The 282,914-nt window shown below is 36.4% G+C and overlaps 35 protein-coding genes, 2 long non-coding RNA genes and 1 pseudogene across 43 annotated transcripts; 18 read left to right on the forward strand and 20 right to left on the reverse strand.

Moving 5' to 3' along the window:
- Positions 1-734: 734 nt before the first annotated feature.
- LOC130715788 (transcription factor MYB36) lies at positions 735-2,484 on the reverse strand. Its single transcript, XM_057565912.1, has 3 exons — positions 2,201-2,484; positions 1,920-2,049; positions 735-1,757 (listed from the first exon to the last, which is right to left on the reverse strand). Exons 1-3 carry the CDS (start codon positions 2,334-2,336, stop codon positions 893-895), a joined length of 1,131 nt encoding a protein of 376 aa, XP_057421895.1. The 5' UTR covers positions 2,337-2,484; the 3' UTR covers positions 735-892.
- An 8,741-nt stretch (positions 2,485-11,225) lies between these two features.
- Positions 11,226-19,450, reverse strand: LOC130710067 (uncharacterized). The gene is made up of 9 exons (XM_057559222.1): positions 16,462-19,450; positions 16,238-16,342; positions 15,964-16,116; positions 13,097-13,260; positions 12,804-12,951; positions 12,568-12,690; positions 12,390-12,477; positions 11,746-12,265; positions 11,226-11,549 (listed from the first exon to the last, which is right to left on the reverse strand). The coding sequence occupies exons 1-8, from the start codon at positions 18,829-18,831 to the stop codon at positions 12,099-12,101; spliced, it is 3,318 nt and encodes a 1,105-aa protein (XP_057415205.1). The 5' UTR covers positions 18,832-19,450; the 3' UTR covers positions 11,226-11,549; positions 11,746-12,098.
- Positions 19,451-20,736: 1,286 nt separating this feature from the next.
- Positions 20,737-28,124, reverse strand: LOC130710296 (uncharacterized). Its single transcript, XM_057559509.1, has 15 exons — positions 27,876-28,124; positions 27,143-27,222; positions 26,697-26,814; positions 26,406-26,584; positions 25,709-25,791; positions 25,436-25,620; positions 24,735-24,796; positions 24,420-24,522; positions 24,212-24,331; positions 23,478-23,597; positions 23,248-23,368; positions 23,008-23,164; positions 22,226-22,298; positions 21,488-21,615; positions 20,737-21,315 (listed from the first exon to the last, which is right to left on the reverse strand). Exons 1-15 carry the CDS (start codon positions 28,114-28,116, stop codon positions 21,193-21,195), a joined length of 1,893 nt encoding a protein of 630 aa, XP_057415492.1. The 5' UTR covers positions 28,117-28,124; the 3' UTR covers positions 20,737-21,192.
- A 3,331-nt stretch (positions 28,125-31,455) lies between these two features.
- Positions 31,456-40,228, forward strand: LOC130710295 (bifunctional dethiobiotin synthetase/7,8-diamino-pelargonic acid aminotransferase, mitochondrial). The gene is made up of 14 exons (XM_057559508.1): positions 31,456-32,194; positions 32,519-32,689; positions 33,706-33,967; positions 34,178-34,258; positions 34,755-34,875; positions 35,212-35,360; positions 36,084-36,178; positions 36,744-36,859; positions 36,942-37,079; positions 37,502-37,635; positions 37,733-37,864; positions 38,316-38,450; positions 39,168-39,280; positions 39,851-40,228. The coding sequence occupies exons 1-14, from the start codon at positions 31,548-31,550 to the stop codon at positions 40,020-40,022; spliced, it is 2,466 nt and encodes an 821-aa protein (XP_057415491.1). The 5' UTR covers positions 31,456-31,547; the 3' UTR covers positions 40,023-40,228.
- Positions 40,229-41,683: 1,455 nt separating this feature from the next.
- LOC130713577 (calmodulin-binding protein 60 B) lies at positions 41,684-48,288 on the forward strand. The gene is made up of 9 exons (XM_057563350.1): positions 41,684-41,981; positions 42,170-42,305; positions 43,690-43,765; positions 44,268-44,326; positions 45,473-45,969; positions 46,071-46,231; positions 46,306-46,509; positions 46,824-47,055; positions 47,424-48,288. Exons 2-9 carry the CDS (start codon positions 42,208-42,210, stop codon positions 47,999-48,001), a joined length of 1,905 nt encoding a protein of 634 aa, XP_057419333.1. The 5' UTR covers positions 41,684-41,981; positions 42,170-42,207; the 3' UTR covers positions 48,002-48,288.
- A 528-nt stretch (positions 48,289-48,816) lies between these two features.
- Positions 48,817-50,070, reverse strand: LOC130713578 (probable xyloglucan endotransglucosylase/hydrolase protein 23). Its single transcript, XM_057563351.1, has 2 exons — positions 49,736-50,070; positions 48,817-49,572 (listed from the first exon to the last, which is right to left on the reverse strand). The coding sequence occupies exons 1-2, from the start codon at positions 50,015-50,017 to the stop codon at positions 48,973-48,975; spliced, it is 882 nt and encodes a 293-aa protein (XP_057419334.1). The 5' UTR covers positions 50,018-50,070; the 3' UTR covers positions 48,817-48,972.
- Positions 50,071-59,956: 9,886 nt separating this feature from the next.
- LOC130715568 (probable xyloglucan endotransglucosylase/hydrolase protein 23) lies at positions 59,957-61,214 on the reverse strand. The gene is made up of 2 exons (XM_057565684.1): positions 60,865-61,214; positions 59,957-60,726 (listed from the first exon to the last, which is right to left on the reverse strand). Exons 1-2 carry the CDS (start codon positions 61,138-61,140, stop codon positions 60,127-60,129), a joined length of 876 nt encoding a protein of 291 aa, XP_057421667.1. The 5' UTR covers positions 61,141-61,214; the 3' UTR covers positions 59,957-60,126.
- Positions 61,215-65,177: 3,963 nt separating this feature from the next.
- On the forward strand, positions 65,178-68,656 carry LOC130715570 (uncharacterized). Of its 5 annotated transcripts, XR_009011695.1 has the most exons (5): positions 65,178-65,464; positions 65,656-65,711; positions 66,758-66,938; positions 67,069-67,812; positions 68,168-68,656. It is a non-coding gene; the product is annotated as an uncharacterized LOC130715570 (long non-coding RNA). The 5 variants fall into 5 exon arrangements; XR_009011694.1 differs by lacking the exons at positions 65,178-65,464; positions 65,656-65,711 and adding an exon at positions 65,718-66,650; XR_009011697.1 differs by lacking the exons at positions 65,178-65,464; positions 65,656-65,711 and adding an exon at positions 65,718-66,510.
- A 4,281-nt stretch (positions 68,657-72,937) lies between these two features.
- On the forward strand, positions 72,938-74,190 carry LOC130715569 (probable xyloglucan endotransglucosylase/hydrolase protein 23). The gene is made up of 2 exons (XM_057565685.1): positions 72,938-73,277; positions 73,439-74,190. Exons 1-2 carry the CDS (start codon positions 73,002-73,004, stop codon positions 74,036-74,038), a joined length of 876 nt encoding a protein of 291 aa, XP_057421668.1. The 5' UTR covers positions 72,938-73,001; the 3' UTR covers positions 74,039-74,190.
- A 2,990-nt stretch (positions 74,191-77,180) lies between these two features.
- On the reverse strand, positions 77,181-80,344 carry LOC130713204 (glucan endo-1,3-beta-D-glucosidase ARB_01444-like; annotated as a pseudogene).
- Positions 80,345-81,185: 841 nt separating this feature from the next.
- On the reverse strand, positions 81,186-82,649 carry LOC130710466 (probable xyloglucan endotransglucosylase/hydrolase protein 23). Its single transcript, XM_057559748.1, has 3 exons — positions 82,278-82,649; positions 81,962-82,155; positions 81,186-81,691 (listed from the first exon to the last, which is right to left on the reverse strand). Exons 1-3 carry the CDS (start codon positions 82,542-82,544, stop codon positions 81,295-81,297), a joined length of 858 nt encoding a protein of 285 aa, XP_057415731.1. The 5' UTR covers positions 82,545-82,649; the 3' UTR covers positions 81,186-81,294.
- A 2,456-nt stretch (positions 82,650-85,105) lies between these two features.
- LOC130710465 (probable xyloglucan endotransglucosylase/hydrolase protein 23) lies at positions 85,106-86,442 on the reverse strand. The gene is made up of 3 exons (XM_057559747.1): positions 86,069-86,442; positions 85,757-85,950; positions 85,106-85,638 (listed from the first exon to the last, which is right to left on the reverse strand). The coding sequence occupies exons 1-3, from the start codon at positions 86,333-86,335 to the stop codon at positions 85,239-85,241; spliced, it is 861 nt and encodes a 286-aa protein (XP_057415730.1). The 5' UTR covers positions 86,336-86,442; the 3' UTR covers positions 85,106-85,238.
- Positions 86,443-91,579: 5,137 nt separating this feature from the next.
- LOC130714986 (probable xyloglucan endotransglucosylase/hydrolase protein 23) lies at positions 91,580-92,818 on the reverse strand. Its single transcript, XM_057564973.1, has 3 exons — positions 92,496-92,818; positions 92,186-92,379; positions 91,580-92,088 (listed from the first exon to the last, which is right to left on the reverse strand). The coding sequence occupies exons 1-3, from the start codon at positions 92,760-92,762 to the stop codon at positions 91,692-91,694; spliced, it is 858 nt and encodes a 285-aa protein (XP_057420956.1). The 5' UTR covers positions 92,763-92,818; the 3' UTR covers positions 91,580-91,691.
- A 283-nt stretch (positions 92,819-93,101) lies between these two features.
- On the forward strand, positions 93,102-96,053 carry LOC130713205 (protein FAR-RED IMPAIRED RESPONSE 1-like). Its single transcript, XM_057562993.1, has 5 exons — positions 93,102-93,451; positions 93,725-95,163; positions 95,250-95,557; positions 95,630-95,956; positions 96,049-96,053. Exons 2-5 carry the CDS (start codon positions 94,100-94,102, stop codon positions 96,051-96,053), a joined length of 1,704 nt encoding a protein of 567 aa, XP_057418976.1. The 5' UTR covers positions 93,102-93,451; positions 93,725-94,099.
- An 18-nt stretch (positions 96,054-96,071) lies between these two features.
- Positions 96,072-97,418, reverse strand: LOC130713206 (uncharacterized). Its single transcript, XM_057562994.1, has 3 exons — positions 96,575-97,418; positions 96,331-96,486; positions 96,072-96,083 (listed from the first exon to the last, which is right to left on the reverse strand). Exons 1-3 carry the CDS (start codon positions 97,001-97,003, stop codon positions 96,072-96,074), a joined length of 597 nt encoding a protein of 198 aa, XP_057418977.1. The 5' UTR covers positions 97,004-97,418.
- LOC130713207 (uncharacterized) lies at positions 97,409-99,246 on the reverse strand. Its single transcript, XM_057562995.1, has 2 exons — positions 98,933-99,246; positions 97,409-98,400 (listed from the first exon to the last, which is right to left on the reverse strand). Exon 2 carries the CDS (start codon positions 98,393-98,395, stop codon positions 97,409-97,411), a length of 987 nt encoding a protein of 328 aa, XP_057418978.1. The 5' UTR covers positions 98,396-98,400; positions 98,933-99,246.
- Positions 99,247-103,127: 3,881 nt separating this feature from the next.
- LOC130710940 (xyloglucan endotransglucosylase protein 7-like) lies at positions 103,128-104,552 on the reverse strand. The gene is made up of 3 exons (XM_057560339.1): positions 104,147-104,552; positions 103,842-104,035; positions 103,128-103,679 (listed from the first exon to the last, which is right to left on the reverse strand). Exons 1-3 carry the CDS (start codon positions 104,417-104,419, stop codon positions 103,280-103,282), a joined length of 867 nt encoding a protein of 288 aa, XP_057416322.1. The 5' UTR covers positions 104,420-104,552; the 3' UTR covers positions 103,128-103,279.
- A 1,462-nt stretch (positions 104,553-106,014) lies between these two features.
- Positions 106,015-107,424, reverse strand: LOC130710939 (xyloglucan endotransglucosylase protein 7-like). Its single transcript, XM_057560338.1, has 3 exons — positions 107,088-107,424; positions 106,644-106,840; positions 106,015-106,535 (listed from the first exon to the last, which is right to left on the reverse strand). The coding sequence occupies exons 1-3, from the start codon at positions 107,364-107,366 to the stop codon at positions 106,136-106,138; spliced, it is 876 nt and encodes a 291-aa protein (XP_057416321.1). The 5' UTR covers positions 107,367-107,424; the 3' UTR covers positions 106,015-106,135.
- Positions 107,425-110,505: 3,081 nt separating this feature from the next.
- LOC130710938 (xyloglucan endotransglucosylase/hydrolase protein 22-like) lies at positions 110,506-112,274 on the forward strand. The gene is made up of 3 exons (XM_057560337.1): positions 110,506-110,927; positions 111,099-111,292; positions 111,386-112,274. The coding sequence occupies exons 1-3, from the start codon at positions 110,628-110,630 to the stop codon at positions 111,783-111,785; spliced, it is 894 nt and encodes a 297-aa protein (XP_057416320.1). The 5' UTR covers positions 110,506-110,627; the 3' UTR covers positions 111,786-112,274.
- Positions 112,275-121,129: 8,855 nt separating this feature from the next.
- LOC130713208 (uncharacterized) lies at positions 121,130-121,604 on the forward strand. The gene is made up of 2 exons (XM_057562996.1): positions 121,130-121,297; positions 121,392-121,604. Exons 1-2 carry the CDS (start codon positions 121,130-121,132, stop codon positions 121,602-121,604), a joined length of 381 nt encoding a protein of 126 aa, XP_057418979.1.
- A 5,252-nt stretch (positions 121,605-126,856) lies between these two features.
- On the forward strand, positions 126,857-129,443 carry LOC130715215 (CASP-like protein 2C1). 2 transcript variants are annotated; one of them, XR_009011595.1, is made up of 4 exons: positions 126,857-127,132; positions 127,220-127,361; positions 128,094-128,429; positions 129,204-129,443. XR_009011595.1 is itself a non-coding variant. In XM_057565291.1 (3 exons), the coding sequence occupies exons 1-3, from the start codon at positions 126,969-126,971 to the stop codon at positions 128,343-128,345; spliced, it is 558 nt and encodes a 185-aa protein (XP_057421274.1). In that variant the 5' UTR covers positions 126,858-126,968; the 3' UTR covers positions 128,346-128,530. The 2 variants fall into 2 exon arrangements, 1 of the variants encoding a protein (XP_057421274.1); XM_057565291.1 differs by lacking the exon at positions 129,204-129,443 and having other exon boundaries at positions 126,858-127,132; positions 128,094-128,530.
- Positions 129,444-136,892: 7,449 nt separating this feature from the next.
- Positions 136,893-138,178, reverse strand: LOC130714340 (zinc finger protein 2). The gene has a single exon (XM_057564236.1). The coding sequence runs from the start codon at positions 137,878-137,880 to the stop codon at positions 137,362-137,364; it is 519 nt and encodes a 172-aa protein (XP_057420219.1). The 5' UTR covers positions 137,881-138,178; the 3' UTR covers positions 136,893-137,361.
- Positions 138,179-142,745: 4,567 nt separating this feature from the next.
- On the reverse strand, positions 142,746-148,876 carry LOC130710387 (4-coumarate--CoA ligase 1-like). The gene is made up of 5 exons (XM_057559629.1): positions 147,721-148,876; positions 146,220-146,415; positions 144,258-144,471; positions 144,004-144,106; positions 142,746-143,100 (listed from the first exon to the last, which is right to left on the reverse strand). The coding sequence occupies exons 1-5, from the start codon at positions 148,726-148,728 to the stop codon at positions 142,978-142,980; spliced, it is 1,644 nt and encodes a 547-aa protein (XP_057415612.1). The 5' UTR covers positions 148,729-148,876; the 3' UTR covers positions 142,746-142,977.
- Positions 148,877-166,501: 17,625 nt separating this feature from the next.
- Positions 166,502-166,882, forward strand: LOC130713209 (uncharacterized). The gene has a single exon (XM_057562998.1). It carries the CDS (start codon positions 166,502-166,504, stop codon positions 166,880-166,882), a length of 381 nt encoding a protein of 126 aa, XP_057418981.1.
- A 1,103-nt stretch (positions 166,883-167,985) lies between these two features.
- On the reverse strand, positions 167,986-169,330 carry LOC130714207 (uncharacterized). The gene is made up of 2 exons (XR_009011194.1): positions 168,994-169,330; positions 167,986-168,415 (listed from the first exon to the last, which is right to left on the reverse strand). It is a non-coding gene; the product is annotated as an uncharacterized LOC130714207 (long non-coding RNA).
- An 876-nt stretch (positions 169,331-170,206) lies between these two features.
- Positions 170,207-171,448, forward strand: LOC130714206 (uncharacterized). Its single transcript, XM_057564096.1, has one exon. It carries the CDS (start codon positions 170,312-170,314, stop codon positions 171,242-171,244), a length of 933 nt encoding a protein of 310 aa, XP_057420079.1. The 5' UTR covers positions 170,207-170,311; the 3' UTR covers positions 171,245-171,448.
- Positions 171,449-173,295: 1,847 nt separating this feature from the next.
- On the forward strand, positions 173,296-179,921 carry LOC130714345 (mitochondrial outer membrane protein porin 6). Of its 2 annotated transcripts, none has more exons than XM_057564240.1 (7): positions 173,296-173,483; positions 175,226-175,301; positions 175,665-175,732; positions 176,885-176,995; positions 177,231-177,317; positions 177,893-178,101; positions 179,287-179,921. In XM_057564240.1, exons 2-7 carry the CDS (start codon positions 175,253-175,255, stop codon positions 179,594-179,596), a joined length of 834 nt encoding a protein of 277 aa, XP_057420223.1. In that variant the 5' UTR covers positions 173,296-173,483; positions 175,226-175,252; the 3' UTR covers positions 179,597-179,921. The 2 variants fall into 2 exon arrangements, with proteins under 2 accessions (XP_057420223.1, XP_057420224.1); XM_057564241.1 differs by having other exon boundaries at positions 173,296-173,479.
- A 1,058-nt stretch (positions 179,922-180,979) lies between these two features.
- LOC130713836 (protein YIP4b-like) lies at positions 180,980-184,483 on the forward strand. Its single transcript, XM_057563651.1, has 3 exons — positions 180,980-181,575; positions 183,766-183,840; positions 184,001-184,483. Exons 1-3 carry the CDS (start codon positions 181,081-181,083, stop codon positions 184,259-184,261), a joined length of 831 nt encoding a protein of 276 aa, XP_057419634.1. The 5' UTR covers positions 180,980-181,080; the 3' UTR covers positions 184,262-184,483.
- Positions 184,484-233,440: 48,957 nt separating this feature from the next.
- LOC130713594 (AAA-ATPase At5g57480) lies at positions 233,441-235,622 on the forward strand. Its single transcript, XM_057563366.1, has one exon. The coding sequence runs from the start codon at positions 233,726-233,728 to the stop codon at positions 235,283-235,285; it is 1,560 nt and encodes a 519-aa protein (XP_057419349.1). The 5' UTR covers positions 233,441-233,725; the 3' UTR covers positions 235,286-235,622.
- A 6,127-nt stretch (positions 235,623-241,749) lies between these two features.
- Positions 241,750-247,615, forward strand: LOC130715911 (uncharacterized). The gene is made up of 12 exons (XM_057566067.1): positions 241,750-242,009; positions 242,579-242,658; positions 242,941-243,066; positions 243,151-243,451; positions 243,579-243,697; positions 244,154-244,286; positions 245,116-245,192; positions 245,516-245,713; positions 246,248-246,437; positions 246,586-246,764; positions 247,060-247,160; positions 247,240-247,615. The coding sequence occupies exons 2-12, from the start codon at positions 242,587-242,589 to the stop codon at positions 247,388-247,390; spliced, it is 1,647 nt and encodes a 548-aa protein (XP_057422050.1). The 5' UTR covers positions 241,750-242,009; positions 242,579-242,586; the 3' UTR covers positions 247,391-247,615.
- Positions 247,616-249,370: 1,755 nt separating this feature from the next.
- LOC130711309 (uncharacterized) lies at positions 249,371-253,728 on the forward strand. Its single transcript, XM_057560868.1, has 6 exons — positions 249,371-249,835; positions 250,586-250,700; positions 250,915-251,592; positions 251,751-251,862; positions 252,747-252,806; positions 253,396-253,728. The coding sequence occupies exons 1-5, from the start codon at positions 249,753-249,755 to the stop codon at positions 252,770-252,772; spliced, it is 1,014 nt and encodes a 337-aa protein (XP_057416851.1). The 5' UTR covers positions 249,371-249,752; the 3' UTR covers positions 252,773-252,806; positions 253,396-253,728.
- A 1,328-nt stretch (positions 253,729-255,056) lies between these two features.
- LOC130710950 (uncharacterized) lies at positions 255,057-257,385 on the forward strand. Its single transcript, XM_057560346.1, has one exon. The coding sequence runs from the start codon at positions 255,310-255,312 to the stop codon at positions 257,197-257,199; it is 1,890 nt and encodes a 629-aa protein (XP_057416329.1). The 5' UTR covers positions 255,057-255,309; the 3' UTR covers positions 257,200-257,385.
- A 6,756-nt stretch (positions 257,386-264,141) lies between these two features.
- Positions 264,142-265,597, reverse strand: LOC130712134 (uncharacterized). Its single transcript, XM_057561973.1, has one exon. It carries the CDS (start codon positions 265,367-265,369, stop codon positions 264,572-264,574), a length of 798 nt encoding a protein of 265 aa, XP_057417956.1. The 5' UTR covers positions 265,370-265,597; the 3' UTR covers positions 264,142-264,571.
- A 3,660-nt stretch (positions 265,598-269,257) lies between these two features.
- Positions 269,258-269,763, reverse strand: LOC130712135 (histone H4). Its single transcript, XM_057561974.1, has one exon. The coding sequence runs from the start codon at positions 269,678-269,680 to the stop codon at positions 269,369-269,371; it is 312 nt and encodes a 103-aa protein (XP_057417957.1). The 5' UTR covers positions 269,681-269,763; the 3' UTR covers positions 269,258-269,368.
- Positions 269,764-272,426: 2,663 nt separating this feature from the next.
- On the reverse strand, positions 272,427-273,029 carry LOC130712136 (histone H4). The gene has a single exon (XM_057561975.1). It carries the CDS (start codon positions 272,944-272,946, stop codon positions 272,635-272,637), a length of 312 nt encoding a protein of 103 aa, XP_057417958.1. The 5' UTR covers positions 272,947-273,029; the 3' UTR covers positions 272,427-272,634.
- Positions 273,030-276,170: 3,141 nt separating this feature from the next.
- Positions 276,171-277,227, reverse strand: LOC130713210 (dirigent protein 25-like). The gene has a single exon (XM_057562999.1). The coding sequence runs from the start codon at positions 277,225-277,227 to the stop codon at positions 276,328-276,330; it is 900 nt and encodes a 299-aa protein (XP_057418982.1). The 3' UTR covers positions 276,171-276,327.
- Positions 277,228-278,162: 935 nt separating this feature from the next.
- On the forward strand, positions 278,163-280,014 carry LOC130712132 (pentatricopeptide repeat-containing protein At1g07740, mitochondrial-like). The gene has a single exon (XM_057561971.1). It carries the CDS (start codon positions 278,292-278,294, stop codon positions 279,627-279,629), a length of 1,338 nt encoding a protein of 445 aa, XP_057417954.1. The 5' UTR covers positions 278,163-278,291; the 3' UTR covers positions 279,630-280,014.
- A 358-nt stretch (positions 280,015-280,372) lies between these two features.
- LOC130712133 (dirigent protein 10-like) lies at positions 280,373-281,491 on the forward strand. The gene has a single exon (XM_057561972.1). It carries the CDS (start codon positions 280,441-280,443, stop codon positions 281,353-281,355), a length of 915 nt encoding a protein of 304 aa, XP_057417955.1. The 5' UTR covers positions 280,373-280,440; the 3' UTR covers positions 281,356-281,491.
- The last annotated feature ends 1,423 nt before the right edge of the window (positions 281,492-282,914 follow it).

Genomic DNA, 282,914 nt, shown 5'->3' on the forward strand with positions numbered 1-282,914 from the left:
CTTTTAAAACCGTTTACTGTTGTTGTAGATTGAGAGGATTCACTAGTTCATATTTTTAAAGAAGATATATCACACCTTTCAGGAAAAACAATTTTAATTTAACTTGATAAAGAAATTTCTGTATGAAGGTGTGATGAGCTGGAGTAGGAATCCTTACTTAACGCATTAGCTTGACATATATATTGTGAAATAGCTAATGAAGTCGATGAAAGTCCTATTCTATACACATATCATGAATTTTCTGTGAGAATTCACAAATAATCTTTTCATTGTGCAAGACAAGCAGAAGATGATCGCCATTAGGTCTAAAAAAAATATATCATGAAGCTTAATCATACATCTTTCTACTTTTTATTATTACCCATACAGCTGATCAGAAAAGGCCAGCTACATTCTTCCTATACCAACCCAACACCTTGATATTTATATTAAATTATTTACCAATATAACACATCAAGAAGTCATCTGAAATTCTTGTTATGATCCAGATAATTTTTGTAGTAAAACTGCGGGATCATCAGAAAAAATATGGGAACTTGATGGTTTTTTTTGGCATGTCGTGGATTATTGAGGCTTTTAGCATGTTATAGATCTACTTATTTTTCTGCAACTTTGGCACTTGATCAGAAAGTACTTGCAGAAACTTCTTTCCAGAAATAATTTTCTTTAGAATAACTTGCTTCAAATTAATGGTTTTTGGTTATTGTTTAGAAGAAACAAGTAGTTTCTACATATAACTCAAACAAATTAAAGATATACATTATTATCATATTCACCATATTGTTTACAAGACATGTTACTCATCACTCTTATCTTTCCTCATCTTAGGACCAAGGCAATACAAATTATCTAGGATAGCCAGAAAGTTAATTAAATTCATGAGACTAGTTAATCAAAGACTGTAACCAAGTTCATAATCTTGGAACATCCCTTCTGGCAGAAGAACTTGATTAGTTGAAGAGTCCCAAGAGTTTGAGGATCCTGATTTGGTGTCAGAATCATTGGACCACCAAATCAAACTGTCCTTTGATCCACCATTCATCTCTCTGAAACAATCAAATTGATCAGCCACCACATGATGATCTTCCTCCTGCTGTGGCATGTAACTACCCACTGTTCTGTTGTTGAGAATGTCATCGAGTTCAGTTTGCAGTGCACCAACTTGCTGAAACTGAAACTGAAACCCCATATTATAATTCTTCTCAGAACCTTCTCCTCTTGGTGCAACACTCCCAGAAGCAGAGAAGGGAACAGAACTGTTACTCAAAGGACTCTCCAAAACACCACCAACCTGTGGTGTGGTGTTAATATTGATCTTAGCACCATCTTGTTGAAGCACAACACCATCACCAAAAGAAGGCTTGTAGAACTCATCTTTTTGTTGCATGATCACAGGGTTGCTGTTAGAGCCATCATGATTATTCAAGGGCTGCTGTTGCTGCAGGCTCTGGTGGATCATTTTTTCTTGAAAAGGATGCAACTTGTTGGGCCAGAGTGTAGGGTTATTGGTGTTGTTGTAGAAAGAGAAAGGGTTCTGAAAACTCTGAAGTTGCATATGAAGTTGGAGTCTTTCAAGTGCAGAACTGCTCAGTGCATTGTTTGAATAAGAATTCTCCTCTATTGATCCATTTGTGTCTTTTGTGCTGTGGTTAGATTGTTTTCTCCTCCCAAGCAATTTCTTCTTCAATCTGGTGTTCCAGTAGTTCTTGATGTCATTGTCAGTCCTTCCAGGTAGCTGAGCAGCAATAATGGACCACCTAAACAAACATAGAGATATGAAGTTAATTACAAGGATTCTCAAGTTTCTAGGAATAGCTAAAGGAAAAATTAACATGGGGAGATTCTAGTGACAAAGCAAAAGGACAAATAAACTGTGTTGAAGCACATGGAGATTGGGGTTAATTTCAAGAGAAAAAGACCTGCTGCCAATGCTAATGTACAGGCTGCAAATGATGTTGTCTTCTTCTTCAGTAAATCCACCATGTTTGATGTTTGGCCTCAAGTAATTTAACCACCTAAGCCTGCAACTCTTTCCACATCTCTTGAGCCCTGGGAATCATTTGTCCATTAATCAATGATTATTATAATCAAATTAAGTTTATCTTTCCAAAGCCAAACTAAGTACTATAAGATTAATTACTCTCTCTATATATATACTACAAGAAGATGTAAATTAAAGAAGAAAAAAAATGTAACATACCTATTTTCTGAGGAAGAGCAATCCAATTGTTTCCAGTTCCATTCTTTTCTATGTAGGATTTGAGTGCAGCATCTTCTTCAGGAGACCAAGGTCCTTTCTTCACGTTGGCCTTGTCACAGCATGGAGCTCTACCCATGGTTTTGTTGTTGTGAATTGTGATTATCTCTCTCTTTCTAATCAGGTTTAATTTCTTCTCTCCTTAATTTCTTTGTGTTGGAGGAAATATGAAGGAAGAGAGAATTGGGAAAACTCGAGGAAGGAAGAGAATGATTTATAGGGCGGAAGAGTGGCTGATGTGATGGTTAAAAGGACAAAAAGTCTTACACCTCTTCCACTCCCTCAGCAGATATGGAATAATGTTATGTTGACACTCGAAACACACTTACAGTCTCTTACCGTCGGTCTGATAAGGAAAAGAAAACAGAAAAATTAAAAACATGATAGGCGATGTAATCATCAGAACAGTAGAGAAATATGAAGAAAATATGATGGAAATGTGACGTAAAAAAAAATGAAGTGTGAATGAATTGATGATACCACTAAATGTGTATATACTATATTCAAGTTCTAGGGTTTATATCAACTATCTCTTTCTCTTTCTCTGTCCTCCTTTTTGGATTAGTTTGCTCATTCCCGTTTAATTATCCATGCAACTGGACAAACGTAACGCAAATTTCTTCTTCTTTTCCCATAAAATATTACACGGCTTTTCACAGGTCCATTAGTTTAATAGTACTTGATCAAAGAAGTCTCCATCCTCTTATTTTGTCTTCATTTTCCTTCAAAATGTTCCATTGTCAAGCCATCTCAACTTTACTAAATATCACACAAATTGCAGCAGCCTATACGGGTAATTACTTGATGGTTGTGTAAGGTTGGTTTTGTTAATTACTAGTAACTTATAAAATTTAGTCATAATTTCTGTTACACATAATTATAAACTGAACTCAATAAATTACAAACATAACAGCACACCATGGTACTGTATGATAGAATTTCTTAATTTATATGAATATTGAAAAGAAAAAAAAATTGATAAGCAAAACTCATTTAAGGAAGTACTAGGGGTACCTCAACCCAAAATGAGTACAAATAGGAAACCAAACAAACAGAAAACAAAAGCAGAAAAAACATGGGATAATCGAACAACTCAAAGCCCGAGTTATATATATATATATATATCTTTCATAAGAAAATCTCTTTAGCACTCATCTAAAAGTTGGAAGAGTTTCATACTCTTTAAAAATTTAGGTTTAATTTGTCATATTTTTTTATAATTTACAACCGAATCATTTATACTCTAAATAATGAACTGAAGGATTCTAAACTCCTCTCATTTTGAAAGGGTACTGAGCAACACCCCATTACCGAATTTAAGAATTTTCGTTGATAATATAGCAACAGTGGAATTGGGGGAGTCAAGAATTGTAGCAATGATTCATTCACATCTCATTATTTATTCACTTCCACACAATTTTATGTCTATCTGTCTTATCCTTTTCTATCATATCATCTATCACATTTTATATTTTTTTTCTCTCTTTTCTTCCTTTCACTCATATCCCTCCACTTCTTTCCACCTCCTAAGAGGTGTGAACAAAAAAAGTTTCAAGAGTTTCTTTGATTCAGCCAAAAACATGATCATATAAAAAGCAAATGCACTTACACATAAAAGATGAGGTTATATAATTTGTTGTTATTTTAGTAGCATTATATTGTGCTAAGAATTATGAAAATGTTGCCATTAATGAAAGAGCAATCCTGTGACGATGGACCATTTTAAAAACTAATTCAATTATGAATCATATTTTTATATCTAATATTTAGTTCATATTATTTATAATATGTTAAAATTAATTTGTAAAGAAATTTTTTTAATTTGTGAACCAAAATTTTCTTTATTTTTAAAACATGGTAGACAAAGTCTTGAGGCAAATGCAACATGCATTATTTTTGGGGGGTGGGGTTGAATAATGACGCACTTGGATAGCTGCATTTAGTCAAAGCAAATGTTCGTAGAAGGATATGTGTGTTCCGTACTTTTTCCTTTCTTATCATCAAAATTGGAAATCATGCTTTGAATTTCAGATATTCCATATGACGCTTGTCTTTGAAATTGAGATTGAGATATTATTATTGCGACAAAACATGGTCCTGAACAGACTTCATAGTTCCCTTAAAATGGAAAACATTACACTGTAAGGAAAGGTTCTCTGAATATTTAATCTCCACATAACTAGCAAGCGATATATGTTTCTTTTTTTACACGTTATAAAATGTTTACAGTACTATTTAGATATGTATGTTTGACCATTTGAGCATGAAGCTGGGAAACTATAGTCAATGCCTTGAAAAATGTATCCATCCTTGTTTGCTTTCACCACAAAATCATAACCAACTGATTCTTATTTGAAATTAACCACACCAATGAAAACTGGCATTTTTAATCTTTTTTACGAAAGTTTAACATTGTTCTTTGACTCTCAAGTGTATCACCCCTTCTATCTCTACCTGCCTATGGACTTAGAACAAATTATTGACATGACATATGAATTAGAGACGCATAATTATTATTTAACATATAGTAATTGTCAACTTAGAGTTTTATACTGGGTCTAAGTAAGTGGTTAGGAGAGATCCGTACCACTCTTTACCGGATAGGGCTCTAGGGAGACAAATTAACATGAGGTTCAACTATATAGATGTATTGAGAAATTTTCTTGGTCTTTTGATAGAAAAATTACACTCTATGAAAGGACTACATATATGGATTGAAAAAGTTGGGTATGAATATGTCAAAACTCTTAAAGAATTTGCTTAGATTGATGGGACATACACTATAAAAAAGAGCATATTACTAACGACTGAATGATAAATTACTGATGATAAACGGAGGGCTAAAAAGTCGTCGGTATTGGACTCACCGGTTATTTATACTAATGATTTCAAAAGTCATCGGTAATTTACCAACGCTTTAAGAAAGCCATGAGTAATTTCATCAATATATTCCTACATGTATGCCTTATTACTACCCAACCTTTTCAATTAATAAAAATTAAATGATCATGCATCATCATCATAATTATGTCCATAAATTTTATAGGGATCCAAATCAACATCTAGCACATGAAGAAGACCGAACAACAATAAGCGGAGTAGACCAGAGCGAAAAAGCAGCTAGAGTATGATGCATATAATAAAAACATAAAAACATGAATTTTATAGAACTGTTTTTAACATGATTCACCATATAATTGTCGTGAAAATAGGTCATAATCCTTAGTTGTCCAAAGTTATAGTAGATGAATGCAAATTCTGCTTGGACTCTGGATTGATTGTGCAATAATGTAGAGCAATGAGATTAATTATAAAACTAGAAAAAGAAAAAAGTCAAACTTCTATAAAATTTATCAATATTTTTCTTTTTAGTTAAGATGAATGATTTGGTTATTATCAACAAACGATGCCCCATTTCATTTATTTATTTGTTCCTGTTTGACAAGTTGGGTAGGACATATTAAAGACAATATGAAACTATCAAAACTAGCAAAAGTAGTAAAAACCAAACAGAAAGACATTTGGCTTGCAATATTTTGAGAAGATGCACCACTCATTGACCTTGGTTTCCCAATTTAATATTCCAACTAGTGTTTTTTTAATCAAGAAGCAGGAAAATAAAGGTCTGGAACCACGCCCACATGAAAATATAACAAGAGGATACCATCAAATTCAAAAAGCATTTAGCTCCCTAATTAATAAACATTAATATCTTTATCACATCAAATAGTCGATGAAGAAAACAACATGCTTCTGCTTGTCTTTCTATAACTAAGAATCTTTGCATTGACGCTGTATTTCATTTTTTCTTCAAGGTGAAGAGAAATAGGGAAAACAAACAGTACATTTCATCATCATGAAGACCGAATTAAACTGGTGAAACAGCTGATAAACACAGTTTTGATGAGAGGATAAACATGAAATGAATACAGTAAACCCAAATAACGTATTATGTACATTAATGATTAATATGTGTATAACTCATAAGTATCCCCCACGGACTTCAAGCGGGTATTGCTATATTGTTGTAGTTTTAATTATTTTTTGAAATAGCTGTATTTTTATTTCAATATCATGGAAAAATCTATCTATATATATATATATGTAAAGCACACTTGTGTTTTTTGCATGCAATAAATGCATTAAATCATAAAAGCTCACATACTTTTATATTAAATACATTAAAAAATAAATAATTTAATAAATTAAAAACTGAAAAAAAATTGTATTATAAAAAACTATTCAACTACTTATATTAAATTACAACATTCATAGACTTAAAATTGACTTGAGCTTTACATTTAAAAAATTTAAAAAATCAAAATTAAAAACAAAATAATATTTATTAATAATTAATTTAGATAAAATAATTTTAAAATAAAAAAATTTCTATATATATATATATACATATGTAAAGCAGACTTGAAAAAATAACATTAAACACATAAAAAATAGTAAATTTATTTTGAATTAAAAACATTAAATAAAAAAATTGAAAACTAAAATAAAAACTACATGAACTTTATAATTCATTATATTAATTATTAATTGTTAAACTTTTAAATTTCTCATATTTAAAAGTAAATATTAAAATTTAAAACTTTTCAATTTCTCTTATTTAAAATGAAATATTTAAATTATTTAAATTTTTATTATTCATTACAACTTAAGGTGAATTTAAAAAAAAAAATTAATTGAAATTGACTACCTTACATTAATGACAATAATAGATTGTTAATAATAATTTGTTTATATTCTTTACATTATTGTTTATAATAATTATAAATCTTATTAGTTATTAATCATAAGTTGAGAAATTTTAAAAAAATAAAAAATAAAACTTATTACTATTTATTACTTATAAAAAATATTTATTAATAATTAATATCGAAAAATAGTTGAAAATTAAAAAAATGTCTCTATAAGATATTAATATTACTATATCGAATGTGTATATTATTTGAAAAAAAAAATTAATATGATTTTTGATCTATAATATAGAAGTAAAAATAATTTGAGGAAGCATAACAGAGAAAAATAATTATAACAAAAGTTGAATAAATTTAAATTTACTAAATAATATTTTACGATACTAAAATAATAACTTATTATAATTTTTAAGTTAAAATTATTTCAAGTTCAAAAAAAGTTAAAATTATTTTATTGTTGATAAAAAAGTATAAAAAAAATATGTTATTATAACTTATATTAAAACCTTATTACTTGATTTAAAATATTTTAAATTCACTTAAGGATTTTTCAAATTATTAAATTGGTTTTTAAAGATTAGTTATGATTGAAAAATAGAATAACATATGGGGACAATAATTGAGTATCAATGTTTACAACCGGATATATGATAAATCAGCACCTCTGCAATTGAAACCACAATAATAAACCTAAAAACAGAGAACCCAAATCAATAAAATATATTACAACCAAAGTTTTCAAAATTAATTTAATACTAATACAAAAGAAATTTAATTACACTGTAATAATTTTTATACTATATTAAAAAAATAGTGTAAATAAACTCGTGCAACGCACGGGTATTATTTCTAGTAGTAAGTATTTCAAAAGTTTATAACATCCCACATTGAATATTTAGGAAGCCTTCTAAATGTTTATATAGTACACTTCACATTAATTGTAGTTGTAGCTTGAGAGTCTAAAAAGGGAGTTGACCTCGTGTACATGAGATTGTTATTATTGATTTTTTCTAAATTTACATTTTTCACATGTGCACCGCCTTCGCACAGAGATACAACACAATAACATTTCTACAGTTGAATTAATCTCACTAGCTCTAATCTCCCAGTTTATATCGGAAGGGACTCATTAAATCAGAGGGAGTGTTTAAGATAATATCCAAATAAAACTCTTGAGGATGGTGAATCTCTTTGCCTATAAATGTTATGCCGAATTCGCACAGCAAACACAATAACATTTCTTCTTTCTAGATCTCCTTTTTGTTCCTGGACATACTGTTGAATTAATCTCACTAGTTAGTCCTAATGACCTGGTCTATATTGGAAGGAACACGTTAAATCAGGAGAGTGTTTGAGATAAAATTCAAATAAAACTTTCAAGGACGGTGAATCTAATTCACGTCTTAGTCCATTGGTTTTTGCTACTCTTATTCGTGTTGCTAATGCATTATGTATTTTGCTTATGTTTGCAATCTTTATATAACATAATATAAAAACATACGACATCTATTCCTTATTAATTGTTCACTTGGAGAAAAAAATTGCTTTAATTGTCCAACGTGAAATTCAAAGGGATCATTAATTTTACATTAATGAATTATTTGTTATAAACATATTATTAAAAATATATTTAATTATTACTTGTTCAATTACAATTTAACCTCGTTAAATCATTGAACTGTGAACTTGTATCTTCACCGTTTCTGTGCCCGGTCTAGTTTTAAAAACATTGACACTGCAGCCATATTTTTAGTGATTAGAAGAAATACCAGCTGCGTTATATTCCTCAACAACAACAAAAAATTGTATTCCAAATATCTCGATCGGGTTTTGTGTTTGGTATACAACTATACATGGTTAGCTTTTCTCTGATCCAAGGAAAAATAACTTTGCTATCCTGACACCTGTGATTCACTTTGTTTTGTTTACTACTTTAATTCAAAGAATTAAGATAAGCATGGATCAAATAAAGTCGCTTGAATTAAAAACTAGGCAGGGATTTCGCAGAAGATCACACTCTTGTATATGTCGTCACTGCGGTTGACAAAGATGCTGTTATACTAGACCTGGACACCGATTTGTTTATACTAACAGAGTACAATTTTAATCCTTCTTTTATCATGGTGCCAATAACTAATTGCAGGAGTCCAGCGAATACGTATCAGTCCTATAAATATAACTAATTTAATCAAAATCAAACGATTATTAATTGTTTATGCTTCATGCACTTTTTGTATAAATTAACATATAACTCACAACTGTCTACTCTAACTCGAACAAAATTGCATCAATTGAAAATACTATAGCGGGTTGAAACCAAAAATATGAAGAATATTTTCACATGAAAGTTTTAAATTTAACAGTAACGATTTGGGTACATATATGCAGGGTCGACCACCAATTGAGTCCTCAATTTAATATGTTCTTTGGGCTCAGTCGGCAGTAGTCGTGGTAATTATGTCCCAAACCAACTACCAACTTGAGGTGTTGATCAGAGAAGCACCACCCTATCAAGGCGGAAGTCACGGGGTTGAGCCTCGTCTGTCTCGATAGATATAAATCAATTAAAAAAACACATTAATTCATTTTGAGTAGTGAATTGTGACGGTCACCGAAAAATATAAAAAAAATATATTTTGTGGCACTTGGAACATCTCCATAACCCAGTACAAAGTTATGCATTTATTTTATGGGGATTTTAAAATCACCGTTAAACAAGTATATCGCTGATATGACATGAAGTGCTAGAGTTTGTATATTATTACTGTAAATTTAAATCTATTTATATATTTACTGCCTACGTACGGGTTAATCTCACAATCTCAATTTACTATGACAAGAATGTGATACAAAAAGTTTGTGGTTAATTGGTTATATATGATGTCTTCTTATCCAATTTCATATTGAAAGAAGGGTTTTAACTAACTAGGATATGATAGTCATTTAAGTTAAGTTAATTTTCTTTTAGTAATGGTGTCGTGAATGCTATTGTTGGTGATTCATCTAATAGAATATGGACACGTGTGCAGAGTCAGCCGACTTTGACTTTGTAAAAAAGTCTACCCGTGTGTTAGGTATGAAGAAGTAGTACTAACAGAGGGCCAGGGGAGTAGATGATGATTGTGTCACAGAAATTGACCTTGTGGATTTTCTTCCAATTCACAGAGTTGTTGATGCTCCAGAATCTTACTTCATTATATAATCATTGGAAAACCATTATAATTCTGCAATTGAATCCAATGATATATTGATATATGTGTATTTTGGATTGGTGGAGGATAGGCATACAAAATTTAATGAAGTCAACGAGCTGTTATATAAGTTTGTGGTCTGTCATTCATGAAGTTTGAACAGTGCTAAGTAATACCACATTATTCGTCTGAATGAATCACAAAATTCATAATAATTGAACTAATCACGTTGCACATGAAAAACACATAGTAAAATCTACAATCATACATCATGGGTTAGTTTTTAAGATGAATAGTCAATTATTATTTTATTGACAAGACTTCTATTTGTTAAGGTGAGTTAAATAGTACTGTGTTTAAAGTCTAAACCCTATTAAAAAAAGAAGGATCGGATCTAGCCACTCTTTTATTAAATGAAGTGGAATTCTTTAATTACAATCAAACTTTACCTTTATACTAGTAGGTAAAGGTAAATCATAAACCTAATTCTTATCTCGACTTTAGCCTTATACAAACATCGCTCAAATATCCACATACGCTAAACAATGATGCATTGCTTACCCTATAAGATTGAGTCATACGCCCAAAAGAACTTGCCCAAAGGTCGAGCCACACGCCCAAAAGAAAGGCTCCTAAGCTTCTTGGAATGACAACTTGTCACATGACTCGACGTCTCGCCTCTTAGAAGGATAGCTCACCGTTTAGGAAATCTCTGGACAAGCCTTGAACAAATATCATCAACCTCTTTGTCTTGACCAGTCAAGGGGGCGCTCGCACAAAAACCACCCACTTCAAACACCAACCGGCGGGCATTCGGTAAGGTAGCCTCAGGCCAGTCTAGGAACCATGTTCCAGTGGCCTCACATGCACGCCTAACAGATGCAACATATTGGTTCGTTGGCTGAAACGTGCCTCAGAGCGTGTGTGGAACTCAATAACAAACATGCACTTACTTTAATCCATTTCTTCAAGTTATACAATCACATAAAACCATGTAAAAATCATTTATTGTTAAAAAAGACTTCTATTGAGTTACTTTGGTCCATTTCATCAAGTCATCCAATCAAGTTGTTATATAAAAAAATAACTATATTTATTCAGCTTCAAGAGCCCAAAAACATCTTTAAGCATAATGCATATTCGTGTCATTTGAGAACATATCATACTCGTGTAAATATTATTAATAAAGCAATTCAGACAAAATGTTAATGACAAATTGAATTTGTTCCATCTGCAAATAGGAAGCATAATCGTCATTATCCTCTCCAAAAGAAGCACGGGAGCTAGGCTTGTCATGGTTAATTTATGTACACTCTCTCCAGAAGGCATGGTTCCTGAGTTGATGGTAAAACAACCACTATTGCTACCATCACCCTGATCACGTACAAAAAACTGCAAAAACCATGCCAAAGATGATCAAAATCACAATCGTAATCATTACCAAAAGAAAACTTTTTTCTAGCCACAGTAATACCAAGTTCGAGCTCCGGGGAAGTCGTATATTACGAGAGACTGTCACAGTTCTCCAAACGAGTTTACACCCGTCAAAGACTAAAAAGAAGAAAACATAACTAATGAAATCACTTACATTGTGACATACTGTTAATTCACAGGTATCATTCTTCAGACCACCATGCTGCTTCCGGGAGAAAATTCATGCTACAGTGCAATTAACTGCACTAAGGAAAATACCGAAGGCAATAGTTCAAAAATAATTTTAAGTCTAAACCAAAGGCTGCATGATATTATAATACAAGCTTGGATAAGCTTGGATAAGCTTGGATAAGCTTGAATACTCCTTTATATCTTTTTTCCCCTTTCTAAGCTTGGTGGTGCCTTCAACTGGAAGAACCATGCTTCACCTTATTTCCCTTCTTTTACCAATTCTAGGCTACATCATACAACATAAGAAGGGTAATTGATTACTTCAAGATTAATTGACTATTTCACATTCATAGCAGCAGCCATGCTCCTCAGCTTCTTAGAAATTTCTGAAAATGATGGCCTCTCTGCAGGATCAGAAGCCCAGCAACTTTCCATTAGAGACTTCCACTCAGGATCACACCATGTTGGGATTTGAGGACGTAAAGTGCTGTTTACAATTCCTCCTGCAAAATAAAGTAACACAATAGTGAATATAAACAGAAAGAAACTTCGCAACCTAAAATAGAAGAGCATATTATGTAGCAAAACAAATTTCTCTACGCATTTTGTTTGCTACTTGGTTCTCACCTATTATTGAAGCACAATGCATATCAGCATAAGGTTCATCCCCGGTGAGTAATTCCCACATGACTATACCGAATGAGTAAACATCAATCTACATCCAAGTATAGATGCAAATAAATATATCATTAGAAATTAGATGAAAGGAATGAACTCAATGTGCAGTAGACATGCCAAGGAGTACCTTCTCTGACACCATATGGCTTTTCCCGCTAAGGAGTTCAGGCGCCATCCATGGCAAAGTTCCCCGTACCCCTCCAGACACTAGAGTGTGCTGTTTAACCTTGGATAAACCCAAATCACCAATCTGAAAATTTTACAGACATTGCTTCAATCTCTGCTAGAAGGTATTTGTGTTTGTATGTGAAACTTCCTAAAATTTGCATCGTGAATTATGTTATCCTAATCCTTATGGGTTACCTTGCAGACAGGCCGTTGTGGATCTCTCATATTGACCAATAGATTCTCACATTTCAAATCAAAATGGACAACATTCTTTCCGTGCAAATACTCCATTCCAAATGCAGCATCCATTGCTATAATGAGCCTCTTACGACGATCTATTGTTCTGTTAAATTACCTCACAATAAACAGCAAAAGTAATAAATCTCCAGGCCACAAGAATTTCAGATGGAAGGGGCACACACATTCAAGTACTTGAAAAATGTTTTAAAACATTGATGAAATATAAACTCATGCATTCATCAAATTACCTATCTTTCTTATGCAAGAACTGTTTCAAAGATCCATTAACCATGAATTCTGTCACCGTTGCTAAAGAACCATCGGGACCATCACGAACAATACCGTAGAAGGAGACAACATTTGGATGATGCAATGAACTCAGCATTAGTGCCTCCTTCCAGAAATCTGCGATCTGGGATAAAAACCAAAGGAAATCACCATAGAGTTGGGGCTGTAAAATATACATGGCTATATACTGTTGAAATGATAGGGTTTTAGATAAGAAAAGATGGAAGGGAAAAAATGAAGACTTTGAATTGTAATTATGTTTTCATTGATGACATGACACAGAAGACAAAACACTGACCTAAATTTAAGCTAATACTAGACTCCTAATCCTAATCAAATAAGGAAATAAAACCATGAAATATAAAAATATTAAGACTAAGGTTGTGCCATTTTCTTAGACACAATGGAGGGGTAAGAATGACTCTTTGGGACAGCCAATGGGACAGGATAATTCTTGGAGACTGTAGTGGGGCCAGACTGCTTTCGCAGTGTCAGTTTGGAACTACCAGGTAAGGCCAGGTTGCATTCTTCAAGAGCCATGCTTATTTCTCCAGGATTTCCAGAGGGCCAAGCTGATTCCTATGGGATGGTCGAGGGGCTAGGCTGCATGTGGAATAGCCATGTGGCCAAGCTGCATTCTCTAGGATAGCTGTGGGATAAGGTTGCATATGGCAAAGCAATGATACAAGGTTGCATATGGGATAGCCATGGGATAGGTCGCAGAAGATTTAAAAAACCATCAGTCAGGTAAGAAGAGAGAGATAAACAATATTTATTTAAACCGGGTTGTCTGAGCAAGATGTCGTAGCACATGGTCCAAAAACTGCCAAATAAGTATATATAAGAAAGAGCAAGCTGGAGTAGAAGCTGAGCACAAAGAACCAGCTGAAATAAGGATGTGAAGAGCGTGTTTGCAAAAAGACATGCGCAAGCTGAGGTTAAAGAGAAGGAACAAGGGCAGAATCAGATAGAAGACAACTGGACGACTAAGTCCTGCCGGTGAATTGTTGGACTATAATAATGCGTGTTGATAAGAACCTTGGGAGAACCACACCACAAAAGCTAGCTGTTGTAGTTGGAGAGCCCAAGGCCTTATAAACCCCACATTAGAATCCCATACTTCCAATGTGGGACTCAAGTCCCATACCTTGCAATGGGGTCCTAACATCCCACCACGCTCCGCAGCCCCGGCGCCCACGCGGGCTGGCTGTGCACTGGCCCCTTGACTAGTCCCGGGCGAACACTGCTATGCCGGCGTCACCACCCGCGCCGCTCGTTTGCAGCTCAGAGACATGGTGGAAGGCTCTGATACCATTGATAAGAGCCTTGGGAGAACCACACCACAAAAGCTAGTTGTTGTAGTTGGAGAGCCCAAGGCCTTATAAACCCCACATTAGAATCCCATACTTCCAATGTGGGACTCAAATCCCATACCTTGCAATGGGGTCCTAACACGTGTAGGTATGGTGTCAAAGCTGCAGAGATTCTGATGGTAGTGGTTTCACTGGAAAATGTTTCCAGTGGTAATGGGCAGAGAAAGACATATTTGGTTGAAAAGATAACATTGCTGAGACATTTGACAATCAGAGATCAAACAAACAAGTTTGAGAGCAAAAGGTGGCCAAATTTGTGCACAACCGGGGGGAGGGGGGGATGGTGATGGGATAAGTCACAGACTCAGAGAATAGTACCCCACTTCTGTACCATGTTGTAGTGTTCTGGACAAAAAAGGAGGGAAGAGAAAGAACAAAACCTTTAAATTGTGATTTTGGTTTTCCTTAGATATGATAGAAAGGACAAAGCACTAACCCTTACTTATACTTCCCAATCATAATAAAATATGAAAGTTAATCATGATAATTACTAGACTCCTAATCCTTAAATAAGGAAGCAAATCATGAAATATAGTTGTCAGAAACATAATATAAAATCATTCATGTGCCTTTACTTAACAACTTCGGCTTTTGGGATGGTTGGTTTGGACATGATATCATAGCCTCTATGACCGAGTGTTTGGAGTTAGATCCTAGTTGCCCCTATTATTCTAATAAAAAGTTGAATTTCAACACAAGATATGTGGGTTTGGCTTTGTCCACGCAAAAGCCAATTGCGCATCAGGTGACAAAGCTTGCACCATGGTTGCCTGACAGATTAAGACCAAGTGGCTCCTATGTAAGAGACCGTGGTAGAAATATAATATAAAATCATTCATGTGTCTTTACCCAACATTTTTAGCCTTTAGGATCGTTAGTTCATGACAAATTGACAATAAAGGAATATTAAAACAAATTCTAAGAAATAATCTAAGATACGATCAAGATATTATAGGATATTTTTTATATAATCTATCATATAGAGAACTGCTTGAAAGCATTGTTATTTGCTTTATCATTTCTTTTGTTCTAAATATCCTCATAGAAATTCATGTGTGACTTTCATCCTAAACAAAATGAATGAATTCCTATGTAGGACGCCAAAGTGAAACTAACACTACATTTCTACTAGGCTATCCAATGAATCACCACCTAAATCTGATCTCTCACTTCAATCCCAAACCCAAAGGGAATTCTAAATGACACATATGCAGGCGCACGAATGCGAAGCCACACACACACGTGAATATTACATTCAAATATTTATTGGAGGCAAATATTTCAGCCTCTTGATGAGCTCATAAAAATTACCACAACTATTTTTAAGTCAGTGAAGTCTACGTGCATTAGATAGAACAACCGTGAGATAATGAGAAGAGTAAAAAAAATTATCCAACAAGTTTAAATCAATAATCACTTAAATGAAAGGACAAACCATGAAATACAAATATTACCAATCTTGCTCTTTCAGATGGCCTTCCAGCAAAACAACTGGCTTTTATTCTCTTAATGGCAACATCAGAACCTTTCCACTTCCCATGATAAACAGCCCCATAAGTTCCAGAACCTAGCTCACGGATCTCTTCCAAATCATCATTTTTAATAGCCTGAAAAATGACCAGCAGCCTACCATCAAACTCAAGGCACGTAGAAAAAGGAAAGCCATGAAAGACCTCAAAACAAAAAATGACAATAAACTTAAGGATTTGAGTAAGATGGGATGGAAACCTGCAATCCCCTTGCAACCGCTTCTGCTTCAGCCTCTGTAGGCTCAATTTTAGAGGTAACAATATGGTTATTTTCAGAGTCCAAATCTAAATCAGCATGAGCATCCTACATGACAAATCAATACATATCGTAAGGAAATGTAACGCAACACACCTCTCTCTAAAATAATAACAAAAATCACTTTTTCCTTTTGAAATATGAAAACAAAAGAAATTCATCCTCACCACTGGTTCTACTTCATTTGCTGTTTCTTCCTTGGGATTTGAATTATGCATTTGAGAATTGGCATGCTGATGATCATTAGCTGCAATTTTCACCTCATCACCTTCTAATGCAGCCTTTTGTACAGAAGCAATCAAATCAGGCAAGAAGTTCAACTGATCATCTAAATGCTTACAATTTTCTGGATCAGAATGGTCTTTATCAGCCAGTTTCTCAACATGTCCACACTCTGCTGCATGTTTTGAACTTGGATTATTGGACTCAACAGAAGCACCAACTTCATTTGCATTCTCAGCAACTTTTTGCTCTGAAAAAGATATACTCTGCACATTAGAGTTTTCAACTGTTCCCTCCCTTATTGCCTCTTTTCCGTCTCCAAGCAAGCTCATTGCTTCATTTCTTAAAAGCTCGTTATTCTGAACCACATTGACAGATAATTGTGGCAGCTGCACAGGTTCCAACAAGATTCCAGTATTTATGTCCTGTGGGGGGTGAATGGCATCTAAAGTAATTGGGTGTTGATTTTCCTGACCAAGGGCTTTCGGACTCAACCTCAGAGCATTTGCATAAGGATATTCCAGGATGGCTGACCCATCATGTCTTGATAGTTTTTGTGATGAATCAACCCAAGGACTTTGATTATCTGCTCCAATGAAAAATCCTGGACTTCCCTCTCCCCTTATTAATCCAGCATTTATCATACCGTCCACCGGCTGCGGTGGAGTAGTTGCCTCATAAGATGGTCCAATATGAGCTGGAGACGGAGCATTTCTCCAAAAAGCATAACCAGGAGCATTTCCACGCGGCATTGGGTAATTACCATCTACTCCATAGGGGGGAGTTGTATTTCCATACCGCACACTGCATTCTTCCACAGGAGGAATTTTTAGATGCGGAATAGCTGCCATGGTTTGATCCGGGATCAGTTCAGGCCCCAATTCATGTCCAGCCCTTTGTTGAACATAATTGGAAGGCAAAGTATGTCCATCAGTCATACTACCATGCCCGACAGATAAATTTATAACAGGAACATCACTAACATAATGATCACCCACTCTCCCAGTTCCAGATACATGTCCTCTTGATTCGTCAACCTGAGGATGCTGTAAACCCCATCCTCTCTCATGATTCTGTGCATCAATATTAACAGACCTGAGATCATTATTAGGCTCATTGGGATAGATCACAGGATGTAACTTCGTATCAGCATTCACCGCCAAAGCATCCCTATTTGAGGGGCATTCTACACATGGATTAGCTACTGGTGGAAGTCCATTACTAATAGTAGGATGCTCAAGATGCGGTTGACCTCTCTGAAAACCCATACGACAATGCTCACATACACTGTTCCCATCAAGAACATGCGGACCATGAGGAATGTTGCCAGGAAAACCAGATTTCTCACCATGTCCTGCACCAGCTGGCACCCACACAACGTTGTCAGAATACTGCTGTTGATTGTCATACACAGGATGGTGATTTACATAATGTCTAGAATAATCTTCAGGCACTCTATCAATGTACTTTTCCTGTAATTCAGGAAACGGCATGCGGTATCTTGCACCAGAAGGAGAAGATGGAAATTCATGGTGACCATGATGTCTAGGAGAGTAATATGCAGGATTCCACGAACCATCAATATCATTAAACCTCTGTCCAATAGGTTGCGGGTGCTGGACCGCGAGGTGATGCAAATTGTACTGTGACATTGATAGGTCACCACTTCTCTGGCTATGAAGCCCATTCTCCACACTTATGGGATTAAAAAACTGCTCAGCAACATGGATATCCTCAACAGTACCAATCACAGGAAACTCAGCTTGTTGCATCCTCCTAAAGTCAGAGGCCTCATTCAAACTATTCAATGCATCAACATACCTCCTCTCAGTATCATCCCCATCAATAAAGTGCGACGAAACATCCTGCTCCGATTGCGAAAACAAGAAAATCCTAAGCCTAGTGAACCCATCCCCTGAACCCAACTTATCATACTCCTCCATCATATTAACCACATCATCATCATTAACAACAGAAACAAGTGCATCAAGATCCTCATCAGGCTGCTGATACTTCAACACAGCAACCCCATCATAAAGCTCTCTCATCTTCCCCATCAACTCCTCATAGCTAATCTCCCTCGGAACACTCACAATTCGCGTCTCGCCGCCAACATACCGCAGCTTCCCATCTTGTGGGCGGGGCATTATACTCCCCAGGAAGCTACACAAGAACTTAACACGCCGGCCATCATCACTCGAACCGGTGGCCGGTGATCGAACCGCCGTGGGACTATCCATCAAAAAGTGCTGCTGTCGTCGATGATCAATCACAGTCTCAGACTCGCTCAAGCATTGAAACCCTTTATTACACATGAGCACAAACTCACTCACATCATACAACTCTGAAGTGAGTTTTGCGATTTCGAATTCACGATAAAAGGTGATAAAATTTCCGAAAATAAATAACGACAAGCGAATTAAATTAAATTAAATTAAATTATATACATGGAAAGAACGAAATTGAAGCACGAAGCGCAGATCCAAAATTAGTGGAACGATGTCAGGGAGCCATTAGGGGTAGGTACCTGACATGGTGAATAGAGAGATACCCAGATAGCAAAAAAGGAAATTTGAGAGTGAAATGATGACCCAATTGAAAAATATTAATGGGTTTGATTCGAGCGACGTTATTGGATTGGATTGGATTTTTGACACTTGTGGAAGTGGGGTTCTGAGCTGAAGGGTGGAAATTGGAAAACGATGATTATGATGATGATGATGATGATGATGATGATGAAGGTTGAGTTTGTTTAACTATGGTGATAATGGAATGGAAAGATGAAGAAGAAGAAGAAGATGGTGATGGAAAATCGCCATGGACATAGGCAAAGGAGGAAGAGAAGAGAGAAGAGAGTGGTTGATGGATGAATGAATGGATGGTTCCAAGATGCGATGCCTGGTTGCCATGTAGAGTCCCACGTGGCAGTCTGTGGTAACGTTGTTTCCTTGGCATATTATTTATCTCCCTCGTATATGCTATTTTGTCTCACGCGCTTCTATTACGCCACGCGCGACCGCCTTCATTTCTTGATCATGAAGGACCCTTCTTCCCTACTAGCCTCAAATATTCATTCTGTTTGTTTTGGCTGTATTTTGATTTTGATGTGTTGTTTTGGACGACATTCAATGCTTTCAGAGGTTGTACAAGTTGTTAGTGTCCTGTATCTAGTCTATTTTGTCTTTTAATCATTTAATGTTGCATGTTAACATGTTGTATTATCAATACATTAAATATTCTATCATAGTTCTGGGATCCTTATGTGACAATTCAATGGAAATTTTGTTTTTACAGATTGAGAGTGATGAAACTCTGGTGTTTTTCTTTCATATCAAAATATTGGATCCTTACGTGTATGCATTAAATATGTATAGATGAGAGATATAAATACAAAATTTTAATATTAAAAAAATATAAAATTTTCACATTTGTCTGATCCTCATGTCAGTCATGTGGTCCTGTGAAATAATTAACTCCATCTCTAACAAGGTGATCAATCCCAAGTCCCAACCCAAAGATAAAAATAGCATATAAAATCATAGGCATACCAATTCAATAGAAAAATACCAAATTTATTAAAACTTCAAAAACATTAATATTAAAAAATCCACTATAGTTTTTTTTTTATACATCGGAAAGTTAAACGACAAAAAGAAAGACTACAAAGCTAGCAGATCCCTAGCTAAGATGGGATCAAGCTGAGGAGGGGGGTCCTCTAATCAAAGAAAGTCACACTACTGAGACAGGCCTAAACCGACTAAGCAATCCGCCACTTCATTAGCACTACGGGAAACATGCTGGAGCTGAACACTCCACTGACGCTGAAGGAGCCGATTAATCTCCAGAAAATCTGATGCTAAGGCATGGAATGGATTTACTTACTCATATCCAACGAAAAATACATTTCGAAAATCAAAAGACAATAAACAAATATAGGTGTGGCTGGAAGGGGAAGGACTCCAGCCTTAACAACTCCAAAGTTATGCTACAAAATCGCTGTGGCTGCAAGAGAGGAAAAGGCATAGAGAGGTGTAGGAAAGTAGTAACCAATACTAATAAGCGATAAAATAGCACTCTCTTTTCAGATAAGGCTTTTTCTTATAAATATTCAATAAATAGCATGGATGCAAATGGCATGAACGTGACAAGTAATGAGCACTGACATGTTGGAGGAAGACATTCTCAGGATGATCAACGCAATAAAAAAATGGACTGTAGAATTTTTAAAGCATTTCAAAACCCTCCAATGATCCTTGCAATAGTAAAATCACCCAACGCGACATATTAATGTCCCATTGGATTTGACTACATCCTTTTGTTCGTCTATTGACTATTATTTAAATGCTACCTAAGTCATACGGAATTGGGTAAAAATGTTATAAAACAGGCTAAATTTCTACATTTCGATACCAGCTGCCTATTTGCTTTGGACAAGTGTGCGTTCAGCATTCATTTGAGGAAAAAAAATGATGCTAGATAGCCTGTACATAACACTTCTATTAGAATTTCCATCACCATGTTGATGATTTATTTTTCCCCGCATCTTTTAAAGTCTTAATGTCTAACTACTGGGGGAGGGGGGAACATAACCCTGAGGAATGAATGTCTATAGAGGCTCCGCAATGAGCATCTAATTTTAATTGACAGTGACAGTTGAGTCCAAGCATTTTGCAAAACTATGCCAAAGCTTGGGCCATCGTAGATCGATGGGAGAGTTGCTGTTCATAAAGGCCCCGGAAGATCTTGTATTTGGCATCATGGTACTTTTTGACCTTTGGATCGTTAGACGGATGAATGACCTGCCGAAATCCATGAAATTCATTAGCCTTCAGGGAAAACTAGGAGTAGCAGAGTTTTAATTTATTAACTGAAAAACTTGGCTTGTGAGAGAGGCAGTAGAGTGGAAAATCTGGTGATGTACCACATGCAATTATCTTTACTATATCAAGAGAGAAAGAAAGGTGGCCGCACCTGACCAGGTGCATTCAGGGCTTTCATGGCCTCCCTAAGGCTATGATATTTCCTTGTAGCAACAGCACCCAGAATAGCAGCACCCAAGAGCACAGATTCACTTTCCCTTGGAAGAATTATAGGGCAACCTGAGAAAATTGTAAAAGCAATTCATTATTTAAATAAAAAGAAAATAAAGTCTCCATGATCATCAGTGTCATTCCTTATCATTCCAATGCGCAGCCAGTCATTTTCATTGATGAATTAAAGCAAATTAAAGTAAGACAGAATCCAGATCATGGAACAATTTCCACCTATACTTCAAAGCGGTCCATAAACTTGCAAATTCCTGTGCTAATGGCAGAGATACTAGCAGGGGTATTTAAAATCTGAACAAAATTGGGCAAGATAAGAATTTTAAACTGACTTATATGCTAGTGCTATTGCAATTCTGGCATTTTAGCTTTTTGTTTCTGTTGACTTGACATGGTTTGGAAACAAACCAAACCTTGAACTGTGGAATGATTTGTAAAACACACAAAGAATCAAGTATGATTTATTTTTCTAGGTTGACCATCAGGCATCAACCCAAACTGGACTGGACTGTGACTGTGAGATACTAGCATAATTTTGTTAGTGTGTTAGAACTGGAGCATACTCCATACCATTCTTTATTCTGAAAAAGGTTCACAAAGAATATGTAACACATGAATATCAGTGTGCATGCATACATGGTCCCAGACCCTCTTCAACACATACCAATAATATCAGCATGTTCCTGCATGAAGATAGGGTTCTTTGATAGGCCACCACATGCAAGTAGTGTGTTGATCTGCAGGCAAAGGAAGAACAATCATGATAAATTGATAATAAAGCCAGCAACTCCATCAACAGCCAAGAGTAATGAATTCAGTATTCACAAACAGGACCATACAACAAATATACAGAAAAAATTTACCTACAAGTAGTAAGTATCCTAACATGATGTTAGTAACCAGAATATGAGAGATGATCCTAGACGAGAACAGTACAATAATCCTCTCATGGACTAAAAGCTTGCAAGGTAAACAAAAAGGCCCCAAAAGTGGTCGAGGTGGTAGTGTAGGGCCTAGTTGAAGACTTGAAGTTAGTTACTAAGTGGACATTCAGCTGGCATAATGGAATGAGAATAACTATTTAGGGGAGGTGAAGTAGAGGAGAGTGTGTGTGAATGCGTATTCACTAGTTCAGAAGAAAGCTGAGGACATATTTAAGTGTTAGCAGCAGCTATATTCTACCTTTCTGTTGTGTTTTTCTTGTTTTTCCCCTTATTGCTTTGAGAAGTATCCAAAAATCCGGGAATTGTACCTTCCTGGGGAGGGGTTTCTAATAAGCGTGTCTTGACCTTAAAGGGTGAGTGATGCTGGGAAAACAATTTTATACCAAGGTGATTGTCAGACTGTCAGGGGGTCCGGGTGAAAACGTGAGATGGACGTTTAAAAAGCCAAATTAAAGAACTGGTAATAATCTCAGATATGTGTTATAGTATTGTGCATCCTTACTTTGTGACCATGTGCGTTGCAATGCTCTACAATGTGACGTGTGCCATATGCAATGCCCTGCAAAGTCGCCAGATATAGAAGAGCCAACTGTTCATCACTTGCATCAAGTGTCAAACCATACATAACTCCCTTCGATTTTGGGTCTGCAATGGGAGACCTGGGCCATCATATATAACAGCCCATTATTCGGACACTGTCATTGCATATAACAGAGGAAAGATGATGTTGGTCCCCAAATACCTGTTCCCATGGAAGTCAGGAAGAACATGTAAATCTTCAGTCAAGGCGGCTACAAAGGATCGGTTCTGCTCAATCATCATTGTTTCCAAGAGCTTGTTCAGTAGTTCAAACACTGAAATCTCTGATATAATGAACTATAGAAAATTAGCCTCGTTAAAACATTCATAAAAAACAGACTTGTATAAATGATAATTTTTTTGTATATTCCAGAAGAAGAGGAAAAACCTTACTTTGGGAGGCAGCTCGATTTGCAACCCGTGGAGAAGCAGCATGGTTTTCAATTATATGATCCAATAATGCACCAGTAGCACTCTGTCCACCTTCAGTTAGCCAATATTCTGGTACCATTGCTGAAAGTCCAGATAAAGAAGAAACGCATCACAACATAGCGGATGCAAGAGAAGCAATGATGAAAACAACATCATTTCACCTTATATAAAGTAGAAGATAGAGAAAATTACACAGGTTATCCTTCAGGTGGACCTGTCAAACGTAAACTCTGATTTAAGTTACCTTCTACTTTATGCCAATATTAATATTCCAGAAACTGGAACTAATCATAAGTAGTCACGCAAATATTTTTACAAAGACACATGAGTGAATGATATTAATGAGAATACAGTCACAAAACCATAAAATATTAACATCAAAATGCGACAAATATTCAATCCCAAATTAACACCTTTTCAGATCCAAGTTCCAACCAAAGAAAAATTTATTCATGAATTTTCAACCACAACTAAGCAACTTGGAATTATTATCGAAAAGGGTAGTTCCACTTCTCACTTGAGACTACAGTTTTGAATTATGATGGTATTAACAGCATTTAAACTGCGTGAATGGTCATGGTAGCCACCCCAATACATAATCCACGGACCACAGCTATTTCAAATGTCTTCCAAGAGAAAGGTACGATGTCATCTAGAGTTGAGATTTAGTTCATAAAATGGAAAAAGTACAGTACCTGACCAAAATGGCCCCCAAACCCCAGGAATGAACAATTTGCTCCGGGATACAGCCATATGGCATGTAGAAGTTCCACAAACTAACACCATACGGTTGCAAATTGCTTCCTCGTCATGCTCTGAGGATCCATAAGTTTTTCAAGTTAAGAAACGCTACTGCTTCATTTGAATGACTTACAATCACAAGTATAAGGAAATTATGACAACCTTCAGCTTCTGATGATGGCACACTTTCAATTACCCCCACACCACCAGCATGTGCATCAATTAGTGATGTCCCTACAGGAATTCCTGGCACAAGACCCAGTTCCTGAAAATTTCAATCTGTTAAGAGTTTAGAAATATTGAAACCAGGCACTTCATAGGAGTTTGTCACTTGAAAGTGAACCAATCAGCATAGAAGGAGAAAGGTTGTGCTTAGTCTTCCAACTAAGCAATACAAGTTTGTTTTGTCAATAAACCTCAAGCCAGTAACAGTTGAAACTTCAAAATAATGTATAATTTTAGTACTAAACATCTTGCCTTTGCTGCAGTAGGAGTAAGGCCAGAACCCAGAGGATGGCCAGGGAAAGCGACACTTCGTCCTGTTAGTATGATTCACTATCAAGTTAAGCAGTGGGAAGACAAATAGCAGTGAATGGGACAAACAGCAGACAATTAATCATAAGCTTACACAGATCAACTGATAAAGCCTAAACTCTTCAAGAAATAAGCAATTATCAACATTCATACATCATGACTAATTATCTTGCTCCAGAACATTGTTTCTTTATATTAAACTTCCAAAGGGAGAAAAAAATTGAGTTCAATATTATAGCAAAGGTGGACTACTGACTATCACAGTATGCAGTCACACCAAATTATTCCATTAGATTACTTCCTAAATTATAAAAATGGACAAGTGACACTGACACAAATTTGTTATAATCATGGTCAACGAGTTTTCTAGTTGGAGACACTTCCTATCCCTTATTTAAAATTGCAAACCAAGAATATTCAGTTGCAGATTGGGGGATACAAAAGCATATAGCATTTACACATTTGATAATTTGGTCCAAGAACAAGTCTACTAAAACAGAAATTTTGTATTTTATTATCTACATTTCAATCCAAAAAGCACTTGCAGAGATTTAATATAAGACCATCCATGTTCTGTTACCCAATAACTTAAGACTTTTGATATAGTTGATTATTGACAAGATTGATGTTAATGAGATGAATACCTATCTTTGCATGATGACCTTCAACAAGATCACCCAAACCAATTTCTTCCCAAAAGTCATCATCCCACCCGCAAGCTTCCATATCTCGGGAATTTTTATCGTCAATATGTTGCATGTGTGCATGTCCAAGATATGTCCATTTACAAACTGTGGTGCAAAGACTGCGAGTATCATCTCCAGTTGCCCTAAAAGATTGCCAAGAATTAATCCAAGTGAAGTGCCACAAGACTTGAACATCAAACTGATGTTGGACATAAAGAAGACATAAGCAACCTGTATGACAACCAGTCACTCAAGTCCATCCACCTCAAAACCATTGACCAAGATTCTTGCAAATTTTCTTTAACCCATAGAAGCTGGAAAGATAAATGCATCATTAAAATTTGATAAAGCCATAATTTAATCAATAGGTATCAAACTCCGAAATATAAATAAAACAAAAATACATCATATGAACCAACTGTAATGTGCAGAACATAGCTAGTTTAGTAGTTTCAACTTTCAAAGGGTAACTTTTAGATAATATTTTCTGATTGTTAAGTTTTTTTAACCACTATACTCCAAAAGTTCAAATAAAAATAAAATGGAACAAGAAACAAGAGACACAAGAAACAAGAAGTTTAAAGAGCAAAAACTTTTTTGTGATATAATAATCAGTTAATAGATAATCCCACAAATCCCATCAATTGTGCCTAACTGATCAACTGCTTAGGATGTTCAAAATTTATCCAATACAGACGATAAGTCCCTATCCCAGTTGCAGATGTTGAAATTAACACTTTCAGTGATCATTGCCATCAACAGTTATAGATCCATTGCCATAAAAAGTTGATAATTACTCAGAATTTAATTTTCTTATAGAAGAGTACCATATAAGAGGATGATGCTTACAATAAATTTACTACACACTAGGACAGTATACTATGTACGGTGACCAGTGATGAAATGATGTGACTAGTTCAGATGGTACCTTTGGTGGCTCCATTTCAGGTGAAACGGCCCCACCACAGTATTGCAAAACAGGTGAGTTACGTGAATTTATCCTTTCGGCTTGTTCTACAGCTCTATGATCCATCCATACAATCACATTTCTTCTTGAATCACCACTCCGAGAAACCGAAACAGGTGAGCCATCAGAATCCACCGCAACTAATTCATAAACAATCAGTTACAGGCTTACAGTCATTGCACATAAAATTAAATCTTCCATTTTCTTAAAGAAAAAAAAAACAAAAAAATCAATTTTAAAATTGTATCATACCAAGAGAACAAGTAGCCGCAAATCCCAGACCCTTTACGTCGGTAGGTGCAACTTTTGCTTGAGAGCAAGCTGCTTTTACAGCTACACAAACTGCAAGCCATATATCTGTAGAGGATTGCTGTTTAGAACAAAAAGATGAATCCACATCATAAAAACGCAGAAGATCAACACTATAGACAAGAAGCTGGTCCAATAAAAAAATGAAGCAGAAACATGATTCAGATTTATTTGCAGTGGGAGGTACTAGGTTCTGACATGAAACTCTAGCTATCTCAGAAACTACGGTGTATATAAAAGCTGACAGGGCACCAGTCCCACTGATTTGGGACTATTTACAACTCCCCCCACAATCCACAAGGTGAACACAATGTTCTGCAGTGATCACCAGTTTGAGGCAGTCATTAAGATTTACTGACAGTCCATGAACTCAAGAGAAAAAGAATTACCTCAACATGGGCACCGTCTTTCCATATTTGTATTGCGCTGCTAGACGAACCAAGAAGCTTTCCTTTCTCATCAAACAGGCCTGTATTAGTATTCAAGTAAGAGGTCCAGATTGTCACATCTAACAATGATTAAAAGTTAATTGGCATATCTAGCTGATACTACATAAACAATGACAATTTAATAAAAGCTATCACGTGAACATCCATTCAAATTAAGGATGGTTTGTGCAAAAAAAAACTAGCTATTTGTGGTAAAGGAGAGAGATTTTTGTTTAAAAAATATGAAGGTTCTTAAATGAGAATTAGAGTATTTTCATCAAAAAAAAAATTGATAAGGAGTAAAGAACTAGAGTCTAGAGTATCTCTTAAGTGAAAACCTCCCATATGAAGGGTCTGCTGTCAAACAACTAATTATCCCAAAAGCTTAAGCTATTGGGTAAGGGCCACATAAATGGTTTTATATTATATTCTAACACCTACAAGGCTGCAACTACAATGCAAAAGAGAAAACCATGAGCTACCATATTAACTAGGATAAAATTCCAGACACACTAACACAAGCAGATTAGAAAAAAGGACAACAGGACCAGCACTGTTTCTTACTGCTAATGGTAATTTTCACTAGCATAAATTGCAAACGGCATGCAAAAAATGCAAGCTTATATATATGATCAATTTCGGCAGAAAAAATCATCAAAACGGAGGGAAAAGGAAGTGAATGGTAGAATTGGACCTGCACGAGCGCTGCCGGTGCCAACGTCGACACCGAGGAAGACGGAAAGAGGAGTAGAAGGCTCAGCGGAGGAGGTAGAAGAGGCCATCGCGAGCGGAACAGTGGTGCGATGGATTGACTGGCCGTGTATCGTAGCCCTTTCTCTGCCGGATAATATCAATCTCTTGTTTTGTATATCTGTTCCTACATTTATCTTTCTGCTTACGCTATCATATTTTCGAGTTTGATTGTCATCGTTCATCACACGCTTAAGACACGATTTGTTAATATATTGTATAGTGTGATAGTATAAGCAAGATAAAACAATTAATATTTTCCCGCTTTTGATCTTACACGATATAATTTATCGTATCTTTTTAATTAATCCTGATTGAGGAAAACCGATTAAGACTACCCGGGATGGGGTTGGGAGAGAGGGGAGCGACGGAACTCCGGTGAGGGGGGTGGCGAGATGACGGTCTTGACGGTGCTCTTTTGTTCGTTGTGCCTAGGAGGGGTCAATGCGGTGACTCTTCGACGCTCAAGTTAGAACGTGAGCTAAGGGACTGAGAAATGAGTTAGATTAATGTGTACCTTAAGCTCTTCATGCCTTGACTTTTATAGAGTTTGGAATTGAGCGGTTCGAGGCGGTCATGAGTGCATAGTACACCCTCGAGCTTCATGTCTTTGTCTCGGTTGTTGGTCTATAATTACTTAGTTGGTCGGTCGGGTTGATCGTCCCTAGTCTTGGTCAAGTGATGAGACAACATGATCGACCCGGGGGTGATCGGCTGGAGCGTCTCCCATAACAGTAGTCTCCTAGCTTTGGTCCACAAGAGTTGTGGAACTTGAGCTAATAGAGTTGGAGTTCTCAGTTGGAAGTAATTACTTGGTTGGTCGGTCGGGGTTTATCGATCCCATAATTGGTCGGGTGAGGAGACAGTGTGATCGACCCAAGGGGTGATCGAATAGAGCGTCTCCCATAACAAATACAATCATACGCTTGATGAAAATGACAGTGGTGGTGATGCTGATGTTGGTCATGGTATATGGTGGTGGTAGCAGTATAGGCGGTGGAGGACGATAGTGGTGGTGGTAGCAACGACTATGATGTAGTGGTGATAGTGATGGCAGAGGCGATTGTGATGGGTGGTGGAGTTTGTTGCAGTGGTAGTAGTGGTGGTAGTGACAATGTTGTAGGACGATCGTGACAACAATGGCAGTAGCGAATGGTGGTGGTTGGTGGCGGTAGTGTGGTGATGATGTTAGTGGCGATGATAATTGTGAGGGTGGTGAGTCAGTGGTGAGGGCGGTGGTGGTGGAGTTGGTTGTGGTGGTCACAACAATGATAGTGGTGGTGGGGGCAGTTGTAGTGGTAGTGACAACAATGATTGAAGGGTGATCATGGCAGTTGAGTTGGCAATGGTTATGGCAGCAACGACTGCGGCAGTAGTGATGGCAATGGCGACAACGGTGTTGGTGACAGAGGTGGGCGGTGGTGATGATTGTGTCAATGGATTAAATAATTTCAAGTAGGTTACGAATTACGATCTTATTAGACTTCATCAACCATTGATATAGTGAATTAAATAATATAATTAATTGTTTTAATGTATATGAGTGGATTTATAGATAAGTTTAAACAATATAATGTAAGCACTAAACGGTAAGTAGACTCATAATGTATTGTATCTTATACTATCATGCATGATGCGATGCACCAAATATTAATTAATTTAGATCTAGGACTATCGTACTAATCAAATGATAAGCAATGATAAAATGATTCCCTAAACAAACCTTTACCCAAAAAAGTGAGTTTGTTCTTCAATACAAATTTTTAAGATATTCTGAAGAAAAAAAACTCTTAATTATTGCTACTAAAATTGGGTAGACGATATAGTTGAATGCTAACTAAAATAATGGAGAAAAACACAGTAAATAATGGCTAAAAAATAAGCATAAAATTGAAAGCAAAGGCTGAAATAAATAAACAAATAAATTTATGAAATTAGTAAAGAATGGAAAAATAAACACACAACAAGTATTAAAAGTGTAAAAATGTTTCTCTATTTTGGATTTTCTCTTAGAGATTATAATATAAATGTAAGCTCAATTACCTTTGTGCTTTTGCTAAGTGTTTAAGCTTGAGATGCACACATAAAGCGTTATAAATGGAACAATAAAAGTCTTTTTTTTAAATGAGCAATAAAAGACTTAAACAAATGAACAACTCAATTGAAATATACGCAATTAGAACTCAATAACCAGTCTTGAAACTTTCTTCACGTGCCCTTAATACAGCTCCCTTGAAAATATGGTTGTTGAAAAATTAGCACTAAAGAGGCGCGAGACAACTCTCTCTAAGGAACTCGGCAAATAGCCCCGTAACTTTCTGTTTGAGGCTTTCTACTTTTGTACAAAGTCTATGATTTACCCTAATGAGTAGCATCCTCATCCGATATAAAGTTGGATAGCACAAAACCCATTTTCCATATCTTATGACTGAGCATCTTCATCTGATATAAAGTTGGATAGCACAAATGCCACTTTTCATATCTTATGATTGAGGTCACCATCAGTCTCAGACTTATACTTGGTCCAAGTAGACACTAGACGAAGTAGACGTTAGACGAAGTAGACACTAGACGGAGTAGACGTTAGACGAAGTGAAACCCGATATAACTAAGTTTGGTATTGGTGAAACCTGCACCCGAACCCGAACAATATATAATATTACATAACTACTCTTATATATTTATATCACGTTAACAACTTGATTTGTTAACAATTTTGTTATATTAGAACAACAAGATACTATATTTTCTTGCAAAAAGATATACAACGGGTTTTTCACAACAAAATAATATAAGTTACGTTTTTGTTTTGCAGAAAAGTCTATGCATCAAGTTGGGTTAGGACTTAGGTTTGAGGCTACAACGGGTTTGAGTAAATCCGAAACCCGACAACTTTAGGTTGGGTATGAGAGTTCGGGTTGGATTTGAGAAAGACAAAACCCGACTTGACCCGACCCGTTGCGATCCCTGTCTACATGTTCTTCACTCATACTTTTTTAATTATAAGTTCCAAATGATAGAAAGTGAAATCTTCCCCTCAACTTCACTCATTTTATATATTTCTTTATAAAACCTATTCAAATGAATTAAGAGCCACTTAAGGTCATCAACATCCTTTTCTTGCCACAAGTGTTGCTGATAAAGAACAAGTTTTAAGCAGTATTAAACTATGAGATTAATTTCTATGCACCGACGGTGTAAAAAGCTTTACACCATCATTCAATCACAACCTTCCATTTTGTGCATAAAAGCTTTACACCATCATTCAATCACAACCTTCCATTTCCTATTTTTAGATATTCTTAAATTCAAAATTAATTGTAAGCTAACAAAATGGAGGGATGTGATTGAATGACGGTGTAATACACCGTCGGTGCATAGAAATTAATCTCATTAAACTATATACTTTTGAATTTACTGATACATCTAATTAAAAGAAAAAAATTAAAAGAAAAAAATATACTCTTTGAATTTTTTGGCACATCGAATTAAATATCATAAGATACATCTAATTGTTTGTTAGCTTGAGTTGAATTGTAGAGTGACGTTTCATTTCTGATTTCCCTCCTTAAACTTCGTCCTCTACACCAAACTCTAATACAACCACTCTTCCGCCATGTTCCGCTTCCCCTCCGTCCTTCTCTCCCGCCGTCACTGCCGCCGAAAACTATCCACCACCACCACCTCGCAACCACTCGAGCTCCCTCTATCCCACCCTATCTACCTCATTTGGGGCTCCAACACCGGCGTCGGCAAAACCCTAGTCTCCGCCGGCATCGCCGCCTCCTCCCTCCTCTCTTCCCCCTCCCCCGTCAAATTCCACTACCTCAAGCCCCTCCAAACCGGCTTCCCTTCCGACTCCGACTCCCGCTTCGTCTTCAACAAGCTCTTCCACCTCCGCAACCGCACCACCCCCCGCATTGCTCTCTCCGCCTCTCTCCGCGTCCTCAATGCCTCCCGCGCCGCTGCGACGGAGAATGACCAGACTTCTTTTTCAGCTGACGGAGAACGTTCCGCCTCCTCGGAGCTGGTTTGCAAGACGCTGTACGCGTGGGAGGAGGCCGTGTCGCCGCATTTGGCCGCCGAGAGGGAAGGTTTCGTCGTCAAGGACTCGGTGGTGCTGGAAACGTTGCGGAGGTGCTTTCGAGACGTGGTAGAAAGTGGCGTAGGGAAGGAGAGGTCGGAAGTTATGTGTATTGTGGAGACCGCTGGTGGAGTTGCTAGCCCAGGTCCTTCTGGGTCACTTCAATGTGACTTGTATAGGTGTGAATTTCAACCTTTCTTGTCATTTTGTTCAAACACTTGCAGATTCAGCTTTGATGAAACGATTTTTAGGTCTATGTATTTAGTTAGGTGCCTCAAATTTTGTTGAGATGCTTGCCCCTTTGTTTAAATTTGATTATCTTTTGCTAACAATTCATGGACTGTTTGATATTTGCTACCCTTTGTCAGAGTGTAGCCATGAGAACTCATAGACATGTAGGCTAAGGAAGCAAACATATAATATGTGGTAGAATAGTGGTCTATATGGCATAGTTCAAATCTTATTCTTTTGTTGAATCTGTTTCTTCTGCCATTTTTGGTCAGGCCGTTTCGTATTCCTGCAATTCTTGTTGGAGATGGGCGGCTGGGAGGAATTTCGGGAACAATATCAGCGTACGAGACCTTGACGCTTCGGGGTTATGATGTTGCTGCTGTTATTTTTGAAGATCACGGCCTTCTCAATGAGGGTCCCCTATTGTCTTATATGCGAAACAAGTAGGCTTGATTACACCAGTTATTTTGTTCTCTTTCTGCTTGTGACATGAAAGAATTTTTGTAGTAAAGAAAAGTTAAGTTTAAGTGACAAGCTTTAAAATTAATGTTCGAAATTGTTTTTATTTTAAGCACTGGATGTTTTAATTTCAGGCATGGTGAATGGTTTCAGCAATATTTTTATTTTTTTTCTAAAGTTTTTATTTAAATTCATTTATTTTATAGGTAACAAACGAGCAACACTAAAATCTTGTTGGACAGTCTGCATAACTTCATTTTGAGCTAAATGTATGATAGAAGAATTAATTTTGTCTGTTTTGCTTCTGGAAGACTGAGTTTTCTGTTTGGGAAGATTTATCCTATTTGGCTTATAAAAAAACTTGTAAAAATGAATTTTGCTTGAATAATGTTATACAATTACTTGTGCTAAATCACCAAGAAAAAATATTTTTTGTGTTCAAAATTGCATTTGTAAAGTGTGACTAAACGTCATGCATGTCAATGTGGGTTTGAGGTTTCAACTCATAAGAATTCTTGCTAATGGGTTGCCAAGTGTTGGTTTGAAAATTTTAGGGTCGGTTTAATTTCCATTTGTATTTCCTTCCTTTAGTTTTATTCGCAACAATGTCCCATTGTTTTAATTGTTTCCTGTTTTCAAAGTCTTGTATAGGAAACAACAAGAACTGCATTTTATTTTTCTCACTGTTTCCTAGCCAAAACTATGAAAATAAAAAATGAAGTGAAAACAAGGGGGCATTGTTGCAATTAAAACTAAAAACTGGAAATAGAAAGTAAACAGGCGCTTCATTTTCAGCACTGAATTGAGTTTTACAAACACACCAGTGTCTCTCTCTCTTTCTCTCGCTTTCTGACACTTACATATTCATATATACATCTAGAGGTCTTTTTATCTGCATTTACATTTCAGCTAATCAACTATCTTTATGGTTTTGACTTTTCTTCTGTTTTGCGGTATGATTACTATGTGATTATATACTATTGTTGCCATCTTAATGCAGGGTTCCTGTTCTAGTGCTACCACCTGTTCCAAAAGATCCATCAAATGACTTAATGGAATGGTTTGATGGTTCCCATGGTGTATTTAATAATTTAAAGGAAATAATGCTATCTGCTTATTTTGAGAGAATTAAAAAATTGCATGACATGCCAAGAAAAGCAAGGGATATCATCTGGTGGCCTTTCACACAACACAAACTTGTACCTGATGGAGGGGTCACAGTAATTGATTCACGCTGTGGTGAGAACTTTGCAGTCTTCAAGGTTTGTTTCAAGAAAAATCCTTATTTGTTCTTTTTTTTTTGATTTTTTTAGGTGTTGCAATACAAATCTTAGTGAACTGCCCTATGTGTACAATGTTGAGCTTACTACATTAGTGTTTACGTTGGAATTAGATTCAGGAGTTCTATAGAATCTTCATTCATGCTTTTTCATGTGCGGACACTTAGATGACACATCACCATTTTTTTATAGGCTCAGAAGACAGAAGTCATAGCACCATTATTTGATGCATGTGCAAGTTGGTGGACTCAAGGACCTGATGCTATTTTGCAGGTCATCCTCATTTTTTGAAGCTTTTAATTTTGTTATTCAAACTTTTAATATTCATATTGGCTATTTGATTACCAACAAGGTGTTGGTCTAGTGGTTGGCAAGCTAGATCCCCGGGAAAGTCATTTGTTGGGAGGGACTACCACCGTTTCCCGAACAGGTTAACATCTGCAAAAACAAAAAATATTGGTTATTTGATTGAGGGACATGTTCTGAAATATGACATTCTTCCTTTCTTAAACTGTTGGATATGCTTGTAAAAATATTCTGTCTATGTTTTTAATTTATAATGCTTAACCATATCATTTAACTCATCAAATGTCCTGCTTTAATTAGGCAGTCAAATATCCAATGTAACATTTAGTGAATCTTTATACTTGGATCGATGATAACATATAAGTCGAACATGTTTGCCTGCTTATATAGACCTGGATGCCCCTTTATGATAGCATCTCTGAAGTTTTCCTTTAATGCTATCATTCGATTTAGGTAATTTCAGGCTGAGCTTGCTAGGGAGATGGGATATACTGCTGCACGATTTGGGCATGTAATGTTCCCAGAGAATGTTCATGAACCAGCCTTAAATTGTGCTGAGCTTTTGCTTCAAGGCGTGGGGAAAGGTTAGTGTGCTGTTTGAATATTCTTCCATATTCAAATCAATTTTGTTTTTGTTTTATCTAATAGGATTTTACCAAGGTGTTCCTAAAAGTTTGTATCTAATGTATGATCTGCGTTCTGGTCTTAGGGCTATTTGATCCATGAATACAATTACGTTGGTTAAACACGTGCTTTTCAGTTTATTCCTAGTTTCCTACTGCTACTTAGGGATGTTTGCCACTGGCCAGTGTTATCCCCTGAATGATAAAATATGTTATATTGTGAACAATTTGCAGTTTTTGTTAGTTATTCATGTTAATTTCCATTTCAGCTGGGTGACCGAACTAGGGTTTATGCAGGTTGGGCTTCTCGTGCATATTTTTCAGACAATGGATCTACAGCAATTGAAATTGCTCTCAAGATGGCATTTCGTAAATTTTCTGTTGATCATGGACTCATTCAGGATTCTGATGAGGATACCATAACTGAAAGATCTCCTGAGCTAATGGTTGGTTCCTTCAGTCCATTTGTCTTTTCAGTTTGCAGTTATTTATTTTGATTAGTTTTTGAGCAATGCATGGGAGTGAAGGCTTTGGCGCTGTGCTGTTTTGTGGTGAATTTGGCTTGAGGAAAATTTCTGTGTTTTCAATAAGTCTTATCTCATTCCCTAATTTGTTATTGGGTGGGAATGTTTTCATGGCGCACCCCCTTCTTTAATTTGTTATTTGCTTTTCTTTATTTTAGGAGGATTTTTTTTTGGTCAAGGAGGAAGGTTTTTTCACAAGAATTTTTCTAGTTTCGACACTAATTTTCACTCAAGTGGTTGGTCTTTTCATCAAGTGGTTACTTATTAGCCTGTCTTCGAACTTTGTGAACTGGTTGACAGTTGAGTGGTTAGTTATTCCTAAACTAGAATAATTTTACAAGGAATTCTTTTTTCCCTTTAAAATGAAGCCTCTGGTTTTATGCTGGCTGATAATGATCTGGAAGTATCTTTCAAATATTGTTGTGATTTGAATGGCCTCCCATGTCTTTTTACTTTAAGTGAATAATGTTGTGTATCTTTCTCAGTTGAATTCATTGATTCATGCTGTTCAAATGACAGCAACATAGACTTCACATATTCCTCCTTGCATATACTCTATATAGCAGTATAACCTTGTCTTTTAAAAAAGTAGTTTCATTCAATGAAGTACACCTCTCTTAATGCTTGTGGATTTAATTATTTCAGGTCCTCGCTCTTCAGAGATCTTATCATGGTGACACATTAGGTGCTATGGAAGCACAGGCACCATCATCTTATACAGGCTTCCTGCAGCAACCATGGTATACATGTTTCCTTCTACTGCATACTTGAGAAATATGAAATTGGGTCTTCTGAAAACATGAGAGGATTACTATTCTCATTTTTCACTGTCTTGCTAACAAAGTTACATTTGATAGATATTGACGGAAAATGCCCATGGTCAATTGGTGGTTTTGGAATTTGGTATCCAGTTAGCATGGGCATTTATAATTCTTCATGTAAAACATTATAAAAGGTGTTGCTGGATATGCCAAAAATAGACATAAGCAGTTTTGGTTTGTTACTTCTGTTTAGCATAAGTCAGCTTGTCTATTTTATTTTAAAATCTATTGTTCATGCTTAGTATAATTTTGTCTAAAAACCTTGTGCGAAGTTATGTTGTTATATTTTGTTTGTGAATTCTGATATTGAAAGTTGAAACTAGAGATCATCATTATTTTGGAGCATGTTTTCCTTATATTTTCTGGACATCTGTTTGTAAATGGATACTCGTGTGAAAACCTTCTGTCCGGGAATGGATTCTATTTTTCTACACCTAACTAATTCTCATGAAACCCTTCTAAGTTTCAATTCTCAATTTCATAGGTACACTGGAAGAGGTCTTTTTCTGGACCCTCCTTCTGTCTCTATGCAGAACAATGCATGGAATATTTCCTTACCTAAAGGATTTCAATTGGAGAATCTGAAACTTGAAAATCTCAGTAAGTTCAAATTTCCAACTTTATTTCGTTTCTTGGTTACTGTTTGGAATATCATCATTTTGATTTGCTGACACTCTCACAGCTTTTGCTTCTCGTGATGAAATATTTTGCAAGGGCAGGGACAAGTCTGAGCTTGCTACAGTTTATTCATCTTACATATCTAAAGTGTTATCTGGATTTAGTGGGTCGAATACTATTGGAGCATTGATTATGGAGCCAGGCAAGATATTTTATGCTGCCTTTATTTTGCATATTTTTAAGTGTCATTTTAGTTTCACTATCTCCTCTCTAATGCTGTTGATTTTATATTTTTCCAATGCATGCATGAAGCTGAATAAGAAAAAAATAAAAGAAAGAAAGAATCATTTGCTTACTTAACACTCTTCGACATGACAATGCATTAGATTCCTCTATGTCAGCAGTAACACAATTACCTGTGTGAAATGTGATTAAAATACTGCATTTGGGCCGTTCTAGGTCTTCCACATAGCAAAACTGTCGTGTTTGTTTTTCTTGGTTCCTGTAAGATTACTTGTTTCTGAAGTTGGTTCAGTGGCCTTCTAGATATTCTAATTTATTTTGATTTGATTGCACCTTTTCCTGAGACTGATGATCCCATCTGATTCCTGAACTGTTCTGTAGTTATACAAGGTTCTGGTGGAATGCATATGGTTGATCCACTTTTTCAGCGTGTACTTGTTAATGAGTGTCGGAGTAGGAAAGTTCCAGTTATCTTTGATGAGGTTTTTACTGGTTTTTGGCGTTTGGGAGTAGAGGTGAATCCCTTAATAACTATTCTATTTTCTCATTTTCGATAAAATGTATTTTATATTCTTCAATTATTTGATTTTTTTTGTTTATGTTTCTTCTCAGACTGCAGTGGAGCTAATCCATTGTGTACCAGATATAGCCTGCTTTGGGAAACTAATGACTGGTGGGATTATACCACTGGCAGCCACCTTGGCAACAAATGATGTTTTTGATTCATTTATTGGAGACTCGAAGGTACAACTTTTTCTTGAAAGACTCTGGAGTTGGACACGGAAACTGTTGTATTTTAGATTTTGATGCTTTGATGGAATGGGTTGCTTATTATGCTGACATTATAGTTGTGTATTTTTGTTTCTTTCATCAACCTATTAGACTGTTGAACAACTTCAAATAGTTGTTTATTCTTCGTCGTTGATTTTCTGATTGCTCTCATATAAGTATAACAGATATAAACTAATCATGCTTGAAAATATACTGCAATATTACTTGTGACAAATAGTGTGATTTTATTTTACCTCCGTGCAATGCACATGGGTCTTTATTTTTATTTATATTTATATTTTGATTTGCTGGCCTCTACTTTTTACCTTTTGGTGTTACTTGTATTTTGTGCCTATGCAAAGCAAAGTTCCTAGACAGTGTTTTGATTGCATTCTAAAGTGATGTATACTTTTGTTCTGGTTAGCTCAAAGCCCTTTTACATGGCCATTCTTACTCTGCACATGCTATGGGCTGCATGGCTGCTGTTAAATCAATCCAATGGTTTAAGGACCCTTGTTCCAACACTAACATCACTTCTGAAGGAAGATTACTTCGGGAGGTATGCTTACCGCAATCTTTTGTTTTCTCTGAACTTATTAGCTTCTTACTTCATCATATGTAAAATTCCATAAGAGAATAAATTTATCTATATTTTGCTATAATATATTTAAAGGGAATGTCATTCTATGCTATATAAATTATGGGTGACTACTGACTACACCGGCCATTTTTGTCAGTGTAATTCTTGTCATGCAATGAAGTATTTGTTGTTCACCTGTTCTTGCCATATATCTTGCATTTCTGGATGCATGTTTTTGCTTATATAGATTGCACCAATGTTTCATGCATTCCTTCTAAACACTTCACCTTACTTTTGTTTGGCCTTATAAGGTGAACATAGATGTTTTGTATACAGTATAAAATAAAGTTCTAGGAATTAATAAAAGTAAATGTCTTAGGAATTAGATGATGAATGTCTTTTGTGCAAATTATTGATTATGAATAAACTTTCATTGTGATACTAAAGAAAAGAAACAACACATTTTCTGCTGTTAACGATGAAAAATATCTTCTTATCTTCCAGGAACAAATGATGCTTAATTAACGTGTTCTTGTTTTGATAAGCATTTGATATACAATGATGAGATCTGACAAAATTATCCTGGGGAGCTTTTCATGTTAAACTCTACATGGCTGCTGGCCTGCTGCAATATAGTTTACTATTGTTCACTTTACCGTAACGTTCCTTTATTTAATTTTCATTATGCATTTGCAGTTATGGGATGATAAAATGGTTCATCAGATTTCGTCACACCCTGTAGTTCAAAGAGTAGTTACATTAGGGACTCTTTTTGCCTTGGAATTAAAAGCAGAAGGCGATAATGCTGGGTATATCGTTCTCTCTTTCCCCTACTTTTCAATAATCTTCTGCACCTCATTCTAGAATTCCTGTTAGATTGCATAATTTGAGGAATGTTAGTAACATACTATTTTTAACACATTTTGTGATATGTTTTTATTGTTGATTCATTATCTAAGAAAAAAATTGATCACTTTGTGATGTTGAATCCCAAAAGAAAATAGCCATAAGAGGTAAAAGGAAGCTCTTGATTACAAGATGATTCTCTGGATTTTAGTTACTTGTAGATTGACCGTATCTCTTGGATACTAATATGCAGACATGCCAGAATATTCATAACGAGGGCTATGAACTAAAATAATAGTGTTTTTTTGGATAATTTGTCATGCATGCTTATTTATCTTTAGTTTTTTATTTTCAAACCCTGAACTTTATGTTTTCATTTGTAAAATGTGTAAATAAACCTTTAATTTCGATCATTTTGTTGATGTACCTCTTTGGTACGTGGGGGGAAACCCTGTGGGTAAGGGGTATTAAAGTTGAATAAGTTGTGCATTTTACCCTTTACAAGGTTTTCTTCTAACTTAAGTTTTGCTCAGGTATGGATCATTGTTTGCAAGACCAATTCTTCAGAAACTTCGGGAAGATGGTGTATACATGAGGCCTCTTGGTAACGTTATTTATCTCTTGAGTGGACCCTGTACATCTCCAGAAACTTGCAATGAACTACTCGTTAAACTCTATTACAGGCTTAAAGAGTTTAGTGGATGAGGAGTGTAATCTTTTATTAATTGAGAATCCTGTAGATTACCAAGTGGGACTAGTGTAATCTTTCAGCTACTGATTGAAGCTTAGTTTTTATTTTCTAGGGTTGAGGAGAGTGAAAATCTAAGCTCGAGTTTAGTTTAATCATTGTTTTAATTTTCAGTTGATATTTTTCTGTAGATCATCATAAATGTGCTGTTTTATTTTTATAATGCTTATTGCCTTCAAGATGTGATAACGAAAAAAAATGAATTTTAATGTTTTCTCTCATTTTCTGGAGAAAGAATCTTGTTCCTTGGTTGCTGCTAAGTGCTAAAGCTTAAAGGGATATGAATATTATTGGAGGTAATACTAGGAAGTTATTATTATGAGAAAATCCATATATAACTATTATCTAATATTATAAAACTTGGTTTGACTTACTTAGTTAGGACTTAGGAGTATAACCTGATTTAACAATCAACAAAAAAAACATGGCGACTTCGCTATATTAAATCAGTAAATTCTGTTGGATAGAAATTAGAAAAGGTTATACATCAAATTTCAAACCCAAAAAATCAAATTCAAAACGTGGTAAGAGCTTGAGACAAACCAAGTGGTAAGAGCTTGAGACATAAGGGTTGAGTATGATGAAGGATGAAGGGTCCGAGATTCAAACCCTGAGGATGGACTAATTTACTAGTTCTTCTGTTCAAAAACTATTGTAGTTTAAGGTTATGCACAAAGTTTAAGAGTTCATAAATTGATGTTAAAATTGATTGAAACACCCTTATGTAATATGAATTATATGAAAGAGAGAAAATGAAAATGATTGGTCAACTAATTGGTGAGAATTGTGATTGGTGGAAATAAGAAGTGGTATTTGGGAGATACAATATTAAATAAGGACATGAATACAACAATGATTTTGAAATAAAACAAAAAAACTAAAACTACAATAGTTTTGAAACAGAGAGAGTAACAACTAACATTTACCTCTAACAAAAACCAACTACACTAATTAAGCGAAATTTTTACTCCACCAAATATATTTACTTTTTTCACACACGAACATGGTCCGGGCCAGTAGCCACCAGCCCACCAAGCTATTTTTTTTGTTAAAAAAGAGTTGCAGCAAAATATCCTGTTGAATGTTGATGCACCTAATCGATCCTAATGGGTGACAGCGAGAACATGCTGTTGGGTTGGTTTCTGTCTCTATAATTACTATGTAATTAATACACCAATACTTAACTGATGGAGTATATATTTAACAATAATAGTATAAAGTAGTAAATGGTTATATTATTCTTTTTGTGTCTTGACGACAAATAGAAAGAGATGATGTCAGCTATTGAAGATCAAGTGACGTGATCGGAGAGTGCCAGGTAGCTGTAGTGACGTGGCAAGTATCCACCACCATTGGTTTTTCAATTAAATCTCATCCGAGAAACCAAACAAAACATACGGCCACGATTTCCCCTTCGTGTCTCTCCCTTTAAAACAACATAAACAAAGGTACATTATCCGTTTTAACGTCTAATCAGTAATCACACACTTAAAAGGACAAAGATTAGATCAACGTTTGAGATAATGTAGGATTAGTGTACGACAACGTAGGTGATCATTACTCCATTAAGGTGAAACCAAGTCGCCAGAGTAGACCACAAATACTGATGGACTTGTTTTCAATTCAGACAAATCCATTACATGTAATCGTGTTTCTCGCTCCTCTCTCTCTCTCTCTCTCTCTCTCTCTCTCTCTCTCTCACACACAGACACACACCAAACACACTCCATGGTTTGATTCTCAGGTGGTGGTAGCACCGTAGCATCATCCCCTTCACTTCGCCGTTTTCTGTTTCCCCCTTCTCTTTCTCTTCTTCAATTTTCAACTCCACAAAAAATTTCTGGTTTTCTCAGTGTGTAACAGTTCGTTTCTGACCGTTTTTTGGAGTTTGCTGTTCGAGTTTGCTTAGTTTGGGGGTAAGGTGGCCAGTTTAATTGTTTTCGTGAAATTCGAGTTCAATTTGTATGTTCACACAGTCTAGATCTGTTTTGTGTGTTTTTTTGTGTCGGGTGCTGTAGCTTCTAGGGTTTGTTTGTTTGTTTGTTTGTTAATTGTTTTTTTCTTCTTTTGTGTTGGTGATAATGGTGACTTTTTGTGGTTGCAGATTTGGTAATCTAGGGTGTGTATTGGAAGAGAGTTGAAATGCAGAGACCAACGACCGATAAAATTGGTATGGGGAAAAGGACCCTGGAGAGTGGAGAAGATGAACAGCCTGAACGAAAGAGGCCTGCTCTTGCCAGGTAATTCTTGCTCTTTCTTCAGTTGTGTGCTTCTGTGAATTTGCTATGTTTAATCCACTATTTTGGCTCAGTTATTATCATTTTTTTATAGTTATTTTATCACTATTCGTGCTAGCAAGTAATTTGTGTTTAATTGGGGTATATGTGGGCGGGTGCTAATTTAAAGTTAACCAGTAAATTGCTGTTGGAAGGAATGTCACTTTGACTGAATAATCTGCTTACATCTGAAGATATTTTTTCTGACTGGTTATATCACTATTCCTAATCTTTGAAGAAGTATTGTTAGACAGCCAGCCCATGGGGGTGTAACACCTCAGTTGAGATGATAAAGATAGGAATAGAAGAGAGGGGAGTGAACTATGTGATAGGTGGTATAGTGAAGCTGGAGGTGCTGTTGGGATGTCTGAAAATTGGAATTGCTAGTTTTTAAGCCTAACTTGTTGTGCTAGTAGAGTTAGACTACCGTGGTCACACATTTTGTTGTCAGTAGACATTGTTGGAATTGATAATTACTTGTTACCAGGTTTGAGAAACCCCATTTCAACTTCACCAGTTCACTGTAGTGGCTCATGTGAAATTTTTCTTCTTCATAGTTGTGATTCCTTTGAGAGTACCATTATATCATGCAATACAAAGATTCTTTCTGATATTTCGGAATCAACCTAAAAGTCAAATAGTGAATTTTCTTACAAGCTAGCTTTTATTGATTTCTTTTTCTTGTTTACTCTTTCTTTTGCTTTTTCTGCTCTTTCTTAAAAGGAGGAAATCTTAATATTTGATTGTGTAGCTCGTTGTTTTTCTTCACTAGTATTATTCCTTCTTTAATCAAAATTCTCTTGCAAAAAGCTGTATCTCAGAATATGATAATATGTTTATGACTTGAGATGAGAGATCGCATCTCTTTGCTTATGATATAAAAAAAATGTAGAATTTGGCTCCTTGAGATTCAGTTGAAACTTTACTTCCTTGGTTTGAGAGTATGAACTTTGGGCATTGGAGGGAGCATCTCCCAGTGCATTACCTGCAGTCTTCCTCTATTCTTCGAAATCCCTTCATCTTTTTTTTCTTTCTTTCTTAAGAACGTGTTTTCTATTGTTTGCCAATGAACATTATGATTTGTTCAAATGCATGTAAAAAAATTCTAAGGAGTTAGGATGAAATAATCAAATCAGTATTCAGTAACTTGAAAACAAATTCAGTGGCATGTTTCAAGTAAATCAATGTATATGCTTATAAACTAAAATAATTATGTGTTTATTCAGAAAATTATATGTCGAACTTATAATGAAAGATTTCATTTTTTATTAGTGTTAGTCCATATGCCTAGTTTCTTATGTATTTATTTCTATTAGTTTCTTAGAACTGATACACGTGTATTTTACAGTGTAATTGTGGAAGCTCTCAAGGTGGACAGTTTGCAGAAGCTTTGCTCATCTTTAGAACCTATTCTTCGGAGAGTTGTAAGACAGTTGGCTTCACACTACTCTCCGCTGTTTATTTTTCTTTCTGTCATGCGTAGTTTTGGGTGGAGGCCCAGGGGCATTGCGTATTTCATCAATTTTTAAAAGTTATGTCATCTTTTATGCAATTTGATTGTGCTGGAGTATGTTTTGAGTGTGTATGTTCTTCTGCCTTTTTGTAAAAATTTCACTCTTTAATGATAGAAGTAAAATCACATGCTAATTTCTCTTGCTGAAGGAGATTATAGTTCACTGCCTGACAACAGTACATTGCTTGTGCATTTTGCTTTAATGTTCCTTTTAACTCCATCTTTTACCTTCTTTTATGGTATGCCATCATTAGCTAGACAATTTGTGTCAGGACATGTGTTTGCCTTGTGATCAAGAAAAATGAATGATTTGTATTCTTAGAAGAACTTATTTCGTAACATGGCTTGTTTTGTTGTACCTGAAAGTTCCTGTATTTGGTTCTTAATTGTTTTATGATATTAATGTGAAACAGGTGAGTGAAGAAGTGGAGCGTGCTTTGGCAAAGTTAGGTCCTCCAAGACTCAGTGGAAGGTCTAAGAAATTCTTTTCCACGTTAATTTCAAAATATTTTAGTTTTCATAATTTCTTTTGACTATATTTTCTCTATGCTTTTTTTCATGTAATTGTCTGCAGACCAAGCAATGATACAATTGGATTAATTAATGTGCATTTAGTGGCCATAATTTTTACGTTTACTTTTGAGTTTTGAGGCCTTTTCTCTATTGTCGATTTTGGTTCCATGGTGTAAATTAGGTGTTCTTTAAGTGTTTAATTTCTTGGTTCTAGAGTGGAAAATATATCTTCTTTCCCTCCCTCTCTCTTTCAATTATCTTGTGATGGTTGACTCCAAACTGCAGTATCTATAAATAAGATAATACTCAAATGTACCACATAGATGGTTGTGTATGATTAAACTCATCCAAATTATATTTTTGCTACTGGCTGGTATTTTGAAGGATAACCAAGAATGCTTTATTTTTTACTCGGGTAGGATTACAATTGACTGGGAAGTTATAATGAGAAGATAGAGGACTAGGGATCATCTTAAAAGAGGCCAACCAACAGTTAAACTAAGAAAATAATCCTGTCTCAAAAGATGATATGGCGGGGAAAATCTATGGCTAAAACTTCTAGCATTCAGATCTAATGAAATGCAGCATGCTCTTGCTATCTAAGTGCACTTCCACAAGACCTTACTATTTTTTCTGTAAATCGAAATCCATGAAACTGAACAAGAGAATTGTAATTTTAACAGAAATAATTTTGTGGTTCCACTGGCTATTTAGACACTGTTCAATCAACTGCTCTGCCAGGAATTAGCTTTCATGATTTCCTGTGTCTTATTTAATCCATTTGTATATATATGTTCAATGGCCTTGGTTTTGGAAGATTCATTGGGGCAATGGTATAGTATGGTGGTAATTATTGAATGTGATACCCTTCAATTTATTTATTTTTTATCGGTGACCACATATACATAACAAAAATAAGCTTTGGGTTCTGGTAAGCATTTCTAGATATCAAGGTATTTTATGTGATCCATCTCCATCTGAAACATGGAGATGTAGTGCATTGATTTTTCTTTTACTGTTGCCCTTATTTTCGGTCTGAGACATCAGATAGAAACATTGTACCTCAGTACGTCTGGTATTTTCTTCTAACAGTTCAAAATTCCAGGTCTTCTCCTCCTAAAATGATTGAAGCTCCTAATGGTAGAAACTTGCGGCTGCAATTTAGGTCCCGGCTGTCTCTTCCCCTATTCACGGGAGGAAAAGTGGAAGGCGAGCAGGGGGCTCCAATTCATGTTGTCCTGAGTGATGCCACTAGTGGAAATGTTGTAACATCTGGACCTGAAGCCTCTATGAAACTTGATGTTGTTGTCCTTGAAGGTGATTTTAATAACGAAGATGATGAAGATTGGAATCAAGAAGAATTTGAAAGCCATGTGGTGAAAGAACGAGAAGGAAAGAGACCTTTGTTAACTGGGGACCTGCAAGTGACGCTCAAGGAAGGAGTTGGAACATTGGGGGAACTGACATTTACTGATAATTCAAGCTGGATAAGGAGCCGTAAATTCAGGCTTGGCCTGAAGGTGGCATCAGGTTTTTGCGAGTCTATACGGATTCGTGAGGCTAAGACAGTGGCTTTCACAGTTAAAGATCATAGAGGAGAATGTAGGGTTATGCTTTTGCATCTTCTAGTTTTGCTCTAGCATTAGTGCTCTACCTGCTCCTATTCCTTAACACTGTCATTCTAATTTCATATTTTGTCACAGTATATAAAAAACATTATCCTCCTGCATTGAATGATGATGTGTGGAGATTGGAGAAGATAGGCAAGGATGGGTCATTTCACAAGAAGCTGAATAATGCAGGAATATTCACAGTTGAAGATTTTCTTCGGCTTGCAGTTAAAGATCAACAAAAACTGCGGAATGTAAGTTTAGGTTTTTTTGTCTTCATCTTAAAGTTGGGTCTTTCCAGCCAATTCCTTATATTATTCAACTGTAGATCCTTGGGAGTGGAATGTCAAACAAGATGTGGGAGGCTCTCTTAGACCATGCAAAGACTTGTGTTCTAAGTGGGAAGCTCTATGTTTATTATCCAGAAGATACAAGAAATGTTGGTGTTATTTTTAACAATGTCTATGAGCTGCGTGGCCTTATAACAGGAGAACAATTCTTTTCTGCTGATTCTCTCACTGATAGCCAGAAGGTTAGTCAGCATCATGCATTTCTTCCACTGTTCTCTGTAGACAATTCAATTACTTTAAGGGTTTGATGACTTGAGTATGATAGTTTTAATTGATCGGAAATGATATCTGTATTTTCTCTTACACTTGCAAATATTCCAATATTGAAACCAATAAACAAGTGTGTGTTATGTTACTGACTTACAAAAGGCTAAATAATGATCTGGACTGTAACATTAAGAATTATCAAGGCTGAAAGTTTGCAATTTCTTTTTAAAGCTTTCTGTTAGGAATAGGGTAAGTTGATGATACCTTCAAAATGCTCTTGCAAATCCAGGTTTATGTAGATTCGTTGGTAAAGAAGGCCTATGACAATTGGGATCAGGTAGTAGAGTATGATGGCAAATCACTTGTGAATGCTGAGCAGAATAATAGTTCTGTTGAATCTGAAAATGAACTTCATCTAGAGTCAATTGATTATGGTAGTGGTTTGGGTCATCAACTGCAACTTCCCCTCCCAATGCCTGTTCCTTCTGAACAGCAAATGAATTCAGGGATGGCGGTTGGAGGTAAGCATTCTTTTTTCCACGAACTCCAATTCGATGGATCCTCTCTTTTTGTTCTTCCTCCCTCCTTTTCTTTTGGAACAGGGGTGTCAGATTTTCAGTTACGTATCTCAAATATAATTTCACATTACAGCTTTCTGATGATAATGAAATAGATGAAATGTTTTTTTGTAATATTGTTGATTAACAAATATCAAGATTAAAAAAATAGTTATAAAATGAATCTTCTACCCCTGAAAACAAAAAATAAAAATAAAATATGGCATATGCATGAATTAATTTCTTTACTTGCAAAGTTCCATACAACGTTGCTGATTGTGCATGTCTGATGATCTTAAGATCTAAATGTGTGCTATACATTCTCTTTTCAGGTTATGAAAATAGTTTGGTAACAAGATATCCAACCCACTCATTAATTGCAAACTCCAACTCCCGGAGTCAGTTTGACAGCTCATTATATCTCTCTAGTGACCAATTAATAAGCAATGCTCATCAAACCCAAAGCACTAGGAATGATCATGGTACAGTAGGGTTAGCTCTTGGCCCTCCTCAATCATCAACATCAGGGTTCCATGCTGGTAGCTCCTCGGTTCAGTCGTCTACCCTAAATCCTTTTGATGATTGGTCGCAGAACAGGGACAAAGGGGTTGATGATTTCTTTTCAGAAGAAGAAATCCGCATTAGAAGTAATGAGATGCTAGAGAATGAAGATATGCAGCACTTGCTTCGCCTCTTCAGCATGGGAGGTCATTCCTCCATGAATGCTGAGGATGTCTATTCATACCCTTCATTCATGCCATCTCCGATGCCTAACATAGACGAGGATCGCTCTCGTCCAGGCAGAGCTGTTGTGGGATGGCTGAAGATCAAGGCAGCAATGAGGTGGGGCTTCTTTATCAGGAAGAGAGCGGCTGAGAGGCGGGCACAGATAGAGGAGATAGATGATTAGGTTGTTTAGACAATGATTGCAGGCTTAACAGATAGCCTAAAGATCTTACTAATATTCTGCAAATTTAATTGTCTGTGTTAGTGCCAATCAAATTGTGCAGTACATGGTGTTGACACTCTAGATTTATGCTTTACCTTTGTCCACTATCCTGTACAGTTAGGAAAAACCGCGATTGCTATTTGTTTTTCCATTTCATGTTCATGTCACTCCCTATCTGTCATCTTTCAATTGGTTTTGGGTTTAGTGGTGAGGTTTTTATAAAACACCTGATTTAAGATGATTGCTCAGATTTGTCGTCTCTGTTGATTAATGTATATTAGGAGCTACTTAATCCTCTAAGTTGTGTTATTATTGTCATTATCTCATCATCATCTGTGAGTGTGAACTACTCGATACTATCATGTCTTTCAGTGTCAGGTTATTGAAATGTTGGGTGCTGATTTGTGCTTAGCTGTCTCAGAGAATGAAATATTCTTACAGTATATTGTATGAGCATGAATCCATTTAGCTATACAAGGGATATGCATATGTATACATCTAAAGAATGACTGTATGTGTTGCTATAGTGATGTCAAAGATGGAACCGAAGGAAAGAATTAAACTACGAAAACACGAGCGGGTTGCTTTGTTTTGTTCTCAAGAAATGTTACCCTGTGGAAATGGCTTCTATATACCTTGCATTTCTCTCTTTTCCTCCGAAACTCTCTTAATGTAAGTGTGTATAGTGTGAACATGAATGAACATATTGTAAATTCTGGAATTGGGGTAAAATTTTAACAAGCAAATAACAGAAAAAACTGGAAGTCATAACAGAATAATTTTAACATCAATTTATTATTTCAAATCTGATTTACACGTGATATTTGATATTGTATAGCACACAAAGCCAAAGAATATAGACATCAAAGAATGATACTACAAAGGTAATAGACATTGTAACTATTTAAGGACGCAGGATGTTCAAACAAATCCTATGAATGGGTGCATTCGGTTGGGAGGCCTTGTGGAAATCTCTTCTTGTCAGCGCAGTAATTGTAGACCATGTAGTTCTTCTGCACCCACCGCAACCTCTGGTAACCAGTGGAATCAAGCTCTTGCTTGAGCCATGATGCAGAGCCAGAAGCAGAGGAAGGTGAGTTTGATTTGCATGATGATTTCCCACCGCTCCAAACACAGGCATTATTGGCATTGAAATTCCTATATGATGCTGTAAAAGGAGCCTTAGACCAATCTGTCTTGACTAGTCCACCCCTTGTTGCCCAATTATCAGCATTCCACAGGCTTGAAGTTAACCTCATTGGTTGATTCTTTGGAAAGGGAACTCCAGCTGATTCCAAATTCTTGAACTCCCTAATTGGTGTCCCATCCACAGAAAAGACAATGCGTTGGGGATTCCAGAGGATTGAGTATGTGTGGAAATCTGCAGTTGGGTCAAACCAGAGATGAAATTGCTGCTCTCTGTTTCCTTTTCCTTGGCTGAACACATTGGTGTGAAGAGTATAAGGGTCACCACTCAAATTCCCCAAGAATTCAAAGTCAATCTCATCCCATGTTGATCCCTTTGATGAAAGCTGAAAAAGAGGGAAAAATTATCAGTTAGCTAAATGATTCAACATTCATGCATTCAAGGAGTTAAATATAATCATATAATCACTAGATGAGTAGAGAACAGAACAGAACAGAACAAAACAAATGAGATGGTAAAGAAATGTGTGTGTAACTGTGTATGCTTACATAATATGCGGTGACAGTGCCAGCTGAGTTTCCTGGAACGAGCTTAATCTGCATGTCAATCTTGCCAAACAAGTATTCATTCTTGGACTCAAATCCTGAGCCAGAGGCTTTGTCAAGGGAGAGGGTGAGGAGATTGGCGTTGTTGAGAATTTTGGCACGTCCATCTCCCCATGTAATCTGAAAGTCTTTGTTGAAGTTACCAGCAGAACAAAGGACAATGTAAGAAGAGCTCACAAGCAGTGGAATAAGAAGCATCAACAGTGATAGGCTTGAAGAGGCCATGTTGTGTATCTGTGAATGAACTATGAAATATGAAAGAAGTGTTGATGTGAAAGTTGGAGAGTTTGCATGAGTTTATATAGTGTGGAATGAGCGTGTTAATTATTTGCAACTTGGAGAAGAAAGGGAAAAGAAGGTTCATTTTGTGCTAAGCTGGAGATAGTTGTATTGTACTATTGAATATATGGTAAGAAGAAAGCTGTCAAATTAAAGATCAACCAACCATTGTCGTGTGTAATTAATATGAAAAGGTAAATACTGGTGGAGGGTGTGAAGCACGCGGTTTTAGGGACTTGACATGGTTGCTATCTCAGGTAAAGTGGTAAGTATGATCTTCAAGATGATACCACCGCCTCCACTAGCCGCCACCCTTGGACCCCTATTACCCCAAGCGTGTGATGTGGGGTACCAATCATAATTTCTTTTTTTACTTATCCACCATATACTCCAAAAGTCCAAAAACTTCACAAAGTATATCTGGCAGCTGCAAAGTTCAGTGGCTCATGGATTAGATAGAATCTCTTTCAAAGCCGAGATGGAGACATGTAACCAAAAACTTTGTACTATTGCTGTTTATGGATTTAAGGAGCAAAGCTGAAGCCGGTGGATTATGACAATTTAGAAGTTTTTTAATAAAATTAGAAAACTATGTGCAATAAATGTTTAGCCAACTAATGTTGTAGTATGGTTCTGGTTTTAATTACTATATTTTTAGTTGGTTTAGCAAATACCCATCATCGACATATAAACGTGCGGGTGCTTAAACTAAATGGTACACGGATACAGTTGACCATAAAATATGTTTCATTCTCATGGATGATGAATTAACTATCAACTACATCTTTAAAGGACGGAGTTAGCGATCACCAGTCCACTACATCTTATTGTTAGTTATTTTTTAAGTTTAAAAATATATTGGCTTAAATATGTTTTTGGACCTACAAATTAAGGATATTTTGATATTAGTCCCTAAATTTCAAAACTTGGCAAATTGATCCCACCTTTCTAGATTAGAGTTACTCAAGTCCCTGTTGCCATTCTTTGATACAAGAAAAAGGGTGATGGGGCATACAAAGCTCCACATTAAAAGGGAAAATGAGGGTTTTGGAGCAGAAAAAAAGGAAAAATGTATACTCTTTCTCTTTTCCCACTATGTATATATTTAGTCATGTATAAGTGTTAGAATTGAGAAAGCATGGAGTACAGAGAAGCTAATTAATAATTTAATCTAATTAGAATTACAGAAATCATAGTTTGATTTCTTATAAATAATAATCGATCATCCATCAAATTGGTTAATTAACACGCAATGACCATGTAATGATAATCAACTAATGCAATACCACGAATGAATGACCTGTTAAAAATATTGCTTAAAATAGGAAAGAGATAATGACGGACCCAATCTTAAACAAATCTACGACTAACATTATAAATTAGAGGGAAAAGATAAACCAAACAAAGCAGTGATCTCCTCCAGAGTAGTTTCTTCTAGCTCACCAAGCTCCACAACATCTTCGTAATGCAAACTTAAGCTAAGACGAAATTGAATGACCTAATGGCTTCCCTCTGCTTATGACATAAGCGAGCAACGCCACTCACCACGACTATGCATACCTCTAGCATAATCAAGCTCTTTGACCTTTTTTTTCTTCTTCAAGTTTTCCTTCTCCTTTTTCACTTATTCGAGTGTTACTTTGTATTTTGCAACTTTCAAGATAAAAAAACATGAGCTTTATTAGACAATGCGAAAATGATACACACTTTACAATCATAAAACATAAAAACATTACTACGAAATATGAGTTAATTAATGAATAAACAATGTATAATATATATATATAATATATATATATATATATATATATATATATATATATATATATATATGTGAATCACAAGAGATATATCAAAGTTGAATAGTTACACCTAATTCCAACAAAATAAGTTTAGATATACATTTCCATTTCCATGTATGCTTACAAACTTAGAGATGAAAACTACGAACAACCAGATAATCTTGTGACTCTTGGAGGATGTCATCTCTACTGAGGGTGGAAGATCAAAAAGCTTCTCTTTTGTTTTCTCCGTTATGGAATTTGTATTCACCGACATTATCCAAGCTTCTATGTATTTCTAGCTTTTAAACATGCCAGGTAAAGTCTGCACTTGCTTAGCGATGGAAATTTCGCTTAGCAAGTGCACTTACCTTCAAGGGAAACAAACTCATGCTCGCTTAGTGGGCATATACTTGCGCTTAGAGAGGGCTTGTTTTCTAATGCTATTGCATACCGCCTCAGACTTGCCCAACTATAAAATCCTACATGAGCAAATTTCTTCCGGCGTTCATTCCTCCCATAACTCAAAATCTCCACAGTCTCTAACATTTTATAAGAATTTGGAATTAAACTCATAATCTTCGATATTTACACAATCTTTGCCAAATAATAATAATTTACTAAATAAATACATTGAGGGATAAAATGATTTACAACACAAGCATTTAAGTTGAAGATCGCAAGGTATAAGAGAAATAAGAAATAGTCATTTGAAGGACTATCTTTTTTAGGTGCTCAAACTTTTAACCTGAAGTTGCAGATGTTTTTGATCCCTAATAGCTTCTTATCTATCTTCTGGACATGTTATAAGTCACTGTCTGAAACTATTTTTGCCCAAACTGGTGATAGATGAGAGGATGAAAAACTGACGAAAGGGCCTATCGTTATCAAAATGAGCTGTCATTCCTAGCAAATAACAACTTTTCGAGGTGATGCCATGAAGGTCACCAACTTTATGTATGCATTATACCAAAACCTTTCCTAAATAAATAGATAGGTTACTTGTTCCCAACCCATGCTTATGAGGACCACAAAATCTGGAAATAGTACCCTTCATGTTGAATCCTTCACTCCAATTGTGTTTAGATTTTTTTTTTTCATTTATTGAGTTATAAGTGGATAAAGTTCCTTATTTATTTTGACATTGTAAAAATGCTAATGCATTGGTTAGATGACGGATACGCATCATTCATAGAGATAATGTTGGCATGAGCTGTCAATTAGGATTATAGATTGGTAGAATCAATTTGTATTCCCTGGTTTAAGGGTATAGCAATATTAGCATTAGATTATTTACTTCCTAAAATAGAGACCGTGATTGTCTCTTGTATTGATATATATGTCTATAGCTGCTACAGCAAAAGTATAATGAAAATATACAGAAATTCTCCATGTTGCTCTCTGTGTTAACATGGTATCAGAGCAGAAGCAACGATCCTAATCTCTGATATCGATTTCTGACCACCAGAAGTAATCACTAGCTATGGAAGAAGAAATTAATTTGGGGGAACCTGCTGATGGAAAGCAAGACAAAGGAAACCCCATGAACAAGATCTTCGAGGATTTTACATCAAGAATAGCACAAATTCTAACTCAGAATCAGACCCAGATCCACCCACCCATGGTTGATGCTCCTGCTGCACAGATTGGCATCAAACTGGATGGCACGAACTTCCCCCTATGGTCCCAAGTTGTCGAGATGTACATCTCAGGCAAAGACAAACTTGGGTACATCAATGGAGATACTCCGGAGCCTCCAGCCACAGATCCGACATACCGAAAATGGAGAACATAAAATGCAATTGTGAAGGGTTGGCTGATCAACTCCTTGGATCCATCCCTGATAGGGAATTTCATCCGCTTTCCCACTGCAAAAATGGTATGGGATTATATTTCTACAACCTTTTTTGATGGAACTGATACGTCCAAAGTATATGACTTAAAAAGACAGGTGACTCGAATGAGACAGGCCGGAGGGTCCATTGAAAAATATTACAATGACCTTCAACGCTTGTGGCGAGAAATTGACTTTCGACGACCTAACCCAATGGTGTGCGCTGCTGATATATCAAAGCACAATGCAATTACCCAAGAAGACAGAGTCTATATCTTCCTCGATGGATTGGATGATCGACTTGATAAAATTCGGAGTGATGTACTGCAGCTACAACCGTTTCCCACAGTAGAGCAAGCCTATGTCCATGTTCGAAGGGAAGATATCAGACAAGCTGTGATGATAACAGGAACTGAAGATACAACTGGTGCAGTTATGGCTTCCAAGGGAATCAAGATGGGCAAACAACCACCCTCCCTCATTCAAATGTCTCATGCTGCAGGTAGTGGGGAAATGAACAAAACCGGCAAAGCTAAGGCACCATTGGAAGGGGGAGGATGTACTCATTGTGGAAATATGAAACACACCCGTGAAACTTGCTTTCAGATTCATGGGTTCCCAGAATGGTGGCATGAACTCAAGACCCGGAAAACACAAGAAAAAGCTGTCAATAGGAGCTCTGGACAAGTTTCCCTAATGAACGCAGAGCCACAATTATCCTTCTCCTCACAAGTAGAATCTTCAAATGGGGTGAATGCACCAAATCAAGAAGGTAAGTGTGCTCAAGCTTTCCATACTTCTAACCAGAAAAGTAACACGGACTGGATAATTGCCTTAGGAGCAACTGATCACTTGACATTTGATTCTAGTGAATTTATCAAGTTCACTCCACCAAGAAGAACAAGTATTGCAAATGCTAATGGGGTCACATATCCAGTTACAGGGGCTGGAACTGTTGTTCTTTCCCATTCTCTATCATTATCTAACACTTTATTAGTTCCATCACTCTCAAATAAATTAATCTCAGTAGGTCAAGCTACTGAAATTGTGTTGCTCTACTTTATCCTAATTTTTGCCTTCTTCAGGATATTCTCACCCAGGAGATCATTGGGCGTGGTACTAAGAGAGAGGGGTTATATTACATGGATGATTTCAGTCCGGGCAAGGCTTATCATATGCAATAGGAAACGAATGCAAAAGAGAAAGAGATCTGGCTATGGCATCATCGTTTGGGACATCCATCATTTAGTTACATGAGACATCTATTTCCAGTTTTGTTTTCCAAGATAGATATTTCAGATTTTAAATGTCAAACTTGCATGTTAGCCAAAAGCCATCGTGCTTCTTATCCAATAAGCTTGAATAAAAGTGAAATTCCTTTCGCATTGATTCATTCTGATGTGTGGGGACCCTCTCCTGTTACAAATTCTTCTGGCATTCGTTGGTTTGTCACTTTTGTGGATGATTGTACTCGAATGACTTGGTTGTACTTGCTGAAACATAAAAATGATGTGTTTGGTGTGTTTCGGTCTTTCCATGCAATGATTCAGACACAATTCTCAGCAAAAATCCAGATCCTTCGTTCTGATAATGGTGGAGAATATATTAATAAGGAGTTTCAAGAGTACTTCAAGAGAAATGGCTTAATCCATGAAACCTCTTGTGCTCAAACACCCCAACAAAATGGAATTGCAGAACGGAAGAATAGACACATCTTAGAAATGGCCCGTGCTTTATTAATTGGAGCACATGTGCCTTGCAGATACTGGGAAGATGTTGTTGTCACATATGTACATCTATTGAACCGTATGCCTTCAAAGGTACTGAGTTTTAAAACCCCATTGGAAGTTCTTTCTACATATGTTCCCCTACCTACTATTCTAGTGATCCCCCCTAGAGTTTTTGAGTGTGTTGCATTTGTTCATCTTCATAAAAATCAACGCACAAAACTTGATCCATGTGCAGTTCGGTGTATCTTTTTAGGTTATGGGACACACAAAAGGGATATCGTTGTTATGATCCTACCCACAAACGCACCTATGTCACTATGGATGTTACTTTCTTGGAGTCTGAAACTTTTTTTCCCTCCAGTGGGCTCAAATTCTTCTTTTCAGGGGGAGATGCAAGATGAAAAGAATATTTGGCAGAATTGGCCAGGACTTGAGGTCAACCCAATTTATGTTAGTAATGATAATGCATAGATGATTTGTGAGAATATTGGAACCGATGATGAGCAAGGAAATGAATTGAACTCTGAACTGGAAGAAAGACATGATACTAGTGAAGCTAATATTGAACATGAAGAGGGACAATGTGCTGGCATTATTCAAGAGGCTGAATCTTCCGAATTTGAAATTGACCCCCCTTACTCTTCAGTACAAGAACTCCCAACTCCTGAGAATATCACTGAGGTAAGTTGTCATACCACTCCTACAATATCTTCTCCCATTAATAACTTGGACATTTCCGCTGGTTATAATTTACCTTTCAGACATAATCGTGGCAAGCCACCAAATCGGTATTCACCAGATTTTGAAGAAAGGAGGTCAAAATACCCAATCTCCAATTATGTGTCTACTAGGAGATTATTACAGCCCCTCAAAGCATTTGTGAACAACTTATCTTCATGTTACATCCCCAACAGAATAGAAGAAGCTCTAACTGATCCAAATTGGGTTCAAGCCATCGAAGTAGAAATGGAAACCTTGCAAAAGAATAGAACTTGGACCCTCATTTCATTGCCAAAAGGAAAGAAGACAATGGGATGTAAGTGGGTTTTTTCCATTAAACACAAAGCAGATGGATCTATTGAAAGATACAAGGAGAGACTTGTGGCAAAGGGATATACACAAACATATGGAATTGATTATCAAGAAACTTTCTCACCGGTGGCAAAATTGAGCACGGTCAGAGTTTTACTGTCTCTTGCTGTAAATTTAGAATGGCCACTACACTAGTTTGATGTGAAAAATGCTTTTCTCCATGGTGATCTTGAGGAGGAGGTTTACATGGATATTCCTCCAGGCTACACACCATCTTCTAAGGTTGAAGTTGTGTGCAAGTTGCAAAGAGCATTGTACGGGGTGAAACAATCGCCACGAGCATGGTTTGGCAGGTTTAGCTTGGCCATGAGAAAATATGGCTTCCAACAGAGCAATTCAGATCATACTCTTTTCTTGAAACACCGATTGGGGAAAGTAACAGCCTTGATAATTTATGTTGATGACATGATAACTACAGGGGATGATGTGGAAGAGATTTCTAGAGTCCAAGATCAGTTGGCCACAGAGTTTGAGATGAAGAACCTTGGAGGACTCAAATATTTCCTAGGAATTGAGGTGGCTAGATCAAAGAAAGGTATATTCCTTTCTCAGAGAAAATATGTGTTGGACTTACTTTCAGAAGCGGGTTTATTGGACTGCAAGCCAGCGGATACGCCAATGGTCCAAAATCACAAGCTTGGAGAGTATGCAGATCAGGTGCCAACTAATAAAGAAAGATATCAGAAACTGGTTGGTAAGCTGATTTATTTATCCCACACCAGACCTGATATCTCCTATGCCGTTAGCATTGTAAGTCAATTTATGCATTGTCTTAGTGAGGATCATATGGAAGCTGTAATTCAGATTCTTCGTTATTTAAAATCCTCTCCGGGAAAAGGACTATTGTTCTCCAAGAATAATCATTTAAATATTGATGGCTATATGGACGCTGATTGGGCTGGGAATATCACGGACAGAAAATCCACATCAGGCTATCTTACTTTTGTAGGAGGGAATTTGGTTACATGGAGAAGTAAGAAACAAAAAGTTGTGGCGTTATCTAGTGCTGAAGCTGAATTCAGAGGAATGAGAAAAGGACTTTGTGAACTTCTTTGGCTTAAAAGGCTGCTTACTGAGATGAGTTTTCCACCTAGCACAGAGATGAAATTATTCTGTGATAATAAGGCAGCTATCGACATTTCTCATAATCCTGTCCAACATGATCGAACCAAACATGTTGAGGTGGATCGACACTTCATCAAACAAAACCTTGAAAGCAAGATAGTTCGCTTTTCGTTCGTTAAATCTGAAGACCAACTTGCTGATATGCTTACAAAGGCAATTTCAAGCAAGGTCTTTCACAACTCACTTGACAAGATGGGTCTCATAGATATCTTCACACCATCTTGAGGGGGAGTGTTGGCATGAGCTGTCAATTAGGCATAATTATAGATTGGTAGAATCAATTTGTATTCCCTGGTTTAAGGGTATAGCAATATTAGCATTAGATTATTTATTTCCTAAAATAGAGACCGTGATTGTCTCTTGTATTGATATATATATGTCTATAGCTGCTACAGCAAAAGTATAATGAAAATATACAGAAATTCTCCATGTTGCTCTCTGTATTAACAGATAACACATTATTATTAACACTTATTATTAATTCGTTACACTAGTAGTGTTTGTTACATTGTTATTAATAAGTTTCGTTTCTGAGATTAGTTGTATATAAGCTTTGTTCCCATCATTTTCTTCCTCTCTATTCTTGCTGATTTTTGCAATAAGTCTCGAAGATTTTAACTCAAAGTAACATGTATACACTTATTCTTATTGGTTAATTTGTTTACACTTTATGGCAATTCACAATAATCATGCAGGAAAGAATATAGATACATTAATGATTAGACAAAAATATTAAATAAGGAAATACAAAAATATTTCAAAAAATAAAGAACAATCTTTTTTGAAAGCAAGAAAAATTTAATCTAAATAAGATAGATGGAAGAACTTTTAGCAGATTTTATTCATTTTTTTTATAAGCCAAGCGATTGTATTCAAATAAAGCATAAGGGTAGCAGATTTTATTCATACTAGATGTTATTCATGCATTTGCCAAACGTATATTAATAAAATAATTTAGTAAAATAATATTCACTTTAAAAAACGATATGCAAACTTTGTTACAACAAATCATGATAGTGGAGAAGTATTTGTGAATAAATTTTTCCTACCAGTCTGTTGAAAATATTTTTGACCATCCAATACATATTTTATACCTATATATAGAAGTTTTCATCATATTTTATGTACTCATGATTTATTGATTGTTGAAAAAAAATGCAATTTTTATTTCTACCATAATAATAGCATGTTTGTGAAATTATTCATAACAAAAAAAATATTTTAGTGTCAAAAATTCAAATGTTAAACATGAATTAAAATGAAAAATGAGCGAGAAAACAATAATTGGACTCTAGTTGTTTAGTTTTAAAAGTGGAGGGACCAAAATCTCATCTTTATTAGGACCACAAATGTAGCTAAGCCTAAATTCTAATAGGAAAATGGCTGAGAGGCAGAGAAGTGAAAGAAAAAACGGGTAGCCATAAAAGAATAATGAACCGCCATGAGGTTTGGGTCGGAGTTTCAAGGAGTTGGGCTTGTTAACTAGCAGGTCAGGGACTCACAATCACAAGTACATAAATCCCATCTTGCAAGGGAACCCACTAGGTCAGCAGGATATTCCGCAGTTATACACCCGCTGCAGAAGACTGTGTGACCCCCGCCCGACTACACCCAATCTCATAGATTAGTCAACCAACAGGATACAATGTACCCATTAGGGGTGTTTGTGGGACAGGTTGGGACGAGTTCCACTTTACTTTTACCCGACCCTAAATATTGATTGGGTCAGTTTTTAAACATGAACCGTCCCTAGATCCAATAGGTGCTAGTTCACCATAGATCAGGTCACAAAAAGATGCATCCTGGTTGGTCCGAAGGACAAATTGAAAGTAAATTTCGAATTTCAATAAGGAATTATAAATACTTATCATTATGTAAAAAAATAATTTCTTATCCTATTAATGAATTATGAAAGAAACTACATAAAAGTGAAGGTTTTCATAACAAAATACTAAACTAGAGCAAAGAATATAAATTTAGTTCACTTGAAACTTAACAATTAATGAAAATATACAAAACCATATTTTCAGGTTAGTGGATAAGTAGAGTTGTGGGACGAGTTTGACTTGACTTCTACCCGACGCTAAATATTGATATGATCCAGTTTTTAAATTCGAATCCGTCCTAGACCCAAAGAAACCCGACGAGATGCGGGTCTAAAGGACATGGGCTAGGACGAGTCAATGGACAGGACCGAATCCTGTACACCCCTAGTGCTCATATCTTGGATTAGGGGGCTAACCTATTATATAAAAGGGTCTTCGCTAACCATTGTATGTTCATTCTTTTAGTAAAACATTTACTATTGTTTTACTCAGCCGACTTTAGCAACAAAAAAAAATTAACAATTTATTGTTTCAAAGTTGATCTACACGTGAAATTTTACATTGTATAGAACACAGAACCAAAGAGTATTTGTAAAAAAACAAACCCAAAGAATATAAGACATAAAAGAATGATACTACGATATTGAAACACTATTTGAAGATTCCTCTATGAATGGGTGCATTCGGTTGGAAGGCCTTGTGGAAATCTCTTCTTGTCAGCGCAGTAATTGTAGACCATGTAGTTCTTCTGCACCCACCGCAACCTCTGGTAACCAGTGGAATCAAGCTCTTGCTTGAGCCATGATGCAGAGCCAGAAGCAGAGGAAGGTGAGTTTGATTTGCATGATGATTTCCCACCGCTCCAAACACAAGCATTATTGGCATTGAAATTTCTATATGATGCGGTGAATGGAGCCTTAGACCAATCTGTCTTGACTAGTCCACCCCTTGTGGCCCAATCATCAGCATTCCACAGGCTTGAGGTTAACCTCATTGGTTGATTCTTTGGAAATGGAACTCCAGCTGATTCCAAATTCTTGAACTCCCTAATTGGTGTCCCATCCACTGAAAAGACAATGCGTTGGGGATTCCAGAGGATTGAGTATGTGTGGAAATCTGCAGTTGGGTCAAACCAGAGATGAAATTGCTGCTCTCTGTTTCCTTTTCCTTGGCTGAACACATTGGTGTGAAGAGTATAAGGGTCACCACTCAAATTCCCCAAGAATTCAAAGTCAATCTCATCCCATGTTGATCCCTTAGAGGAAAGCTGAAAAAGAGGAAAAAAATTATCAGTTAGCCATATGATTCAATGTTCATTCATGCAAGGTATTTGATGATATAATTACAGGTGAGTAGAGAGAACATAACAAAATGAAATGATAAGGAAATGTGTATGGATGCTTACATAATATGCAGTGACAGTGCCAGCAGAGTTTCCTGGAACCAGCTTAATCTGCATGTCAATCTTGCCAAACAAGTATTCATTCTTGGACTCGAATCCTGAACCAGAGGCTTTGTCAAGGGAGAGGGTGAGGAGATTGTCGTTGTTGAGAATTTTGGCACGTCCATCTCCCCATGTAATCTGAAAGTCTTTGTTGAAGTTACCAGCAGAAGAAAGGACAATGTAAGAGCTCACAAGCAGAGGAATAAGAAGCATCAGTGATGTGCTTGAAAAGGCCATGTTGTGTAAAGAAGCTAAGTTTTTTGTGTGAATAAAGCTATGAAGTAAGTGTTAATGAGTTTGATGTGAAGGTTGGAGAGCTTGGATGAGTTTATATAGTGGGGGAATGAGCGTATTAATTATTTGCAACTTGAAGAAGAAAGGGAAAGGAAGGTCCATTTTGTGCTAAGCTGGAGATAGTTGGATTGTACTATTAAGAAGAAAGCTGTCATATTAAAGATCAACCAAACTTTGTCGTATTTATATTAATATGAGAAGGTAAATACTGGTGGAGAATGTGAACCACGCGGATTTGGTATTGGTTTCTGGAACTTGACACGGTCACAACCTTAGGTATGTGGTATAAGTATGATCTTCAAGATGGTACCGGTCACAGTCACCGCCTCCACTAGCCGCCACCCTTGAACTGTTGATGAAGCTCTATTGCTATTACCCCAAGCGTGTGATGTGGGGCACCAATTATAATTCTTCCAATTTTTACTCATCCACCATCCACCACATATATCCAAAAGCTAGGTTGTTTATGTGGCAGCTGCAAAGTTCAGTGGCTCATGGATTAGATAGAATCTCTTTCAAAGCCGAGATGGAGACATGTAACCAAGAACTTAATTTGAACTTTTGCTGTTCATGGATTTAAGGAGCTAAGCTGAAGCCGGTGTGGACTATGACAATTTGGAAGTCTTTTAATAGAATTATAAACCTATGTGCAATAAATGTTTAACAAACTAATCTTTTACTATGGTCTTTGATTTAATTATATTTTTAGTTTTTTTTTTACCAGGTATCCACAATCAGATCACCAACACTAACAGTGATTACTCCTCTTATCGTGAGTGCTTGAACTAAACGGTAAATAATTAACCACAAAATGTGTTTTATTAGGTGATGAACAGACTTCCGACTTCATAATTAAAGGACCGTCATAGTAAGCAATCACCACGCAACAGTGATTAGTTATATTTTTAGTTTATTTATATATATTGGCCTAAATATGTTTTTGTTCCTTCAAAATATGGATACTTAGTTCTTAGTTCTTATTTTTTAGTTAAGAATAAGAACTAAGAACTGAGTTTTTAATCATTAGAGGTGCTGACATAGAGTTCTTAATTCTTAAAAATAAGAACTCAGTTCTTATATAAGGAGTTTTACTTTTTGAGTTTTTAGCATAAAGAATTATTATTTTTCTCTCATCCAAATTACTTTATGAGTTTTGTTTTATTACTTTATGAAAATAAAAAGTATAAATAATGTGGTTGGTGAGACCTAATGAATAGTGGTAAGAACTAGGAATTAAGAACTCATAGTTGAAGCAAAATTGCATGAGAATTACTTAAGCACATGTAGCAATACGGGCCCACATAAATAATGTTAAAAAACTAATAATTAAGAACTAGCATCTTATCATTAGTCCTACATTTCAAAACTTGGCAAATCGACTCACTTTCGTCATGCTCTGTTACAAAATAACAAGGTGATGTGGATGATGAAACTCCATATCAAATTGGCCACGCTACCAACTAGGGATTAAAACCAAAAGGTCTCTATAATGTAGTTATGTAGGGACTAAAAATATATCTAAGTAAAAAATTTAATTTATACTTATTTATAATTTTTTTTTCATCATATTTCTGCACTCATAATATATTAGTTGTTGAAAAAATGTAATTAATTTTTTTTTTTTGCATTGGAAGATTAACAAAGCATTAACAAGCAACTAGACCGCGAGAGAGTCTTTCAACATCAAAACCTCAAGGTATGGGGAATGCACCAGTGGCGGATCCAGGACCCGGGGTCAGGGGGTTCAAATTTTTCAAATGAGCACATTGATGATGAGCTTGATCCACATTGCTCATGACCTTGCTCTCTTTACTAAAAATTTGTCCATGACCTTCCTAAAATTAAAAACATACCAATACCATAATCATAATTCTTAATATGTCTTATGAATTAGGAAAATCAATTTAGGGAAATCAAGCTTTACACAACAACAAGAATTAGGGACATTGCACAAAAACACTAACCAAAAAATCACTTGAAAAATCACTTTCACGTTTTTTTTTATAAGCCATGAATTATATATTGAAACGAAGTACAATGGGTACTTCAACCCAATAAAAAAAAAGGAAAAAACATCTAAAAACATCTAAGAACAAGATTAACTATAAACTGCCACAAAGTCTGATTAGCAAAGCCTATTGCCATGTCTACTAGCCCATTACTCCTTCCAATACCAGATAAGACCCAATTGCTAAAGCTGTAGCAGCCCTTGAAGTCCATCACAACCGAATCCCATCAGCATCTTGCCAAGAATGAATTAGAAATGATACAACATCAGTGAACCAGGGGAAACCAATACTAGAAACTGTCCTCACATGAGTCAAGAATCCCCATCACAGCACTAGCATTATATATAAACCAACCTGCCCCATATTAAACCATTATCTACATACACCCAGCACCGCCATCCATAGTGTCCTCAAACCATTATTCTGCTTCTGATTTAACATTAATAGTTCATGTTGCAGTAGATGAAATTTTCGATCCTTTGGTAAAACAATAGACAATCCTAACCAATTATGACAGCAATTCCATACCTCAACCACCCCCTGACAAGAGAAAAACAAGTGACCAGTAGTCTCTTCCTCCACATTGCACAACACGCACTTAGCCTCATCCTCACTGAATAATATTTCTTCTCCTCATATTGGCTCTTGATTGAATCCTGTCAATTACAACCTTCCAAACAAAACCAGTAGCATTAGATGGCGCAATACCATACCATATTTTCTTAAATAGCACAGAGTCCTCCCCTTCAATTGGGCCCAACAGCGCTTCGTATGCGGACCGGACAGTAAACTTCCCCTCAGTTTCAGGTGACCATCTCCAAGCATCCTTCCTATTTTGGTTTAATTGTGCCGACAGTATCAATCACTCTCACGTTTAATTTTAAAAAGAAAAATACAGTGCTCACTGTGTGTAAAGGGAAAAGCCCTCCCCCTCTCTGGAACCCTTCCCCCTCTAACACACCATCATCATCTTATTCCTTTCTCCAATCTCTCTGGAACCCCTCCTCCTCCCTCACTTTCTTACCCAAAACTGCCAAAAGTTGCTCGCCACAAAAACACATCTGTAATTTCTAAACACTATCATTCTATTTCTATCAATCTAATTTCTAAACCATTCAAACTAACATTGCACAAAAACACATCTGTGACTGTAAACCCATTTCTCTACAAAACATCAAAATTCAAAACCAACTCAATTAAACTCCACATCCACCATCTGACCATCACATATTCACATCCATACCAAAATAAATAAGAAAGAAAGAAACCTTGACTCCTTGAGTGCAGCTGTGCAGATTCCCAACGCTGGCAACGCAGAGCACTTCTCGTGACATACAGAGATTGAGAGGCGCGCGGCGGTGGTGGCGTGGTGGTGGGCTGGTGGCCGGTGGTGGGCTGCGTGTGTGCTTCAATGCTTGTTGACGGCCAGACCTAATGAGACTGAGAGTGCGAGAAAGACTGGGTGATCTGTGAGTGTGTGAGAGAGAGAGGTGCAAGTGGGGTCATGGGTGCAAATTAAAAATCTCAGGGGGTTCAAAAAAATTTAATACAGGGGGGTAAGTAGAATTTTTTTTCTTTTCAGGGGGTTCAGTTGAACCCCCTCAGTGCTACGTGGGTCCGCCCCTGGAATGCACCATCATGTTTGTTAAATTATTCATAATAAAAGAAATATTTTAAGGATGAAATTCAATTGCTAATATAAAAAAAATGAAAATGAGCAAGAAAACAATATTTGGACTAAAATTATTTACTTTAATTTTAACATACTTAATTCAAGTAATCTATAAACTCTATAAAGTGAGAGTTTGTGCAGCATTGGGGGCAAACCAGTCATTCAACACCTTAATGCACAACAATATAATTTTTAGCATGGACATTTTAGTAAAAGTACACATTATTTCCTAAAGATTCGATCCTAGCCGTTTATTCCTCAATCACAATTTCCCTTTTCTTACGTTTCTTTTGCTCTTTTCTGTTCCCTCAGCCTTCCGTTTTGTTTTCCATTCGCTTCCGTTTTGTTTCTCAGCTGTCCGTCTTTTCCATTCACTTGGAAGTTGGAATGTCTCCACTCTCCATCTTCACTCTCTTCCTCTTCTGTTTCTTTGTTTGCGATGTTGAGGCCAGAGATTCCTCTCCCCATTACATCGCAAGGCCCTCTCTTTAAGTGGTTGGGACAGAAGATCTAGAGGACACAACCTGTGCCATCGTCGATGGCGAACTGAGGAAATTGTTTCGTCCATTTGGAACTTCAGTTTTCGGTGAGTTTTTTAAAAATATCCCATTGTTTTGTATTGCTTTGGCCTTTTCTCCATTGTTTCCTTCCGTGCAACTCATTCGTGCAAACCTTTGTTCATGTGGTTATGGATATGGATTTGACATGTTCTTCATCCCAAACTCATTTCATTTTATTTATTCTACTTTTTTTGGGCAAATTAAACCAATTCCGCAGGGTACCATTCTGTCTTCCTATGAAGCTCACCGATCACATTCTCTTCTGTTCCCAAGGTAAGAACTTTCACCATTTTTCTGTTTGCTTTCCCATAAAAAGGAGTGTTTTTTCCATCATTTTGTAGATTATGAGTCTTTCATTTGGTTACACACATGTTGGACTCCCTTAGCTAAATAATCCCTAATTTCTTACTCATCCCCCTCTGCTGCTTCATCTTTTTATAAATTTAATTATGGTTTAACATCTATCTTTCCCCTCTTATTCCTCATTATTCAATCTATTCATCATAACTTCTTTTTAAAGGATCTAAACCAGCAAAAGAAAGATCAGGAGGAGGTTCTTTTGTGCAGTTTCTTCTATCTCTGCTGCTCACATACCACTATTGATTTTTTACCAACAATTTCACTCCTTCCAATATCTGTGATATTCTAGAAAGTTTTTAACTTTCAGGTACTTTTTGTTGCACTATGAGCTGGATTTGAGCCTTTGCAATCCAAGTTTTGGGTTCAAAGAAGAGTATGTTTTATTTTCCCATTGTTCAGATGGGTGTGGGGCTCTCTGGCACCTCTAATAAGACAAGTGAAACTGCCCAAATACATCAAATTGCTTGGACCTTCATTCCTTAACTATCCAAAACTGTTCCCAGTTTCCACTCTTCATTCTAATCCATGTGTTAGTTTTAAAATTGATGTTTAATATCCAATTTTGTATTCTCATGCACTATCCATTAGTGTAAGTCTATATATCTGTATTACCAAAATGCTTCTCAATCATGCATGACCAAAAGAATCTAAAACCTGATGTAACAGAAAGTTTGGCACTATTGTCCTATATATTCAATTCTTTATGATAAGAGTAAATCTCCAACTAATCTTGGGTTAACTGCAACCTAATTGTTTTTCCCTTTGAGATCACTCAATTGTTCTTATTATGGGTTCAATTGATAATCACATAAGAGACTCTTTAATTTGTATAAGAAAAGCTTCCGCATCAGTGTATGCGTACTCAGTTTTTTTGAGCTGCTACTAATTCTCTTCAACTCAATATCTTTGCTTGCGTAGTTTTTATTTAATTTGACATTTCTTGAACTTCTTTTTATCAGCTACTTCAAGCAGCCTCCATATCCGGATGAAAACATAGAAAAGAGTGCAGGCTATGAGCTGGGTTAGAAGATGGTGCAGTTCTTAATTGGCTCATCATATTACCCTGTTGCATGTTGTTTCTTTGAAGACTTCTGTTAATTGTAGACCGGTGTTCTACATAGAGTTTATGATGTGGTTAATGTAAGTATCAATTTTTTCCATTGGATTATTTAATCCAAATGTTTTAGAAAATATGGCAGAGAGAATTTTCTATATTGCAAAGGTGTGAAGTTCTCAATATCTTTATTATTATATTCCCTTCTTATTCCAGTTGAAAAGGTGAGTTTGAACCGACGGTGGCTACTGTCATGAAAGTAAAGCAAATGAATGCTTCTAAGGTAAACATTAACTTGCCACTGCTTTTAATCATTTTCTCTACTGATTGTTCCACATTTCATGGCAAGGGTAAGAAAACAAATGTTTTACAGAAAGATTGGGGAAGGAGGGAACAGCAGTGGATCGGAGGTGCATCGAGGTGTTGCTAACTTGAGGCAACACGCTACTCATCTATACTATGGAAGCGGCTAGATGAGGGCATAGATTCTGTTGATGAATGGCTAATGAACTGGAAAGTTTTTTTTTTTCGTTTGGTTGAATTAAGCAGCAAAATGTTGATGTGGCTGCTGAAAAACTCAGTGCTCAGGATAAAGGAATTCAAGTGTTGGTAGATGTTTGCCATATTTTTATTGCTCAACAAAGGAAGAGTTTGATTAAAAAAGTTGTTTTTGTGAAAGTTTGTTGGTAGATCAACTATGAAATTTGTATAAGAACATGATTTGTTATTAGTTCTTCAGATAAACTAGGCTGAAAAATGTGATATATGTCTGCTTCTTTTATTCAATCTTTTGATACAAGGTTTCTTTTATTTAACTTAACTTCTTATTATGGATTCCACTTCTATTTTAATGTGCATTTATCTTTTGATTTTGGACTAGAGGTGGAAGATTGAAAGAGAAGGAAAGGGAATAGAGTGTTTGTTGAGAGGCGTCCATCACAGTCAGCGTCTTCAACAGCGGTATAAACTCTTCTTTTATTTTGCTTTATTTATGACTTTTCCTGATCCTTTTCTATTTGTGTGCAAACTTCAAAGTTCAAACTCTACACTTTCCTTGAAGAATTATTTCATTAGTTACTCCTGGCAAACTTGAAACTCTACACATTCTGCTATAAGTCTCTATGCCAAAATTGACGACTAATCAAAATTGTACGTACATTATAAAGCATGGCCATAAGTTCTGAAGATTGTATACCACTCAAATTTCTCTTCTCTATGTCCAAACTTGCAAAAATCTTTCCTAAAACTTAGCATCATTTGATAATTTTACTGAATATGAAAAAATCTATTTTACTGTTGTAAATTGGTGTCTCAGGGAACATCCATTATGCAGGAACCAGATGACTTCATTAGTAATATGTTCTAATTAAATTGGGAACAACACCAGTGCATCCCTTTGAGGCTCTGAGAATATCCAAGCCTCTCAATTAAGAGACAAAGTGGAGTTTCAAAATGGGTAGATCTTGGATGCTATAAACCATAGGGATTTTAATTTGACAGGACTGAGGTCAGCCACAAAAAAATTCAGAGCTTGGTACAAGGATAGAGCAGCATCATCGTGGGATATGGATTTGACTATTACCATCAAGAAAGGATTGAAATATTGTTGTGTAGTATCATTGTGATTACCTGTTGTGTGACCTCCCTATCCTCCCCCTGAAAAAAAAAAAGAGAATTTGTTGAGCTTTTTATGTTTTGTATTGCTATTGATTGAAACTTAACCAGTGTTGTATAATAGAAAAATGTAATGATCCTTAATAAAGACTTTTGCGTTGTATAATGGATGGTACCAGGTTAATTGAAAGAGTGCATTGATCCTTATTGGTGAAATTCAAATATTGTTTTGCACTATATGAATATACAAAATTGATAATTATTTGCAAATGAAAAGAAACTTTTTATGGGGTGCTGGCTTTTAGAATTTTTTTTATTTTGGTGCATTGGAATAATAAATTATACCATCCAGAAATTGATCTCTAGATTTTTCCTTTCCATACCCATCTTACCACTTGAGTCATCCTTCGGGACAAACTTATTAGAATTTGAATAAGAAATAATATATATATTCACTTTAAAAAAAGTATATTTTGAAATAATTAATATGTAATTTATCATATTACTAATTTATAAATTACTATATGTTGTAATATATCACACAGATACATTCATTCTCATATACATTTATTTTTTAAAGTATCCTCATATACGTTAGTGTTTAGTTAATATTAGTTACATTCTCATATACGTTTATTTTTTAAAGTACCCTCATATACGTTAGTGTTTAGTTAATATTAGTTACAGATTAAATAAAAAAGTTAACACCAGTTTCATAATTCCATAGGATTTTTTTTTTTACATCGGAAAGATAAATAAAGATAAATTTCACATTCCAGGAATTGATCACTGGATCTCCCTCACCCAACCCACATGTACCATAACTCTTACTACTTGAGATATATTCGGGCATATTATAATTTTTTATACATACTATATTATTAAATTTATTAATAATATTTAACCATCGAAGGTTAAGGATTTAATTAACATTAAATTTAAGTTGACATGATTAATCATTTAATATTTATTCAATATATTAGTTAAAATTAATATTAAAATTAGAAACTAAAGGGTTTTAACATTAGATGTCATATCAATGCTAACAAAAAAATTCACTAAACCTTCCCCTTACAACTATTAGTCTTTCATTTTCGAAATATCAGTTATGAAATTCCATAAGACATGATCAATTAGTTTATATTTCTATAATATATTGATTAGTATATTATTAAAGAATGTAAAAATTAATCGCCAAAATAAAAGGTTAATGTCAGTTATGGTATTCCAAAAGGTATTGTAATCTTTTACAGTTATATTAATTAATAATCTTAAAAAGTGAATTTCCAAGAAATAAATTCATTGAACGTGATAAAATAATTTCTATTTATATAATATATTAATTAATATTTATATTGATATTAATCGTCATCAATTCACAACCCTTTCACTTGCAATTTTTTATTTATTGTTTAGTTAATATTAATTACGCACTAAATAAAAAAAGTTAATATTACTGATATAACTCCATAGAACATGGTTCAACTACTTGGGAGGTTTGTTCCCAACGCATTTTCTATATTTATAATATTTCTCTTGATTTTTCAAAAAAAAAAAGAACTCCATAGAACATGCTAAATTATTTTTTATTTATATAATATTTTAATTAATATTAATAATAATAGTTAAAAATTAAAGGTAGATGTTTAACGTTAATTTGATATGAATGCCAAAATAAATATTTGACTAACCCTTTCACATTCACCAAATTTTGTTAGTGAGGACTAACCCTTACACCTTCACCAAATAATGAGGTTAATATCAGTTAGTGAATTACATTGGATATAATGCAAAAATAAACTTTCTGCTAATCCTTTGACCTACAACTAAATTTATTATGATTTTTTATTTAATATTAGTAAGAAACCAAATAAAAAAATTATTTAAGGAATTCCATAGGACATGACAATTTATTTTTGATTTATATAGTGTAGTAATTAATATGAATCTTAAAAAACTTGGTATCAGTTATGGAATTCTATAGGACATGCCAAATTATTTTGGATTAACAAAATATGTAAATTAATATTAATATTAATCTTAAGCAATTAAAGTTTAGGATTCTTACATTGATATATTTGAAAGATTACATTAAATTTGATATGAATGTAACAATAAACTTTCTACTAACCTTTTCACCTATTTATTTATTTTTGGACAAAACCTATTTATTTCAAAAAAACATTTTCACCTACGCTTAGTTTTTTTAACTGTTTAGTAATAAAAATATCAATTAAGGGATAAAATTAATAGAAATTGGTCATTTTAATTGTATTCGAATTAATATATTTCATATTGCTTTCTATTATATAATCCCAATTAAATTTGAGGAAAAACGTTCGAAAACATTTTAATGAAACCATGGTTTGTGAAAACATTTTCAGATTTCATTTTCAAAATTTAGCAAACATGTATTTTTGACTTTTTGTTTTCATTTTCACTGTCGTCGTGTTCGTCGTTGCCACAATCACTACTAACACTCAAGCCTCACTGCTGCCACCACAAGTGCCACAATCACTGGCGCGTCCTTCACTGATGGCGACGAAAAATTAAAGGCAATTGTGTTCGTGATGGCAGCGAGACATGATAAATTAATCCCAAAATAAAACTTCTAAATTTATATTTTGTTATATCTAAAATTAATTTCTTTCATTAAATTTATAAAATTTTATTTTTGGTGTATTAAATTGCGCTCGCAATTTCAACTTGGATGTGGTGAAAGTTAAAGGCCTCTCCATGAGTGCGGCTCCTAAGGATCGAGCACTCGACTCGGGTTTGGTTCAAAAACTTTCTTTTACTAAACGTAAAAAAAACATTGACTTTGAAAAATTTAACGCTTAAAAGAAAAAAGAATGTTCTCGAGGGTTAGGTCAAGTAACGAGTTAGAAGACATAAGAGTTGTGGAGAATAAAGGGTGAGGGATCAAATTCAAACCCTGGTGAAATAACTAATTACTTACATTACTAACAGTAAAAATTTTCCAATAAAAACAAATACCCAGTGCAACGCACGGGTCACAAGACGAGGATAAATAAGATAAAAGAATAGTAACTCAAAAAACCAAAACAAACATTCAATAAAAAAACTTCTTTCCGATGTACAAAATAAAAAAAAAAACTTACAAATTTTGGTTCGTTATATCTAAAAAAAAATTGTTCTAATAATCCGTAAAATATCTTTAAAAAAAGTCATAAAGATACAAAAGTGGGTATCCCCCGTGCATCGCACGGGTAAAAAATACTAGTTAAAACTATAGGGACATAAATCTCTCATTTGCAAAACACTATATGGAGTATGGACACAAAATGTATTTAAGCCTTAATTCTACTTCATTTTAAAAAAAAAACCTACTTTCTTTGTTTCTATCTGTTATTTTAAGATTTGACACACGTATTAAAAATTTTACTAATATTTTTTTTTTGTTAAAATTACTTCCATCTTCCTAATATACAATTTATCATCTTTTCGATGTACCAAAAAATATATACCATTTATCTGTCCTATTTATTTTGATCGACTCTTTCTATTTTTCTTTCAACGTTATGAATCATGAATCATATTAAGCTAAAGGTATAGTTGGTAAAGTTTAATTAATAATGTTTAGTTTCAAAAAGAAAAATAATACTCTTTGAAAAGTGTTTGTCTAAATGACTCATGCAAAAATTTGAGTTAAATAACTCATGGTCCTAAGTTGACTAATCACATTTAACATAAGTAGAATATATTTTTCATATAAAATTTATTAATTTATTAATTATTTATAAGTAATTATATCTGTTATTTTGGGCAGGGTTAAATATCCTCATAGGTCATTAAGCCAATTTTTTTTAATTGTATTATAAAAGACTTGAGCTAGATTATCACAATCCACCGGCTTTAACTTTTCTCCTTGAGTTAAAAAAAAAACTTTTCTCCTTAAATCCATGATTTTGAACCGCTGTAAAACTCAAATTAAGTTCTTGGTCACATGTATCTCTGCTTTGAAAGTGATTCTATCTAATCCATGAGCTGCTGAACTTAGCAGCCAGCTGCACTTATTCAAATAAATAACCCACCTTTTTTATATGGTGGATTTAGCCCAAGATAAAAAAACTATAATTGGTGCCCCACATCACACGCTTGGTGACCGTGACCCTATCCACTAAGATATCACCTTGATCACTTTACCTGAGATAGTGACCTTGTCAAGTCCTAAAGACCAATACAAAAACCGCGTGGTTCACGTTCACACCCTCCACCAGCATTTACCTTCTCATATTAATTAAATACGACAAGGTTTGGTTGGGTTGGGTTCGATTGAAGGGCGTTACCTCTTTAGCTTTAATTTGACAGCTTTTTCTTACTGTATGTAGTACAATACAACTATCTCCAGCTGAGCACACAATGGACCTTCCTTTCCCTTTCCTCTTCTCTACTAGTCAAAATCACACGCTCATTCCCCCACTATATAATAAACTCATGCAAACTCTTCAACCTTCACATCAAACTCATTACCATTTCTTTCATATTTCATAGTTCATTGATTTGTACACAACATGGCCTCTTCAAACCTATCACTGATGCTTCTTATTTCTCTGTTTGTGAGCTCTTACATTGTCCTTTGTGCTGCTGGTAACTTCAACAAAGACTTTCAGATTACATGGGGAGATGGTCGAGCCAAAATTCTCAACAATGGAAATCTCCTCACCCTGTCCCTTGACAAAGCCTCTGGCTCAGGATTTGAGTCCAAGAATGAATACTTGTTTGGCAAGATTGACATGCAGATTAAGCTCGTTCCAGGAAATTCTGCTGGCACTGTCACTGCATATTATGTAAGCATACACAGTTACACCCACATTTCTTTACCATCTCATTTGTTTTGTTTTGTTCTCTTCTGTTCTCTACTCATCTAGTAATTATATGATTATATCAAACACCTTACATGAATGAACGTTGAATCATATGGCACTGATAATTTTTTCCTCTTTTTCAGCTTTCATCAAAGGGATCAACATGGGATGAGATTGACTTTGAATTCTTGGGGAATTTGAGTGGTGACCCTTATACTCTTCACACCAATGTGTTCAGCCAAGGAAAAGGAAACAGAGAGCAGCAATTTCATCTCTGGTTTGACCCAACTGCAGATTTCCACACATACTCAATCCTCTGGAATCCCCAACGCATTGTCTTTTCAGTGGATGGGACACCAATTAGGGAGTTCAAGAATTTGGAATCAGCTGGAGTTCCATTTCCAAAGAATCAACCAATGAGGTTAACATCAAGCCTGTGGAATGCTGATGATTGGGCAACAAGGGGTGGACTAGTCAAGACAGATTGGTCTAAGGCTCCTTTTACAGCATCATATAGGAATTTCAATGCCAATAATGCCTGTGTCTGGAGCGGTGGGAAATCATCATGCAAATCAAACTCACCTTCCACTGCTTCTGGCTCTGCATCATGGCTCAAGCAAGAGCTTGATTCCACTGGTTACCAGAGGTTGCGGTGGGTGCAGAAGAACTACATGGTCTACAATTACTGCGCTGACAAGAAGAGATTTCCACAAGGCCTTCCAACCGAATGCACCCATTCATAGAGGAATCCTCAAATAGTGTTTCAATATTTGTGACCTTTGTAGTATCATTCTTTTATGTCTTTATTCTTTGGGTTTGTGTGATATACAATGTAAAATATCACGTGTGTAGATCAACTTTGAAATAATAAATTGTTAAAATTATTCTTTGATGACTCTCGGTTCCTTGTCATCACTTTTCCTTTTGGTCTCTCTTCCTTTACCCCATTTTAATTATCTAAATGGTTTCTGAAAAACTTTGTTTTAAATCACCTTAGTTCTAAATGAACCAATTACACTTAGAGCCCATTTGGTGGTCAGGACAGGGTATAATAGGACAGGATAGTAATCATATCTTGTTGTTATCTGTTGTTTCACTTGTTTGTTACACCAGCAGAATAGGATAACGATATCCAGTCTCCTATCATATCATGTCCATCATGTGTAAAAGTTATCCTGAGGGGGAAACTAGGAGAGAACAAGATAGGATACCAGTTATATATTTTCTTTCACTATCCAGACTCCAAATTAATTTATTTTAATATTATATAATTTATAATAATATTCATTAATAAATATAAAAATATTATTTAACTAAAATAAAAAATAAATGTAATAATTATTCATAAATAGTAAAATAGACTACAAATATTGATTTATTAATAGTAGTAGACTAATTTAATATTTTCATCTCCTATTATTTAAAAATTAATAATAATTTAAATATAAAGTAATTTTGAAATAATAATATTTTTAATTTAGTTAATTTGTATTATTTATCACGTGTCACAACTAAGTGAAAACCAATTGATTACAAATATTATTTTTTAATAGTTATAGACTAATTTTCTCTTTTCATCTCCTATTATTTAAAACTATTTATCTACTTATATAATAATTTATAATTTAAATATAAAGTACTTTTGAAATAATAATATTCTTAATCTAGTTAACTTTTATTGTTAATTATCACATGTCACAACTAAATGAAAACCAATTGGTTAATAGCATAATTTTATTTAAAATATAGGCTATCTTCAAAGCAATAAAATAGGCTAATTAATAAAATTTAAATTAATTTTAGTTATTTTAAAATATAGACTCATTCATGAAAATGTAAAAAAAATAAATTTAATAGAATGATCAATTTTTAAATGTATTTTTTATTCAAATATAACATTTTTCCTTATCATATCATGTCCTTATCATGTGCACCTCAAACACAGAATATGATAAGAGTCTATCCTGCTCTTATCCTATCCTGCTCACATATCATATCCTATCATATCTTATCCTGACCACCAAACGAGCCCTTAAGGTATGGGGGTTAAAAATTTCACTTATCTTAAATATCATTAGTCCATATGGGACTAAGGTGATTTAATCTAAATTTTTCCATGAAATCATTTAGACAACCTCATTAAAAATTTGTGCAATATAACCGACTAATGTTTTTAGGATGGTCCTTCTTCCCTTATTGAAGTTTATTTTGATCTTGTTTTCTTTAGTTTTCTTTAGTTTATTTTGAGTTTGTTCATAAATTTAATGAACAAAATGGGATTCTTTATTTTGCATAAACCTAATATTTCGAATGATGACTTTTGAGTGGAAGAAAATATAGAATGATTTAATCAAAAATCAATGGGAAGATTTACATGATTATATCAATTATAGTTTGGCGTGATCGATTTTTAAATGGCATCATTGATAGTAGACGGTGCCTGTCTTGGTAGACGATATCCTTGTTTTTTTTTTGGTACATCGAAAAAATACGATGTCCTTATTTGTTCAAGCGTTAAGTCATAGATAGTTACTGAAATTTAAAATATAAACTTTTAGTACATATTCATTCACATATTATATGCTATCATCAAAACAAACAAATGTTTTAAGGTACTTGTCGTTGACACTTAACAAATTCACTTTTGATTGGGAAGATGAAAGGATCATGAGGAAAAATATATCAAATTCACGGAGAAGGAGAAGACAACAGGAAAACGATTCATTTGCTTAACAACAAGAGAAAAAGCCCATCTTAGGTAAACCTGAACAAATTCCTACTTCACATGTGGAAGTAGTCATAATTGTCAAAATATGTTTACATTTTAATCATAACTGTTCAAGTTTTAAAATTTGAAGACTGATCAAGCATATATGAGCATGACATCTTAGTTATCATAAAAAAAAGGGTTGAACATTTCATCTTGGCCTTAAAAATGGATTAGGACATCGATCTATAAATAATAATTTCAAAATACATTCATTTGGTGTATTCTATTGCTCAATTTAACAAAAAGATAAGATTCATCTTGACATTGTATGTCAACTCGAGGCTTCTGTTTTGATAAGCCTAAACGACCACTTTGTCCACCACCATCCTGGATGCGTGAATAACTATAGAACCAATGACCCAAGAGCAGTTTTAAGGCCCGGTCAGCCCGAGCACTTGCCCAGGCTCCGTGGCAAAAAAAAAATTTGACTGGGCTACTGGGCTCTCAAGTTAGTTAGTGTGAACAACCAAAGCACAAGACTTCCATTCATTTGACCATTGTGCATTTAACCTAACACCATATTGCTCATTCATAGGATTGACTTGCTCATGTTCTAGAACTAGGTAGTTACCCGTGCGATGCACGGATACTATTTTATACGGAATGAAAAAAAATATTATGGATAATTTACAACCCAATCTAAATTAATTCACATATTTTCATCGTACCAAAATGTTTTAAAATCGAAACATACCTCTTCATTTATTAAAATTTAAATATTTTTAGTTTCTAAATTACTTATTATGTAATATAAAAAATGAATAAAATAAATACACGTGACAAATTTTTTATTTTATCATATAAAAAATGCAATTAATAAATAATAAATTTGTTTAAAACTTTATGTTTATTTTATTGTAATTATAAATGCTATGCAAGGTAATTATGATATACGAACTGGTTTTTTTAATTTTAATACTGTTCTTCATCTTATATCTCTAAATACAAAATTAGATTATTCTGTTTCATTTCCATTTTAAATTTTATTAAATTATTTTTTTAAACTCTACTTTAATTTTATCATATCATCGAGTTAATAAATATAAAAAGTCTTCTGAAGCAGCAAAATCTAAATATAAGAAAAACTTTATTTAAATTTATTAAAACATCTCAATTCAATCTCTTCTATGATATCATCAATAATATACAACAAATTTAAGATAAGTAACAAACAATGCCAAATGGGAGCATTATCAGCGGCAAGGGAAGTAGAAGCAGCTAATTTCGGGGAATGATTCTGAGAAATTGTTTGTTCTGGGACAGCATGATTTGGTTGTATACATTGGTGTTGTCTTTGTGGGGAGCTGCAAAAAATGGTTTTGGTTTAATATTATGCTCCAACGCCATGAGTAAACATGGAATGTTCTTTTCTTCCGGTAAAATTTGATCAGCAGTCAAATATATAATACTGGTTTTTCTTTTTTTGCTAAATTTTATTTTGAAAGACCAAGGCCAAACTATCCACCACAGAATGGTCCTCATATGAACAAAAACTACAAGTAGAAAAGATTGTAGGATTAGTATCAGTTTCAAAGAAAGGGCACAAGGAGACCAACAAATGTCATATGCATAGGACCAAAACGGGCTTTGCATTCTATGACACACTCGGAGGTGTAAGCTTTATTTGGTCAGCATCATCCTTAACAGTATGCATGAACAAGAAGTGACAAAGAGGCTATATGGAAAGCTTGCAGGACATCATAAAAGAATTCATATAGAAAAGAATGGTGATAATAGTGCAACTAAGTACAATTTGATTCAATTGAAATGAACTTTTGATCCCATCTGCTGCTCTAGAAAACAACAGGGGTCTTCCACACATTATATTTAGTTTATGGTTGTTCTAAGTAGATATCCCTCTCACAGTCTCACATGTCATTTTTATTTGAATGGAGTGGAAACAGTACAGTGTGGTTATGTGATAACAGAACAAAACACATGCATGGAACAAATGTTTCCCATAATAGATAAAAATATTTGAACCATAAAGGCAGCACTAAAGATATAATTCATCAAAATTAAGACATAGATAAAAAATAAAACACTTAAACACAATAGGTTATCTTGCTTCATGCTTGTCATGAGTATGCAATATAAAAACAAGCCTTGGCTTGGTCACAATAAGGGAAATATATTCCCAGTTACATGCTTATAAAACTAATAAGTGCTGGGATAGATCTGAGGGACTTTAGAGTTAAGTTGCATGCTCAATAGTGCGCCTAGCAAGAGAGAAATTTGGAAAATGAAGGAGTCATTTTCATTCCGGTGTTCTAATGGCACCATAATGTATTGCCTCATCACGAAATCAACCAACTAACTCTCAGTTTTAACATTTAAAGTGCACACTTCAATTGCCAAGAGTCCTAAATCCACAAATTTTTGTTGCTTTCAAATGCATTGACATTTCAATAAAATCTGGCATTACTTACCAAGATTAGACAAATTGGATTTTCATTACTCATATATTGCTTCCTTAATGCTAGTTAAGGTCTCCAGATTTCGGAGGGCATCCATCAGCTAACAGCTATTTTTTTAAAATTTTAAAGCTGTAAATGCCTAAAATGTACAAAACAAAAATAAAGGAAAGCTGCTAGACGATGCAACCACAAGATTCATCATGACACAGTAAAGATAGACAATGAATTCAAAATTCCACACAAACATACTTTATTTACAAACAAATTGTAAGAGACATAAATAAGCTGAATATAGAAATAGGTACAATGCAAGAACTACTAATATCTTCTTTACTTTTTAAGTATTTGAAATCATTAACAATACCTAGTGGCAGTAATGACCAAACCAGCAGTGTTTCCCATGTCCAAATTCCTCTTCTTCATCACCTCTGCTGTGAACCCACCATAATAGATTAGTCAATGTGTTTCCATCATCAAAACCATTTAAGCTTCTTATCTTCTGCAACGCACCTTCATTCTCATACACTCCTCGCAGTGCATACACAAACCCCTTCCATCCTTCTCCAACACCTTCCCTATTCAAAGCACGTAAAGTCCACTCCACAAGCTCCTTCACAAAATCAACATTTGAGAACAGAACTTCAGAAATAGGCAGCAAAGGCAAGAGCTGAATCCTTAGCCATACACTCTCTCCACTCAGGATGAGCAAACCATAGTCCACTGTCTCTCTTGTTAGCCCATAACACACCAACTACCTTGTTCTCTTTGGTAATATCTTCCTCATAAAGCTTATCTCCTTCTCTTACATGCCACCACATTTGAGCTACATGGATTTCGAACGCTGTAAGTGTCGATCCAGTAGCAACAAGATGGGTGTCTCCATATGCCCAAACCCATCAATGCTGCAGAGTAATATGCATTCACAACTTCACTGGTGCTCTCCTGATTTCTTCCATCAGCAAACTCGGTTAACCCTCCAGCCCAGGAGTGCAGTTTATAAAGGTCGAAACACCTTAGACGCGCGTAATTAGAGTTTGATCTTCTGCTCAAGGTCATGAAATCTGCCATGAGTGAATACGCCTGAGGCTTATCCTTCCTTCCCCAAACTGGGTCAATCTTTGCAAGCACTGCAATTCCATAAACAAAGTACCCCAAATGATAATGATGACCATTGTAAACTCCAAACCCGAAATCAGCCCCAGTATCAGTAGAACCTTGCTTAGTAATAACCCTTCCCCACTTCCTATCATAGAGAAATTCATTCTCATTAAAAGTTCCATCCAACAAGGGCTCAATGGTTTCCTTCAAATACTTCCTAATCTTTGGAATCACATCAAGGAAGCACACCTCTTCAGCTATCAAAGTCAACCTTGCTGCCCTTGCAATCAATTCCCCATAAAAGTATGAAGAATTTGTTGTGATTGCAGATGAATTCAGACCCTCAACATCTTTCAACGGTGCCCCTCGTGAGAGCAAGCATTGCAGCGAGAAAAAGAAAATAGAGAGAACAAAAAGATAAAAATGTTTCCTTGATGAACCAAATGCTTTGGTGGTTGAAGTGATTATAAAAACTCCAAAAGCTACTTAAATAAGGGATGGTGGCACTTTGAAAACACCAAACGGAAACAAAAAGCAAATGCAACATGCTATAAAGTGACCTATAAAGACTTCTAAAGCTATAAAGTCTTTTTAAAGAGTTAGTTTAAAAAAAGTAGATTATAGAGTTAGTTTCATGAAAAGTAGGTTAAAAAGTTAGAACAAAATTAAAGTAGATAAAAAGTTATTTTCAAACAAAGTAGATTAAAAAGTTAGAACAACAATTAAAGTAGATTTTAAATTTTGTTCTAACTTTTTAATCCCATATTATAAAATAAATTTAAATTGTCAAATTTTCCATGAACACCTACAAAATATAAAAAATAAGGAACTTGATCAATGATTTTCCCTTTTTTTTTTTGGAACATAATCATTTTCTCTAGCTAAAAAATATGTATCCTAGATCAAATGATTATTAATCTCAATACTTAATTTCATAATTTTTTATTTCTTTTATTTAGACACACAATTATTAATTTCGTATCATATATCAAATTAATAATAATCTCAATACTTAATTTCATAATTTTTTATTTCTATTATTTAGGCCTACAATTATCTATACTATCAATATTTTTTTTTAATACTCTATACTATCAATATTAATATCCGCATAATAAATATTAACAAATATCATCTATTAAAAGAATTATTACATAGAGCTAAAAATAAACAATATGAAATTATTTCCATCAAACTCAACCAAAGTAAATACAAACAAAAAATAACTTTTGAAACATAACCTAATAATTTTAAAACTTCAATTTAAACCAAATAAAAACCAAAAAGTACCAAAAAAGGTTCCTTATGGTGCACCTTAGCAACATTTATGAAAAACCCTAATGTGAATAGTGGCAAAAATGTTATCCCTTTGTAGTAGTTATAGATAGTGGAAAGTCAATAAAAATTAAGCAAATAGTTTCTTTTTTGTGTTGAGTGTTATTTTAGTTGAGATTTCTTAGAACTCTCAAATTTGGTTGAGTATCTTACAATTCTTTTTTTTTTGTTACCTCTCAATTGAGTTCACTTTCTTTATAAAAATTATGCTTTTATCAAATATTATAAATTAATCCGTGCAATAACACACGATTCCAAAGAGCACTGCCATGAACAATGAAAAATTAATATATTTCAAAGAATGAAAGAATCAACATGAAAAACATTACAAACCAAACAAATTGAAACGGCCTAAAAAGAATTTAATCTAAGCAAGAATTCAAGATGTTTTGCACTCGGTGGGAAGGCCCTGAGGAAACCTCTTGGTATCACTGCAATAATTGTATATCATGTAATTCTTCTGCACCCAAAGCAACCTGTCTTGACTTGTTGAATCCAACTCTTGAGACAACCACGCATTGGATGAGGCAGAGTTGGAAGTGCAAGATGATGTTCCTGACCCAGTTGAACGAACACAAGCATTGGCATTGAAATTTCTATATGATGCAGTGAAAGGAGCTTGGCTCCAATCTGTCTTCACAACACCACCTCTTGTTGCCCAGTCATCAGCATTCCACAAGCTTGAGTATATCCTCATCGGTTGATCTTTTGGAAATGGAACTCCCTTTGATTCCATGTTCTTAAATTCTCTGATTGGGGTTCCATCTACTGAAAATCTGAAACAGAGGAAAAACAAGGGATTGATTAGTTTATGCTGTTAATAAGAACATACAAAAAAGAAAACATGTTGAAGGAAATCATTGATCATAGATAGGTGCTAGGTGCTTACATGTTAGAAATCCTTAGTTAGAACCACACAACACCACAAAACCTTAGGCTTAAGGCCATGAGTGTGTGTGTTCTTTATTATATATGCACTTGTGCACTTGCTAATCTTGGCAATGTGGGACTTCTTTGAGTTACCACTTCATTATCTCTATTATTACACAATGCGCTGAGGATTCCAAAGAATGAAGTATGTGTGGAAATCTGCGGTTGGGTCGAACCAGAGATAGAACTGTTGCTCTCTGTTGCCTTTGCCTTGGCTGAACACATTGGTGTGAAGAATGTAAGGGTCTCCACTCAGATTCCCCAAGAATTCAAAGTCAATCTCATCCCAATTTGACCCTTTTGATGACAACTGTATCATGTAAATCAAAACCAAATTAGGAACTTGAAAGTTTAATAGCATTGACACATTGAAATTGACTACTTATGAGACATGCATTAACATAACATATGAAATGAAGTTAGAATACTTACATAGTAGGCAGTGACAGTGCCTGCAGAGTTTCCAGGAACAAGCTTGAGCTGCATGTCAATCTGGCCAAAGAGATACTCATTTCTAGACTGGAAGCCGGAGCCAGAGGCTTTGTCAAGATTGAGAGTGAGAAGGTCGCCATTGTTGGCAATCTTGGCACGACCATCTCCCCAAGTAATGTCAAAATCCTGGTAGAAGTTGCCAGCAGATGCCACCATGAAAGAGGACAATACCAATAGAGAAAGCACTGAAATATGAGGAAATGCCATGGTTGATTTGTAGCAGACAATATATGAAGTGTGGAAGTTGTAACTTTCTAGTGCTGTATGAAATATGAAAGTGAATGGAGCTTGAAAGGATGATTGTGGCAGAGAAGTACAGAGGATTGGTATTTATAGTGCTGCTGCTCAGTGCTGATGCTTGTGTTTGTGAAAACGAGTGAAAGGAAGGAGCAGAGGAAAGTGCCTTGCGGTGGACAACTGTAGTTTTCAAAAGATATGAAACAAAAAATAAAATATTGAACAATAAGCTGTCATGTATGTATTCACGTTCATTTCTTGAAACCAATCCAAAATCTTTTTATTTATGTACTGAATCAATAAAGGATTGATTGCAATATCTTAGGACGCGCAATTGGGTCGGTTCCAAAGTGGGGTCTCAAAGTTTTTGTTGGAGATAGCCTGTGTTGGGTAGGTACACCACACCGATTAATTGGTCTGTCAGAACTTAACAGTTGCTTTTGGTGAATTTGCTGCTTCTTTCCTTTGAAGTAAAAGTGTGAATGAAATAGTTTTATATAGAATAGATAATGGTGGGTTTAGAATTGAACAATTTATAAGTGAGAGGACTCACTTATCTATTGCTTTAGTGTTTTGAGGTGAATATGTATGGTTGTTCCGATGGAATAACAATTTTTTCACATATTAATTTCACGTCCACTTTATCAAGGTATGAAGAAAAGAGAGGTAAATGAGTAATATGATAGGTGTTGAGACTTGAAATGCATAAAGGGAAAAGAAAGAAAAAAGAATGAAAATGATATGTAAAAGAAAGAGAGGTGTGAGTATAACAATTTCTTCACATATTAATTTCACCTTAACCTCACAAAGTTATGAAGAAAAAAGAGGTAAATGAATGATATGATAGGTGATGTAACATACTAACAAAAAATGCAAAATAAAAAAGAAAGAAAAAAGAATAAAAATTATAAGTAAGAGAAAGAAATGTGTGGGTATATCATAATTCAGTAATTCAGTGAGAGTATGAATGAATAATAGCTCTTTGATTATATGGTATTTTTACTTTTTTAGTATAGTTCAGTCAATAAATTAGGGTTTTTAACACTTTTATGCACTTTCTTTTGGTCATCATGTTCACTAGCTTATCAGGGTTTCTGTTTGTAATTTCTACTTGATACTACCTTTGACGTTGAGTAATTACTGAGAACGATTACATCTTGATCGGCATAAAAAAAGTCAAAAATTTCAACTTGACCTTTTAAATGAATTTGAATATTAACTTTTAAATTATCGTCTTGGAATTCATTGAACTGGCACATTCTATTACTTAATTTAACTTCATTTCTCATCTTGATATATAATGCATTTGCATTGCATTTCAAACTAGGTCTGAAGGGATCTAATCTTAGTCTGTCCAAATAATCACTTGGATCACCACCATCCTGGTCGACCCAAATGACTAAAAAATCGGTGACAGTAAAGTTGGCTGATCAGAATGAGCAAAGCATAAGACTTCTATTTGTGTAACTAACTAAGCTCAATATAAATTAGACTTATGTTCAATCCAACGTAAGCAAGGCTGAACCATTGATACCACCCATATGACATGCTAGTAAACGGCAAATACCTACACAATTAATCAGGCAACCATTACGTATAAGTTTGATAGGATTGTAAGGCAAAGACACAATTTGCTCTCTATGTGCTATTTTAGACTGAGATTTTCTCTATAATTTTGAGTTAACTTTAGCGTAAGAGTCACTTTTGCAATTACATCCCCTATCATGGATATTTACTGCATTGTCATCCGTCATGATCACTGTCAAGTTGACCACCGTGCATTTAGCTTAACAGCACCACACTCATTCACAGGATTTACATGCTGAAATTTCTAGAAGATCATATGGGAATATCAATAAAAATTACACAAATAAATTTAGTGTTTTTGGTTGAGTGTTATTTTAGTTGAGTGCTTAGGATTCTCAATTTTGGTCGAGTGGCTTTCAAATAAGTTTTTTTAATTAACTTTAAATATAATTCACTTCATAAACGAAAAAATGTGCTTTTATCAATTAACATATTGAATTAATAGGTGCAACATGTTTCAAGTTATTTGATTAAGGGTTAAATAAAGTTTTGCTTCATCTATAACACACTAAGTTTGAAAATGTCTCTCTTCAGAGCAAAGTTTAAACTCAGACCCCACTATTTGAGAAACTACATGATTTTGATCCCTATTGGAGGTTGTTGTTCGGTGACCTGTGTCACTAACTCACTAATTAACATAACCCGACGATATTAGTGAAGCCATGAGACGATTACACGTACGATCAGTGCAGCCATGTGGCAAAGAACATTGGACCACCACCTCTGGCGACTGGCATGGACTAAAATTAGATAGTTTCTCAAATAGTAGGGATTGATTTCAAACTTTACTTCCGAGGGGACCATATTCAAACTTATCTTATTAATAATGATCAACATCTTATTTAAGCCTTTAATTAATTTTCACCTAATATTATACCACCATGTATCCGCCTTGACTTTAGTCTTTTTATCCGTGGGAGATGTCATGTGTCAACAAAAAGCACTGCCATGAAAAATGATTCCGGATGTTTATTTCTTGTAAGTTGTAATACAAATAACAAAGAATAAAAGAATCAACATAAAGAACCTTACAAGCCAAATTCAAATGGCCTAAAAAGAAGTTAATCTTGCAAGAACTTAAGATGTTATGCACTCTGTGGGAAGTCCCTGAGGAAACCTCTTGGTGTCACTGCAATAATTGTAAATCATGTAATTCTTCTGCACCCAACTCAATCTGTCATGACTTGTTGAATCCAACTCTTGTGACAGCCACGCATTGGATGAGGCAGAGTTCGAATTGCAAGATGATGTTCCTGACCCAGTTGAACGAACACAAGCATTATTGGCATTGAAATTTCTATATGATGCAGTGAAAGGAGCTTGGCTCCAATCTGTCTTCACAACACCACCTCTTGTTGCCCAGTCATCAGCATTCCAGAGACTCGAGTATATCCTCATTGGCTGATCTTTTGGAAATGGAACTCCCTTTGATTCCATGTTCTTAAATTCTCTGATTGGGGTTCCATCTACTGAAAATCTGAAACAGAGGAAAAACAGGGGATTGATCAGTTAAATGGAACTTTCAAAAAGAAAACATGTGCTAAGTGGGGAAGTGTAGCGAATCATTGATTCATATATAGAATTAGTGTGCTTACACAATGCGTTGAGGATTCCAGAGAATGGAATAAGTGTGGAAATCTGCAGTTGGGTCGAACCAGAGATAGAATTGTTGCTCCCTGTTGCCTTTGCCCTGGCTGAACACATTGGTGTGAAGAATGTAAGGGTCTCCACTCAGATTCCCCAAGAATTCAAAGTCAATTTCATCCCAATTTGAACCTTTTGAAGACAACTGTATTATGTAAAAACCAAATTAGAAACTTGAAAGTTTAATAGCAGTGACAATTTGGCATTGAGTACTGATGATACATGCATAAACAGAACATATGAAATTAACTTGGAGTACTTACATAGTAGGCAGTGACAGTGCCTGCAGAGTTTCCAGGTACAAGCTTGAGCTGCATGTCAATCTTGCCAAACAGATATTCATTTCTGGACTGGAAGCCAGACCCAGAGGCTTTGTCAAAATTGAGAGTGAGAAGGTCACCATTGTTGAGTATCTTGGCACGACCATCTCCCCAAGTAATGTCGAAATCCTGGTAGAAGTTGCCAGCAGATGCCACCATGAAAGAGGACAATACCAATAGAGAAAGCACTGAAACATGAGGAAATGCCATGGTTGATTTGAATTAGTATATAGACAATTAATATATGAAGTGTGGAAGTTGTAGCGTTCTAGTAGTAATGAAATATGAAAGTGAAGGGGGCTTGAAAGGATGATTGTGGCAGAGAGGTACAGAGGATTGGTATTTATAGTGCTGCTGCTGGTGCATGTTTTTGTGAAAACGAGTGAAAGGAAGGAGCAAAGGAAGGTGCAGCAAGCTTTGCACTGCGTGTGGACAACTGTAGTTTTCATAGAGTTGAAACAAGCATTATAATATTTAGCAATTGGCTGTCATGTGATGTGTGTTACTCATGCTCATCATTCAATCCAACATCTTTATTATTTGAGAACTATAAGGGTAACACAAGTGGCGAATAATGTATATTTTCTTAAGGGATTTCATCTATGCTTTTATTCCGGGTTCGATTCCCTATAAGGTAAAAAGTAATATCTTTATGACTAGAGATATCACTACCGTATTCTGAGTCAGATTAGTCACGTAAAACTCCTTTCTCCGTAGATACCGCTGGCTGGCTGAAAGATAAAAAAATCTTTATTATATGAGGAATGGTTTGGTTTCATCTTGTTTTATTTATGATAATTGAAATTGCAGAGGTGGTTCCAAAGTGGGTCTGATAACATATGCTGGAGACATGCACTACAACCTATCCAAGCCGAATAATAATTATGCAAACACGGCCATCAAGCCATTGGCGGTGAGAACCCAGAACTAAGATCTAAATAGGCGTTCTTAATTCATTTGCACTTTGTCTCTCAATGATGATTCAAGTGGTAAAAACTGGTAGATATATTTGCCCTTCCAATATGAAAAAGAAATTCATTTACACTTTCTTTTTCCTTTCACCTCATTACTTGCATTAATACTAGAAGTAACATATATTTATTTATCGATACACGAAACAATTTTAGAAACATAATTTTATTTATTGACAGTTTTAAACCGCCACAAATTACATATGTCAATTAAATATCTACATCTCGATCAACCCACAATAGGTATCTACATTGTTTGAGTTATTGACATTTAGACCTATATGACCAAGGTGATAAGTATGAAATTTGGGTTTAAGTACTTGGGCCACACATAGAATAATTAGTTTTACTCCTCTAATTGTATGATAGACGGTTACTGGATTGGAAACCCAAGTCCGACATTCTTGTCGCTAAGAGGCACTTACTTAATTAAAAAAATATTTGCATTGGTGATAATTTAAGAAAAAATGTAATTTTTATGAGTTTGAATTAGTCAAATGTAATATTCATAGAATCATGTGTGATAGTCTTTAGTTTGTTGGTGATTTTCACTAGTTTTTAAGTATAGTTCAATCAATAACTTAGGGTTTTTAATACTTTTATGTATTGCCTTTTGATTATCATGTTCTCTAGCTTGTTGGGGGATTCTGAATGTAATTTCTACTTGATATGGCAACATATATTATAATTATTGTAATGAGTAAGAGCACATCTTCCCTATTACTACTCTAGTTACCTAGGCAGAGGCAATGTTGCTGCGTTTGAGCTCAAGGAAAAATGGAGCATTATGCAACTGATAGGTTCACTTAGTTAAGGAATTAGTTTGCGATTTACAAATAATTAGGCTGGACACCTAAAACACATAGAGCTCGTTTGGTACACCGTATTAGCTTATACAATACATTATGGGTTTATCCATTATTTGGTACTCACATTGTATTGTATAAGCTTATACATCAATCTCCTCTTATACATCAAAATCATTGATTATTTAATTCACCCTATAGCTAATGGATAAGGCATGATAAGAGAGCAAGGTATAAACTACTTCAATATATTTAATCAACTGCCACCACAATCACCCTCCACCACCGCCGCCGCCTCCACCACCACCACCACCGTCGCTGGCACCACCACCACCACTGTCGCTGCTACCACAACCACCCTCCACCACCACCGCCTCCACCACTATCGTCGCCACAGCACCACCACCACGCTCTAGTCATCGTTATCGCCACTACAATCACTCTCTACCACCACCCTCCACCATCACCGCTGCCACTACTGCCACCACTACCACCACCGTTGCCGTCACCACCACTGTCATCGTCGCCGCCACCATGCTCCACCATTGTCCCCATCGTTGATACCTTCATACCACCACTGCAACCGCCCCCACCCTCCACCACCACCGCCACCAACACCACCATCCACCAACACTATCACTGCCACTACCGCCGCCGCCACCACCATCCACTACCACTGCCACCATCATCACCTTCCAATACCACCACTACCACACCACTAGTGTTGTCACCAAATTATATAGTATATGACCAAACGCTGTATAGTATTAAATTTTTATCAGGCCTTATCCTATCTGGCCTAATACAATTAGGTTTTATACTATCAGGCCTTATACTATACAGCGTACCAAACAGCCCCACAGGGTTCGCTTAGTACGCCGTATTAGGCATGATAGTATAAGCTTATACAATAAATTATGAGTTTATCCATTGTTTGGTGCTCACATTGTATTGTATAGACTTATACATCAAAATGATGGATTTTTTAATCTACCCTATAGATGTTCGATAAGACATGATAAGAGTGTGATTTATAAACTACTTGAATATATTTAATCAACCGCCACAACCACCACCACCCTCCACCACCACCGTTGCAACCACCACCGCGCTCCACCGCTGCCACCATCGTTGATATCAACATTGTTATACCACTACTACCACCACCACCGCACCACAATTGTCACTACCTCTGCCGCCACCACCACACTCCGCCACTGCCACCATCGTTGATATTGTCATCGTTATCGCCGCCACTACCATCGCTGTCATCGCTGCCTCCACCACTAGTGTCACCACCACCCACCACCACCACAATCGCCGCTACCGCAACTACTACCGTCACCAACCTTCACCACCATTGCCACCAATCCACTACCAACACCCTCCACTACCACTGTCGCCACCACCTTCCACCACCATCGCCACCACCCACCACCACAACCATAATCGCCGCCACCACTGCTACTATCATCACCACCACCACTACTGCCACCCATCACCACTGCCGCTACCGCCACTACTACCACCGCCGCTGCCACCATCCACCACCACCGCCACTACTACCAATGCCGGTGCCACCATCCACCACCACGTACCGCCACCATCATCACCTTCCAATACCACCACTACCACATCACCACTGTCGCCACCAAATTATGCGGTGCATGACCAAACACTGTATAATATTAAAATTTTTATCAGGCCTTATCCTATCAGGCTTAATACAATCAGACCTTATACTATACATCATACCAAACGAGTCCTTAGAATTGACTCACATAATTAAATTGGATAGGAGTTGGTTAATAAAATTGAAATTCTGGTTCGTGCACAGGACAGATGTCGAACGCGATGTTGGGACAATCGGTTCGACAATTGCACAACAGTACAAAAATTAAGCCACAACGTTTAATACAGTAGAAACAGCACAGTAGCAACAATAAATCACCAAAAAACACATAGAATTGTTAACCCAGTTCAGTGTCAAAACACATACGTCTGGAGGATATCAATCCAGGAGTCAATTCACTATCTTAGTAATAGCTCTCAGGTCATACACGAAAGTCCCTCCTATACCTAAGTTACTCCCCCTTAGTATAGAGCCTCTTCAATGTTTACCACTATTACAAGTAGTGAATCTAGCTTAGCCCTTCCCTCTAAGCTACGAGGAAACTTCCCCTAACTCTTAATGATCACTGCCACAGTGACCGATCCCTTACAACTCACAACAAGAGCAAAGATGATCTCAAGATCAAACACATATTTGAAGAGATTACAACTCAACTAAACAAACCAACTCTAAGCCATATGATTATCAATGGAGGCAGTAGAGAGGTGTACAAAATAACAGAACAAGGACTCACAAAACAAAACCCTAAAAGCACAATCCTTGGGTGCCCAACGCACACTTTGCAACTAGGGTTAAGCCTCCTTAAATAGACATTCACTTGAGGCTTGGATCTTCAATGGGCCGAACGTCATAGAGTCCACAACAACACTTATGGAAAGAATCTTCAAGGAATCAAATCTAACCAGAATAAAGAAACAGAACCAAGCAAAACGGAATTCAAACTTTGAGATAGACTTGGTTCACACGTTATCAATCTTGTTACTTCAGCCAAGATTAAAAACAAACAATCCTTCAGAAGATAATAAAAGTATAAAACGCACAGCATAGGATAAGTCTTCTGAAACCCCCTACAGTCAGCAGCCCAATAAACAACTTGATTTCAGAGATTGAACCACCAACATACGTAAACACACCATGTTGCTCCAGATGTTGGAGCATATGGTTGCACATCATGTTTTGAGCAAAATGCAGCCAAACAAAAGAACTACAAAAATCATTCTTATAATGCCGGTTTTCTCTTATTAGTCACGTTGTATAATCTTTTCTTCATTTAAATTCAGATATTACAAAATACTAAAATATATAATCAGTTCTACTTTTGAATTTGTTCATTCAATAAAGTTGGTATCAAACCCTTGTGGAAGCAATCATTTATGAAGGTAAATTCTCCTAGGAAGTTTTGTTACAATTGCCCATTTATAGCCAGCTAAGTATTGCTTTGAACATTAATATTGTTCATATGGTATATGGTAGCGTTAGATTTTTTAGTTTTAATTTTTTTTTATAGACAAATATTAGTTGTTAGTAATGTTAGTAAATTAGTCTCTCTTCAGAGTTCGAACCCTAAGCTGTTCACCCTTCAAAGTAATTTCTTTTGTTGTTCTCCGTTCTTTTACTTTGTATCCTAGCTATGTTTGCAAGTGATTTATGCAAGGCATCGTCGACCCAAATTCATTTCTCTTTGATTGGGATATTGAAATGACGCGAGGAGAAACCAATCGAATTTAATGAGAAGGGAACAACATCTGCTTTTCTTACTCAACCACAAGAGCATGAGCCCATTTTTGAAGAATTTAAAAAGAATCATTCTTTGTGACATCCGAGACTCACGAGAGTGAGAAGTAATCGCTGGAGCAATGAAAAGACACATATAAAGAGTGACTCCTCGCAAGATTTCTAGGTGAAGGATGCGACCCATGGCTGAATCTATCCCAATAACAGTAGAGACTAAAATAAAACTCTAAAGTTATGGGGGCACAAAATGAAGAATTTTCTTTAGAGGGACCAAATTAAAATATGAGCTATTTTACAGACACCAAAAACATACTGGTGTTGACAAATTTATTATATATTTCAAAGAATGAAAGAATCAACATAAAGAACCTTGCAAACCAAAAAAACCAAATGGCCTAAAAAGAAATTAATCTAGCAATAATTTAAGATGTTTTGCACTCTGTGGGAAGCCCTTGAGGAAACCTCTTGGCGTCACTGCAATAATTGTATATCATGTAGTTCTTCTGCACCCAGAGCAACCTATCTTGACTAGTAGAATCCAACTCTTGTGACAACCACCCATTGGATGAGGCAGAGTTTGAACTGCAAGAAGATGTTCCTGACCCAGTTGAACGAACACAGGCATTGGCATTGAAATTTCTGTATGATGCGGTGAAAGGAGCTTGGCTCCAATCTGTCTTCACAACACCACCTCTTGTTGCCCAGTCATCAGCGTTCCACAAGCTTGAGTATATCCTCATTGGTTGATCTTTTGGAAATGGAACTCCCTTTGATTCCATGTTCTTAAATTCTCTGATTGGGGTTCCATCCACTGAGAATCTGAGACAGAGGAACAACAGGGGATTGATCAGTTAAATGAAAATGTGTAAGAGGGGGAGTGCATTGAATCATTGATTCATAGAATTTGTGTGCTTACACAATGCGTTGAGGATTCCAAAGAATGGAGTATGTGTGGAAATCTGCAGTTGGGTCAAACCAGAGATAGAACTGTTGCTCTCTGTTGCCTTTGCCTTGGCTGAACACATTGGTGTGAAGAATGTAAGGGTCTCCACTCAAATTCCCCAAGAATTCGAAGTCAATTTCATCCCAATTTGATCCTTTTGATGACAACTGTATTATGTAAACCATATTAGAAACTTGAAAGTTTAATAGCATTGACAATTTTGCATTGAGTACTGATGAGACATGCATTAACATAACATATGAAATTAAGTTAGAATACTTACATAGTAGGCAGTGACAGTGCCTGCAGAGTTTCCAGGAACAAGCTTGAGCTGCATGTCAATCTGGCCAAAGAGATACTCATTTCTAGACTGGAAGCCGGAGCCAGAGGCTTTGTCAAGATTGAGAGTGAGAAGGTCGCCATTGTTGGCAATCTTGGCACGACCATCTCCCCAAGTAATGTCAAAATCCTGGTAGAAGTTACCAGCAGATGCTACCATGAAAGAGGACAATAGCAATAGAGAAAGCACAGTAACATGAGGAAATGCCATGGTTGATTTGAAGCAACAGACAATTTATGATGTAATGAAATATGAGAGTAAGTAAATCTTGAAGGGATGAATATGGCAGAGAAGTAGAGAGGATTGGTATTTATAGTGGTGAACGTGTGTGTATGTGAAAACTTAAAACGAGTGAAAAGAAGGTGCAAAGGAAGGTCAAGAATTGAAACAAACATTAAAATATTTGGCAATTGGCTGTCATGTTTTTTTTTTGATAAGCGCAATTGGCTGTCATGTGATGTGTGTTACTACTTATGATGCTCATGAGTCGATCCAACATCTTTATTATGTAATGAATTGTTTGGGGAGTTGGGTTTGGGGCCTCCCCTATGGGGCTGCGCGCCCCACCTTTTTTTTTAAACCCAAAAGTGCCCTACGGAAAGGTATTTTTCGTATTCAATTTAACTGAATACGGAAAGGTACTTTCCGTATTATATTTTGATGAATACGGAAAGGTATTTTCCGTATTTAACTCTGACAGGATTCCCCCTTTTTCCACCATTACTCCTCCCTCACCAACTTTCACCAACCCCTCACCAGCCCCCCTGAACCTCCTCAATGCCTCCAGACCACCCTCTCTCTCACCCTCTCCTACCTCACTTTCATTCCCAAGCTCTCCACCACCATCCACTCCTTCATTTCCCAAGCTCTCCACCACTACAACAAGTGTTGTAGTAGAGGTAAGTCTATGTGTTTATTTGTTGTTATTTTGTAGGATTAAGTAGTGGAAGTAGTTAGATTAAGTAGTTTAAGTAGTTAGATTAAGTAGTTTAAGTAGTTAGAAGGATGGGTTTTTGAATTCTGAGTCGTGATATAATACGGATTGTTATCTTCCGTATTGAATATGGAAAGGTACTTTCCGTATTCAGTATGGAAAGTAACAATCCGTATTCGGTATGGAAAGTATATTTCCGTATTGAGTATGGAATGTAACTTTCCGTATTCTCTTCCAGGGATGACAGATTCATTTTTCTTTGGTGAGTCACAATTGATTGAAGCTGGATTTCACAATGGTCAACCTGAAGAGGCCACTACAGAGGTGTCACCACCAGCATTTGTGCCCCCGTGTATAAGTATAGATGTCTCGCATTTATTTGCAACTGATCAGGTATTCTTTGAACATATTTTTGCATTGTTTTGAGAGTGTAATATATCAATTCTTATTATGTCTTGATCACCCTTGTAATCAATTCTTATTATTATAACAGATTTTCCCTACCCGTGATGATCTTATCAATTGGGTTCATGGAATTGCGATTGAAAATGGATATGTTACGTTGATCACAAAGTCAGATTATGGTGGGAATGGAAGCAGAAAAGCTTATGTCATGTTGGGGTGCGAGAAGCATGGTAAATATGTTCCTTATAGAGACCCTGACCTTGTTGAAGGGACGAGATCACAAAAGACAGGTTGTCCTTTTAGACTAAAAGGACGACCTAGGAAAAATGGCATAGATAGAGATTGGCGGCTAAAGGTGATGGAAGGTATACACAACCATGAACCAGCTAGGTCACTACTTGGGCACAATTTTGTTGGTCGTCTAAAACCCGGAGAGAAGGAGCAAGTGGGAAAAATGACAAGGAGTTGGGTTCCACCGAGAAAGATGTTGTTGACTTTGAAGGAAAACAATCCTTCAAACTTGACTACCATATCTCAGATTTATGGTGTTTGCAAGAGGTTAAGAAAATCCCTCCGCGGGGGATTGACAGAAATGCAACACTTGTTGAAGAAGTTGGACGGTGACAAGTATGTCCACTTTGAAAGACATGAGCCTGGATCGGAAGTCATTAGGGATGTATTTTGGGCTCATCCAAATGCTATCAAACTGTTCAACACATTTCCATATGTAGTGATTATGGATTGCACATACAAGACAAACAAATATGCAATTCCCTTGCTTGAGATTGTTGGACTGACTTCCACAGATAAGATATACTCCATAGCCTTTTGCTACATTGTTAATGAGGGCACAGATGACTACGTTTGGGCACTGGAGTGTATGAAGTCTCTATTAGCTGATCAAGCCATGTTGCCTAAGGTGATTGTTACTGACAGGGATCTTGCCTTATTGAGTGCTGCTAAGCAAAGCCTTCCTAACACTACACATTTATTATGCTTGTGGCACATCAACAAGTGTGTTTTGGCAAAGTGCAAACTCTATGTTGGCACATATGATTTTGCTGAGTTGGTTATGATGAAGTGGGCAGAGGTGGTGGATGCTGCAACAGTTGAAGAATTTGAAGTGAAATGGATGCAATTGTTTAATATGTGCAAGGCAAAATACAGCAACTTTACCTCCTATTGTTCTACTACATGGTTGGTTCACAAGGAGAAATTCGCCAAGGCATGGACAAATCATGTGATGCACTTTGGAACAACAACAAGTAACAGGTAAAAAAATTGCATGAGCTTAATTTATGCGTTGTTTGTTCATTTGATAGATTGTTGTTAATAAGATATCTATTTGTTGTTTGCAGGGCTGAGGGTGCACATGCCAGTTTGAAGAAGATGTTACGGGATTGCAAGGGTGACCTGGCCACTTCATGGGATGCGTCGCATAGTTTGACATGTAATCGACATACTGAAATATTAGCATCGTTTGAGCGCAGTATTCACAGAATTGATCACATTTTCATGTTCCCATTTTACACAAATATTAGAGGATTTGTGTCAAACAAATGCCTGCAGCTCATCGACGATGAACATATAAGAATGAAGTCCTACGGCGGATGCGATTGCTTGTTGAGAGAGACTCATGGACTACCTTGCGGTTGTGAACTTGCAGGTCACCGGTCAACCACTCTCTTGTCAATTAATTCTATTTGTTATTGAAAGTGACACTTTTGTGAACTTGCAGGTTATGAAAGAATTCCATATGAGTCAATTCATCCATTCTGGAAGAGACTGAGTTGGGAGCATGTACCTGAACCTGTTGCAGATACTACCAGCAACCATATTTGCGGCATGAACCATGGAGATATGCAACCAGAAGTTGAGGCATTGACACATTATTTCAGTTCTTTGGATACTGGAGGGCAGAGTATGGTAAGGAGGAAGCTTCAAGCGATCTATTGTCCTGAAAGCAGTTCACTTTGTACTCCTGCGGTTAAGATAAGGTCCAAGCGCATTCTTAAGGCGAATGAGAAAATACCACCTAAGAATAAAGCAATAGGATCCTTGACTCGTGATCTTTCAGGTTTTGAACATGTTGATAGGGAGATCAGAGAGGCAAAGAAGGTTTCACAACCACCAAAGAAGAAGAAGCGTGTGAAGAAGTCTGATACAAGCTATTTCATGGGTCATTTTCCAGCCTTTTTCCAAATATATAATATATAGTCACATGTCATAATATAAAAATACAAAAAAAATATACAAATATATAGTCAATCACTCGCCCCGACCCCTACCGGCCCCTCTACGACCTCTAGGTCCACGGGCTCTGCCTCCACGCGCACCCTCTGCAGGAGCACCCTCTCCACGGGCTCTGCCTCCACGGCCTCCGCCTCCACGCGCTCTGTCTCCACAACCTCTGCCTCCTGCAGCTCTAGCTCCTCGGACACCAGCAAAGGCTACCCCCTGGGTACCAATGAAGGCATTGGATCTAATAAGATCCAGCGCCCTCTCAGTGAGGGATCGGGAATGCGTGCCCTCTGCAGGAGCATCTGGCACCTCGAGTGACTGCTCCAACAAGTCCACGGCCCGACGCATAACAGTCTGCAAAAATAATGTAGATACATTAGATACAAATAAAATATCATGAACAAAAAATCACAATTGAATGGAAAATAAAATTCAAACTTACCACTGCACTGAACTCCTCCCTCCTATCATCAGGGATGATGAACCGATGGGACACAGCGCTGTACCACCTCATGTAATCCTCCACAGCCTCTCCCGGATATGTAGCGGGGATCCCCTGAGGGCGGAGGTGCGGCGCAAACTCAGCAAAGGCAGCATCTGCGGTCTCAGCAAGGGACCCAGACGTCTGGATCTCAGAGGGGTGTCGAGGGACATCCTGTATGAAGCCAAACTGGCGCAGAACCCTCTCTGGTAGATGTCGTCGAACAACACGGCCAAATGGCGACCGGATGTAGCCAGAATACATGGCCCTCGGATCCCGTGGTCGATGAGCCCGATGGTCCTCAAATGGGGTCCATATAACGTCATCCACCGTCAGCTCATCGAGCATGACTCGCCTCTCATCAAGGCCTGCATGCCCGACCCGGGACATAGCCCACCGCCGCGCCCTAGGCTGGTCCTGCGAGTACTCCGGATCCGCCTACGGATAATGACGCGGTCAGAAAGGTACTCGTAGACCCATCCTAGCAGGAGCGAGGTAAAACCTCCCATCTGGGCCGTCCCCCTCCTGGACGCTCGACTAAGCTGGTCGTATAGCGTAGCGAGCGCAATCGCGCCCCACGCGTACTCGCACACTCGACCAAGATCCTCCAACATCCCTATCCAGTAGACGGTCGTATGGTAGCCTCCGCTCTTGCTAGCAAAGAGCGTGGCGCCTAGCTGGTTCACCAGCCAAATCCGTGCAGCGTCCTCATATCGGTGCTCTACAATGAAGTGAATTAAGTTAATAGTTTATAACAATACAATAATAATAGATACAAAGACAATACAATAATAATTAAGACATACCCGCCAATGCAGCCTCATACCGGGTCTGCAAGACCCCAAAGCGAATAGTCTGGGACCTATTCGTATCAAACTCAGCCTCATAAATACCAACAGATCCTCCCATCAACTGAGCACAGAGCGCTGCACACTCGTCCCTCTCCCCCCTCCCAGGCGTATAGAACCTCGACCCCATGGGGAGATGGAGAAGAGCCGACACGTCGTCCAAGGTGATAGTCATCTCCCCGAACGGCATGTGGAAGCTACTAGTCTCCTCATGCCATCGCTCCACAAGGGCCAAAATAAGGCCTGCATCTGTCACCGGGTAGCTGCAATATGGTAGCTGATGAAGACCCGTCTGCTCAATCAACTCTCGAACCCGCCTGTGACTGTCTGAATCACCATCACAAGCAAGGTTCCAAACCTTCCCCCCAGCTGTGGCCACCTTCAACTGTCGACGGTCCACATACCGCTCGTCTGTGCGTAGGAGTGCATGCCACGCCCAGGGAGCCTTGTGATCAGCATAATGGGTGAGGAGCGATAGCTCAACAGGCCCCCCCGGAAACGGCGGCAACCTCTGGATCAGGTCCTCCTCGCCACCCTGTGCCCCCTGCTCCCCCTGCTCTGGCGGCAGGACATCAGCATCAACAGTAGGCGGAGGAATACTTTCCTCGTCAGATCCTCCCATGCCGGATGAGGCCTCGCCTGATGACTCCTCGCCGGAAGACTCCTCGCCTGAGGACTCCTCGCCTGATGACTCAACCATGGGAGAGGGCGGAGAAACAACTGTAGGTATCTCAACCGTGGGAGACGGCGGATAATCAACCAGAGGAACCTCAATCATGGGAGACGGCGGAGAAACAACTGGAGCTGAAGCCTCCACCGCCTGAGAGGTTGCAGCATGATCGCCGCGCCGGCTAGAAGCATGTAACCGCCGGTGTCTATCCTCAGTAGCCCCGACATCCTCACTAGAAGCATGAGACCTCTTTCTGTTCTTCATTCTCACTATATATTCAGAGCAAACATTCACTATATATACCATTTCAGCCATAGACAGAAACATGATGCAAGCAAATGGAAAATTCCTAGAATTTTATAAGTACATAGATGATAATCGGATCTTCTGTGGATTATGCATGCTTGGATCAACTTTTATTTTCCTAATAATCAATTATGGCATCTAGAAACTACTCACAAATGCTTTGGAAACCTTCTATAATTGATTCTGAACCCAGAATCAATTATAAGTGTTGGGTTTGGTTCTGAGATGAATACGGAAAACGTTTTTCCGTATTCAATACGGAAAACAATGTTCCATACTGAATACGGAAAACCATTTGCCATATTCAATACGGAAACCTGTGATCCGTATTTACCCAGAAACGCCATTAACGACAATGAGCTATCGGCCCTAAACCCAAACCACATTCAAGACATTTCAGCCAACAATACCTCTACACAAGCAACAATCGACTACCCTAGGGTTCAATGATTAACATAATTTCAAGTTAAATGGGGAAAATCCAAAAATCCTTACCTCTAGGTTTCAATTCTGAGAATGGGGTTGTGAAGAGCTTTGATGGAGATGATGGAACCTTTCAAGTACACGGTTCAAGCAAGGGGAGCGACAGAGATCGAAGGTTGAAGAGGGGAGAAGAGCTTGGCAAAATACGGAAATGGGTTTGAAATGGGTTTGAATAAACCCTTGCCGGTTTACATACTAATATAATACGGATATTAAACTTCCGTATTCAATACGGAAATGTGTCTTCCGTATTCTATTAAAGGGGGGCGTTCCAGTAATTTCCCCACTTTAAGTGGGGCGGGGAGCCCCATAGGGGGGGCCCCAAACCCAACTCCCAATTGTTTGGTTGGTTGCATCTGAGGACGCGCATTTGTTTTATTTTATTTTATGGGAACTGAGATTGCAGAGTTGGTTCCAAAGTGGGGTCTGAGAATATTTGTTGGAGACAGACTGGTAGGGTAAGGTAGGCAGTAGGCACATCCAATCCTAGCCAAATAATAATGCCAACACGGCAATACCGCCATCAAGCCATTGGCGGTAGGGGTAGGAATAGGCTGAGCCTAGGTAGGCTTTGCGTAAATAGGCCTAGCCTGTTCAAAAATCTTAAGGCCTGAGTCTGACTTGTGGCTGTTAAAGGCTTTTTTTCGAGCCTGTCCTAGCCTTCTCGAAAGCCTGATCTGGCCTGGTAACCTATTTAAAGGCCCGTTTCACAACAAGAGTTTTACATTTGCTAACAAACTTATTTGTACAGAAGTTATCAAACTTTTAAACTAACGGGTTAAGTTATACTAAAATAATTTTTTCAACAATCAGACTCATAATATTATAAGCTATTAGGTAGAGATGAAACTAAACGAGAGATTATGTTGGTTTCTTAGAGTCGGAGAGCTAGTATAAAATCACACTTCATATTAAGGTATTTAAATACGTTATATATCTATTTCTAAATAGACTTATAACTTTGAGTCATTATATAAGTCAATTTGCTTAAATATATAAAAATGTCAATAAGTATATAATATTAATATATTATGATAAATTTCTAATATATAGACATCATCAATGGTATAATATATTTATATTAATCATACATTGTACCAGAAAAATACTAATCATTTTTACTTAAATAGGCTAGCCTATAAGGCTTAAAAGGCTTTTTAAATGGCCTGAGCCTAGCTTTTTAACTAAATAGACTTTTCAAAAAGCCTAAGCCTTGCCTATTTACCAATTTGGTCTGGCCTGACCTGGGCCTGTGGTAGGCTAGGTCATAGGCCCCTACAAACGGTCTGACCTATTCCCATCCCTAATTGGCGGTGAGGTGAGAACTCAGAACCAAGAACTAAACAAGTGCTCTTAATTCATTTGCAGTTTTGTTTTCCTTTTACCTCACCGATTGCATTGTACTAGTTCTAGTAGTATCTTAACTAGTGTTATTGTTTTATTTATAAATTATAAATAATTTTTGTGATTTATATATTAATTTCTACCGTGTGCCTTAAATGTTTAGTTTAGATTTCAATTTCTAAGGGTTGTGTATCCGAAAATAATGATTTGTTATTTGAGACATGCTCGTTTAAAATCATCTATAGTTTTCAAACTCTCATATGTAAAAAATAAATTATAAATTATACAAAAAAAAAGAAAAAGAAAAGTGTGACACCCAATTAAGATGCTGATCAATCCACAATAGTTATATTGTCCATAAAATAATCATATTCAAGTTATAAACATCCAGACAAGTATGTATGACTAAGGAAGGTCATCAACATGAAAGTCGGGTTAGGAGTACTTGAGCCACTCAGAATAATAGTTAGTCCCTCCGTTCCAAAATATAGGTTGTTTCTTATTGTGCACATTGTTTAAGCGTTCATTAATTGATAATTTTTTGATTAAAATACCTCTATTTAAAGTTGTGTTATATTAAGAAGAAATAAATGTTATTATTAGTTAAGTGGATAATGAGAGTTGTGATAGGTAAAAATTGAAGGTGGTAATTAAGAAATATAATATTAAATGAGGGTATATAAGGAAGACAAAGAGAAAAAGTGCATTGATTTTGCAAAACAACTTATATTTTGGAACGGAGGGAGTAAAGGTTAAAATAAACCTCCTATATATGTATAAAAGAAGATGAGCAATTAAATCAAAATATTTTAACTTTTTTATGTACACTCACATTTTGTGGGCTAGCTCATTCGACGAAATTTTTTCAAACTCGAATATTAGATATTACACCTGTGCGTTGCACGAGCTTACTTACAATTTTTTTAAAATTATATATAAACTATTATAATTAAATTAAATTAAAATTGTTTTTCATTAAAAATATAGTAAATTTGTGTTAAGAAATTTCAATAAATATAATTAGAGTTTTTTTGTGTGAAAATAATTAATAATACTCAAATCTAATTATTGATATTTTATTATTAGTATAAAAACAATTTATAAATTTATAATATGAAAAATTATTTAAATTAATTTGAAATATTTAAATTTAGGAAAAAAGGTTAAGTAATAAGTGTTTAATATCATAAAATTGTAACAAAAAAATGAGTAATTTGAGGAGAGTTGTGTATCTTGTTAATTCCCTCACTTATAATGAATATATTTTTACTTTCTAAAAAATCAGGAAATAAGTTTTAATATTATTTTTTATACTTTTAACCGGAAAAGTCAATATTTGTTGGGACCTGTCAAGACCAAGAATAAAAATTAATTTAAACTTTTTGAATTATTATAATTTATAACTTAAATAACGTAAAATATTATCTAGTGAATTTAAATTTATCCAACTTATTTGGTTTCTAAATGTTTCCTCACAAATGATAGCCATGAGAGTCATCCTTCGAGGCTCTACGATCACATTAAGTGGATAGCTCTTCCACAACAAAAATTTACACAACTTTGGACATTATTATTTTTCTTATATGCTTCATCGAGTAATTTTTACTCATGATATATTTTAATATTTTTTTCGATAATTCACATATATGTTATATTTTATATTAAATAGCTTTTAGTGGCATTTTTTAATTTTGTAAAAATTTATCTAAAATTATTTATTTAAAAATATTATTTGATTATTAACTCATTTTAACTTTTAATATTTGTGAAATGAAAAACTTAAGGCAATTTCAGTTTTTTTAAAGTCAATTTTAAGTTGATGAATGTTGTTATTAATTTAAGAAGTTGAATAGTTTTTGACAATAATTTTTTCTTCAATTTTTAATATATTTTTTACAAAGAAAAATTATTGTTTCTTAATGTATTTTAATACAAATGTATGAGAGATTTATGGTCTCATGGATTTAATGTATACTGAAGACTCATTTACATATAAATAGAAATATTTTAATTTTAAAACTATTTTACCTAAATTATTTTTTAATAAATATTATTTTATCATTAACTTTTTTGTTGAAAGTATTTTATATTATAATTTAGTTTTTAATATTTTAGAAATGTGAAATTCAAGCAAATTTGAAGTTTTTGAATGTTATTATTTAATGTAAGTAGTTGAATAGTTTTTGATAATATGATTTTTTCAGTTTTTTATTTTATTGTTTAATATATTTATTATAAGGAAAATTTTATTATTTAATACTATGCTTTTAATACAATGCAACACTTGTGTTTTGCTTATATATTTAATGCAAAACTCAAGTGTGCTTTACATATATATATATATATATATATAGTCATATAGATATATAGATGAGAAAATATTTAAGGTGAGTATATCACTTGAACTAACCATTTGTGATTTTTTAAGGAGCAGTAATACATGTACCACCAACAGTAACAAACCTCACATATGTCCATTGTTTCTCTCAATCTCTCTCTTTTTACACGTTACATTTATTACTTAACCCTCTTCTCTTCCTTTTTTGTCATTAATATCGGGTGTCTTAGATACGCACGCAAGTGGTCTACCAATCTTTAATTTTCGTAATTTAAGTAGTGTAAGTGTTCATTAAGCGTATTGATTTCCTGTAATTATCCATATTCTTAAACATTGAAGAACCAATTTTCTTCTATTGAAACTTTCTCCAACTAGTTTTTTCATAATCACTATTTTTAAGAGCGAAAATCTACGGATTTCCAAACCAACACTTCATCAGCTTTATCCCTTGAGAGATTTGATGTCCTCTCCTCGTACTTAGACATTATTTGATGTCTTATTTCCATGGTTTTCAAAGAAGAAAAATGAAGAAGTAACCATATCTTATATTGAATCCTTTATATTTTATAATGTGACTTATACAATGAACTAAAGAATATGATCAGTACAGAAGTTACAAAAGTATCAAGAGGTTGTGGAAAATTGAATTCTCAATCTAGAGGAACTTTGCACTCCACCTAAGCCATCTTGCATTCAGGAGGAAGTCCCTGAGGAAATCTCTGCGAGTCATTGCAGTAATTATAGATCATGTAATTCTTCTGCACCCATTTGAGCCTCAATTGATTTGTTGAATCTAGCTCTTCTGAGAGCCAAGCATTGCTAGCAGGGGTTGAATTGGAACCACAAGATGGTGTTCCAGAGGAAGAAACACAGGCATTGTTTGCATTGAAGTTTCTGTAAGAAGCTGTGAATGGAGCTTGGTTCCAATCTGTTTTAACAAGCCCTCCCCTCGTTGCCCAATCATCAGCATTCCAGAGGCTGGAGTATATCCTCATTGCCTGGCTTTTAGGGAACGGAACACCATTAATTGCCTCTGTGTTCTTGAACTCTCTAATTGGAGTTCCATCCACTGAGAAACTGAAATATATAAGACATATTCATTTAGTACCTTACATGAAAACAAGTAAGAAAAAAATAGAATTGCAGTCATATTATCCTGCATTTGTCCATAATTATGCGACGCAGAGGTAACTGTGACTGTGACTGCAATTTAAAACCGTATTTATTAAGGAAACTTACACAATGCGTTGTGGGTTCCAGAGGATGGAATAGGTGTGAAAATCTGCTGTAGGATCAAACCAGAGGTAGAATTGTTGCTCCCTATTACCCTTGCCTTGGCTAAACACATTGGTGTGAAGGATGTAAGGGTCACCACTCAAATTACCCAAGAATTCAAAGTCAATCTCATCCCAACCTGCTCCTTTTGAAGATAACTGAAATTGAGCATAACAAATTCTCATCAGTATAGTTAGTAATTAACTATAGTTTATAAAGAATAGACTTAATTAATTAATTTGATGCAATAGTAATGATTTTGTACATACATAATAGGCAGTGACAGTGCCAGCAGAGTTTCCAGGGACAAGTTTGAGCTGCATATCAATTTTGCCAAAAAGGTATTCATTTTTGGATTGGAAGCCAGAGCCAGAGGCTTTGTCAAGGGAAAGAGTGAGAAGGTTGCCATTGTCTAGTATCTTACCACGGCCATCACCCCATGTTACGTCAAAATCTTGATAGAAATTGCCAGCAGAGGCAACCACAACCGTAGTAGATATTGTTAACAGCACCAGGAATGGTACTACTCTTGGAAAAGCCATAGAAAGGTGTCTCAAAATTCAGACAAAACAAAACAAAACAATAGAAGAAAGGAAATAATGGTTTTTGGTAGTGATCAGAAAGGATGTGTTTGGATCACTTTGATTGAATGTGATGTTGCAGAGAATGACATGATACTTATAGTTATAGGTAAGAGATATATAGATGAGTTGAAGGGCACAGAAGAGAGGAAAGTTAAGGGAAGGTTGAAATGGATGTTTAGGTGGTGCTAGCTGTTGATAGTTGATTGCATGGTGAGGAAGGAACGAGTCAGGGTTGGCATAATGGTGAGTTCCCACCTGAATCATTGGACGCGCTTCTACGAGCATGGACGCGGAATTGAAAAGGCATAGCCACACGATGTCTAGAACCATCACCGCCTTTATCCGGCTCCATATTAATCAAGCCATAATATTAATAATCTTTCAATTTTACATGGACTGCACCCACATTTTCAATTAAAATTTTAATTTTCTATTAATTATATATTTTAAATAATATCATTTTTATCATCTTAAATACTTTCTTTGCCGGCACAAATAACAACATAGTCTAATATCATCCTCGATTCGTTTAGAGGTTTCAAAACATAGTGAACATCACGTTAGTCGAACGAAAAGATCAACGTGGTGATTTACTTTTCATTCAACAGTTACCCGAGCTGAACAAAGTCAACACACTTACTAAACAATTTAAAGGTTACTTAAGCATGACTATCATTTCGTAGTCTTACACAAAGACTTCTTTAAGGTTCAATGCCTTAATTATAAGTCATATCATGCCTATAAATCCAATTTTGATCGTTAATTTAATAGACGTCACTCATTTTGCTATTAGAGTACTTTCTAGAAATATTGAGATTTTCTCTCTAAGTTAGAAACTAATAACTTGGACGTCGGAATATCTTTTACCAGTACTTTTCTCGTCGCCCTCCACTAAGCTTCGTTGTGGACATAGCTATTGTCCAATTGCCTGAAGAGTGGTGAGGTGAGCCTCTTTATCCACCATACATAAGTCAAAGGTGTTTGAAGTTATATTTTTGAAAGAAAACTTTTAAAAATATTTTTTAAAATTTTAAAGGTTAACCTTCAAATGTGTTGATTAATTGAGACAAGGTTATTCTAAATATAATTAAGGTTCAAGCTCTTCCACTAAACTTTTTAGAAAATATCTTATACAATGAATTTTATTTAAACTTTTTATTCAATTATACTATATAACATTAAACAGTTATAATTCATTCGCATTTTTTTTTTTCTTCTTATCTTTCTTCCCTCCATCTTTTCCATTTATAGTGGAGCGTGAATAAAACATTATGCTAAGTTAAAATATGTATATTAAATATAAGTCTTATGGTTTTCCAACCGTTATATAGTAGCATCGCCTAAGTTGTTGATTAAAGGTTCGAATGAGAAGTAATTTTTTATTACCATAACATAATAAATTTTAAACATTCATATATATAGATTAATTTCATTTTATATATATATATATATATATATGAATATATGTGTGCAGTGCTAATAAAAATATTTTAGTTTATGTATTTAAATCTTATTTTGTCCCCCAAACATTTTCTCCAAGTTGTTCAGCCATTTAACTCCACTCTTTTTCTAAGTCATGAATACCAAATACATTGATTTAAATAGACTTAATTTAAACTTGTATGTCAATTTTATGCATAATCATATAAATATTTTGTTTGTTATATCAGTTAATCACTCCTTAATGACAGTGACTGCACATTCAGGTGGAAACCCATCAGGGAAGCGCTTGGAGTCAGCACAGTAGTCATAGATCATGTGATTCCTCACCACCCACTTGAGCTTCTCCACTTCTTTGGGATCCAACACTTGTGTCATCCATGTTGCATCAGAAGAATTAACTGCGCAAGGAGATGCACCTGAAGACCAAACACAAGCATTGGCACTGAAGTTCCTATAAGATGCAGTGAATGGAGCTTCTGTCCAATTTGTCTTCACCGAACCACCCCTCGTAGCCCAACCCTCGCCGTCCCAGAGGCTACCATGTATCCTCATCGGTTCCTTCGTCGGAAAAGGGATGTCAATTGACACAGAGTTCTTGTACTCTCTGATGGGAATGTCATCCACATAGAAACTATAGAGAAATAAAGCAGCAACAAATTAATTAATGTTGTTACTTGTAAATAAAGGTTTTTTGTGTGGCTATTGTATACTAATTAATTAAACACTAGCTTGTGCATACATGATGAATTGGGGATTCCAGAGAATGGAATAGGTGTGAAAATCTGCAGTGGGGTCAAACCAGAGGTAGAATTGCTGCTCTCTGTTCCCATTTCCTTGTGTGTAGATATTGGTGTGAAGAATGTAAGGGTCACCACTTAGATTCCCCAGGAACTCAAAGTCAATCTCTTCCCAGCTTGTTGATCCTTGTGAGCGTAACTGCGTATGCATGCAGCAGTGTGCATCATAATTAACAATTTAAATAGAAAATACTACATTAATAGGTGCATAATTAATAGTTGAAAAACACCGGTGGCCCAGTAATATTTTGACATATGCCCTTGAAAATTTCAGCTTATAGCACTAATGAGGTACTTAAATTCTAGAGTGATTTTTCCTCATATTTATTTGGAGTGATTTAGAAAATCCATGGAAAAAATAAAATGTGTACTAATGCATTGCTTACATAGTATGTGGTGACTGTGCCTGCGGAATTTCCTGGGACAAGCTTCAGCTGCATATGAAACTTTCCAAAAAGGTACTCATTTTTAGACTGAAAGCCAGAGCCGGAGGCTCTGTCTAGAGACAAAGTAAGGAGCTGGCCAGAGTTTAGCATTTGGGCCTGGTCATTACCCCAATTGATTTCAATATTTTGATCAAGATCACCAGCATGAGCGCACAAATGGAGGCTAAACAAGAATATTACCAGAAGGGATATGTGAGTTTTAGAGCAAGAGGAGGGCATGTTGTTTTTATGTTAATGGTGAGTGTGGAGGATACACATAAAAGAGAGGAAGGAGGTTCTTGAGAGTGAAACAATGGGCATCTCTACCAAGTTAATGCAAAAAAATATAAGAAACAAAATTCAGTGAGATGACACGAGATGGTGTTGCTGAAGTGAGCATTTTGACCATTAGTTGGCTTCACCTTTGAGCTAGCGTTACTAACTTAAATTTTAAAGTTGGTTTGTTGTAGGGCATTCAAGTGTATGCCCAAGTGTAGTACTAAAGCAAAAGAAAATAAAAGCACTGCATTTATTTCAGGTAGCAGGTAGGAGTGTTTTGGGATTCAGTGTTTGATTCATTTCACCTTCAATTTCTTTTTCCATCTCATTTTTACTTTTTTTTTTGCATCGAAAGAGTAACAAGACAACAACAAGGTTAAGGGATTGCTAGAGAGTCACTCAACAAGATGACATCTAGCTCTGGAAAGGGGATGTCTACAGCATAAACCCCCAACGAATGCGAAGAAGAAGCATGTTTCGCAAGACAATCAGCTGTCTTATTTTGATCTCTGCTAATCCAGGCAAGTCTCGTTCGCCAACCTCTATTTAAGAGATCACGAATCACCGGCAGCAGCAGCAGCCCATGGACGTGGAAGCGGCAGCTACTGGAATTCGACAGGAACCTCACCAGATCAGCGCTGTCAACTTCACATAAGACGTTCCTGAGGCCTGAGTTCCACGCCATGATCAGCCTTTTGCGAAGAGTTGTAGCTTCGGCCACGAAAGGATCTCCACCCAAACTGGTACAAAGGAAGTCGCGAATCCAATTCCCTGCACTGTCTCTAATTAAACCTCCCCCACCCATAATGTTTTCGAGTTCACGGAAGCTTCCATCAGAGTTTAGTTTCATATAGCCCTCCGGAGGAGATCGCCATCTCATTTTTACTCACATTTCATTCCTATTTAATATTTTATTGAGTTATTTCTCTCCCTTCTCTTTCTATATCTTACATATGGATGTTCGATACATATGTGAATAAAATATTATTTGCTTCGAAAGATATGCTCTTCATACACCTGAACCGGCATGAATAACATCTAAACAAATAGAAGCGGGACGGAGGGCAATGTCACAAAATGTGCGCCGAGGTGGACAAATATAGGTACACATATTTATTTTATCATGCTGAATAATGAATTTAGATTCAATCTAGGCGAATCTAAAAGGTTTGGATTGAAATGGATTTAGTTTTCTTTAAAATTGTAACATTATTCTTAAAAATATGTAATATGTAATAAATATAACAACAAATAACTTATAGCATCACAATATCATTCATAAATTATGACATATAGTAATATTTTTAAAAATTGTGATTGTATTTCATTTTTTCAAGGGAAGCTCAACATAGATATTAATTAGTGAGAGCTGAGTCTATGAGAGCATACTCAATACATGAAATAGTGAATCACTCCACCATATATTTGAAGGAAAAATAAAAACATTGGAAGACAGAGTATAGCCACAAAATTGGCATGTCTCCTAACATGGCAGAAAATTAGTATAAGGAAAACAGTGAGTAGTCTCTTGCAATCTCTAATGACAGGCTCAATCTCATAAGGGCATGCTCCATTTTCTATAGCCTTAGATATAACAATCTCTGAATCACCTTCCACCATAATGCAACTGATCCCCATCTCGTGAGTCGTATGAAGGCTCCTTCTCATCGCTACAGCTTCCGCACTAAAGGGTCAAGTGTCTCCATATGGGTAGCTGCCACGAGGAGTTAACCTAAGTTGGATCTTACCACTAAGCCAAGCCAGATATTCTTCTTTCCTGTCCAACCAGCATCTAGAGTTAGCTTAACTGGTCCCTGTGGCGATGATTGCCATCTCTTCGGATCGTCGTTCTTTCGATGACCACTATCTGGTTTCTATAGAGGAGATAAATCGCTTTACATTAACCAATAAATAACTAGTTTAGTAGTAAACAAACTAAATCCTCATAAAGATGAGAGTACAAATTCAACATATGTTTAAAATGACATGCTACTGTTTCTCAAATGAGTTGCGCTCAAAAGGAGAAAAAATAAATTTACATTACCTATTAGTTATTAGAGAGTTTGGAAATAGTTATTCCACTCTCCATCTAAAAAACATTATGAAATATCTTATAAACTTAAAATGAAGAACAGAACTTAAAATGAAGAACAGAGTGTTCTGTTGTGATCATGAAATATCCATAATTAAAAGGAGTTAACAAGTACAATTTGAATGATTAATCCAATTTCACATCAAATAATTAAATTGGCAAGAAAATATTCAAGAGAATTGACTTCAAGTAACCGCCTTATTGTAATCAAGGTTAGAGTGAGACGAGACAATTAGTCTTATTTTAAAAAAAGATTCACGGATCTGCATTACTTAGAGATAAATATACTACGTCTATACTATCCTTCTAGAGTTATCCACCTGTGGTAAAAGGATAAGATTTGTCTACATAAGAGCGGTGACATTTCTAGTCAAGGTTATAACCTCATGATTCTCATTACATCAAAGAAGAATTTCAACTTTTCTACTTCTAACATGTCGTGGCAGAAGTTAAAAGATGGAGTAAATGGAAATATGATAATACAATTTCTAGAATTCACATGAATCATAAATGTCAGAGGAACAATATCTGAGTGCATGTTTGGACATACTCTAAATCAATATTATGGTTAAATAGAAGTAAAAGTTACTTTTAGTCTTTTATTTACCATGATTTTGGGTAGTTTTCTCCAAAATGTACTGACTTGGCAAGCCAAGAAAGTGCTGTGGAAGATACCAGATTGTACTTAGTAGATGTTTATATGTTCAAGTTCTAGCACTTTGGATTACCCCACGAATCAACAATACCACACGCTTGCAAGAGCCAAACCACAGTTTGGTTACAGAGAACAAACCTAGGAAGTCACAACTCACAAGTCACAACCACTGCACCGAATGTGTGGGCAATTAAGATAATGCCTTCCCTGACAAGCACCACTTAAAAAGTTGAAACTATATATGATCATTAATTATGCAAATGAAACTCAATTGCTGTCCAGTTGTTCAGTTCCAACTTCACCCCACCAACCAACTTTTCATTACTCAAAAACAACATTCCCAAAGAACCTCAGAGACCACTATAAATTGGAACACAAGCAATTTGCTTTCCCATCACTTTTTGAACAAAATAACAATTTTGTCTTGCACACACAAAACCTCTTCACTAGACACTGTTACATAACACTTTGTCCAATGGCATATTTATTTTGTGCACCTTGTGGCAATGCACTGTTTCCATTTGTTTTGGTGTTTCTGTTTCTAATCTCCACGCCTTCCATGGTAGCCATTGCTGGCAACCTCTACCAAGATGTGGATGTCACTTGGGGAGATGGCAGAGGCAAGATTCTGAGCAATGGTCAGCTTCTTACTCTGTCTCTTGACAGTGCCTCTGGCTCTGGCTTTCAGTCAAAGAATCAGTATCTCTATGGCAAAATTGACATGCAAATCAAACTTGTCCCTGGAAATTCTGCTGGCACAGTCACTGCTTATTACGTGAGTAATCCCTTGATTTGATTAAATAAACCATCTATAAGAACTTCCAAATAACATTTATTTTGCTTAGCATACTCTCTTTCTTATACACAATAACACAAATCCATGGCATGCATAAATGCTTATTCATAGAACTTCACTCTAATATATAATTTCTACTACCTCATGCAGTTACGTTCAGAAGGGTCATCCTGGGATGAGATAGATTTTGAGTTCCTGGGGAATCTGAGTGGTGATCCTTACATAGTTCATACCAATGTGTACACTCAAGGCAAGGGTGACAGAGAGCAGCAATTTTACCTCTGGTTTGATCCAACTGCACATTTTCACACATATTCCTTTCTCTGGAATCCTGCACATGTTGTGTGAGTTAATAAAATCCAGAAAAGATGCAATCTCTGATCTTTTACTCATTGATTAAGTAGACTAACATTGATTCATTCAATTTTAATTTTCAGGTTTTATGTTGATGGAAGACCAATTAGGGAGTACAGGAACTTGGAGAGTTTTGGTATTCCTTACCCAAAGAACCAGCCAATGAGATTGTATTCCAGTCTATGGAACGCTGATGATTGGGCAACAAGAGGAGGAGCAGTGAAGACAGATTGGAGTCAAGCTCCATTCACTGCTTCATTCCAGAACTTCAGAGCAAATGGTTGTGTTTGGTCCAATGGGGTTTCTTCATGCAAGTCTAATAGCACTTCTCATAATGCTTGGTTATCACAACAGCTTGATTCACATAACCAGAAGAGATTGAAATGGGTGCAGATGAATTATATGATTTACAATTACTGCACTGATGTTAAGAGATTCCCTCAGGGTTTCCCTATGGAATGCACAGTCCGCACCAAGTCATAAATATTAAGAACTTAGTTCATAGTATATAGTATGCCCCATCTTATAATCATTTGTCATTCTTTCTGCAATTTAATTTGAAGAGGTCACTGTTATGTAAAAATGATGTTAATTAATTAAAAAAAAGAATAAAGTGGGATACTCTTTTGCTATAAAGCTAGTGAATCATGCTGTTGTTCATGTCATTCTAGGCATGGATTGTAAATACTTTGGACAAGTTTCACAGACAGTGACAAAGATAAACTCACTACTTAATTTCTACATTGCAACTTCCAAGGAAAGCTGACAAAACAAACCACTGCTCTCCTTTTTTGCTGAATTGGTTTGTATGTGCATACTAAGAAAGTAATAAACACCAAAGATATGCACTAGCCCCAAAAGGCAAAGCCATTAGCCCATCAGCCCATGTTACTCTGCTGAAATATGAGTAGTGCACAACTGATTATTTGAGTTGGAAATTGTAAGTCCGGTTTATTTTATGGTCATAGGATGCTACCCCTACATAAATCTGCACTATAGTCCAAGAACTCTCCATGTGTGTTTTAATAAAAGTTCAGTGCAATAAAAACATATTTTTATCTCAACTTGTTAGAAAAATGATGTTCACTTTAAAATTGAGCTCTTGTTCTCCCTCTTTGTTTTCACTTTCTCTTCCTAGCTTTTTGCTAAACTTAGGATTCTGTCATTGATTAAACTCAAATAAGGCTTTATCCAGCCTCCACCATTTGTTCGGTAGTGTATTGATATACCACTTGTAACTTGCAATTCAATAGAGCATCGATATACCACTTGTAACTTTTAAACATAAAATCTGTGGTCATGTGAAATACAATTTGTAACCTTAAATAGATACTCGAAAATTAGTTGTTAAACAGCTATGAATTCACTATTCTTGCATCAATTTGGCACAAATGTGCACTAGTAGTACATACGAGTTGGATTGGAGAATTTGTTATAAAAAAAAATCTGGACTAACTAAAATGGTTTGAGTTGTTTTGGATGAATTTTATGTGTTTTTACCTTCGAATATCAACCAAATCATGGGCTAATCGGATATCTATTAAAATATTATTAAATTTAGAATATAAAAAATGAACAAATTATTAAAAATATCAAAAAACATCTAAAATACTCCATAAGTATGGGTTAAAAGCCCACATTGTGTGCCAACAATGTCAGTGTAACATGCAGTGTTTTAAAACTCGGCTCGGTCATCGACTCGGTCGAGATACTGAGTCAATGAGTCACTGATCGGACCAGTGGGTCAATGGCGGACTGCTTAACTCGGTGTATATTTAAAAATTTAAATATTAATAACACAGCTCATATAACTTCACATTTTTTATATTTTTCAGTGATGTAATTATATTTATAATTAATAATGTGTGTTTATTGCCAATTAACAGCATGTGGCATAGTGGGAAGGTAATATTTTAATATCCTTCATGTCCTATGTTCGATTCCACCTGGTTCTAATTTTTTTTCCCTTGTGTGCTGCAGTAGTTGACCCAGTCGGTTCAACCGCCCGAGTTTGGCCAGTCCGACCCGAGTTTGATCGGTTTATTCCGAGTTTGACCGGTTTGATGACACAACCGATCTGAACCTGCGATCGGACCGGACTTAGGACCGAGTTCCGATCGAACCGGGTTCGAGTTTTAAAACTATGGTAGAATGGCAACGAATAAGGAAGGAGTAGAAGGAACGTAAATGACAAAATTTCTAGAGACTAGGGTTTTGGCAAATTTTCACTAGAGGAACGTTGTAGTAGCTTCGTATAGATGATTTGCAAGATGCTTTGCACCAACTATATCATTACCGCCACCATTGCTTAAGCAAACACCTATACCATCAATATCATTATCGCCCTTCACCACCTCCATTGTAATTGTCACCACCACGACCACTGTCACCACCAATTAAGTAACCCCCAGTCCCCCACTACAACTTTCACCTATGGCAGCACCACCACCCTCGACCATCACTGTCACTGTCGTCACCTCCTCCTCCATAGCCACCACCACTGTCGATCGTCTCCACTAGAACCACCATCATATATAACAACCACCTTGAAGCAACCATCTCTACCATCATTGTTGCAACTGCTATTAGGTAATAGCGACCTCCACCACCAGTACTACTTACCCTCCATCATAGTGTCGTTGCGACTACGTACCAACTGTCGTTTATATGCAAACTAACAAATAACTTTTAAATTAAAAGAAACTTTTAAGTTATAAAAAATAAAAATTAACAACAACTTTTACTTTTTTATGAAACACTTATTTTAAGTATTTACTTGAGAGTACTCTTAAATCATAAAAAAGTCAGGTCAAACAGTACCTAATTATACTTTTGCAAAATGAAAATTGAGTTGTATTGAAAAAATTGAGTTGTGCTCACTTAATTATTAAATTTATATTATATTAATTTAAAAGTTAAAATATAGATTATCTTAATTATCACAATCACTATAAATTTTCATGTAAGCAAATGAAAGTCAACTCAGCAAAACCCGTTAACTTTGATAGAAAGTCAATACGGAACAATAACTGCTTAATTAAAAATATAGGGGCTAAAGTTACCAAAATAATATTAGGGGGACCAAACTTAAGAAAGCGTTAGGGGATTAAAAGTACAATTATGTTATTTTTCTTTATTGGAACATGTTTTACAAAAAAAAATTGAGAAAATGGTATGTGCACTGACAGTGCAAACTTTTTTTATATATGCACTCAATTGATTTTCGCCACATTAGCAATTTATTAATATAAAATTAATAAGATTTGTAACCAGTACTTAATCCTATGTGACATAATATGTCAAAAAATAATCCTATGTGACATAATGTGATTGAACGCCAGTGTAAAACTTTTTTACACACGGTGCATATTTATTAATCTAAAAAAAATCGAATTTTATCATTTTTATATTGGAATTGGTCTTAAATTCACTCATTTCAAATATTATTCTCCAATATATATGTTCTGAACAATGCAAGCCACTTCACGAATGATCTTGAGCACAAAGTGGATAGCTCTTGTCACTTTCACTTCGTTTTTTCATAATTAAGTTGAGCGTACTTGCGGCAGGTTGCGAAAAAATGTGCTGTGCATGGACAGCCAATTAAATTGAAAACACGAGCTAAGGATGTATGTATCCGCAAGGTCGCAACAATCTATTTATGATTTTATGAAGACATTGAAATGGTCATAAATGTATAAGACATTTTTCTGATCGTCTCCCGTGCATACCCGTAAATTTGCTCAGCTTCAAAACAAGTTAATGGAATATTTGATGTTTGTAAATTGTAAGATCCGTTAGGCCAAACAAAGGCTCAAACGAAAGCTGGACTTACTCAAGCGGAACCTCAGAGGCCGTCTTTCTGGACTTGTGCTTCTGAGTCTCAGATGCTCATGACCCATAGTCAAATAACTATCGGTTCTGATATCACGGTTGGGACAAATAAATGACCAAACAAAGGAGATGGTTTTAAAATTTGGGGGTATAACTCCACATTGAACTTTAAAGAGCAAAACATGAATGGACCAGACACACATTTTTCACCAAAATCTTAAGACATCGGATTTATGGATCCTCACACTCGTAAACTGCTCAAAGTTATTTTTATCTTCCAATGTGAGACTTACTCATACTTGATATCACAACAATCTACAACTATATGATTATTAGGATTTTGGTTTTGTTTATATTTGATTAGTTTTGACGTTAACTAGAGATGTAACTAATATAGTCTTATACTCCTAAAGATGTACTCCCTTCGTTCCTAAATAACTGACACTATTTCTAGCTAAATTTTGTTCCTAATTATCTGCCACTTTACAAAGTTCAAGAGATCATTAATTATACTTTACCAATTGAACATTTCATTAATTGGTGGTAGAAAAGCTGAAAAGTTAGAATTAATATGAGAGATAAAGGGTATAGTAGGAAGTTAGATTGTAATTTTAATAAAACAAGAACATTAATTGCTATTTCTTAATACTTGTGCAACAACCTTAAAGTGTCAGTTATTTAGGAACGGATGGAGTAACTAGTACTCCCTATGTTCCTCATTAACTGTCCACTTTGAAGGAAAAAAAATTGTTCTTATATATTTGTCCACTTAGAGTTTCAAAAGAGCATTAAATGATGTTTTTCCAAGAAATACCCTTGCAGGAACAATAAATGAGAAAATATAATATACATTTTAAAAGGTGAAATAGGAAATTAAATAATACTTTTATGAAAAGTAACAAAATTAATTGCACTCTTTAATATGTGTGTTTCTTCTCTTCCTGAACAGTTAAATAGGAACAGAGGGAGTATTTGAGTTGACTCGGTCCTCCTAAATTTCAAAACTTTGAATTAGTTAGGTGTTAAGTGTTGTACACTTCACATAAATGACATAGAAAAGACAAACGGATAATAATCTAAATCTATAAGGGAAAGTATTTGGTACACACTCTAGTGTTTACCCCCAAACCAACAGGAATACAGGACAGGAAGAGTACATAAATAATAAATGAGAAGAAAAATAATGTTTGTTACGAAAATAAAACCCATGAATGATTTTTAAGAAAATATGAAATAAAAACTTCTTGCATTTTGTTAAGTTTTCTCTTTGTAATATATAGCAACACTCAATAGAAAAAGAAAAAAAATTGTGTTAATCAAAGTATCCATAAAGTCGTGAGGCGCCGGACAAAAATGTAGGAGGTTGGTTAATAAGCTTTTTCATTTATAAAATTTGAGAATCGAACATCAACCATTTACTTAAATCATGAAATAATGAACCACTACATCAACTCATTATTATATACTGTCATGTTTAAATATTGAAATTAACTCATTTCTGCATACATTTACAATTTTTTTACATAGCACACTAGAAAGAGAGTCCCCATTTGTTTAAATATAAAGAATGTATGGGATATTTTAACTATATTCCCTTATTTGATTATAAATTGAAAAATGTGAGGAGGTTTGTTCCCTAATTAGAATCAAAAATTATAAATGAAATAGAAATAAAACAACTATGAAGGAATTGTATTCCTTGCTTTCCATTGATAAACAACTGAGTATTTATATACAAAAGTCCTAGACTAATAGGTAACTAGGAAACAAATCGAAGCTAGATTACATGCGTAATTACATTATAATAAATCAAAAATAAAATATTCTAATATTATATTCTAACAAAAATAGAAATCAAAATACCTACTCTCCAACTTTCTCCTCCTTTTAAAGTGGGGGATAATGTGCCTCCATCCCCACCCATTCCGATCCTTCAAATCAAACAATGCATAAATGAAGTATGGGCACGGTTGTGGGGGCAAAAGGTTTCAATTTTATTAGTTCCACGACTTTTCAATGCAAGTAGGGAATCATACAAGTTGTAAAACTGAAGAAAACAATTAATGAAAAGAAAAACTTGCTCATAAGTATTCTTTAAGATATTAGTTAGAAAATAAATAAAAAACTTCATTGAAAAATATCACATTTAATACATTCAAAATTTAAAATTGATAAGTCTTTGAATAATCATTTGTTCACACCAGGGCCGTGTAAAGCTTTACAATACTTAGGCAATTGCCTAAGGCCCCAATTTTTTTTTTTTTACCTATATAGTATATTTTATTGAGACTTGAAAAAGATAACGGAATAGTGGAAAACTCATGTATCTTAACTGCAATATGGGCAATGAAATGTTGGAACTCGAAATGAAATTGTGGGAAGTGTAACTTTAACAATTATTAGTAATAGTGTTTTAAATTATCAAATTTACATTTTTCAAAAAACTAATAAGTAAAATACCCGTTATTTTTACATTTGAAAATTTAAAATTATTTGTGTTTACTTGTAATCGTTAGTTTTTTTCTACTTATATATTTGTAGTTTCACTCATTGTTTTTTCTCTAAAAAAATCAATTGTTTCTATCTTGACGTGAATTATCAAATAAGGTACTTGATATTAAATTGTTATAAAATCTCTCAATGTTTCATTCCTTACGTTTCAAGTTCTATTAAAACTTTAGATTCTTTTCGAAATGTATATATTCTCTATCAAATGTTATTGTCGATTCTCGTAACGATTTCTACTGCTAAAATAAGTTTTTCAAAATTAATATTGGTTAAATCAGCAATATTGTTATAAGTTAGATTGAATAATTAACTATCTTATTTATGTTGAAGCGAAATGTTAGAAATATTTATTATAAAACTCTAATAAATGATTTCGCAGCTCTGAAAATCTAGAAGATTATTAATATAAAAATTAATAATTTATATGATACGTTAAACCTTTTCAAAATTCTTGCCAAAATAAAATAAATTTGATATTTTCGCCTTAGGCCCCAAATTATCTAGACACTGCCCTGGTTCACACCTCATTTTTTAGGTGTGAAGAGGTGGAGAAAGGAAAAAAGAGAAGGAAAAAAAAAAGAGAATAAAAGTAAATATGTGATAGATATGATTTGATTAATAAAGAAGAGAGAAATATATAGAAAATGAATGTAAAAAATGGATGAAGGTGTGTATGAATCATAACTCTTATACTTTTCACTACACATATTTAGTTCGGTTATCCAAAAACAAATACATAAAAAATGAAATTAAGATTGAATTGGGAAAAATTAAAAATTATTACTCATGATTAATATATAAGCACACTGCAGGATTTTTCTCCCAGGAAATTATTCCTGGTTTTGTAATTCCATCAGTCCAGTCCAGACAATACCGCTTTTAATTTAAATTTCTGATACAGGGAGAATAGTAGTCTTTCCGACTACATTGGATAATCCTATCTTTATCAATCTGTGGAAGGCGTATGCGCCCTCAAGTGCAGTGGCATTAGGTTGGCGGGTATTGTTGAACAGGATTCAAACGAAGGAGAATTTGACTCGGAGACATATACTAATAGCTAATCCGTCATGTCCATGGTGTGGATCTGCGAATGAGACTACCTCACACTTATTGTTTTCCTGTTTGTTTGCCTGGGAGGTCTGGAGTATGATCTTCAACTGGATGAGAATATGTTCTGTTTTATCTGAGGAACCTGCTAGTCATTTTGCTCAATTTGTGGATTGTTTCTATGCAGTAAACAGGAGGGATCTCTCTTCTATTTGGCTAGCCACTGTAAGTGTGTTATGGAATAGTAGGAATGCTGCTATTTTTAGAGAAGAACAAGCGGTGATATCTGTCATATTGGAAAAGATAAAATTCAAGTCCTGGTGTTGGCTAAAGGCTAGAAGGAGAAATTTCCAATATTCACTTTTTGAGTGGACATATGAGCCTTTGTGTTGTATTGGTAATTAATATTGTGGGATATCTGATATTATTCTGTGTTAGAGGAATGTTGCCACATATGGAGGAGAATATATATTGCTCAGAGTTATTTGTTTGTGGGTTTACTAAGTTTGTTTTCGCAGCAGGTGGAAACTACTTGAGAGCTTGATGTTGTTGGTGGTATATATATGGATTTGTTCCTACTGCTTGGCTGGTGTGGGATTGGTAATTGGGCTGGGGTTAATTTGATCCTTTGTAAGCCCCCTTGGAAAATTCATCTCGGCTTTATAAAGAGGTACTCTTTTTCCTTACTAGGTTTTCCCAAGGGGGTTTTCTCCTAGTAAGGTTTTAATGAGGCCTTTTTTATAAAGCCTTTTTCAATTGGGGTATTGGGTGGGTTAGTTTTGGATGTAGTAGGTTGCTTTGTATTGTTTTCGTTTCAGTCTTTTTCCCTTCATTCTTCCTTACTTGTATTGGGATTGAAGTACCCCTTGTACTTCTTTTCAATATAATTCATATTGCTTATCAAAAAAAAAAATAGTCTTTCCGAGGCACTTGCACAAAATGTTTATGACACAATAGTGAGTTTAGTAAATGCCAAAGGATAACAACACACTTTTATTCCTTAATACGTGTCACTTTAAAATTGTGAGATACATATTAATGAATAGTATTTAATGTTCTTGTTTCACTAAAATTACAACCTAACTTTCTAATACTCCTTCCGTTCCTATATATAAATCACAAATAATTTATTCTCTTAGATTAAGAAAAGTAGTTACCAGTAATAAATTTGTAAAGAAAATGATTTACTTTCCTAGATTACCCTTATTTACTTTTCTATGATTTTCTCTCTCCAAGTTAATACTTCTAAAGTTTATCATCTCTTTCATATTAAATATGAGGGTGAACTTGGAAAAAATTATTTAATGCTTCCTAGATATTAGAAAGTGACTTATATTTTGTAACAAATTTTTTTAAAAAAATGTGACTTATAATAGGGAACGGAGGGAGTACATCTTTTATTTTTCTTATTAATTCTGACTCTTTAATTATTTATACATTAATTTAAGGGTATACTCCCTCCGTTCCAGAAAGTTTGTTGTTTTACATCATTTTTCAATATCCCAAAATGTTTGTTGTTTTAGAAAACCAATGCATTTTTTGCTAATTTTTTCCACCTATACCCTCATTTAATACATTTTCTCTCACTTATCACCTTTCATTTTAATCAACTACAACTCTTCTCTATTAATTACATTCTTCTTTATCTAAGTATACTTTAATAGTTGCACATCATACTAGTAAAATTAAATAAGGGCAATCTAGTCAAATTATACTATCAATAATTGTTTTCTTACTATTTGTGCTACAACCTTAAACTACAAGCTTTCTGTAATGGAGGGAGTAATTTATAAAACATAATTAATACTCTCTTAAGATTGTAAGAGTGACAAAAAATAGGAAAAAAAAATCAAAATAGTGAAAAATATAAGACTAGAGGGAGTTTCACTTTTAATTTGACAAGAGTAAGATCTATAAGAATTTTAACCAATCAAAGAGAATGTCAAAGAGAGAGTGTTATTGTCACTTCCGTTACTTCTTTCGTTCCAGAAATATTATTGTTTCATATTGTGGCACAAAGAGTAGTACATATATTGTTACTAAAATACCTTTATTTAATTTTAGGCTTAAATGCATTTTGTGCCCCTGATGTTTCATGGGCGTGCAAATGACACCCTTTATCTAATTTTGTCAACGTTTGTGCCCTCCATGAAACAAAAAAGTGTAGCGTTTACCCTTCTGGTAGTTCAACGTTAGTAAACTACCGGTGGGGCTGACGTGGATTTAATTTCTCTTTTTTTTTTGCCACGTGGATTTTAATAACTTAATAACAAAAAAAAAGAAAAGGGAACCCTAAATCCCCAATTTGGGGATAAATCCCCAAATTAGAAACACAGAGGAGGAAGAATCGAGGAACAAAGAACACGAGCAAGAGAGCTCAACAAATCGCGAAAGGGAAAGGGAGAAGGCTAACGGCTCGCGACGAAGAAGTGGCATACATGGGTGGGGAAAGCCATTTCTCTGGAGGGAGCTCTTTTTCCAGTGGCTACGGTCGAAGGAGGAACGTTGTTTTGTGCAAGTGTGGAGAAGTTGCCCCGGTTGTGACTACTTGGACGAACGAGAACGGAAATATTGGTAGGCGGTTCTATGGATGTGGCAGGTTTAAGGTAATGTTTTGGATTATTTGTTGAAGGTTGATTAATTGTTGTGAATGTGGTTATGCTTGAACTAAAATTTTTGGGCAAATTTATTTATTCTCAGGAACAGAAAAGGAGGCAGTGTGATTTCTTCCAGTGGTATGATGAGTTGGAGGGTAACCCGCGTGACAAGAAAATAATTGCAGGCTTGTTGCGTAGAGTAGATGAGATGAAGAAGAACCAAGCAATATTGATTAAGTGTTGTGTTCTGGGATGGTCTGTAGTTGTGTTCCTGTTGATTGTATGTGCAATTCTAATGGTGAAAATGATGAAGTAGAATTAGAGTGAGAGGATGATGTAGTAGAAGTAGGAGAGGATGTTGGGTTTATTTGTGCTGTGTGTGCCATTAGTGCCTATGTAGTGTGTGTGCCATTAGTGCATATGTATGGAACTTGAAATGGATAAATGAAACTTGAGTAATTTGTCATCAAATTTTTGTTGTTTGAAATGATGTCTGCAAGCACAATGTTCTACCTAGGCTATCTACTATTTTCAGTTGTCATATGAAAATTCAAAATGGATAATTAACATAACACAGTGGCTAACATAATCATAGATACCAAACTCAATGGATAATGTCATACAAAACCAAATATGGACAACATCCCTTGCAAATTACAATAGATAAAGTCATACATTAACTAAAGGCTTAAATAAGTTCATTACATAACCGGAAAACACCAAGACTAAAGTTCCACACAAAATGACACCAACACAAAACAACATAATCAAGGCTCATAATCAACTAGTGCCCTTTTGAGTTCCAACTACAGCTCTTGGTCTCTTTCTTCTTCTTGTGGTTGCACCAGAAGGAGGTAGTGTAGCTGTTATTGTGCTGCCATGACCTGATAAGGGCTGTGAAGCTGGCAGAGAAGATGGTTGGGAAGCTGGTTGGGAAGCTGGCTGGGAGGCTGGTTGGGAAGCTGGTTGGGAAGCTGGCTGTGGAGCAGTTTGGGTTGTAGCTGCTTCAGGAGCCTTCCTCTTTCTTTTTGCAGCAGGTTTGTACTTTGGTTTCTGAGGCCCTCTTCCATCAGGGGCAGCAGCAGATGCACTTCTTGTTCCAGGAATTGTTCCACTTCCAGAAGCCTGGCCAGGGTGGACCTTCTTTGGATTTTTCTGACAAATTAGAAGCAAATCATTCTCAGTCAATAATATTGCTATAGAGTTCTAGTATAAACTAAAAATTGCTTTAATTTTACCTTGTTGCCCCCCTTTTCTATGTCCCTGTCAGCACCAGTTTTACCTCCACATGTCCTCACATTATGCCCCCATTGTCCACATCTGGAGCACTTCACTTTTGTTTGATTTCTTGGAATCTTGTAAGGGTTTCTTGGTTCATCATTTTTCTTGTTCCTTAGTTTCTTTGGCCTCCCAGGTGCCCTCCTTACATATGGTGGTTGAATTGGTGGAAGATTGCTTTTAGTCCACAATTTTGGGCCATTGTTAGGTAAAATGATGTAAGAATATGTTGCTAGAAATGTATCCCTCCTGCAATATGCAAACACACAACTTAAGTGTAAATAAATGAGTACCCCATAATAGTGGTATGATCATGAATACTTACTTGTAGTAGTTGTGCACAAAGTTTTCAGGGTGGGTGCGATTATACCACATACAAGCAATTGCATGACAGCATGGGATACCTGTCAAGTCCCATTTTCTGCAAGCACAATGACTATCTTTGAGCTCCACACCATACTTTATAAATGGACCACTTGAAACCTCAAATTTAGAGTATTCTGTGTCCCAATTCCATTCAGGAGACCAACTTTCTGCTTCTCTCTTGTTATCCTCTAATTTTTGTTGAATCATAGGAGCTATATTCCCTCTATATTTCATCATTAAATGTCTTTGCTTCACAATCCTAGAGGTGATATAGCGCTTCAATCCTTCAACCAGTGAAATGATTGGCTTGTCTCTATGTTCTAGAATGGCCATGTTGAAAGCCTCACACATATTGTTCACTTGGAGGTCACACAGAGAATTAGTGCTGAAATGGGCCCTTGACCATTGCTTGGCAGGTATCTGACAGAGGTCCATCCATGCTTGTTCATTCATCTCCTTCAGCTTATCCATAGCCCTATCAAATTGTGGAACAGTGCAAGCTCTTGCAGCAGCCCACAAAGCACCTTTCATCTCCATTCCTGGGTATTTCTTCCTCCAGTTACCATACACATGTTTCACACAAACCCTATGCTCCACATCACCTGCCAATGACTGTAAAGTGGGAACTAGACCCTAAGTGTGAAAACAGTCAAGAAATTAGTTCATGTTTAGGATAAAAGTGAACAAAAAATTACATGCAACCTAAATTATAAATTACCTTCTGTTGATCTGAAATAAATGCCCATCTCTGTTGCTTTACCAGGTTCAGGTCTTCCAGCAATAAAGCTACAAACCATTCCCAAGAGTCTCTGGTCTCAGCTTCAACAATGGCAAATGCAATTAGGAACATCTGGTTGTTCCCATCTTTTCCAACAGCTGAAAGGAGCTGCCCTCCATACACACCTTTCAGAAAACAGCCATCCAGTCCAATCAGTGGCCTACAATGATGGGCAAATGCCAGCCTGCAAGCAGCAAAACAAACATACATCCTTTCAAAAACAGGACCATTTGCTCCAAGAGAGCTCTTGATGATGACTGTGCTGTGTGGGTTGCTTCTAAGAAGCTCATCAGCATAGCTCCTGAGATTTGTGTATTGGTCCCTTTCTGCCCCATCAATCATCTTCTTTGCAGTTGCCTTAACTCTGGAGGCTTGAAACCTGTTAAGGACAACACCTCATCTTATCTGCCCCTCAGCTATCACTGACTTGCATTTCAATCCAGGATTATGTCTTATAGTTGGAAGCAACTTCTTAGCAAGGATTTGTGGCCTGGCATGTCTATTCTTTGATGTCCTATAACATGTGTGTTCATCTACAAGACTCACAATCTGCCAGAAGTTATTCTGCTTATACTTGGACAGCCTGCAGTAGAAAGTGCACTCTCCCTCACACTTGACAACCACTCTCTTACTATCACTCTTCTCAATTATCACATTCTTCCTCCTCTGAAGAGCATACTCTCTGATGGCTGTCTTAAATACTTGAGATGAATTGAATTTCTGAAAAAACAGGTCATATTAATGGACATGAATGATAAGAACCTAAATCTCAGGAGCATATTAATGTATAAACAAGGGCTACAAACAATTAGAAGATCTGAAAAAATAAGTACATAAATTAGGTACCTGACCAACTTCAAATTTTACTTCTATGCCTTCTGGACCCAATTTGAATCTTGGGTACTTCTTCTGTGGTTGGTAATGCTCATCATCTGTGTCTGGTGGAGATTCTAACTCATCAGATGAACCATCTTCATTGTCAAAATCTACTTCATTGACAAATGCACCATCATCTTCCTCTGAGGTATTATCTGGATGCCTCTCATCTCCTTCAACCTCTAAAACTGTCCTCCAGTCCCACCTCTCATCAAAGTCACTGTCATCTAGACTCACATCACTCACTGAACTCTCAGATTCAGATTCACTTTGACTCTCACTCTCACTCACTGCACTCTCAACACCCCCCTTTTGCTCTTTCTTTTTGTCCTTCTTTTTACCCTTCTTCTTTTTCTTCTTTTTACCCTTATTCTTGTCCTCCTTTTTACTCTTATTCTTGTCCTTCTTTTTACCCTTCTTCTTTTCCTTCTTTTTACTCTTCTTTTTCTCCCCTTCCTTGTCTCCAGCAACTACCTCGTCTTCCTCAACAATAACTGCATCACCATCTTTATTACCCTGCCAACTGGCCTGTCCTGCATTAAATGCTTCACCCTCCTTATTACCCTCCCCACCAACAACACCTGTATCACCCTGTTTCTCCCTCTCAACACTACACTGTCCCACTTGTATTATGTCAACATCAATGTCTTCTCTATCTTTCTCCCCCTCAACAGTAGGTTGTCCCTCACACAAGACTTCACTATCTTTCTCCCCCTCAACAGTAGGCTGTGTAAATTCAAGTAATGGTGGAGGTTCAACAATCTCAGGCTCTTCCTCTACTATATGCTCAACATAGAAGTTGACAACATCATAGCCACTCACATCATTCAGAAAGGCACATACATCTCTATCATCTTTGAAAGGTTTACAACCTATCTCAAACCCAAGGCCAGGGTCTTTGTACCACACATTAAAGTTCAAATACCCTAAGCCTCTGACAACCTTGCCTACATCAATTGAATTAATCTCATCCATATCCCAGTTTGGTAGAGTAAGACAAACCCCATTTATATAATCTACCCTCGGTTCACACACAAATTTCCCACCATGCCACACATTAACTGTTGCAAATTGACTACTAGTAGGCCTGCAGTGAGGACAACATGCAATAGATTAAGAGAAAAGACTCTGGCATGTGAAGTATTAAAAACAAGATTCTTTCAACATGCAATAGATTAAGACAAAGGACACTGGCATGTGAAGTATCAATCAAACATAAAATAACATAACCAAATCACTTTCAACATAGATGCACATGTGGGTCTTAGGAAAAAGTATTCAAAATTAGACATGAATCTTGAAAAGGGATACCTGAAACGATAATGGTCGGGAATATCCTCCCCAAACCAGGAATCTCGAAAAGGGTCGTATCCTTGCTTTTCACAAGTGGGTTCTTCTTGGACCACATTTTTCCCCTTATCCTTCCTCGGGGTCCCTCCTGTTGTCCTACCTCGACCACGACGTCCACGATTTGGAGACAAACTAGCCATGTGCGACGCAGCAAATGGGATGGATCAAGAAAAGGGTCCAACAACGTGCTCAAGAATTTCCTCAGGGCTGACGCTCGCACCTTGTTCCTCGATTCTTCCTCCTCTGTGTATCTAATTTAGGGATTTATCCCCAAATTGGGGATTTAGGGTTCCCTTTTCTTTTTTTTTGTTATTAAGTTATTAAAATCCACGTGGCAAAAAAAAAAGAGAAATTAAATCCACGTCAGCCCCACCGTTAGTTTACTAACGTTGAACTAACAGAAGGGTAAACGCTACACTTTTTTGTTTTATGGAGGGTACAAACGTTGACAAAATTAGATAAGGGGTGTCATTTGCACGCCCATGAAACATCAGGGGCACAAAATGCATTTAAGCCTTAATTTTACTTGTACATTGTGAAACTATTAAATTTTAAATTGGATTGAAAATAATGTACTTGATAGAAAATAGTTGTGGTTGGTTGATATAAAAGGTAATAATTAAGTGAGAAAAAAAATTTACTATATTAATTAGTGGTATAAATGAAAAAAAAATGAGATATAAATGCATTTTTTAAGACAACAAATTTTTTAAAATATTGAAACGAGGCATAAAATAACAATGTTTGTGGAACGAATAGACTAATAAATACAGAGGAAGTGTAAAGATCCAACCAATCTGGTACTGAATAAGATGGATCATAAATAAATATGAGTTAGGTAGCGGGTGAGGCTATTAATTTCCACGTTAATTGTACGTGGATACTTCTCCCACCACTCTAGCAGTGTCAAGTCAACCATTTAGGTAATACCGCACAGTATAACACATGCAGCACCTTACCATTCAATAAATTCCCCCCAATCCCAAACCAAGCTTAAACCAACATCTCTACACAAGATTCACCTCAAGAAAAATGACAATGGAACTTGGAATAGCAAAAGCAGAAGCTTGTCTAAGAGTAACAGCAATACTGTTCCTAGTATTAACAACATGTCTAGTTGCTTTCGATTCTGAGACCAAGGTTGTCATATTGTCCATTGAGAAGAAGGCCACCTACAAAGACATGAAGGCTCTCAAGTACTAACTAATAATACCTCTGTTTTTTTCTGATCCCTTTAAATTAGTTAAAGCCTTGAATATAATTTTGTATCTATGTTTTTATAGGATCTCTATGTGGGTTACATCTGCGGCTGCGGGTTATAACATGCTTATGTTATTTAAGAACTCTCTGATCTCAGCTTGTTCTGGAGGGAATTTCAACGGATCATATTTGTGCATGGCTTGGATTTACTTCTTGTTGGATCAGGTAAATTACTATTTTCCATATATGTTTTCGTATTTAAAACTCTTTCATATGTATACTCTGATCAAAGATGCAAGGTGTGTTTGTATTTGTCAGCAGCACACATTCGAAGACAATTTAATGTGTTTTTGGTCGATTTGAACGTAAATACAAAATCATATACCTATAGTCTGCTTGCTACTCGATTTGGGAAAAATTGAAGCAAACTCAGAATCTTCAAATTCTTGATCACTAAAAAGTATTAGTTATTTGTGCTTATTTTTGCTTGAATTTGAGGAACTAGATCAAAAAATTTGCGGTGGTACATATGCCCTATATAAAAATGGCAAGTTCACGAGACTCGGGATAATGATACAGGGTTGTCTCTTTTTACAGCTAGAGTTGGGATGTATGTTTGTTCGAGGAAAAGTATGAGTCTATCAAGCACAATTAAGTGCAAAACCTCTTCATTTGATTCTGAAGTCAAAATCAATTCTCGAGAAGAGATTCTGTGAATAGCTTATGAGTTTCAGAATTATTATTAGAAAAAAAAAAAGTGACACAAACATGTTGTGAATTGATAACTAGCTAATTGGTACTAAATACATGAAATTGATTTTTGTGGTGGTCATCTCAAGTTCAAGTTCTGGTGATGTCTGTCCAGCTAGCAATATCATGAAAATTAGTCTATCTACAATTTTTTGTTTGAATCAAATGTTTGACCAATTTTGGTTTTATATCAAAATTTGTAAACAGATTGCTGTGTACTTGACATTTGCTGCAAACACAGCATCATTTGAAGCGGCGCTGCTGGCATTAACTGGGTCAGAAGCGTTACAGTGGATGAAGGTATGCAACAAGTTCACCAGATTCTGCGTTCAAATGGGAGGGGCTCTGTTATGTGGCTATGTAGCGTCCATCTTGATGGCTCTGATTTCCACTACCTCAGCCTACAGAGTGTTCAGGATGTACTCCCCAAAGTGGTTCCTGCGTTTAAAGAGCAAATGATCATTATCTTTCAGAGCGTGTATCCTGTGAACTTTGTCAAATGAAGCAAAAAGTTCATGAAAGTTTGTGGTAGATGGACATAAGGTAGCTTGCCTTTGTTTTCAATTACTAAGAGGAGGATTAGTATCTTCTCAAAAGCTGAGGTTTATATCCTCCAATCATATTGAAATTTTTGTGTTTATTCATATCTTCATGTATATATTAAATATGTGAAGCTATATAAATATTTTCAAAAGGCAGGAAGATCCCAACTTTAACAGAATAATATGGAAAATACATTCACACAATAGAGAAAGTGAGTGAAAATGACATATATAAGAGAAAGTGAGATTCAATTGAATCTAAGTTATAATATTATTCATACCCTTAGTAGGTTGATGCATTTATCTTTTGTGGAGCTCTCCAATGTTCTATCTAATTTAAGAGTTACAATGCCCTCTTTTTTGTCGATCATTAAATACCAAATTTCAAAACTTAGTACTATTTGTCATGTCACCACATTAATGTAGTATACTTTTCTCTCTAAATTTCATTTATAGGAATTAAGCCAAGTATAGCAAATTGTTGCTATATATGTGTATTGTTGGATAGGTCAGTTAAGGAACGTTTCACCCAGCTAATGTCCGAGTGACCTCCACAAGGCTGAGACATCTGAAGCAAAGCATAACGGCATGAGGTCAATCATGTCCTCGAAAGCTCCTTCTAATGACTTGCCTCACACTAGTATAGACAACTGACATAGACTTCGAGCATATAAATACATGTTCTACCGTTTATTTATGTAACATGCTCACTTCTAATATTTCTAAGAGTTTAACTAAGTTTTTGAGATTATCTCTTAGCTCTTATCTTCTGCAGGTACTTCTTTCCATCACAACAAGGAACCAACAGCAAATCCACTCATTCTGCCACACTCTATCATGAAATTCAAAGATTCACTCTCAGAAATTCTCAGAACCGAACATGCTTCATGTTTGTGGGTGGAATGATGTACTCCTTGTAGCAACGAAAATGCTTCATGCCAATATGTCATTTTTGAAATTGTAATTCTAAGCGGAAGTCAAGTCTCTAAAAATGCGAATGACCTTAGGATGGTTACTTTGTACTCAAACAGATAGTAATTCACCCGAAAGAAAGTGAAATGTGAGTTGAATGCATTTTAGGAACAAAACTCCATTCAAACTTTCTCTATATTAATCTGTTCCAAGGACCATAGAAAAAAATCCATTTCTTTAAAAAAATGTTATTTCGTGATCAGATTAATTTTAGTTGTCAACATCCAAAATTACCAGTTTATCACGTCACAATTTTTTGTTGCCAAAGTCACATGTAATAAATTAAAAGAGTCCAATTAGTGTATGTTAACAAGCCCAACAACTTGAGGGAATAATATGCGCAAAACTAAAGTTATAAAGGGTTCAGGGTCATCTTGTAGTTCTAGACGGGCCACCATTCTATTTGCATTGGTGTTGTTTGTGGACTAGTGGATTATTATATATTGTCCAAAAATATATGTGAAAGATCAAGTTAAATTTTCAGTTAAGTCAGATTGAATTTTTGATAGAAAAAAAAGTGGCCTGTTTTTTTTCTTTTTAATAAATGTTTTTTGTAAGATTAAAAATTGTGCTCTCATCCCCAAGTCATGTTGATTTGATACAATTATCAACACCTTAAGAGCAGTTTGTTAGTAGATCATGTTAAGAATTGTTCCACTCATGAACCATATTTTTTAAGACGTGTTATTTGCAATATAGCCCTTATTTGTACTAAAAATAATTTACATAAAAACTCTTTTAATTTGAGAATCGTGTTTTTCTTCACATATACAAAGACTTAATTTAAATGAGTGCCTTCAAATTGTAAAGTGTCTTCAAATTATAAATGGTAATCAGATGTTAGAATATAATATAAAATTATTCATTTAGTCCTTACTTAACAATTTAAATTTTGAGATAAGTAGTTGTTTGACCTGGTATCAGAGTCTATTATAAATTCATTTGTTGTGTAGATCTCCCATATTTGGGACGCCGTTGATGTTTATTCCACGCTCCAGATGTTCAGCCTTGAGTGTGGGGGCGTGTTAGAAGTCTCACATTGACTTAACTCTTGAACTAATTTGATGGGTTGAGTTAGTTAGGTCTCCCTAATTCTAATAAGGTCATGTTAAGTATTACCCACATGAATAATTTTGTATTATATTCTAATATGCATCAATGAAGAATGCAAAGATGGATGGAGTTTATATCCCATCATAAAAAAGCATTAATCTTATGGAAAGGAAATGAAATCTTGTAGAAAACGGAGATACGTACCAAGGAAAAGGAAAACACAAAATTCAGAGAAAGCAGAACATAATACATATTATCTTCACATGAAGAAACACGGTTCATGCAAACTAAACGATAATGACATACTGATCAAAGTGATCAGAAATTCAAATTCAAAAAAAAAAAAAGTGATCAGAAATTCAGAACCACTTTGAGTCTTTGACATAGCTTTATTACTTATTGGATACAGCTTTCTTTGCTCCAACACCACATTAACCAAAAGCAAAGGATGTGATTGAGCTTTTGGGTGTCTGTTACGTGTTAAATTGTTTCATTAATATTGTGTTTACTAAACAAACTTCAGTTAAAACGTCTAACACCAATGTTGCTGAAATGTTTTCATTATGGTAAAGCAAGTTTACACAACGAAAACGATACTTAACACTCCTACGGTACGGTGTTAGACATTTCAAAAAGAAAAAAAAAAAACTAATTGAGCGTTATTTTCCGGGGAGACGTAAACCGTGCATCTTTGACGAAAAAAAATGGAGGTGGTCAAATTATGAATTTTGTCCACATATATTCATGTAGTTTTTCCTTAATATTAAGCGATTTTCAAGATGAGTAACGATGGCTTTTCCCCATATAATTTCGCGGACAATTTTCTGTAACATTAAATAGCAATTTCCGCCCTCGTATAATAGCTCATGTGGTAGGAGTTGGGGACATATGTGTTGGGTAGGGATAGGGGTGTTCAAAAACTGGATATGGTTAAAACCAAACCATATCCACTTTAAAACCAGTTTTACAATTTGGATTTTTTAACCGATCCAGTTTTGATATCTCAAACCGGTTATAAAACCGGTTTTTAATCTGGATCCGGATTTAACTAGATTAAAACCGGTTTTAAACCAGTTTTAAAATCCGGATTTAGTTCAGAAATTAGTTTTTAAAACTGGATTTGATTGAAAAACCGGATTTAAAACCGGATTTTAAAATTGGATTTGGTTCAAACCGAATTTTAAAACTGGATTTTGAAACTATAATTGGTCATTTCATTTTTCTAATATGATATACGGTCAAATTTCTCTAAGATGATGGACTAAAAAACGTGAATATAACTTTTATGAGTTTCTCGTAACACGAAAAATAGGATGAACATACACCAAATGAAATTAGGATGAACATAAAAATAAAGAAAAACCGGTTGGATTTTTGGGCGGCGGCGGCGAGATTTTTGGGCGGCGGCGAGTTGGATTGGAATTTGGAATTAGGGTTCTTTCATGGTTGAAACATGGAATTGAATTTGGGTTTTGGAAATTGGAAGTAAAACCGGTTATGAATTAGGAATATTAATAATGGAATATTGAATTTTTAAAAATATTGAATTTGGTTTTGGATATGGTAATCCGGTTTTTTAACCAAATTTAAAAACTGGATATCCATATTGGTATCCACTTTAAAAACTGGATAAATTATAAATGGTTTTATATGAAACCGGATTTTCTGGATATGGTTATGGTTTGGTTATGGATTGGTTATTGAAACCGGATTTTTTGAACACCCCTAGGTAGAGAGAGGTCCAAGGATCGATTCCAACAATTTTCAAAAGGCTTAAATATGTTTTCGGTCCCTCTAAAACTAAGGGGAGGACCAAAAACATATTTAAGCATTTTCAAAATAATTTATTCAGCACATGTATGATGACTTAACATGACAAGATCCACATGTACGGGGAGAATATATAAATCACTTTTTAAAGTTTTTTTTTCAAAATATAAGTAAATTTACAAACATTAATTATTATTTTTATATTTGCTCTTATATATAATATTCAACATTCAAAAAGTTCTTATTTCTCAAATTTTGCTTGATTTTCAAGGTCATTGTCGTTTAGAGATAGTGAGACCTTAATACGTAGACAGACTGTTTTTTTTGCATCGAAAAGTTTACAACAACAGAAAGAAACAAACAAACTATAGGACCGATAAAGACTCCTTTAACAACAGGACCTCTAACTCGGAGTGGGGGAGGATCACCACCTCCACATGCACTTAAAGCTAATGAAGAAGAAGCTTTATGCGCCATTCAATATTCCGCCGCAGCATTCCTCTCGTGACTAATCCAGGACACTCTAGCATGCTGCCATTCCCTGTTCGGAAGCACACAAATGTCATGGATAATCCCGGCATGAGCTTGAAAACGCTAGGTATATGTACTGGAAATTATGCGAACCAGATCCTGACAATGCACCTCGCACCTGATTTCCCGATGACCATTAGTCGAGGCCAACCGCAATCCTTCCCGTAATGTCGACGCATCTGCAAAGAAGGGATAACCACCCACCTCACGCCACTGGAACTCGCTCAACAACTTACTCGTGCTGTCGCGGAGGAGCCCACCCCCTCCCATACAACACTCCTCCTCTCTAAAACTCTCGTTTGTGTTAAGTTTTACCCAGCCCATTGGAGGAGCTCTCTAGCGGTGACCAATAAACATTGATTCTTAAATTGGGGTAATTTGAAAAAAGTTATTAAAAAAATACAAATTTTATTGCTACTAACTAATTTTAACAAATTTTCTTAATCATAAAAATTAGGTAAATGTAACGACTGAAAGAGTATGAAAGCTCGCAAATTAAATAGTGTTTTTTCATATACATAAATCTAGCGATTTGACTAAAACCTCATGCTCAAGAGACTAGAGTTATTTCCACTCCAACCAACACTTTGTTGGCAATTAAGTTCTTGCATTGTATTTGAGTGCGAGACTATTTTGCACTAAAAATGATTATAAATTTACTTTCTCATAATTAAACACGAAATCAGGTGAAATAAACTTTCTAATTTCATAGATAAATACACGACAAATTAAATTATTGTCAAATATCAACATCTAAATATGAACGTTGAAAGAGAAATTTTCCGTAGTAAGTGATTTAAAAAGGTTAAAGTCCAGAATGCACTTCAACTCTAAGCTTACCTGGAAGAAGAAAGGCACTGAATTTGTTGCTTGGTTTAAGCTAAACAGGTAAAAAATCGAAGTCCATTGCAAGCTGGGCTTCTACCTTAAACAATGAAATGATGATAAGTGTTTGATTAAGCAAGTAACAAAGAGTGCCCCACATTGAGGACCAAGTCGAGGACGCAAGAGGGACTCAAGAGTCAAGGATCTATGGGCCACTAATAGATCATAATGATATGTGTGTGGTTTTGTATTATGGGTTGGAGTACCCCTTGTACTCCCTTTTAATACATCATTGGCTTATAAAAAAAAATATGGATTATGTGCTACTTAGGGGCATGAACTGATGGATTACAACCTTAAAGAGCCACCTAACATGGCTCTGTTGGATACGAGAAGCCTAAACCATGAAAACTTCTACCAACAATTAAGAAGGACATGTTTGGAAATATGTACAGTAGAAAATTATAGTGAAATTAAAATCATAGTGAATATAAAAAAAATTATCATAAATTGATTAGCTCACCATACTTTTTTTAGCGTGTATCTAAATATGGATTAAGATTATGATCAGGCATCACACTTATACAAAAATCTTAGGACATTAAGTAAGCGGGTCACATATGTTATATTGGATCTGTTTTTTTGGTACATCGGAAAATTAAAGAACATGAAGAAGAACTACAAGGCTAACAAGTCCCTAGCCAAGATGGGACAAAGCTCTTGAGTAGGAACCTCAAGATAGGTATAAGAGCATTGAAGACGACTACCCAACCCGGCAAGACAATCCGCAGCGTCATTCGCATCTCGAGAGATATGTCTGAGCTCCACATCCCAATCACGATCCAAGAGCAGCTTTAACTCTAGCAAGTTGGAGGCCTGAACATGGAATTGATACTTTCGCTTAAAAAATTAGTGATAATTGAATAATTTTTTGATTTACTTTAAGTGAATTTTTTTAGTAGCAGAAATTAACTTATGTTTGTTTACAAACATATAAAAAAATTGTTTTTCCCTTTAAAAATTTGCTAGAAATAATGATTGCTTTTTCTAAAAATAACTTACAGAAATAATTAAATTTTTGTTTTTTTCTTTGGAATTCTGCTTTTTATCAAATGCATATACAAATGAGTCGAAAGTTCAGTGATAAAAAGTGATTTTTTGAACCCTAAGTCGATAGTTCAATTTCTAGGAGATACATTCTTAACAGACATTTGACATTCGCCACAGCTCGGTCGGAATTGCGAGAATAACTTAATACACATAAAAAAAATATAAATTTCTATAAAAATGATTATTTCACAAAATAAGTAAAGAGAAACGGACTCGAAAGTCCAAACTCATACTTGAAAACTCAAAATCAACCTCTACAACTTGAAATGATGGCCGACCATATCGAACCCACATAGAGAGTTTTGAAAGTACTTGGCAACAAGCTTGTCTGGTTTACAAATGATCGTCCTTTGAAAGCTCTTTGAAAGCTCTTTCCTTTTGACGTTTTAAATCCGTGCACATTTGCTACCTCCTCCACCATAGTTCCAATTTCTTTTACTATTATTAACACTGAAGGTAATATGGCACAATTGAAGGCTCCGTGCAGTTCTTTTCTTTTGTATTACAAACATTATTGAAAAATGTTCCATCTTTAAGTGTAGACCTATATGATGAAAAACAGCTTTCCACTTCACCAAAAAAAGATAAGGAAGAACCGAAGAATGGATTATCTTAAGCACTCATGAGTGATGAGAGTTATTTAACCCTACTATAGTTGATTGATATATATGATCACTTACAGAAAAATCATGAATTCCTTGACCACCCATTTGTCTTAAATTTTATTGTCCACCTAAGATGAGATTAAGCAAGGAAAAAAAATTGGTGTTTGTTGTGGTACCTTAAACCAGATTAAGGTGTGGTACTCAAAATTAGTTGGTTCAATAATAAAGACTTATGTACCAGTTAAAATTTTAGTTATTCTATCGTAGTAATGTTGCGTTCCATTTTTAGGGATGTGAGATTTATGAGTTGTGTTTTCTGAGCTTTGTTCATCTCATCAATCATGATCATTTTACGCGCATTTCCATCATTATCATCATTTATTTCTACAACTAGTCCATTTTTCATTTAAAAATGAATTTCATGAGATAAAGTTACTTGACAAGTAAAGTAAAATTTAAATATGTAGTATTTACCTTGAATAATATGGCAATAACCTATTGAATTACTTAATGGGGTACCACTCCTAAAAAAAATCAACGTACCACATAATTTACCAAAAATGTTTCTCTATTAGAACAAATATTTGACCACAAGACCGGTTGAACCATGAGGATTTATTCTCAATCCATAAAAAAAATTTATTCACTTCTTGCTTTAAAATATTGTTAACGTCTATTTGCACTGATACTAACAATATATAAACATCAAGATAACCTTATTCAACATGTATCGAATTGTGTATCCAACTTGCAATCAAATCTGCACTAATAAGCTTCTTAAAGCATCTCCAATGTGAGTATGTAATGTCAAATACATACTCCCACCAATATATATTACCATTGGAGCATATTTTTAATTCTAACATGGCTAGTGAGGGTATGTGGGAGTAGATACTCAATTTAATCATGAAAAGTGTGTTTGCATTTATTATTGCTTAATGTAAAAGGTTTAAATAGAACTTGCAATTAATAAAATAATTTTTTTATATAAACTTTTAAGAGTTGTTGAGTTGGAGTAAAAATTAATAAAATGATGTAGATGATGTCGCATTGTTAGAAGTTGTAAAAAGTAAAATGTAAATACTTTAGTGAATATCATGGTTAAATGTGTTCTTAGTCTCTTAGTCTTTTGTTTTTCCTTTTCCATTATTGATTTGCTGAGTATATAGTGGGTTGGCTGCAAAGCCAAGGAAAAATATTACATTATGGTTTTTCAAAAATCAAGAAAGAATTGCATGTGAAGAACTATATGAGGCTTTTTGAAGGGCATATTACTTTGTATCAGTGATTAAATGCTTGTACTGTTCATAGTTATCTTTCCACCAACAATACCATGTGAAAAACTTTCAGAAACCATATTCAGTCTGCATGTTATAAGTCATGAGAGTGCACTGACAGAAGGTGTTTTAAGTTGCACTTGCTGCAAAGTTGAACCCATATATGAGTTAGTGACATTACACCATGACTTCATAATTGCATGGGTGTTTGTATTTATGTTCAAATTGACTAAAAATACATTCACTCGAAGGACACAAGAGATAATAATTGTTCAAAAACACATTTAAACTGTCTTGAAACATGCCCTGGCGGAAATACAAACACCCCATTATAGGTTCAAGTTTTCAATTGTGCTTCTTGTTCATGCTAAAATATTAACAAGCAACATGTCATGGAAATCCCTAAAATTTTGCATGGAATTGTTAATCTAAGTCACATCCTATAGGAGTAGTAGCCTGCAAAAGTTTCTGATAAGAGTTACACCACCTGCTGTTGCCTTTCAATTTCTCCAATTTCAACAAACTTTCTTTCTAAAATATCTCATATTTCAAAAATATATATCCAACCTTGCTTACAACTTACAAAACAAAAAACATCCAAAGTAAACCACAAAAATAGCAACAATCATCAATAAAGCAGCAACCTATGTAACCTGAAACTCGGCTTCCTTTACCTTCTTAAGAATAAGTGGCATAGTGGCACTTCCACATCTGCTAATAAGTGTCACTCTTCAAATTGCACTCCCCCACCCACTACCTTAGATAAGAGTTTTCAATTCTCATTCAAATTTCAGAGCCTTAAAGACAAGTCAAGTTGGCTAATATCCTCCTGAACATGTTCAGAAGTAGTGTAACCCCTTGAACCATAGCTGAAGTTTTTTTGTCCAGCAAGCCCCACACCATGATGTCCTTGGTTATGATCTGGAACCCCAAGAGCATGATGACCAAGATGTTGATGATGATGATGATGAGAATTACCACTACTGAAGTTTGATGACTGATGATGCTGTTCTGGTCCCACATAAGATTGCATGGCTGAACTCAATTCTCTACTCTTCTTAGCCAGTGTCCTCTCCAGCTTGTGAGCATTCTGGTGTCCACCAAGTGCTTGAGAGCTGTAAAACTTCCTCTGGCAATAGTTGCATGAGAACATCCTAGGCTCTATGGGGTTGTGATTAATAGGTGAAGATGAAGAACAAGAAGATGAAGAAGGCTCAAGGACAAGATCAAGATTGAGGTGATGACTCTCACTCTCAATCTCAGCTTGTTGGCTTGGGTGAAGAGAAGAACTATTAGGATGGAAATTCATGGCTAGAAAGAAAGAATGATTATGCACACTACAGAGTACAGTACAGAGTATAGTGGTTTATGAGGCAAAGTGCACTATATGGAAGTGTGGGGTGAGAGAGAGGAGCTTTATGCATATAAGAGGCTCAAAGGTACATTGTTCCTGCAGACACAAATAGTAGTATATTCAGTGAAAATTGAGTAAGATAGAGGGACATATATCTGCAAGATCAGTGGAGAATCGATGAGGTTGTCTCCTTCATTAATGGCAGAGTTAGGATCCTTTGTCGGTTGAGGCTCAATAATAATTCTCTGGTATGAGAACCCCACTATGATGAAGATTAATTTTTTCTTTATATTGTATTTTAACTTTATTTTTTATGTGTTTGAAAACGAGTGAATGGATGTTTGCAATTTAAGCATGTAATCAGAAGTTGTAACCCGCTTTGCTGTGACCCTTATCAACAAGTAGTTTAGACTTAAATCATGCAGTGTTTCAATCAAATTTCCCAATTTGGAATTGCAAAATGGGCAAGATAAACCACCTTGACTGGACTAAATAATGAACTTGATTGGAGACCATTTTTACATTTTGTCTTGAATCTAAGCTGTGTTTCATTATCTGTTGTCCATACAAGATTGGACAATGATCCCTCGGCGGCATATAGATATAGATTAATTGACATTGAAGCAGTGTGCTAAATTACGGTTCTATAATATGTATAGTGGTCAAGTTGTGTAGAAGCCATGTATATTTGTCTGCCCATGTATGTACATAACTACAAAGGCTAATCATTTTGGTTGTATATACATACTAACCTATGAACCTTAATCTCCCTTGATTTAAATTAGTATATCTTTATCTATTCAAATTTTCCAACATAAATCACTCTTTAACATGCCAATTAACTAGCATAGACAAAAAGTAAAACGATTTAGCTCAACACTTTAAATAATAATTTGCAGAATTGTAGTGATGATGATTGAAAAATTAATAAAATATATTTTAACATGATTCACTTCACCTGCATCATTTTTTTTTTCTTCCCGGACCAATTTCAAATAAAAAGTTTTACGAAAATATTAGGTAGACATATGGTTTTCTTAATGCTCATCCGACATATGCTTTAGCGGCTAATTTTAACCACCTCTAATGTTGCTGTATCTAATTGGATGGATGTCGAGCCCAAACTTTATGCCTAGTTGTCTACTATAAGAGCTAAAAAAGAAAACTATTAGAGATAAAATATTAGCTTTTAAGAGACAAAAAGGAAAATATATTTTTATGTTTAATTATGAGACAAGGAAGGGAACAAGTTATTTTTTTATCAACTACTATAGCATCTCCAATGCAAGGTTCTTAGTTCTTATTTTTGAGTTAAGAACTAAGAACTAAGAACTTTATCATTAGAGGTGCTGACATGGAGCTCTTAGTTCTTAAAAATAAAAACTCAGTTCTTATATAAGGAGTTTTACTTTTTGAGTTCTTAGCTTAAAATATTAATTATTTCTCTGTCATCCAAATTACTTTATTACTTTATGAGTTTTGTTTTTTACTTTATGAAAATAAAAAGTATAAATAATGTGGTTGGTAAGACCAAATGAATAGTGGTAAGAACTAAGAACTCATGGTTGGAGCAAAATTGCTTGAGAGTTGCTTAAGCACATGTGACAATACGGGCCTACATGAATAGTGCTAAGAACTAATAAATAAGAACTAGCATTGGAGATGCTCTTAGGCTTTCCCAATATATGTATCGCTAATATCTATATCCCTACGGAGTGACATTCAGCAAACATATAAGTTATCGTTAAAAGTCAAAAAAAAATTATTTTTATTTTAAAAAAACACACAATGTAATTGTTGGGGTTCAAAACTCCCTATGTTACATACATGCTATATATGGCAATTAAACTATCATAATTATGTTTTACATTTTTTTATAATGATCGTTTGTGACGGTTAAAAAAACCCCAAAAAACCATTAAACGTCTTAACGGTGCGGGATTTAAAAATCTATTTGGATTCTGAAATGTTATTCAAGTGATGTTTGTAGTGTTTATACCTTAATAGTCAGCCTCTCTACAGTGCCCATGATGCTGCACCACTACTACTTACAGTTACATACAGACCAGACTATAATAAGAGCCAGAATGGAGAAACATGTTTTCTAGCTCTGTACTCTGGCTGGCATGATTATGTCATTATCAATCAAGCAAACTCACTATTCTATCTAGCTTTTTCTCTCCTCACCTCTCTCTTTGAATCTCAATTATAGCAGGTTTGTTTTACAGTAAAAATTCTCATAATCAATTCTAGAAAAAAGCTATAAAGTATAACTTTTGACGCTACTGTATTTTGAATTGTGTGTCAAGCACCAATCCAAACACATTATTAGTCATTTTACAAGTTAACTTATTGACTGGAGCAAGCACATGGGTGATGCAATAATAAAATTGGAGCTTAGCAGACAAATTAAATTCCAACCCTCTCCTTCTCCTCTTACAGCATGTAATCCCCATTACGAAACAGGCTTCAATAACTTAATATTAAACCATGATTGAGAGATCGTATAATCTTGTGTCATCGGCTATGATTGCGGTAAGCCTTTGTCTTGTCTGCAAATCACAGACACAAAATGAACTAAGAAACTACGTTCTGTTTCCGTATGGTCAATCACTTGGTCTTAAGCTTCCAAAGCTAAGGGAACATTAATTCTTGTGCTAAAACTATACAATATCCACTCAATCAAATGGGATGTTTCCCCATGTACTTGAATAAACCTACACTAATACTAAGTAGGTTCCATGTATAAGCAGATTAATCTTGATTTGAACTGAAAAGAGCATAAAATTATAAGGGCTTGTCTGGTAATCATGTTACAGAACTGCACTAACCTCTGCAGGTTCAGTTGTTTAAATTAACAAAAAAGATAAACACCATGATCGTGATATGAGACCACTGTAGTGCCATGTCAATAACGTTTGTTTAAATTAACAAAATAAAAGATCATGTAGGCCATTATAACTTTTCATGAATTTACATCTGATTTTAAAAATTAAAGAATATACATAAAATTGAAGAAAATTGGTAGCCCATTACAAATGGGCCAATCTACTCATGTGAGGCCCAAGAGAGAAATATAGAGACCCAGCTGGTTAAACAATTTTGTATAGTTTGCTATGACTATGATGATAGATTTCTGGAAGATTCCATTTATTAAGATTTTGCACCTGTATGGCTATCCTTAATTCATGAAACTAGGAATGAAAAGGCATGAAGAAAATTGAGCATTTGATCTCCATCTTTTTGTGTGTTTTTCGTCAGATTTTAATTCTTAATTCTTCTTGCATCTCTCTCTACCTTGAGGGCACCCCACCCCAATCTTGTAATAGACATAGCTGTGTTTAAAAATCAGACAATGAAGCCTTAACTCCGAGCTAAGCAAATATAAAGCCTGGTTAACCAAAACTTTATCTTATGTTTATTGGAAGTCCGGGATAGTTGGGCCATGGGCTTGAACCCGTAAATAACAAAATCTAGCCTGCCGAGACAAGCTTAGGCTTGTACATTGAGCCATCCTTTATTGGGCCGTAATCGTTCATTTTCTTTGACAAAAAAAGGCTATCAAGTGTACGTTTAACCAAAAATAATCTATCAATTCTTCATCTTGTAAATAAAAAGACAACAAACTATCAAGTAGGGATTTTTTTTGCAGTGTCATGTTCAAAATATTTCAGTTTCAAAACTTCCACTGTCATGATTAATTGTATATTACACTTTTGACACTCTAGGTTTCAAAAGTGTATTTTTACTACCTGTTGGCATGAAATTTTACCCTGGTGAAGAGCTAAAGGAAATGATTGTTGAAACCAACCATATCGAGAATGGGTGGAAAAAGATAGAAAAATGGCTAAGTGTAAGATCCTCAGGTCACTAAAAGGCAAATATCAACAAGTGAAGAACTCGACTCGCCAGCAAAGGGAGTATTCTCAACGAGCAAACCCGCCAATGGAATCAGTCATATGTCGACCAACTGTTACCACCATCTCCATAACTGCAATAAACATGGGATCATGCAGAGCATGGTAGCTGCACATCGAGCGGGAAAAGCATCGGCCAGAACGTGGGCAGCTTTTAGAAGGGCAACGGTTGGAAAGAGAGAGTTTATAAATAGAGCGATCAACGTTTGAAGAAAGGGTTCGCAATTTTACTCTCAGAAAACACTCACAAAGCTCTAAATGTCTGAATCAATGAGACGCAACGAGCCTATGGAGTTTGCCACTAAGTATGTGATTGTTTGAACCAACCATGTTTTCGAATTCATGTTCATGCTTTCTAATCAACGTTTTTGTACTTTGTTATTCAAGCAATGAAGTTTGTTTCTCAGTTTCTTACTTTTGTTCTTTTGCACTTTTGCTTTCGGCGTTCATTTTAATCAAAATTGTCCTTAATTTCCGTTTTTCATTCACAAATTCACTTCTGATAGTGTTTTCATTAAAGAACTTTATAATCGTTTCTCTTTAATTTTATTTGTTTACCAAAAACCTCTGTAAACACTATATACCATATATGAGGAACTTGAACTTCTGAAAATAAAATTACACATTAATTTTGGTGTGAAACTGTGAATCCACGCTGAGTCTATATACACATTTAAAATTGGAGTTTGAGATATGTTGTAGTTTGGAAAAACTATTAATTAGTGTTAGTAGAGCACTCAAACTTTTTTCATATAAATTTATCTTTTTACACATTTAATTACTTTATTTTTCATATTCATATAAAATTATCACAAAACTTATGCTTACTTATGTTAAAGTATGTTTAAATAAAAATATGTATAATTTAACTCGAATTTCTATCTACAATCACAACCGTTTAAATTTTGCAATAATAATTTATCTAAAAGTTTACAATAGTAGTACAGGTCAACCAATCCATGATTCACTGTAGTACTAGCTAGAATAATGACATAAAAATAAGAACAGCAACCAAAACATAAACGGCCTCTAATGTTGCAAGTAAAACAAAACAACCATGACTTTCTTCTGCTATTATATAGAGTATCTCCTTGCAGTTGGTGAGGGTATATTCGTCTTCTTCACACGTAAGATTCTATGTGGCCACCAAATCTTTGTTTAGTCTTGCAGTTAGTTCCTTTCGCAGAATTTTGCCTGAGGCTGCTTTAGGAATGGCGTCCGTGAAGAAAACTCTGTTGATTCTCTTGTAAAATACCACCTACCACAAACAAACAACACCACCTTCAATATAACCACTTCATATCTATGCATGTTTAGGTCTCCTACTTTGCAAATACTATAATTGCAAGTTTCTTCTGAGTTGAGATTCACTTTGATAAAATAAATAAACAAATCGATTATAAAAAAAAATAAAAAATTGAAGAGTGGAACACCACATTCCTCTAAGAACTTCCAATATTTAGAAAATTGGACAAGCTAATTGGTCACGAAACAAAAATGATTGGTTTCAGAAGAAGGTGTAGATCAATATCAGTGAAAATCAATATAAGTGTTGAAAATCTTTCAAGAAAAAAAATATATATATATATATAAGTGTTGAAAATCAGGTTGAACCGATCAATTTTTATTTAAAAATATGTTTAACCGTTTAACCATTCGTTTATCACTTTTTATCATAAACGTTATACAAGATAAATTACTAAAATTTAAAATTTAAGTCTGAATTTCTTAATATTGTATATAAATATATTACATAATATTAAAAATAGTATTTAATTATTAACAGTTCAACCATAATTAATCATTAAACTTTGAACCGATGTCTCTACGAGTTTAATTATTCACTCATTTTCTAAACATTGGTATAATCATTCAAATCCAACTCCACCAAACGCTTCAACAAGTGGGGGTTGTTTTCTAAATATCAAATAAATGCTTAAAAAAATGGAATTGCTTCCTTAGTGGACTAATTAATTACGTGTCAAAGATTATTAACTGAATAAAGTTTGTTAGGTGCACCTAGTATATACATGTGATTGATATAATCGGGTGCATAATAGAAAAATAATAAAATCCTATAGAAATATTAACCATTAAAAAACTCCTACATTCCTAAACTCCTCTAAAAAGAAATGAAACCAATTATTTCGGTAAAACGAACCTGTTTTGAAATGTACTGTTTGATTTCATCGTCGGTGATCTTAGAACCATTTGATCTCACGATAAATGCAACTGGTAATTCTCCTGCAGCTTCATCTTTCAAGCTGAAACCAACAGAACTAATCATATTAGCCATATATATTTATAAATTACTTTTAACTACATATTTATGAGACTTCTTTGACAATTTTTGAATTAAAAAATATGAAAGTTGGGTTTTGGCTTTGAAAAATTTTAATTAGGTGAGCAACTTACGGTACAACAGCAGCATCAGAAATGTTTGGGTGAGCAATCAACAATGCTTCGAGCTCGGCAGGAGCTACTTGGAATCCTTTGTATTTGATTAACTCCTTTAATCGATCGACGATGAAAAGCTCATCATCATCGTCGATGAAACCTATATCACCGGTATGTAACCACCCTTCTTTGTCTACAGTTCTTTTCGTCGCCTCTAGGTCATTCAAGTACCCTGATCACCAACAACAAATCAATGGTAATTAACAAGATTTTTCACTTCATGCCAGAAAGTACTCAAAGTAGTGTTATTTTAGGGTAGCATGTTATATGGACAAGGTTTAGGTTAATTACTCAATAAAATTTGGGCGTTAAAAATGTCCCACTTAGGTGCAATAAAGAAGAGAACGATAATTTATATTGTGAAATGCATTGATCATCTAATTTATCTTATGGATCATAATCAGTTTCATGCAAATATGAACTGAGACAGGCTCTCTTCCTAGCTAGGTGGTTGTGGACCATAACTAATTAGTAGCTTAAAGGTCCTATGATCAAATAATTGTGACTATGTAAGGACCACGTCATTTGTGAGAAAAAAACTAGTGACTTGAGTTAGGTGTGGACTTCGTCAAGTCAGTCATTGACATTAGACTTCCAAGCAAAGCTGGCAACACTTTCAATTTCAACTTTACCTTGCAATTTCATCACCTAGCTATCAACAAGGTAATGAAACTTCTGAATAAGCTAGACCACCCGATGAGCATGTATTCATACGTTTTAGGCAGTATCTTGACATTTTTGGCATTTGATATGTTCAATTTAGACATTATGCAGCAAATTTGACGTACTAGCCACCAAGGTAGTCAAATCGAGATACGTATCGTGTATCGCTAGACCCTAATTCCGTGTCGCGTATCGTATCGTAACGTGTATCGTAAGATACGGACACAAAAAAAATTAAGTCATAAATTAAATAATATACTAATATATCATCTAAATATAGTTCAAAATAATCAAATATCCAAGTCATAAGTAGAAAAATAGTCTCACAAAGTTCAAGTTCAACCTAATTCCAAGCCATAAGCCAAACTAAAGTACTAAACATCAAAGAGATGAAATTAAATGCCCACTCCCTAATTCCAAGCCATTAAAGGGATGCTGAAGTTGAACGTGAAACATGAAAGTGCTGCTGAAGTTGAACGTGAAAGGGTGAAAGAATCAAAGAAAACATCACTTTTTAGGGAAATTTACTAATTTTTAACGAAATTAAATTCCCACTCCCTAATTTCTAGGAGAGTCAGATGAAACAGCATTTGAAAAACTGTTTTTGTATCGTATCGGGATACGTATCGTGCGATACTCATGCGATATGTGCGATACAGGTCACGATACGAAACAAAAAGATACTACATGAGATACGTATCGTTTGGTTGATTTTCGTATCGTATCGGGATACGTATCGTGCGATACGCACGATCCTAACTACCATGCTAGCCACAAATTTAAATGAATTATATGAGTACTAAAATATTGTCAATTTTATTAGTTAGGCACATGGACCAAATTATATGTTTTATCTATTTTTTTCAAATTAAACATGCCCTTAATCAATCATTGTCATTATCAATAGTTTGGTGGGTGTGTGTAAATGTGCTTTTAATCTGTCTAGTAAGAAATACTGATTTCAAGTTTCAACCATAGATAGTGCACGCGAGTTCTTGTGATTGGTAGCACTCCACTCAGAATCAGAATCCCACATTCACCGGCCCCACATCCTAGAAGCATTTCCCATATAATTGCTACTCCACTTATTTATTTGATCCACCAACCTCAACCACCCCACATATATATATATATATATAGACTATTATAAACAATAGATAAACTCTCAAATTTAGTTATAAAATTAAAATAGCATATAAAAATTTCATAACCTTTCATGCATAAATGGGAATGTTGAATGAATATATATCTATATACCTTTCATAACCTTTGTGCCTCTGATGCAAATTTCACCGGGGTTGTTTCTTGGAAGGGAAGCACCGGTCTCTGTATCCACGATTTTCATCTCGGCATTTCTTACGACGGTCCCGCATGCACCTGATTTTGTCTTGAAAGGCTCCTTTGCAAATGCTAAGCTAATGGCCAGTGGCCCTGCCTCTGTCATTCCATATCCCTGTTTATCCATCAAAATTCTATGTTAATCCCTTTTTTTCGTTTCTTTACTTATTATTTACAATATGTTTCTTATATTTAAAAATAATTTGTGAAAAAATTATCTTCATTTGTGAAAAAATTCTTCTTAGTTCATGATAGACATAGCTAAAAAGTAATTTTAGTGCATGGAAATCATATCATCATTATTATTAAAAATGGAAAAGTTAAAAGATACATGGTCTTGTGAAAGTCCACACAGACTCCACCAAAACTAAATGGGAGAGGACAAGTACATTGCAATTGCACATTTGACAATTCAACCAATTTTGTCTGGAGTGTAAAATGTACTTTAAAAAGTAAGAAAAATGATTATAACTAAATATTATGAAATTTATGGTCTACGATAAAAGAAAAAACTATTAAAATTAAAAATACAGGTATTTCACTAGCTTGATTTCTTTTTTTAATTAAAACACATCGAAATATAAATAAGGTAAAAAATATTTTCAAAAAAAAAGGTAAAAAATAAACTTATGAATTAATTAGAAAGTCATAATACTAGTAAGCATTAAATTTCAAATAAATCATGCAATATTTTAAATTTAATTTTTAAAGTGACATTTTCACCTATTTTAAAGCATTTATACCTAACCGTCAAAAAAAAAAGCATTTATACCTAGTTTTTACTTTATGAAGATATGACAAAAGTTCCATAAATAATGACACTATGATAAAGAAATCATTTTCTTATTAATTCCTTTACGAAAATAGCTTGTTTTCTTGTATAGAATATCCGCATATCTGTAAATCTCATCAGAAAATAAATATTTACACGAAAAAAGTGATCTACAAATGAATATGACGATCTTCATGTATAAATAACAATAAAAGCATTCTTAAAAACTAATAAAAGTCAAATTGTTCCGTCCTCATTATCATTATGAAGATGCGCGCGAAGAATATGTGAGTATTATGTAGCTAATTCTCACTTGTTATTGACCCATATCAAACTTTCTGTCCACACTTTATTTTCATCATTCATCTTGACATAATTTTTAATCTCATTCCTATATTACAGAAAAAAAAATTATGACCACTTTTTATCAATTAGAGTGTTTAAAGTGTGTGAGAAAAAAAGTGTAAAAATGTTTAAAATTTAACAATTATATGTAAACATATATTTGTTCTTTTTTTCATCGTTCGGCATATATTTTAGCGGCAGCATTTAACCCTAGCTAACATTGCGACGGTTCATGCTGACGCTAAATATATGTCTTTTGTGGAAAATTAAGACAAAGGTGAGATAGATTGCATAGCAATTTACCTGTCCTAGTTTGGCTTGTGGAAGCCTTGCCTTCACAGCCTCTTCAAGCTCCATCCCCATAGGCGCCGCACCGGTGATCATGACCCGAATCGACGACAAGTCGTACTGGTGAGCTTCCCCGCTCTTAACCAACGCCAAAACAATCGGCGGCACAAACGACGCCACCGTCACCCTGTACTTCTGTATAACCTCCAACAGCGTCACAATCTCAAACTTCTGCAGAATCAGCACCGCCGCACCGGCGCGCATACTACTCAGCAAAATGGAGTTCAGCGCGTAGATATGAAACATTGGGAGCACGCAGAGTTGCACGTCCTCTTCGTCAGTATACTGGTGAGGATTTTCACCGTCGACGAGCTGCGCCACCGTGGTGACAAGATTCTGATGGGTTAACACCACCCCTTTGGGAAGCCCCGACGTGCCGGAAGAAAACGGTAGCGCAACGATGTCGTTTGGGCTGAATTCAACTTCCGGTGCTCTGTTTTCGTCGGCGTCTGTCAAAACAGAGAAATGCAGAGCACCTCTGTTTTCTGTGGAATCAATGCTTATCACGGTGATATCATTGCTCTCCGTGAAGCCATTGATTTTTTCAAGATACGCGGATTGTGTGATGATGAGTTTTGTTTTTGTGGCCGTTGCTTGTTTTGCTAGCTCCGATTGCGTGTAGAAGGGGTTGGCGGTGGTGACGGCGGCTCCGGCAAACGAGGCGCCGAGGAAGGCAAGGGCAAACTGGGGGCAGTTACGGAGGACGAGCATGATCACATCACCGTGGCGGATGCCGAGGGAGTGGAGGCCGGCGGCGATCTTCCGGGAGGCGAGGTGGACGTCGGCATAGGTGTGGATTTTTCCGGTGTCGCCGTCGATGAGGCATGGGCGGTGTTGGAAGCGGGGGAGGTTCTCAAAGATGTAAGAGTGGAGAGGAAGGTGTGTGGGGATGGGAATGTCGGGGAGTTTGGAGCGGAAGATGAATTGTTCTTCATCTTGTGGTGGTGGTGGTGGAGGAGACATGCCGGAGAATGAAGGTGGTGGTGGATGTAATTATTGAGTTTACTACACTAGAAATGTGTTTGAAGTGGTGTGAATAAATCTGCCAGGCACCATATAGGCATATACGTTATAGACTATATAGTGTGTATATATAATAAATAAATAAAATCATAAGTGGTTGGTTCTCTTCCATCTGTAGTTGTTGGGGACAGGGACTGGCATGTCCACATATTCTATTCTTTTTCTGCAACACAGCCTCATTCACATTGGCACATCTTCAATTGGATCTCTCATACAGGGATGAGGATCTCTCAACAGTAAACTTGAGCTAATAGTTAAACTGTTTAAGCAACAATGTTTTCAATTGAAACAATGTTAAGCTTTTACTAATAGTTCAACTGTTTAAGCAACAATGTTTCAAATTTTCAATAGATATTATCAATTTATTTGACAGAATTATAATCGGTCAAATAAGCATCGCTTATTCTATGAAAAATGTTTAATTAAAAATCCATTTGTACTCAACACTAATTAACAAAAAAAAATCATAACTTAGGACACAAGTAGGCAAGTAAAAAATAAACACTAAGATTCTTTGGCAAAATGAAATGATTATACAAGATCAGATGACTTATTTATATAGTGAGGAGCCATTTGAATGGTCATTAAAACGAGTTCAAATACAATTATGTAGAGACATATATCAAGGGATAACAATTGTGTGGGTTTGGTCAACAGACTTAAGTTCTGTTTGAAAGAGCTTATTTGAGCTTATCTGATAGCATAAGCTCTTATGTCAGTGTTTGAAAGAGCTTATGCAAACAACTTATGACTTATCATAAGTTGTTTTGAGCTTATTTTTTTAAACTATTTATGATAGCTTATGAAAAAGAGTTTATGCTTATATATAACTTATTTTCGATTTATTTCAATAAAAAAATTAAAATAGCTTGTGAATAAGCGCTTATGACCATAAGCGCTTAGTTAAACTGTGTTTCTAAACAGGGCCTTGATGACATTTTTTTGGCTTGTTGAGGGATGAATTTGACCCATATTTTTGTGAGTGACTGACTCATTTTGTTGGTGTTTAGTGATATTGTGAGGATACAACGTAGTAATGGTGAGTTGGTCGGCCAAATACTTTAACAGTCCACAACCCCAAGAAAAATCCTCTCGCCCAATCTTGTTGTTGTCACCCTAAGCTTGCTGTCAAGATCGACATCTGCTCCCTCAACATCCTAATTAAGGGGCCTTGTTGTTGAGACTGGCTTCCATCTCCCTCGAAGTTGCTCCTTTTTCAGTTGTGAATTTTATTTTTTGGGGTTATTGGATTTAAGGTTTTCGGTAGGGTTTTTGTGTTTGATATTTGGTTGAGGGAGCATGAAAGGGTTTGAGTTATGGGTTAGGTTTATGGGTTTGGGGGTTTTCAGGGATTTTGAATTGAAGGTTTAGTTTGAGAAGAGGTACATCAATATGAGTTTTGGCGGAGGGATCGAGACACGATATGGGAAAGGGTCGTGCAATGTGGGAGAGCACGACAGAGGGTTTGAAAGGTTGAATGGGGAGGAAAATCTAGTTTTGAAGAAGGAGGAGGAGGAGGAGAAAGAGGAGAAGAAGAGGAAGAAGAAGAGGAAGAAGAACAAGAACAAAAACATGAAGAAAAGAGGAAGAAGAAGGAGATGGCGAAGGAGTAGAAGAAGAAAAAGACTCAGGTGAGGAGGAAAGGCTCGTTGAAGAAGGAGAAGGGTCATGTAAAGAAAAAGGAGAAGAAGAAGAAGAAGACTCTAGTTAGGAGAAAATGCCTGTTGAAGAAGAAGAAGGGTCAAGTGAAGAAGAAGGAGAAGGAGAAGACTTAGTGAGGAGGAAATGCCCGTTGAAGAAGAAGAAGGGTCAGGTTAAGAAGAAGAAGAATACTATAGTGAGGAAAAAAATGTCCGCTGAAAAAGAAGGAGGGTCAGATGAAGAAGAAGGAGAAGAAGAAAACTCTCGTGAGGAAGAAATGCCCGTTGAAAAAGAAGAAGGGTCAAGTGAAGAAGAAGGAGAAGAAAAAAATACTCTGGTGCTGAGGAGATGCCCGTTGAAGAAGAAGAAGCGCCATGTGAAGAAGAAGGACCAAAGTCTAAACCTTAAATTTGACTTGGGTACTGACAATAGATAAAGAACATTAGGGCCAATAGTGTAAAAATATTTATTATTTAAAAAAATTAATATCGAGTAAGGGGTGAACACACCCTTGTGCAAGGTTACACAGTTTTGTTTAGGTTAGGCTAACCCCCTTCATTTGTGTGTTTTCTTTCGAGGTAAAAGTATGTTTTCAAGCTTTATAATGTGTATAAGAAAAGTTTGTTATGAATTTTTTTTTGTTCGATAAGTATTTGTGTACACCCAATAGGAGTAGTGTTGACCGAAAATTTATAATTAGACGTATGGATGACAATGGGTCTTGAGCCCATTGGGTACCCATTACAAATACTCACAATGGATAGGGTAAAAACCCACTATATGGGTATGAGGTTGGGTATCGGTAATTACCTGTAAAAAATAGTAAGTACTTGTGCAGGTATGAGTATTATAGTACCCAACCCGCCTCATGCCCGCAAACACTTTATTAATAATTTTTATTATATACGTTTATCCACAAATATAATAAGTGTTTTCACTTCATAAATTTATATATCGTTTATCCACAAATAAAATAAGTGTTTTCACTTTAAAAAGTGATTTTAAACTGTATGGATATAATATATTTCAAATATAAGTTAGAGATATTTTTCCCGAGTAAAGGTTTAAGGAAAGTAGAATGTTTCGTTCCTTTTCGTTCCACCATTTTTTACAGAATTAAAATGTCTCATTCCAAAAGTCGTTTATGTCATGTTCCGTTCCAATTTAAAAATATGACAAACACAAAATTGAAACTCATATATCATGTTTCATTCCATTTTCTTCTATCTATCAAATGTTACTTAAATGTGAATTAAAAATGATATATGAATACTTTAATAATGACAAACACCTAGTGACACCCCTTATTTTATGCAATCAAAGAAGATATGATATGGTGTGTTTCTCTCCATATTGATCTCTCCACGTTTTCTAAGTGGCTAAGAATGTTTCATTATTAATAGTCAACCTATATCACAGCTCAATGTGAATACATAACATGGAGCCAACTTTTGTCATGAGTACTATTGCCGTATTGCGATCCAATTGTAGTAGGTGCGCGTTGTCATCTACTCCCTGCACTATTTCATGGTGCTGCAGTCATACTAGCGTCATTTCTTTGTCACACAGAAATAATAATATTGGTGTTTTCTCTTTAATTCTTTAGCGGTTTAGTTTAGCCTATTGATTAATCAATGCAGGAAATTAGGGGTGTAATCGGACTTGATTAGTTCGGATTTAGGTGATAAAATGTCCGAACCAATCAAACATGTTCGGTTTGAGTTGGTTCAGATTTCATGATTTTTACTTCTAAATCTGAATCAAACTAACTCAATCTCAATCGGATTGGTTCGGTTTGGATGGTCGGATTTAAAATAAAAATATATTATTTAAAAATATGCACGAAAATTATTCTAAAAACGTGAAAAATTATCTATAGTACAGAAAATCTAACATTTATAAAGAACGGAACATTCGATAATGACATAATCCATATAATCTAAATAAAATTAACATCTCTAAGACAAATTGAAATTGTTTGAGCTTAATGTAAAAAAATCTCAATTCATCGAGCTGGTTCGGATTGATCGGTTTTTCAATCCCTAATCCGATACCCGAATCGATGGTGATCGGATTCAGTAAAAAAATCCGAGCCGAACCAATGATCCAATCCAACCCACATAATGTGTTCGGTTTGGATCAATTTAATTGGATTTGCGTATCGGATCATACCCGCTTACACCCTAAAAAGAACAGTTAACTAAACTTTCGCATTTTTAAAATGACTTTTTTTTGTCAAAGCATTTTTAAAAAGAATTGATCCAGCAAAGATGCAGGATACCAATGAAGAATCATGGGCTGGCGTACACCTCAGGGCCTTAGGAGTTTTTCTCTTACATCTTTTTTAATTTCTGTGTAGGCTCTTTAATCATGTGGATATTTTTTGCCCGGAGCTACATGGACTAGGCTTAGCCCACTTGTAGAAGCTTGGACCAAATTGTCGGAGAACAAAATCAACAAATATTTGGACCAAAATATTGTAAAATGCGAACTACGAAGGGATCGGTGGAGTTAAAAAAAATTCAACTTAGGTTGGATTGTTGACAAAAAAAAAACTTAGGTTGGATTAATTTTCTCATTTTGATAGTTTTAGTCTTTCCTTAGTTAGAAGAACAAGAAAAAGAGCTACTGATTAATTTCAAAATTAGTTTTCTCTTCCTTGTATTCTTGCTGGATTGATGATCAATGTTCCTCAAGGTATGGTTTCTGTTGTTCAGACTGGTGCCTTTCACTAGCTTAGTCGTTCAATAATGATTTGTATTCTATAAAAAAGAATTTTTGTTGTTATATAAATATAAGGTCAAGGTTACAATGCTAGAAAACTCCATCAATTGGGTCTCTAACCAGTGACAGATGGAGGTTAGAGAGTATGAGGGCAAGTGCCCTCACTTGATTATGAAAACAATCATTAGAAACAAATTTCAGTAGTAAAAGTATATGGTTTTTTTATGGTTCATTAGAAAAAATGTACTCACCTGTGTTTTACATTGTTAAATGCCCTCACTTGAGTAGTAGAAGTATGTGGTTTTTTATGACCTCTTTAGTAAAAAATGTTCTCACTTGTGTCCCCTTTGGTAAAAATGCCCTCACTTTTAATAATGTATGTTAATTTTTTTTTAGAATTTATTTATATATATTGCCCTCACTTTTAGTAAAATGTTCTCACCTGTATCCCTTTTGGCAAATTTATAGATGTGTCTCTGTCTCTAACTTTCCCAATAGCAAAACAATAAAAAAAAAACTCTTCAATTATGGGCCACTAGTCGAAATATGCTCGTAACTCCGTTAAGAGTTTGGATAATGGGACAAACCTTTAACAAATATGAGACCCAAGGCAACTAACACAATTGAGTTTAGACAAAGCATCGATCGCCACCCCCTTTGAGTGTTCCCTGCCCTCTATGGCTTCTCATTCTATTAGGTAGGTGTTTATCACAAAATAGAAGGGTTTTCTTTCACATTAAGTGAATTTACTATTGAATAAGTGAAAAAATTTCAATCTTGGTCTTTCTCCTTTTGTGCTCACCACATGCTTCCTCCACCCCACCAGTCTCTCTCTGTCGTCTTCGTTGTGTCGTTGATAAACTTTTTACATGAGAATGATTGGGGGCGGCAAAGTCAAACTCTAAATCACTTGGTCCTAGATGCTCTGATAGCAATTATCCTAAAAGCTTGAGTTATTAGGTAAATGACACAAAAAATGATTATATTTCTAACACTCAGCCTACGACACCTCTGCAGCCTCCATGTGCGACGGCCACCAACAACCGACCGCAACCATCGTCGTCTACGATGACACCTCCTTGGCCTTAGCTTGTGTTGTAGTGAACTTCTTTCATCCAATATCTGGTCTTATACTTGTCCAACTAGTTCTGTTTTAGTGGTCTACATGTGCACCTTTTGTTGAAAAGACATCGTATTCTCTTGAAAACTATATATATGTACAATTATCTTGTATAGTTCTTTGAACAATAAATAGAGACTTAAAATGAGATGAGAGATAACATATACTACCTTTGATGTCCAGTAAGAGAATGTTCACATAAATTAAGAAAAACAATTAATTGTGTTGATTTTCATAAGAGCATTAGAATGTATTTTATATTTCTTCATTTATTATTTCTATAAGAGCATTTCTTGAAAAAACATCAATTAATGCTATCTTGAAACTCTAACTGAATAGATATATAGGAACATTTTTTTTCTTCAAAATAGACAATTAATAAGGAATGAAGATAGTATAAACGAGATACGATTGATACTTTGATGAAAAGAGATAGAAACAAGTAGTAGTATGGTTAAAAGTGTTAGTTACAAAAAAATATTGTATATATCAACACTATAACTCCTACATTTCGGGGCTAAAATTCTGCATATTTATGATATATAATATATTCACAACCACCTATCTTTAATTTATCTCAATAAAACTATTCTTGTATCATTATATCTTTCACTTCTCTTGTTCATTCCTTTCTCATTTTAGTTGGATGTGGAAATGATGTGTCTATGAAATTGATAAATCTCCCTAGAAGACCATTGTTCCGGTATGGAATTACCGACAGGGCTAATCAAACTAGAGAACGAACAAGAAGTAAACAAGTGAGTAAAAAATGCGTGAAATGATAGGTCCCCCACCGCTTGGGCGGTGCCTGTTATTTATAGCTTGGGTTTTGGTCCGGTTGAACCATGGGTTACCCGGCCCATTTGGTACATAAGTTTAGTCAGCCCAATTATCAAATACATTGATCCGCCCATATCAGACCACAAGCCCTCAAGACACTAAGACTTAGTATAAGGCGAATGTGTCTTTAATAAGCCCTCAACTACTAAATCACATACAATGACAACAATGGGCGTATAAATTCTAATACTTGTAAATTGTAACAAAACAGGTAATGATAATCATCTTTGTAATGAATCAAACTTGTCAGATACCCTCAGCTGTCACTTCATATGCTCTTTCCATGGCAGATTTCAAAGTCATTATTGCTTCACCTGCCATAAGATATCAACAAAAGATCCTGCATATATTTGGGAACTTGGTGCCACAGTATCAATATACACTAACAAATCCCCCTAACTCGATCATCAAAGCAAATAAACACTATTAAAAGCATAATTAATTTTAGATGTGAAAGGTCGTACCCCTTCATGAAACGTTTCTTCTCAGACCAACATACCCCTTTCCACTCGGTGAGAAAGTTCAAACCTTTTCAGAACATCATTGCTTCCAGACGAAAATATCCCTTCCAATCAAATCTCTTCAAATTCAAATTTTAGTCAAACAGATGTGTCCTTTCTATCAAACCGTCAGAATGTGTCCCTTCAAAGCATGCGTGAAGGCACGCGTCCGCTCATCCTTTAATTCACCCATTAATGCACCATTTCACTTCACATTTTCACCTTCTTTTCTTTCTCTATATAAGGTCCCAAAAGTTTTATCTTTCTTCCACACTCTCACTTTTCCCTTACACATACTCTCTCTTTTCACTGTAACGAAAAGAGATTACTCTTTCACTACTGCATCAACAAGTGCAATCATCATTCAACCTCCTTCACTTGCCCTCATCACCAGCAAACCCAGAAATCACTCAAGCTTCTACATATTCAAGGTAAATTTCACTTCTTTCCCTCTTTTCTTCCTTTTGCATGCCTAATTCCACATTTGAACGTTGAACATCTTATTGCCTAAACCCAGAAACCCATAAACCATGCTCTCCATTTCAAACCCAGAAATTCAAACCTGATTTCTCTCTCCATCTTTTACTTTTCGCACTTCTACTTTCAGGAACCCTTGAAAATGGCTTCTAAACGTACCCGTAGAGAGGTTTCCGCATCTAATGTCACAGCTACTGTTGATTCACTTTGGGTTGCCAGCAAAATCAAAAAACAGTTTTCTAAAATCAATACCCCAAAAGCTGTCGTAGATTTAATTACCAAATATAACTTTAGGAAAGATGGCCTAGATGCTCACCTGGACATAATTCCCTGCTCCCCTGACGAACCATGTTGTTTTGGACAACCAGACAACCAAGGGCGAAACTTCACTTACCTCTTTGAAAGCCTATTTTCCGATTTGAAGTACAACCTCCCTTTTTCTGACTTTACTTGTTCTGTTCTAACCCTTCTAAACGTAGCTCCTACCCAACTTCATGGTAATGCATGGGCTTACCTGAAAGCTTTTGAAATTCTCTGCCTGGCCTTAGACATCGAACCCACTAGCAACAAAATTTTCTACTTCTTTGAAACTTGTGGGCGAAATGTTAGAGGCGAATATGTTTCGCTCGCTACTGCTAGGGGTTTGGGGCTATTTACCCTCTTCAAAAGTCATTACAAACATTTCAAGGGAAAAATTTTCAAACTTCGCGAATCCGATCGTTGTAAGGATATATTTTATTTCGACGACGGAACCCTCGATTTCCCTTTTATTGGACGAACCAATATGAAGTAGTCGTCAAAATTCCTGATGATGCCTTGACTCCTGAAGAACTAGTTGATTGCCAATTCCTGTCAAACCTAGGACTAAACCTTAAAGATTTTATGACCACCCTTTCTAAAAATCAAGTGGGTGTGTACATTGGTAAGGCATCCTAATTTACATTTTCCTTTCATGCTTCACACTATGCTTCTTGATGTTCTAACATTCTTACTTGTTGCAGGCAAAATGGCTCGTCTGTCAGAGGAAGACATCCTTCGTTTCCGCCGCGAGCAACAAGCTGCTCGTGAAAAGAGGAATCCTTCCAAATCGCTTGCTGATCAGGACACTAGCCATTCCGGCACGGAAACGGGTCGCCCCACTAAGAAGAAGAAAAAGAACAAAGATCCGGCTTCCGCCAAAAGCAAAGCCATCAACCAAACTTCTCTGGAACAATTCATGAGCAAAGGCGGTGCTCTTGAGACAAACAAAGGTTGTTCGTCAAGCGGCCCACCCCCTTGCTGGAAAAACTTATTGAAGGAATTTGAAGAATTATCCTCCACTGAAGTCACTTCACTGTGGGACTTTAAGATTGACTTCAACTCTTTGGTGGAAACAAATTTAGTTTTTGAAGCGGACCGAGAAAAGATGAGAAAGATTGGCCTGAAAGAAGCTTGTCAGGCCATGATGACTAAAGGCTTAGAGATTGCTGCTATCTCTAAGATGATTGACTTAGAATCTGCTGGGTTGATGGTCTTGCCAGCACCAAACTTGTTGAAGAAAAGGAGAAAGAAATTGAAAAAATGAAGGCTACAATGAAGTTGTTGGACAAATCCAACAAGGCGAATGAGAAAAAAGCTGCTGATTTGGCATTGGAAGTTGCCAATTTGAAGAAGGCTGCTGAAGAAAACAATGCTTTTGTTCAAGCATTAAATGGGGAGAATGAAAAAATAAAGGCTGATCTCACTCAACTGACTACTGTGCACAACCAAACTCTGAACGAGAATTCTAAGATGAAAACAAAGATTGCTGAATTAAAATGCTCTGTTCTGGATCAATTCGAGGCTGGTTTCGCCAAAGCACTGAATCAAATCTCCTTCCTCAATCCTGACCTGACGATCAACTTTGAGGGTTCAAACCCCTATGCTCGTATCGTGGATGGTAAACTGGTTAGCCCGGATAACGCGGATGAAGAAGGAGAAGAAGAAGAAGAAGAAGAAGAAGAAGAAGAAGAAGAAGAAGAAGAAGTCAACACCAAAGAAGGAGAAGGAGAAAATCACTAGCTGCAATTCTTGTACCTTTTCCTTCTAGCAAATTATGTAAAAGACCGTTCCTTTATTCCCTTTGCTTTCATGTAACAAACTTTTTCCTTAATGCAATGAATTTCCTTTCAGTATTACATGAATGCCTTAAATTCTTTGCCCTCCAACATTTTCACATATTCTAATTGTTTCGCCTAAAACTTTCATGTCTTCCACACTAATATTATTTCTTCATTCACACGAAGAATCGCAAGAATAACTAATTCTATGACTAGGCATTATTTTAAACAGTCACCAAAGCTATCATATCACTTCAATATTAAAGTTCAAAACATAACTTAATGGAAATTTCATTCACTAACCTTTTCATCAGAATTGATCCGCCTTCATCATTATTCAAGCACATCGCTTTCTTATTTTACTGTATATAGTAAAATACTCTTGAGTGAATCTCAAAATTTTTGTAAAGTTTAAACTTAATCAACTACTTTGGAATCATAAGGCCTTCGTGTATATGACTTAGTCAAATTTTTCATTTTTTGACGTAGTTACTCATGGAAATCAAAGTCACGATATTTGATTTCATTAATATGCTCGCGTGGAGACTTGTGCTTAGTTTGGACAAGCTTAAATCCAATTTAAGGCTGTGCTTATGAATTCGTGGCCAAATGCTCTTGTTTTAAGAGACTTACTCTTTTCTCAATTGTCTGACGTCGCCCAATTGATAGGCCTTAGTTGATAAGTTTCCGCTATGGGAAAAAATAAAATGTTACGCCCTTGAACATTTTTAAAAGGTTATGCCTCGTTAAAAACTCTCTCGCCTGGGGTAGAGAAAAGAGTGCATACCTGTTTATTCATTAATATGTGATGCCTCGTTAAAAACTCTCCTTTTCAGGTAGAGAAAAGAGCGCATCAAACTTAGTCTTACACAACAAACATATCCTAAACAACATGGAGAACCAACATAGTCTGTCACACACACAACTGAAACAACTAACATAGTCTTCAACATACACAAACTGAAACACACTGTACAAACATAAAGCGAGCTGGACGAACGTCTTGCACTTCAACTGTAATAGTAACGAAGATGTTGTGTGTTCCAAGCCCTCGATACCCTTCGCCCAGACAATTCTTCCAAATGATACGCCCCTTGTCCCAACTCTCTTCGAATTTTATAAGGTCCTTCCCAATTTGGTGACAACTTTGAATCGTCTGGTCCTCTTGTCTTTCTTCTCAGCACCAAATCTCCTACCTCCATCTGCCTTGGAACCACCCTTGTATTGTATCGCCTTTCTGACCTTTGCTTTACCACTGCCTGTCTCAAACGAACCTCTGCCTGAGTCTCATCAGCCAAATTCAAATCAACAAGTCTATTCATATCGTTATGTTCTTCATTATACGTTGCCACCCTAAATGTTACATCCTGAACTTCCACTGGAATCATAGCATCAACCCCATAAGTTAACTTGAAAGGTGTTTCGACAGTTGTAGACTGTGGAGTTGTATTGTACGCCCAAATGACGGTAATCAATTCATCTGCCCATAACCCTTTTGCTTCGCCCAAACGCTTTTTAACTCCATTCAATATCACTTTATTTGCGGACTCTACCTGCCCATTTGATTGTGGATGTTCCACCGAGGCGAAACGCATCTCAATACCCATTTCTGCACAAAAATCTTTCACACTTATGCTAGTAAACTGTGTCCCATTGTCTGAAATGATTGTAGCCGACACACCAAACCTGCAAATTATCTTCCTCCAATAAATTTTTTTAACTTTTTCTGCTGTTATCTTCGTCATTGATTCCGCCTCAATCCATTTAGTAAAATAATCCACTGCCACTAAGACAAATTTAACTTGTGAACCTGCTGGAGTAAAAGGTCCCAAGATATCCACACCCCACATTGCAAATGGCCATGATGAACTCATTGAACTCAACGTCTCCGGCGGTGCTCTATGCAAAGTTGCATACATCTGACACTTTACACACTTCTTTGCATATTCCATACAATCTGACCTCAGTGTTGGCCAGTAAAACCTTGCTCTTAAGACTTTTGCTGCTAAAGATCTTCCACCTATGTGGCTTGCACACACTCCCTCATGCACTTCAAACATGATTCTGTCAGCCTCCTCTTTGGAAACACATCTCAACAGTGGAACTCCGACTCCCCTTCTATACAATTGATCGCCCAAAAGGGTGTAGTGACTTGCCTCTCGAATCTGATCCTTAGTAAATAAAAGCATATCAGCCCCCTCTGCCTCTAAGCACAACTTGATTCGACCCACCAATCTTGATCTCTCACCATTGGAATTGCCATAACTTCTTCCTTTTCAATGCTGGGACTGTTTAAAACTTCCTGAATCACTGACTTGTTGTTTCCTGGTTTCTTGGTACTTGCTAACTTTGACAAGATGTCAGCCCTCGTGTTCTCTTCCCTTGGAACATGGTTGATCTGCACTTTCGGCACCTGCTTCATCAAATTCTGAGCCTTCACCAAGTATTTGGCGAACTGTGCATCCTTCGCCTGATACTCTCCTTGGATTTGTCTGGACACTATTTGTGAATCTGTCTTGATCCTGATGCTTTGTACGCCCATTTCGATTGCTAACCTCAACCCTACAATTATAGCCTCATACTCTGCTTGATTATTACTGGCTTTAAAATCGAACTTTAAGGACTGTTCAATTGTTATGCCACCTGGTCCCTCTAAAATCACCCCAGCTCCACTACCCTTAATATTGGACGAACCATCAACTAACAAACTCCATTCACCTGAATCTTCACCTTTCTCGTCTGGAGACATTTCATTAACAAAATCAATCAAATTTTGTGCTTTAACATGTCCTTTCTTCTCAAATGAGACTCCAAACTCAGACAATTCGACAGCCCATGAAACCATCCTTCCTGCTAAATCAGGCTTTTGTAACACTTGGCGAAGTGGTAAGTCAGTTTTAACTACCACTGGAAAGCCTTGAAAATAAGGTCTTAACTGGCGGATATAATCAGGGCCAAAGCAGCCTTTTCTATTTTTTGATATCTCAATTCTGCCCCTTGGAGTGCATGACTCACAAAATATATGATTCTCAGATCATCCTTAAGTTCTTGCAATTAAACTGAACTAACAGCGCTATCAGATATTGAAATAAATATCGACAGCAAAATACCTGGCATTGGCTTTGATAAAATTGGTGGTTTTGATAAGTGCTCCTTCAAACTTTGAAACGTCGCTTCACACTCCTCTGTCCATTGGAACGCCTTGTTTTTCCTCAAACACTAGAAGAATGGAGCTGATTTATTTCCAGAACATGGCAAGAATCTCGCCAGAGCTGCAATTCTTCCCGTCAACTTTTGCACATCTTTCACTGAGGTGGGACTTTGCATTTCAATAATGGCCTTGCATTTATCAGGATTTGCTCCAATTCCCCTTCTTGTAATCATAAAACCCAGAAACTTTCCACTTTGAATCCCAAATGAGCACTTCTCTGGATTAAGTCTCATATTATGCTTTCTGAGCTCCCCAAAAGCCTCTCTCAAATCTGAACAATGCGTTAACATCTCGTCTGATTTCACCACCATGTCATCAACATAATCTTCCATGTTTCGCCCCACCTGTTTATCAAAAACTTTGTCCATCAACCTTTGATAAGTTGCTCCTGCATTTTTGAGTCCAAATGGCATGGTTTGATAGCAGTAGTTTGCCTGATTCGTCATGAAAGCTGTTTTCTCCTCATCCGGTCCATACATTCTGATTTGATGGTATCCAGAGTATGCATCCATCAGGCTGAGCATTCCAAATCCAGACTCCCTATCAACAAGTTTATCAATATTTGGCAAAGGATAAGAGTCCTTCGGGCAATGTTTGTTCAAATCCGTATAATCAGTATACATTCTCCACTTTCCATTAGCCTTTTTCACCATAACGTCATTCGCCAACCACGTTGGATACTTTACTTCCCTGATAAATCCAGCTTCCAACAGCTTGCTAGTTTCTAACTTTACAACTTCTGCTTTCTCTTCGCCCATCTTTCTTTTAAGCTGAACAATTGGCTTTGCTCTTGGATTTAAGGCTAACTTGTGACAAATAAATTCCGGATCAATTCCAGGAAGGTCTTTCGCACTCCATGCAAATAAATCCATGTTTTCAGCCAAAAGTTTAACCAACCTGTCTTGCTGACTTGCTGTTAAACTCGTGCCAACTTTCAAATTCCTTCCACCAATTGCCACTACTTTGGTTTCCTATTCTGACGTCATCTTGCTTTCTATAAATCCATCACGATGATCCAAACTTGTTTCGCCTTGATTCATTTCAATCTCATAAACCCGATGTCCCTCTTTCACAGCTTTCTTTCCCATATGACCATACTGCTTGAAGCTTTTAGAGTAACATTTTCTGGCTACGATTTGGTCAGCCTTTAAGACTCCAACTCCTCCCTTGCTCAACAGATACTTGACTATTAAATGTCTGGTAGAGATGATCTCCCCCAATCTATTCAGTGAAGGCCTCCCAATAAGCACATTGTACGGTGAAATACATTTTACCACTAGAAACTTAATAGCAAATGTCTCCACATTTTTTCCTTCTCCAAAAATAGTGCTCAACTCCACATAACCTCTGACAAACACTTTTTCACCAGAAAAACCCACCAAATATCCATCATAAGGTTGCAAATCAGATTCTGTCAGCCCCAATTTTTCAAAAGCATCTCCATAAATTAAATCTGCTGAACTCCCTTGATCCAACAGTACCATCTCAATTTCATATTCAGCGACCGTCAGCATCACCACAATTGGATCGTCTTCATGAGGCTGAACTCCCTCAAAATCTCGCACAGTAAAAGTAATATCTGGCTGGTTGGTTGCCCAACTTCCCCAATCATTAGAATAAACAACATTGATTGAATGAACATACCTCTTTCAAGCTGAATTAGTTATTCCTCCACCTCGGAATCCACCAAAGATAGAATGAATTCGCCCCTTCGCTTTCCCCTTCGATTGTCTGTTTTGACCATCACTATCAACTTCCTTTCCATCTTCAGTTCGCTTTGTTGAAGTTCCTGCTTCATCTGAATTGCTTCGCCCTTCAAGTTGTTTCATGCATCCAGCCTTCACCAATTTATCTATCTCTTTCTTCAAAGTGAAACAATCATCAGTATTGTGTCCCGAAATCCTATGATACTCACACCACTTCTTCTTATCCACATAACCTGTTGACGACTTTGGTTGCCGAGGAAAACGGATAACGTTCGCCTCCAAACACGTGTGCAAAGCATCGGTTAAATTAACCGCCAAAGGTGCTGCACAATCATTTTGATTCCGAGTCCACGTCATCGAATGTCCTGACCCACACACTCCATACGGTTGAGCACGACTTTTGAAATAAGAACGGTTATCAAATCGACTGTCATAACGGTTGCGATTATTATACCCTGTATTTCCACGTTCAGTCCATCCCTTCGAATATTGATCCGTAACCGCTCCCTTCTTCGCCTCAAACTGCTGTTTTTGTCCTGTAACCGCTGCATTTGGGCGGTTGTTTTTTATCTGGTCGCTTTGCTCCTCCCTGATGTACCCTTGTACCCTTTCACGTAAATGCGCCATTGTCTCCACAAGTTTTCTACTTAAATTGTTGTTTAAGCCTCCTGGCTTCAAACCCAATTCAAAAGCTGCAATGCAGATTTCCGGCATCTTATCCTCCAAGTGAACAGATAATTGATTGAAACGCCCCATGTAAGACTGCAAAGTCTCATTTGGTCCCTGACGAACATTGAATAATGTCGCCGGAGTCACCTTTTGAGCACGACTGGTAGAAAATTGAGACAAGAACTTTGTTGATAACTCCGTGAAATTGACAATTGACCTTGAAGGCAAAGTTGTAAACCAAATCATTGTTGACTTCTTGAAAGTTGATGGTAGCATTTTGCACTTCAACGCGTCTGATGCGCCTACAATAACCATTTTTGTGTTAAAATACACTAAATGGTCCTTTGGATCTGAATCGCCATAATAAGAATCAAGCTTTAGCGTCTTCAAATTATCTGGGACGGCGGTGTTTGCTATTTCCTATGTGAAAGGTTGGAAATCCACCACCGTCTCAGCCATTCGTCGATCGCCCTCTCGTAACCCCTGAGTTTGATTGAGATCAGTAAGTTGATTTTGTAACTGTTGATCATGTTGACGGAGATCATTGAGATCATCCATGATCCCCTGAAGAACGTCGGGAGGAACATCATTTTGTTGGACATGATTCCTCTCTCCGTTCGCCCCGAATCGAGTCACCATTGCAGTGAAAAATGAAGCCTAGGAAAGTATCCTTCGGCCCCACGGTGGGCGCCAATGTTCCGGTATGGAATTACCGACAGGGCTAATCAAACTAGAGAGCGAACAAGAAGTAAACAAGTGAGTAAAAAATGCGTGAAATGATAGGTCCCCCACCGCTTGGGCGGTGCCTGTTATTTATAGCTTGGGTTTTGGTCCGTTTGAACCATGGGTTACCCGGCCCATTTGGTACATAAGTTTAGTCAGCCCAATTATCAAATACATTGATCCGCCCATATCAGACCAACCATAATGGTGTAACTTGGTCATGGAGTAATCAAGCTTAAATTAGAAACCGTCAAACTTTGATCATTTAAATGTAATTAGACCGTGTAGTTATCAAAGGTGCCCACTAGGGTGAGCAAGTTTCAAATTGGTTCATGGTGGACCAATGCCTAAGAACCGTTGGATATAGGAATCTAGGAATATTCTTAAAATAGATGGTTAGGATTAAGTTAATGTTAAAAGGGTAAAAGCGTCATATTCTCTCTCCCTTACTCAAACTTTCCTCCATCAAAAACTCACACTAGCCGGCCGCTGCCTCCTCCACCATCGTATGCCACCACTATCATTGTTGTTCTGGTGTTCTCTTTAAGCGATAGCCCACAACGTCGATCCAGGCGGCGAGGATGTTGACGCCGGGAGCGATTAGATCCGGTTTGAGAATTCGAGGGTTCATACCGTTCGGTCCTCTGGCGGAGAACGAAGCGAGAACCGGTGTCAGTTTGATTCCGAGGATCGTTCCTTTGAAATCGAGAGTGGCGGTGGGGTTTGTAGAAGAGGAGCTGTAGGCTTTGATTGCATCTCCTTTGTTGGATCCGACGGCGCATGCGGGAAGAAGATGAGCATCTCCGACGAGCCCTTCTCCGTTGGAGATTCCATTTGCTAGAATCATTCCGACGCCATCGACTTTCTTCACCACCAGCCCCTTCGCAACCCGTATCATTCACGCTGAGATTTGTGTTCATCGACAGATCTATCAAATTCCAGCGGGGTTGGAATATCTTACGACACAACGTAGGGCCAATCGAGATTCAAACTTACCAGTTAATGCCATTTGGGAACTTTTGGGTTCGCAGCGGTTTAAGGGAGAGATCTGTTGGTCAATTGGAGGTGTTCTTCAATGAGCAGTGTGTAGCTACTTGGGGTTTCTTCTCAGAGAGGAACTTCAAGTAGTGAATCTTTTTGTGTCTTTCCCAAATTGAGTTTCTTTGTTGAGGCAAAAATGATCTCAGTTGCATCTGTTGCTGTATCAAAAAATTATATGTCTAGGTGCAAAGGAATGAGGGAAGAAGGGTGAGGGGGATGGAGGAGTTGAAGGTGGTGAAGAGGTTGAAGGAGGAAGATAACAGTGCCATCGTCGAGGTCAAGAGACCTTATCCACTGTTTTCTTTTAAATGTATCAATTGATTGATCATTTTTTCTCATATAGCATTTTGATTGAATAATTACACAATAAGCCAAAATTGATCTGATAGGATATATAAGGGATTGAGTAAACTCAATATTTAACAAGTTCATGATTTGAGATCAAATTTCTGAAATTGCATATGGTTAAATATAAAGGTTTTGTTGAGGGATCAAAATTAAGAGGAAAGGAGGTGATGGTTGTTGTTGTTGTTGGTGGCTGCAATGGGGTGTGATCGAGGAGAGAGAAGGGGCGGGTGGAGGGTAGCGTGGGAAGGAGGGAGTTAGTGTGTTGGGGATGGGGAGGGGGGAAATTACTGAAGAGACACTTGGTCCACCCATAGACCAATTTGAAACTTGCCCACCACCTGTTATCAAATTGTAGCCGTGTCTCTTACACGGTAATCCATTTCTGCACGAAATGTTTAGCTTAGCTTAGCCCTCACTTCCCTTTCCCAGCAAGTTTATTATTTTTTTTTTGTACATTGGAAAGTTCATTAGTTTAATCCACCCCATTCAATTCCAATAAATTAATATCCAACTATCCAAACTCTTCCATCTCCCAATTCCTATATATATACATATATATATTTTAATCTTTCATCAACGTAACGTGCATTCTCTAGTCTCTACCAACGATTTTCATTTGTCATTACTCTGTAAACATGGCCACCAACAAGCAGAAGAAGTCTCTGTTGAGCCGCCTACGGACGGCGGTGAACAAGGTGAGGCTCATACTAAGCTCCACCATACTCAGCCATACATGGAATGCGGTCACCATGTTCCGCCGTGACTCTCTAATCAAACGCCGCGTCAGTTTCAATGATCGCCCCGGGTTTATGCTCTGTTCTGAGGAAACAGATTCAGCGGGTTCGGTTTCTCCTTCGCCGCCTTGTCTTCAGAGAACGTTAAGCTCTCCTTGTGCTTCTTCAGATGATGATATTGATCGGAGAGCAGAGTTGTTTATAGCGAATTTTAGAAGACAGCTTCAGTTGGAGAGGCAAATCTCGTTGCAGCTACGTTACTGCAGGGAACAAAGTTTCTGATGAATTGATCATTCCATGATTTATATGGTTTCTTGTGTTTGATCAGATGAACTTGATGTTGGAGGACTTTGTGTGTTTTTTTGACGAAGGATCTCCATTTTGATCAAGTCAACATAAATTGATATGAATGGTCTTCTGTGATGGCTCTGCAATTTGCATAGATGGCTAGAGAAGATGTAAAAACAATCTGCCAATTTCATTTTTCTTTTGGGTGATTTGAAGGCAAAGTTATTTGTTTGTGTGCACAGTTTTGAGTTTTTTTTTCTTTGTTGATTTGCAGCAATTTGAAGAGACAGGGAATGGAACATTGATGTTTTAAGTTGGTTGTTCCAACTTTCTCATGCATTTGTTTCTTTCTTATTGTCTCTCTGTACATACTGCATTTAAAAAATAATTAAATTGTATCTATAGTTACTTTTAGCCCAAGTTGCCCATATTTTGAAAGGAAGCTTGAGCTTAGTGTGTGACATTTTGCTCTGATTATTCCAATAAGAGTTCATAATGTTTGGTGTACACAAAAATGTTGTAAACACCCTATAGACTGAAGTCTATCGGGCCATATTGTGTTGTTTCCACAGTACCCAAATGCACTTTCAATAAACATAAATAGCTGTTTAGTTTTTCTTCTGTTTCTAGTTGTAGGGTGATGTTACTTTCTTACTTGTATGACTCTCATTAGCCTAATGGTTGAACTCTAACTATAAAATATTAAAATGTAAGGTTTATAAATGAGAAAGGTAAATTGAGCATTGCTGTCATTTTGATTTGCATCTTAACTTCTCTGCAATTAAAATACTAACTGGCTCTTAGTAGGAATTTGCTTCCTATCAACATTCAACACCTTCCAATGCCTAACAGGGGATACTTCCTGGAACTCTTAAATCAGAAAACAACAGCCAAAAAGGAAGCTAACAAAGGTCTTAGCCAAAACATTGCCACATCAAGCAATTATAGAAACTGACATGTCCATAATAAACTTGAACTTCCTAATCTTAAAACAAAAAACCTATGAAATCCATATTTCTTCAATAACTTCAGACTGCATTGCCCTAACAATTACACACTATAAAGAATCAAAGTATTGAGATAGGAAGAAGAAGAAAGAGAAAATGAATATAAGTTATTGTTCTTGATCAAATGAGTACAAAGAGAACTAGTTACACACACAATTAAGAACTCTAACGAACATAGCTAAGAGCTGAAAACAGAATAACAAGCTAGTAACTAAAAGAAACAGTAAAAGGGAAAATACAACAAGCTTAACTAAAGTAACTGTCAACTAACTAAAGTGTAGAATACAATACATACCCTTCATCTGTCTACCTTTTTTATGGAGTGATCGAGTCCATATACATCAAGTCCAAAGTCATATGAATTGCAAATTTGGATCTATATCCCCAGCAATAACATGATCATCCTTTAAAGCAGTACCTGTCAACAACTAATTGACATTCGTCATCTAGCTAGGGAGAGTTCAGGTGCTAGTGCATTTTCATTATAATCTTCTTCTCTGGCCGCCTAAGTATTAGGAACCTGAATTGGACAACAATATAAGTTATTGAAAAATTAGGATTCAAAGTTTAAGTGATTATATTGGGCTAACAGAGTAAATTCATTAGTACATATAAATGACACATGCACCTGAGGTTGAATAGAAGCTGCATTTCGTAAGTCAACATAATATTTTGCATGATTAACTGAAACTTCAGATGTGTCATAATTCTTTTTCTTTAACCCATGGATATATATTGATGCATTAAATCTTTATCACTAGTTAGTCTCTTTACCTTGTATATATGATGGCAGCACAAACCTCTATTTTGAAAGGAAATTTCTTATCCACAATTTAGATAACCTTTATTGGGATACCTTAATTTGCAATGAATTGATCAAATGATAGTAGTTGATAAATTATGTTTAATTCGAGATAAAAAGGATATAAGTTGATCTCAATTAGACAAGTTTGTTTAAAGTACTAAAAACCATATGTACCTTGACACAGTAGTAAGAAAATGAATTAGGGTACTCGCCTTATGACATGTTCATCTAATATACCACTTATTATGCTCATCTATCAAGAGCTTTATGATATGAAGTATAGAGTGCTTTACCACATAAATCACTTGATAGATAACCATGATGATTGGTGGTATACTGCATGCACAACTCAGCTATCTCTTTCTGTTTTTTCCTTGTGACGAAGTTTCCTGTCCTCACTGGTTAGTGCTCTACATGCCTTCATAGATATGGTAGAAAATGGAACAAAACTGTGCTCTAGTATTAGTGAGTCTATAAACGGTTGCAAAGCAAACGTGTTATACTTAAGCATTTCCTGCCCTGAGGCTAATCACTTTATACTACTCTTCCAGCGTCACCTCGATCGACCAAACGGGCCAATCAACCAGAAGAAGAAGATCATTTAATTGAGGCAGAAAAAGTGGTTTTTCATGATTTTCATGGTAGGTTAATTAGCACTAGGGGTTACCACTACTATTTCATAGTCAACGGCGTTACTTGTATCATAGTCAAGTATGGCGTGAATATGGAGTTTTGCTTTTCATTTCATGATGCAAAAATGCCTAAGTACGAAAAGTTGACCAAACCACTTTACACTAAAGCCAAGCTAGACTCAATTACATGGATGCAGCCACCATTTAGGCACAACTCCACCGTCTCAACTCTCAGTTGATTCCTTATCACGCCACTCATCAATTAACTAATGTAGTTAACTGATTAAGTTACTTGATACTAGGCACATATTAGGGATACAAATACTAAAAAGTCCCCAATCTTGTAACCAACTTATGCATTCTTTTTCCCATGTTAAGTAACTTCAAGGACAAATCAAACTATCACATGCTCCCCAGTCCCCACATTTAATCAATTTAAGCTTTCTAATTAACTGAACATTGTTTTTCACTGTACATTTCATCTAATTTTTCGGTGTTAATCAATGTATCACACACCCAATAGCCGTGAGACTAATCATTCGTCTCACTGTCAGCGCACTAAAAAGTAAAAGGCCTACAAATGAGGTTTTTTTTTTTTTTTTTCCAGTCACAGAAGTTGAGAATTGAACTGTTAACCACTTACTTAACAACTGCAATCAACCCACTAATTTAAGTAAAACACTAGAGGAAGTATGCAAATATTTGTTTTTCACTCCTCCATCTTTCAACTACTTTACATCGTACCCCCTATTACACTAGACATATTTTTATTGTGAAGAAAAGTATTGACATTCACACTCCTATTACAAAAGAAGTCAAAAGGGAAAGGGAAATCCGAAGAGCACGAAAATGAAACCATATATTGCGTTACCTCTAAGAAACTCACAAACTTATTAGTATCATCACTCAGATTTCCCAAGCTTCTCCAATCCCCATAAACTCCACCTTGCTTCTTAATCTCCAACAATCAACAAGAGCAATGGCGGTGAAGCCCTCAAAGCCAAAACGTGGACGCTTCGTGCTCTCTTGTTTCATATTAATCTTCTTCCTCTGCGTCTTAGCTTCCATTAACGAAGTCCGCTTCGACGGCTTCTTACAATTCGGCCGCTGCACTCTCCTAAACAACTCCCGTTCCGCCACCACCACCACCTCACAAGACACCCGAATCCTCATCGGCATCCTCACCCTCCCGGACCAGTACCTCCGCCGCCACTTCCTCCGCCTAGTCTACGGAACACAGAATCCAGAAGGCGCCAAAGTGGACGTGAAGTTCGTGTTCTGCAACCTCACCAAGGAGGATCAGAAAGTCATCATTTCATTGGAGATCATGCAGTACAACGACATCATCATCCTCAACTGCACAGAGAACATGAACAAGGGTAAAACCTCAGCATTCTTCACCAGCCTCCCCGAGATTTTCAATGAAACAAAGAACTCGCCTTACCCTCCTTACCACTATGTGATGAAAGCAGATGATGACACCTATGTTAGGCTCAACAGTTTAGTTCAATCCTTGAAAACGTTGCCTAAGGAGGATTTATATTATGGATTCGTGATACCCTGTGGAAGCATGGACCCTTTCAAGCATTACATGTCTGGGATGGGGTTTTTGGTGTCTTGGGATATTGTGGAATGGATCAGTGGCTCTGATATTCCTAAGAAACATGTAGAGGGACCAGAGGATAAGGTTTTTGGAGATTGGATGAGATGGGCTAAAAGAGGAATGAACAGGTATAATGCTAAGTGGTCTATGTATAATTATCCTGATCCACCTTCAGTTTGTAGCCATGAGCTTTGGCCTGATACAATTGCTGTTCATTTGTTGAAGAATCAAGAAAAGTGGGTTAAGACTCTTAGTTTTTTCAACCACACTGCTCCTTTGAAGGAATCTAAGATGTACCATATACATTAATTAGCCATTGTTAGGTGATCCTGATCTTTGCTTTAATTCTCACCATTTTGTTTAATTTTTTTGTATGTGATAAAAAATAATAAGCTCTCAGAGATTTCATTTTTGGGTCTTCTGCGATTAAGGAACCAATTTGTAGTTCCTATGTGCATTTGAAATGTAGTTGATTACCTATAGTTTTTATAGAGAAAGAGGGATTATGGTGAATTTGAGCTTTCAAAGATATAAATGGACCTTGGTCCTAGGAGAAGAAAAATGAAATCAATGCAAATTAGGGAAACAGAGTCAGAGATGAAGGCAGAGCAGAGAAAGAGAGACAGGGGAGGCATTCACCAAGCGAATTCTATGATTCTATCATTAGAATTGTGGAAAGTATAGGGAATTGCGGGCACTATCTATCTTTCTAATGTGGGAACCCGGAAAAGTAATATGTTTAGCCTTTAGGATTTGTTTTGTTTTAAAGAGTTACTCTTCTTGTTGTTGTTGCCCCTTTCTACTCTGCCATTTTCGACAAAACTCAATGAAAATATTGAATCAAAAACAAACACCACACAATTCAACTTTGACCAGCAAGTAGCAACCAGTTAATTGGTTTACCTTTAAACCATAAAAGGAACTTAAAAACAAAAACTTGATTCTAGATTTTTTCTTAATTGCACTTTTATTCTCTAATATTTTGATGGCGTTAACTTGCTAACTTTTTTATCACAGCGAACACATTTTATCCATTAAAGTTATGGGACATTGCAAAAATAATAGTTCCACGATCTTTAGCTAAAACTCATAATGTGGCATAAACTGATAAAAGTATGTGATGTAATATGTGATGTGACAATTTTCCGATAACTATGATGGATTATGTGACTTGCACATAATATTCCTCTCTCTTCCTCCCGCCAAGTAGTTTTTTTCTAAATTAAAATTACCACTTTTCAAAAATCATCCTAAATTTAGCTTCATCATTCAGAGCCCTTAAAAGAGCACTGCAACAATGCAAGCATCTGCTTCATATAATCCAAAGCTCAGGTGTCTAACCCAATTACAGGTTTCTTTTAAAAGCACATCAACCGTGTAAAATTTTTTATTATCAAGAAAACAAAGAGATTATGTGACAACTTTTTTATTTAAAATAATCATTTTTTAAAAAATCATCCTAAATGTAGCTTCACCATTCAAAGGGAAATTAAAACACTTACAAGATGCAAGCATCATCCCTATTTCATGAAATGCAAAGCCATACATCTGCCCAATTCTAGGTTTCTTTTGAGAGCACTAAAACAATGTAATAATTTTTAACTATATAGAAAGAGTGGTAATGTGATAGTTTTTTCTAATTAAAATTACCACTCTTTCTGGCCAATGGAAGGATTTGTGCTTAATTGTAATTGTCGAGATGATTGAATTAGCACATAGTAAAATGAGACACTACCTCATTTTCAATATGTGACTTTTTATTGAACATAATAGACTTAAAATGAGCCATCAAACAAATCCAATATATGATATAGGGAGGGAGGAATGGTGGGTTTGGTTTTGGAGGGATAGAGAGAGTTGTGCGTTAGGGTCACGATATGTTTCTATGTTATTGTTTTTCCTTCCGTGAATGTTGGTTGAGAGAGTTCAATATGGTTTGGATTTGAGGATTGGTGGGGTTGGCGACGAGGTTAGAAGAAGGTTGTGAGATGAGTGTGGTGGTTTATGGGTTGAGGTTGGTGGTTCGCCGGAAACAATGATGGTGACAAATGGGTAGTGAGTGAGAGGAGGAAGAGCAAGAAGTAAGGGAAAATTATTTATAGCCCTACCTGTACAATATAATATATATATCAATATTAGTGTTTTTAAAATAAAAGTAATAAAGTTTTAAAAAAAAAGTAATATGAGAAGAAAAAAATTATATAATTCATTATTTTTAATTAATTATCCAATTAATGAAACCATGTGGGTCCCACGTGAAATGAATCTTAAGTTTTTTTCTTTTTTTTTTTTTTGTTTTGAATTGGCTTGAGACACTCACTCTCCACGCACCAATAAGATTCTTGGTTTCGGTGCAAGCCAATGGGCCACGTAAGCGTTTGATATGAACCCAAAGCCTGTGTTTCTTCCAGCTTCTACACACTCACATTGAATCTTGCAAGTGCGGCTCTGCTGTCAGCTGCGCCACTGTCAGAGAGACCACGACCCACCCACTCCTTCCTCTCCTTCCTTTGGCGGCAGCGGCGGCGTTTTCTCCCCTCCTCCGTAAGTAAGATCTTCTTCCCTCTCATTCATGCATCTCGATTTCAAAACCGATCACTCCTTCTCCCACTTTCAAGATTCATTCCCTTCACTCTATCTTCTTTGCATTTGCATACCCGATTTCATCTTATTGATTTCGCTTCTGATTGCGATTATCTCTACCTGAAAGAGCCTCTCTTTCCTTTTTTTCCCATTTGGGTATTTTGTCGAGCACCTGGCGCGCATGAAATCAAAAGATTCGATGTGCATTATTCACATACTGTAGTTTCTTGTAGCTGATTGGTTATATTGATTTGAGAAGCTGTTGAATAACTTCAATTCACAACTTGGCCCTTAGTTTCATTTGCTCCAGCTTTGTATGCATATGCATTGACTAATATCCCCAGCTAAGGATTATGGTCTCATGTTTTGAAAATGGCATTGGTGAAATTTAGGATGGCTTTATGAAACATTGAATATTCCCCTTGATAAGTAGAATTCCTATGCATTAATGTAAAAAGTAGAGACAAACCGATGCAGAGATTGAATTGACAAAACAGAATTCTTATTTAAAGATCAATTTAGGATATCTTGATGAAACATTGAATACTCCCCCCCTTGATAAATGGAATTCCTATGCATTATTGCTACTAGTAAATTCCGCGGGCATTAACTTTACCGCGCTAATGAGTCCCCTGGTGTTACTCAAAAGCTTTTGCTATGTTTGGTTTCTGTTTTCATTTCTGCCATCTTGTTATCATTTTATTTCTTGTTTTCAATGTTTTGCACTGCAAAGATTGAAAAGAATGTATTTCTCTACTAACTTTCTAAGTAGATAATTATGTAAAATAATGTTAGGACCCGAAAATCCTAACGTGGAGAAACGATAGAGAAAATAGGGGAAAAGGGAATATTTTTGGTATTTTTCTGAATAAAAGACTGATATTAAATAAAAGGGATAATTCGAACTGAGAGGCTGGTTCCTCTTCAGAACCAAGAGGCTGGTTCCTCTTCAATAGGGCTGGTTCCCTTTACAAACTCTATAATCTAATCCATGATTCTAACCTAAGGGGGGTACTCCTATTTATAATAACCTAATCCTAATAAAATAACTTAACCTCTAAAAATAAAGAAGATATCCTAACGACAATATCCTAAAATACAATATTAGATCCTAAAATAAAAGATAGAATCCTAAATTAAAATAAATTAAATCCTAATATAATTAATCCTAACAATAAGGTGGGGTTTTATATTTAAAATTGAAAACAAAACCAAACAGCCCTTACTTCATCTTTTTCTGGATCAGTTTACTGTTTATGCTGCAACACCTATATGGACATAAATGCAGTACTTGCATAAAACACTTGTGTGTGACTGTGTTTGGATATTATCACATTCACTTAAAAGCACTTTCATTTCAATTAACGGCGAGAAATGAATTTCCATTAAAAGTATGTGTATGTAAGCCTTGCCAACAGAAATGAGCTTTCTTCTCTCATTTCCGTTCAATCGAACCCCACTGAAAACCAAATTCACCTTATTGCTTCAGTTTCACTGAGGATTATCTTGCTTTCCCGATGACTATATTACTAATTACTTGCCAGGAAAGATTGCATTTGCATTTATGCATGTGTTAGCATGAGGCTTATGATATTTGTTATACTTCTTTCTCTCTTTCTTGTTTTGCATTTTATATCAGTTCCCCCTCCCCCCCCCCCCCCCGGCGGAAATCAACTATTAAAGTAAAAAATGATTGTGGCATCACAGGGTTTGGTGCATTTATCCTGACTCATTATGGCTAATGGTCCAGCGCTGTATCCTGAGATTGGCAAAAGGGCAAGAGGTAAACCTGCATTTGAAATGATAACAATGTGTTCATTTTCGTATCATTCCTAAAGATGTTCTTATATACATTGTTGAACACACCCATGGTTGCAAGTTGTTTCCTAATTGGACTATGGAATAATACATTGATTTTCAAATTACAATCGTCACTCATAAGTTAACTTACATAATATGTATCATATATGGTAAATTGCATGGTGTTGTCTGAAACCTATCTTAGCTGACATATCACATCTAAATTTATAATTTTTCAAAATCCTTTTCTGATCATTACATTGTATGTGGCCGAACTTCTAGATTGCTGGCTTCTTTATATTTCTGATCAAGTCATACCTAAACTAATATTCCTGTTCTTATGCAGACCTCTTGTACAAGGATTATAACTTTGATCAAAAGTTTAACCTGTCAATTCCAAGCTCCACTGGATTGGTAATGCTTCTCCCGGTTTCTGCTATTATTATCATTATTTTTAATTATTCTTATTAGTTCAGTGTTTAGTTTCTAATTGCTGATACAATCCCAACATATGCCGCACTTTATATAATTTCAATAATATGCAAGACAGATAGTGTGATTGTTGATTCCCCCCTGTTTATACACTTCTTTTGACCAGTTATAAAGCATTGACGCGGTTCATTAGAAAATATGAGGATAGGTGCATCCTATTATTCCTTACATAAGGATAAAAGTCTTAGAGTAATAGGGTGTGCTTGAGATTCACATTTTGCAGCCTTCTTGCTTACTTCAAGATGTTTTAAATGGAAAAGCTCGTTTTTACACATTTATCTTTTGAACTTCTCATGAAAAACGTGAATGAAACAATCATGTTCTGTGTGAGAAGACCTGCTTTTACGTTATTATAATGGTATTACAATCATACTCTGACTTACATCCATTTACCCATTTTTTATTATTCAACTATTAAGCGAATAAAGGCAGAGGGGAAGAATGAATATATTTATATAATGCATAATCAATTAATGTCATTAAGTCCATATATCTGTTCTCCCTGAAATATCAGTATTTGAAATTTTGAATCCATTTTGTCTTTTATTTCTATAATTAAATATCATACATTGTGCGATCAATTTAACACTTGGATATCCTAAATGGTTTTTTCTCCAAGGAATCATTGTTTGATCTATTTAAGGTAATGCATTAAATTTACCAAACACTAGAAGGCATCATGTAAATCTCTAAATAACTAATAGTGTACTGAAAATCATCTCGGTGTCATCTAAACTGTCCCCCCTACTTTTCCTCTTGTAACCAAAAAAAAAACTGTCCCCTTACTCCGTGTATACTGCCAAATATTGTGTTAGCAGAGAGGACAAATATTTCATTTTCCTTCCTTGATCAAGTCGGTTATATAAATTTGGTATCTTACATTTTTTAATCCATTAATTTTTTATGTATTCTCATTCGAATGAGTGCTACAGGGAATGAATACTCAATGCAACTTCAAACTTGCGTCAATGTTGTATTTTATCAGTGTGAAGTGAAATATGAGCAGGCTTTTGTCTGTCCTATCTATTGTAGCATTGCGCCTGATTTTTCAAAATTTAATTTTCCATTTGGCAGGGCCTTATAGCTACAGGGTTGAAGAAGGATCAAATTTTCATTGGTGACATAAATACGCTTTACAAGAGTGGGAATCTTACTGTGGATGTGAAAGTTGATACATACTCTAATGTAAGGAATAGCTTTTAGTCAAATGTTCTTCGTTTTGCATATAGATAGTGTTACTGCGACTGCTAGCTTTTTCTTTGACGAGTGATTTAAGCAAAAGTTCAAACTTTCAAAAACTGGTTCAGTTGTATATATAGAGTTAAACTGAAACCGGTAGTTTTTACTTTTTAGTGTGTTGCGTCTTTGAAATTCTTACCATGTTATGAACACTGATATTTTCTCTGATTTACTTCTTCAGGTATCCACAAAAGTGACTTTGAATGATATCTTCCGTTGTAAAAAAGTAGCTTTGAGCTTCAATATACCTGATCACAAGTCAGGAAAGGTGAGTGTAATCTAGCTTTCCCATTGTGCGATGATGTTAACACTTAACACATGCTTCATAAAACTTAAGAAATGCAGTTTTTTGTTGCTCTTGAACTTACTTTAAATGTCACCCTTAGTTATCTATCTTCAAAGATTCCGATAAACAAATAAATGACTTCCTTAGAAACTAATCCATACTAGCAAAGTAATCGATTTTAACAGTTTTCAGCTAAGTAAATTTAGTCAACAGAAGGAACTGAATCCTGTAAGTTATGCTGAATCACAAGTTGATAAGCTAATGCACCTTATCATTATGTTAAAAAAATCATTATTTTCACTGTCTCTTTAATCATGATAACATGTACCTTTAATTGTGTAATAACTTAATGAATCCTGGAAACAGCCTCTCCAGTGATGGGTTTGTGGCTGCATATATTTGACACTTTCCCCCTTCCAAACGCACAATTGTGGGAGCCTTTGGCATTAGGCCATCCATTTCTAATTTTCTATAGTTGGTAACATACTACTAACATTTAAGCAATGAGTTTATTTTGGTATTCTGACAATGTATTTGACTATGGAATATTACCTCAGCTGGATGTGCAGTATCTTCATCCTCATGCAGCCATTGATTCGAGTATTGGCTTGAATCCATCCCCTCAATTGGAGCTTTCAACTGCAATTGGCAGCAAAGATCTTTGTATGGGTGCTGAAGTTGGATTCAATACAACTTCTGCTTCGTTCACAAAATATAATGCTGGAATTACCTTCAATAGACCAGATTTCTCTGCAGCGCTCATGCTGTAAGTGTTGTTCGTACCATATTTCCTGGTTCAGTATTATATTTAATTTCTTATTATATATTAATGTTTCAATAACCTGCAATTTTATAAATTTTCAACTAGTACCTTAGAAAACATAACAGAAGGGCTAGAATACATTTTGGAACTTATCAACATAGCAAAAACTATTATTTTGGCTCCTGTGCATTATTTTTTAAAGTATGATTTGTTGTTTGTATTTTTTAAAAGGAAAACATAAGAGTTATGTTTGGTTCTAACAAATATTTTCTGTTTATGTTATTACTTACTAAAATGTATCATGTTTTCACGTTATTTCCTATATTATTAATGAAAATAGAAAATGGAAAAAAGCAGAACATTTTTTTCAAACAAAAAGACGGTAAGTTATCTCCACAGTTGGCAACCTAAAGTTGTGGAGGACAACTAGAGCTTTTTAAGACATAATCTGAACTAACTATAGTGCCCTGAACTGGTTAGTACATAGTAGATTTTATTTCGATAATTTTAAATTTTATTTAAATTTGTTGAAACCAGCTTTAATCAATGAAAACAAAACACACGCAAATTATCTATATTTAGACCCCTATATATGTTCTGCTTAGTTTCGTAGATAAACAATTTTACAATAAGGTGGAAAATTGAATGATTCCCTTGAAATTTTCTGAGCCCTGGGGTTTTTCAAATTTCAATAGGTAACTATGACTCTTATGAGTCATGAGAATATCGTGGAGGATACACAGGGCAGTTAAAACCTTTGAGATATGACATAGTTTTTAGTGTTTAGTCTTAAAAGTATGATTATGTACTAAATAACGACCATTCTGTTTTCTTTCTTTTTTTCATTTCTTTATTCAACTTTGTTGGGTAGGTAAATTAATTTCTGGAAAATGGATGATATTTTTTATACTCTAGTGTAGACTATATATAACAAAAAGCTAGTATAAATCAGTCACTAATTAAAAGTTGGGTCCTTTTTGGAAACTATTAATATGGCCCTACTAAAGATGGTACATGTGTTACTGAAAATAATGTATAGGAAGGATATCCAAACGTGTATGTATGGAAAGACTAGTGTTTCCTTTTCCATTTTTCAAGTTTCTTGCTTTTGCTTGCAGTTTGTGAAAGATTTGTCTTGATACACAAAAGTTGCAGGATTTAAGAAATGTGTGTTTTCTGCTTTGATAGGGTTGATAAAGGAAAGTCCCTGAAAGCATCTTACATTCATCATGTGGATCGCCCTGATGGATTTACAGTTGCTGCTGAAATCAATCACAGGTTTTCCTCCTTTGAGAACAGATTTACAATTGGGAGCTCACAGTTAATAGATCCAAACACAGTTCTCAAGACTCGATTCAGCGATGATGGCAAAGCCGCCTTCCTATGCCAACGAGCATGGAGGCCGAAATCACTTATAACCCTCTCTGCTGAATATGACTCCACCAAGATCTTTGGTTCATCCACCAAGCTCGGTCTTGCCCTCGCTCTCCAGCCTTAACCTGGTCTTCCAATTAAAATCTCATTATTCGCTGACATTCACTTTTGCAATCATCATTATACATTGTTTCCAGAACCCATGATGGGTTGTTTTAAAGCCTTGTCATAAAGGTAAAACCAAAGGAATTAGTAACATTTGTGAAATCTGCTAAAGTGGCAGGGAGAAAGAGGACCCAGTTTTGAAATACTTACATAATGGCTAGAGGTTTTTTAGCTAATTCATAACATTTGATTGTGGCCAAATTGTATTATTTGATAGTGACTCATGGTCAGGTCGGTAGATTGCGGATGCCTGAGGTATAATTTCATCATTTGTGGGTCTAATATCTATCTATCTATCTAACACTTCATCTACCTAACACTAGGGAATAATACAGACCATGACAATTTCCAGAGAAAGTTCATTGGTGTGTGCTGAACAGTTGAATGATTACCATTTAGATAACTAATTACTATTCAACTAAAAGAAATTCTTTTTCTTACCATTTCATCCTAGGAAAGTTCAAAATAGTGCAATGAAGTTCGAGGAAAAGGCCAAGTTAACATTATTACAAAGTCAAAAAAATACATGTTTATATAACATATTTGAGACCCAAATAAGTTTAAAAGTAAGTTAATTTGGTAAACTTATCAATTTAAGCTCAAACGTGTTTATATATATGTTATATATTATTTTTCTATGTTTAATCAAACATCTGCGATAGTGCTAGTGTTTATATTTGATCATTTACATAGATAACAAAGAGGTACATGAGATTCCCATGATAAGGTGAGTGTAGGGCATGAGAGTTTTTTCCTCTATAGGAGTTTATGCAATAATAATAAGCATAGGGTTTCCAAAAGGAAAGAAAGACATATTTATGAAACATGTATTATTGATAAGGTGAATGTCTTCTTTCCACAATTGAAGAGAAGAGTCTCTTATACATAAGAGAGCTTGGAAAAAAGATACTTTGATAACACGACACTTTTATAATACAACGCTTTATGACTCAGCATGTTGGTGTTATGATTACAACATGACAAATTTACTTTATGACGCACTAGTGATACAAATGACACGGCACACATGATTATTGCATGATTGCCATGATTAAGCAACTATATTACATACCGGTAATTATTACAAAGGCAATCACATTGTCGTCTTTGTCAATTTTTTAAGATAGAATCGTGATTTAACAATATGTTAAAGATCAAACAGATAAACCTCATCATCAAAAGTGTGTATAGGATTAAAAAAACATTGGATAAACATAGAAGTGTAATGATTATCTTTTTATTTGAGAGAAAATAAGTAATATGAAAACATTTGTATTTTTGAAATATTTAAATGGAGGATTTTGAGTAATGTATAAGAAAAAAAAAGGAGCAGAGGAATATTAAAGTGGAAGCTAAATTAAGGAGAGGGAAAACAATAGAGAAAGAAGAGAGCATAGCAGTGAGAGAGAGCGAGCGAAGAAAGAAAGAAAGCGTCGTGAGAAAATGTCACACGGCGATACCATACCCCTTCACCCATCTTCCCAATCCGACATCGACGAGATCGAGAATCTCATCTACGCATCTCCGGCCACCGTCCTCCCCGCCAGACCACCCAGTCCTCCACGCGCCTCCATCCCCATCACCACCTCTTCTCCCTTCATCAATTCCAACCTCCCTGCTCCTCTTCCTCCCAAATCCTCCATCTCCCAACCTCAACTTCCAAAACCCATCTCTCTCCCTCCTGCTCCTCCTCCCTCCACCCGACCCGAAATCTCCTCCTCCGGCTTCGGACCCGCTCCTAATACCCTCACCGAGCCAGTTTGGGACACCGTCAAGCGCGATCTCTCCAGGATCGTCAGCAATCTCAAGCTCGTTGTGTTTCCCAACCCTTACCGTGAGGATCCTGGTAAGGCTCTCCGCGATTGGGATCTCTGGGGGCCGTTCTTCTTCATTGTCTTCCTTGGCCTTATCCTTTCTTGGTCTGCATCTGTCAAAAAGGTATGCATTGGTTTCAGATCACGCATTCGTGCTTTGTTTGATGATCTAGATTTGTTTTCTGAGCTGATTTCTAGAATTTTCGTACTAGTTGATCTAGATCTATAAGATGAGCTGATCTAGTGTAGATTCCGTTCTTAATCGACTTAGGAGGGATTAATGTTCTTGTGCCTGATCTCTATGATAGTTGATTGTGAATGTGTGTGAAACTTTGTTTGGTCTTTGGTTGTGGAATGGATCATGCCTTTCACATTGTCACATGTGTGAATTTCGTAGAATTGTATGAATTTTTTTCTCAGTAAATTGAGAATTTGAGATAGATAAATCAGTGAGCGGAAGAAAGAGAGAGAAGGTAAACCAATTGATTCAAAGATGATGATAGAAGGGGATACATTATGTATTTTTCAACAATGAAACATAACAAACTACCTAACCAACTAAAGTGAAATTAACTAACAAATCCGGAACTAACATACTGAGTGCAGTAACTAACGTAACAGAATTCACCACCTCGTAATATCCCTAATACCCCCCGCAAGCTGGTGATGGTAGACCAAAACTAGAGCCAGCTTGAGAACAAGAAACAACCTGTGAAAGTCTAAAACTTACAAGATGGAAAATTGCATTTTTCGAATGACCAACAGAATTAAAAAAAACTGAAGATGGATATTCTCAATGAACTGACCTCATACAGCCTGACCTCAGACGATCCATCTTCAAATTGTATGGCTTCCAATGGTAGTCGCATATCGCCTGACAAAGTGAGCCATGATTGAAGGCATTGAGACATGGGCTGGATGGTCTTGATTCTTGATCAATTTTGAGCTTGGTAATCCTTGGAGTTCTGCTTTGCAGCACTGCAGCCACACATATAAACCTATCTTTAAGCTTGTCCTCCTATGTTTCTTGTCCTCGCATGGGGTTGGCTTGGCCTGGCCTGACCCAGTAACGTATTTGTAAGTAGGCCAGCAAACCTATACCTATACATAGGGCATTAAAGATTTCCAAAATTTCTAATTAATAGGAGATATGTTATATGATATAAAAAGTAACCTTTTTACTTAAATATATGATAGATTAAGACCCCCCCGATCGGGAAGGCGTATGTATGAAAGAATAGGAAAGTAACAGAGGATCAAAGCCTCTGAAATAGTGTAACTAATTGTATAAATGTGTAAGTGCCTCATAACGGTCTAGCTTGGCAGTTGTAGTTAGTTAGAATGTGACTTGTGGCAGAATAACAGAGGGAGAATAAGAGGGTATCTCATTTGTAATTGGGACTTTTGGGGAGAGCACTGTTCTCTTTAAAACCAGTATCAGCAGTATTCTTCTGCCATAATGAATAAGATCTGCGACCGCATTGGTGTTGATTTGAGAATGCAAGGTTTTCTCAGTAACATCAGTTTTAGTACTCTTTTTTCTATCCAGTTCTACTCACCTGGGAACTCCAATCCAGGAGTTATGGGTCCCTTGATCTGCGACATATGGTAAGCAGAAAAAGGAAGGGAAGGATCGAAGCAAATGAGAGGACTATGGCAGCTGATTGTGAGACCATGATGCAAGATTCATCATCTGGAGGAGGTGATGTAACAATTGACTTGCATGGTTGCAGCGCAAGCAAATTAGCGAGAACTGCTATCACCATTTAGTCATTTACTACAGGGCATCCGACTGTTTGGGTAGTGTGAGTTCAGTATGGAAGAGCACTGCATGATGCTGGTTTAGATTACATGGTGGCATCTATCAAAGAATCTTTCTCTTTTCCATGATCCATAGAAATTGTATATAGATTTCTTTTCTTTTACCATTCTGGGGTTTTGTGAAGTTAAATTTCTGTTGGGGATCTTTGAGTTTGTTGAGGGGGATTATATAGTGATTAGTTCATTAAGCCAACAACGTAAATAATTGTACCAAGTTTTAGTCCTATATTGCCATTTTACTAATCATTAATGCACCACTTTAAAACTTCACTTTTGTTGGATTCTGTTAACTTTGTATCAGGTATTAAGAGGTTTGAATTTGTAGTTCACCCCTTTAGTCCTTTTACTTTGTTCTACTTATTTTGGTAGTTCTCTACTCTTCTTTTTTAATTATTTTTCTGTACTTTAATTGTATGATGTATTAAATACATAGTGAATTTATTCATTTTCAATCATATTCCTTCTAACATATTTTTCCCTGATGGTGTCTCAGTCTGAGGTTTTTGCTGTTGCATTTGCATTACTTGCTGCTGGTGCTGTAATTTTGACATTGAATGTACTGCTTCTGGTAATTGTTCTTCTCTCTCTTTCATCGATTCATATTTTTTGTCACGAATAACTTTTTCATTATCATAGTTCATTGAGATGTTGAAGTGCAGTAGTGCAGTAAAATGTCTGTAAGGGTGGGGGCAAATATTTGACTTTACTTCATCTCATCACAATTTCAGGGTGGGCACATTATTTTCTTCCAGAGTTTGAGTCTGCTGGGTTATTGCTTATTCCCTCTGGATGTTGGGGCATTAATTTGTATGTTGAAGGACAATGTCATACTCAAAGTGGTTGTGGTATGTGTAACATTGGCTTGGAGCTCTTGGGCTGCATATCCTTTCATGAGTTCTGCAGTCAACCCCAGGAGAAAAGCTCTTGCACTCTACCCTGTTTTTCTCATGTATGTATCTGTTGGTTTTCTCATCATTGCCATTGACTAAATGCATCAATATTTCTGATTACTTTGTTCCGATAACTTCTTGGAATCTGCTTCTAAATAGGAATTTTTGTTTAATGGTCAACTTCTTATTCTTTTTTTCCCCTGTTTTTGTGCCCACCTTTTCTTTCTTTTTTCTGTTTGATATTTTGGCTAGATATGTTTGGAGACAGACATTTGTATAATATTACATGGAAAATATATTATAGGTTCAAGGTCGCTGCAAGCTGTCTCGTTTAAGTTTTGTTTTCCTTTCCTATTATTTATTATGTGAATGTAAATACTGGTAGGATTAAAGGGCTCAAAGAAACCCAATGGGTGTCGGTCACAGTGGTTAAAAGTGATTATTTGAACCCAAAGTTCAATCCTCAATATTATTGGTTTTTCGTATTTTGATAATTTTTTGGGATTTTGGGTATATATGTGATCCTGCCACTTAAGAAATGTGAGATGCATGAAGTTTTTAGATGCTGCGACTTGAAAAAGATGTGATCCATTAATTGATGTGGAGGAAGTATTTGCCCACCTTGTTCCGGGGTTTTTAATAATGTTTGTCACACCAACGGAGTATTTAATCGTGGGCCGTGTGGCTGCAAATTCTATGGAATCGTTTCCCAACTCAGCAAGAAGTGGGAATGTGTTGGGTGATGATAGGTTTGGTCTAACTATGTTTTCTTTTGAAACGACTCTAAATATGTTTGATCAATTTAAATTGGGTTAATTATCATTTTAATCCATATAAAATTATAAATATAGTATTATCTGAGTTTAGTCTATCTTCCGAATAAAACTGCATTTTGATTCCTTATGGAAAAGTTTGGTTTTGGTCCTCGTTTGAATTTGAGCTCAAACAAGCTGTTTGCTGTCTCGGGTAAACGCTTATGTGGCGCGCCTATACTAACTGTCACATCAGTTGAAAGATGATGTAACATGGTACATGATGGTGATGTCTCAATTAAGAGACTAAAATAAAAAACAATAAATCAATTTTAGAGAGGCTAATAACTTATTTAACTTGTTTAATTAGATGTTCTCCTCCACCTAAGCCATACCCTGTCTTCTTCGTCCCTAATTATTAGCAAGAGCATTCAAACTTAGAACCTCGACCTACCTTGTACAGCCCATATTGCTTCTTTAGTATGAATGTCAAATTTATGAAACATTGTAGAAACAAACCAAATACTAAGTTAACATAAAGATCTTTGAATCAACCAAACAGAATGGGTTGCTGCTTCAGCAAAGCCACAACCGAAAACCTAGAAACCAAAGAGCTTTGAAGAATGAGCAACCTCGCGTGAGATCCTCACTCCCCACATCAATTTCAACCTATGAAGAAGCTCCACCGTTGCCCATTTCTAAGCCCCACAAAATTTTGATTTTGATAGTAGAAACAAAGACAAAACTGTCTTTGCTTCAGGAGAGTTTGGAGCAAACGTTCTGAAGATGGCGAAATTTGGTCATAAATCTAAGTTGTAGTCCTAAACCCTTTAACCTTTTTTGACCCTCGAGATACTTCGCTAGTATTACTTTTTAGTTGGTTTTTTTGTTATTTTCTTAGTCATTTTGGGTGGGCTAACATGTTAAACCACATTATTTTGGGTGGATAACCCACAACACGTACTTTCCTCCCTTTTTTTTTCCAGACCAACCTACCTCAGGGGGATTGTACAGTTCAATCTATATTTTGTTGGCGGGTGAACATGCCCGCCTCATAGATTTTTTTACCGGTCCTGTTTCTTAAAAAAAATAAAGTCGGTGCGCGGCCTAATGTCTGTTTTATAATAAAAACCTTTAAGTATGTCGACAAACATGTTAAATAGGTCAAAAGGCTTATACGCTAACGAGTTAAAATATGTTAAGAAAATTTATTTATAAACATAAGTAGGGATTGAAATAGATTGTCTATCTTGGGTTTCATGAAGCTTCAAAGCCTATCTTTATTTATATAAGTCATATGTGGTTGAGGAAAAAATGTCACAAGTTTTAAGTTATATTAAATGTGGATACAATTTTAACCATTCATCTTACACATAAATTCATTTAAAAAAAACCATGACGTGTGGCGTATTGGTTGCTCATCTCATATCTATTAGTCATAAATTTGAGTGTGTGTTTGGATTAGCGTTAGCAGAATTGGATCTGGCCAGAATTGGATCTGGTAAACGTGAGTTTGAGTGACGTGATTTATGCTTGGATAACATTTATCAGGAATTGGATCTGATAGACTTGAATTGGATCTGTAAAAGGGTGAGGGGACAATTGGATCAGCATTGATGCTGAATAGGGGTGTACAAGACCCGGCCCTACCCACCAACCCGTCCCGTCCCAAGCCTTTAGGGTCGGGTTGAACCCGGCCCGATCATTAAAAGAGACCGGGTTCGGGTTGATCTTTGAGTTACCCGACTTCGAGTAGGGTCGGGTTCGGGTTGACACTCGGGTCACCCGGCCCGTCCCACATATATATTTTATAAAATTTTAATTTGTTATAATGATTAAAATGTGATACATGGTGCTCAAATTTATCTTACCATGTAGATGAGATTAAAATGTTTAACATCTACCTTGTGAATTAAATAAACGTTGGTCAAACTATGGACACTTTCATGCTCTAACAAGAGAAAATCATGTGTGTGTATTATGCATATGTGAGACAAGTGAAGAAATGATCAAACAAAATGTAAACCTCTCAAGTGCAAGAGATTATAAAAGAATTTGATCATTTCAAGTTATTTCTTCTTAAAAATAGTTTCAACTTATAACTCTTTTAGTATGTTATTATCTTTAAATTTTACAATTAGTATCAAATAGTCTTAAACATATTGTCCCTCGGGCCAACCCGGTCTCGTCCTACATAGACCCGTCCTAAATTGGACCCGTATAATGTCGGGTTGTTTCGGGTCTAGGGACGGGTTATGGTCTATGAATTGACCCGATCAATATTTAGGGCTGGGTTAGGGTTAACCAAAACCCGTCCCAACCCGTCCCTTGTACACCCCTAATGCTGAAGCAACAAATTGTTGTGTTAGGATGGATCTAATTCTGGGGCCAGAATTAGATCAGCATTTAGCATCCAAACATCAATGGAGATGGAAAAATCACGTTTGAGGTCTTTAAACGTGGATCAGGCCTGATCCAACGTGCATCCAAACACACCCTGATTCTCATTCATGGTAATGAAGCACTTTCCATGATCCGTTGTTTACTACTTATTGCGAGCACTTGTGATGTGAGGATTTTCAGATAACTTAATTTAAATGAAAAAATCATTTTAAAAATTTGATAAAGCCATTGAGTCATTAATGGGATGACTCATTTTAAAAGAGTTAATAAGGACGATTTGCTTTTTAAGATATACATAGTTCTCAAGTGGTATAACCGGTAAGAGTCGAGAAACATGCATGTGTGGTGCAAGGATTGAAACACACCTCCCCGGAACTCACTGAAATATAAATGTATTAACACGTTTGTACTTTATTTACTTTAAAGAATAAAGAGAAATTTAAGTGGGTGTTTTTTTTAACAATTTGTTTCTGTAGACTGAATCAGTGAACGAAAGCATGCATCAACAATGCACATTGTTGATCTTATCCACACTGGTCCGCGTGTAGCTCTTTTGTGATAAGTTCGAGCTTCAATTATTGATTAACCAATTCTCCAAAAAAATTAGAAAACCAAAAAGAATCAGCTTGAGTTTGTGAGATACTTAGACAAATAGAATTACACATATCTTTTTGAAGAGCTTTTCGAATGATTGTGAAAAGTTTTTTTGTATTAAAATCATATTATAAATAATATTACTACTCTATTAACAATAATTTGGCAACTCAGCACTAGAATAAGGGGGAATTTTTATTTGGATCTTGTTAGTTTTTTTATCTATTAAGTTTAAATTAAAGATTAAATAGATTTTCTATTCATTTAATTAAGATAAAACTAATTAGTATATGGTCCATTTAATGGTTAATTTCAGCCCACTGACTTAGTGAGGGAATCTTAATACCCACTAAGTCAGTTGAGGGAATTCACGTAACCACCCATTTTCTTCAATCACGTGTGAGTTTGTGATGTTTTTGAAACTCTATAAAGAAGACTTATGCTGCTCTCTGAGAAATGACGGTTCACTAAACCTACTCCTCTATTCAGAAAAACAACATCATCTAGTTTGAGTGAGTGAGGGTTTGGAAATTAAAGCAGACAGCAGTCAGTTCATCTCAATTTCTCGCAATGGCTGGAGGTATGTAACATGATCTTCATTTTGCTTCCGCTGTTAAATGATTTGAATATGTTGTTTAGTGAATTGACATGTTTAGATCAAACTTAGTCTTACATTTGATATCAGAGCATGTATCATCTCTGCCTTGCGTGGTAGTTTTTGATTTCCATGAATGAACCCATGATGTTTTATTTCGACTATTCTGATTGTACCCTAGTCGGTATCCATCTTGTGTGTTAAAACGTTTGTGGGTCTTAACTGGGTCATAATGACTCAGATAAAGGAAAAAGATGACTCTGATGCAGCCTTGTTTTCGTTTTTTGCTGCTGAGTATTCCCGAACGTTATATGGGTTATATTATATACTAGTGCTTTTTTACCCGCGCGTTGCACGGGGAATATGTCTATTGTATTTGATACATCGATTCATATTTTAAATTATAAATATTTAAGATGCTAAGAATGTAAGAATAATCATAATAAAGATGTAGATATTTAAAGAGCACAAATTTTGAAAAACACAGAAGTTAATAAACCAAAAGCTTTAATTTTTGCATATGTGAGGTATAACTGAATTTTGTTTGTGAAGATGTATACTCGTGTTGCATAAAGGGTAATGCTTTTGTGTTTTAGATATATAACAATACATAAATATATAATTATTTTTTAAATTATTAAAAATACACTTAAGTTATAGAAAATGAATTTTTTTTTTTTTAACTCGTACAAATTTTCATTTTCATGTAAAATGTTTCTCCCCGTGAGATCTCGTAACTCTAATTTGTTAACACTAATAAATTCATGTCATAATTTTATAGTACGTATGTATTAATATTTTGTATTCCTCTTACTTTTCTTATTATCAAATTATTATAGTTATATACTTATATAAATATACACTCTTAAAATTTTGAAAATAATACTAAAGTTAATTATATTAAATTTATTCTATTAAAATAATATCAATTAATTAGTTTACAATATAATGATTGTATAAAAAAAGTATAATGATACTTTTTATATAAAACAAAATCTCACGTAGATAGCATTATAGTACTTTAAAATTAAAACATACAATTGAAAATTATACGCAAATACAAACAACAACCACTTTTAGGTTTCAGAGCAGACTTAAATGCAAATCATCTTACTCAATGGATTCTCATTTATCAGAGAAACAAAATCTTATAAATTTCATAAATCAATATAGAAGGGGAAATTCTAGTGTTTTTTTACCCGCGCGTTGCACGGGGAATATGTCTATCGTATTTGATACATCAATCAATTATTTGATTATTTAAAATATATTAAACAACATATGAAATAGAAGGGTCTCAAATGTTAAGCAAAGTGGATCAAAAGACTTGTCATCTAAGCCTGATTGAGATCAAGATGAAATCGTTTCACATTCTTCATGAACATGAAAACAATGACACAAATAATAGATATAAGGAATCACCAATAAAGCAAACGATAAACACATATTATGGAAAAAAAAAGGATGCGATAGTACACTAATCAGGATTGTAAAAGATAAATCATAAAGTATGACATCATTTTGTGTTTATACCAAGTCATCCAAGTTTGAGTCAATATTGCAAGGTACCTACAAAATTTATGAAATATATCGGAATTTTTTTTTGGTTTGTTTGCTCTGTCCTGTTTTCTTTCCGGCACTTTCTAGGTTTTCCTATCTTTCTGTCTTTGGGTTTTTTCTGTTTGTTTTTTGTCTGGCTCGATCTTTGGGTGTACTTTCGGGTTTTTTCCGCCGGTGTTGGTTGGTTTGTATTTCCTGCTTAAGAGTTTGCTCTCAAGCCTTTTGATATTATATATATATATATATATATATATATTTATCTTTCAAAAAAAAAGTTTGACTTTTTTATTAGTAGTTTGTCAACACTACTTTAGTTGCATATAATAATAAAATGTGTAAGAAATATATATTGATTCGTCTACTTATCTTCTAAAGGAGAAGAGCCGAAATATATAGGGAGTTTATGATCTTTTATAGTATATCAAGTAACAATTTTGTGTCTAAGGGTGACGACTGTCCTATTACCACAACGTGATTCCACCCTTAGTACATTCATTAAAAAATTATTCTTTTTTTGAAAATGGAAGAAATAGCACGTGATTCTTTTTCAAAAAATTCAACGTGTCAATACATTAGATAACAACTGTGATTCTGTTACATATTTAATTTTTAAAAAAAAAAGTGATTATTAAACAATAGATGAAATAGAAGAGTCTGAAATGCTAAGGAAAGTGGACAAAAAAGAATCACCAATAAAGTAGATGATAAATACATATTAATCATGGAAAAAAAAAGAACGTGATAGTAGCACAAATCTGAATTGTGAAAGATAAATCATAAAGTATGACCTCATTTTTTTATTTCAAGTCATCCATGTTTGAGCCAATATTGCAGGGTGCCTACAAAATTTAAGATATATATCAGACTTTGTACATACTTGTTTTAATCAATAAAGAATTATTTCATTGTAAGGGAAAATAGAACGAACCTTAAACGGACAATAATATTTTTGCATCAGATGTTCATCAACTTATAAGATGTCATAGACATCATGTTAACAATGAAATAAAGTTAGGTCACTTAGAAGTCAGTTTGTATTAAAAAAATTATTAAGATAAAAAATTAAACTAACCACTCATATGTTCTCAAAAACTTCTTGGTAGACAACATTGCGCTTGGAGTTTGAAACTACCCCTTGTTTATCCCCTAGTGTTTTTTACCCGTGCGTTGCACGACAAATTGATTGTTGGAGTTGACATTAATAAAAAATATAACAAAATGTGATGAGTATAGAGAAATACGTGTGGTATAGAGTAAATTATATAAGTTGTTTGTATGAGAGCTGTGATAGTAGAGAAAGAATGACGTAGATTCTCTCCCATCGTTGGGTTAAATAGAGAATAAGAGAGGGAATTAGTTTGCCATGAATCGACATTTAAATAAAAATAAAAATATCAAAATATAAAAACAATGATAGGCTTAATAAATTAATAAGATTACTCCCTCCCAATAACCAAAAAAATTAATAAGATTACAATTGGAAAGCTAAAAAAATTGATCAAACTTTGTTCTATGTCTACTCAAAATGAGAAGATTGAAAAAATACATTGGACCCACAAAATCTGCCCCTTTATCTCTCATCCCTTGCCAATCAAACACACTAACTCTTATCTCTCTCTCCTCTATTTCTCTCTTCTCTTTCACTACCATATCAAACAAAGTATTAGAGAACCTAGTTGAATAGTTTAGCAAGGCTATAACAAAATGGCATAGGAGTTCTTGGAAAATAATTTTAAAATTTCTTTAAATTATTTTTCAAATCTTATCCAATATAGCTTTTGTTTGAAAGTAACATATCCACTTCATTAGCATTCTTTGTGTGCAATCACCCTCCTCTCTCTCTCTGTCTCTCTATTCTCCTGCCTACAACTCATTTCCTTCTTCTAGCTTCTCATACCTTATTTCAAGTAGTGCCTTGATTTCTTTAAGGCATTTGATTCAAATTAGCCTAATTGAACCAACCAAAACACATAAAGAATAAAATTAAAAACAGACACATAAGTAGCTTCAAACCAAAACATTAATCTTATGAATCAAATGCTAGACATAAAGAACTTTTAACTAAAAGGATTCATTCTCCTACCTCAAAAATTAAAAGCATTAAGCCACATGTTTTTCCTTCCCAAACTCTATCTCGAGCCTTTAATGTACTTCAACAATTCTTCTCTAATTTTTTTTTGAAATCTCCTGCATTCTTCATTCCTTAGCATAGTCTGAGAAAAAAAATCATAATATGTCTTAGATCAAGAAAATCATTTCAACCTACAATATTATATCAAGAAACTGATTTTGGAGCAGCACGCGTAGGTAGATTGGCGGAACCATCACCTATGACCCGAGTCAAAATAAGATTAGACATAAACAAAACTATGCAAAGAAGGAATTTGAAGAGGAAATGGGAGAATGCTCACCACTTTTTCTGGCCAGCTCTTCAATTGAGTCATGGAACGTGACAAAGAGGGGAGTCGAAGCCATCATTATAAATTTAGTAAGGAGTAGTAGTAAATCTTCTTTCAAAATATAATTTATTTAAATCTTAGATAATTAGGGAAAATCTTTTAAAATTTAGGTTTCAAGATAAAATAGCACAACATAAGAGAGGCTATATAACAAATTGACAATAAAAACAAAACAAAATCTTTAAAAAATATTTAATAAAAATACGATAAAAATTCGGATTTTTTTTAGAGTATTAATTAATTTAAGATAAAAATACCATAAAAATTAATTAATACTCTAAAAATAAATCAAAAATAAATTAAGATAAAATCAAGAAATAAAAAACCTAAATCCTAATCAAATCTAAAATTTAAAAATGTATTTTTTTATTAAGGAGAAATAAGGTAAGGAAAAATCAGGGTACATGTGGCAAGTGGGGCCAAGGAGAAATAGCTTACATGTAAAATATTAGGTGAAAATTAATCTGGGAGCGACACGTCATTAACTTGGCATGTGAGAGCGACACGTCATGCTAGAAGTTGTTCTTTTCTAATATATATAAAATTTAAAAATGTTCTAAATAAATATAGATAAAAACTATCAAAATCTAGCAAATCACAATAAAAACTCATAAAATCCGAACTTAATTAAAAATCCGAAAATTCAATAAAAATACCATAAAAAATAATTAATACTCTAAAAATAAATAATAATATAAATTAAGATAAAATACAAAAATAAACAACATAAACCCTAATCAAATCTAAAATTTAAAAATGTACTAAATAAAAATAGATAAAAACTATCAAAATCTAGCAAATCACAATAAAAACTCATAAGATCCAGAATTAATTAAAAATCTGAAAATTCAATAAAAAATACCATAAAAATTAATTAATACTCTAAAAATAAATCAAAAATAAATTAAGATAAAATCAAGAAATAAAAAACCTAAATCCTAATCAAATCTAAAATTTAAAAATGTATTTTTTTATTAAGGAGAAATAAGGTAAGTAAAAATCAGGGCAAGTGGGGCCAAGGAGAAAGAGCTTACATGTAAAATATTAGGTGAGAATTAATCTGGGAGCGACACGTCACTAACTTGGCATGTGAGAGCGACACGTCATGCTAGAAGTTGTTATTTTCTAATATATATAAAATTTAAAAATGTTCTAAATAAATATAGATAAAAACTATCAAAATCTAGCAAATCACAATAAAAACTCATAAAATCCGAAATTAATTAAAAATCCGAAAATTTAATAAAAATACCATAAAAAATAATTAATACTCTAAAAATAAATAATAATATAAATTAAGATAAAATACAAAAATAAACAACATAAACCCTAATCAAATCTAAAATTTAAAAATGTACTAAATAAAAATAGATAAAAACTATCAAAATCTAGCAAATCACAATAAAAACTCATAAAATCCAGAATTAATTAAAAATCTGAAAATTCAATAAAAAATACCATAAAAATTAATTAATACTCTCAAAATAAATCAAAAATAAATTAAGATAAAATCAAGAAATAAAAAACCTAAATCCTAATCAAATCTAAAATAAAAAAATGTATTTTTTTATTAAGGAGAAATAAGGTAAGTAAAAATCAGGGCACATGTGGCAAGTGGGGCCAAGGAGAAAGAGCTTACATATAAAATATTAGGTGAGAATTAATCTGGGAGCGACACGTCACTAACTTGGCATGTGAGAGCGACACGTCATGCTAGAAGTTGTTCTTTTCTAATATATATAGATATAAAATTTAAAAATGTTCTAAATAAATATAGATAAAAACTATCAAAATCTAGCAAATCACAATAAAAACTCATAAAATCCGAAATTAATTAAAAATCCGAAAATTCAATAAAAATACCATAAAAAATAATTAATACTCTAAAAGTAAATAATAATATAAATTAAGATAAAATACAAAAATAAAGAACATAAACCCTAATCAAATCTAAAATTTAAAAATGTACTAAATAAAAATAGATAAAAACTATCAAAATCTAGCAAATCACAATAAAAAACTCATAAAATCCGGAATTAATTAAAAATCCGAAAATTCAATAAAAATACCATAAAAATTAATTAATACTTTAAAAATAAATCAAAAATAAATTAAGATAAAATCAAGAAATAAAAAACCTAAATCCTAATCAAATCTAAAATTTAAAAATGTATTTTTTTATTAAGGAGAAATAAGGTAAGTAAAAATCAGGGCACATGTGGCAAGTGGGGCCAAGGAGAAAGAGCTTACATGTAAAATATTATGTGAGAATTAATCTGGGAGCGACACGTCATTAACTTGGCCTGTGAGAGCGACACGTCATGCTAGAAGTTGTTATTTTCTAATATACTAGTGTTTTTTACCCGCGCGTTGCACGGGAAATATGTCTATTATATTTGATACATTAATTAATACTTTGATTATTAAAAATATATTAAACAACAAATGAAATAGAAAAGTCAGAATTGATGAGTAAAGTGGACATAAAGACTTCTCTTCTAAGCCCGATTGAGACAAAGAGGAGCTCGTTTCACATTCTTCGTAAATATGAAGACGATAATACAAATCATAGATATAAGGAATTATCAACATATTAATCTTGAAAAAAATTAATGTGATAGTAGCACAAATCAGGATTGTGTAAGATATATCATAAAGTATAACATTATTGTGTTTATTCCAACTAAGTAGGAATGACAATGGGTAGGTACTATAGTACCATCTCCATACCCGTGTTTTTAAAAATTACATGTACCCGTCTCCATACTCACGTGGGTAGAACTCGAAGCTCTCCACCTTTAGATTAAGAAGAGAAAAGCAGGAGTCCTTGAAGCATATGACATCTTACAATTAGTTGAAGAACAAAATCAATTCATGAAGAAGATTGAAACAGAAATCCAAAATGAAGTCTTGAAGAAAAAAATACCCTCCTTCACCAATTTGAAAGGACTATGGTGAAAGAATTGTATTTAGTGTATTTGTGAACCTTGGGGTGGAACCCTTGTGAAACAAAAAATCAAAGGCACATTTCAGTCAAGAGAAACAAAAAATGGTGTATTGCCCTATATGTGCGCACCCCAACAAATTATCTATATATGTGAGAAAAAAAACAAAATAATTCTCCCACCCAAAATAATTGTGGTTACTTCACCAATAAACTTATACTAACAATCAATTTAAATTGAACTTAAGGAAATATATAGAGCAAAGTAAGATAAGTCACCCAATTGGCATACTAAAACATGAGTATATGCAAAACTAATGAGTTTGAGGAAAACATGAACCAACCTTAAGAATGGGCTAAACATACTCATGAAGATTAAATGTGAGCTCTTCATATGCTTTCATCAATTTGACTGACCTGTGCATCATTAAAAAAAAATTAGTAAGTTGTGCATCATTCACATACAGTGCAAATAGTATGCTTATACACACAACTCAAACATGATGAATAAAAACGGACAAAATTTGAGAAATGAATATAAATTCAGGCTATCCTAAGTTTCATAAATTTCTATAAATTATACCAAAATCTGGTTTAGAATGGCTTCACACGCATGGATTTCTACAAACTATACTAAAATCTGGTTTAAGAAAATACAAAGGCGGAAGAAGAACAATAGAAAAAATATTACATCAGAATCAAAACATTACGTCTTCAACAATGATTCGTTAAAGGGTCTATGCAAAAATTTGTAAACTTTTGGATCAAAACACACAAAATATGTGAAATTTAAGAATCCAGGATTGAATTACGAACAAAGGATAAACTGAAATGGCACAAACCATCAATCACAACATGATAAACTCTTCTTCACGTAACATCATCTTACGGCATACCTCTGTCCTGATCGCGTCATGTGGCAGAGGTAGAAATAGCAGCTATCAAATCTCTGCATGTCCATGGTAGCTTTGTGGACCCTCAACACCAAATCAACTCCCTTTTCTTAGAATTAGCATTAAATAAATAATAAGATAAATTAAGATAAAATCAAGAAATAAACAACCTAAATCCTAATCAAATCTAAACTTTAAAATGGTAATAAATAAAGATAGATAAAAACCAAAATCTAGCAAATCACAATAAAAAACTCATAAAATCCTGAATTAAATAAAAATATGAAAATTCAATAAAAATACCATAAAAATTCATATTTTTTTTTTTTGAAAATTGAAATGATATTATTAATAATAAAGCAACCATGAGTAAAGATCCTCAAGGCTGAGACAAAATACAAGCACACTACTACTCAAAACATGGATAGCTAAACAAACGAAGCTATAAAGCCATCCCCTGGCAACTTCCCCGCAAAACAGCCAAGAACATAATCCTAAGCATGAGCCTCATTAAAACTTTTCTAACAAACAAAGGTAGTAAATCATCCCCTGGCAACTTCCCTGCAAACGGCTAAGAACATAATCCTAAGCATGAGCCTCATTAAAACCTTGCTAAGAAAAACCCAGAGGGAAAAAAGCCTAGCAAGGAAAAAGAGTACCACATCCTTAGGATAGCCAATTTTGCCCACTTACAAATAAACAGTACATTTAGTCGCCACTACCCTGAAAGCACTTGATAGTACTCCTCACGACACCCATAAAACATATAGGACAGCCACCAATAGCAACAACTGCAAATTACACACAGCTCCAGCCCACAAACAACAGCCATTTCGTGATAGTAAATTTCCGGCAGCAATAAACATGAATTTTCGTAACAGCAACAGCAGCCCAAAATAACAAGAGTTTCTGCCAACAGCAACAGCAAATTCGTGACAACAGCAACATCAGCCAAAATAACAGCAATAAAAACAGCAGCAAGTAAACCAACAGCACCAGCAACAGTAAACCTACAACAGCAGCAAACATAACAGCAGCATGTATTTGACAGCAACATCCACAACAGCAAATAAAATAACATCACCAGCAACGTTAATCCCCCACATGGCTGTATAAAAACCAAAAAATAAAACCACACAAGCTTGGTTTTAACCCATGGTTTAATCAGCATACCACCATAGTGGCTCCAAAAGGAAACATCCTTCCTTTGCCAAAGCATCCCCTTCCCCTTTCCCTTCCCTTAAGATATTAGCCACCCATAGCTGCCCCTCCCTATCAAGAATCTCCATCCATAAATTCCCGACCTTTGGACATTGTAAGAAAAGATGAGTCACTGTTGGTCCGAAGTCAAAACACAAATTTCTCCAACTCCTCATTCCCCCCACTTCGTGACAGTAAATTTCCGACAGCAATAACCATGAATTTTCGCAACAGCAACATCAACCCAAATTAAAAACAATTTCTGCCAACAGCGACAGCAAATTCGTGACAACAGCAACAACAACCAAATATAACAGCAACATAACAGCAGCAAATAAACCAATCAGCACCAGCACCAGTAAACCTACAGCACTAGCAACATAACAACAACAAATATTTGACAGCACCTGCAACCTTAATCCCCTACATGCCTGCATAAAAACCAAAAAACAAAACTACACCAACTTGGTTTTTTTCCAATGCAAGATAGTCTTCTTTACTGCATCCCTCTTTGTCAAACCTCTTAAACCAAAGACATTCCAAGTAAGCCACAAGCCCAGGTATCTCAACGGAGATGAGGATGGTTTTGTCGTATCTGAGCTTCTAAACCTCTAAGCATCAAAGCTTCTGAACCTCTTGGCTTCAAACCCAGCTGTTTTCCAAGCAGCCATGTTCGCTGTGCCCGTGTCGTGACACCATCTTCTCCCGGAACTGGTTCCAAGAAATCAACGGGCATCGGCTGAGGCTTGTTCTTACTACCTTTAGGGCGACCCCGTTGAGAGCTGCTTTTTCGTGAAGAATTTGTATTTGGGGTAGAAATCAGTACTGGCAACACAGGAGTAGTCGTTTCGTCGCAGTCATGAGACGCACCTTGTTGCTGAACAAACGTTTCTCTCTTCACAACACACGCAGGGGAGGAAAAACTTGCTGTATGCGTCTCTTGCCTAATTATTTGGTGAGGAGATGTACGAACGAAACCCTGTTGTTGTTGGCGTGAAATTGTTTCTGTGTTTCCAAACTCCTTAATTGCAAAAATAGATTTATCCAAACAAGGCACCCCCTGATTAATGAAAAAAGAGTTTTGATAAGCTGTTGGGGAAGCCAAACACGTCCCTACATGATTCTGTTGATGAAAATTTCGTGGGTCCCATGGCTGCCAATTAAAATTTGAATTCAGAAACATATCTTGAGTATTGAAAGAGTAACCAGTAACAACACAATTTTGGGCAAAATCTTTGGCATGATTTTGTTGCTCTTTACTCAAGATTTGAATATCCTCATCAGTTTTTTCCTGAGTAATTAAAGACTTTTTCCATATCTCAATCTCCTCCATTGAATAACCAGAATCAATTAAATCTTGTAACTGTTTTCCTTCTTCCTCTCTTGGTCTTGATGGCTGCACGTTTGAATTTAAATTTTGAAACTTTCCTAAGCCTGCTGACGTCACTGGCTCTCCCAACAGACAATCACGTTGACCATCATCATCAGCCATCTCCACCGTGAACGTCTCCGTCGCCGGGAGCGAATGTACCACTGGCCCTTCATCTCTACCATCTTCTTTTTCGTCTTCCGAATCCACATCCACTGCTGATTCGTAACCCTTCTCAACCACAAAACCGATGGTTTTATCCACAGTACCCTCAGGTTCTTCGTCCTCAGAAACATCATCATCCTCTGAATTATAAACCTTTACCGGCGTTGTTGGCATGCTTTCCATCTTGCCGTAATCATACGTGCTAGCATCCTTCTCAATCATAACAATGCATGAAGTCCCATTCATATCAACAGACATTGTAAAGCAATTCAATAAAGGATGATGCATACGAACTAATATTCGTGCATAATCTGCCCGATGCCGATTCAACGTTGCTGCATCAGAAGATACATAAGACCCTAATCTGTTACCAACCTGAGTGAAGAAATCCTCAGTCCATAGACCCAATGGAACCTGCCAAATCCGAATCCAGACAAAATGCGCAACACCAAAAGTGAGTATTGTACAAGGTCTGATATCTGCCAATTTCTGTTCCAAGAAAGACCGACATTCTGAAATTGTCTCCTGCATTTCATCTCTATTTTCAAACTCAAGTAGCACTTCATTTGCTCCCAATGGAATTAGGCGAAAATTGTACAGGCCAATCCAACTGAATGATTCCTGTAGAACATCCACTGGCAATGTTTCAAGTGTTCTTGCCTGAGCACATCGTTGCACCCAGTCCTCATCCAACTGTGCCGCACTAAAAATCAAGCGAGAACCCTCCTGATGTCGTGAATTGCTCTCTACCTTGACTGTTTGATTTTTCTGCAGTCCCACCTGTTCATGTTCACGTACCTGATGCTGTTTTGGTCGCCATACCTTCCCCTGAATTTCATACTTATTTCGTCCCGGCGATGGTACCTTTGACATCCTTGCTGGTCGCTGAAACCTCGCCTTCTGGACAACAATGAAATTTCCTTCCACCCTCAAGCCATGTAACATTCTAATCGCCCCCCATGCTTCTTCATCATTTTGAAAACGGACAAATCCAAAACGGTAACATTGATCATATTTCTTTCGCTGTTGAATGAAAACATCCCGAACTCTCCCAGCTTTCCCAGCAATTGCACGCAATTTTGCTACTGTAACTTTATCACTAAGGCCATCAACAAACACTGAAAACGAACCCATTGCCTGAGCTGGCCTCCGTTGATCGTCTTCCTTCTTCTCCCCATGCTGGGATCTTCGCTGCGGCTGCTGCTTTTGAAACCTCCCCCTGGATCCACCATAATTGCTTGAACGTTGCAATATGTTACGTTCATGTCTACTTGCTGCCCAGCGATGAGGGTGCCCCCATTCCTTCATCATCTGTCGTCCTGATCTCCCCATTGATGGCTGCCTAGAATAATTCTGCCACCCTGTCCACCTTTGCCATGGCTGCCTAGCCGGCGGCAGCGACCGTGGTGGTACTCCACCATAGCCTCTCTCTCTAACGTCTCTCATCTAAGCCATTTCAAAAGAGCATGAACGATGAAGGATCCATTACTAAACTTCATTATTTTTTAAATAATACAAAACTTCATTTATACTCTAAAAGTAACTCAAAAATAAAATAAAATAATTCATGAAATTAAAATTAAATAAATAATAAATAAGGATAGATAAAACTATCAAAATCTAGCAAATCACAATAAAAACTCATAAAATCCTGCATTAATTAAAAATCCGAAAATTCAATAAAAATTAATTATTATACTCTATAAATAAATGTAAAATAAAAGAAAATATTTCCTGAAAGTAAAATTAAAAAAATAATAAGATAAAATTAAGAAATAAACAACATAAATCCTAATTAAATCTAAAAATTAAAAGGTACTAAATAAAGATAGATAAAAACTACCAAGTCTAGCAAATCACAATAAAAACTCATAAAATCTTGAATTAATTAAAAATTCGAAAATTTAAGAAAAATTAATTAATATACTCTAAAAGTAAATCTAAAATAAAATAAAGTATTTACTGGATTTAAAATAAAATAAATAATAAGATAAATTAAAATAAAATTAAGAAATAAACAACCTAAATCCCAATCAAATCTAATATTAAAAAAGGTATTAAATAAAGATAGATAAAAACTAACAAAATCTAGCAAATCACAATAAAAACTCATAAAATCCTGAATTAATAAAAAATTCGAAAATTCAATAAAAATTAATCAATATATTCTAAAAATAAATTTAAAATAAATTAAAAGACCAAATCTTATCTTTTAAAATAATATCAATCAATTATTTTAGAATATATAAAATTAAAACATATATCAATTGAAAATTATATCTTATAAAATAATATCAATTAATTAGGTTAGAATATATAAAATTAAAACATATATCAATTGAAAATTATATCCTCTAACAAATTGACACGTGGAATAATTTTTATGAGAATTAATCTGGTGCTGACACGTCACTAAGAATTAATCTGGTGCTGACACGTCACTATGGAAGTTCTTCTTTTCTAATATATATTGATTGATTGATATTGATGATGATTGATATAGATAACGTAAGGCTTAACACGACAGATGATCTGGTATGGTGGTGATAATTTCGTTGCCTTCTGTTATTTTTGCAGGTTTTTTAAATTGCAAATCTGAATGTGTTTGTACATGATGTCATGTTGTCATCACCTATTTCTGTTACTTGAATTTGTTTTGCAATCTGTTTGTTCTGTAGCAGATTATTAGGCTCGGATTTATTAAGTTCTTTAAGGCTTCGTTTGGATTGATGGAGGGGAGGGAATGGAGCGGAAGGGAGGGGAGGGAGGAAGAGATCCATTGTTTGGATTATTTAAAAATGGATGGAAAGGAATGGAATCCAGTGGTACCCATTCCATCAGATACCACTATTTCCCCTCACTTTTGCTCCCCCCAAATTTGGGAGGAATGGGATGGAGCAAAAAAGTGCTGAAGCATTAAAATTATAAAATTATTGATTTACCCTCACTGAAACCATTAGGGATGAAGTAACCGCTCACCTTATTGCCAACCTGCGCCCCACGTTGCTGCCAATTGTTTCTAACAGTGCCAAACTCATCTTCAACAATTTCACTTTTTTACTTAAAAACAAAAACAAAAGGGATGGGTAGAAAATTGGGTAATAGATCAGCGCTTTGCAATTCTGTACATTTAGTAGGAGTATTTGAAATTTGAAATTGCATTGTGTCTCTTACTGTGTTATTTGTAAAAAAGGAATTGTTACCCAACAAGGCACCAGAAGGCTTTTTTATGATAAGGGTAGTATAGGAATGAACAAAATTACAACCCACTCCATTCCGTTCGATATCCAAACAATAGAGTGGTATGTTTGTTCCATTCCATCATAAAATATCCAAACGATGGAAAGTGATTTTCGTTCCGCTCCATTCCACTCCATTCCGTTCCATTATATTCCATTCCGTTCCGCTCCATTGAGTACCATCAATCCAAACATAGCCTAAATCTACATCATGCTTATCTGTTTATATATGTACATGCAATATATAGTGATGAATAATACTTGTGCAAATTATTGTTTTTATTTGCTTTAAGTTATGCAATTCTAAATGTTAAGTGATTGATATGATTTCAATTAATTAGGGAGTGGCCACATCATCTTTAATTAATTAAGATTGTATGTTAAGTTTCAGAATCACATTAAGAACATTACTTGTAGTTAATTATATGTAATGTGATGAGATCTGTCCACAGGAATTTTATTATATTTGTATGGTTAACTAGGATAGAATATTAGATTATATTTCTTAATCTGCCCACAGGAATTAAGGAAAGGAACATAATTTAATAGTTTTATCATGAGTGTCATACCTTAATTTTATCCGGTTATTTTCTATTTTTAATTTTTTTTCTTTCTTTCTTTATTTAAGGTGAAAAAAGTGCAAAATGAAAATGCAAAAAAATATTTTTATTGCTAATGATTAGGCAGGTTAATTCTTTAACCATGTGACAATAATAAAAAGGCTTTGCCAAGCTTAAAAAAAATAAAAAGAGAGTGTGTTTCATTAGTGGGCCTTTAGCCTGTTTTCAACAAAAAAAAATCATGAAGAGGGGTAGTAAAAAGAAAATCAGCAATGGGATCCATGAACCTCCAACTTTAGGGTAAATGGTCCTCCTATAAATAAGAGGCCTTAACCTTTTCCCCAACTACCTAAGAAAAAATGCACTTAACTTGATGCAAAATACGGTCTGATAAAAAGGAGCAGAGGAAAAGGAACTTGACTGAACAGCTTTTGGTGTTTGTGGCTTTTGTTGAGGTATTTTTTTTTTCATCACTCATCACTCTACTATGTCCTTGCTGTTCATGAGTTCTAAATAAATACGGCTTTTCTTTGCTGTTCATGTTCCATTACTTCCCTTTTTATTTACCACCCTTTTTCATTTTAGAATAATAGGCCAAAAAATGGAAATAAGTTCATGTACAGAGAACAAAAACTAATAAACTCATCTCATGAAGATCCAAACCCAGAACATAAATCAACCCTTAAACCAACAAAGAAACAGTAAGGGTTCAAATAGCAGAAAGAAGATGGCGCCCTCGCCGGGTCACCGCTCCGATGGTGGCTCGGTGTCGTGGCAGTTCATTCTCAGGCTACCTTCACTAACCCTCACCAGAGCATCGCCGAAGGGTGGTGGTTTTGAGTGTCGTGGTTGTGTTGCTACCCCTTTCAACCTCTTTCCCTAACGATTCGCTTTGCCTCCATCAAAATCATCGCCGAAATACCGGATTCAAGTGTCAAAGTCGCAGAGCTGCTTCGCCCCCGCCAGACCGCCGTCGAAGGGCAGCGATTTGGTGTTGTGGCGTGGCATCCATCCGTTCCGACGAGCCCCCGCCGGGCCGTAGCCGCGGCTGCGGCCTTGGCGTTGTGGCGTCGTCGATCCGGCACTATCACGGTTGCGCGCACAGAGATGAGGTCGCTAGATTTAAAAAAAAAAAAAAAAAAGGGGGAGAAAAAGCAGAACCAGAAGAAACAGGAACGGTAGCATAGAAAGAGAGAGCGTGAGAAGAAAAAATGAAACTGATGGGAAAATGGGCTATGGTTTGTTTCTTTTTATGTTTTTACCTTATCTTTTCTCTTAAATTCTTTAACAAACTTATCTGATTGTTGTTATGGGCTTTAGCCCAGACCCGTTTTTTTCATTGTTTCTTGTTCCTTTTTCTTTTATTTATGAATCCTCTTCTTTTTGCATCCTAATTGGGCACAACGGCTGGTGTAATTTTTTGGCAAAAGAAGAATATATTTTGGATCTTAATCAATGCTAATACTTGTCCAAATCAAGAATACAAACTTGTTTAAATTTTACTATTATAGCTTCAACAATTTTAAAATATCTAAATTAACTTGTATCATATTAAATTAATCTCAATTAAAAGAGCAACATCATTGATTATACGATCTCGTCGTTCTCAAGTGTTGTATGACTCGACCTATCGTATACTAATGTATCTTGAGTCTAAAGCTAAATTATAAATATTTTCTTAATTCACAAGCTAATAAATAATATAAAAAAATTATTTCTGAAAATCCTAAAATAATTTCATAATCTCACATAATAAATTAGGGTGTTGTACTCATCGTATGCTTAGTCATCTTGAGTCCCACCCAATTAAAAAGGAACTCCAAACAACTTCTCTCTTATATCGTTAGAACTACGTAGCCTTGATGTCTCCTCACAGAGAATACGTAGGCCGGGATTTAATTCCCGACAGGCACCCTAAAATAAAAAATAAAAAACCATTAAGGTTCCTATGTAAATAGTTTTAATAAAAAGATAAAGTAATAGGAAATATGGTAAAACAAATACCTTTTAAAGCTAAGAAATCATGCATAATTAATCTTAGGTACCTCTAACGATGGGCGCTGTGGGGTGCTAACACCTTCCCCATGCGTAATAGACTCCCGAACTCAATATTTGGTTCGTAGACTATTATTTTGGGTTTTCCGGTGTTCCCTTTAAAAACATTGGTGGCGACTCTTCTGTTTACCATTTAGCTTTTTAGCGCGCCTTCCCCGCCGCGACCCCGGTTGCGACAATGAGGTTAAGTGGTGAGTCTAATTGAGTGAGACTTCGACCTACAGGCAAGTTTTATGTCACTAGATTCATAAATTAAGCATGATTTACATTGGTAAAACATGAATTTTATTCTGTCTCAAATTGCAGATAATGAGTATGTATATTTTTGAAATTGCAGTTCAACCTGCAAGTATCTCTGATATTAAGTGTTAAATTCTCGAGCTGAGGGGTGATAATCATAAGGTATGGAATGAGAGAATTCTCCTTCATTTAGGCTGGATGGACATTGACTATGCTATAAGAAAAGCTGAGCCTGCGACTATTACTGAAACCAGCACTCCAGATGCAGTTGATCTTTATGAAAAGTGGGAGAGATCTAACTGTCTCTCAGTGTCGTTCATAAAGACTAGCATTTCTGCTGGTATCCGTGGTTCAGTTGATCACCTTACCAATGTCAAGGACCTTCTGAAAGCGATTGATGAGCAATTTGCTACATCAGATAAGGCCCTTGCGAGCACCTTGATTATACAGTTCTCATCCATGAAGCTCACTGGGGTTAGAGGTGTGCGTGATCACATCATGCGCATGAGGGACATTGCGACTCAGCTGAAATCTTTGGAGGTAACCATGTCTGACTCTTTCCTGGTTCACTATATTTTGTGCTCACTGCCACATCAATATGCTCCTTTCAAGATCTCTTACAACACACATAAGGATAAATGGTCAATTAATGAATTATTGACTATGTGTGTTCAAGAGGAGGAGAGATTGATGCTGGAAGAGGGTGAGAAGGTGAACTTGACTGTTCAGGGAACGAATTAGAAGGATTATGCCAAGAATAAGGGCATCATTCCTCCTCAGGCTGACATTAAAAAGGAGTCAAAGTGCTTTTTCTGTAAGAAGAAAGGGCACATGAAGAAAGACTGCTTGAAGTTTAAGAGTTGGCTTGACAAGAAAGGTACCCCATTTACTTTTGTCTGTTATGAATCTAATATGGTTAGTGTTAATCAAAACACATGGTGGATTGATTCTGGTTCTACAATCCATGTTTCCAATACCTTGCAGGGTATGGAAAATCTAAGGAAGCCAGTGGGAAGTGAACAATACATCTATTCAGGAGGGAAGATAAGTTCACATGTGGAAGCCATTGGGACCTGCAGTTTAGTCTTAAGTAGCAGCTTTATTTTGCGTTTGGAAAAGACCTTTTATGTTCCTAGTTTTTCTAAGAATTTGATTTCAGTTTCGAAACTTGCCCCTTTGGGTTTTAATTTCAATTTCTTAGATTCTGGTTTAACTTTGCTATATAATTCAGAAACTATTGGTTTTGCTTCATTAGTTGATGGTCTTTACCCGCTTAATTTGCAAAATGATGCTGCTTATAATTCTATGCATGTAACTGCTGGTTTAAAACGATGTGTTGTGAATGAGGAATCATCTATGTTGTGGCATCGGAGATTGAGACACATCTCCATTGAAAGAATTAAGCGATTAGTGAATGAAGGAGTACTTAGTACTTTGGATTTTGTTGACTTTGAGACTTGTGTGAATTGTATTAAGGGTAAACAAACTAACAAGTCTAAAAAGGATGCCAAGAGGAGCTCAAACCTATTGGAAATCATACATACAGATATATGTTGTCCAGACATGGATGCAAGTAGTCTGAAATACTTTATCACCTTCATAGATGATTATTCACGATATATGTATCTCTACTTACTTCGTTCTAAGGATAAAGCTTTAGATGCCTTTAAAATTTTTAAGGCTAAAGTAGAGAAACAATGTGGAAAAAAAAATTAAGATCGTGAGATCAGATCGGGGTGGGGAGTACTATGGTAGATACACAGAGAATGGACAAGCACCTGGTCCATTTGCGAAGTTTCTTCAAGAACATGGGATTGTTGCCCAATACACTATGCCTGGTACTCCAGAGCAGAATGGTGTAGCAGAAAGAAGAAACCGAACTTTAATGGATATGGTGAGAAGTATGAGGAGTAGTTCAAAACTTCCTCAATTCTTGTGGATTGAAGCATTAAAGACAGCAGTATATATATTAAACCGAGTTCCAACCAAGGATGTCTCAAAGACACCTTTTGAGTTATTCAAAGGTTGGAAACCGAGTTTGCGACATATACGCATTTGGGGATGCCTGTCTGAAGTGAGAGTTTATAACCCACAAGAGAAGAAGCTAGATCCGAGGACTATTAGTGGTTATTTCATTGGATATGCTAAAAAGTCCAAAGGGTATAGATTCTATTGTCCATCACATAGCACTAGAATTGTGGAATCAAGAAATGCAAAATTTCTTGAGAATGCCTTGATCAGTGGGAATGATCAATTTCAAGACATTGCTTCTGAAAAGGATCACATTGAGCATCAACCTTCTGGATCAAGTGACAGATTGATTGTCATACACGCCCATCAAGCACAAATGGGTGTTAGACAACCAGTCATTGAAATTCCTCAAACACCTGCAAATGACCTTGTAGATCAGATTATTGATGAAGGGCAACCAGATGATGTTGGACAACCTGTTGAACAAGTTGGACAGCCGGTTGAACAACAAGTTGCTCAAGAACATAATGAAGCAATATTAAGAAGATCTACTAGAGTCAAAAAGCCTGCAGTTCCTAGTGATTATGTAGTGTCTTTACAAGAATCAGACTATAACATAGGAGCCGAAAATGACCTTGAGACGTTTTCACAAGCCATGAGTTTTAAGGAATCAAACTTATGGATTAATGCCATGAAAGATGAGATGGACTCTATGGCATCTAACAAAGTCTGGAATCTCGTTGAGTTGCCTAAGGGTGTAAAAGCCATTGGATGTAAATGGGTCTTCAAAACTAAGAAAGACTCTCAAGGCAACATTGAGAGACATAAAGCAAGACTTGTGGCCAAAGGATTCACTCAAAGGGAAGGAATTGATTACACAGAGACTTTTTCTCCCTTATCTAAAAAGGATTCTCTTCGAATAGTTATGGCATTGGTAGCTCATTTTGACTTTGAGTTACATCAAATGGATGTGAAAACGGCTTTCCTCAATGGTGATCTAGAGGAAAAGGTTTATATGAAGCAACCTGAATGGTTATCCTCTAGTGAAGGTGAGCACTTAGTTTGCAAGCTTAATAAATCCATATATGGATTGAAACAAGCATCCCGCCAATGGTATTTTAAACTTCATGAGGTCATCACTTCATTTGGTTTTGAAGAGAACATCATGGATCAATCTGTATACCAGAAGGTTAGTGGGAGTAAGATTTGTTTTCTTGTTTTATATGTGGATGATATCTTGCTTGCAGCTAATGATAAGGGTATGTTATATGAGGTGAAACAGTTCCTCTCGAAAAACTTTGATATGAAGGATATAGGAGATGCATCTTATGTCATTGGCATTAAGATCCATAGAGATAGATCTATAGGTATTTTGAGTTTATCTCAAGAGACCTATATCAACAAAGTTTTAGAGAGATTTAAAATGAAAGTATGTTCACCAAGCGTAGCTCCCATTGTGAAGGGTGACAAATTTACCTTGAGTAAGTGCCCCAAAAATGATTTTGAGAGGGAACACATGAAGAATGTCCCATATGCTTCAGCTGTTGGAAGTCTTATGTATGCTCAGGTTTGTACCAGACCTGGCATTGCATATGTTGTTGAAGTTTTGGGAAGATATCAGAGTAATCCAGGTATTGACCACTGGAGAGCTGCAAAGAAGGTTATGAGATACCTTCAAGGAACAAAGAACTTCATGCTCGTGAACTGATGATCTGGAAGTAATTTGCTACTCCGATTCAGACTTTGCTGGTTGCATTGATACTAGAAAATCTACATCTGATTATGTTTTTATGCTAGCTGGTGGAGCTGTATCTTGGAGAAGTGCAAAGCAAACTTTGGTTGCTACTTCTACTATGGAAGCCGAGTTCGTTTCTTGTTTTGAGGCTACCTCACATGGTGTGTGGTTGAAGAGTTTCATATCTGGGTTTAGAGTTGTGGACTCTATTTCTAGGCCATTGAAGATGTACTGTGATAACTCAGCTGCAGTATTTATGGCTAAGAACAACAAGAGTGGAAGTCGGAGTAAGCACATCGACATTAAGTACTTAGCCATAAGAGAACGTGTTAAGGAAAAGAAAGTGGTCATTGAACATGTTAGCACTGAGTTGATGATTGCTAATCCTTTGACTAAAGGCATGCCACCAAAGAATTTTAAGGATCATGTAGTACGAATGAGACTTGGTTCCATGATGTGATTTTCATTGTAAGTACAATTTATTATTCACAATGAGACTCTTATTCAGTTTGATGTTTTCTCATATATTTTGTGCACATAATTGTTTAATTTGAGAAATATTATATGTTTGGACCTAGAATAGACATATGGTTTATTCATTAAGTTAAGAGCATAAATTGAGAGACTTTATATATTGTGATACATGGAATATAATACTTGATGTTAGAGGATCTATCGTCATGATCCATATATTCTGTTTCTTATTTGGATTGATGATGGGTTAAATGGACCAAGTGGGAGACTGTTAGTTTTTTTATCTATTAAGTTTAAATTAAAGATTAAACTAATCAATATATGGTCCATTTAATGGTTAATTTCACCCCACTGACTTAGTGAGGGAATCTTGATACCCACTAAGTCAGTTGAGGGAATTCAGGTAACCACCCATTTTATTCAATCACGTGTGAGTTTGTGATGGTTTTGAAACTCTATAAAGAAGACTTATGCTGCTCTCTGAGAAATGACGGTTCACTAAACCTACTCCTCTATTCAGAAAAACAACACCATCTAGTTCGAGTGAGTGAGGGTTTGGAATTCAAAGCAGACAACAGTCAGTTCATCTCAATTTCTCGCAATAGCTGGAGGTATGTAACATGATCTTTATTTTGCTTCCGCTGTTAAATGATCTGAATATGTTGTTTAGTAAATTGGCATGTTTAGATCAAACTTAGTCTTACAGATCTAATATAGGGAATGCTTATGGAGCTTGCAAGCTTCTTTCATATTTTGTTAGAAAGTGGTTTTCTTAGGAAAATTAAAAGATTTTTTCATGTAAATCTAGCCCATTTTAAGTGTGTTTTATTGAGTATAACACTGACATATTCACATTTTAATTCATAACAAAGTTTCAATAGCTTTTTTTTTTCAAGTTAAATATGTTTTAGTTCCAGTAATATAGGGTAAAATTTTAATCGGTTCCGGTAAATAAAATTTATTGATTTTGTCCCTTAACTTTTTTTAATTATTTGACATAAGTTCAAATGACGTCACGGTATTGACCTAACCTAATTTTTGTTTGTTCATCAACTCAAATAGTAGGTTTAGTCAGATGAAGGATGTTCATGTAGAATTTTCATTTGTTATGGCTCATTCATAAATTTTTTCATCAGTTTTTGTCACTTCTCTAGCCAATTTTCCTCTTCACTTTTCTCAAACCTTAACACCAAATTTTTCAATGGCATGGCTCCATCGCCAAGTTTCAAAGAGAGAAGAAGGTGTCGGAAGGTGGTGGAGTCATAGCCACCACAGTGTGATGTCAGGGTTTGAGGTTAAGGAAGAGAAAGAAGAAACAAAAACTAATGAGGACAATTTTGAATTGACAAAAAAAAATGAAACAATCAAATTTGGCACCCCTCATTTGACTGGACCATATGGGTTGAGCCATGTCAACACTAGGACTTCATTTGAATTTATTTAAAATGAATCTAAAGCAGTGACGGATTCAAGATTTTTAAATTGTGGGGCAGTATTATAAACACGCACACACGCACGCGCACGCACACACATACACTTGTATATATAATTACTTATCACATCTCTTATTTTCTTTCTCTTTTCTTCCTATTTCTCTTTTTTCTCCACTTTTTTTTTTTGAAAGGTCTTTTCTCCACTTTACTTCTACCTTAATTCTAAACTTTAATACCTAGTGGGGGTAAATATAAATAGTGTAAATAAATTGGTATGATATCTAGTGGGGGCAAATAAAGTGTGAAAATATAATTAACATTTTATCAATATTATACTACTTACAAATCAACTTTAAAACCAAGTCGGGGCAATCCATTAATTTGTGTTTAGAATCTAATTGAGTGTAATAAAAACAAACTTTAAAAAACAAACTTCGATTCTAAATTTCTAATTCACATGAAAAGTATCGTTCACTTCTTAAGTTGAAACTAGTACTAATCACAGTTCATATTGCGTTCAAGTACATACAAACATAGCCAAAATAGGTGAGTCCATTGATTAGGCCAATCATGATTAGGCTTGTTGCATGGCAAACACACATTGAACCAAAGCCAACAATTGGTTACATGATTCGAGTTGCTTCTTTCTGGACCTTGAAATGAAATTGAAAACCCCAATTCTTGCATAATAGAATTCGACAATTCGTAGTCACATCGAAACCGACAATAATAATCATATACATGTTGGAATCTCGTAACCCAAAAAGTTGAGAAAACAAAAGGGTTCAATAATTAGGTTTAGTAGGTGTCGATGGAGACATTAGACCATTCATTGTTTCCCCTATTTATAGATTGGTGGCGGCGTTTGTGTAGACTACTAATATCAATCATATCTATCTATGCACTCATTCGCTTTTGATTTAAAACTTTGAGTAGAGCCAGAGATGCCAAATCATTGCAAGTTACAACCTATAGCCAGCAAAGCAAATACATAGAAACGAAAAAAAAAGATTGTTAGCATCTTTGAATCAGGTTTACTTTTCAGTTCAAAATAACATTTAAATTAATATATTATATATTAAAATTTCAATTTTTTTTATTAGGAGGAACAAATCTCAAGAGCACTACACTAGGGTAGATATGGGGTAAGAGACACCCATACAGTTACAGAGGAGCAAATTTCATTAAAATTACGATTTTGAATATACATTTGCGAAATATATTTATTGAATTAAGTGAATATGATTTTACATTTGTTCCATGAATATTTAGACAGAGCTTAATTCCACTCACGCACACCAAAGGTATAAATAGTAGCATATGATAAGGGATGTTATGAAAATAAGAGAAAAATAGAACATTATTTGACAAAAGATGATTTGGAAGCGAGGTTTAGGAACGAAATGAAATTCGTCGCTCATAAAATGCTTTTACACTATGTTTGTTAGAGCTGATTTAGGAAAGAGAGAGATGCCAACGAGAGAGTAAGGAGAGAGATCCCTTGTTTGGTAACACGGTACTGTAGCAGGAGAAAGAGATGAGTGGTGGGCCATCTCACCTTTATGGACTCTTCTCATTTTGAGAAGAGATTGCTCCACGAGCATCAAATTTTTTATATTCCAACTTTATCCTTACCTACTCTTTTGATTACTACTAAAAATAATTAAATATTTGCAATTATAAGGGTAACAATGTCTTTTAGTATTAAAAGTAACTTTACCTCTTCTCTATCTCTCTTCTCTTTTTATCATACCAAACAATCTATTAATCTACTCTATTTCTCACATATTTCTCTTTACTCAACTTCTCTCTTCTCTACTCTCTCTTCTCTATCTCTCTCTTCTCTACCAAACAGAGTGTTAGAGTCTTTTTATATAGTTTACCTGTTGGCCCAAAATATTTGGCCCAAAACGCATGAAATTTGGCCCAAAACGCATAAGGCAGTCGAGTATGGATCAAGAGAATTACGAAAAAACGCCAAGTTAGGGGAGTAGTCGAATTCGACAAAGGGACACTGGTAACCGTTGCTACAAACAAGGGCACATTTAACACGTGCAGCATTGACTAAGTCGGTTTCTCACCACGATGATCGAGTACGTGGCCAATAAGCAGTTAAAGCAGTTGAAGAACACGATCTCCACCACCATGCATGGAACTTCCGGGGCAAGCATCAGATCGTGGGGGAAACTAGACCCACTAACCCATCCAATAAGGAAGAAAACCGCCAAGGACACGCGGGACATGAAGCTCTATAAATAGGATAATCCAATTCAGAAAAAGGGTTCCCAACTCAGCTCTAAAAATCACTAAAAAGCTCTCATGTCCGCATCAAAGAGACTCAACGAGCCTAACGTGATCATGGAGAAGTACGTTGACGAACCAGCCATTTATGATTCCTGCACTTAGATTTTCGAATTTGTTGTTGTTACTGCTTTTGTTGGATTTGTTGTCGAATTTATCAATTTGAATTTGTGTAAAGCTTTTCATTTAGTGAATTTTACCTTCAAGTATTTTTTATTGTCTTGCGTTTTGTCTTCGAATCTTTATTTCTTTTTATCCTTTGACACACAGCTGTCGAGAAACCCAATTTCACACGCGCTTTGGCAAGACGTTTTCCCAAAAAAACCCTTAATTCGCAAAACTCTTAAACTTTTTCCAGTCGAACTTGGAAGATGTTTGTTTACCAAATATCACGCTAAACAAATTGGCACACCTGGTTGGAAAGTCCCAAAGTTCACTAAGTTCTCTGGGGACTCAGGGGAGTCTACTGTGGAACACGTGGCGAGATACCAGATTGAGGCTGGAGACTTGGCCATTAACGAAAATTTGAAAATGAAGTACTTTCCAAGTTCTTTAACTAAGAACGCGTTCACATGGTTCACCACCCTTGCTCCTAGGTCAGTCCACACTTGGACACAATTGGAAAGGATTTTCCATGAGCAGTTCTTTAGAGGAGAGTGCAAAGTGAGTCTAAAGGATCTGGCTAGCGTCAAAAGAAAGAATGCCGAATCTATTGATGACTATCTGAATAGATTCAGGATGTTGAAATCTCGATGCTTTACTCATGTCCCAGAACATGAATTGGTTGTTTTGGCCGCAGGTGGTTTAGAGTATTCGATTAGGAAGAAACTCGACACGCAGTATATTCGAGATATGTCTCAACTCGCTGATAGAGTAAGGCATGTCGAATTACTCAAAGCGGAGAAAAACGATGAGAAAGCTAAGACGACCCACAAGTGGCCTAAAAAAGAGAAAGTGGCCTATATAGATACAGAGTTGGGGTGCCCAACTCAGTACACGTACCACGAAGTCACCCCCGAAGTCGACATTAATGACATTAATCTGGCTGAGCTTCATCCAGGAGACCCTTATGTGTGCAAGACACTGAAGCCTTATGAAAACAAGTTGGGAGAAGAATCTCCCAAAGACAATATTCCTACTGTCAAAACTTATACTTTTGATGTGACCAAATGTGATGCAATTTATGACATACTTGTCTCTGATGGTTTAATTGTGGTCCCTAAAGACCAAAAACTGCCTTCTCCTGAACAGAAGAAAGGCAAAAAATAATGTAAGTATCATAACTTTTTTGGCCACTGGACCTCACAGTGTGTTCGTTTCAGGGACCTTGTTCAAGGAGCACTGGATTCTGGGAGGCTCAAATATGGCGAAAAGACTAAAGGCCAAGCGAAAGTCGACTCAGATCCACTCCAGAAGGCTGAAGCCAATTATGTGGAGCCCCTCCACATTTGCATGGTAGATATCACCGAGAAGCTCGACTCAGGCTTGATTCTGGAAGAAACAGAAACAAAAGAAGTGGCAGTCGAAGCACCAGTTGAAGAAGTTAGCTTAGAAGAGGTTTACCCCAAAGCTGGAGAAACTCTTGTCGAGTTCCTGTCTCGAAGCCAAGATGGAGAAAAGGAAGTCATGTTGTGCCCTAGATGCAGCGCTGTTTTCGACAAGTCAGCAACCAAGGCTTACCAAGACTCTGAAATGAAGAGGCATTATCAACAAAAAGCACCTGTGGCCAGAAGATTGACTTTCCCTCATGAAGAAATCGCCGCCCATATGGATCAAGATCGAAAGGGGAAGAGCAAAACCTATATCCCCAATGCTGAGGTGCCAAAAAACCAATGGTTCCGGTCAGCACCACCTAAACCAAAGCCAAGGCAGAAGTGGCAGAAAATCGACTTGGGCCAAGGATCTTCATACGTTAACAACTCTCAGGTGTCAAGAAACTACTCATATGGCTCAAGGAACTACTATGGGCCAGAGCAAATGACCAGGACCCAATTTCGACGCTTCCTAAGGAAAAGAAAGGCGGAGCGAGAAAGAGGTGGCAAATTTCGATCCCTGTGGGATATCAAGCCTACAGATGCCCCAGAAAACAAGTCAAGCGTGGCATCCATCATCAATCATCTGGACCAAGCCATCAAGCAAGGAATGATCCTGCCAAACCCCACTCAAGAGAAGGTAAAGGAAGCTACTAGAGATGAAGATGAAGATGAAGACATGCTAGAGGACTTTGACGAAAGTGATGGGGAAGACCTCAACATCATCTGCATAGTGTCCATACTCCCTGCTAATTTCGACCGAGTATCCGAGGTCATTGAAGGCGACGAAGATTACTATGTCGAGGAAGAGGCTGACGATAACCCTTTATGCTATTATGTCATGCAGAGGGGAGCTGTTGAAGATGACAGGGCCATTTTCCAAAGGCCTTCAGAGCATATGAAGAGTCATTTGAAGCCTTTGTTTGTGTGGGCCAAAGTGGAAGACAGAGGAGTCAATAAGATACTTGTCGACGGTGGTGCTGCTATCAACCTAATGTCCAGGTTCATGATGAAGAGGTTGGGCAAGACAGAGACAGATTTGATTCCCCACGACATGGTTTTATCAGACTATGAAGGCAAAACCAGCACCTCCATGGGTGCGATCATGCTGAATATAACAGTGGGGACAGTAAGTAGATCGACCTTGTTCATTGTGGTGCCTTCAAAGGCCAACTACAACCTTTTATTGGGCAGAGAATGGACCCATGGAGTCGGGGCAGTTCCTTCTACCCTACATCAGAGAATCTCCATATGGAAAGTAGATGGAGTTGTCTAGAATGTGCAAGCTGACCAAAGTTACTACTTGGCGGAAGCAGGCTATGTCGACAAGAAGAATTTTGAGAAGAGTTTGGCTACAATTGCTCCACTTGACACAGTGGCCAATCAGTATTTCAACCCTTACTCAGAGTACTCAGTGACACTAGACCCAATTCGAGGGTTGCCCCTCAATGAATCATGCAAGGTAGATGCTATGAGTGGATGGCACAGTGACAAAGAAGAAGCTGGCACTAAAAAAGTGGCAAGTAATGAGGCTGCCACCAAGGTGGCAACGCAGCACAATGATGATTAATTCGAGCTTGGCTCGGATTTTGGCTTACGCGGCCAAAAACAGGATGAAAACGGCTTTAGAGGCCGACAAAATGGCTAAAAATATGGCCATTAAAGGAAAGTTTAAAGTTACAATTTCGCCTGTCGAGATGTTGTCTCGGAATGAAGAGGACAGCGCATGTGGAAACGAGCCAAGCGAAGAGGCCAAAGAAGACACGGGCGATTTGAGGTTGGATTGCATTTATGATGATGGTCCGTTGGGGTTCGAAAAACCTTTAGTGGACGCCACGAAAATGGAGGCTCAGGACCCTTTGGAGGAAGTAGATTTGGGAGATGGCTCGAAGAAAAGGCCAACCTATATAAGTTCCTTGATCGACCCAGAGCTTAAAGGCAGGATGATCGAGTTGTTGAAAGAATTCAGAGATTGTTTTGCCTGGGACTACGATGAAATGCCCGGTTTGAGTCGAGACTTGGTGGAATTACAACTGCCAATCAAAGAGGACAGAAAGCCAGTAAAGCAGCTGCCCAGGAGATTCCACCCAGATGTTCTAGTAAAGATCAAGGAGGAAATCGAAAGATTGCTGCGGTGCAAGTTCATCAGAGCGGCCAAATATGTTGAATGGCTAGCCAATGTAGTCCTAGTAATCAAGAAGAATGGTAAGATGAGGGTCTGCATAGATTTTCGAGATCTGAATGCCGCCACACCCAAGGATGAATATCACATGCCCATAGCCGAAATGATGGAGATTCAGCAGCAGGCCATGAATACTTAAGTCTTTTAGATGGATATTCTGGCCACAACCAGATTTTTATTGCCAAGGAGGATGTGTCGAAAACAGCATTTCGATGTCCTGGTGCCTTAGGGACATATGAGTGGGTGGTCATGTCATTTGGTTTGAAAAGCGCTGGCGCGACCTACCAGAGGGTAATGAATACTATTTTCCATGACTTTATTGAAACTTTTATGCAGGTTTACATTGATGACATAGTGGTCAAGTCCCCCTCTAGGGATGAACACTTGTCACACTTAAGGAAGTCATTCGAAAGAATGAGGATACATGGCCTAAAAATGAACCCTCTTAAATGTGCATTTGGTGTGATTGCAGGTGACGTTTTGGGTTTTGTGGTGCACAAGAAAGGCATCGAAATCAACAAGAACAAGGCCAAAGCCATTCTCGACACAAGTCCGCCAACTAGCAAGAAGCAGCTGCAGTCGCTTTTGGGCAAAGTCAATTTCCTCAGAAGGTTTATTGCTAACCTTAGTGATAAAACTAAGCCGTTCTCATCCCTTCTTCGACTGAAGAGAGAAGACATTTTTCGCTAGGAAGCAGAGCACCAAAAAGCATTTGATGAGTTAAAAACCTATTTGGCAAACCCTCCTGTGATGATTCCTCCTATAAAAGGGAAGCCAATGAGGTTATATATTTCAGCTACAGATGAAACCATTGGCAGCATGTTGGCACAAGAAGACGAAGATGGCATCGAAAGAGCCATATTTTATTTAAGTCGTGTGTTAAACGATGCTGAAACTCGATACACTATGATCGAGAAATTGTGTTTGTGTTTGTACTTTTCTTGTACCAAGCTGAAATATTATATAAAGTCAATTGATGTAATGATTTTTTCTCACTTTGATATAATAAAACACAAGTTATCCAAACCTATTTTACACAGTCGAATTGGTAAATGGTCTTTAGCATTAACCGAATATTCACTCACTTATGCCCCTTTAAAGGCAATCAAGGGGAAAGCAATAGCTAATTTCCTGGCAGATCATACTTTGCCTGAAGAGATAGCCTATGTAGGATTACAACCACGGAAGTTGTTTTTCGACGGCTCAAGCCATAAGGAAGGATCAGGAATCGGTATGTTCATCGTGTCTCTGCAAGGCATCCCAACTAAATTCATGTTTCGGATTCGAGAAAGTTGCTCCAATAACGAAGCTGAATATGAGGCTTTAGTCTCAGGCCTCGAAATATTGTTGGCCTTGGGGGCAAAGAACGTCGAAGTTAAAGGTGACTCAGAATTGGTCGTAAAACAACTTACCAAGGAATATAAATGCGTAAGTGAAAATTTGGCAAAATACTACGTAAAGGCCATGAGTTTATTAGCCAATTTTGACCAAGCAGGAATTAGCTACATACCTAGGGTCAGCAATCAAGAAGCTAATGAGTTAGCACAAATTGCTTCTGGGTACATGATAGATAAACAAAAATTGAAAGAGTTGATTAGGATTAAAGAGAAATTGAGTCCTTTGGATCTCGACGTTATGGCCATCGATAACCTTACCCCCAACGATTGGAGAAAACCAATCGTCGAATACATGCAGAACCTTGTAGGGTCAACTGACAGAAAAGTCAAGTATAGGGCTCTAAATTACACCATCATAGGCAATGAATTGTTCAAAAAGAATGTCGACGGCACGTTGTTGAAATGCTTAAACGAGGACGACGCTTTCATAGCTGCATCAGCCGCTCACGACGGCCTATGTGGCGCTCACCAAGCAGGGGCAAAAATGAAATGGATTCTCTTTAGGCAAGGGATGTATTGGCCAACTATCATGAAAGATTGCATCGAATACGCAAGAGGCTGTCAAGATTGTCAGAATAATTCAGGAATCCAACATGTGCCAGCTAGCGAATTACATTCTATTATCAAGCCATGGCCCTTTAGGGGATGGGCAATAGATTTAATTGGCGAGATTCACCCAGCCTCATCAAGGCAGCACAGGTATATCATTGTAGCAATTGACTATTTCACTAAGTGGGTCGAAGCCATTCCACTACAGAGCGTGACGCAAGAAACGGTGATCGAATTCATACAGAATCACATTGTGTATCGTTTTGGATTGCCGGAGTCACTCACAACGGACCAAGGCACAGTGTTCGTAGGACGAAAAGTGGCAGCCTTTGCAGAATCCTGGGGCATAAAGCTTCTAACCTCGACCCCTTACTATGCTCAGGCAAACGGCCAAGTAGAAGCCGCCAATAAAACTCTAATAAGCTTGATTAAAAAGCACGTAGGTCGAAAGCCGAGAAGCTGGCATGAATCCTTAAGCCAAGTCCTATGGGCTTACAGGAATTCACCAAGGGAAGCGACGGGAACCACACCTTTTCGACTGGCCTATGGCCAAGACGCCGTGCTACCCGCAGAAGTATATTTGCAATCGTGCAGAATTCAAAGACAAGAAGAAATTCCAAGTGAAGTTTATTGGAATATGATGCTAGACGAATTAGTAAACCTCGACGAAGAAAGGATCTTGGCACTAGACGTTTTAACGAGACAAAAGGATCGCATAGCTAAAGCATACAACAAGAAGGTTAGAAATCGATCTTTTGTCACAGGAGACTACGTATGGAAGGTTATTCTCCCAATAGATAAGAAAGATAGGGCCTACGGAAAATGGGCCCCCAATTGGGAAGGGCCATTTAAAGTCGAGAAAGCGCTACCTAATAATGCCTACGTGATTAAAGAATTAAGCAATCAACGTCAATGCGTTACAATAAATGGCAAATACCTAAAAGCGTATAAGCCAATGTTGCATGAAATCAAAATCGAATAAAAGATAAGTGTCGAAATTGCCAAATTGGATTCATTAATCAAGAAGAACATTACAGATATGACAAGATACAAAAGGAATTAAAATCCTAGAACGGAAGACTGACTTTATATCCGTCATATCTAGCTTGCATGGGTTCCAGTCGATCCACCAGCGCCGCCAACTGGCCCTCAAGTCGAGCCTTCTTTTGACGAGCAGCTAGGTCTTCGAGGGAGACCGCAGATATCTCGACATTTAGTCGAACAAGACCTTCCGGGTCTTGCTGGCCCAAGGAGGCTTGGAGAAAATTGAATTTCTCCTTCAACTCATCTATCTGATATTCCTGGAAGAACATCATCACTGAAAGCTCCCTGAATTCTTCAAACAGAGGCTTGGCTTCCAAGAGTAGCTCCCGGAACTCCTGAAGAGGGATCCTAACGCGTGCAACGATAGGCCTTTGGAGCAGTTGATCAATGAGCCCTAAAAGCTCATCAAGGCGGGAAGAAGATTCATACAGGCTTTGAAAAAGGTTATGTTGGAAAGCCATGTCTCTAATACGGCGAAGAATAAGTCTGCTATCCATAATCAAATATGAAGGTTTTAGTAGCAGGAAGAAGATGAGAATGGAGAGAGGAGAAGTTACTGATGAAAAAAGAGTAAAAAAAACGGCTTTATTTATAATAGGAATGTAACAAACGGTCGCATTAATGCATGGCATGCAGTCGCCAAAGCGTTAACCAAACACGGCAAGTCACGTCAGCTACTACCGTGAGTGGAGGAAGTTCTTCAGTCGTTGAACAAAAACTTGGTAAAAGAGTGTCATAAATTACCCTACTTTCCAAGAAGCTGATTAATGGTTTGGAAGATGGAAAGTTAGATTATATGCCAAGCTAAATGGTATGAAACTCAGAAGTACTACGCAGGAAATATTTTAATGAGAAATCGACAATAAAAATTCAATCAGAAGGCAAATCATGTCGATATCATCAATACGAAATTCATTGTCAAACAAAGTCATAAGGGTTGGGCATTACAACATTGGCAACAAAGGCCATACAAACACATGGCCACTACAAAGGCAATGAATAAAAAGTATGAGTCCTAAATCCTCGACTTGAAAGCTTCAAGTTGAACCCCGACAGCAGCAATCCTGGCATCCAAGCTTTGCTTCACACCTTGCTCCGCTGCAACTTCCTTGGAGAGTTGAGATGTCGACAACATCACATTTGCACACTCAGCAGCTAGAGTGTTCAACCGGGAATTCACAGCTGGACCTTCCTCGATCAGCATTGCTTTCTCCTTCTCGAGTCTTGCCATTTCCCTCTGAAGCTCATCCAGTCGAGCATCAACACTTGACAACTCAGCTGCTATAAGAGTTTTCCTAGCAGTCAGCTTGAGAATTTCATCTTTTACAGGCAAGAGCCCATTGGTGTTAGAAGCCACTTGTGCCTTTTTGGTCTTGATGAGCTGCTCCACAGTATTGGCCTTGTCAAGTGTGGCCAAAAGGTCAACCAAGAAAGTCTGAAGCTCGACAAGAGCATCTGCCTGAACTTGGTCAAGTCGTTGGCCCAACAGGAAAGTAAGCAGCTCTTTGACGTCATGGCCTGGTTGAGGGTCGGCCCGGACACTGTCGATGAAACCTTCGTCGAAGATCAACCCCTTCAGCTTACTTAAAGCTTCTTCAATCTGGCCAGCATTAACTACCCCGCTAGATTGAGTAGTCTCAGTAGTTTCAGTTTGACGTGGCGGAGAATCGAGATCCAGAGTGCCATCAAAGAAGCTCTGAAAAGTGGCGAGTGGATCTTCGACCAAAAGGGCATTAAGCCTCTCACCGGAAGTGTGAGAAGAAACGGCTGTCTTGGAAGAAGCTGAGCCTCCTTTGGCATGAGGAGAAAGCAAAGCAACCCTAGCGTCCCGTTGAAGCTACTGAGGAGAGGGTTCAGATTGTGTTGAGGCCAGAACATCAGCTTTTGGAGGAGGCATAACACCAATCACCCGGTCAGGCTGAATGATGGGGGTCACTTGACCTTCGCCACTCTATACTTCGACATGCGGCACATTTTCTTCACGAACGGGGGAAGACACGTTCTGAGTATCTTGCGGAGGAAAATTAGAAAGATTATCTCGACATTCTTTGGTATAATAAGGTTCGCAACCAGGATGCTGTCAGGCGATTGGCTTCGAGTTAAAATAGAATGTCAACTTGTCCCACACAGGGTCCGACTCACTAGAGTCTAAACTCGAGCTTGAGGATTCCAATTTGCTCAAAGAGCTAGACAGAATAACTGGTGGGGATTAGAAGAAAACCATATGGCTCGAGGCACAGCCATTTTAGACATGCCAACCCTCTGAAGAATAAAAGTGGAAGTAGTTGAGAGGGAAGAAAAGAAAACAAATCAAGGTAAGATGTGAATCACAATGATTTATCTTAGGAGCAGACTCTTTGAGAGGAATGGAACTCGTCGAACTCTTGGAGTAGCGAGAAGAGGAGCTGCCAGATTTATGACTAGACTTCTTCCTGGAGGTCTTCTTGGCCGAAGCCATCTCGACAGGAATAGGTGTAGTGTCTTGAAGAGGAGGGATGGAAGCCTGTTGATCACCACCTTGATCATCACCTTGCTGAATCTCTTCATGTTGGCTAGCCTACTTGGCCGGGGAAGGATTGCTCACAGCAGACCCACCAGCACCTTTGGTCCTTTTCTGGCTTGCAGAAGTGGTAGGCGTGGCCCCTCGTTTTCGACTCTAAAATAAAAGGCAAAGGTCACAAAGGGTATATATCGAAGAAAGATTGAAGCTCCACAATTTAGATATTACCTTAGGCACTTTGAGCTTATCGGCCAGACTAACATCATCATCATCATCCTCAATCTCGATAGTAGCAGAAGTCACTCGGGGAGAGGCTTGAGAAGTTGGTCGAGGAATTGGCTCAACTGCAAAAGAAAAGCAAAGAAAAGTTAAGCCATAAATATCGCAAAGATGCCAGGTCGAAATGATTACCTTGACCAATAAGCGTTCTTATCGATATGTGGTTGAAGATTTCGACCGGCACATGGAAAGGAAAATTCCATAAGTAACACTTAGTCCAGGTCACCCGCTTCCGAGGAGGCAATGCGCTATGATAAAAGTTCTTGATACTTACATGGTCAACCCATTTAGGAAGGACCACTGGAAAGGCCAAAGCATACTTACAAGTAGGCAATGGTGGGAATTTAAAGCCCGTTTTTCGAGTAATGAAAGAAAGACCATCTTCATCAGAAGGAATGATCAATCGAGTTTTCTTGGCTTTAGATTCCCACATTTGCCTTAGAACTTGAGCTGTTTTGGCAACAGTCTCTTGAAGTTGAGGACCCGGAAAGTATACTACACCGAAGAATTGCTGGAAGGCGTTGATCTCAGACGTATGCATACCTTTGGTCTTCTTAGGAGCTTGTTTCTGCAAAAGAAAAACATTCGTTATGCGCTGGAAACAATCTTCAATCGACATCGAAATGTCGCTCCAATAAGCAGACCACCAAGCTTTAAACGCCTTGGTGACGTAAAAGGATGAAGCAAAGTTAAAAGGGCTAAGGCCAATCAGCTCCTCATTGTAGTAGTTAATAGTAGTGTCGAAAGCACTACGTCTGGTGATGGCGCCAGGATAAAGGACAAGAGATTGGTCGAACAATGTGTTGGGCAAATCTTGACTCAGCCCAAATTGTCGAGAAACAAGCTGAGGATTATAACCGCACAGAGTGAAGTTATTGCTGGCAAAATTGATAGTCAACACCCTAGGGGATAGTATGGTTTGCCAAAGTTCGATTTGAAGTTGAGAGAGGTCCTCTGAGCCAGGAAGGTTGGGGTAAGAATTCCTTAGCCACCGAGGGCCATAAGAAGGTTTGCTATATGGTGCAAAACTAGAACGAAAACGCTTCAGTTCAAAGAACATGGTGAAATATTTTTTGAAATCAGCTGCAAAAGTAGAAGCATCATAAGGAGGGGTTAGGGTTTCAAGCCTGTGAGCGTCGATCCTTGTGTTGGACACCACGGAGGGAGGTTTCTTGGCTGGAAGAAACGACTCGAAAACCGCATTCATCCAAAGCTGAAGCAACCATAATGGACCGGCTGCGTTCAGATACACAACTTTGGGATCTCGAATATCGGCTATCGCTTCATTGATCATCTGATAAAGATTACCAAGCACAAGTCTGGCCATAGCAATTGTTCGGCCCTCATGCAACAAGTTGGCCAAAGGAAGAAGTTTGGCTGGAATCCTCAGGGACTTGGTACAGAATACATAGGCAGAAGCCAATACAAGAGAAACGCGACATGCTCAGCATCAGAAACTTCACCGTCTTCGACATAGTGATCCTTAATGAATTTACTGAAAGCTACGTTGTCGGTCGAAATGGTGATGGGTTTTGTTGGGGCAGCAGAGGAATGATAATCATCACCCACAACCCAAAGGCCAGTGATGGCAGCAACGTCGAGAAGAGTGAGAGTGATCATGCCAAAAGGAACATGAAAGCTGTTGGTAGACCTTTCCCAAAAGAAAAGTGAGCTCAAGAGCATGGCAGGATTATAAGAGATCGGCGACCTCGACAACTGAATGAGGTCGAAAATCCCAGTGACTTTCCAGTGCCCAGACTTACTGGCTTCCACCCTATCGAGCCATTTCAAATAGGCTCCATCACCAGCAGTTGGATTGGGCGGGGCAGACCTAAAAGCCCTCTTGGGATCTTTCAGAAAAGGGCAAACGGTAGGAAGGTCGAAATGCAAGAATAAGCTCTTCCCCACGAATACTGGGGTGAAATTGTTCGTAACCATCAGGAAGACTAGTAGGCCTATCCTTCTTTGCCTTCTTCAAAGGACCTAAAATGGCACGCAGGGTACCATTAACAGAGATATGGATGAGTACCTGAGATTTCCAGATAGCCCTCTTCTCCGCTTCATACGGTGGGTCTGGAATAGGAACTCGTTTGGCTTCGTTCATTTCGAAAGCAGCGGCCAATGGAATGATGTTGTCAGAGTCGGAAGCCATGGAAGCAGTCAGAGAATGCACCAGAGAGAAAGGAAGAAGCAGGAACCAGTCGATTGAAGATGATCGCAGGCAAAACCAGACGAAGCTTGGATGATTCAGAAGTCGTAAAGCTTGCAAAGAAGCAACAATGGCGTATTTATAGGCAAATGAAGAAACGGACGTGAAATCGCATTACGTAATGGTGCATAAAAATTTGAAATCCAACGGTTATTTTATTATATAACCGCAGAACCCTAACATGTAGGCTAAAAAGGAGCCATGATTACCCTAGGGTAGAGACGGCGGAGGGACAGACGAAGTCAGACGCTAAATCTTCGGATTGGAATAAAAGTCAGACGCTAGGATTTCTGATTGGACATGAAGGCAGAAAGGCAGGGGTTGCAAACGACCGTCAGTTCCGTTCGAAATTCACGATCAAAAAATGCTTGATCCCTCCAAGGCCTGGTAGTCGAGAATCAACATTTTTGGGGGGCATCTGTTGGCCCAAAATATTTGGCCCAAAACGCATGAAATTTGGCCCAAAGCGCATGAGGCAGTCGAGTATGGATCAAGAGAATTACGAAAAAACATCAAGTTAGGGGAGTAGTCGAATTCGACAAAGGGACACTGGTAACCGTTGCTACAAACACGGGCACATTTAACACGTGCAACATTGACTGAGTCGGTTTCTCACCACGATGATCGAGTACGTGGCCAATAAGCAGTTAAAGCAGTTGAAGAACACGATCTCCACCACAATGCATGGAACTTCCGGGGCAAGCATCAGATCGTGGGGGAAACCAGACCCACTAACCCATCCAATAAGGAAGAAAACCGCCAAGGACACGCGGGACATGAAGCTCTATAAATAGGAGAATCCAATTCAGAAAAAGGGTTCCCAACTCAGCTCTAAAAATCACTAAAAAACTCTCATGTCCGCATCAAAGAGACTCAACGAGCCTAACGTAATCATGGAGAAGTACGTTGACGAACTAGCCATTTATGATTCCTGCACTTAGATTTTCGAATTTGTTGTTGTTACTGCTTTTGTTGGATTTGTTGTCGAATTTATCAATTTGAATTTGTGTAAAGCTTTTCATTTAGTGAATTTTACCTTCAAGTATTTTTGAATGTCTTGCGTTTTGTCTTCGAATCTTTATTTCTTTTTATCCTTTGACACACGGCTGTCGAGAAACCCAATTTCACACGCGCTTTGGCAAGACGTTTTCCCAAAAGAACCCTTAATTCGCAAAACTCTTAAACTTTTTCCAGTCGAACTTGGAAGATGTTTGTTTACCAAATATCACGGTAAACATTACCATAAAATTGTTAAATAAAATTTCCTATGACTTTTTCTTTTTATTGAATTAGTTCATTAGGATGTGTTATTTATTTTTCTATTTTCATACTTTAATAGTAAATCAAAAATAGTAGCAACACATTGACTTTTTGTGGTAATGTTATCAATCAATAAAATAGAGATAGAATCAATGATCAAAAAGTAAGTGTTTTGTGATGAAGTATATACATCTTTTAGAATTTTCATCACAAAAATTGTTATTGGCTTAATTGCAACTTTGGTCCCCGACGTTTACCAATGCCACGATTTTGGTCCCCACCTAATTTAATTACATGGATGGTCCTCGACGTTGTAGGCCGTGTGCAACGTTAGTCCTACCGTTTATTTCTTAATGGAGGAGGCTTACGTGGACGTCCAGTTTGAGAGAGAAATGAGGTATGAGGAGAGAGGGAAGCACGTGAGTATCACGTGACCCTTATCTGAACTCATTATACCCAAACCCCTGACCTCCCTGGAACGAAGAAGGTAACGCGATTTAGATCCCTAGGGTTAGGGTTTCAGATTTGGGTATAATGGGTTCATATAAGGTTCACGTGATACCCCTCTCTCCTCAGATCTCCTTTTTCTCTCCAACTAGACGTCCACGTAAGCCTCCTCCATTAAGAAATAAACGGTAGGACTAACGTTGCACGCAGCCTACAACATCGGGGACCATCCATATAATTAAATTAGGTGGGAGACCAAAATCGTGGCATTGGTAAACGTCGGGGACCAAAGTTGTAATTAAGCCAAAGCTATTATTATTATATGAGCGGGACAAGTTGGGGAGGGACAATTCTGTCTCAAATTAGGCAAGGAATACATTTCAGTCTCTAACTTGATATATATATATATATATATATCCGTCTTTAATTTAGAAAGGAATTATTTCCATTAACACACTTATTTTAATTTTATCTTCATTCCTTACACACCATTTTTTTTCTCTAATCACTTTCTTTACAATATTCTCTCATAAACCAAACAAAGTATAAGGTTAGGTTACTATCAATTCGACTCAACTGTTCTCCGTAGATGGTTGTTCCAATTTCAAATCTGATAAACGTACATGTGGTATTGGATCCAATGTCTGCGGTAAGCCTTCCATCCTAGTTCCTACGTAGGGTCAAATAATTAAAAGAAGTGATATTGTAGTTGGCATCATATGTAGATTTCTTCTTCCAGTATCATCATTTCATTTGCTTCTTCACCTAGCATCTATCCTATACGCATTTTGATAAGACCGAATTTCAACGGATATTAGACTAGTGTTGTCGCTTAGAATCTTACTCTAGGATGTTAACTTTACAACAAACAATCAATACTAAAATCTAATGAGTATAGCTAGATTGTGCATGAAACCAGATCACCCCGATCGTGAGTTTGGTTCAGTGATGGTGAACGAAGTGGGTGCCGTGCTTTGATAACTCAATTTCTCTAACAAGTCACCTGCAATCGAATTAAGTAAAGATTGAAAAACACATGCAAAGCTCTCTTCACTCAATCATAAGACTGGATCACTCTAAATTAAGTCTTATCACTATCATTTGTTAATACTAAATAATAAATATAAATTAAGTTAATGGAGTTTGAAGAGTTGTTTTAACGGTGCTTATGTAGATCTCAACAATTCTAGACACTAAATCAACATGTCTTTAGCGACAATTGAAAAAGAAAGAGAAGATATTTAGTGAAGTTTTAAAACCTCCCAAAAATAAATATGTTAATTTTATATAGTATGTGCAGCCAAGGGCGGATTCACCGCCTGGCTTGCCTGGGCCTTTGCCCAGGCTCTAAGAAATTTTTTTAATTTTTTCTTTGGACCAGGGAAGTGTTTGGACCAAAAAAGAAAGAGAGAAAGGGCAAATTTAGGGAGACAGACAAGGTTGTGTCGCTGTGGGTGAGGGAGTGAGGCGGTGGGGGTGGGTCATGGATGAGTGAGTGGGTGAGGGTATCTTCTCTGAATTGGTTCTTTCAAAGGAGATTTTCACCTTTCCCTTTGTACCATTTCTCCCTTCATCATCTGTCCTTCAATTTCTAGATCCAAATTGCTATGTTCAGCCCTGAAAAAACACTCTTCTTGCATGTAGATCTCAGCAGAACCTCTTCTTGTAATCTTGTGTGTAGATCCGTGGTGGGTGAAGACGTGAAGTAGCTGGTGGTCTGGCCACTGTGACTCTGTGAGGGATAATAGAGAGAGAGAGAGAGGAAAGTTGTGTAACATTGGGGAGGCAAAAGTGAGAAGCCGATGTGGGACTTGGGTAAGGTGAAGAGGAAGACAACATTAGGACAATTAGAGAATTAGGAAAGAAACATAAATCATTTAATTTGTGTGGTTCTGATTTTTTAGTCTAATTAAAATTAGGAATGAACGTGAGGTGAGGTAAGGATAGAGGGGAATTGGAAAAATAAATTAATGTAAAATTGACTACATTTATTTATTTTTATTAACTACATTTTTAATAAGCATTTTTATTAACTACATGATATTATTTTATTTTGTTATATTCTTGCAAGTTGCAAATCACATATTAGTTATTGCAACACGCTATTCACGCCACAACACCGTATTGCCCGCAACTGCAGCACCTAAAACTGCGACCGTAACCGCAATTTAAAATCTTAAGTCAGACATCATGTGTGAGCAATTAGACTTAGACTTAATCTTGCCCGGGCTCAAAAAAATTTCTAGTTCCGCCACTGTGTGCAGCGCTTCCAAACTACTGTAATTTTTTTTCTCTTTTTGTAAATATTTTGTAGATTGTGACGATATAAATCTCCCACAATCCACATATACTGATTGGTAGTCAAGACGCGCCATATGTTCAATATAATGTTATTTTAATTTAAGCTTGAATTAAAGAATTTTGTTTTGAAACTATGCTTGAATTAAAGATTAAAAAGATGATAAAGGTTATTTATTTCAAATTCAAGTTAAACCTTGAATTTAGATGCATGATATATCAAGTTTAAGAACAAATTTGAGGATCAAGTACGAGTACTTGATTTGTAAAGCAAAGTAATGTAGTATTTGAATTTTGAAGATTAATTGAGTATGTTTGTATTGATATTTTCCTTGCATTTTCACACATTTAGAGAAAACCCAATGGAAGAAACTAGACATAAATACATAAAAGCATGAAATGCTTCGACAAGAGATGCTCCCATTCAAAGACTAAGTTGAAGATCCAATCTAAAGTCAAGTAAAAAAGTTTAATTCAAAAATCAAGATTTAAGGTTCAATTTGAAAAATACACAAGTTAAATCTGAGAGTTGAATTTAGATGCTTTATCTGATATATGATCAAGAGTGTTTGAAAGATTATCACGAAACTTTAAAAATCATGGAAAGAATTTGAAGTTGAATGTGCAAAGGCCCGAGTACAAAGCCAACAGCCCAAGCCCCCAACCCTTTAGGGGTTTCCTCCTCCTCCATAGAGGTTTTCCACTTTTCCTTTTTGTTTAGTAAATGATTTTCTTCTAATAAATGAGTTGATTTCACATTAGGTGGTTTAACTACTTAAATAAATGGTTTTTTTTATCCTTTTTATTCTAGATTTCCTCCGCTTTAATTTCCTTTACCACTTACATGCACCTCGATCGTCTAAGTAACTATGTCCTGCCATTTCCATCATAGCACCTTGCCACACCACCTCGGCCGCTCACATCCCTCGACAACCACCTCATTTGCCATTGTTACCTTCCTACCAGCTCTACCAACACGTTCAATTATATATAATCAATTCTTCTTGTTCAAAATGACTAATTTTAACTAAATTGAAATGTTTTGGTGCGCCAATAAAGTCGAATCAATTTCACTTACCACAATAAATAATTAAACATAACCAATAATCAATTTTGATATTTAAAAGTGAACTTCTTTATGTTACCCCATAAAATCACTTTTTTCATAAAACTATTTAAATGTAAATTACATTATTTTAACTCACATTTACTATAATTATATTTAGAATCAATTGTGGTATTGCGCAGGAATGAACAAATTGTACGGTAGGGGGTGCAGAGAAGAGAAGTGATAAGACAGAGAGGCACTCATGACTGTGCCACTGTGCTCTCTGTTGAGCTCTGTAACTATCTCCTGGTTTACGTGATGCTGAACAAATGGGGTGTACGGCATTACAAGATACTGAACCAGAGAGAGAGCTTTTGCTTTACGTTACGTAATGGGTCACCCTTTTTTAAACTTTTACTTGCAATGTGATCTGAAGCAGATAGAGAACAGCACTGTGTTGATTTGTGTGGGGCTCTTCTCTTTATGACATGTTTAATTCAAAAAAAATTCACATGAGATGAAGATTCTTTTTTTTTTTTTAAATTACAAGATGGGCCAGTCAAACTAGGCCTAGACCTTCCCCTGTGCGCCGCCAAGCCCGTCTCTGTTGAGGCCAACCGCCACTACCATCCTTATTTATGATAATTATGGGGGAGGCGTTCGCATGCATATGAATTTGATTTTTAGTGCTATGTTTGGTTGGGTGGAAAGAAAGGGGGAGGAAAGAAAACACGGAAACCGATGCATGAATAACCTTAGTCTAAATTCATGCATCGATTTCCGTGTTTTCTTTCCTCCCCCTTTATTTCCACCCAACCAAACATAGCCTAGATGTTGCCGCTGGAAATGGAATAATTATTCTTTCACACCTAAATGAGTCTAATCTAAATTTCTTAATTAAAAAATTAAAATTAAAAAATGTAATTATTCTAAAATCTTAATAAAAAAGTATTAATCCCTAATCCTTTTATCTTTCTTCACCACATTTTATTATTCATATTCTACATCCTCATTATAAACTTTATGAGGTTTGTGATAACTAAAATTGAGTAATATAGTGTGTGTTTATATACTCAATCTCAACTAGTTTTCACTCAACTGAACTCACCCTCTTTTTTCCGTTGAATGCTTAGGAATGTGAAAAATAGTCTTGAAACATGCATGTACTAACATGGTTGAAACTGAAAAACAAACAAACCCTTAAAAATTGAGAATTATATTCAAACCTTATTATGACGACGAATGATATTTAAACTTTGGTGTCCATTATGGTGGACCAAATGGTCCACCGGTGAACCATTGGTAAGAACCGTTGGTGAAATGGTTAAATGAGCAATAAGAGGGTATAAATGTAGTTTTTCTCTCTTCCAAAACTTAACCTCTCCCTCAATAGCACGATAATGGGAAAGATGCGCGACGACTTTGTTCACCGAATCTCTATGCTACCACCACTCACCGTAGCTCCAAGCCGAAAGTTCTAGGATACACACCAACGCTTCTCCTCCTCCTCTTTCTTTCCTCTCTGCCACTTGATTCATTATATGCCCGCAGAATACCAACCTTTGCGAATTTGTCGGCCTCGTTAACAATGTTGTTATTCATGTAAACATAACCCAACCCCTCCCCTCTTTCGGAACCATCACTGGGAGGAGGAAGACAGAGAAGGAAACCTATATGGAACGGGAAAATTGTTGGTTGCAACCGTTGCTGGATTTTGAGAATGGTGGAGAAGGTGGGGGAAAGGTGGAAAGGAAATGTGGTAAGGGGGGGGGATATGAGGGTAGTAGCGGTAGTCGACAACAACAAGGAGGTTGGCGGAGAACCATTGTAGGGGAAAATGGAACATCAATGGTCATTTGAGAGCAAGTAGGGAAGGAAGAGTGAGAGAAAGAGAAAAAGTCTAAAATAACTTCTGGTGCACCAATAGATCAAAATATTTATGGTTCCACCTAATTTGCAGCTTAAACTTCCTCCGCTATACACCAAAAGTTTAGTTATTCTTATTATTTTATTTTACCCCAACATTCTGATAAACAATAGTACAATACATTTATTATTCGAGACTTTTGTTTTGTGAGTTTTTAATCTTTTTTATGGAAAATCAGGAGTGTTTCAAATAAATGAGGTTGGCACTGTGCCACTTTAGACCAATCGTGAATTAGACACCTACAATAAGATCACAGATTAAATAAACCCCAGTTTTTATGCTCCCAAAATGGCTTCGAATCGAGGCTGATGCTATTTGATTGAGGGAGAGGTGGCCAGCGTATCCATCCATGTCGATTCCCTCAATTAACTACTTCCCCAATCTTTTCTCAACTGACAACAAGCAACCCCATTAATTTGCAGTCACAAAAAAGAAATCTTTCAGAACAAAATGTGTTAGGCATGTGAGCCTAGAGGCTTGTGGGGTCTCATTACCTTCCCAAATCCAATCAATTATTCACCCTCATAGGCCCCTCTTCTTCTTATGCCTCTCCCCTCCTTCCATTTGTTAGCATAGCAATCATAACATTTATTATATACTAAAATACTTCATAGAACTACATTGAAGCCAACTCCCCAACACAGATACTAGTTGAAGTAAGTTCAAAAAAAAAGATACTAGTTGAAGTAATTGAAATTGAAGTAATTGAAATGAAAATTTTAAAATCCCCTGCCCATTTGCTGATAGCCTGATACTACACTATTAAATTCAAAATCCCATTCATGGTTTTACTAATAAGGCTAAAAAGCACTTTTGGCCCCTGATGTTTCAAGTTTGTGCAAATTCTGCCTCTACTCTATTTTTGTCGATGTTTCTACCCCTCATTTTTCAAACAATGCATCGTCTACCCCTCATGTTTTCAAACAGTGCACCGTCTACCCCTCCGTGAGGGGTAGACGGTGCACTGTTTGAAAACATGAGGGGTAGAAACATCGACAAAATAGATAGGGGCAGAATTTGCACAAACTTAAAACATCAGGGGCCAAAAATGCTTTTTAGCCTACTAATAATCAATTCCTGCAAATGAGGGGTAGATGGTGCACTGTTTGAAAACATGAGGGGTAGAAACATCGACAAAATAGATAGGGGCAGAATTTGCACAAACTTAAAACATCAGGGGCCAAAAATGCTTTTTAGCCTACTAATAATCAATTCCTGCAAAACCCACATGCATATAGGACATATATATATCCCTATCAGCATCAGCCATCAGGTATCTAAGTTGATTCATCTAAGTTAGAGAAAAAAAGTTTTCCTATTTCTAATTATGTGCATATTTTCTTTAACCTTTAATCTTGCTGTATATAGTTCCCTTTCCAAATTAACTGTTACTTGTCCAATTCCAAGGATCCTCAACTGGGTTTTGTTACTTGTCCAATTCCAAGGATCCTCAACTGGGTTTTCTGAAAACAAATCAGAATCCTCGTCAGCAATCTGAAGCAGCAATCTTCAAAAAATTTCCTCATCAGTGTTAAAGTAAAAATGAAAAAAAAAAGAGAATCCTTTGTGAAACCGTGTGGTGTAAACACAATCACTCACTCATGTCCAGCTTCCAACCCAATAAATAGCTCAGGCCCCATCTCTGATATCTTCCCAACCCAAAATTCCAAAACTCTTTTTGTTTTTTTCCACCCCTCTTCTCCCTGCTCTTGTACTTATATCCTCACCACTTGGCCCACTCACTCCCCCTTACATTACAAATTAAACCACCTTTTTGCCCACCCTTTATTCCCCTCTTCACACACTTTCAAAACCCTCCATCCATCACTCTCTATAAATACAACCAATCTCACCTTCATTAAATTACAAGTCCTTTCCCATATCACTCCTATCTTCTTAAGCCAATAACATTTTAACTTACTATTTTATTTCTTTGACACAAACAAACAATGAAGGAGTATTGGACCTCTTTAGCTTCACTTCTAGGTGTGTTTGCTTTCTCCCAAACCCTCTTGCAAGCTCTATTCCCGCCGGAGCTCCGTTTTGCTTCGGCGAAGCTCTTTCACCGGATCTTCCACTGCTTCTCCTCCTACTGCTACTTCGATATCACGGAGATCGACGGCGTCAACACCAACGAGCTCTACAACGCGGTGCAGCTCTACCTAAGCTCCTCCGTTTCCATCACCGGCAGCCGCCTCAGCCTAACACGCGCCGTCAACTCCAGCGGCTTCACCTTCGGCCTGGCCAACAATGACAGCATCGTCGACACTTTCAACGGCGTCAACGTGCTCTGGGAGCACGTCGTCACCCAGAGGCAAGCTCAGACTTTCTCATGGCGCCCAATGCCCGACGAGAAGCGAGGCTTCACGCTCCGGATCAAGAAACGTGACAAACCCTTCATCCTGAACTCCTACCTGGACTACATCATGGAGAGAGCCAGTGACATTCGTCGGAAGAATCAGGATCGTCTTCTGTATACAAATTCCAGAGGTGGGTCGTTGGATTCCAGAGGTCACCCTTGGGAATCTGTTCCGTTCAAGCATCCTAGCACGTTTGACACATTGGCTATGGATCCTGAGAAGAAGGTGGAGATCATGGAGGATCTTCAGGATTTTGCTAATGGTCAATCGTTTTATCACAAAACTGGTAGAGCTTGGAAGAGGGGTTACCTTCTGTACGGTCCTCCTGGAACTGGAAAATCAAGCATGATTGCAGCTATGGCGAACTACCTTGGTTACGATATCTATGATTTGGAGTTAACAGAGGTGCATAACAACTCTGAACTCAGGAAGCTTCTGATGAAAACTAGCTCCAAATCGATTATTGTTATCGAGGACATTGATTGTTCTATCAATCTTGCTAACAGGAAGAAGAACAACGGTTCTGCTACTGCGGTTTCTTCCAGAGGCTTCTATGATTCCGGTGCCGGAGAAATGCGAGGTGGCGCGTGCGGTGGTGGTTCTGCGTGCGGGGAAGAGAGTGGGAATTCAATCACGCTTTCCGGGTTGTTGAATTTCACTGATGGGTTGTGGTCATGTTGCGGGAGTGAGAGGATTTTCGTGTTTACAACCAACCACATTGAGAAGCTTGACCCTGCTCTGTTGCGGTGTGGGAGAATGGACATGCATATTTTCATGAGTTTCTGTTCTTTCCCTGCTTTGAAGATTCTGCTGAAAAACTATCTGGGTTGTGGAGAGGGTGATTTGGATGAAACGATTCTGAAGGAATTGGAGGAGGTTGTTGAAATGGCGAGGATGACTCCAGCTGATATCAGTGAGTGTTTGATCAAGAATAGGAGGAAGAAGGAGAAGGCTGTGAATGAGTTGCTGGAGATATTGAAGATCAGAGCAGAGAGGAATTCAAAAAATGGGGTTCTGAGGGGGAAGATTGGGGAAGGTGGTGAAGAAGTAGAAGAGGAGGAGCAAGAGAAAAGGGCTTTGGATAGTGATAGTCCTCAACAAGAGTCTGAGATTGAAGACAATTGCAAGGAGGAAGAGAAGACCAAGTGATATGATATTGATACTACACTGTATCATGTTGAAAAAGACTTGTGTTCTCAATTCTCATGATCATGTCATGTTCAACCTCTGTTTCATTTTCCACTGTCACAGTGAGTGAGTTACAGCTGTTACTGAAGAACAGAAATGGTAACATCAAAGGGGAAAAATTGGGGGAGCTCATTGGATATGACTTGTTGGATAGAAGGGGGAAACAGGGGAAGAAGCTGTAGGCTTCTAATTTAAACATGTCACATACTTGTGTCTTTTTAGTTTTGAATAATGGAGTCTTTTTTATTATTAGATATGTAGGGTAAGTTTAATTGCAACTAGTTTGGTTTTTTCATCATGATCTGCTCATTTTTAGTTTATGATTTGTTCCCTATTGTGCATATTTTTCTCTTCTGGTTAGGCCTTTACACCCTGACATACTTGGTTATCCAGCTGGGATGTTGGTGAACACCTGGGGTGCACATGGCATGGTAACGTTATTAGCTTGATGGGACGTGTAGGAAATATGAGTAATAAGTAGGGTAGCAGTAGCACCATTACCTAACAATATGAATTATTATTCAAACTGAGGTTGAGGGTAATCTATTTTAGAGTTCAAATTAGGGCCATTCTAAATGGAGTTGGAATTGGAGTGCACTACTTTGTCATTGGCACCCTCAATACCTGCATTTCCACATATTACAAAGTTTAATTTTTCAATCAACTTTGTAAGGTGTGGTGGATTGCTGGTATTGGTGGTGTTTCGATCTATTACTTTGTCCATCGCAAGGTGATGTTCAAGCATCATTTTTTATTTATATGTTTAACATAATGTGAGGGGTGATATCATGCCTAATGACAATTCAGACGAATAGTTTGAGCTTATTATGGAGTGCAAAGAGGGACTGCAAAGTTTTTGCTATTGCAGCGGAAAACTTGGCCTTAAGAATTGTGGCCACTGAGATTTGTAATTGTTATTTAGGGAGATAGTGATTTTTGCGAATTAATAATTACATGTTGGTTGGATGGAACGTGATGTGTTATTGCAGTGTCGTTCGTCATGTTACTGTGTTTGATGGAATGTTCGTGAAAACTCATTTATTTTTCTTAATCCAGATTAGCATTAGGTGTCAGTGTCTAATTGGATTCATACCGTTAAACCTTTTATTAAGAAATGTCACTTTTAAAAGCACTGTGCGGGTGGATAGGATTGAGCATAGTTAGCTGGTGGAAAGTGGAACCAAGTGAAGAAGAGCCAGATTTTGTGTTATGAAAAAGCAGGGTTAAAGCACAAAAGCAATTAGAAAGTCTTCTCATGCATTGAGAAAAGGTTGACAATATTTGGTTGTTGATTTTGATATGGAGTAAAGGCTATTAGGCTGTCAATGTAAGGGTAGTGCTATGAACTTTAAGGAAAAGTGAATGAAGCTAGAAATAAAGGGAAAATAAGAATAATGTTATCTCAACAATCCATTTCCACCTCCACCTCATGTAAAAAAGAAGAAAAGAGAGAGGAATGAGTGATATGATTTGTGATGTGACAGAAAATGTAGAGAGAGATAGAAAGAAAAATGTGTGAAAATGAGATGGAAGAGAAAGTGAGGTGTGTATATATCATTACTCGGAAAATAAACATTCCTACCCAAATTCACTTACCCCTTTGAGAGAAAAAGAAATATAAAAAGAGAATTGAAAGAAAAGATCAATGATATGATAGAAAAAAAAGATGAAAAAGTAAGTGATTTTGAAACTATGAATGTACCAGTCAAAAATAAAAGTTTAAGGGCAGAGATTGACAAAATTGTTAAGATAAATGTCAACAGGTGATAAGTAGACACATATTTAGTTATGTAAAATTATAAAAGGTTTGTCCCTAACAACATCTAATTCACTTTAGACACATGTAAATTCAGAACCATAAAACTGAGCTTCCAAAGAAACTTACATATGAGTTGTGAGAGTGCGTACATAAATGGATAAGACAACTTTTACTCCTTTGAAGGGAAAGCAAATTGAGCATCATGGGGTGTGTTTGAAAGATAAGAGTTTACCCTTCAATTATACTTGATTTATTATATTTTTAAAAAATGTTGAAAATAAACAATATCAAATTATATATAATTTTTTCCATTGAATTATTAATATTTAAAAAGGTAATTATATCCTACTATAATACTGAATATCTTTTTCCAAAAATTTAATAAGTTAATAAAAGTAAATAAATATATCAATAATAAAAATAAATAAAGTTAAACTAGCAACATTAAATCACATTCAGTTCCAAAAAAAAAATTCAGTTCCATTATTATCACCTTTCCTGCATTTTTTTTCTCGATCCAAAAAATTTAAAAGTTATCTCATTTTTCTTATAGTAGAAGAATGATAATTTTACTCATAGACGGGGATGGAAGAAGTTTGTGGGAGTCAAAAATTATTTCCGGGAATCATTCATAAAATACTATTATGACTTGTTTTTCATTCTTTAAAATAAGAAATCTAAGAATCAAACACTACAGGAAAACTGATTAATATCGATGACTTTTTACTTGCAACTTACATGCCATTGAAAAATCTCAATCATACCGATAATTTGAAATTGGCTTAATAGCTTTTTTGTCCTTCACTTATCACAATTTTGTATTTTTGGTCTCTCCATAAAAAATTAGTAAAATTAATCCCTCACATTTACACACTTTTACCGTTTTAGTCCCAAATAGTGAAATAGGATTATAGGAATCATTTTTGCAAAAAAATAAGTAATGTGAAGGACCAAAAGTGTTAATTTTTTATTGGGGACCAAAAATGTAAAATTGTGATAAGTGAGATCATTGAGGATTTTACCTGATTGTATTTGGTAATTTGAATTTTGTATGTGTGTGAATGAAGTTAATAACGACCTTAGTCATCGGTAATTTAAAACATGGTTGATGCCAGTGTTATCAGACTCGGACCGGTGATCGACTCGGTCGAGACACTGGGTCAATGAGTCAATGGTTCAACCACTGAGTCATTGGTTCGATTGCTTGACTCGGTTTATATTAAAAAATTATAATAATTTAAAATATAACCTTAGTATATCATATATATAAAATAATATGCATTCTTCTTAATAAGAAGCAAAGTGGTGTAGTAGCAATTTGGATTAGCTTTCCTCCCTCTAGGTCCTGTGTTCAAGTCCTAACTATGACAATTTTTTTAAATAACTCTCAATTGAATATCATTTGACCAAATAATTAACATTGAATATAAATTAATTACAGTTTGAACATTAAAAACAGTTTTGACAAAAAAAAGGCAAAAACAGAAGAAAGAAAAAAACGGACCGGTCTATTAAAACCGGCCGAGTCGCCGGTTTATTCCCTGAACCGGCCGGTCCAAACCGGTTCATACCAGTTAAATTACATGGCCGATCTATTTAATTGTTCGGACCGATCAAGGGTCCGGTTCCCGGTTCAACCGGTCGAACCGGCCGGTCCGGTCCGAGTTTTATAACACTGGTTGATGCACTAGTCACCCAAAACATTTTGCATTCAAAATTGTTGGCTGTTGAATTGTTGCTTTTATTACTATATTCTAGTTTCAACCTTGAAAGAAGCTGAATTGTTTAGATTCATCGTCACTTTCACGTCCTAAGTGGGAGTGGCCATTAGCGTCCCCTTTTTTGTTCTCTTCTCAATTTCAATTGCTTTTACTTTTTAAAGTTGAAAACAGAAAATTTGGACCATATATAAGAGTACATTAATAGGATAAGCTTTGACTTCATTCCTGTTACAATCAAGGAAGTTCTTAGTTTTAATACAAGAAAAGTACTTCCAAACACCAATAACACGTGCAACGCTTTCACGATGAAGAAAACTCGTCCACACATGACACATTCAGGCATGCTTATATAAATAGTGGTGGTTTGTTTTGCCGCGGGCTCCATAATGCTAATATAATTTTCAATATTTTAAGATATTACTCCCTCCGTTCCAAAACTATTGTAGTTTTAGTTTTTTCACAAAGTTTAAGAGTTCATTAATTGATGTTATAATTTGACTGAAAAAACCTTATTTAATATGAGTTATATGAAAGATAGAGAATGAAAATCATTGGTCAACTAATTGGTGAGAATTGTGATTGGTGGAAATAAGTTGTGGTACTTGGAAGATACAATATTAAATGAGGGCATGAATGGAAGAGAATGAGATAAAGTGCTTTGGATATGTAAAACAACAATGGTTTTGGAACAAAACAAAAAAGCTAAAACTACAATAGTTTTGGAATGGAATGAGTAGCATTTAGCGGAGAAATAAAACTTATCATTTAACCTTATTAGACAAGAAAAATTTAACACACTGAAGAGTTCAATGAAAATTCAAACGTGCACATATAAGAAAACATGTAAATAGACGCGCGCCCAAGATTGCCTTTGGTATCCATGAAAGCATGCTCATGAAGCAACAACACAAACAAGGACGCTGCGCTGCATTCACAAATCACAAGTTCCTTTTAGCTTTTACTCTCTTTAATTCGTGTCTCTTTCTTGCTTGGAGATCAATATACAAAGATTTTTATTCTAATGGTTCCCCCATTGGGGCATATAACATGCCCCACCAAAACCAAGTAGAGTGGATGTGATGTTATTTTGGCTTTTTATGGCTACCCAAACTAAATCGTCCTAATATTTTGCCGTACTTTTCTTCTCATCAATACAAAAAGTTTGAATAATTTCAACGGAGCCAGCTTATTTACTTAAGAAATGAGGAAATGAGGGTCCTTGGTTATTCTTCATTTACCTTGTTTTTAACACTATATGCTACATTTTATAATAGAAATGGTGCATACCAAGTACCAACTGTTTGCAAAAGAGACCATCCAATCCAAGTGATAAGAATCAAACAACTGGTTCCATAAAAGTCCAAAGAAACTGAACAAGTGAAGTGAGGGTCCTTCCTCTCTCTTGTCTTATTATCACACGGTGGCTTTTGTTTTTCATTGCAACCGTTGGGTGGAGTTATCGCTTTCGTTTATAAGTACAACGAACCAGATACTCACATTCTACTCTTGTGAACCGTGCGTGAATTCAATGGTGAGCACTTTGTTAAAATATGATAAAAGGTTGAATTTCTGAATAGAGAAAAAGATACGGAAAATGAGCGATGGATGGATACATAGCATTTACTACAAGTTATGATCAGCAAGTTGTCAATGAAAGGATTCTCAAGCAAAAAGGACTGGATGGTTTTGCGTGTAGTACTTTACCTGATGACTTCTGAAAAATGATTAAATACTACTATATATCCATCTTTGATTCATAGGTTCCTTCCCTCCAAATTCTAACGGGTCCCAAGTTTTGGGAAAGAACCTTTGAAGGAATGGAAGCATAATTTTCTTTAATTCTGTATCGACCTTGAACCAACGAAAATAAGAGCTTAGGAATAAAATGCATCAATAAAATGCAACAAGATTTGTCGTTATTGAAGCATATGGAATATAATAATCCATATTCATGGTATATAATTTTCAAGGATGAATCCGATGTATATAGCTTCACATGTGAATTATACTAACTAGGGTACATCCGAGTCAAGTTAGCATATACCATTTTCGTTTTCCATATTCAAACCACCCTCACAGTGGACAAATGCGTTTTGTGACAGTTTTTAACTGCCACAACATATCTCTATAAGAAAATACAAAATGTAATATTGGTTGTTTGAAACCACCATAATTTTGACATATGTTTTACATATGTAAAATTTGTGGCGATTTAAATACATTTTGCATTTTTTTAACGGAAGCAAGTTGTGACAATTAGAAACTGTCACAAAACGCATTTTTCCACTGAAAGTTGCGGGTGGAATTTTTTTGAATATAAGAACTAGAAATTGTATATGCTAACTTGGCTCGACAGAGTGTACCCTAATTAGTAGGATTCGCATGGGGAGCTATATACATCGGGTCCTTGAAAATTATATACCATGAATATGGATTATGGAATATGGAGCTGTCTTCCATAAATGATAACGGTGGCCAAACTAAATCCTTGTTTTAAAGAGTTTATTTTAGCTTTCTAATAGTATAACCATAAACGTTCATGCAAGTGTTTTTGAGAGCTTATGTAAATAGTGTTTTGAACTTATTTTGATAAGTTGTTTAGATTAGTTTTTACATAAGAGTTTATGCGATACAGGCTTATAGTCATGTGTGCTTAATTAAGCTTTTCTAACGTACCAAAATACATTTTTTTATTTTCACATCAACAGGTATGCAATACTTGTTGAGATTTGTTTGGTAAACTAGGATAAGACTTTTTTTTATTATCAAGTAGAATAGGCCTAAACCCCGAGCATTCAAAAAGGTTAGCACATGGGCCTGCGAACTGAATAGGCCCAGTAACTCGTTGAGGGATTAATATCTGGATTGGCCCAAAAAAATGACTATTATGTGATAGTATCAATAGGGGCAACGGATCCATGTTAAGCTTGTACTGCACACCTCATTGATCAACGATCATAACTGAAACTGTTCTGAACCATCAAAGATGGCAGCTGCATAGCCGTTCGATCCAAACGATTGTGAAGAGCACGAGGGTTGTGCTTCACTCTCATTTCTACTTCTTTTTGCCGCTCAATTTCCCTCTCAGTTGCTTCAGTGGCGGCTTCAGCTCGCAGAGAACGACGAATTCAACCTTTCAGTTTTCATCTCTCATTCGAGAAGCTCTGAACTCATCGCAATTTCCTCTGGAATCTACTGCGTTCTGGTAATTTCTACCTTGAATTCTGATATCAATTTGTGCTCGTTTGCTGAGAAACTGCAATCGATCGAACAAAAGTTGTAGTCATTTTATTGCATGTAGTTTTCCTCGCAAAGAGCGCGAAAATTCATATCATGCTTCGTTCGCAGATTTGCATATGAATTGGATGTGTTGATATTCATTTCTTACTCTCTCTGTGTGTGTTCAAACTTTGTGACTGTGTTAAAAATGCTAGAATGTCATTGCTTAGGGTTTGTTCATGATATAAGTGTACAAATTGTGATAAATGCATCTTTGTTTTGTATTGTTTCTGGTTTATATGTGAATGTTACTGAATCTAATACATATAAATGGTGGAGAAATAAGTAAGTGTGCAAGAATGTGTTGGAATGGAAAATCAGTGGAAAGTGGAAGAGGTTAAGATCTGGTTTTTTTTCATACCTTGAGATTTTGTATTCTAGCATGTTAATGATTAATCAGTTATAGTGATTTTTAAGCGACGAACTGCCGATGGGGAACTTCTGCTTACTTTCTGGTACCGAGAGTTATTACTGACTTCAAACTATTGATTGCAGTTGCCGTCATGGATACTGATGAGGTGTGCTCAATTGTTCTTGAGTTATCTGAAAAGGATCCTTTATTTGATAAGAAGAAGGTAAGAAATAATCTAATTGAGTTTTTTTACGTTGCTCAAGTTTATAATAAAATTTTCTTTGTTATGAATTTTCCTTAATCAGTAAAGTAGTTAGAAAGCCTTAAATGATTAAAGAAAATATATGTTGATAGCAAAGATTCCATAATTGTTTCGCATTCAGGAATTTCTCATATCAAATATATAAAAATTAAGTGACAAATGGCAGAAAACTATTCCAATATGGTTTAAGTTGTAATCCTAAGCAGTTTCCCCTGAACTGACTAATCTGCATCATTTTGTCAGAAATTACTACAATGTAAGGGGTTTAGTCCCAAGGAACGGATATATCTCAACTCCTCAGAATCTGGTTGGGAGAATGCTACTGCAAAGAGGTTACTTGAGATAGAGCGAATCATACAGTTAAACGAGGTTACTTCCTCTTCTGCGCTTTGATGCACTCAGTTACTTTTGTGTTTCAACTACTCATGGATTAACTGATTTACTGAGCTTCAGCTGGAACTTTATTTTGCTGAAGACAATGGTTGCACATCAGTGGATTTTTACAGCCCCAGGAATGAGTTGGAGGCGCTCAATTCAGTTGTCTTTCTCATCGACATATCTCTTTCCAGTTGTTCACATCTCCATACAAATATCCTGCAAGGGCTACGGCAAACAATGCTTGATTTAATTTCTGACTTTGGAGATAAAAATAGTGTGAAGGGAGTAGTTGAAATAGACCACAATTGTGATCAAGAAGAGCACATGATAGAGTGGGGTGAAAGCAACGGTGTAAAAACACAGTTAAAGATAGCTTGTAAGTTTCATTGTGATTTTATGTCTTTTTCATTTGCTTTCTCATTCGAGAATGATTTTATTTCCTTTTCATAGGTATTAAATTTACTTGATTTTTAACAGACTTCTTCTCCCTGTAATCTGCACAGATGTTGAAGGAGCAGGTCGGGGTGCGATTGCTACAAAAGATCTAAAAGTTGGAGACATCGCTCTAGAAATTTCTGCGTCCATTATCATTTCTGAGGAGCTTGTGCATGAAACTGATATGGTATGTTTCTTGTTTAAAAAAGTGAAAGTACTTCATGTAGATCTTCTTTAAGAAACCTAGAGTTGACCAACTTTCATTCATTGCAAACAACTATTAAACAATAATATTATATGTGAAGATTTCCGTACCTTCTTTACACCCATTATGGTGCTTTATTGTTTCAGAGTTGATTTGAAATATAAATACTGAGTTTACACTTCACCTCAGTTATCTTATGTTTTGCAACAATGAATGTCACATAGGATGCTTGTCAACATGTCTATCCCTACCAAATTGGAGCAACCTCTCTCTCTTAGTTGGGAAGAAGTTGAATATTGATCCCTTTGATTTTCTAAGGAAGTGGATAATTGGATATACATCAGTGAGAGGATTTATTAAAATTAATAAAAAGGAGAAATGTCATATTTCACCTCTCATATAGTCTTGATAACTGATAATTGTCCTCATTGCATTCAGTATCAGGTCCTAAAAATGGTGGATGACATATCATCTGAGACAATATTGCTATTGTGGAGTATGAAAGAGAAGTACAACTGTGATTCAAAATTCAAAATATACTTTGACACACTCCCAGAAAAATTTAATACAGGTATTACTTGACTGACATACTTTATATACATACATAGATATAATTGTTCTACAGATTCCCAAAATTACAAGTCACTTCGATGCACAACCTTTGTAGAACTTACAGGTGCTTTTCCAGGGATTTGAACAATACCTGCAAAACTTAACTCCAATAATTCAAACGATGTCCTATTGTCTAGGTTTTCTTGTGTGACTACTCTGTCTGTATCTTGAATTCCCCTATTACCAGTTTCATCATCAACCATTTGGAACTATTTTGAGCAATGCTTTGCAAGAGGGATATACCTTTATGAGTTCGTATAATTGAAAGGATGTACTATTATATAGGTTTTCTTGGGTGATTACTCTGTCTGCGTATTGAATTTCCCGATTGTCAGTTAATCATCTACCGTCTGGAACTATGTTGAATAATAGCTTTGCAAGAGTCAGATACCTTTATGAGCAGTTGTCCCTATCACTTTTGATCATTCCATTTATGAGTAGGTATCCCTTTTAGCTCTACGCCTGTAACTTTTCTCCCTAAGTATGCATCTCTATGTTTGATATCTGTCTGCCTATTTTCCCCCTTTGGTAAATGTTAATCTAATACCCTATTACTCTAAGATATCATCAAGATCATAGTTATCAATTCAGGATAGTGACGTGTAGTGGCCTACCCCAAAAGTGGTATAGCGTTATAGCTCGGCAAGAATGGTCGTTACGTTGGATTTTTTTTATATAGTTCATATTATTTATACTATATACATATAAATGCTTTAAAATGATAAAATAAATGACCTGAAATTCATGGCATATGCATAATAACAATATCTTTGGTATTTGATTTACAGGATTGAGTTTTGGTATTGAAGCGATTGCAATGTTAGATGGAACCTTGCTATTTGAAGAGATAATGCTGGCAAGACAGGTAATCAGTTGTTACGAGGTTCTGACCTCTATTGTTTTTAGATGGAAGCTCCTCCTTTCTTTGAGGTGTAGAAGAACTATTAAACTACACTTACCACTTACTACTTTATTCAGGATTCAAGTTATTGATATATTTAATAATAATCAATACGAAGCAGAGTATATCTGTGCCCATTGTGGATGATTTTAAAGTTCAAAACATCTTGAGCCAGAATTCGAAATTACCCTGAAGGCCTAAAGAATGACCACTTAAATACTTTTAATGCTTAAGGTTTCCTGCGTGTAAAGAATGACCTCTATTATGTTCTTTCTTTTTCTTGGCAGCACCTGCATGCTCAATATGATGAGTTGTTTCCTGTTTTGTGTGATGAGTTTCCTGACATATTTCCACGAGAGCTGTACACGCGGGAAAAATTTATATGGGCTTGTGAACTTTGGTACTCGAATAGCATGAAGATAATGTATCCTGATGGAAAGCTGAGAACATGCTTGATCCCAATTGCTGGCTTTCTTAATCATTCTGTATGTAAATTCTCTCTTTCTCATGGATGATGTAGTAATTGCATCCAAATTCTCTCTCATTTTTTATTTCCTTTTCTCCTCTTTTGTTTTGAATATTTAGATAAAAGGGTCTTCAAATATTGTGTATTGGTCACTGAATTCAATAAAGAAATTGAAGGTAATGGAATTTAAAAATAAAATGACTGTCACTTACCGTGTTAAGAATATATTCTTCTGGAGCATGGTTGGCATTTCTTACACCTAGCTGCCTTTTCTGCATATCTAGATTTAGATCATAACTTAGAGTTGATGATTCCCAATTCCCCATAGTTGTTTATCTCTACAAATTGTTTGTAAATTTCTTGTACCCGCGTTAGCAGTTGTGATATCAACCATGATGTTTGACAATTATCTTCTTTCCTCTGGTTCGTTATAACTGTGGGTTGTACACAATTTACTTTTCTTGTTCATGAAATGCCCAGATTTTATATAGCAATGTATGGAGACCTCTAAATGTTATTGTTCTCATTTCTCTCTTTTTGTTCCTGACAATAGCTGTGCCCACATGTTATGCACTATGGCAAAGTAGACCCTTCAACAAATTCATTGAGGTTTTGTCTGTCAAGACCATGCAAATCTGGAGAAGAATGCTGCTTAAGCTACGGGAGCTTCCCCAGCTCTCATCTACTAACATTTTATGGTTTCTTACCTCAAGGAGAGAACCTGTATGATGTCATTCCCTTAGGTAAGAATATAAGATCATTTCCCAATTCACTTCTCTGCATGCCCATACGCATGCCAGTCAACGTCTTGGAATGTAATGGGTCTTTTGTTGCAAGTTTACTGAGCTGGTGCTGTCTAAGTCAAATATATATGCTAATTGTCATTTGCAGACATTGATGGCTCTGATGTTAATTCTATTGAGGATAAACCTGAGTCCAACTGGACTACACACATGGTGCGCGGTACTTGGCTCTCCAATAATCACAGCATATTTCATTATGGCCTTCCCTCTCCATTACTGGACCATCTTCGGAAATCTCGAAGTCCCACGCTGCATACTAAGACTTACGTACTGTTCTTTTCTCTCTTTACAATTGAAATTTGTTCTCAGACTTCTATATTTCATGTGTCATCCATCCGCCTTTTTCTGTAATGAGTTTTACCTAGAGTTTTCAACCTGAAAGTTTTCTATGCATTGCATAATTTGACCTTCTGCAGAGAAAGAAAACACCACATTGCCCTTTACTGCTTGCTCGAACGCATTTTAGGCAAAATTCCTACCACATGTTTTAAACATTGCATCTGATTGCTCATCAAATTTTACTTATTCACCATTTTGTGTGCAAAACCTTCTTCTTTCACAGTTGCAAGGTAACTTAGAAAATGAGCTGGAAGTACTTGGAGATCTCATATGTATCTTTGATAACATGGTGGACAATATGGGTGAGATCGATCTTGATGACAGGTGAAGGCCTTAATTGGTTTTTTGCGGAAAGAAATCATGAAATTTTCTTCTGATAACATTTTTTTTTTATCCTTTTCAGAGAAAACTGCGGTCTGGAAGAAAAATATGCCATGGATTATAAAAATCTACAAAGAAAAATTGCCTATTCTGTTTCATCTTCATGTCATAACGGTGTCAACTTAGTCAAGAATGAACTGTGCAAGTGCATGGCTGAGGATATCCTAGGTTAATTGAGCATCTTGGATCATTGTTTGTACCTCATACTCCACCTGGAATATGACCTTTTTGTAAATATAGATAAAATCACCATGAAATTTTGCTGTCACTAGCTGTGGTTGAGCTTGGTTGCCCCCACTCTATGACACGGGCAGCTCAGCATGTTATTTTAGGTGATGAAATTGATGATTCCGGAATTTTCAGGAAGAAGAAGCTGCTAGCTGTAGCTATTGACGCCACTTATTCTTTTAAAATTGCTTAAATAAAACTCACCATCTAAATTGCTTAATGCTTACAATGATGGGAGATTCGCCCCAACAAAGGTATGCTCATAGCATTACCTGGAAAAAAATTTATTTATTTATTTATACATAATGGGGATAATCGGTTTTAGTTTTGAATAAAGTCACTAACATTAGAGGATAAATGATATTTTGAATTTGAAAAGTGAGAAGAATAAAAAGTTTCAAAACTTCATGTGGTTCGTTTTGAGATAATGAGGGGTGAGCAATATGATAAGGACTATTATCATGATGATTACGTGGTTACGAAAGCTCATGATAACTATAATAATGATCATAATTGCTATGCATGCATAGTACATTTATATGTCCACATTGTATTTATCTTTCATATTAACTGCAGAAAAGTAAGGCGATAAGAAATCACCAAAGTATATGTTAATATATGATTTATTCTAATAGTGTAAGTATTAACTATAAGTAGAACTGTATGAGTCCGATTTTTTTCACAACAGGAAAAATATCATTTGCATCATCTCACTTAGAACTCCATATTAGTTTTGACTTATTAGCCGAATCATATCATGTGATACATGGGCTATTATGCTTTTTGTTTGATTTTATATCAAGGCCACGGACAAGAAGATCAGAGATAATGCCAATTTAAACATTATTGACATTTGACTAAAAAAAACATTATTGACAAATTTTTGCAATTTTTTTTTGGGAAACAAAAAGCATTAAAATTTGGTTCAAAATCAGAATGGATGTTTAAAATGTTCTATTTTGAAAGAAGAAAAAAAGGTTTGAAATTAGAAATGCCAACTGACAGGTTTAGGCCGCTTTTGACGGAGTGTGTGGGACTCTTGCAAAGGTGAGTTTTATTTCGGGCTGAGGTATTAAGAAAAAATTCATTTTATCCCAGGAGGTTATACATATGTTCCACACCCACAAGAAAGGTGAAGGCTTGGTGGCTCTGAAAATTGACTTAGAGAAAACTTATGACGGGGTGAATTGAAATTTTCTTTAGATATTTCTGTATGATTTTGGGGTTTCTTCTGCGGTTGTGGACCTTATCACATGGGGTGTACAATTTGCAGATATCTCTATTCTGTGGAATGGGTCGACGCTTCCCTCCCTCAGGCCACAACACTGACAACAGGGTCTTCGGAAAATTCTCAAGACCGAACATGCTCCATATTAGTGGGTGGAATGTGGTGCTCATTGTAGGAACGAAAATATTTCATGGCAATATGTCATTTTTTGAAATTGTAAAATGGGCTAGTATGGTTACTTTGTACTCAAACCGATAGTAATTCACCAGAAGGAAAGTGAAACGTGACTAGGATGCATTTTAGGTACACAACTCCATTCAACCTTTTTCTATATTAATCTCTTCCAAGAACCACACAAAAAATCCACTCCTTTATCATCTATTGGGCATAATGGCATGACTAAACCCGCCAAATCATATGCCACCCAACCCCAAATTATGAAGGAAAATAATATTTTTCGTGGTATCACATGCTTCTATTTGGATCGAAATGCTTAGAAAATATAAAAAAATAAAAGAAAATACAGAGCAGAAATTGAAAAATGGGGCCCAAGAAAAGAATAGCAATATTTTGGTAAACCAATGAGGCAACAGCCCATAAACACACTGCCCCATTTGTCCTTTTCTTTCTCCAACCGCCGACGCCTCTCTCTTCCACCTTCACCATCATTCTCCACTTCCTTCACCATCCTCTGTGGACCTCCACAAATCCCCCTCCAATCAAAACCATACACGTCATATCTTATAACACGTGGCAGAGAGATTCAGGTCCAGCGTTTGAGATACCGTGGAAATATCAACACCTGATCATAACCCAACCGAAAACACAGCACCGGAGGAAGATAGAAAAGAAGAAAAAGGGTTCGCTTAAACGTCTCTCTCTCTCTCTCTTCGCTCTCAAGGTTTCTTTCTCTCTCTTCATTCTCTGCTTCGTTTCGCCATAACTCTGTAGCGAGAGAGAGAGAGAGGAAGAATCCATGAGCATGTTCAACCCACCCAACTACTGATCTTCTCGTTGTTCACGAGTTGTAGCTTCGTTTCTCGGTTTTCCCTTTTTTCGTGATTTGGTTGTTGTTGAAGATGTTGGTAGCTAATAGTTTTGATCTATGGCGGAAGGACGCTTTCTTCTCCGCCGCGGAGGAGGTGCAGGAATCAGCTGATATGTACGTTCCTCAATTCCCCTTTTTCTTATTCGTGATTCCTGTCATGAACCCTTTTCAAATTATTGTGTTATTGGTAGTTTCTGATTGATTTAGTTTTATGATTCGGTGAATTTCCTGTGAAATTGTGCTCCTTTGGGGGTTTTGAGGTGATGCTGGGTAATGGGTAGGTATGTATCTGTTGTTGTTGTTTATGGTTTCTGTGACTACAATTTTTTTAGCTCTAGTGGGTAGCTTTTTCATGGTGCGTTGATTTGTTTTCTCTTTTGTTGCTTCAAGTTCTTCTATGTTTTTACTCGAGTAGCTAACATCTCTTAGACTTTTATCACTACTGACTGGTGTCAATTTTTGTTTGAACTTCGAGTTACTGACTTGTTCAAGGAAAAAAAAACAGGAAATTTATTTGTGCTGGAATTTTTTCCTTGACTTTTTCTAATGGATTTGAAAATCTAAAATGCGTTTTCCCTTTATCTTACAGTTTGGAGTTATTAGTTAGTTAGCACTTTTGATGATCTCATATGAAGTTCAATTGAATTGCATGAGTGATTGATTATGTTTGTGCATTTAAATGAGCTTTCCAACGGAATTCGGATGTAGGTTCCGATCATATAAGTGTGAAATGAGGAGAGCCATTTACTGGGATGTATATAGGGAGTGAGAACAGTCATGTCTTCAGTGCCTGTTCATACTATAAGTATATGTTGGTGTAGCTTATTTGTTTCTTACATGAATTTGTTTTCTCTCTTCATACAGAATGGAGTCTGCATACAGGGCATGGTTGAGAGAGAGGAGAGAAAGTTCTAATCATGAGGAATTGAATCAACTATGCAGGGAGCTGCAAACTGCTCTAGGTACTGCAAAATGGCAGGTGTGTGGTACTGTTTTTTTTTTTTCTCCTCTTAGTTCTAACTTCCCCGTTTTCTGTACCATTCAATTATATAATATAATATATATTTGCACCAGAAGTCTTTGAGGTTTTTTAATTCTCTGATAAGTCAACTCTCTATTTCTTTTTTCATCTTAAAATTCAATGCTTCTTTTCAAGATTTTGATAATTTTCTGTTTTGCACATGCTGAAATAGTTGGAAGAATTTGAGAAAGCGGTTAGACTAAGCTACCGACATCTTGGAGATGACAATACAGCCAATAGGCACAGGCAGTTTATTACTGCCATTGAAAGCCAAATTTCCCAGGCTGAAGCAGCACTGAGGGAATCTTATATCGAGGAAGGTAAGCAACCCCTTCGGTGGGTAAATCTGGATGAAGAAGAGCGAGATGATCTGGCTGCATTTCTATCTGGAAACTGTGAGACCATGCAAAACTTTAAAGATGAATGCATTGAGGTTGCTTCTTCAAGGAAAAGCTCACTTCGGGAAAAACAAGTCAACAACGAAGACAAAAATGCAAGTGTAAATGCTTTCTGCAACTGGGATGTCTCTACTAATAAAAATGCTTCTAAGGACGTCATCGCTGTTAACAAGGATACAGATTATGTGGTAGAAATAAAAGCAGATGCTGTTTCTGGAAATAGTGATGATATAGTTTCTCAAACAGATAGAACAACTAGTACGAGGAAGACATGGGGTCCCCCAAATTATGGTGCTTTAAAAATTATAATTGCTGATGAAGATGAGCAGAGAAATAAACCTACACGGACTGTTGATGCCACCCCTAAAGAGAAAGGATTCAAACCTATATTCTGGAAACAAAAATGTGAAGAATATCCGCAGGCCATGCGAGCAGTTCAAATGTTAAATCAGGTTAGATATGTAATTTTTAATGAAGAGATTCATGCAAAAGAAGATAACTTCTCTTTTCTACTTTTGTTTGCTTACATCGTTTCTGAAATGTATCCCAATATATAATTGACATCGGTGCATTCCAAGGAGATGCTAATGAGTTTTTTGGTACTCTGCAGCTTTTTGGTCGCTTTGGTTCACGCCAGAGACAAGTTCAAAATCCACTGCACTTGCGAAATGGTTGTTCTATTAAAGTTACTCTTGCTCTAATGTTGACCATTTTTCTCATTGGTAAGCTTTCAAATTTCTACTCCAAAAGGATTCCTCATAACTGGGAATTCCATCGGTATCAATTTGTCTAATTGTGTCCTATTTATGTGTTCTTTATTCTCAGTGTTCTTGGCAATAGAATTATATTAAAGGAGAGGCCTTTTTTCTTTAACTCAGTTTGTGACTTTGAGCGACTTATATTGCCGAGAGAATCTTGTAATCTATTAGTTGTTACCTTCAGTATGATGATGGATAAAAAAAGCATGTGAACAAATATTGTGAAATAGTAAACAATTATTAGTTGTTAAGATTTCCTTACCAACAATCATTCATTGCTTATTAGCTATCCAGAACCCTTAGAAATCTGGTTAGGCATCGCCTTGCCAAGTTTCTTTTGCGCATAATATCCAAATTACCAATTGGTATCATGATCTTGTTGGCCATGTATTAGGGATCCAATTGCAAGTTATGAGACTCGAGTTTCATCTTGGAAGTATGAGATTCTAGTTTGGGGTTTATAATGCTTTAGGCTCTCCAACTACAGTGGCTAGTTTTTATGATGTGGTTATCCTTAAGGTTCTTATCATCGCTAAAAATTTAATTGCACATTTTACCCCTCGTATTTTGCTTTTTAGTTCACTGGGATATGGAGTTTTGGGCAGTCAATTACTCAATGGACAATTTATGCTTCAGCCTGTTGGATTTGCACGTTATAGAGAATACTTCTAGGGCAAGCTCGCTTTTCTAGTTTTATCTTGTTTGCACTGCCGTGTTTTGGCTTTTAGCTCAGTATTAATCATTTTAGTCTTCTCAGATGTTTTAGTTCCCTATGCTAAATAATTTGCTTTGTTTGTTTTTGTATCAAGCATTGCTAATTGCGGATATTTTCTTTCCCTTCTCTGCAGTTCCCTTTGTTCTTTATTCAACTTGAGCTAAACGGCTTATTCACTCAATCAGTTCAAGAGGTATTTCTGGAACGGGGCAACCTATGTTTATGTCTTTTTGAAATGAATGAAGTATTAAAAACTGAGAATGGTGCCAAGCATGTTTATGGTGCAAGTTAACAGCAAGATGTTCCCTGTTTCCTTAAAACATGGTTGGAACTTGGAAGCAATGAAATATTGCTTTTCCTTTTTCCTCAGCTGGATTGCTTAGACTGGCTGGCGTGGTTTGCTAGTAAAATAGTTTATTCACAAATATATTTGTCCACACGCATGCAAGGCATGCAAATAATTTTAATGTTTCCTTTATCTGCCCAGACATAGTAGTTCTTTATTTATGATAAATATTGACTTTTGAGGCTGTATGATAGGGACATCGTAGTTGCTTGTGTTTGAAGATTATTGAAATCTGATGTTTATTTTCTTTTAGAACTTGATTGTTTATATTTTTTAAAAGGAAAAAAAACTCTTAATTAAAAAAAAAACTGCTTCAATTTGAATACATTGCTTGAAAAACTCAAACCAATAGCCAGTCATAATTTTCTCAAAGATCTTGAATTTTTTGAAGGCATTATTAAATTGATGTATCTGTTATTTTCTTGGTGTATTGCAGGGCTTTGCTTTTCCTCATTGATGATGACAAGGAGGTCACTGGCTAAAGGAACAGTCAAAGGCAATCAGTGTCACCTTCCATGTTGTGATTTATGAATGAGATTGAAGATGAAATTACCTCTGTGGATATTGATAGGATAACCAACCTACATCCTACAGTGATAGAAATGTCTATTTTAGTTTCCCGGGGATTTTAAATGTATATACATTCATCTAATATTTAATCCAAGTTCCACGGTTTGGTCGCAAGATAATAATGCAGCCTACAAAGTTAATGTGACTAATTAAATATTATTTCATCTTGGAAAATTCATGAAAAACTCTTGGTTTAGAACAGGTGAATACTTTTCTTTTTTTAACATTGATGGTGAGTCTTCGCCACTTGTTATTGTACATATGAAGGTTGTTTGGAAACTGATAGGAAGATAACAGCAATTCAGTATTATACACCAAAATTACGTTAATAATGGAGCCTACAATTAGTGGAATTTAATCAACATCTATAAAACCATGTATATTAGAGTAGGTTGTCTTGAGGCAACCACTATGATGTAAATCTGCTTCACCATGATGTAGTGTATGAAAATTTAAGGCAATTCTCTATCCATAAAATTGTATTTGAGATTGCCTCAATGTGAGAATATATCTAAATCGATATTATAAACTATCTCTATGAACTTTCTGTTTCTAGAATTTTCCTTTATTTTTCCTCACAATTCAGTCAAGTAGGAGAAAGATGCAACATTTAAGTGGATTTAAGATAATGTGAGGCATGGAATTCGGATTTAGGAAATTTTGATGCTGTTATAGAGCAAGGTCATAAAACCTGTGACATTTGGTGCTTGATTTGGTTTGATTTATCTTCTCCACCTTTGCTTCAATTTTTCAGGTTTTTATTCATTTTTTTTTTAAAATAATTATGCTTCATCACACATGTTGTAGTTTATGCTTCATCACAAAAGTTGTAGTTTATGCTATATCCCTTGTCGGTCATCAAGTAAGAGTAAAAGACATGTGGTTACAGTGTAGAGCGCTCCAATATCTTAAGAATTCGGGCTTCGATTTCACAGCACAACTTCATCAGCTTGTTCCCATGAGTGGCAACAGACAAGTCTCCTGTGTTAGTGTATGGCTGAAAATATGTTCAAACATCAAGATAAAACCAAATCGTAAAGAAAAAAAATTGAAAATCAATAAATGCATACACCTTTGTTTTTAGTAAGTCGTGCCACAAAAATAGCACCACATGGTACGACTAAAAGGGTCTCATGCTCCACATCAGCATGAATATTCCGTTGCAATATTGGTGGAGCTAAGAGCTCAGCATGCCCCTTATCTGAATGAATGCTTTGTCGGTGTTTCTGCTCATAAGCGGTAGGCAGCACACGTCGTCGACCCCTCTCATCCTCACCAACACCTCTAGTATTGGCTCCTCATGTCCATCTAATAAAAATCATGAACGAACAAAAATAATCAAACAACTACCTTATCAGTTGTAAATACATGATTCAATGTAAAAAATCCAAAAAACCATCTAGTGTTGAAAAATAATTTAAGGGCTAATTAGTGTTTTAATAAAACTAACTAGTGTTGGGCCAGTATGTAGACCGTTCGACCCATTAGAAAATTCAAAAAAAAAATTGCAAGAAGAAGAAAATGAAATGAAAAAAGCACAAGAGCCAATCGGGAGTGGCAGATTCTTCCTGTAGCGACACTAATCACTCTTCCACCGCCCTCAACTCCGATCTGCCGTCAGTCTCTCTCTCCGTTTCCGATTCCGGCAGCAATCTCCAATCCCCAATCTCCAAATCTCAAATCCTCAACGTTTTCACTGCCTGAGATCTGAACCGAAAAACCATCTTTCTCTAGATGCATAAATAACAATAACTCCGATCAGCGATTCCAATCGGCAACAATGTCTTGTTTAGCGCTCTCTCTACAACCCGCCAATGGATCCGACATCCTTCTCCAAACCCGCGAGTGGTTCCCACCCTCACGCGCCCTCGGCGCCCTCTCCGCCTTCCGCCAAACCCGCCGCTCCTTCGCCGCCAACAAAAACTCCGCCCCCGAAGACGCCTACGCCGCCGAATCCATCGGCGACGACCCCCTCGCTGCCTCCAGCGGCCAGGTCATCGTCGGCGTCGAGAGCCGCTACCGCATCGTATACCGCCTTGTCAACGGCATCTACGTCCTCGGGATCACCGTCGCCGATCATGATAACTCTGTCAATGTCTTCGAGTGCATCCACATCGTTAACCAGGCTGTCAGCGTCGTCGTCACCGCCTGCCGCGGCGTTGATGTTACCCCGGAGAAGCTCAGCCGGAAGTACGCTGAGATCTACATGGCTCTTGATATCGTCCTTCGCGGTGTCAGCAACATCCGCCTCGCTGCGATGCTTGCCACCTTGCACGGTGAGAGCCTCGCCAAGATGGTCCACTCCGCCGTTGACACCGAGAATAAGATCCGTGGTGCTGATAATTGGTCTTCTGTTGAGGTGCATTCCCTCGAGCACCGTTCAGGCATTGACGCTTTTGCCGGTGCCACGTTTGAATTGCCGCCGGAGACTCTCGAGGCTGGTGATGAGTTCGCCACTACCCTTGCCCCGGAACGGCCGGAGGAGTTGCAGCAGCAGAAGCAACAGCAGGAGGAAACTCCGGTGGAGAAGGACCCTTTTGCTGCAAGTGATGCCATTAACAAGCCGCAAGAGCTTATGGGTGGGTTCAACAAGACTAAGGACGCTTCTTCTACTGATTTAACCGTTGCATTGGAGGGGCTTGATGTTACCACGCTGCCGCCACCTGAAGCTACACAATCCACCCATATAAATGTGGAGGGATTTGAAGGGAACTACGGTGGTGTGGAATTTGGGCATGAGCAGGCTTCTTTGGGAGAAGCTTTTGAAGGTTTCAATGATGCTTGGGGTGGTGGACTTGATCCTTCAGAGTTTGTAGGACCAACCAAGGCTCCGAAACCTCAAGGACTTGGTGGAGTTGAACTATTGCAGACAGGGCCTGATGCTGCTACTAAAACTGACAAGGGTGGTGCAGGGACTCCAATTGAGGATATGTTGGTAAAGAGAACGGAGATGAAGGGTCCTGAGATGTATGTCTCGGAGGAGATTAGTGCAGAGTTCAGGGAATCCTTGCTTGCAAGGGTTGGATTGATGGGTGTTGTTTACCTCAGAACTTTGCCACCTAAAACTGCTGGTGATAAGGAAACTGAATTCTCATTCCGAGTTGAGGGAACGAGTGCTGTTAAGAGATTTGCTATGCAGAGTTCTCGTGTTAGTAGCCTTGGTAATGGGATGTTTCATGTAAGGACTGCAGCCTCGGAAGAACCTATACCGATTATGAAGTATAGTTTGCTACCTAGGTTGACGCCTTTGCCTTTGAGGGTTCGGCTTATAAAACGGCATACTGGAAGTTTGCTTTCTGTGATGATACAATATGCTCCGAACCCTGAATTGCTAGCTCCCTTGACGGATGTTACATTCATTCTGAAACTACCCGTTGACCCGACATTGTTGAATCTTTCTCCAAAAGCTGTGTTGAATAGGTCTGAAAAAGAAATTAGATGGCATGTACCAGAGATTCCATTGAAGGGATCTCCTGGAAGGTTGAGAGCAAGGATGCCTGTAGATTCTAGCGAAGATGATGAAGAAATTGAGGTAGTTGGTTATGTGAAGTTTTCTGCACAGGTAACTCAGTCATTGTCTGGAGTTTCTCTACGGCCTGCTTCGGAGGGTAAGACAGATTTCTATGAGGTTAGCCACAAATTTGAGAGTGGAGTTTACATGTGCAACTGATTTGTAGTCATAGATGTATTTTTTTTTAAAGAGAATTTGTGCTAATGCGGTTGTATGGTTTTGTTGTGTTCATAGCATTCTTGGATATTGATCATGTACCTTGAACTCTGAAATCATCTGAAATTTTTTCTTTCTGTGTGTCATGGCTATAAATTTTTATCAATGGATTGTATTTGGTCTTCTCAATATGTTATTTACTAGAAAGTGCATACTTATTGTAGCTAATGAACATATTTACAATGACTAGGAAGTTTAGATCCTTGAAAGCTAGGGTGGAGAACTGTTGTAAATAGTTACTACTATTACCCTATGTTGCATTTTGGAAATCCTTTGAATGTTTATTCATTAGGGGAAGGCACATATTGGTGCTTTAATATTTATATTGGTTCTGTAAATATTCAAGATATGTTTTTCCCTATGCATCTCACTAGATACACAATAGGTGAGGGTTTTACTCCCTGGATCGAGTAATAAACTAGTACTCTCCCAAGATTGGTATATTGACTTTGGAAATAACTCCTCATAGTCTATGTGAAGTGAGTAAAAGGGGTTATTCATCCTTAAATCTTAGTGTGTTGAGATCACAATGCATTTTAAATTAAGTTCAAGGATAGAGATACTCTTACTTGCTCACTTGGACGAGCGGTCAAACTTATTAGTTGCTACAGTTGCTATTGATGTAGAACAACCCAAGAGTACTTTTATTCCTCTTGGTGGGATACTTATATGATAAATAAACCAGGAGTGTTCTCAAGGTCAAGGTACTCTTGCTAAACCTAGAGTGCTCCTTAGTCCTCACTTTTAGATCATCTTTGGAGAAGTAAAAAATTACACCACCAATCATGCTGAATGTCTAAATCACACAACACATCTATAAGGTATTTATAATCCCAAGATAATTAAAACCCTAGATAAATCCTGATCAAATTCAATATTTATAATTAAATAAAAAATCTGCAGAAGTTATTATGTTCTTAGTTCTTACAATTGCTGTTGTCTAGATTCCCCAATTTTATCAGGACCGTTTGCTATATTTTAATTTGATCCAATAGTTAGTGTTGGGGCAACAGGTAGTCCCTTTTACACAGGGACAGTGTTAGAGTGCTCTTCTAGTGCAAAGTAAAATGGACCATGTTAGAGCGCTCTTCTAGTGCTAAGTGCTCCTCTAACTAGTTTCGGATACTCCCTAGAGAAGTGAAAATTAAGATTATCAATCTTGTCAAAAGTTTGAATAACCTATGGCACCGTAAGATAATTAATCCTATTGTGATATTTGTTTATTGCTGCTGTGCAATTTTTGTTATTGTTGTGGGCTAGTTTTGACCTTGGGGATAATGAATAATTCAATTAGTTAGATTATGGTTATTTATTAGCATCTAAGCATAGGAAGTAGGAAAGTTATTTGCATTTTGTCATCTTATTGATGTTTTTTGGACTTTGTAGGGGTTGAATACTTAAACCACTATTTTTTTTCTTATTTTGATTTATGTGTTGGATCTTGTATTATTTTAAGGTTTATTATCTGATATACTCCCTCCGGTCCTATTTATAAGCAACAAAAAAAAATTCACATAGTTTAAGAAATGTAGTAAAACTAGATAAAATGCATTAAATTTGTCTTGAATCAAAATAAACTTCCAAAATTACCCTTTGTTATTCATGTTGGAAAGTGGGAAAGAGAGAGAATAATTAATGAGACACATTCTACAAGTTAGAATTAATAAGGGCATCATTGGAAAAAAATAATTAATATAGCTCAAACTTTCATTTGGTTCTTATAAAAAGGACCAAGATTTTTCTTCTCTTTTATGCTTATAAATAGGACCGGAGGGAGTATCAGCTTATGTTTCAATTTATAACTTGAATTTTTTATTATATATCTGATGAACATCAAAAAATCGATTCACGATTCGAATCTCCATTCAATAGCCATGTTTTGGTCTCATTTGATGGTCTTTTGAATACTTGAAACTCAAAAAAAAATTATGTACAGTGTAGGAGCAGGGTTGCTTCCCTCTGTAAGTGTTGTGCTTATCTGTGGTAGTTAGAATTACATTTATTATAGAATTTGTGCATGTACTTCTATTCATGATAGTGTAGTAAGGCGTCATTTGATTGATGTAATCTTCTCCACTTTGGGAGAAAAGGCTAGGGTGTTGATATTGTTGATATGTACTTTTATGGATCCTATGTGCTGGAAAATGACAACCTGAGTTGGAATAAATCCTCTGTATAAGTCTACTATATCCATTGTCTTAATTGTAATGTGCCCCCAAGCTCAGCCTGTTGTATCTTCCCTCTCACCAGAGTCTATTTTTCCAATGCCTTTATCGTAATGTTGCCAGACATAACCTGTAGATCTTCCTCAGAGGGAGTTCCATAACCATGCCCCACATATTGTTCAATGATTGATCTTCACAGTCAGAAACTTAGATGTTTTCAAAATGGGGCTTTATCAATTTACTTTCAGTTAGTCCATTATGTTGCAGAGGAGGTGAAGCTATTGTGATCTGATCAAATGATAAGTGTTTGAATGTGAATTCCTGCAGTTTGATGGAAGGTTGAATGCCGTTTTCTTGCAATGTCACTAACTTTTGAAATCATTCTCCAGTTACATAAAATTGTCAACTAATGCTGCTAACGCACACTTAACAGTTAACACAGTTACACAGACATGAATGCTTATCACATTTATACTGTTTATGCCATTTGATTATAGTTAGTTGGTCCTACATTTCTATAGTTGGTACTGCTATCGATAATGCACCCCTAAGGTAACATTAGGAATTTGTATCCAGTAAATAATCATGTTCCGGCTGTACCTGTAAAACTTCCGGAACTTTTGATAGTTGCCAGGACATCACATGATGTTCAAGCTGCAAGTAGATTTAATTTCATTGTGCATTAGCAAACAAATAGAGGAGGGTAACTCGGGTTTAATGTTTTAGAACATGATGTAAGAACTGGAGGTTCCACACTGGGATGTTATGGCCCAAAGATTAGATCTAACTTGAACAGAAATGGAAGAGATTTAGGATTTTCCCTGGATATCTTACTCTTGCATTCAGAATGGGCTCAGTACAAGTTAGAAAGTGCAATGCAAAGAAAACCAATATTTATTTTCTTCCATCAGTTTCTTCATTTCCATCACTAAGAAAGTTCCACAAGTAAGATTGTTTATTTTGCAATAATACGTACAAATTATTTATGCATATTATAGAGTGAGCAAGCAAGGTGATTTTCACTCATGATTTGGTTTAAAGTGCATAATAATATTAAGGGTTAATCATCTAATAGAACCCTGTCTTTGTCTTGCCGTCTGAAATTAGTCCCTCCCCGGAAAATTTGCAAATCTGGGTCCTCTCCTTTGCAATAAGTCTGGAGCAGGTCCTCGCCGGAGCTCGGAGCTCCGGCGAGTGATGAATAGGCTAGCTGAATGGGATAAAAATAATTACGTGGATTTTAAAAATAATGAAAAAAATAAAAATTACAGATCAGAAATTAAATTAATGGAAAAATCCTTAATTTCCAATTTCATAAATATTAATCTCTAAAATCATTTATTAAAAAATTCCTTAATCTCTAATTTCTATTCTCATGAGTATCATCAATGTTCTTCTCTCAATTCACCCCAATTAACCCAAAACAAAACAAATTAGGGTTCATATCTTCTTCATTAACATGAATCTTCTTCAAACAAGTTTAAAAAATATAAGAATCATTGGAGTCTACTATTACGGCCACTTATAACAGATTTCCAGTTACCACTCCAAATCTCATATACAAAATAGTTCCACACACGCAGCACACACCCACCTTCCAAAAAGCAAGGCACCTCTCCAATCGAAACACCAGTGGGTGAGGAAGAAAACACACAAGGTTCAAATGGGTAATCAGAAACAGCCCTTAGAATTAGTGGTGGTGGCCAAGATTCTAGATCCACACCCACCACCATCAGTCACTTCTATTCATCCCAAATTTCTGCTTCATCTTCTTCAATCTGGAATCTCGTTTTCTGTTCCCTCTCTCACCTCCTTCTCCTTCTCCTATGATACCCAAAATTTCGGATCCAAACCCAGATATTCAGAACCGAACTCAAGCCTTTTCTCCTTGTCGTATTTCTTTCTTACTTCTCCCCTTTCTGGTAACAGAAACCCATTCTAGATACTCATCCTCACCTTCATCTGCAACCACCACTACTCGTAACCCACCCCACCTTCACCCACAACCCACCCCTGAAACCCATCCCCACCCAGAACCCATCGCAACCCACCCCCATCTCCACCGTCACTCGCAGCCCACCCTCACACGCAACCCCACCCTCACCCGCAACCCACCCTAGAAACCCACCCCTATGCTGCAACCTCAACCTCAACCCCAACCCTCACTCGCAACCCACCACACCCCAACCCGCAACCTCTCCCTCAAAGAAATAATCAGATCGTCTTTGATTCGCAGATCTGGGCACAGAAGCAATTGACGGAGGTGTGTGTGTGAGAGAGAATGGAGATGAGTGTGGCTATGGCTATAGGTGGTTTGATTGGGTGGAGAGAGATAAAGAGAGCAGAAGAAGCAAAACCATAATTGGAAGTGTTGATGCCAGGGGAATGAAATCAGAAGATGAGGGGAAAGAAGAAGAACCCTAATCTAATTGGGAATTTGGGGGAATTAGGGGTTAATTTGTTTTTGTTAATTATATTAGGTTTAGTTTTGTTAAATGATTTTATTTTTTTAATTTAATTTTTTTATGTGTAATTTATTTTTTATTTATTTTTAAAATCCACATCAGCGTTTTTATCCCAGTCAGCTAGCCAATTCATCACTCGCCGGAGCTTCGGGCTCCGGCGAGGACCTGCTCCAGACTTATTGCAAACGAGAGGACCCAAATTTGCAAATTTTCCGGGGAGGGACTAATTTCAGACGGCGAGACAAAGACAGGGACCTATTAGATGATTAACCCTAATATTAATCTATAAAAAACTTATTCACTTATTACAGTCAGTTCACTCTCGAAGGGCTTTCGATTCCATGACCTATAGGGGCTATAACCAGTGGAACACATCACAAAGGGTCTGGATTTGGAACTTTGAATATATTAGGTACCCAACGCGTAGTGAAGTGCACTCCTAGTGCAGAATATTACATAGAAAATGGCGAACTTTGTTTTCCTTGCCTCTCCATTGAGAAAGCAATTGACATGTTCTCTTTTTCGTAGTAAATATTTAATTTGACCGTATCATAATAGAGTGAACAACATTAATCTTCTGTGTTCATACACAGCATCTTATCTATGTGTATTGACTGAAAATCATTACATTTGAAGTCCAACAGCCCTAAAAGTCATGATAATCTAGCTTTTATCATGTTCAACAAGCCTTTGCTCAATGGACTTAACATGAAAATGTAAAGCTAGCTATCCAATGAGACAAATGGTATATGGGCAGGAACATTATTGTGTTAGCTTCACTTATACAACTATCTAAGCTTTGATTGCTTCAGAAGTAAGGGTCTCTTTAGCATCGGAGAAAAAGTAGTGTTGTTCCCTAATTATGATAGGAATTGAGTGGAACATTTGATTCTGCTGATAACTCATCGTCTCAACTGATTCTTTTCTCTTTACAGTTTTTTCTCGCCTTACATAATCTTTTGTACACTCATTATATAAAGGGGTTCTCCTTTTATTCTTCAATTTTTTTTAAAAAAAAAGTTAGTATCATTAAGTAGCAATCTGAAGTTTTTTTTACGGTAGTAATCTGAAGATTAATCCGAGAAAACATATAAAAGGATAAACTATAAATGTTCTGTTATTCATTTTTTTGTTAACAATGGAAATAAACCTTGATAGTCCATATAAAGGACATCAGACAACCCTAGGAGGAAGCAGAAGAAGGACTGAAGGTGTGACAATGAAATTTCGTCTCCTCTTGTTTACTACCTCACCAAAATCTACTAATCATGCTTTCTATGTAGGTGTTTAGACCCAGCGAAAAAGAAAACATCCATGATTTATGTGAGTATAGTCTACACAATAGGTTTAATCATCAAATCCCACCCTTTAGTACATGGAAACTTCTTCTTCCAACCCTTAATTTTCTTCCACACTTTTGTACTAAGCAAAATTGAACACTTGCCTCTTTGATCTTCTTCTAAAAGTCGGTAAGCAAGAAAGATACTTGGAAAAGAAAGGATGCCTCAATCAGCTTTGTTGAAGTAGCAACAAAGGAAGGAATAAAGTTTTTTCATAGGAAAAAACCATGAGAATACCATGGAATTTAACGCCACTTGCTTGGTTCTTTAACACAGACAAAGGCATACGTGGGCATATATCAGTGACGGAATTTAGCTGATCTTGAGAGGGGTCATTGGCATGTTATTTTGCCACTTGTTAGCTACATACGCAACACTCCATTTAAAGCATGTTTCACCAACTTCATATGGCCATCCCATCATTGGATATTTTTTTTTACTTAGTAACATTTTTTCCTATTTTGAAGGGAAGTAAATCTAAATCGTATTCACTACAGACAATTTAGCAATATAATAGCTTTAGGATAACTTTTTTCATCCCTCGGGTCACCTCACCGGTTGCATTCCCGACACCTTACTTTTAAATGGGCACTCGAGCTTTCACAGACCCAAAACCCTTGATTGACCTGACTCCGACATGAAAAGCATATTTTTCAATTACATTATCATATTTTGATATGTTACAAAATATGTTTTCATATGTTGATCAAATATTACAAAGTATATTCTCCTTTAAGGTTAAAAAAATGATAATCATTAATGTGTATTTACTATTTAACTATAAGTTGATTGTAATGTGACAAAAGAAAAATCATTTCAATTAAAAAAATAAATTATGTTCGCATTTATCACGAAGTAGGTACTAATATTTGTTTCCATTCATTTATCCCATTAAATATTCATAATTCGTCCTCATCATTCAATAGCAACTTTCCAATTTTTGTTAAATTTTGGAGGCAAAATACAATGCAAGCAGCCATTCTTTTTTCTTTGTGTCATTGTCGGATTTCTCGTGATTGTCATTCACTACTATAATAAATACCCAACAAACCAACCAAAGAAACTTTGAAATTTCAAAATAAAAATAAAATAAAATAAAATAATTAAAATCCTCTCACTTGCTGAGAGCGACTATGATTCTCCATGGACCGCCACTGTACACAGAATAAATATCCTTCTACGTGAAGGCAATATTATATTAACCTCTACTTCAAGCAACATTTCAATTACCAAAATACCCCAAATAACAACATCAACGTCCGTGTCATCCATCAAAACCGCAAGGGCAATCACGTCAAGATAACGAGATTAAGCGTGCGTGTCACGTGCCACCAAAGCCTACGTGTCACGACGCTTGAGGCATAGCAAACGACGTCGTCGTTACCGCCACGCTGCGATGGTCCTTGCAGCTGAGTGCCTTCAGGATTCTCCACGACACCTTGCCGGAGCTCCGATTCTCCGCCACCTTCTCACCGTGGTCTGCTGCCGGGAACATGGACGTCGACGGATTCCGGCGAACCTGCCGGTTCTTCATGTCGTTGAGCTCCATCTCCGGCGGGACCTTCATCGCCCCAAACATCAGAGAGTACCACCGCGGCTTCGTCGCCTTCTTCTCCGACGGCGGAGCCGCGCTCCTGGATGAAGAATTCCGGTGAACCTCCGGCGCCGCCGATTCTTTCAGCCTGGTGTAATTCAACGACTTGCTGCTTCTCATAAGGTGGCGGCGGGAACCGGTGCCGGTGGTGGTGGTGGTGCTCTCGCTATTTGAACGTGTCACGGAGGATAGTGATTCTGATCTTCGGCGATGTGGGACTTTTTTGTCTGCTGATTCTGGATCATGAGTTTTGTCTTTTTCGTTGAAGGGGACTAGCCTGCCGCGGAAAATGATTTCGTCGGCGGGACACATGTCGGAGCTGCCACTGCTGCTGAAGCCGTTGAAGAACTCGCTGGTATCGAGTAACGACGACGGTTGAAATTGAAGATTGTTCTTCAATGACGACTCGTCGTCGTTCAAGCTTGTTGAATTGTAATTGTGAAGTGGAAGGTCACATAAGGAAAGTGCTTCCTCCTTTTCTTCCTCTTCTTCTTGTTGGGATTTCACATAGTTTGAATCTTTCATGATATGGGTGTGCTTTTCTTCCATGGTTGAAGGAGTGAGAAATTGAGAGAGGAATTGTTAAAATTTGAAGAGAAAAGTGAGGTGGTTATGATGTATATATATGGATGTTGAAAACAAAACTTACTTTATGAAATTGAGTGTGGGGGAAAACAAAGAAGGGTGTGTGTGTGTGGTGGAATGATGAGTTGTGTGTATGAGGGTTCTTTTTGTTTGGAGTGTAGATAACGATATTTAGATTTGGACTTTTTTCTTCTCAAGGTTTAATTGTCGATGGCTTCTAGGGAAATTTAAAAAAGATTAATGGAGATTAGAAGGGAAGAGATGATGGTGATGATGATGATAGTGATGGGGAAAGGCATCTAGAAAGCCCAAAAGGGTGAAGGGTGAAGAGAGGGATGGGAATATAGTGCATTGTCTATTTCAGCGAAATGACACTCCATTGTCCATACAATGATGCCAAGGGGGCAGAGATTTTACAGTGGCTAATTTGCTATGGTAAGAATCATTGCTCCCTCTAAGCCAAGATTTTTCAGTACTTGCCTTTGCTTCTTGTTTTGTTGCTTTGAGCATTGTCACGGAACAATGGAGGCCCACGTTCACGTACCAGCTAGCTTTTTACAGACAGCCCGGTCAATAGCTAAATTGTTATGCAAAATATCGTTTATAAAGCGAAAAATAAAAAAATTAACGTGTACTCTTAGAGGTTTAAAATTGTCACAAAAATGTGTCTCAATACAAACTATGATCTAGTTATTTTTAAAAACAAATACTTATTTGTCATTATTCATTGCTAACGTCAGGTTAAAACCTTGACCTAAAACCTAATCCAACTCTTAGCTCACTCTGAATGTCACCGTGTATATCAGGCTATGAACACTAATAGTATATGTGCTTTTCATCTACTCTAAGAAATAAAAATTTACCGGCCTACTAAAGTTGTCAATTTAAACATAAAATTACATCATTTAGGTGGTGCATTACATTTTGTTCTTTTTTTCTAATTTTAGTTTTACGCGGTCCATTACTTTTGTTTTTGTTTTTTTGTTTTCTTTTGTTTTGATTATTATTTCCATTAGTTATCAATTTTTAAGCGTGTGAGTTTCTGACTTCTGAGTTTATGTATGTGTTTTATGAAAATAATCGATGTTAAATCGTGTTAAAAAATAGTTGTGTAACTTGACTATAGTGAAATTTTGATATTATGGATAATCGATTTTATTTGTAAAATACCAACATTCAGTTTTTCAATTTATCTTTTTTTTATTACCGCAGTTATATATGGTTTCAACCACACTGAGGACTTATACTCGGGATCCATTGTCTCCTTATTTGGTCATCATGTGTGTGGAGGTTTTCTCGAGTTTGCTCCTTAAGCAGGTGGAGGACAAGCAGTTGCATGGGATTATGGTGGTCAAAGGAGCACCAATAATTAGCCACTTATTCTTTGTGGATGACCATTTAATTTTTCTAGAGTCACATTGGAGGAGGTGGATAGTGTGGTTCGGGCTATTCGCACTTATGAATAGGCGTTCGGGCAACTTGTGAACATGGACAAGTCAGAGGTGAATTTCAGCCAAAATGTGCATGAAGATAGGAAAAATATGATCTAAGATAGGATGAGGGTTAAGGTTGTTGATGACTTGATGTTCATGACAATTGACAAGTATTTGGGGTTGTCGACTGTTATTGGAAAGTCTAAGAGGCGTATCTTTGCAAGGGTGGAGGATAGAATGTGGAAGAAGCTAAAGGGGTGGAAAGAGCAAGCTTTATCTAGAGCTGGAAAAGAGATCTTGTTGAGTCTGTAGCTCAAGTCATTCCGACTTATATTATGAGTTGTTTTAAAATTCCCACGGGTACTTGTACCAATATGGAGGCTATGTGTGCCAAGTTTTGGTGGGGGCAAAAGGGGGATGAGCGGAAGGTTCATTGGAGTAGTTGGAAAAGATTATGTCAACCTAAGAGGTATTGGGGACTTGGGTTTCGAGACTTGGAGGATTTCAATACATCACTCTTGGAAAAGCAGTTCTAGAGGCTATTGTAGTTTGATAAGTCCTTGTTAGCAAGAATTTGGAAGGCAAAGTATTATCCTAAGACGTCCCTATTGGAAGCTAATTTGGTGTACAACACAAGTTACACGTGGAGGAGTATTTGGGGGGTGGAGGAAGCTATGATTGGTGGTCTTAAATCGAGAGTTGGGGATGGAACAAGCATTAAGGTGTGGATAGATCCATGGTTATCGGGTGAGTCCGATGGAAGAGTTTTGTCAGAAGTGGGAAACCATGCTGATGTAAGGATTGTAGCTGACTTAATTGTTGCAGGTATGCCCCCAAGGTGGAATGTTGCTCTTCTTCACAGTATATTTGTTGAGGTAGAAGCATGTAAGATTGCGCAAATTCCTTTATGCTATCTAGGAATGCAGGATTGACTGGTTTGGCGGTAGAGCAAGGAGGGAACATGTTTGATTGGTTCAGACATTTAAACACCCTAAATCCGAACCAATTCGGTCCGATTACACCCCTAATATTTACTTTGAAAAATGAATGGTTATTGCATCGATTAGTTTTCTATTATTGCATTATTTTTTTCTCCGCCCCAATTTGTTCTCCTCGTGTGTCCTCAATTTGTTACTGCATCTTACAACTTGATATGACCCCAATTTCAAACTAGCCATTATTTGGGGCGGCTTCCGCATCCTCGATTTCATAGTATATGCTGCATATTCTTCTTTGCATGGTGAAATCTACAAAGGTGGTGGCGGTGCTCTAAAGCACAGGTGATGCCAAGAAGAAGGTAGACATATTTGTAATTTTAATTTTCATCATGAATAAATTTGTAAAAAAGACTACATGTGAAGGTACAATGTTTAAAAACAACAAAATTTTTATTCAAGGTTGTAAAGGAACACCAAAAACTTACCTACACTGTAATTGACAACAAAGTCAGATTCCTCACTATAGTGAACTTTAAGAGCTAAGGACATTTTTTGAGATAAGGTAGTCTAATATATACTTACTTTAGGACACATGAGGCATCACATAAAAATAAAACGTTCTCAAATTCAATTAGTACAAGCAAAGCTAGTCCAGGCAAGATTATATCACTAGCAAAAAAACAATGCAATATTAGTAGACCCTAGTCTAGTAATTTTGCTTAGTTAATCGGCTTTCATTCCTTGGTCTGAATTTTCAACTCAATCTTGTTAGTCAAGCACACAATACAAACACGAAGATACAAGGTCGACATAAGGAGAAATCCACTTGCCAAATCCCCCTAGTTGGACTTAAATCATGTATATCCTTTAACATTAGGTAGAGTCAGCATATTGAATAATAGATTCATGTCTTTATTAACTGACAAAAATGAAGCTGGATATTGGTTCAGTTGTTACATGAACACACCATTTCATCTCCCCTTGTGATATCTAGTTCCCCTGATATCTAAGCTTGTTAATCACAGAGTTAGCATAAGCCTCTTTGACATGAGAAGCTATTTCAGAGTTCGTATTTCTGTAAATGCAACCTGTTATTCTCTTATAACAAGTGAACTTGTTCTAGCTTCAGTTTTTAATTTTCAATCTTCAGAACATGGATGAAAAATGCCAGTTCAAATGTGAAACGCATTCAAAAGATGCAACAGTGCAATGTCCTCTGTATGCAACCTCTCAAGTTACAGAACCAAAATTGAACAATTACATTCTAATTCAAAAATCAAATCGATTCCAATTCAACCTAAACTCGATGCATAAACACTCAATTTCATTCAAGATTAGAACCATCCAAACACAAAAACCTCGAATTCACTAATTGGAATCAATTATCCAGTTAACGACAGCGAGAAATTAAAATCGGAAATCGCAGCTTCGAATTCAACAAATTGAAAAGCAAATCAAAAATTAATCGCAGCAACAAGAAATAGCCAAACAATAATCATTGATTGTTAAATTGAAGCTCAAGAGCAATTACACAATATCAACAGCGAAATTGAAACTAAACGAAACCCTAAAACACATAAATCCCCAATCCTCTATCCTCCAAAACCATAGAGGGTCCTGCCCTGCCTCTTGAGAGCGTAAACAACGTCCATCGCCGTCACAGTCTTGCGGCGAGCGTGCTCAGTGTAGGTAACAGCATCACGAATAACGTTCTCGAGGAAGATCTTGAGAACACCGCGAGTTTCTTCATAGATGAGACCGCTGATACGCTTCACACCACCACGCCTTGCGAGACGGCGAATGGCAGGCTTGGTGATTCCCTGGATGTTATCCCTCAGAACCTTCCGGTGACGCTTCGCTCCTCCCTTTCCCAAACCCTTGCCTCCCTTTCCTCTTCCTGACATGGTTGTTGTTGGGTGATGCTCTCTCTCTGTGATTTCGTTAAGAGGAAACCGAATATGCTTTGGCTGTTAAATTAGATTGGATGAATCTATGTGTTATATAGAGTACGGTGAGGGATGTGTGGCCGTTAGATTAGTGGTGATCCGTGTAAAAGGAGAGTGGAGTGATTGGGACGGTTGGATTTGGAAAGGTTGATTGTGATTGGTGGAAAGAGTGCGAGGCGGATTGTGGGAGTTTTGAAATTTTGGATTTGAGCTGGTTGTGCTTTTTTTGTGGGGAAATGTGTCTGTGAGAAAACACAACTTTTTGAATCACGTGAGGGGGAAATTTTGTGGCTGATTTCAACTGTGACCGCTAATTATTTTTTCACAAGAGTTTTGAATGAAATGAAAATATGCACAAAGCGTACCTCATGAAAATATAGTAGCCGCGCTTTGGCAATTTGGGATTTGAATTTGCCATGTACAAGCCACAAAATTTTAATTAACATGCTTCAATAGCTAGCTAAGAATCTCTACAACGCTGGTTATTGTATTAGTTTTGTTTCAGAGGACTCACAGCTGATCAACTTTTGTGCCGATTGAGCTATTACCCTCCTGATCAAGCCTCAAGGCTGATCACTCCCACCGACTGCACCCAAGCGCTACTCGGCCGAGCCAAGCTAGCCCCCATAGGAGATAAGATCCTCATCACTTCACTCATCCCATCGTTGACCTTACGAGCTAGTCGCATAGGCTGGGTGTGAGGCTCAAGATCTAGTCCTCATTAACGAGAAACCCTCAGTCGTTGGATCTTTGTGGAAAACAATGGCTTAGAGAGATATAACAATGCAGACGTGCCCGGAACAAAAGAACTCGTGACCCCCTCCTAGGGCTACCTCGACCCTATGAGCAGGTATATAAGGCCCTTTCATCGAAGGCATCAGGTACATGATCTATTTCACTTAACTTAGAGATTTTCCATAATGGCCCAACCACTATCTTAGGCATCAAAGTGCCTTTAGATAAACTCCTCTAGGACTGATCAACGTTGTCAGTCACCCCCCCCCCCTCCACTCTCTGTCCCAAGATTCCACCGCTCCCTCTTCAATCAACACCTCCCCGAGTGATTTAACCGACTCAGGCCAATCAAATTTTTAAGACTAAACAATATTGATTATTTTTTCTCCTTGTTAGAGTACACTTACATGAACGGTTGCTTAGCAAGTTCATTGGTGTTTTTTTATTAAATAATTTTTTCTCTCACTTTTGTACTAACAATTTATTTTCTATTATGCATTAAGTGAAAATATAAATATATGTGTTGCTTATGAAAATTATGAAAAAATTAAGAGTCACCATTAAATTACCATATGAATCGTTTACTTATAAATTGTTTATATTCTATGTGTCATTTTGAGCCGATCAAAAAAATGTTAAACCACTCGAATAAGCAACTATGGATGGGGATTATAGTTCTGACTTTACTGTAAATACTAGGTTAAAAGTGATGATTGTCCGTCCACTTATACATTATAAGAGTTTTAACAAGCTAGGTTGCAAGGTAAAAGTCAACTTAACAACATTTGTACTTTATTTTATTAAATATTCTATAGATATTCATTAGATATTGTCCTAATATTTTGAAAAGAGAAATTTTTTTAAACAAGGAAGGCAAGGTGAGAGGTCCAAAACCAGAAGAAGAGGACATAGCATCTCTAGCATTAGAGCATCTCCAATGTAGTCCTTATTTTGGGATCTTAAAATAAGATTCGGATCTTATTAGATCTCATCATTGGAGCTATCCTACGTGGCATAAGATATTAGCTTTTGCTAAGATCCGTGACTTAGCTCAGGTACTCTCAAATGTGTGATCTTAAATAAAATAATATTTTTTCTCTCTCTCATTCAATACAAGAACCAAAGTGAAAAATATGGAGGAAAATAAATAATATAAATATATTAAGTATCGTGGGTCCAGTTAAAAGTAAAATAAGATCTCATCCATTAGAGTGAAATGTGCATATGCACCTTATGAGTGTCTTAAATCCTATGTGGCAGTCTGGGCCCACAAAAAATGAGTTAAGTCCCAAAATAAGATCTTATCATTGGAGATGCTCTTATGTTTCAAAAAACCTACTCCATTCAAAGAAAATACACTCTAAAACATGAATTCCAAAATAAAAACTATGTGAAGCATCATCAGCTACACTATCTGGTACCATAATAAAATATCGCATAATAGATTGAACTTCAACTATGAGAGAACCTAATCTGACAATTGGAAGAAACCATATTTGCATATATATGGCTCAAGTAACAATCAATAGTGTACGGGTACCTACCAAGTTATCGTCCATAATAGCTCGTCCCAGAGGATGGGGGACAATTAACGTCACTTGGCTTGGGAGGGGCAACATGGTTGAGCCAAATTCGCCAAAACTTACCAGTCGTTTATAACCCACAAATAAATTGACCAATCATTATGTTATAAGTTACACAATAATATGAAACATCCAATAAACTCAATACAAAACTTCAAGTCCATTGAAAGCTTAGGGATATCAGAATCCAGCATATTCACTAAAACAGTATTCTTGGGCATGTGTTTGGTAATCTAATCGTCCAGCTTGGGACTCCAGGAGAGTTTGGAGAGAATGGTCTTAGCTGAGTCACTTTCAATAATCACCCAAGGATAAGAAATGTTTAGTTCTACTAACTCTAATGCAGACAATTAATCAAAGCCTAAAACAAAACTTGAAATCAGAGATTGAATTGAGCAAATTGATAAACTGATGCTAATTAAACTTTGATTCAGAACAGTGAACACTTGCGGGAACCATGATTTACATGAAATATAGATCAATTGAAAACAGGAACTAAGCATCTATTAATCATTGGGGAAAGTAACTAGGTGTTACATTGTTTAAATTCAACATCAAATTACATGACCTAGAAGACCAGTGAACACTAAATCCCTAACCACCGAAACCATAGAGGGTCCTGCCCTGCCTCTTGAGAGCGTAAACAACATCCATCGCCGTCACAGTCTTACGGCGAGCGTGCTCAGTGTAGGTCACAGCATCGCGAATAACGTTCTCGAGGAAGATCTTGAGAACACCGCGAGTTTCTTCATAGATGAGACCGCTGATACGCTTCACACCGCCACGCCTTGCGAGACGGCGAATCGCAGGCTTGGTGATTCCCTGGATGTTATCCCTCAGAACCTTCCGGTGACGCTTCGCTCCTCCTTTACCCAAACCCTTGCCTCCTTTTCCTCTTCCTGACATGGTAGCTGATTTCTCACTCTCTGTGCTTCAGTGAGTTTTGCAGATGATGGTGGTTTTGCTTTCGGTGATGGAAGATGACTCGGCGTGTTTGTTTATATAGGATGAGAGGATAGATGCTTAGCCGTTGGATTGAATGGTGATCCGCGTGAATGAATATCTGTACGCTTGGGCCGTTGGATTAGAAATGATTGGCTGAGAATGAATGTTACGGGGATCGCAAGAGTTTTTTGTTTAGTACTTGAAAAACATTGCGGGAAACTTTTTGTTTTTTTTATTTTTTCATGAGTCATGACCCCGCCACTGGAAATTCCACTATATTTTCAATGAATTCTAAAATCATCATTATAAAAATTAAATTAATACATTGTCTTTAAGTTTAATAATAGACACTTTTAAAATATATATATATATATGCATATATATAATAGACTTATAGACCATAATTTTGGAGTCTCTCCTCCTTTTGAGAAGCATTTTATTTTTCCTTCTTTGTCGGAGGTTGTACGACAACCCTGCCAACCCTAATGAGGATTCTTTTATGAATCTATTGTGGGTTTGAGAATTCAAGGAAGAGCAGGCTTTGTATAAATTGATCCACTTGAAACTCCCGATGTGTTGTTTGTGATAAAAAAATGTAAGTCTTCTTCTGAGATGCTTGTGATGGCTCGTTTTAGCATCATGGTGTTGAGGTTCAGGTGATTTTAGCTTCTTTCACTCATATTCATTTTTTGCTCAAGTTTGATCGGCATATTTCTCTCATGTAAATATAAGTTATGCATTGGTTTTCGAACCTGGCTAATAAGTCCAGATTCTGGGAGCTTTTGAGAAGGCATATGCCTCTTAGGTGGTGTTCATTGGATTTGTGTAGGGGGTTTTACTAACGTTATGGATGTGACGGATAAAAAAGGAAAATGATCGGTTTTCTTTTGTTCACTTGTAGGAGGTTTTGAGCATGTGTGAGGGTTATGATCATCGTGACATAGGTTTCCCGAGGTACAAGATTACCTTGTCAAATAACAGGTGGTTTCGGGCACGATGGAGGAGGCGCTTCATTGTGCTCTGACAAATAGTCTTTGAGATTTTGCTTGGCCACAAATGTCTATCTCTCACTACTCGCATTTCAAATCGAATCATAATTCAGTTTTGGTTGATGGTCTTTTTCTAGCAAGCGAAAGAAGAAGAATAAAAAGTGTAAGGTATTTTATTTTGAGGAGGTTTGGCGGCACATGGAAGAGGAGTGTGCTGATTTGGTAGCTCATGTTTGGAGTCATTTCATTGTTAGGGCCACTAAGACTATGTACAATGGTTATCTTTCTCAACACTCTCATTTTTCACTTTTTACACTTCACGTCATCTTCTCTCTCTTCCATCTAATAATTCAACACACATTCAATTTTTACTCACTGCAATGGTTTTGTTTAATAAAATTCAACACCCCACTCCACCACTTTTATTTCATATTCTTATTTTCTTTTATGTTTTTGTTTTTGTGATTATATATTAATAACAATTATTGATTGAAAATAAATTAAAATAGTTAAGAGTTAAATATTATTTTTTTATAATTTGATTTGATTTTTTTTTAATTTTATATTCTTAATTTTTTTTTCTTGCAAGTAATAAAGATGAGATATTAGGATAGTCATCATTAAAAAAAAGTAAAATTACAAAAAAAACTTAAAATGCAATACAATACACTAAGCAAACAATCTATTTAATCACGAAACATTCCGAACTTTGTCCATATGTGTTTGACTAGATATGCTTGCAATTCATGATGTACATTTGAATCACGCATCACATATCTAACACACACATGATTCGCAAATGCAGGTATCACCTCGGTCAAAAATGGCTCCGGTGTACTAGACCCACTTACCTCAGATTGATCATAATTTGTCCAATGTTGAGTATATGTATCTCGTTCATCCTCACAATCATATTATGCAATATGATACATGATCTCGTGATGAGAGTCAAATCAGCTATGTCCCACAAACGGGTTAGTTCGCGGATGATTTCAAATCGAGCATGCAACACCCCAAATGCACGTTCGATGTCCTTTTGACACCCCTCTTGATATTTCGCAAATTACTTATCTGGTTCACTTTGAGGGAGTCTAATTGATTTGACGAAAGTCGGATAAGAAGGGTAGATACTGTCAGCAAGATAATATGTCATATTATACGGACGTTGATTCACAAAGAAGATCACTCGTGAAGTATTTCCCTGTTCAACATCATCGAACACGAGTGAACGGTCTAGAACGTTTATATCATTAAATGTGTCTGGACATCCAAAAAAGGCATGTCAAATCCATAAATCGTAAGTTGCAACTGCTTCAAGAATAACAGTGGTGGTTCCCTTATCTCCCCGAGTAAATTGACCTTCCCATGCTGTATGACAATTTTTTCATTCCTGGTGCATGCAATCAATACTCCCAACCATCCCCGGGAACCCCCACATTTCACTAACATGCAGTATTCTTTGCAAGTCATCTTGAGTTGGGGCTCTGAGATACACTAGCTCAAACAATTGTATGATTCATTTACAGAATCTATGCAAGCACTCAAATGTTGTAGTACCTACTATTTTGATGTATTCATTGACCACATCGGCCGCCACACCATATGTTAACATTCGCATGGCCGTGATACATTTTGCTAATGAAGATATGCCGTCTTTTTTGGTTGCGTCAACTCTTTGGGTGAAGTAATTGTCACTACTAGATAGGTCCCCAATGATCTGAAGGAACATATGTTTCCCCATCTGGAATTGCCGACTAAACATTGTATCGTCATATGTAGGTTGATCTGCAAAGTAGTCGTCAATCAATCTTTGGTTTGTCGTTGCATGATCTCTATTGAGACATTTTTCTCTTGACACGAGGTGTATATCCTTCCTCTATTTGGTTCCGTTGCTCCCTAAACCGATTGGCGATATACCTCTCTTCGATTTCAGACTGCCTTTTGTAAGCTTCGATATCAAAAGAAAATTCTGAAGGATCCATTGATATTTTGCTAGTTATATGAGATTTTTGGTATTGGTACAACAATAGAAGAATGAGCCTCATTTAAATAATAAATTGAGTTGGTGAAATGGACGGACTCTAAACAAATAATGCAATGTAGTTAGATAATAGATAAGGATAGAAATCAGATTAAGTGGTTGATATGGATGAAATCCAAACAAATAATGCAATGTAAATGCAAAAACCAAAACAATAAACTCAATTTTTTTTGGCAGACTCAAATTCAAGCATAACATTTCCACTTCCTGTTACAATAGTACAACACATAATGAGATTCATCACACGAAATACAAGTGCAATAGTTTCGATTCATGGAATAAAAGAGCAAGACACTAAGACACCCTATTTAGCTATGCAAGATAGGCAGTGAGTTGCAAGAGAGTCTCGAGTCCATCAGTGTGATGTTGCTGATCATTGGTAACGGGAAAGGTCTTAATAATAGCAAAGCCCTCAGCATTCACATACTTTCCAGTGCCACCAATGATTGCAAGTTGTGATTCTGAGACTTGTGTTCTGTGGACACCAAAGAAGCTGAGACTATCCACATAACCATTCTCCTCAAACTTTGCAATGAAAGCCATCACCTGGCTTGTTCCGTCCACTGAGCTTGCTATGTAAAATCCCTGTGCTTTCCCCACCATTCCTGATCCCAATTCATGCCCTTCTGTCAATTCATCATCAAACACTGTCATTGTTCCAAACATCAACTTCTGCAGGGTTAGTCCTGCTGGGAGGTTATTCGGATTCGTCACTGAGAAACCATTCCCATTCCCATTGTTGTTGTTGTTGAAAACATTCCCAGTGGTTCCACTCAGTCCGGTGATAAAAGGAAGGTCGTTGTTGTTGAGAATTCCAGCGTTGTTGTTGTTCTGGGGAACACCATTGTTGAGAGGAAGGTTTGCACCGTTGGGCTTGGCAAACGCAACTTGAGCGTTCACAGCGGGATTTGTAACCACCCCTGTCACTGCTCTCGCCGTGGGGTTTGAACCGCCGAGAATGTCATGCATGAAAAATGAGAGTGTGTGGTGATGATACTCTCCATCAATGGCTGCAGCAGGGGTAGCACCTGTTACCAGAGGAGAGACAGGGGATTCAGCAGAGTCAAGTGATTCTTCTGGTGCTGTGGTGGTGGGTGTTTCTAGATCAGTGAGGATTCGAGTTGAAGCGGTGGAAGTGAATGCAAGGAACATCAATGCTAAGAAGGTTATGGCTTTCAGGGGCATGGTCGTTGTTTTGGACCTAAATCTCATATGAAGAAGAGACCTTATCCAAAACCCTAGCAGACAAAGCTAGGAGAAGATAAAAGTGTAATATAATAATGAAAGATCCTTTTTACAATGAATGACCTCCCCTTTGATACATCACGTATATATCAATAAAACTGGAAAGAATAGTAATAAGTAAACTACACAAGAACTTCTTACCCAACATCTGAATCAAGTTGAATCTCTAGATGACTAGATGCTTGTCTAGTCAAGGCGTCAACGACCAAATTACCCTCACGATGACATGAACGATGGAGGCCCTTCAATCCAAAACTTTCTTCTTACCTTTCTAATCCGATCACACAACCAATAAGTTTGAATATATATCGTGCTTAATAGAACATCCAGGACATTCGTACAGTCAGACGCATAAATATTGTCACGATACCGCATTTTCCAAGCAAGAGTGAAACCAACATCAACAACAATCAATTCGGCATAAAAAGGATCCTCAAAGCTACTAGAGAAGCCATAAATTCACTTATTGTCATGGTCCCAAATTGCTCTACCAACCTCATTATATTGTCATTTTGAATCAAGCTACCGTCCATATGAACACGCACGGGCGCCACCCCAACACTCGTAGTCATAACAGATCCTCGCCGCATAGAGAACCAGTTTCGCCACTCCTAAACCTTAAACATAATTAAGGTGTCGTTGTTGCTCTCCAAAAACTCTATTGTTTCTTCACTTCCAAATCCACCATAAAATAGCAATAGCTAAGACATTATGATGCTGTTGGATGTGAGTAAACAACCAAAAACAAAATTTCTTTTTTAATTAAAAATTAATTTCCTAAAAAATTTAGATTTTGAATAAATCATTATTTAAGTAAAATCTGAAAATTGTTTATTTGGAAAAATTACTTTTAATTAGCTAATCTAGAAAATCCATTATAATAGATGAGAGAAAAAAATTAAAAAATTCACTATCACTCACTATTCACTTGCTCCTCCTCTTCTTCTTCTTCTTCTTCCAATTTCCATTAATCCCTATAAATTCCAGTTTGAATGATTCTCAGGTGTTTGCGTTTCTCCATTCCCGCTTGAATGATCCTTCACAGAGCCAAAGCGATCAACCCAAATCCCTTGTTCCACCATGCTAATTCTCAAGCTCTATTCCACACCCGTCAACGATCTCAAACACCAACTTCAAAGCATCGCAAGCGCATTCCATTCATCACCGAAATCAAAGACATTGATGACCCAGATGAAGCTCTCTCCCTGTTTCACCATTACAAGGAACAGGGTTGCAGACACTACTACCCTTCCTACGCTGCATTGCTCTACAAACTCGCTCGTTCAAGAAGATTCGATGCCGTTGAAAGCATTCTCAATCACATGAAGGACACCGACTTGCATTGTAACGAGAGCGTTTTCATTGCTTTGTTTCAACACTATGGCCCTGAGAAAGCCCTTGAGCTTTTCCGCAGAATGCCCCAGTTCAATTGCACCCGCACATTGCAGTCTTTCAATGCGCTTCTCAATGTTCTGGTTGATAACGACCGGTTTGGCGAGGCCGGTGAGGCTTTTGGTCGATCCTACGAGATGGGTTTTCGTCCGAATACGGTCACGTTCAATATAATGATCAAGGGGTGGTTGGGGAAAGGTGAGTGGGGTAAAGCATGTGAGGTGTTTGATGAAATGCTTGAGAAGAGAGTGCAGCCTAGTGTTGTGACTTATAATAGTCTCATTGGGTTTTTGTCTAGAAAGGGTGATTTGGATAAAGCAATGACATTGCTTGAGGATATGAACTGCAAAGGTAAACGCGCTAATGAGGTGACTTATGCATTGTTGATGGAAGGCTTGTGCTCCGTGGAAAAGTATGAGGAGGCTAAGAAGTTAATGTTTGATATGGCGTATCGCGGGTGTAAACCTCAGCTGGTTAATTTTTCTGTTTTGATGAATGATCTTGGTAGGAGAGGGAAGATTGAAGAGGCCAAGGCTTTAATAAATGAGATGAAAAAAAGGAGGCTTAAACCGGATGTTGTGACGTACAATGTGTTGATAAATTATCTTTGCAAGGAGGGTAAGACTGAGGAAGCTTACAAAGTCTTAACTGAGATGCAGATTAGGGGTACTGAGCCAAATGCAGCCACATACAGGATGATGGTTGATGGTTTATGCAGAATTGGGGATTTTGAGGTGGGTCTGAATGTTTTGAGTGCAATGCTAGCAAGTAGACATTATCCGCGTTCTGAAACATTTAATAGTTTGGTTGTTGGCTTGTTGAACTCTGGGAATATTGATGGTGCCTGCTTTGTTTTGGAAGAGATGGGGAAGAGAAAGGTGGAATTTGACTTGGTGAACTGGGAAACTATAGTAAAGGATGTTTGCAGTGAGAACAAGGGCGCAAGTGGGCTCATGACTGTACTTAATCCTACATGACTCCATTCGTCTAATGCATTAGACATGAACCAATTGTTCGGTAAAACATACACCTCAACGCGTCAATGGAAAAGTAAAATTTTGTCATGTTGAGTTCAACGTCATTTCTAGTTGAGCGAATTGTTTTCAATTGGTGGCAATATATGTTGTTGCTTAGCTTAGAAGATGAGCAGTATCCTCTGGCAAAGATGAATTTAGGATCCTGGGTAGTCTGTAATTGCTGATGTTTGTAATCGTGGCCCTAAATGATAGAAGGTTAAACTTGAAAGAGAGTCCAATATGTTTGACCCCAAGAAGGATTGTATTGACGAACATATCATAACCATTATTGACATCACCTTTAGCTGTTGTTATTCATTTGTTCACAAATGCTTTTATTCAATCCCTATTCCTTTTGATTAGAAAAAACCAACAGTTTTATGATTTAGATTTTCAGGCACTTTTTGATAAAATTTATTAAAGAATAATGCTATACAGTTCCGAGAGATCTTTAAAGAACTCACATGAATTTTCTATTGTTTTGGAATTTGATGGCCCCAAATTTCTGGTGACGGAATTTCTGGTGACGGAGTATTTTAAGTTTATTTATAATGCATGCCCGTTTAGTTCTAACTGCTACAACCAGGAAAAATGAGAACACCTCCATTCATGATCACCTACTCCTCTCATCAACTCCAACATTTCGTTCCATATTTCTTCTGCAAGAACTTTGAAGTCTTAGTATTTATAGCTGTCCAGGTAGCCCTTTATCTCCTCATCCCATCGCATCAAAGTACAATTTGGATTGGAACTATCAGATACTAGCATTTCCATGGCAAGCATTGAAACTCATTCTAAGACCATGCCCCTGAAAGCCATAACCTTTTTAGCATTGATGTTCCTGGCATTCACTTCCACAGCTTCAACTCGAGTCCTCACTGATGTAGAAACACCCACCACCACAGCACCAGAAGAATTACCCGACTCTGCTGAATCCCCTGTTTCTTCCACTGTCACTCCTCCGTTAACAGCTGCTACCCCTGCTGCAGCCATCGATAGCGAGTATCATCACCACACACTCTCGTTTTTCATGCATGACATTCTTGGCGGGTCGAACCCCACAGCAAGAGCAGTGACGGGGGTGGTTACAAATCCTGCTGTGAACGCTCAAGTTGCGTTTGCCAAGCCTAACGGTGCAAACCTTCCTCTCAACAATGGTGTCCCCCAGAACAACAACAACGCTGGAATTCTGAACAACAACAACCTTCCTTTCATAACCGGTCTGAGTGGTAGTACTGGAAATGTTTTCAACAACAACAACAATGGGAATGGGAATGGTTTCTCAGTTACAAATCCGAATAACCTGCCAGCAGGACTGACCCTGCAGAAGTTGATGTTTGGGACAATGACAGTATTTGATGATGAATTGACTGAAGGGCATGAATTGGGATCAGGATTGGTGGGGAAAGCACATGGATTTTACATAGCAAGCTCAGTGGACGGAACGAGCCAGGTAATGGCTTTCACTGCGAAGTTTGAGGAGAATGGTTATGTGGATAGTCTCAGCTTCTTTGGTGTACACAGAACACAAGTCTCAGAATCACAACTTGCCATCATTGGTGGCACTGGAAAGTATGTGAATGCTGAGGGATTTGCTATTATTAAGACCTTTCCTGTTACCAATGATCAACAACATAACACTGATGGCCTCGAAACTCTCTTGCAACTCACTGCTTATCTTGCCTAGCTAATTAGGGTGTCTTGCTCTTTTATACCATGAATTGAAACTACTGCAAAATATTTGTATTTCGTGTGAAGAATCTCATATTATGTGTTGTACTATTGTAACAAAAAGTAAAAATTTTATGATTGAATTTGTATTATCTTTCGTCCTTTGAATCCCATCATTCAAATTTTTTGTAAAGTATCTGGCATGGTACGTAGTTCCCCTTTTATTTCTATCATGGGTGCCTGTAAGATCCGATTGTGCTTGACTTTTTTCTACATCAAATAAGCACAAGTAGAGAATGGGTTTTTAAACCAATAACTAATCAAAAGTTTATCATTAATATTACTATAAAATATCAAATACATGCCATAATATGAACAAAGCACCTAGCTTCATAAAAAAGGGTTCTTACAGAGATTTTATCTCTCTCAAATATAAGAATGAGTTTATGATACAGGAATATACAAAATATCTCTAATTATGATCAACTGTTGAAAACAGTCAAAAATGCATAGTAGAACTTGCAGCCCTGCCAGAAGCCTGAAATAGAACATTTAATTCAGAGTGATTAATTCCACAGTATATTCAACTCTGTAAAACAAACAAAATACGCTTAAATGACAAACATGTAGAGAAAATAAAATTCCTGATGGAAAAATAGTGCCCGAGAATAAGGCAGAGACCCCTAAATGGTAACATCAATAAATCACTGGTTAAAGAAAATAAAAAACCACACAGCTTACTAGCATGGCATTATCTAATGTATTCCACACCATAAACAAATTTTCTGATCAAGTACGTACCATAGATGGATGTTTTATTATTGAAATATTGCAGACGTTGCTTGTACTATCACGAGACAGCAAAAGCCGTACATGAGAGACACTCTTCCAACTCTCTCCCAGTGCTGGTTTGGAGATACCTTCTTCTCCACCCACAACATGATTCGTTACCTTCAAAATTTGTTCCATCAGAAATGTTATTTCAAGGACTTATAGTTGTCCTGCTGTATCAATGCAAATCATAGCAATTATGACTGAAATTCTCTGCATATAAAATGAGCCCAGTCATGACTAAACCAATATCTGGCTTTCTTCCACCGTCTTCTTTAATTCTGTCTTCATTTTGCCTTGACCCACAAAACAGCACTTCCCCAGCATTTATATATGAGGAAATAAATGTAAGAAAATAATTTATTATAAGGCTAAATTTGACAGAAGCTCATCAGACACCCCCTCTCCTCACTTCTTTCTGACAAGTCACCACCTTATTTTCCTCTTTTTTCTATCTTTCCTTACTTGCATAAAAAGAGGGAACAATTAGACATGATTATAGAACAACCACCACAACTGGAACCTTTTCAGAGACATTATAGATCAGAGACAATATGCTTCCGACATGGTTTAGAAAGTAGCCCATTCCCATGACGGCGGATTCTCAAGTAGGGTCAAATTTTCTTTATACAAGGGCACATCTAAAACTTTTACTGAACTATATCATGCTTTATCAGACTAAAGGGTAAAAAAAACATTCATATTATCATATGAAAAAGTGTTGAAAGAGATGAGCTGAAAAAA

This window comes from Lotus japonicus, chromosome 4 (genome assembly GCF_012489685.1).
Source record: "Lotus japonicus ecotype B-129 chromosome 4, LjGifu_v1.2".
Taxonomy (NCBI): domain Eukaryota; kingdom Viridiplantae; phylum Streptophyta; class Magnoliopsida; order Fabales; family Fabaceae; genus Lotus; species Lotus japonicus.

Excerpts from the sequence above, each read along its gene's own strand:
- LOC130715788 (XM_057565912.1), bottom strand. The coding sequence starts at position 2,336 with ATGGGTAGAGCTCCATGCTGTGACAAGGCCAACGTGAAGAAAGGACCT. Across the intron at positions 2,050-2,200 it reads TGCTCTTCCTCAGAAAATAG|GGCTCAAGAGATGTGGAAAG; the intron begins GTATGTTACATT and ends AATGATTCCCAG. Across the intron at positions 1,758-1,919 it reads TACATTAGCATTGGCAGCAG|GTGGTCCATTATTGCTGCTC; the intron begins GTCTTTTTCTCT and ends ATGTTTGTTTAG.
- LOC130710067 (XM_057559222.1), bottom strand. The coding sequence starts at position 18,831 with ATGTGTAATAAAGGGTTTCAATGCTTGAGCGAGTCTGAGACTGTGATT. Across the intron at positions 16,117-16,237 it reads CGGTTGCAAGGGGATTGCAG|GCTATTAAAAATGATGATTT; the intron begins GTTTCCATCCCA and ends GTCATTTTTCAG. Across the intron at positions 12,691-12,803 it reads CACAACGGCCTGTCTGCAAG|ATTGGTGATTTGGGTTTATC; the intron begins GTAACCCATAAG and ends TAAAATTTTCAG.
- LOC130710296 (XM_057559509.1), bottom strand. The coding sequence starts at position 28,116 with ATGAACGATGACAATCAAACTCGAAAATATGATAGCGTAAGCAGAAAG. Across the intron at positions 26,815-27,142 it reads AAGACGGTGCCCATGTTGAG|CAATCCTCTACAGATATATG; the intron begins GTAATTCTTTTT and ends TGTTCTAAACAG. Across the intron at positions 22,299-23,007 it reads GCAACGCACATGGTCACAAA|ATCAACACACTACTTGCATG; the intron begins GTAAGGATGCAC and ends CTTTGCCTGCAG.
- LOC130710295 (XM_057559508.1), top strand. The coding sequence starts at position 31,548 with ATGTTCCGCTTCCCCTCCGTCCTTCTCTCCCGCCGTCACTGCCGCCGA. Across the intron at positions 32,195-32,518 it reads CTTCAATGTGACTTGTATAG|GCCGTTTCGTATTCCTGCAA; the intron begins GTGTGAATTTCA and ends ATTTTTGGTCAG. Across the intron at positions 36,179-36,743 it reads GGCTTCCTGCAGCAACCATG|GTACACTGGAAGAGGTCTTT; the intron begins GTATACATGTTT and ends TCAATTTCATAG.
- LOC130713577 (XM_057563350.1), top strand. The coding sequence starts at position 42,208 with ATGCAGAGACCAACGACCGATAAAATTGGTATGGGGAAAAGGACCCTG. Across the intron at positions 42,306-43,689 it reads AAGAGGCCTGCTCTTGCCAG|TGTAATTGTGGAAGCTCTCA; the intron begins GTAATTCTTGCT and ends TGTATTTTACAG. Across the intron at positions 45,970-46,070 it reads TAAAGATCATAGAGGAGAAT|TATATAAAAAACATTATCCT; the intron begins GTAGGGTTATGC and ends ATTTTGTCACAG.
- LOC130713578 (XM_057563351.1), bottom strand. The coding sequence starts at position 50,017 with ATGGCCTCTTCAAGCCTATCACTGTTGATGCTTCTTATTCCACTGCTT. Across the intron at positions 49,573-49,735 it reads GCACTGTCACCGCATATTAT|CTTTCATCAAAGGGATCAAC; the intron begins GTAAGCATACAC and ends CCTCTTTTTCAG.
- LOC130715568 (XM_057565684.1), bottom strand. The coding sequence starts at position 61,140 with ATGGCCTTTTCAAGCACATCACTGATGCTTCTTATTCCTCTGCTTGTG. Across the intron at positions 60,727-60,864 it reads GCACTGTCACTGCATATTAT|CTTTCCTCTAAGGGATCAAC; the intron begins GTAAGCATCCAT and ends CCTCTTTTTCAG.
- LOC130715569 (XM_057565685.1), top strand. The coding sequence starts at position 73,002 with ATGGCCTCTTCAAACCTATCACTGATGCTTCTTATTTCTCTGTTTGTG. Across the intron at positions 73,278-73,438 it reads GCACTGTCACTGCATATTAT|CTTTCATCAAAGGGATCAAC; the intron begins GTAAGCATACAC and ends CCTCTTTTTCAG.
- LOC130710466 (XM_057559748.1), bottom strand. The coding sequence starts at position 82,544 with ATGGCATTTCCTCATATTTCAGTGCTTTCTCTATTGGTATTGTCCTCT. Across the intron at positions 82,156-82,277 it reads GCACTGTCACTGCCTACTAT|TTGTCATCAAAAGGGTCAAA; the intron begins GTAAGTATTCTA and ends TACATGATACAG. Across the intron at positions 81,692-81,961 it reads TGGAATCCTCAGCGCATTGT|ATTTTCAGTAGATGGAACCC; the intron begins GTAATAATAGAG and ends CCTCTGTTTCAG.
- LOC130710465 (XM_057559747.1), bottom strand. The coding sequence starts at position 86,335 with ATGGCATTTCCTCATGTTTCAGTGCTTTCTCTATTGGTATTGTCCTCT. Across the intron at positions 85,951-86,068 it reads GCACTGTCACTGCCTACTAT|TTGTCTTCAAAAGGTTCAAA; the intron begins GTAAGTACTCCA and ends TACATAATACAG. Across the intron at positions 85,639-85,756 it reads TGGAATCCTCAACGCATTGT|ATTTTCAGTAGATGGAACCC; the intron begins GTAAGCACACTA and ends CCTCTGTTTCAG.
- LOC130714986 (XM_057564973.1), bottom strand. The coding sequence starts at position 92,762 with ATGGCATTTCCTCATGTTACTGTGCTTTCTCTATTGCTATTGTCCTCT. Across the intron at positions 92,380-92,495 it reads GCACTGTCACTGCCTACTAT|TTGTCATCAAAAGGATCAAA; the intron begins GTAAGTATTCTA and ends TACATAATACAG. Across the intron at positions 92,089-92,185 it reads TGGAATCCTCAACGCATTGT|ATTCTCAGTGGATGGAACCC; the intron begins GTAAGCACACAA and ends CCTCTGTCTCAG.
- LOC130713205 (XM_057562993.1), top strand. The coding sequence starts at position 94,100 with ATGTTGGGGTGCGAGAAGCATGGTAAATATGTTCCTTATAGAGACCCT. Across the intron at positions 95,164-95,249 it reads GGAACAACAACAAGTAACAG|GGCTGAGGGTGCACATGCCA; the intron begins GTAAAAAAATTG and ends TGTTGTTTGCAG. Across the intron at positions 95,558-95,629 it reads TTGCGGTTGTGAACTTGCAG|GTTATGAAAGAATTCCATAT; the intron begins GTCACCGGTCAA and ends GTGAACTTGCAG.
- LOC130713206 (XM_057562994.1), bottom strand. The coding sequence starts at position 97,003 with ATGTCCCGGGTCGGGCATGCAGGCCTTGATGAGAGGCGAGTCATGCTC. Across the intron at positions 96,487-96,574 it reads GGGAGGAGTTCAGTGCAGTG|ACTGTTATGCGTCGGGCCGT; the intron begins GTAAGTTTGAAT and ends TTATTTTTGCAG.
- LOC130713207 (XM_057562995.1), bottom strand. The coding sequence starts at position 98,395 with ATGAAGAACAGAAAGAGGTCTCATGCTTCTAGTGAGGATGTCGGGGCT.
- LOC130710940 (XM_057560339.1), bottom strand. The coding sequence starts at position 104,419 with ATGGCTTTTCCAAGAGTAGTACCATTCCTGGTGCTGTTAACAATATCT. Across the intron at positions 104,036-104,146 it reads GCACTGTCACTGCCTATTAT|TTATCTTCAAAAGGAGCAGG; the intron begins GTATGTACAAAA and ends GCTCAATTTCAG. Across the intron at positions 103,680-103,841 it reads TGGAACCCACAACGCATTGT|TTTCTCAGTGGATGGAACTC; the intron begins GTAAGTTTCCTT and ends TATATATTTCAG.
- LOC130710939 (XM_057560338.1), bottom strand. The coding sequence starts at position 107,366 with ATGCCCTCCTCTTGCTCTAAAACTCACATATCCCTTCTGGTAATATTC. Across the intron at positions 106,841-107,087 it reads GCACAGTCACCACATACTAT|TTACGCTCACAAGGATCAAC; the intron begins GTAAGCAATGCA and ends ATGCATACGCAG. Across the intron at positions 106,536-106,643 it reads TGGAATCCCCAATTCATCAT|TTTCTATGTGGATGACATTC; the intron begins GTATGCACAAGC and ends ATTTCTCTATAG.
- LOC130710938 (XM_057560337.1), top strand. The coding sequence starts at position 110,628 with ATGGCATATTTATTTTGTGCACCTTGTGGCAATGCACTGTTTCCATTT. Across the intron at positions 110,928-111,098 it reads GCACAGTCACTGCTTATTAC|TTACGTTCAGAAGGGTCATC; the intron begins GTGAGTAATCCC and ends TACCTCATGCAG. Across the intron at positions 111,293-111,385 it reads TGGAATCCTGCACATGTTGT|GTTTTATGTTGATGGAAGAC; the intron begins GTGAGTTAATAA and ends TTTAATTTTCAG.
- LOC130713208 (XM_057562996.1), top strand. The coding sequence starts at position 121,130 with ATGGGTGGGGAAAGCCATTTCTCTGGAGGGAGCTCTTTTTCCAGTGGC. Across the intron at positions 121,298-121,391 it reads ATGGATGTGGCAGGTTTAAG|GAACAGAAAAGGAGGCAGTG; the intron begins GTAATGTTTTGG and ends ATTTATTCTCAG.
- LOC130715215 (XM_057565291.1), top strand. The coding sequence starts at position 126,969 with ATGACAATGGAACTTGGAATAGCAAAAGCAGAAGCTTGTCTAAGAGTA. Across the intron at positions 127,133-127,219 it reads AAAGACATGAAGGCTCTCAA|GATCTCTATGTGGGTTACAT; the intron begins GTACTAACTAAT and ends ATGTTTTTATAG. Across the intron at positions 127,362-128,093 it reads TTTACTTCTTGTTGGATCAG|ATTGCTGTGTACTTGACATT; the intron begins GTAAATTACTAT and ends ATTTGTAAACAG.
- LOC130714340 (XM_057564236.1), bottom strand. The coding sequence starts at position 137,880 with ATGAATTTCCATCCTAATAGTTCTTCTCTTCACCCAAGCCAACAAGCT.
- LOC130710387 (XM_057559629.1), bottom strand. The coding sequence starts at position 148,728 with ATGTCTCCTCCACCACCACCACCACAAGATGAAGAACAATTCATCTTC. Across the intron at positions 146,416-147,720 it reads CACAAGCCAAACTAGGACAG|GGATATGGAATGACAGAGGC; the intron begins GTAAATTGCTAT and ends ATGGATAAACAG. Across the intron at positions 143,101-144,003 it reads AACAGTACATTTCAAAACAG|GTGGTATTTTACAAGAGAAT; the intron begins GTTCGTTTTACC and ends TGTTTGTGGTAG.
- LOC130713209 (XM_057562998.1), top strand. The coding sequence starts at position 166,502 with ATGGCCACCAACAAGCAGAAGAAGTCTCTGTTGAGCCGCCTACGGACG.
- LOC130714206 (XM_057564096.1), top strand. The coding sequence starts at position 170,312 with ATGGCGGTGAAGCCCTCAAAGCCAAAACGTGGACGCTTCGTGCTCTCT.
- LOC130714345 (XM_057564240.1), top strand. The coding sequence starts at position 175,253 with ATGGCTAATGGTCCAGCGCTGTATCCTGAGATTGGCAAAAGGGCAAGA. Across the intron at positions 175,733-176,884 it reads TTCCAAGCTCCACTGGATTG|GGCCTTATAGCTACAGGGTT; the intron begins GTAATGCTTCTC and ends TCCATTTGGCAG. Across the intron at positions 178,102-179,286 it reads TTCTCTGCAGCGCTCATGCT|GGTTGATAAAGGAAAGTCCC; the intron begins GTAAGTGTTGTT and ends CTGCTTTGATAG.
- LOC130713836 (XM_057563651.1), top strand. The coding sequence starts at position 181,081 with ATGTCACACGGCGATACCATACCCCTTCACCCATCTTCCCAATCCGAC. Across the intron at positions 181,576-183,765 it reads GGTCTGCATCTGTCAAAAAG|TCTGAGGTTTTTGCTGTTGC; the intron begins GTATGCATTGGT and ends ATGGTGTCTCAG. Across the intron at positions 183,841-184,000 it reads CATTGAATGTACTGCTTCTG|GGTGGGCACATTATTTTCTT; the intron begins GTAATTGTTCTT and ends TCACAATTTCAG.
- LOC130713594 (XM_057563366.1), top strand. The coding sequence starts at position 233,726 with ATGAAGGAGTATTGGACCTCTTTAGCTTCACTTCTAGGTGTGTTTGCT.
- LOC130715911 (XM_057566067.1), top strand. The coding sequence starts at position 242,587 with ATGGATACTGATGAGGTGTGCTCAATTGTTCTTGAGTTATCTGAAAAG. Across the intron at positions 243,067-243,150 it reads GAATCATACAGTTAAACGAG|CTGGAACTTTATTTTGCTGA; the intron begins GTTACTTCCTCT and ends ACTGAGCTTCAG. Across the intron at positions 244,287-245,115 it reads CCCAGAAAAATTTAATACAG|GATTGAGTTTTGGTATTGAA; the intron begins GTATTACTTGAC and ends TTTGATTTACAG.
- LOC130711309 (XM_057560868.1), top strand. The coding sequence starts at position 249,753 with ATGTTGGTAGCTAATAGTTTTGATCTATGGCGGAAGGACGCTTTCTTC. Across the intron at positions 250,701-250,914 it reads TAGGTACTGCAAAATGGCAG|TTGGAAGAATTTGAGAAAGC; the intron begins GTGTGTGGTACT and ends ATGCTGAAATAG. Across the intron at positions 251,593-251,750 it reads CAGTTCAAATGTTAAATCAG|CTTTTTGGTCGCTTTGGTTC; the intron begins GTTAGATATGTA and ends GGTACTCTGCAG.
- LOC130710950 (XM_057560346.1), top strand. The coding sequence starts at position 255,310 with ATGTCTTGTTTAGCGCTCTCTCTACAACCCGCCAATGGATCCGACATC.
- LOC130712134 (XM_057561973.1), bottom strand. The coding sequence starts at position 265,369 with ATGGAAGAAAAGCACACCCATATCATGAAAGATTCAAACTATGTGAAA.
- LOC130712135 (XM_057561974.1), bottom strand. The coding sequence starts at position 269,680 with ATGTCAGGAAGAGGAAAGGGAGGCAAGGGTTTGGGAAAGGGAGGAGCG.
- LOC130712136 (XM_057561975.1), bottom strand. The coding sequence starts at position 272,946 with ATGTCAGGAAGAGGAAAAGGAGGCAAGGGTTTGGGTAAAGGAGGAGCG.
- LOC130713210 (XM_057562999.1), bottom strand. The coding sequence starts at position 277,227 with ATGAGATTTAGGTCCAAAACAACGACCATGCCCCTGAAAGCCATAACC.
- LOC130712132 (XM_057561971.1), top strand. The coding sequence starts at position 278,292 with ATGATCCTTCACAGAGCCAAAGCGATCAACCCAAATCCCTTGTTCCAC.
- LOC130712133 (XM_057561972.1), top strand. The coding sequence starts at position 280,441 with ATGGCAAGCATTGAAACTCATTCTAAGACCATGCCCCTGAAAGCCATA.